At 47.9% G+C, this 278,685-nt stretch overlaps 12 protein-coding genes and 3 non-coding genes across 52 annotated transcripts in view; 8 read left to right on the forward strand and 7 right to left on the reverse strand.

Annotated features, from left to right (window-relative positions):
- The first annotated feature begins 31,647 nt into the window (after positions 1-31,647).
- ABCC10 (ATP binding cassette subfamily C member 10) lies at positions 31,648-54,401 on the forward strand. Of its 8 annotated transcripts, XM_030796499.1 has the most exons (22): positions 31,648-31,859; positions 32,069-32,240; positions 36,220-37,438; positions 38,695-38,922; positions 39,822-39,978; positions 40,209-40,318; positions 42,004-42,083; positions 42,688-42,859; positions 45,916-46,014; positions 47,027-47,216; positions 47,987-48,064; positions 48,213-48,407; positions 48,842-48,992; positions 49,178-49,367; positions 49,650-49,993; positions 50,328-50,497; positions 51,288-51,448; positions 51,724-51,977; positions 52,923-53,068; positions 53,149-53,246; positions 53,464-53,576; positions 53,902-54,401. In XM_030796499.1, exons 2-22 carry the CDS (start codon positions 32,080-32,082, stop codon positions 54,062-54,064), a joined length of 4,479 nt encoding a protein of 1,492 aa, XP_030652359.1. In that variant the 5' UTR covers positions 31,648-31,859; positions 32,069-32,079; the 3' UTR covers positions 54,065-54,401. The 8 variants fall into 8 exon arrangements, 7 of the variants coding, with proteins under 7 accessions (XP_030652359.1, XP_030652356.1, XP_030652358.1 ...); XR_004026450.1 differs by having other exon boundaries at positions 31,679-32,240; positions 51,724-51,871; XM_030796496.1 differs by having other exon boundaries at positions 31,679-32,240.
- Positions 54,325-60,633, reverse strand: DLK2 (delta like non-canonical Notch ligand 2). 6 transcript variants are annotated; one of them, XM_030796504.1, is made up of 6 exons: positions 59,989-60,633; positions 58,739-58,869; positions 58,399-58,462; positions 56,981-57,111; positions 55,916-56,060; positions 54,325-55,247 (listed from the first exon to the last, which is right to left on the reverse strand). In XM_030796504.1, the coding sequence occupies exons 2-6, from the start codon at positions 58,812-58,814 to the stop codon at positions 54,512-54,514; spliced, it is 1,152 nt and encodes a 383-aa protein (XP_030652364.1). In that variant the 5' UTR covers positions 58,815-58,869; positions 59,989-60,633; the 3' UTR covers positions 54,325-54,511. The 6 variants fall into 6 exon arrangements, with proteins under 6 accessions (XP_030652364.1, XP_003266283.1, XP_030652366.1 ...); XM_003266235.3 differs by lacking the exon at positions 59,989-60,633 and adding an exon at positions 59,392-59,595; XM_030796506.1 differs by lacking the exon at positions 59,989-60,633 and having other exon boundaries at positions 55,916-55,967; positions 58,739-59,663.
- Positions 60,634-72,511: 11,878 nt separating this feature from the next.
- LOC115831118 lies at positions 72,512-72,618 on the forward strand. Its single transcript, XR_004026652.1, has one exon. It is a non-coding gene; the product is annotated as a U6 spliceosomal RNA (small nuclear RNA).
- Positions 72,619-76,150: 3,532 nt separating this feature from the next.
- On the forward strand, positions 76,151-106,003 carry TJAP1 (tight junction associated protein 1). 13 transcript variants are annotated; one of them, XM_030796080.1, is made up of 11 exons: positions 76,151-76,250; positions 76,708-76,852; positions 77,279-77,338; positions 97,368-97,465; positions 98,465-98,590; positions 100,221-100,249; positions 101,003-101,164; positions 101,432-101,498; positions 102,539-102,646; positions 102,761-102,844; positions 104,209-106,003. In XM_030796080.1, the coding sequence occupies exons 5-11, from the start codon at positions 98,492-98,494 to the stop codon at positions 105,304-105,306; spliced, it is 1,647 nt and encodes a 548-aa protein (XP_030651940.1). In that variant the 5' UTR covers positions 76,151-76,250; positions 76,708-76,852; positions 77,279-77,338; positions 97,368-97,465; positions 98,465-98,491; the 3' UTR covers positions 105,307-106,003. The 13 variants fall into 13 exon arrangements, with proteins under 13 accessions (XP_030651940.1, XP_030651941.1, XP_030651930.1 ...); XM_030796081.1 differs by having other exon boundaries at positions 98,468-98,590; XM_030796070.1 differs by lacking the exon at positions 77,279-77,338 and adding an exon at positions 101,733-101,762.
- Positions 106,004-106,408: 405 nt separating this feature from the next.
- Positions 106,409-109,775, reverse strand: LRRC73 (leucine rich repeat containing 73). Its single transcript, XM_030796083.1, has 6 exons — positions 108,928-109,775; positions 108,170-108,330; positions 107,731-107,853; positions 107,255-107,355; positions 106,885-107,107; positions 106,409-106,752 (listed from the first exon to the last, which is right to left on the reverse strand). Exons 1-6 carry the CDS (start codon positions 109,197-109,199, stop codon positions 106,682-106,684), a joined length of 951 nt encoding a protein of 316 aa, XP_030651943.1. The 5' UTR covers positions 109,200-109,775; the 3' UTR covers positions 106,409-106,681.
- Positions 109,776-111,232: 1,457 nt separating this feature from the next.
- YIPF3 (Yip1 domain family member 3) lies at positions 111,233-116,353 on the reverse strand. 3 transcript variants are annotated; one of them, XM_030796086.1, is made up of 9 exons: positions 116,089-116,353; positions 115,298-115,504; positions 115,004-115,110; positions 112,990-113,035; positions 112,761-112,853; positions 112,470-112,601; positions 112,162-112,275; positions 111,841-111,964; positions 111,233-111,716 (listed from the first exon to the last, which is right to left on the reverse strand). In XM_030796086.1, the coding sequence occupies exons 1-9, from the start codon at positions 116,167-116,169 to the stop codon at positions 111,568-111,570; spliced, it is 1,053 nt and encodes a 350-aa protein (XP_030651946.1). In that variant the 5' UTR covers positions 116,170-116,353; the 3' UTR covers positions 111,233-111,567. The 3 variants fall into 3 exon arrangements, with proteins under 3 accessions (XP_030651946.1, XP_030651947.1, XP_030651948.1); XM_030796087.1 differs by having other exon boundaries at positions 115,298-115,596; positions 116,089-116,344; XM_030796088.1 differs by having other exon boundaries at positions 115,298-115,599; positions 116,089-116,337.
- A 46-nt stretch (positions 116,354-116,399) lies between these two features.
- On the forward strand, positions 116,400-157,157 carry POLR1C (RNA polymerase I and III subunit C). Of its 3 annotated transcripts, XM_030796091.1 has the most exons (10): positions 116,401-116,554; positions 116,682-116,753; positions 119,005-119,112; positions 119,378-119,510; positions 119,741-119,860; positions 119,950-120,102; positions 120,300-120,449; positions 120,607-120,723; positions 145,725-145,772; positions 156,768-157,157. In XM_030796091.1, coding segments are annotated over exons 1-9 (924 nt in total). In that variant the 5' UTR covers positions 116,401-116,485; the 3' UTR covers positions 145,727-145,772; positions 156,768-157,157. The 3 variants fall into 3 exon arrangements, with proteins under 3 accessions (XP_030651950.1, XP_030651951.1, XP_030651949.1); XM_030796090.1 differs by lacking the exons at positions 145,725-145,772; positions 156,768-157,157 and adding an exon at positions 128,886-129,013 and having other exon boundaries at positions 116,400-116,554; XM_030796089.1 differs by lacking the exons at positions 145,725-145,772; positions 156,768-157,157 and adding an exon at positions 120,852-121,177.
- On the reverse strand, positions 121,993-171,552 carry XPO5 (exportin 5). Its single transcript, XM_030796085.1, has 32 exons — positions 171,224-171,552; positions 168,933-169,054; positions 167,958-168,030; positions 166,303-166,440; positions 165,943-166,125; positions 164,077-164,103; positions 162,549-162,734; positions 161,041-161,117; positions 157,612-157,711; positions 156,317-156,400; positions 155,569-155,694; positions 153,882-153,972; positions 151,225-151,353; positions 148,800-148,930; positions 146,052-146,207; positions 144,651-144,692; positions 144,241-144,330; positions 142,940-143,139; positions 142,287-142,386; positions 141,252-141,433; positions 133,627-133,727; positions 131,243-131,339; positions 130,453-130,589; positions 128,468-128,565; positions 127,802-127,848; positions 127,278-127,375; positions 126,329-126,391; positions 125,468-125,550; positions 124,738-124,845; positions 124,466-124,603; positions 124,106-124,270; positions 121,993-123,640 (listed from the first exon to the last, which is right to left on the reverse strand). The coding sequence occupies exons 1-32, from the start codon at positions 171,326-171,328 to the stop codon at positions 123,503-123,505; spliced, it is 3,615 nt and encodes a 1,204-aa protein (XP_030651945.1). The 5' UTR covers positions 171,329-171,552; the 3' UTR covers positions 121,993-123,502.
- LOC115831036 lies at positions 136,539-136,600 on the reverse strand. Its single transcript, XR_004026586.1, has one exon. It is a non-coding gene; the product is annotated as a U7 small nuclear RNA (small nuclear RNA).
- LOC115831060 lies at positions 138,513-138,639 on the forward strand. The gene has a single exon (XR_004026608.1).
- Positions 171,553-171,568: 16 nt separating the features above from the next.
- POLH (DNA polymerase eta) lies at positions 171,569-215,269 on the forward strand. Of its 3 annotated transcripts, none has more exons than XM_030796092.1 (11): positions 171,569-171,919; positions 177,074-177,214; positions 177,756-177,890; positions 182,349-182,566; positions 191,549-191,718; positions 195,533-195,636; positions 198,433-198,552; positions 199,150-199,273; positions 199,790-199,855; positions 205,049-205,218; positions 208,408-215,269. In XM_030796092.1, the coding sequence occupies exons 2-11, from the start codon at positions 177,078-177,080 to the stop codon at positions 209,303-209,305; spliced, it is 2,142 nt and encodes a 713-aa protein (XP_030651952.1). In that variant the 5' UTR covers positions 171,569-171,919; positions 177,074-177,077; the 3' UTR covers positions 209,306-215,269. The 3 variants fall into 3 exon arrangements, with proteins under 3 accessions (XP_030651952.1, XP_030651955.1, XP_030651953.1); XM_030796095.1 differs by having other exon boundaries at positions 208,479-215,269; XM_030796093.1 differs by lacking the exons at positions 177,074-177,214; positions 182,349-182,566 and having other exon boundaries at positions 171,660-171,919.
- GTPBP2 (GTP binding protein 2) lies at positions 215,227-224,011 on the reverse strand. Of its 2 annotated transcripts, XM_003266225.2 has the most exons (12): positions 223,718-224,011; positions 221,670-221,696; positions 220,968-221,152; positions 220,498-220,606; positions 220,105-220,302; positions 219,630-219,804; positions 219,254-219,473; positions 218,674-218,809; positions 218,478-218,536; positions 217,377-217,548; positions 216,751-216,915; positions 215,227-216,538 (listed from the first exon to the last, which is right to left on the reverse strand). In XM_003266225.2, the coding sequence occupies exons 1-12, from the start codon at positions 223,901-223,903 to the stop codon at positions 216,362-216,364; spliced, it is 1,809 nt and encodes a 602-aa protein (XP_003266273.1). In that variant the 5' UTR covers positions 223,904-224,011; the 3' UTR covers positions 215,227-216,361. The 2 variants fall into 2 exon arrangements, with proteins under 2 accessions (XP_003266273.1, XP_030651956.1); XM_030796096.1 differs by lacking the exon at positions 220,105-220,302 and having other exon boundaries at positions 215,240-216,538; positions 223,718-223,955.
- Positions 224,012-228,816: 4,805 nt separating this feature from the next.
- MAD2L1BP (MAD2L1 binding protein) lies at positions 228,817-235,023 on the forward strand. The gene is made up of 3 exons (XM_003266230.3): positions 228,817-229,305; positions 229,766-230,031; positions 234,105-235,023. Exons 1-3 carry the CDS (start codon positions 229,203-229,205, stop codon positions 234,615-234,617), a joined length of 882 nt encoding a protein of 293 aa, XP_003266278.1. The 5' UTR covers positions 228,817-229,202; the 3' UTR covers positions 234,618-235,023.
- Positions 235,024-239,150: 4,127 nt separating this feature from the next.
- Positions 239,151-262,706, forward strand: RSPH9 (radial spoke head component 9). Of its 2 annotated transcripts, none has more exons than XM_030796097.1 (5): positions 239,151-239,434; positions 243,771-243,936; positions 248,725-248,854; positions 249,694-249,840; positions 262,478-262,697. In XM_030796097.1, the coding sequence occupies exons 1-5, from the start codon at positions 239,208-239,210 to the stop codon at positions 262,636-262,638; spliced, it is 831 nt and encodes a 276-aa protein (XP_030651957.1). In that variant the 5' UTR covers positions 239,151-239,207; the 3' UTR covers positions 262,639-262,697. The 2 variants fall into 2 exon arrangements, with proteins under 2 accessions (XP_030651957.1, XP_030651958.1); XM_030796098.1 differs by having other exon boundaries at positions 239,161-239,434; positions 248,770-248,854; positions 262,478-262,706.
- A 282-nt stretch (positions 262,707-262,988) lies between these two features.
- Positions 262,989-278,685, reverse strand: part of MRPS18A (mitochondrial ribosomal protein S18A) — a 16,920-nt gene continuing 1,223 nt past the window's right edge. The window contains exons 2-7 of one of the 6 annotated variants that reach the window (XM_030796103.1): positions 272,796-272,827; positions 270,217-270,324; positions 267,190-267,313; positions 266,899-266,968; positions 265,921-266,022; positions 263,506-263,596 (exon numbers count right to left, since the gene is read on the reverse strand). In XM_030796103.1, coding sequence (XP_030651963.1) covers positions 265,947-266,022; positions 266,899-266,968; positions 267,190-267,313; positions 270,217-270,324; positions 272,796-272,827 — 410 coding nt within the window. In that variant the 3' untranslated portion in view covers positions 263,506-263,596; positions 265,921-265,946. Of the gene's footprint in view, positions 263,597-265,920; positions 266,023-266,898; positions 267,314-270,216; positions 270,325-272,312; positions 272,398-272,795; positions 272,828-275,022; positions 275,097-278,474 lie in introns of those variants that run through there. The other 5 variants (XM_003266226.3, XM_030796099.1, XM_030796102.1 and 2 more) reach the window with 5 other exon arrangements.

A 278,685-nucleotide genomic window follows, 5' to 3' on the forward strand; every position in this document is an offset into this window, starting at 1 on the left:
CATACTGAGGATGGAAGGTGGGTGCTCCCTGATGGGAGAGAAATTATAAACAAACCCCTTATGAGACAACTAATGTCCATACTGCATAAGGGAAGTCACTGGGGTCCCCCGGCCATGTGTGATGCAATACTCAAAAATTACCGATGTATAGGGATTTATACCCTTGCTAAACAAGTGTGTGGGGGTTGTGTAACCTGCCAAAAAATAAACAAAAAGGTAGTTAGAAAACAGAGTACTGGAGGAAGACCTCCTGGATTAAGGCCATTACAAAGCATTCCTCTATTTAGGCAGAACTACTGACCTTCCTACTACGGAAACCAAAGACCAATTTTTAAGAAATTATAGCCTGTAATCCCAGCACTTTGGGAGGCCGAGGCGGGCAGATCATGAGGTCAGGAGATCAAGACCATCCTGGCTAACACGGTGAAACCCCATGTCTACTAAAAATAAAAATAAATAAATAAAAAAAAATTAGCCGGGCATGGTGGCAGGTGCCTGTAGTCCCAGCTACTCGGGAGGCTGAGGCAGGAGAATGGCGTGAATCCGGGAGGCAGAGCTTGCAGTGAGCCGAAATCACTGCACTGCACTCCAGCCTGGGCGACAGAGCGAGACTCTGTCTTAAAAAAAGAAAAGAAATTATATACTGACCATACCCTCCACCCTGTCATCCCTTAGGTTAAAAAGACTTCTAACTGAAACCCTGCCTCTTGAATTCACAGGTCACCACTTCCAGCCTGGCGACTTGGTGCTAATTAAGACTTGGAAAGAAGACAATCTCTACCCAAGCTGGGAAGGTTCTATCAAGTGCTCCTGATCACTGAGACAGCTGTAGGAACAGCTGAACAGGGGTGGACACTCATACTCGGGTCAAGAGACTGGTAAAAGAAACCCCAGAAGGAAGGGAAAAAGGTGAATGGGAAGTGTATAGATCACCTAAGGAACCCTTAAAGCTAACTCTAAGGAAAACCTAAAAGGAAGCTATAAGCAGGCTCTGTCATTGGGGTGGATATGGTTAGGATTAATCCTAACACAAGGGGTGAAAGAAGACCTAAGTATTGAATAGGGCCCAGTACTAGGGATGGAAAGTAGGGAATATCCAAACTAATAGTCAACATAACCAAGACCTCCACCCTGCCCCAAACTATAAAATTTAATACCTGCCAAGTCTTACCTTGTGAGAATTTAGAGAGCCACAGACAGTTGTCACAAGCAGACAAAGATCTATGTCCTAAAACAGACCGTTATTGGGCCCTCTCAGAAAAGCCCTGTGCTAGCTGGAATCAGGTCTGGTGGACTCAATATCAAAGCTGGGTGAGTCGTTCTTCCAAAAACAAACCCTTATAGAATAAAATACATTTGTATAAGGTCCCTACGCCACCTAACTGTAGAAATTTAGAATGCAATCCTATATTAATTACCATAACCCAGCTACTCTAGACCAGGAACCTTGGAGGTAGGTATTATGAACAGATATCTCAGGAAGCAATCCTGTGGAACAGTTTGCTCTTAGGCTAGTCACCAACTCCACCCTGAGCCCACTCAGGATTACTATAACTCCTGGTCCCACTACCTCCTTTTTTTTTTTTTTTTTTTTTTTGAGACGGAGTCTCCCTCTGTCCCCCAGGCTGGAGTGCAGTGGTGCAATCTCGGCTCACTGCAAGCTCCACCTCCCGGGTTCACGCCATTCTCCTGCCTCAGCCTCTCAAGTAGCTGGGACTACAGGTGCCCGCCACCACACCTGGCTATTTTTTTTTTTTTTTGTATTTTTAGTAGAGATGGGGTTTCACAGTGTTAGCCAGGATGGTTGATCTCCTGACCTCGCGATCCGCCCACCTCGGCCTCCAAAGGGCTGGGATTACAGTCGTGAGCCACCGCACCCGGCCTCCCACTACCTCCTTTAATCCACCAGACAATAACTCTAAGAGAATAAAAATAATTAAGGTAACTGACTTGAGGCAGACTTTAGAAATTAAGACTGAATATGGGGATGTAAATGCCTGTTGAATGGGTCAAATTTTTGGTACTAGCTCTTTTTTTTTTTCTTTTTGAGATGGAGTCTTGCTCTGTTGCCAGGCTGGAGTGCAGTGGCACGATCTCGGCTCACTGCAACCTCCACCTCCTGGGTTCAAGCAGTTCTCCTGCCTCAGCCTCCCGAGTAGCTGGGACTACTCAGCTACTCGCACGCCGCCACATCCGGTTAATTTTTTTTGTGTTTGTGTGTTTTAGTAGAGATGGGGTTTCACTATGTTGCCCAGGCTGGTCTCAAACTCCTGAATCAGGCAATCCACCTGCCTCAGCCTCCCAAAGTGCTAAGATTACAGGCGTGAGGCACCACACCCGGCCAGTACTAGCTCTTAATAAGACCAACTGTTACGCATGCTCTGCTGGGCAGCCTCAGGCACAGGTGGTTCCATTTCCCTAGGATGGGATACCAATCCCGATGGAATGTGTTGCATGTTGGCTCTATACCAGGACACGAATGCATGGGGAAATAAGACTTACAAAAGTCTATCATTGCTCTCTCCCGCCTTGCAGAGATCAGACCCTAGAGCAATCCCCTCATTCTCCAAAGGGAATATGAACCACTCCTCTTGCCTCTCTAGGCAGGGGGCAGAGTTCAGTAAGCCCGTGGGAAAACTCTCAGCTTGTACCCACATCCTAAACGTTATTGGTGAGTCAAATAAAGGCAACTACTCAGCATTTCGTATACCCCAGGCTGATGTCTGGTTGTACTATGGGAAGAGAAACCTCCCTAACCTGTTATCGTCCAGCTGGACTAGAACTTGTGCTTTAGTTCAAGTGGCCATTCCCTTCACCCTGGCATTCCGTAAGATTCCCTAGAATCCACGTGGACACTGAAGTTGGAGAGGTCTAACAAATTATTTTAATCCCAGCACTTATATTAACTCAATAGGAGTCCCTAGAGGAGTGCCTAATAAATTTAAGAACCAAAGGACACAAAAATAAATGTGAAAATGGGACCAATAGGAGTAAAAAGAAAAAGAGGAGGGAATTGAAAGAAATAATGCATACACTGGTCCATTTCCAAGACAAAGTGCCTTGAATCGGCTTAGGTCAGCAAACTACAGAAGATACAGGACATACTAGGCCCCTGCTTGGATAGCCAATGCCTGCTTGTCGGCCTCCCCACCCGCCTTAGTTGCCTTCACCTGAACCAAAGAAGTTTAGTCTAAGATAAAAATTTACTAGTCTGCAAAATAGCTTACTTTGTCTGTTTTTATCTGTCTGTCCGGCTACTTAGGTCATAAGTCAAACACTTAAAGAGCCGTTGAGCTAACTAGGATTGCAATGCATTGTGGGCTGCAATAAAATGCAGCAAGACAACCCTAAAAAAAAAACACCTAAAGCCACTACCCAACAATCAATAGGCAACATCCGGGAAGACTGTGACCCCATAGTACTCAGCCTATGAGGAACTGGGAGAGGGACCTGTGCATGAGGGGATAAATTGCTTGTTGAAACTGTGCTGGGTGTACCTGCCTATCAGACACCCAGTCTTGCAAGACTGTCATCAAAAGTCTCACTTTCACTGTTCTCTGGGTCTCTGAGTCCATTCTTTGGGTTTGGGTGGGTGAGTTTGTTTCTCACACTTCTTCCTTTCTTCTTTCTTTCTATTGCCCAGGCCAGAGTGCAGTGGTATGATCATGGCTCACTGCAGCCTCAACCTCCTGGACTCAAGCAGTCCTCCCACCTCAGCCTCCCAAAGTGCTGAGATTATAGGCATGCACCACTGCACCTGACCTATTCTGGCAACTTTCTACTTCCCTTCCCTACATAGGTGGAAACACAGCCAAATCATGTCATGGAATGAGTGATGAATTGATGACATTGGATTGTGTCTTCGTGATGATTAATAGGGGCAAATGTCCCCAATATTTTTGAGAGATTCCTCTATGTCTTTACTTTGGTTTTCTCCGTAATTTCCTATGATTGGCTTCTACCTCCACACTTGACTAAAATTGCTCTTGGTGAGGTCACAGAACACCCCTTTCTATCCAAATACTTCTACTCTCCCTAGCACTCTCCAAAGCACTTAGCACCTTACCTTTCCCTCCTCAAAAACTCCTCCCAGGCTTCCTCAAGTCTCTTTCCACTGCCCTGGGCCACTCCTTGATCTCTTGTCTAACCATCCCCCTTCCTTTTCCTGCCCTCTAGCTTTGGCCAACTGCAGTAGACATTTCTTTTTTGGGAGATAGGGGTGGAGGCTGCTCAGGCCATGAGAATTTCCCACTTTAAGAATCTTACAGTCTGGGCGTGGTGGCTCACGCCTGTAATCCCAGCACTTTAGGAGACCGAGGAGTGTGGATCACCTGAGGTCAAAAGTTTGAGACCAGCCTGGCCCCCGTCTCTACTAAATATATAAAAACATTAGCTGCTCATAGTGGCGGGTGCCTGTAATCCCAGCTACTTCCGGGAGGCTGAGGCAGGAGAATCACTTGAACCCGGGAGGCGGAGGTTGCAGTGAGCCGAGATCGCACCATTGCACTCCAGCCTGGGCAACAAGAGTGAAACTCTGTCTCAAAAAAAAAAAAAAAAGAAAAGAAAAAAACAAAAAGAATCTTATATAGGCCAGGCACGGTGGCTCACACCTGTAATCCCAGCACTTTGGGAGACCAAGGTGGGTGGATCACTTAAGGCCAGGAGTTCCAGAACAGATGGGCCAACGTGGTGAAACCCCATCTCCACTAAAAATACAAAAAATTAGCCAGGTGGGGTAACACGCCCCTGTAATCCCAACTATTTAGGAGCCTGAGGCTGAGACATGAAAGTCACTTGAACCCAGGAGGCAGAGATGGCAATGAGCCAAGATCACACCACTGCACTCCAGCCTGGGTCACAGATCGAGACTCTGTCTCAAAAACACAAACAAATAAAAAAGACCCCAAGATTCTTATATGAAGCAGATCCTACTTATCACTAGAGATGCTGAAAACACCAGATCTGTGCTTTCCCAGCCTCCTTTGCGGCCAGAGCTGGCACTGTCCTAGGCTGGGCCAATCAGAAGCAGCTATCCTAGCCTTTGACTCTGGAGTTACTGACGAAAATAAGCAGACTTAAGGGAAGGGCATTCCTGGTGACAGCAACTTCCAATTTTCATGCAGCTGTAGCAGCAGTGCCAAGCTCAGGTCCCTTGCCTGATGGTGTCAGTGATATGAGACGTGGCATATAGTGGACAGCAGAATCTTCACCAAACACTGTCTTTTGGAGTGGTTTTGGCTATGGTTATATCTGTTTAAGCTCTGAGCCTGGTTCTCCAGTTTTCCCAGTGTTTCTGTGAACTGCTCAGTAGCTTAAATTATTCAGAATCTATTTCCGTTGCTTGCAATTGAGAACTGGCAAATACAGCATTTCAGAAAGCTGTCCTCAGTTATCCTCCCTTATACCAACTAAAATCACACCAATCTCTATATTTTCTAAACTTCTATTGCACTGTTAAAGAATCCATGCAAGTTAGTGCATTATCATTTACTATCTCATACTTTTTCATTTTCATATGTTTATTTATAGTCTCTGTTATATCTGTAAATGATGTCTCTCCAACAATACCATGAATCATGAAAGAAATTAAAATGTCATATCAGGCTGGGTGCGGTGGCTCACGCCTGAAATACCAGCATTTTGGGAGGCCAAGGCGAGCAGATCACTTGAGGTCAGGAGTTCGAGACCAGCCTGGACAACATGGTGAAACCCTGTCTCTACTAAAAATACAAAAAATGAGCTGGGCCTAGTGGCAGGCACCTGTAATTCCAGCTGCTTGGGAGGCTGAGGCAGAAGAATCACTTGAACCCAGGAGGCAGAGGTTGCAGTGAGCCGAGATAGCACCACTGCACTCCAGCCTGGGCAACAGAGGGCAACTCTGTCTCAAAAAAGAAAAAAATGTCATATCAAATATATGTTTAAAATCATGAGAAACTCAAGGCATACTTTTAAAAAACCCCAAAAAGATGCTTTTTGGTATCACAGTATTTAATATTTATTTTTTCCTTCATCAATGTTTTCAATATTTTGATGTCTACTGAGTGCCAAGTACTGCAAAATTGATGAGGATAGAGATGAATAAGACATGTCTCTGATTTTTCAGGAACTTCGCTCTGGTGGAGGAGACAAACATGGACACATTGTGATAGTTCCAGGAGTGGCCACTTGGAGGTGGTATCAAAGTGCTGTGGGAATCCACTGGGGATTGCTGGGTATGTCACTGTCAAGGGGAGGGAGCTGAGTTTCAGCTTGATCCTTCAAGACAGGCACTCAAGTGTGGAAAAGGCATGGGCCATGGGCATGTTTCCATAGGACCAGAGATAGACCTAGGTTCAAATCCTGACTCAAACTACTTATTAGCTTTATGATAATGAGAAAGTTACTTACACTCTCTGAGCTTCAGTTTCCTTATCTGTGAAATTGAGATGATAACATTTACATATATTGCTGGTTTATTGTGAATATTTTAAAAGACAATAATTGTATTAGTCCATTTTTTGCTGCTGTGAATACATACACAAGACTGGGTAATTTATAAAGGAAAGAGGTTTAATTGACTCAATTCAGCATGGCTGGGGAGGCCTCAGGAAACTTACAATCATGGCAGAAGGGGAAGCAAACATGTCCTTCTTCACAGGGCAGCAAGGAGAAAAAGAATGAGTGAAAGGGGAAAAGCCCCTTGTAAAACCATCAGATCTCGTGAGAACTCACTATCATGAGAACAGCATGGAGGTAACCACCCCCATGATTCAATTACCTCCCACTGGGTCCCTCCCACAATACGTGGGGATTATGGAAGCTATAAGATGATATTTGGGTGGGATACAGCCAAACCATATCAATAATATATAAAGAATCAAGCCCTCCATAAATAGCTATTAGTAGTACTATTATTGTTCCAGGTCCCATCCTCCAGGAAACCTTTCTTGATTGCTCTCGATGATCTCTCTCTTCTGAATTCCAGGAAAAGCCTTTGTGCTAATTGCTTGGCTTTATTATACACTGCTTTGTACTATTGATAGTGTGAGTTTGAATCTCAGGGCATAAACTTATACATGCCCAAAATACCTAATTTCTTCATATTCTAGAAATCAAATTAACTTCAACCTTTAGTCTCTATCCCACCAAAATGGCTGTCAATTCAACTTAGGGGGACTTCCCTGAATTGTGCCAACGTTCTGCGACTCCTGCAGTGATATGGCATTAGAGGAGCCTCCTAGTCTACTGTCCATCCAGGTTACCACTTAATGCCCCAGCCCTCATCACCTTGATTCGTGGCTCTGCTTCATAGCCTGCCATGCCTAGGGAATCTTTGAGGCTGGGAGAATAAGGTTAAGGATGCAGCATCTCTGGGGTCTGACATGGCCATTCACCCTGGAGTCCAGCCACATCACTGGTGTTTTTTCATCTGAAAAGTGGTATAATAATAATAGTAAGAGTTATTAAGCAACTAATATATTCCAGGCAGTTTGCTAGATCTTTTGCACACCTTATCTCATTTAATCTTCCTACCCACTCTGTGAAAGAGACTCTATTATTACTTTCAGGAACTTTGCTCTGGTGGGGGAGACAAACATGGACACGTTGTGATAGTACCAGGAGCTGGCCACTTGGAGGTGGGATCTATTATTAACCACATTTAAGACTCTTCAAGCTCAAAAACTTCCCCAAGATCACATAGTTACACAGTAGCAGAGGCAAGATTTTAATCCTTGTCTCCAAAGTTTGGTTGGTTAACCACCATGCTCTATACCCAGTTTGCAGGGTAGTTCTAAAGATTAGAGCTAATATGTGAAAGTGCCAAGAACAGTATTGGACACATAATAGGCACTCAGTTAGGTACAGATATTGTTGTTATTTTTCAAAAGTGATATTTCTAGCTGCTGCTATGAGCTTGCCCAGTTTCTCACTGCAGGGCTGTTGGGAGAATAGGTGGGAACAAGGAAGCTTTTTATAGGTTGGCCCAGTTTCCCCTATTAATGAGTCCATTTATTCATTCATTCAACAAATAATTTATTGAGTAATTACCATGCGTCAAGCACTGTTCTATGCACTAGGAAAATGACAATGAGCAAAAATAATAAAATCCCTGCTCTCATGGAACTTAGAGCCTAGAGGAGGAGGGGACAGACAATAAACAAATAAAAAGTAGATAGATGATGTCTCAAATGGTAATATGCATTGTGAAAAAATTAATTTGGTAAGGGGTTAGAGAGTGATAGATGCAGATATACATCTATTTATATAAGGCGGACAGGGAAGACCTCTCTGATAAAGTGAGGTTTGGACAGAGACCTGAAGGAAGTGAGGAATTGAACCATGCAGATATCTGGGGATGTGGGTGACAGGCAGAGAGAAAGATTCTGAGGTGGCGCAGATCCTTGGTATGTTTGAAGAGCAGTGGAAGCCTAGGGAATGAGTATAAACAGAAAAAAAGTGGGTTGGCATCTTAGATCAGAATCCCTAGAACCAGAACTGAGATAGGGATTCGAGTGTATGTCATCTTTGAGGGAGTGCTGTCAGGAGAAAACGAGTGAGGGAAACAGAATAGGACAGGAGAAAGAGCTAGGCAAAGATATGGTCTTCAGTTTGATCCTGTGAGAACTCTGGAGCATGAATTATTCCACAAAGCTGGTTCTACCAAGGCAAGGAATTGGCCTTTTTTACTTGACCTCGTTTAGTTATTAGTCATTAGTCAATGACAGGTCTGCAGGGCAGTGGAGAGCAGTAATTATCTCTCAGGCAAGGCAGAGCCACTTCGTGGGGAGCAATTCTCCAGAGGAGAAGGAAATGATGAGCCATTAGTAGCCAACACTCACAGGAGCTGAGGAATGGGTACAACTAGCCCTGTAAAGGAGATCTAAGTAGGACAACAGCATCCATTACGGATGGGAAATGAACCCTAAGAGGCTCTAACACTTTGAGGTTGAGAGGATAAAGAGAAAGAAAACTGAGAAGCAACCAATGAGGTAGGAAGAGGACCAAGAATATGTGGTATCCAGAAAGTCAAGAAATAAAATTATATCAAGAATGATGGAGCATTGAAGAAAGAGAGGGGGAAGGGAACAATCAACTGAGTCATATATCACTCTGTTAGCCAGCCTCCAAGATGGCCCCCCAATGACTCTTGCTTCATGGTACACATGTCCCTGTGTAATCTTTTTCTACTTTGAATCAGACTAACTTGTGTAACCAGTAAGATATTCTGAAAATAATGGAGTGCAACTTATGAGACCAGATTATAAAAGATATTTCAACTTCTGCTTTGTTCTCTTTGAAATCCCTTCTTCCAGAGGAGAAGCCAGTTGCCATATTGTGAGGATGCTCAAGCAACCTTATGAAGAGGTCTACATGGTGAAGAACTAAGGCCTACTACCAAAAACAAACACTAATTTGCCAGACATGTGAGCGAGTATATTGGAAGTGGATCCTCCAACCTTCTAAGACTTGACATGACTACAACCCCTGCCAACACCTTGAATGCAACTTCATAAGAGAACTTAATCCAGCATCACATAGCTAAGCTATTCCTGGATTTCTGACTCATAGAAACTATGAGATAATTGCTTCTTGTTTCGAGTCACTAAATTTAAGCGTAATTATTACATAGCAACAGATAACCAATACAATGATAAGTGAAGAGTAAGGCCTGAGAAATGACCGTTTAACTTAATATGAAAGTCACTGACTACTTTGAAAAGAGCAGTTTCAGCAGAGCAATGTGGGCAAAAGCCTAATTAAAACGTGCTCACAGATAATGAGAGAAGAGAAAGTGGAGACAGATAACTGACCATTCTTTCGGTAAGTTTTGCTGTAGGCTGGGCGCCGTGGCTCATGCCTGTAATCCCAGCACTTTGGGAGGCCGAGGTGGGCAGATCACCTGAGGTCAGGAATTCGAGACCAGCCTGGTCAACATGGTGAAACCCCGTCTCTACTAAAAATACAAAAATTAGCCAGGCGTGGTGGTGCATGCCTGTAATCCCAGCTACTCAGGAGACTGAGGCAGGAGAATCGCTTGAACCCAAAAGGCAGAAGTTGCAGTGAGCCAAGATTGCACCACTGCACTCCAGCCTGGGCAACAGAGCGACTCTGTCTCAAAAAAAATTTTTTTTTTGCTCTAAAGAGAAGCAGAGACTTGGGACAGTAGCTGAAGGGGGAAGGGCGTTGAGAAAGTTTTTTGCTTTTGTTTTACTTTTAAAATGGAAGATAAGGTCAGGTGCGGTGGCTCACACCTATAATCCTAGCACTTTGGGAGGCCAAGGCAGGCGGATCCCTTGAGCCCAGGAGTTCAAGACCAGCCTGGGCATGGAGTACAAAAAAATACAAAAGTTAGCCAGGCTTGGTGGTGTGTACCTGCAGTCCCGGCTACTCAGGAGGCTGAATTGGGAGGATCGCTTGAACTTGGGAGGTTGAGGCTGCTGTGAGCCGAGATCATGCCACTGCACTCCAGCCTGGGTGACAAAGTAAGACCCTGTCTCAAAAAAAAAAAAAAAAAAAAGATGGAAGATAGTATAGCCTGACATATATGCTGATGGGAATGAGCTGAGAGACAGAGACAAATTTCAGATAAAGGGATGAATGTCTGCCAAGCCTAATGTCCTTGAGTAGTTGAGAGAAGAGATCTAGTAGCCAAGTCAAAGAGTTGACCTTGGGAGCAGAGACTGTTCAAGGAGGGCAGGGAGAGTGTGTAAGCATAGATACTATCAGTGGGTAGATGTGCCTGAATCTTCTCTGAAGGTTAGGAAGCCATGTCATCAGTAGAGAAGGAGAAGGGCAGAAGGTGTAGGAGGTTGGAGAAGATGTGGAACAGTCATTCAGGACAGCAAGCTGAGGCATAAGGCAACTTTCCAAGAAGTTTACAGCCTGGATTTTTTTTTTTTTTTTTTCAGACGGAATCTTGCTTTGTTGCCCAGGCTGGAGTGCAGTGGCACGATCTTGGCTCACTGCATCCTCCACCTCCCAGGTTCAAGCAATTCTCCTGCCTCAGCCTCCCAAGTAGCTGGGACTACAGGTGTGCGCCACCATGCCTGGCTAATTTTTGTATTTTTTTAGTAAAGATGGGGCTTCACCATGTTGGCCAGGCTGGTCTTGAACTCCTGACCTTGTGATCCACCCACCTTGGCCTCCCAAAGTGCTGGGATTACAGGCGTGAGCCACGGTGCCCGGCCCAGCCTGGATATTTTTAAGAAAATAAGTAACCAAATACTCAGTTTCCATATGCTCCTTTCTCAAAATTGTTCTATTTTCCTAAAATAGAAATGCCACCTACCCTTCCTCAGTTGCCCTTCTTCTACTTTACAGAAGTCACATTTCCCAGCCAGCCCAAATCTTACCATACTAAGCCAGTATAAGAGGGTGTTTATGCTTCCTAACTCTGGAGCCAGACTGTCTCGAATTGCATCTATTCAGTTCTGCTACTGACCAGCTGTGGTAGCCAGTCTCCACGATGGTTTCCAATGTCCTTGCCTCTGGATATTCACACCTTTGAGTTGTCCCCTACCTCACTGAATCACAGCTAGTCTGTGTCATGAATGTGTGACTTCTCAGGCTAGAACATAAAGGGCATTTCAGCCCTCACCTTGCTGTCTTGGATTGCTTACTATTGAGAAACCTAACCACCATGTCATAAAGACACTCAAGCAACCCTTATGGAGAGGTTCATATGGAGGAGAACTAAGACTTTCCACTAACAACCAATACTCACTTACCCAGCACGTGACTGAGCCACCTTAGAAATAGATCCTTCAGTGCGGGGCATGGTGGCTCACATCTGTAAACTCAGCACTTTGGGAAGCCAGGGCAGGCAGATCACTTGAGTCCAGGAATTCAAGACAAACCTGGGCAACATGGTGAAACGCCGTCTCTACAAAAATACAAAAATTAACTGGGTGTGGTGGCTCATCCCTGTGATCCCAGCACTTTGGGAGGCTGGGAGGATCACCTGAGCATAGAGGTTCAAGACCAGCCTGGGAAACATAGGGAGATGCCATCTCTACAAAAAAAAAAAATTTAGCCAGGCATGATGGCATACACCTGTGGTCCTAGCTACTTAGGAGACTGAGGTAGGAGGATCACTTTGAGCCCAGGAGGTCGAGGCTGCAAGTGAGCCGTGACTGCACCGCTGCACTACAGTTTGGGTGACAGAGTGAGACCCCTGTCTCAAATAATAATAATAATAATAATAATAATAATAATAATAATAACAACAAAGACAAAAATACAAGCTACAAACTAAAAGAAAATATTTGCAAGAAAATACCTGATATCCACATATCAGATCAAAGACTGTTATGTAGAATATATAAAGAACTCTTGGCCAGGCATGGTGGCTCATTCCTATAATCCCAGCACATTAGAAGGCCGAGGTGGATGGATCACCTGAGGCCAGGAGTTCGAGACTAGCCTGGCCAACATGGTGAAACCCTGTCTCTAATAAAAATATAAAAATTAGCCGGGCTTGGTGGCACATGCCTGTGGTCCCAGCCACTTGAACTTGGGAGGCAGAAGTTGCAGTGAGGTGAGATCACGCCACTGAACTCCAACCTGGGTGACAGAGCAAGACTCCATCTCAAAACAAAAATAAAACTCAACAGTAAAAAAAACCAAACAACTCCATTAGAAAATGGGCAAAAACTGTGAAGAGACATTTCATCAAAAAAAGTATGTAGATGGCACATAAGCACCAGGCGTGGTGGCTCATGCCTGTAATCCCAGCACTTTGCGAGCCCGAGGCAGGCAGATCATGAGGTCAGGAGATCGAGACCATCCTGGCCAACGTAGTGAAACCCCATCATGCCTGCCTGTAATCCCAGCTAGTAAAGAGGCTGACGCAGGAGAATCGCTTGAACCTAGGAGGCAGAGGCTGCAGTGAGCAGAGGTTGCACCATTGTACTCCAGCCTCGGTGACAGAGCAAGACTATCTCAAAAAAAGAAAGAAGAAAAGATGTTCAATATCACTAGTCACAGGGAAATGCAAATGAAGATTACCATGAGATAGCACTCCACACCTAGTAGAACAGCTATAATAAAAAAGCTGTGATAATACCAAATGCCAGTGATGATGTGGAGAAACAGTATCTCTCATACATTGCTGGTGGGAAAGTAAAATAGAACAGCCACTTTGCAAGACAGTTAGTTTCTTTTTTGAAAAAAGTAGACATTTACCATACAACACAGCAGTTGCACTCCTGGATATTTATCCCAGAAAAATGAAAATTTGCATCCACCCAAAAACAAACATACGAATGCTCATAGCAGCTTAATTTGTGCTAGCCAAAAAACTGAAAACAATCAAGAAGTCTCTCAATAGGTGGATAGTAAAACAAACTGGTACATCCATATCCTGTATAACTCAGCAATAAAAGGAAAAAACTATTGGTATACACAACAACTTAGATGGATCTCAGAGTCATTATTCTGAGTTTAAAAAAGCCAACTTCAGGCCGGGTGTGGTGGCTCACACCTGTAATCCCAGCACTTTGGGAGGCCAAGGCAGGCGGATCACTTGAGGTCAGGAGTTTGAGACCAGCCTGGGCAACATGGTGAAACTCTGTCACTACTAAAAATACAAAAGTTAGCCAGGCATGGTGGCATGCGCCTGTAATCTCAGCTACTCAGGAGGCTGAGGCAGGAGAATCGCTTGAACCTGGGGGACAGAGGTTGCAGTGAGCTGAGATTGAGCCACTGTACTCCAGCCTCGGTAACAGAGCCACTGTACTCCAGCTTGGGTAACAGAGCAAGACCCTGTCTCAAAAAGAAAAAAAAAAAAAGCCAACTTCAAAATGTCACATGATTCTATTTATAAAACATTTTCAAAATAACCAAATTACAGAGATGGAAACAAATTAAGAGTTGCCAGGGGTTAGATACTTTTTGAAAGTAAGTAAACAATTCAATTCATAATAACATTGAATAGAATAAAATACTTTGGAATAAATTTAACAAAAGAAATGCAAAACTCTGAAAACTACAAAAACATTGTCAAAAGAAAGTAAAGATCTAAATAAAGGGAGAATATACCATGTCCATGGATTAGAAGACGTAACACTGTTGTGATGGCAATACTCCCCATACTGATCAGGTTTAAAGCAGTCCCTGTCAGGGCCGGGGGCGGTGGCTCACACCTGTAATCCCAGCACTTTGGGAGGCCGAGGTGGGCAGATCACGAGGTCAGGAGATCTAGACCATCCTGGCTAACATGGTGAAACCCCGTCTCCACTAAAGATACAAAAAATTAGCCGGGCGTGGTGGCGGGCACCCGTAGTCCCAGCTACGCGGGAGGCTGAGGCAGGAGAATGGCATGAACCCAGGAGGCAAAGCTTGCAGTGAGTCGAGATTGTGCCACTGCACTCCAGCCTGGGAGAAAGAGCGAGACTCCGTCTCAAAAAAAAAAAGCAGTCCCTGTCAGGATCCCAACTGACTTCTCTGGAAATTGACTGATTCTAAAATTCATATTGAATTTCAAGGGACTCCAAATAGCCAAAATAATCCTAAAAAAGAAGAACAAAGAGTACTCACCATTTCCAAATTTCAAAACTTGCTACAAAAGGAATAGTACTGTAGACGGAATAGCACTGGCAGAAGGATAGACATGTAGATCAATGGTATAGAACTGAAACCCCAGAACCTGGCCGGATTCTTAGATATGACACCAAAAGCACTAGAAAAAATTAGATAAATTGGACACACGGGATCTAATTAAACTAAAGAGCTTTTGCAGAGCAAAAGAAACTATCGTCAGAGTGAACAGGAAACCTACAGAATAGGAGAAAATTTTTGCAATCTATCCATCTGACAAAGGGCTAATATCCAGAATCTACAAGGAACTTAAACAAATTTACAAGAAAAAAGTAGGCGAAGGATATGAACAGACACTTTTCAAAAGAAGACATTTACGCGGCCAACAAACATGAAACAAAGCTCATCATCACTGGTCATTACAGAAATGCAAATCAAAACCACAATGAGATGCCATCTCACACCAATTAGAATGGCAATCATTAAAAAGTCAGGAAACAACAGACATTGGAGAGGATGTGGAGAAACAGGAATGCTTTTACACTGTTGGTGGGAGTGTAAATTAGTTCAAACATTGTGGAAGACAGTGTGGCGACTCCTCAAGGATCTAGAACTAGAAATACAATTTGACCCAGAAATCCCATTACTGGGTATATACCCAAAGGTTTATTTATTTATTTATTTATTTATTTTTTGGTGCGATCTCGGCTCACTGCACGCTCTGCCTGCCGGGTTCACACCATCCTCCTGCCTCAGCCTCCCGAGTAGCTGGGACTACAAGTGCCCGCCACCATGCCCGGCTAATTTTTTTTGTATTTTCAGTAGAGACAGGGTTTCACCATGTTAGCCAGGATGGTCTTGATCTCCTGACCTCGTGATCCGCCCCCCTCGGCCTCCCAAAGTGCTGGGATTACAGGCGTGAGCCACCGCGCCTGGCTACCCAAAGGTTTATAAATCATTCTACTATAAAGACACGTGCACATGTATGTTTATTGCGGCACTGTTCACAATAGCAGACTTGGAACCAACCCAAATGCCCATCAATGATAGACTGGATAACGAAGATGTGGCACATATACACCAGGGAATACTATGCAGCCATAAAAAAGAATGAGTTCATGTCTTTTGCAGGGACATGGATGAAGCTGGAAACCATCATTCTCATCAAACTAACACAGGAACAGAAAACCAAACACCACATGTTCTCACTCATAAGTGGGAGTTGAACAACGAGAACATATAGGCACAGAGAGAGGAACATCACACACGGGGGCCTGTCGGGAGGTGAGGGACAAGGGGAGGGATAGCATTAGGAGAAATACCTAATGTAGATTATGGGTTGATGGGTGCAGCAAACCACCATGGCACATGTATACCTATGTAACAAACCTGCACATTCTGCATATGTATCCCAGAACTTAAGGTATAATAAAAAATTTTTTTTAAAATTAGATAAATTGGACTTCATCAAAATTAACAGCTTTTGTGTCTCAAAGGACACTATGAAGAATGTGAAAGAAGAATGTGAAGGGCCAGGTGCAGTGGCTCACACCTGTAATCCCAGCACTTTGGGAGGCCAAAGAGGGCAGATTGCTTGAGGTCAGGAGTTCAAGACCAGCCTGGGCAACATAGCAAGACCCCATCTCTACTAAAAATACAAAAATTTGCCAGGTGTAGTGGTGGGCACCTGTAATCCCAGCTACTTGGGAGGCTGAGGCAGGAGAATCACTTGAACCAGGGAGTTGGAGGTTGCAGTGAGCCAAGATCATGCCACTGCACTCCAGCCTGGGTGGCAGAGTGAGACTCTGGTCTCAAAAAAATAATAATAATAATAATAATAATGTGAAAAGGCTGGATGTGGTGCTCATGCCTATAATCTCAGCATTTAGAAAGGCCAAGGTGAGAGGATTGCTTGAGCCCAGGAGTTCAGGACCCACCTGGGTAATATGGCAAAGGCCTATCTCTACAAAAATAAAAAAATTAGCCAGGCATGGCATGGTGGCATGTACCTGTGGTCCCAGCTACTTGGGAGGCTGAAGCAGGAGGATTGCTTGAGCCCAGAAGGTCAAGGCTGCAGTGAGCCATGTTCATGCCACCACAGTCCAGCTTGAGTGACAGAGAGACACTCATGTGAAAAGACAAACCACAGAATGGGAGAAAATATCTGCAAATCATAGATGTGATAAGACACTTGCATTTAGAATATAAAAATAACTCTTACAACTCAATAATAAAGAGACAGCCTAATTAAAACAATAGGCAAGGGATCTGAATGAGCATTTCTCCAAGTAAGATATACGAATGGCCAATAAGTGGATGAAAAGATGGTAGACATCATTACCCATCAGGGAAAGGCAATCCAAATCACAGTGAGATACCATTACACACCCTAGGATGGCCAGAATTAAAAAGTCGGAAAATAAAAGTGCTGGTGAAGATGTGGAGAAATTTGAACTCTCACACACTACTGGTAGAAATGTAAAATGGTCCTTCCTTCCTTCCTTCCTTCCTTCCTTCCTTCCTTCCTTCCTTCCTTCCTTTCCTTCCTTCCTTCCTTCTTTTCTTCCTTCCTTTCTTTTCTTCCCTCTGTTTCCTGGGCTGGAGTACAGTGGGCACGCTGCAGACTCCCTGCCTCCAGCTCCCGTGATTCTCCTGCCTCGGCCTGAGGGCTGCCTGGGATTGCGGGCGCGCGCCACCACCCCTGCCTGGTTTTTGTCCTTTGGCTGGAGGCGCGGTTTCGCCATGTTGGCCAGGCTGGTCTCCAGCTCCTGACCTCGAATGGTCTGCCTGCCTCGGCCTCCCGAGGTGCTGGCACTGCAGACGGAGTCTCGCTCACTCGGTGCTCGGTGTTGCCCGGGCTGGAGTGCGGTGGCGTGGTCTTGGCTCGCTGCAGCCTCCGCCTCCCAGCTGCCTGCCTTGGCCTCCCAGGGTGCTGGAATTGCAGCCTCTGCCCGGCCGCCACCCCGTCTAGGAAGTGAGGAGCGGCTCTGCCCGGCCCCCGTCTGGGAGTGGGACTCTGCGTGGCCGTCTGGGAGAGTGAGGAGGCTCTGCCGGCCGCCCGTCTGAGAAGTGAGGAGCGCCTCTGCCCGGCCCCCATCTGGGAAGTGAGGAGCGCCTCTGCCCGGCCGCCATCGTCTGGGAAGTGAGGAGCCCTCTGCCCGCCCCGCTGAGAAGTGAGGAGCCCTCTGCCGGCGCCCCGTCTGGGAAGAAGTGAGGAGCGCCTCTGCCCGGCCGCCCCGTCTGGGAAGAAGTGAGGAGCGCCTCTGCCCGGCCGCCCCGTCTGGGAAGAAGTGAGGAGCGCCTCTGCCCGGCCGCCCCATCTGGGAAGAAGTGAGGAGCGCCTCTGCCCGGCTGCCCCATCTGGGAAGTGAGGAGCGCCTCTGCCCGGCCGCCCCGTCTGGGAAGAAGTGAGGAGTGCCTCTGCCTGGCCGCCCCGTCTGGGAAGAAGTGAGGAGCGCCTCTGCCTGGCCCCCGTCTGGGAAGAAGTGAGGAGCGCCTCTGCCTGGCCGCCCCGTCTGGGAAGAAGTGAGGAGCGCCTCTACCCGGCCGCCCCGTCTGGGAAGTGAGGAGCGCCTCTGCCCGGCTGCCCATCGTCTGGAAAGTGAGGAGCGCCTCTGCCCAGCAGCCACCCCGTCTAGGAAGTGGGGAGCACCTCTGCCCGGCCGCCCTGTCTGGGAGGTCTACCACAGAGGCCAGATGCAATGTGGGGGCTGGACGTGGTGGCTCACGCCTGTAGTCCCAGCACTCTGGGAGGCCGAGGCGGGTTGATCACTTGAGGCTAGGAGTTGGAGACCAGCCTGGCCAACATGGTGAAACATATGAAAAATACAACAGACAAACCAACCAACCAACCCAGCGACAACAAAACAGGTCTACCCTGGAGTCATACTCTAATTTTTTCTATTTTCCTCCCTTTCTGATCCTTCATCCCATTTGCTTTTTCTTCCTCTTCCTTCTCCTTCTTCTTTGTCAAATAGAGGATTGAGTTATTATCATTGATCTATACAAAGTCCCTCTCTCATTTATTTTCTTCAGTTCCCACCCCCCATTTCTATTTCCCGTCTTCCCATGTGCAACCTTCCTAATATGTTTGATATGCATATTTTTGTTTGTATGTATTTTTGGAAAATGTTTATTGTTTTGTGTGCAAAAAAAATTAACAAAATTCCTTCTAGTCCTATAAAAAAAAAATGTAAAATGGTGTGGCTGCTTTGGGAAACAGTCTGGCAGTTCTTCAAATGATTAAACATGAATTAACATATGGTCTAAAACTTCAACTCATAGGTATATACCCAAGGAAACTGAAAACATATGCCCACACAAGACTTGTACATGAATATTTATCATAGTGATGGCAGCGGTGGCTCCAGATGGCTGGCCACTGCCAAACGCCAGCTGCAGCAGGGAGGCCTGGGCCCCCCACTCCATGGAGCAGGCAGGAGCCCCACCCTCCCAGGGTGCCAATGCAGCAGCTGTGGACCCAGGCATCTCTGTGCTCTTGGGGGCCCGGAAGGCCCCCCTCCTCCCTGCAGGCTCAGAAGTGCATGCTGCTGCTGCCCGCCCTCTCCCTGCTTCCAGCACCAGCTCCAATCATGGGGCAAGGTTGGGGCTGAGCCTGGACGCGTGGCAGCCCTGCCGGGTGGGTGCACACTCAGGACAGCACTGACATGCCAGCCCCCTGCTGCCTCATCCCCCTCCAGACTTTGGGCACCAATGAGCACAAGAGGGAAGCTGAGGGGGTGCTGAGGGCAGCTCAGTGCTGGCCGGCAGGTGCCCCTTGGCACAAGCAACCTGAGTGCCATGGATGGTGGTGGCAGGAGGTGATGGCTCCTAGGCAGAAGATGGCAGTTCCGGTGAAGCCCCACCTTCAAGCTAAGGAAGGCCTGTGGCCTGGGGGCCAGGCTACCAGTCCTGCCAACAGGAGGGGGAACTCATAGTGCTTTTTCTTGGGCTGCCCATGGACCAATCAGTATGCACTTCCCCACTCAAGCCCATAAACACCCTGGACTCAGCAGAGCAAAGCAGATGCCCAGGTGACCAGCAGCAGAGAGGAGCTTCCCATTCCAGGGATGACCTGCCTGCAGAGAGGAGCAACTCACTCCAGGGCCTCTCTGCTAAGAACTGCAGAGATGAGGGGATGACCAGGAGCAGAGAGGAGCCACCAACCCCAGCACCTCGTCCTCTCTGCTGAGGGCTGAACACTCATCAGAACACCTTGGCTGCAGAAAGGGGCTACCCATAGCAGACCTCTGAGCTGTTCTACTGCTCGATAAAGCTCTTCTTCATCTTGCTTACCCTCCACTTGTCTGCGTGCCTCCACCCTCCACTTGTCTGCATGCCTCACTCTTCCTGGTGGCAAGACAAGAACTCGGCACCCATCAAATGGCAAGCCCTGTAACACAAACAGGGCTGAAACATGCCCCTTGCTCGGCACTTTGCAGGCGAGGAAGAGAAGAGCTGCAGCCCTTCAGGGAGCCCAGACCTGGGAACTCCCCAAGCCAGGGCTGTGACTCCCTCTTTGAGGCCCTGTGGTTCCTGGTGTCTCCAAGCTTCCAGGCGCCCCTGCATTCCCGGTGCTAGCCAGGGAAGCTGCTTGCAGTCCATTTGGTCCAGCTGCAGCCTCACAGAGAGCCGCCATCTGTGCCAGCACTTGCAGCTGCCTGCCCCCCTGCGGCAGCCGGCATGCCTGACTGTGTACAGTGGCTGGGGCCTATGCTCTCTTGCTCACACACCCCTTGCCATTCCATGCCTGGCTCACCCTTGGCAGGCAAGGGATCCAGACTGGTAGCATAAGTCAAGCACAGCCTGCCAGCCTGAGTGGGTGGAAGGAGCTGAGTGGGCCCGAGTCACACAAAGGCACCACTGGCTCCAGAGGTTTCTGGCCAGAAAAGTGACACCTCAAAGATCCCGTAACAATAGCATTATTCGGCTGGGTGGGGTGGCTCACGCCTGTAATCCCAGCACTTTGGGAGGCCGAGACGGGAGGATCACGAGGTCAGGAGATCGAGACCATACTGGCTAACACGGTGAAACCCCATCTCTACTAAAAATACAAAAAATTAGCTGGGCATGGTGGTGGGCGCCTATAGTCCTAGCTACTCGGGAGGCTGAGGCAGGAGAATGGCGTGAACCCAGGAGGCGGAGCTTGCAGTGAGCTGTGATTGCACCACTGCACTCCAGCCTGGGCGAAAGTGCAAGACTCCATCTCAAAAAAAAAAAATAAATAAATAAATAACATAGCATTATTCATTTGGGCTAAAAGATGGAAACAACCCAAATGTCAATTGATGGAGGAATGGGTAAACAAAATGTATATTCATCCATAACCATCTATAAACAAATGTTTATCCAGAAAATGGAATATTATTTAGCTATAAAAACGAAGTCTGACATGTGCCACAACATGGATGAACGCTGAAATAGGCCAGTTATAACAGGACAAATGTTGTATGATTCCACTTATGAGGTACCTGGAGCAGTCAAAGTTATAGAGGCAGAAAATAGAGTGGTGGTTGCCAGGAGCTAGAGAGAGAGAGAACGGGGAGTTGTTGTTCAATGTATACAGAGTTTCAGTTTGGGAAGATGAAAAAAGTACTGGATCTAGTTTGTCCCTGGATCTAAGAAAAAAGAAGAAAAAGTATTGAAGATGAACGGTGATAATGGTTGTGCAGTATCCCGAATATACTTAATGCGACAGAACTGTATGCTGAAATGATTAAAGTGGTTATGTTACGTATATTTTACCACACACACACACAAAATGAATGAGATACTGATGCATGCTACAACATGGGTGAACTCCAAAAACATTATTCTAAGTGAAACAAGCCAGAGCAAAAGACTGCATATTGTATGATTCTATACATATGAAATGTCATCTTTAGAAAAGAGACGCAGATGACGAGCTGGCCAGGCCTAATTCCAGCCCTGACTAGCATCGGCCGGGTGCAGTGGCTCATGCCTGTAATCCCAGCACTCCGGGAGGCTGAGACGGGCAGACCACCTGAGGTCAGGAGCTCGAGACCAGTCTGGTCAACATGATGAAACCCTGTCTCTACTAAAAATACATAAATTAGCTGGGTGTGGTGGTTGGTGTCTGTAATCCCCACTACTCGGGAGGCTGAGGCAGGAGAATCACCTAAACCCAGGAGGTGGAAGTTGCAGTGAGCTGAAATTGCGCCACTGCACTCCAAGCCTGGGCGACAGAGTCAGACACTGTCTCAAAAAAAAAAAAAAAGACTAGCATCATTGCAGGTGACGTCACAAATGGTGACCCAGATGCCACTACCCACCCACTATAATGGGTATAATAAAAACTCAAACAATAGGTGTCAGTGAGGATATAAAGAAATTGGAACCCTTATACATTGCTGGTGGGATTTTATTTTATTTTATTTTATTTGTGAGACAAGGTCTCACTCTGTCGCCCAGGTTGGAGTGCAATGGTTCCATCATAGCTCACTGCAGCCTCGAACTCCTGGGCTGAAGCAATTCTCTTGCCTCAACATCTTGAGTAGCTGGGACTACAAGTGTGCACCACCACGCCTGGCCATATATGTGTGTGTGTGTGTGTGTGTGTGTACGTATTGATTATTGTACATATAAATGTATATGTATTATATATATATAGTTTTGTTTTGTTTTGTAGAGACCAGGTCTTGCTTTGTTGCCCAGGCTGGTCTTGAACTTCTGAGCTCAAGCAATCCTCCTGCCTCAGCCTCCCAAAGTTCTGGGATTAAAGGCATAAGCCACCATGCCCAGCTGCTGGTGAGATTTTAAAATGCTGCTGTCACTTTGCAAAACAGTTTGGTAGCTCTTCAAAATGTTAAAATTGGAGTTACCATGTGGCCCAGCAATTGCACTCCTAGCTGCCAAAAAAAAAAAAAAAAAGAAAGAAATCCTATATCCACAAAAACCTTATACCTGAATAACTTATAGCAACATTATTCATAATAACTAAAAAGTAGAAACATGAATGTTCATCAACTGATAAATGGAAAATCAAATGCAGTATATCTGTACAAAGAAATACTATTCAGTGTTAAAATGAAGTACTGACACATGCCACAACATGGATGAACCTTGAAAACATGCTAAGTGAACAAAGCCAGATGCAAAAGGACAACGTGTATGATTCTATTTACATGAAATGTTCAGTATAGGCAAGAAAATCTATAGATACAGAAAAGTATATTCATGGTTGCCAAGCACTGTGGCAGGTGGGTTGAAATGGGGACTAATTGCTAATAGGTATGGAGATTTTTTAGGGAGTGATGAAAATCCTCTCAAATTAATTATGGGCTGGGCTTGGTGGCTCAGGCCTGTAATCCCAGCACTTTGAGAGGCCAAGGCAGGCAGATCATCTGAGATCAAGAGTTTGAGGACCAGGCGCGGTGGCTCACGCCTGTAATCCCAGCACTTTGGGAGGCTGAGGCAGGCGGATCACGAGGTCAGGAGATAGAGACTATCCTGGCTAACACGGTGAAACCCCGTCTCTACTAAAAATACAAAAAATTAGCCGGACGTGGTGGCAGGCACCTGTAGTCCCGGCTACTCGGGAGGCTGAGGCAGGAGAAAGGCGTGAAGCTGGGAGGTGGAGCTTGCAGTGAGCCGAGATCGTGCCGCTGCACTCCAGCCTGGGCGACAGAGCGAGATTCCGTCTCAAAAAAAAAAAAAAAAAAAAAAGACTTCGAGACCAGTCTGGCCAACATGGTGAAACACCATCTCTACAAAAAAAAAAAAAAAAAAAAAAAAATTAGCTGGGCATGGTGGTGTGCGCCTGTAGTCCCAGCTACTCAGGAGGCTGAGTCAGGAGAATCACTTGAACCCGGGAGGTGGCGGCTGCAGTGAGCCAAGATCACACCACTGCACTCCAGACTGGGCAACAATAAGACTCTATCTTAAAAAAATATATAGATGATGATGGTTGCATAACTCCGAATGTACTAAAAAATCACTGAATTGTACACTTTAAAGGGGTAAATTCTATGGTTTGTGAATTATATCTCAATAAAGATGTTCAAAAAATGGTGACCTGGCAGAGTGGCAGTGGACTTGCCCAGCCCCAGCCCTAGCTACACTTGTCCCCTTGCCTTCCAGATAATCAGCTTGCTGAGAACTATAGAGAAAAGTATGGGCAGAAAGGAGAAAGTAAGCCAAGAGGGGAGCTGGAAGACAGGACCTACTGCCTTGGAAAGCCATCATGCTGTGAGGACTCTTCATCATTCCTCAAGGTACCTCCACTTCCCTCCCTTACCTCCCACTCCCTCCTAGGCACTCCACTGAACCTGCCCACCTCCACTCCTGCCATCTCTGCCCACCTCTACTCCAAGCATCTGGGCATCCATGCTCAATTCACATCAAATCTGGGCGTAATGAGTTTGAAGTCAGTTTTCAAAGTTGTATTAATAGAATCTTTCTTTGGCCATCCAGGTTTTGGAGAATTTGGTCATCCTTCCACTTTATGGACTGTGAATTATCTTGTGACCAATGATTTCCTCTTCTTCCCACCTAGGTGTTACTTCACTTACCAACAATTCCCCAATTCCCCAAAGTGGAAGGAAGGAGAAAAACTTGTACCTTTGACTCATTTTTCAGAAACTATGGTGTAAAGGTCTCTGGGAAACTGGGTGAAACTAAGGGGCCATATGATATTGTTTTCATTTATTTTTATTTTTTAACCTGGAAAACGTGTAGATGCAATGCCATATGATGTTGAGGAATTATTTGTTTTAAATTATCTTTCCTCCTTTATGTCCTGGGCAAATTAAATTAGTTGGTTATTTGTAACCATCAGAAAGGATCCTACTGATGGAATGACTCCTTTGCCAAACTTCTTATCAAAAATAAGGACTCCGGAACGTTATGAAAATGAGAGGTCTATGGCCATACCACCCTGAAAACACCCAATCTTGTCTGATCTTGGAAGCTAAGCAGGGTTGTGCCTGGTTAGTATTTGGGTGGGCTATAGGGTTCTGGCATCCCACTCCCTCTTTCCCTTTAAAAAAAAGACAGAAAGAAAGAAAAAAATAAAATGAGGGGACCACATCCTCTCCCACCTACTTCAGAGGGCTGGTAAGACTAGGGTCCTCCCCACCTGAGCACCAGCTCAGGGTGAAAGGGAGGAAGAGGAATCCTTAACAGAAGCATTATCTGTCCCTTTAACCCTCCTTTCAGAAGTGGACTCTCTAAAGAGTCCTCTTGTCCTCTGACTTAACTTTACCTCATCCAGCTGTATACGTGCAGTGAAACACACTTTAACTGTCCCAGATACTTGGGAGGCTGAGGCAGGAGGATCGCTGGAGCACAGGAGGTGGAGGCTACAGTGAGCCATGATCATGGCACTACATTCCAGCCTTGATGCACAGAGAAAGACCCTGTCTCAAACCAAAACCAAGACCAAACAAAACAACAACAACAACAACAAAAACCCACACATACACTTTAGGGCAGACCTCTGTAGTAGGATGATGTATTTGTGTACAGTGGCTAAAACTTGCAAGTAGCTGCTTACCCAGTCAGCCAGGCGGCCATGGGTTTTGTTTTTGTTTTTGTTGTTGTTGTTGAGACGGAGTTTTGCTCTTGTTGCCCAGGCTGGAGTGCAATAGCGCCATCTCAGCTCACCAAAACCTCCACCTCCTGGATTCAAGCCATTCTTCTGCCTCAGCCTCCCGAGTAGCTGGAACTACACGCATGCACCACCACGCCCGGCTAATTTTGCATTTTTAGTAGAGGCGGGTTTCTCTATGTTGGTCAGACTGGTCTTGAACTCCCGACCTCAGGTGATCCACCCACCTTGGCCTCCCAAAGTTCTGGGAATATAGGTGTGAGGCACTGTGCCCGGCCACAGCCATGGTTTTTAATCACTAAGAAGAGAAAGGGAGACTGAGGAGGGTGGATCACCTGAGGTCAGGAGTTCGAGACCAGCCTGGCTAACATGATGAAACTCCGTCTCTACCAAAAATACAAAAATTAGGGTGTGGTGGCGTGCACCTATAATCCCAGCTACTCAGGAGGCTGAGGCAGGAGAATCACTTGAACCCAGGAGGCGGAGGTTGCAGTGAGTTGAGATTGTGCCATTGTACTCCAGCCTGGGCAACAGAGCGAGACTCCGTCTCAAAAAAGAAAAAAAAAGTTTATTTTTTCTAACTTTCTTTTTTTTTTTTTTTTTTTTTTTTTTTGAGACAGAGTCTCGCTCTGTCGCCCAGGCTGGAGTGCAGTGGCGCGATCTCGGCTCACTGCAAGCTCCGCCTCCCGGGTTCATGCCATTCTCCTGCCTCAGCCTCTCCGAGTAGCTGGGACTACAGGCGCCCACCACCACGCCCAGCTAATTTTTTGTATTTTTAGTAGAGACGGGGTTTCACCATGGTCTCGATCTCCTGACCTCGTGATCCGCCCGCCTTGGCCTCCCAAAGTGCTGGGATTACAAGCGTGAGCCACCGCGCCCGGCCTTATTTTTTCTTTCTTATTTTCTTGGGTTAAACTAGAGCTCTTAAATTAACCTGCCTGCCTGTTGGCTTTCCAGACCAGGAGTGATTATATAACTTACAAGTCTTACTGGGGACCTGAAAGCCCCAACATGCTCTGAAGTCTGGAAAATTAGGTGGAAGAAGGAAAAGATAGAACTTGGCACAGAAAGAAATAAAAAGCGGTTAGCATCTGTGCTGGACTAAAAAATATGTAAGTATGAATGTTAGATTTTGTGAGTTACATCAGGGACACATGTGCATATCTGCATTTGATGTGTGTGCAATTCTGTGGCCAAGAGGGTGTCTGTGAGTGAGAAGACACATCCAAAGATTTAATGAGAAGAATAATGATTTTGGATCCATCTGCCTTGCTCTCAGTGCCAAGAGGAATGGTAGGCACAGTATTCACTGCAGGGGTAGATGGTGAAAGCAGTCAGAAAGTGATGGGTTGTTAGGGGTACCCCTGAATAATTTCTCCCCGCCTAGCTGGCTCTTGCTTGAAATTTAGCAGTTAGCTAACTGTGTCTCTAAGGATTTTAAATTTTTCTTCATACTTTTCTTTATTTCCACATTTTCAAGACATACCCGAGACTGGATAATTTATAAAGGAAAAGAGGTTTAATGGACTCACAATTCCACATGGCTGGGGAGGCCTCACAATCATGGTGGAAGGTGAAGGAGGAGCAAAGGCACATCTTACAAGGTGGCAGGCAAGAAGTGCTGAGGGTATTGCAATTATAATCAGAAGGTTATTAATGTAAAATAATATATTTTAGTACTTTACAGTAGTTCAAATAAAAAGTCTTGAGGGAGGTTCCTGATTCAATTTAGACCATGATGCCTTGGGTTAAGGGTATGGATTGGGTATTGCAGATCCTGATCTAGAACATGTGCTGTGATGTGTACTAGTTCTATAATCCTGGGCAAGGCTCTTGACATCTGTGGGGCTTAAACCTGAGTGCAAGTATCACCCAATTGCAGATTGTAGGATCCTCTCCTAGAGAGTCTCATTCGGCAGGTCTAGAGTGGACCTTGGAATCTGCATTTTAATAAGCAGCTCAGGTGACTCCAAAGCAAATGCTATACAGACCACTCTTTGAAACACACTATTCCATATTCTGCAAATCTCCATTTTAAAAAACTTTATTGTGAAAAAATTTCAAATGTATGCAGGCATAACTCATTCACCTGCATCTCGCTTTATTGCACTTTGCAGATTATGTTTTTACAAATAGAAGGTTTGTGGCAACCTGGTGTTGGGCAAGTCTGTCAGCATCATTTTTCCAACAGCATGTGCTCACTTCGTGTTTCTGTATCACATTCTGGTAATTTTCACGGTATTTCAAACTTTTCATTATCACTCTTGTTATAGTGATCTGTGATCACTGTGATCAGTGATCTTTGATGTTACTATTGTAATTGTTTTGGGATGCTACGAATCACACCTATGTAAGACAGAGAATTTAATAAATATGTGTTCTCTGACTGCACCACCTACCAGCCATTCCCCTATCCCCTCTTCTTGAGCCTCCTTATTCCCTGACACACACAGTATTAAAATTAAGTCCATTAATACCCTAAAATGAGGCTGGGTGGGTGGCTCACACCTGTAATCTCAGCAATTTAAGAGGCTGAGGCAGGTGGATCGCTTGAGGCCAGGAGTTCAAGATCAGCCTGGACAAGGTGGTGAGACCCTGTCTCTACTAAAAATACAAAAAATAGCCAAGTGTGGTGGCATGGTGCTGTAGTCCCAGCTCCTTGAGAGGCTGAGGCAAGAGAATCACTTGAACCCGGGAAGCAGAGGTTGCAGTGAGCTGAGATTGTGCCACTGCACTCCAGCCTGGGTGACAGAGCAAGACTCTATCTCAAAAATAAATAAATAAATAAATAAATAACTCTACAATGGCCTCTAAGTTTTCAAGTGAAAGAAAGAGTTGCACATTTCTCACTTAAAAAAAAAAAAAAAAAAAAAAAAGCTTCTAGGATGGAGAATGTGAGAAAAAAAAAAGCTAGAAATGATTAAGCTTAGTGAAGAAGGCATGCTGAAAGCCAACATGGGTCAGAAACTAAGCCTCCTGGCCAAACAGCAAGTTGTGAATGCAAAGGAAAATTTATTGAAGGAAATTAGAAGTGCTATTCCACTGAACACACAAATGATAAGAAAGCAAAACAGCCTTATTGCTGATATGGAGAACATTTTAGTGGTGTGGATAAGGACCCAACTAACTACAACATCCCCTTAAGCCAAAGTCTAATCCAGAGTAATGCCCTAACTCTTCAATTCTGTGAAGGCTGAGAGAGGTGAGGAAGCTGCATAGGAAAAGTTTGACACTATCAGAGGTTGATTCATGACGTTTAAGGAAAGAAGCCATCTCTATAATATAAAAGTGCTAGTGAAGCAACAAGTGCTGATGCAGAAGCTGTCACCAGTTAACCAGAACATCTACCTAAGATCAATGATGAAGGTGGCTACATGAAACAACAGATTTCTCACTCTGTCACCAGGCTGGAGTGCAGTGGTGTGATCTTGGAACACGGCGACCTCAGCCTCCCGGGTTCAAGCAATTCTCCTGCCTCAGCCTCCGGAGTAACTGGGATTACAGACACACGCCACCACGCCCAGCTGATTCTTATATTTTTAGTAGAGACAGGGTTTCACAATGTTGGACAAACTGGTCTCGAACTCCTGATCTTGTGATCCACCCTCCTTGACCTCCCAAAGTGCTGGGATTACAGGCGTGAGCCACCACACCTGGCTGAAACAACAGATTTTGAAGGTAGATGAAACAGTTTTCTATCAGAAGAAGATGCCATCTAAGACTTTCATAGCTAGAGAGGAAAAGTCAATGCCTAGCTTCAAAGCTTCAAAGGACAGGCTGACTCTCTTGTTAGGTGTTAATGCAATTAGTGACTTTAAGTTGAAATTAATGCTCATTTACTGTTCTGAAAATCCTGAGGCTCTTAAGGATTATGTTAAAGCTATTTTATTTATTTATTTTTATTTTTGGAGATGGAGTCTTGCTCTGTCACTCAGGCTGGAGTGCAGTAGCACAATCTTGGCTCACTGCAACCTCCACCTCCTGGGTTCAAGTAATTCTCCTGCCTCAGCCTCCCGAGTAGCTGGGATTACAGGCATGCACCACTACACTCAGCTAATTTTTGTATTTTTAGTAGAGACAGGGTTTCACCATGTTGGCCAGGCTGGTCTCAAACTCCTGACCTCAAGTGATCTGCCTGCCTCGGCCTCCCGAAGTGGTGGGATTTCAGGCGTGAGCCACCACACCCAGCCAAATCTACTTTATCTGTGCCCTATAAATGGAATAACAAAGCCTAGATGACAGCACATCTGTTTATAACATGGTCTATTGAATATTTTAAACCCACTTTGGAGGACTACTTCTCAGAAAAAAAGATTCCTTTCAAAATATTACTGTTTATTGACAATGCACCCAGTCATTCAGGAGCTCTGATGGAAATATATAAGGAGATGATTGTTGTTTTTATGCCTGTTAACACACCATCCAGACTGGGCATGGTGGCTCACGCCTGTAATCCCAGCACTTTGAGAAGCCAAGGCGGCAGATCACTTGAGGTCAATAATTCTAGACCAGCCTGGCCAACATGGTGAAACCCGTCACTACTAAAAATACAAAAATTAGCCAGGTGTAGGGGCCCACGCCTGTAATCCCAGCTACTTGGGAGGCTAAGGCAGGAGAATCACTTGAACCTGGGAGGCGGAGGTTGCAGTGAGCCAAGATCGCGCCACTGCACTCCAGCCTGGGCAGCAGAATGAGACACCATCTCAAAAACAAAAACAAAAAAGAAATGAAAAAAACTACAACATCTATTCTGCAATCCATGGATCAAGGAGTAATTTCAACTTTCGAGTATTTTATTTTATTTTATTTTTTATTTTTTGAGATGGGAGTCTTGCTCTGTCACCCAGGCTGGAGTGCAGTGGCGTGGTCTCAGCTCCCTGAAACCTCTGCTTCCCAGGTTCAAGCAATTCTCCTGCCTCAGCCTCCCAAGTAGCTAGGATTAAAGGTACACACCATCATGCCCGGCTAAGTTTTGTAGTTTTAGTAGAGCTGGGTTTTCCCCATATTGGCAAGGCTGGTCTTGAACTCCTGACCTCAGGTGATCTGCCTGCCTCGGCCTCCCAAAGTGCTAGGATTACAGGCGTGAGCCACTGCGCCTGGCCTCAAGTATTATTTTAGAGACAGGGTCTCACTCTGTTGCCCAGGCAACAGTGCAGTGGCCCAATCATAGCTCACTGCAACCTTAAACTCTTAGGCTCAACCCGTCCTCCCACCTCAGCCTCCCGAGTAGCAGTGACTACAGGTGGGCACCGCCATGCCCAGCTAATATTTTATTTTTATTTTCGTAGAGATGAGGTCTTGCTATGTTGCCCAGGCTGGTCTCAAACTCCTGGCCTCAAGCAATCCTCTCACCTTGGCCTCCCAAAGTGCTAGCATAAGAAGTGTGAGCCACTGCGCTTGGCCCAAGTATTATTTAGGAAATACATTCCATAAGGCTATAGCTGTCATAGACAGTGATTCCTCTGATGGATCTGGACATAGTAAATTTAAAACCCTCTGGAAAATATTCACCACACTAGATGCCATTAAGAATATCTGTGAGCCAGGCATGTTGGCTCATGTCTGCAATTCTAGCACTTTGGGAGGCTGAGGCAGGAGGATGGCTTGAGGCCAGGAGTTTGAGACCAGCTTAAGCAACATAGTGAGACCCTGCCTCTATTAAAAAAAAAAAAATTGTGATTCATGGGATTCATGGGAGGAGGACAATGTATATCAACATTAACAGAAGTTTGGAAGGAGCTGATTCCAATCCTCATGGATGGACCTTCAAGACATCAGTGGAGGAAGTAACTGCAGATGTGATGGAAACAGCAAGTGAATTAGAATTAGAAGTGGAGCCTGACCAGGTGCAGTGGCTCACACCTGTAATCCCAGCACTTTGGGAGGCCAAGGCAAGAGCATCACCTGAGGCCAGGAGTTCAAGACCAGCCTGGGCCAGGTAGCAAGACTCCGTTAATTAATTACTAAAGATTGTGAAATGCAAATCTACATCTCTTAGTTTTTAAAAATAGGAAAATTAATTATTGACATTGAGGGATATGGGGCTTCTTACTGAGATTAAGTTGAGGCTCAAAAAAGGTAACTTGTCCAAGGTCATGCAGCCCTAGAATAATGAGGGAAAACGGTGTGTCCCAAAATGGCATTGTTTGTCCGTGGGGCAGGTATGTTTGAATTTCCATCCATCCATCTATCCGAGACTGGGGTCTTGCTATGCTGCTCGGACTGTTCTCGAACTCCTGGGCTCAGGGCATCCTCCTGGGATCTACCTGCGCGCAGAGACTACATACGCGCGCAGGGACTACCGACGCGCGCTACCGTGCCCAGCTCCCCACCTCTTCAAGAAATGGAGATTGTAATGCTTGTGCCAACTAGTAAGCTTACACAGTTGGGAGCGAATACTCCACGTGAGAGGTTATAAAAGACGTTGCGCTAAGGGAGGGATGGATCCTTAGCGCAAGCCAGGCCACAAAAGCGTACCGAAACGCAACTGTGCGACTGCACCAGCGCGCCTGCGTGCAAAGGCTAGCCTAAGCAGAGAGCAGTGCGCATGCGTGCAGCTACCCGCATATGGGCGTGGCGAATAGGGCCGGCCAGGTCTTCCAGCCTCTAGGTGGGGCGCCAGCCGGGGCTGGCCCAGCACCCAGGCCGGGCAGTACTTTTTTTTTGCATACACCAGTACTCAGGATATCCGAATCCGGTGCACAGCAGCTTCTACAGGTTTGAGGTTCCGGATGCCTGGGGGCAGAAAAACGGGAGGGGAAAAACAGATGGCAAGGTGGGTGACCAGCGTCCAGAAATCCACCGGGGAAACCTCCTCCCTTTCTACCCTTGGTACCGCGAGAATGGGCGGGGTCTGGCTTCGGGGCGGAAGCGACGGGCGGTCCCGGTTCCAGGGCGGGGCTGGAGGCGGGGAGACCCGGCTGGGAAGTGCAGGCAAAGGCGGCTGTTGCCCTGCACCTCCTTCACCCTCAACTTTCCCTTCAGGTGAGGCGTCCATGGAACGACTTCTGGCCCAGCTGTGCGGCAGCAGCGCAGCGTGGCCGCTCCCGCTGTGGGAGGGGGACACCACAGGCCACTGCTTCACCCAGCTGGTGCTCAGCGCCCTGCCCCACGCGCTCCTCGCCGTGCTCAGTGCCTGTTACTTGGGCACCCCGAGGTGGGTAGAGACAGGCGCAAGGCATCTGTCCGTGTGTGCCTGCAAATCTCACCCGCAACCTATATCTTCCGGCAGTGTCACCAGAATAGCGAGGTCTCTGGAGTAGGGCAGAAGTAGAATAAAATCTAAGCATTACTACTTAGCACCAATGTGGCTGTTCTTGGGCAAGTACCTGCCTTCTCTGAGTCTCATTGATGGGAGGTTTAAATGAGAGAATGAATTTAAGCATATAGTGCAGTGCCTGGCATGTTTTTAAAGGTCCAATGAGTGTCAGAAATCATCAGAATTGTCCATTTTCAGCTACCCAGACTCAGCTGTCATGAATTGGAGGCAGAATTGGGGGAACAATGTTTTTAGCCAGAAGCGATGATGTGTTTAAGTTGTAGGCTCAGTTTCTCACCACTTCAACCCATGAAACCTTACTGTTTCCAGATTAAGAAAAGCATACGTAGGCTCAGCTGAAGAGGAAGCAGTAGATAGACAAGAAGAGCAAAATCAAACATTAAGCCTTCCCCAATTAAGGGCTATAAGGTGTGGATGCTAAACTCAACTTGATTTTGTGTTTAGTTCTTGTATGGCTAGAGATGACTAAAATTAGTCTCATTCTGGCTGCCGAGAAGACAGGAGGACGGTGTGGTCTCTGCCTTTGGGAGTTCCTAGTCTGATGGGGGAAAGTGTCCCTATCCAAGAGGTCTTTCTTGCTTTCTCATTAGACTGAGTTCCCAAAAGACTGCCAGTTTTTAATAGCTGCTCTTCTGAGAAGGCTGTCTATGCTAGGTGATTAAACCCTTCTAGACTTTTGTCTCTGTGTAAGAAACAAATCAGGATTCCTCCCAGACCAAGCAGTTCCACAGCTTCTATCCAAAGAAGGGATTCATCCGCCCCCTGAGAAAGCAAGAAAGACCATCGTGTGATCAATAGAAATTGTGCCTCACTTCACTTATCAGCCTTGTGTGTGTTGCTGAGAAGGGTTAGAGAGATTGAGAATCTAAGACAGGAAAGGGCCTCAGAAGGCTTTAATTTGAAACTCATTGCTCACTGTGCTGGTGAGGAAAGTGAGATTCAGAGAGGAAAAGAGACTTGAAGGGCTGATGAGGCTGGTTGATGGCCAGCTTGGGGCCAGTTTATGCCTCCAAGGGCTCAGTGTTCTTTCTTGGGTCCCCACATCTTAGGAAATGTATATATTTTTTTCTTTTCCTTTTTTCTGTGTGTGTGTGTGTGTGTGTGTGTGTGTGTGTGTGTGTGTGTGGCGGGGTGGGGGGTTGTTACTATTGTTTTGTTTTTTGAGACAGGGTCTCCCTCTGTTGCCCAGGCTGAAGTACAGTGGTGCAATCACAGTTCACTGCAGCCTCAACCTCCTGGGCTCCAGCAACCTCCCACCTCAGCCTTTTAATTTGCTGGGGCCACAAGTGCATGCCACCACACCTGGCTAATTTTTTTTAAAATTATTTTTAATAGGCCGGGTGCAGTGGCTCAAGCCCATAATGCCAGCACTGTAGGAGGCCAGGAGTTCGAGACCAGCCTGCCGACGTGGCAGAATGCCATCTCTACTAAAAATACAAAAGATTGGCCGGGCCCAGTGGCTCACGCCTGTAATCCCAGCACTTTGGGAGCCTGAGACAGGCGGATCACTGGAGGTCAAGAGTTTGAAACCAGCCTGGTCAACATGGTGAAACCCCATCTTGAATCGCTTGAACCCAGGAGGCGGAGGTTGCAGTGAGCCAAGATTGCACCACTGCACTCCAGCCTGGACGACAAAGCGAGATTCTGTCTCAAAAAAGAAAAAATTATTTTTAGTAGAGACAAGGCCTTGCTTTGTTTTCCAGGCTGGTCTTGAACTCTTGGGCTCAAGCAATCCTTCTGCCTCAGCCTCCTAAAGTTCTGGGTTTACAGATGTGAGCCAACATGCCCAGCCAGAAATATAAATTTTTTTTTTTTTTTTTTGAGACAGGGTCTTACTCTGTCACCCAGGCTGGAGAGCAGTGGCGCAATCTCGGCCCACTGCAACATCCACCTCTTGGGTTCAAGTGATTCTCCTGCCTCAGCCTCCGGAGTAGCTGAGACTACAGGTGTGTGCCACCATGCCCAGCCAATTTTTGTATTTTTGCTAGAGATGGAGTTTCACTGTGTTACGTGGGCTGGTCTTGAACTCCTGGCCTCAAGCGATCCACCTGCCTCGGCCTCCCAAAGTGCTGAGATTACAGGCTTGAGCCACCATGCCCAGCCCAGAAATAGAATTCTTAAAGGCTGATTTTTTATTCCCATCTAAATCCCTACAAATAACTGTCATCAGGTGGACTTTTAAGAAAACCCCCAGCTACTCGGGAGGCTGAGGCAGGGGAATCGCTTGAACCTGGGAGGCGGAGGTTGCAGCGAGCTGAGATCGCGCCACTGCACTCCAGCCTGGCAACAGAGCAAGACTCTGCATTTTAGTTTACAAGTAAACATTTTTGGTAACCTAGCCCTGCCAACAAAGGGGGTAACAGACTCAGTCCTCTTTTTATATGAACTTTCAAGACATCCTGACACTCACTGCTGCAGATATGTTTCCCTGTATTTGATTCTTTTTTTTTTTTTTTTTTTTTTTGATGGAGTCTCTCTTTGTCACCCAGGCTGGAGTGCAGTGGCATGATCTCAGCTTACTGCAACCTCCGCCTCCCAGGTTCAAGCGATTCTTCAGTGTCCCAAAGTAGCTGGGATTACAGGTGTGTGCCACCATTCCCTGCTAATTTTTGTATTTTTATTAGAGACAAGGTTTTACCATGTTGGCCAGACTGGTCTCAAACTCCTGATCTCAAGTGATCTGCCTGCTTCAGCCTCCCAAAGTGCTGGGACTACAGGCATAAGCCACTGTGACCAGCCCCTGTATTTGATTCTTAATGCAGACAGATCACCTTTTGTTTATTAAAAATATTTTTTTGTATGCCAAGAAGATGTAAACACAAGCAAAAAGAGATACTTTTCTTCAGCTAAAGGAGTCACAAAAGCAATCCACACCACCTTCTACAATCAGTGGAAAGACAGTAGAATATTCCAAGCCTTTATAAAGTTTAGGCTACCGTATTAGAATATAAAAGCTGTATGTAAGTCCGATTTTTATTCATCTAATAGTGCTTCAGGTGAATTTAAGGGTACTCTTAGGTGGATCCTTTTGTAAAAATGAATATGTATCCTTTAGCAGTTATCTGCATGAAAACTTTGTTTTGTTTTGTTTTGTTTTTTCCTGAGACAGAGTCTCCTTCTGTCACCCAGGCTGGAGTGCATTGGCGTGATCTCAGCTCACTGCAACCTCCATCTCCTGGATTCAAGCGATTCTGCTGCCTCAGCCTCCTGAGTAGCTGGGATTGCAGGTGTCTGCCACCATGCCTGGCTAATTTTTGCGGTTTTGGTAGAGATGGGGTTTCACCATGTTGGCCAGGCTGGTCTCGAACTCCTAACCTCAGGCGATCCTCCCGTCTCAGCCTCCCAAAGCGCTAGGATTACAGGCGTGAGCCACGGCGCCCGGCCTGGATTTTTTTTTAGATTCATGAGGCGTATGTGCGTGTTTGTTATTGTACATGGATAGATTGTGTGATGCTGAAGTTTGGGCTTCTAATGATCCCATCACCAAAGTAGCAAACATAGTACCCAGGATTTTCTTTTTCCTAGTTAGTCTTCATGTTAAGTACAATCTTACCTCAAAATTGTTAATGTCTGTGGTTTAAAAAAAAAATGAATCAGAAATGGTGTGGGTAGTTTAGAAAATGAGTTAGGTTCAGGTGGCCAGTTAGCTCAGTTAGTCAGAAAATGAGTTAGGTTCATCTGGGAAGACTTCCTGGGAGAAAAGACCCTGGGTTCCGAGGTAAAGTGGAGTAGGGATGAGATGTGCAAGGCAGGAAGGGAGTTGATTCCTTAGGTAAGTGAATTATTGGAGGTGAGGGGTATGTCTGGGTCCTGAGTCAGCCACGATGTGCCTCCTTGTCTTCCCCCTTGTCCCCAGGAGTCCAGATTACATCCTACCCTGCAGTCCTGGATGGCGCCTCCGACTTGCAGCTTCCTTCCTGCTTTCCGTCTTCCCGCTGCTAGACCTCCTTCCAGTTGCTTTGCCACCAGGGGCAGGCCCAGGACCCATAGGACTAGAGGTGTTGGCAGGGTGCGTGGCAGCTGTGGCCTGGATCAGCCACAGCCTGGCCCTGTGGTTGTTGGCACATTCCCCTCATGGCCACTCCCGGGGTCCCTTGGCCTTGGCCCTGGTAGCCTTGCTGCCAGCTCCAGCCCTAGTGCTGACTGTGTTGTGGCATTGCCAGCGAGGCACACTTCTGCCCCCACTTCTCCCAGGGCCCGTGGCCCGCCTATGCCTGCTCATCCTGCAGCTGGCTGCACTCTTGGCCTACGCACTGGGATGGGCAGCTCCTGGGGGACCACGAGAACGCTGGGCTCAGGAGCCCCTCCTGCCCGAGGATCAAGAACCTGAGGTGGCTGAAGATGGGGAGAGTTGGCTGTCACGCTTTTCCTATGCCTGGCTGGCACCCTTACTGGCCCGTGGGGCCTGTGGAGAGCTCCGGCAGCCTCAGGACATTTGCCGCCTCCCCCACAGACTGCATCCAACCTACCTGGCTCGTGTCTTCCAGGCACACTGGCAGGAGGGGGCACGGCTGTGGAGGGCCTTGTATGGGGCCTTTGGACGGTGCTATCTGGCACTTGGACTGCTGAAGCTGGTGGGGACCATGTTGGGATTCTCAGGGCCCCTGTTGCTCTCCCTACTGGTGGGCTTCCTGGAAGAGGGGCAGGAGCCACTAAGCCACGGCCTGCTTTATGCTCTGGGGCTAGCTGGTGGGGCTGTGCTGGGTGCTGTGCTGCAGAATCAGTATGGGTATGAGGTATATAAGGTAACACTTCAGGCACGGGGGGCCGTGCTGAACATCTTGTACCGCAAGGTTTTACAGCTGGGGCCCAGCCGCCCTCCTACTGGGGAGGCCCTCAACCTACTAGGCACTGACTCTGAACGGCTGCTTAACTTTGCTGGGAGCTTCCATGAAGCCTGGGGCCTGCCCCTGCAGCTGGCCATCACCCTCTACCTGCTGTACCAGCAGGTAGGCGTGGCCTTCGTGGGTGGTCTCATCTTGGCACTGCTGCTGGTACCTGTCAACAAAGTGATTGCCACCCGCATCATGGCCAGCAACCAGGAAATGCTACGGCACAAGGATGCGCGGGTTAAGGTGAGGGGGTACTTGGGGTCCCTCAGCTATCTGGAGACCCCACCCAGCCCAGGGCCCCAGGTCTTCCCATGCACACTACCTGAGGGAGTGAGAGTGACCTCAAAGTTAAGAGCTGAGACTGGAGAAAGGTAGACCTGGGTTCAAATCCTGGCTCTACACTTACTAGTTCAATCACTTCAGACAAGTCACTTAACCTATTTGGGCTTCCCCTTCCTCATCTGTAAAATGAGAATAATAGTAGCTCACCTTGTAGAGTTGTTGTAAGGATCTCATGAGATAATGCTTAGTGTAGTGCCAGTCACAAAGCAAGCTCTGAATACATGTGCCCACCCTGGGAGGTAGGAAGTCATCTCCCTGGCACCAAACAGGTCTTTAGAGCCAGAGCTGGGACCCAAGTCTCCAACCTCCATATCTAGGGCACAGACCGCCCCATGGCTGCATGTAGAGACCTAGGAGAACCTCAGCTGCCTCTTTGGATAGGCTGAGGGGAAGGGAATAGGTCACTTCCTGCCTGGGCCAACTCTAGGTGTTTAGGGTTTGGCTGAATCAGCTCTGGGTTCTGCAGTGATTGTGGGTACCTTCACAAAGGGGATGGCAGTCCTGGGGGTTCATACAGCATAGTTGTCGACGCTTAGTGGAACAGCTCAGAGTGCTCCTGGAGGGAAGGGAGGCTGATGGATGGTTACGGCATGAGGCCTTTTCCCCTACCCGTGACAGCTACAGATGAGTTTTGGCCCTTGCTCATCTTCCCTGGGCCCATTAGCCTGTTTGACCCTGGGCTGTGGTGTGGCCTCATGCCTGTGTACTTCTACAGGAATAGTTTCCGTGCCACTCCAGCCAGGGGCCGGAACTGGGAGGCCAGCCCCGGAAGCCCACATCTTTTGGTTTTGGGAGATAGCCCTTTGTCTCTCATCTAATGGGAGGAGTGCTTTTACTCCACTGTGCTGACCTGGCTCCACCTTCCACCACTTCTCCTAGGAAGGTGGGGAATTCCCACTCCAAGCTGTCCCCAGCTGGAGCAAATGGAGAAGTAAAAGAGAGACTGGGAGGGGAAGCAACCCAGGGCTGAAAAGGATTTGAAGGGCAGGATTTCCAGAAAGTACTGAGGTGAGGAAGAAAACCAAGACTAGGGCAGTGCAGAGTGTCTGGGAGCTTAGAGTACTGGACATTCTGCCAGCAGCCTGGGGAAGGCTTGGCAGAGAAGACACATGAGCAGTGCCTCAACTTCACACCACTCCCTTGTCTTCTTCCCCTAGCTTGTGACAGAGCTGCTGAGTGGCATTCGGGTCATCAAGTTCTGCGGGTGGGAGCAGGCATTGGGAGCCCGAGTAGAGGCCTGCCGGGCTCGAGAGCTGGGGCAACTCCGGGTCATCAAATACCTGGATGCGGCCTGTGTATACCTGTGGGCTGCCCTACCGGTTGTCATCTCCATCGTCATCTTCATCACCTATGTCCTCATGGGGCACCAGCTCACTGCCACCAAGGTGAGGACCAGGAGGGGAGGGGAGCAGCATCAAGGAGACTTTGGTGAAGTGAAGACGGAGGCTCGGGCCCTTGGTGCTGGCTGAGAAGGAGGGAGGGATCCCTGACTGTGTCATCTCTCAACCAAGGGAAAACTGAAGGAATCTTTTTATGGGGGCCTTGGATATATAACCCTCCCCTCTGTGAAGGAGTTCCTTTCTTTCCTCTACCTTTCACTCCAACTTTTAGTCAGTTCCAGGCTTGGGGTTAGGTCTCTTTATCCTCGTTTTAATGGCCTTAGGAAAAAAATCTATGATCCAGTCCTGGGTCTAGCCAAGGCCAGGTGATGTTGCTACTTGGAAATTCTAAAAAACTCAAAATGAGCTAGGCCTGCCTAGTTAAAAAGATGCAACCTTGGCCCGGGCGCGGTGGCTCACACCTGTAATTCCAGCACTTTGGGAGGCCAAGGCGGGCGGATCACTTGAGGTCAGGAGTTCGAGACCAGCCTGACCCACATGGCGAAACCTTGTCTCTACTAAAAATATAAAAATTAACCAGGTGTGGTGATGCATCCCTGTGATCCCAGCTACTCAGGAGGCTGGGGCAGGAGAATCACTTGAACCCTGGAGGTGGAAGTTGCAGTGAGCCAAGATTATGCCACTGCACTCCAGCTTAGGTGACAGAGCAAGACTTGTCAAGAAAAAAAAAAAAAAAATGCAACCTGATTCCCTTGAGGAATACTGGAATTTCTAGGATTCTTTAAGTGACCATCTCTGCCACATCTGATCCCAGGATTGGCCAGCCAGCCCTTCAGTTCTGTCATTGCCCAGTTCTTCCCTCCACAGACCTGTCCACAGGGCTTCCCATAGAAACAGGCCCTTAGATAACTCCTGGGGCTTCACCCTGCTCCCACCTCACTCAGGTGTTCACGGCCCTGGCACTGGTGCGAATGCTCATTCTTCCTCTCAACAACTTCCCTTGGGTGATCAATGGCCTCCTGGAGGCCAAAGTGTCCTTGGACCGGATCCAGCTTTTCCTCGACCTTCCAAACCACAACCCCCAGGCCTACTACAGCCCAGGTAATTGGAAGCTAGTGGGCAGAACCTGGCACAGGATGAGGAGGGAAGTGGAGCCACTTGGGTGCTGCGCATAGATGTCACCAAGAGGGCTTAGAGAGAGCGGAAGCCAAAACAGACTCAATTAGCTCTGGGCAGGTAGATATGGGGCCGGCAAGTCAATTACATGATTTACCCTCCCCAAGCAGATTGTGGTAGATTAGGAGCCCAAATCAGGTGGCTTCTCCGTTCAGATCCCCCCGCAGAGCCATCTACAGTATTGGAGCTGCATGGAGCCTTGTTCTCCTGGGACCCAGTTGGAACCAGCCAGGAGACCTTCATCAGTCATCTCGAAGTGAAAAAGGTTTGTTGGACAGACACCCTGGGAGAGTCCTCAGACTAACGAGAGAGATGGGAACTCATGTCAGAGAAGCAGTGACCGAGCCAATCATAGCTGATGGCTCTGCAGCTCTAATTGCTGCAGGAGGGATAGGCATTTGGTGAGCAAGTTCTAATCCATGAGGAGATGACACCTCACATCTGAATCTCAGAATAGTTGCACCTCTCTCTGGTCTTTAGGCAGCTTGTATCCATCCAGTCCAGACCAATGGGTGTGCTTGTCTCTCCATGTCCCTCAGAAGCTGCAGCATTCAGAACAGGCCCTGGGGCTATGTAGCATCTCTCCCAGATTGGGGATCTGGGGGAGAGGCCCAGCAAGTGCTTCCAAGAAATATTTTGCAAATGGGGATCCTCTGTTTAGGCTGGTGAAAAGCAATCACACCCTGTGACTCATGCTACAGCATACAAAGAACTTAAAATGGGGCATTCCTGGCCATAAGCCAACTCCTGTTCACCTCCTGTCCTGAGTTTTCACTCTCTCCTGACCTTTGTCCAACCCTGTGCCCCACAGCTCAACCCGGCATTCTCTGGTGGTGGCTGAATTGCCTCCACCACATTTGGCTCACGTTTCTGGCTTGGGCTGTATGTTTTGTTTTTCCTCTTAGTTCAGGCAAGACAAGGCTGGATTTGTACAAAGGAATTTTGCTAACGTGTTAGTTGGGGCTTTTTTTGGATATAAGTTACAGAAACGCACTGGAGCTAGCTTAAGCAAACAAGAATGTATAATAAGGATATAGAGATACATTGCAGAATCCAAAGGCAGGAACGCAGCTGGATCTTAGAAACAGCCCAGAACCAGGCCTCAACTCGCAGAGCTCTCTGCTTCTGTGTGCCTCTCTCCCTGTATTTGCCTGGTTCTCTTCTCTCTGTGGACACACCCTCCATTGAGCAGAAGATGTGACTACAGAGAATGCTCGAGTTTACAAGTTACAACCAACAAGGAGAAACTGCCTCTGGGACCTGATCCCAAATTCCCATGGAAAGGTCTCAGAAGTGGTGCCCACTTGTAGCTGGGTCAACCCTGGCTGGCAGGGTTGGGGCATCACAGGCAGATAGAGCTTCTGAGAGCCCAGTCCCTTCTAGAGAAGGAACTAGGACATTTTTTTTTTTTTTTTTTTGAGGAGGGAGATAGTTCCATGAACATATGTTATGACCAAAAAAAAAAAAAAAAAAAAAAGGTAAACAGAAAAATTTCAGCTGTAAGCCACAGAAATAGGGATCTATGCAAAGCACTGCTTTTTCCCCTGAGATATGGGAAGTCTAGCCACAGGTCGACTTAGCCAACCCATCATCCAGGCCCTAAAGCCTGGAATTCTACCCTTCCCTCTCCCATTCTGGGGTGCCTGTCTCAAAGTTTACCTTAGAAGTTCTTGAGTGGTTTCCTCCCATTCTCTCTGGCATGCTGCTCCCCTTCAGAGGCCCTTCACATAGACAGTGAAACTGACAGCCACTCTGAGTGGAGAAAAAAACACCCTACTTTTCTAGAGCCAACAGATCAGCCTGTGAAGTGGAGAATTCTTTCCCTACACACTAAAGAAAGAAGAGAAGCCTCAGTGGGAGGATTGGCAGCCCAGAGTGTCAAGAGGGAGACCACTGCCACCTCTGTCCTGTCCCCTACCAATAGCAGATGCTTGTGTGGCTTCCTTGCAGGGTATGCTGGTGGGCATCGTGGGGAAGGTCGGCTGTGGGAAGAGCTCCCTGCTGGCTGCCATCGCTGGAGAGCTCCACAGGTAACCAACCTCCTATGCGCCCCTGTCCTTACTTTGTCCTTTAGCAAACACTGAGCCCCTGTTATGTGTTGGACACCTTTTGGGGGTCAAGGGTACTAAGAAGAGCAACGCATTGTCCCTTTACTGGGAGAGTTTTCAATCTGGAAAGAAGGAGGTGGGCAAGAAAGCGAATCATTGTAATCATTACACCAGAGTATTTTAAATGCTATAATAGCAAAGGAATGGAAACACCAGTCTCACCTATTCTTTCAGAAATGTGGCTGTGCAGGGAAGGGATCCAGAGAGGAGCACAGGTTTGAGGAGGACCTTGTTTTCAGATGGCAACAAGTACAATGTGGTGGCCATACTCTCCACTGAGCTCCTGAACAGATGTAAATACAACAGCTGCTTGGCCATAGCCAAAGAGTTATTTCTTCCCTTCTTCAACCAGAATGGGCTTCGTTAGGATCCCTTGACCTCAGGAGCTGCCAGCTCAGTCATGTGACATGAAGGGGGACCCTGTGTAGAAGACAGCAGCCTGGAGAGGCTTCTAGGAGTCAAGGGCTGGGCATGGAGGGACCCAGAGGAGAGCTGGTCCTCATATTGCTGGCCTGGCTCTCTGCAGGCTGCGTGGGCATTTGGCTGTGCGGGGGCTGTCCAAGGGCTTTGGCCTGGCCACCCAGGAACCTTGGATCCAGTTTGCCACCATCCGAGACAATATCCTCTTTGGGAAGACATTTGATGCACAGCTGTACAAGGAGGTGCTAGAAGCCTGCGCCCTCAATGATGACCTCAGTGTGAGTGCCTGGCCTTGAAACCTCTTAGCTGCCTGCTTCTCCAGTGTCCCTGACGCCTCAAACCAGAGCTTTGCTTTTCTGGAAAGGGGTTGCTTCTACTCGGGCATCACTTATCTAGGAATGGCCATCGGACTGTGGTCCTCCCAGAGTGTCCAGCTGCCCCTTCCGATAGGGCCCAGTAGGATGGTGACTGTGTATTCTGCACAGCAGTGGGAAGAGCCCTAAGGCCTCTGGAGCTAGGGAGGGTTCCACCTGTGAGGCTTAGCTCTGCACAGCCTGGCTCCTTGTCCCCTTCTCCATACCCACTTCCCACCGGCAAGGCTTGGAAGAGTCAAAGTTTCATTTGGTTGCAGGTTACCCTAGGGAAACCTGCCAAGCTATTAGATTTCCCCTTGCCCCCAATCCAGAGTACTACATTTATAGGAGAAGAGATTCCAGATTTCTCCCTTGACTTCCCACCCAACCCCGCTGTCCCCTTCAGAAATGTCACCACCACTACCCTACCCAGGTAAATGTGGAATGTCCCTGAAAAGGAGCACCTTTAGCCTTGACCATGGGGCATCCTGTTTCCAGCTGTCATTCTTCTTTTATTCCTTTTTTTAAATTAATTAATTTTTTTTTTTTGAGACAGGGTCTTTTTTCTGTCCCCCAGGCTGGAATGCAGTGGCGCCATCTTGGCTCACTGCAGCCTCTGCCTCCTGGGCTCAAATGATCCTCCCACCTCAGCCCCTCAAGTGGAAGGACTACAGTAGTGAGCCACCACACCCGGCTAAGTTTTGTTTTGTTATGTTTTGTTTTGTTTTGTGTTTTTGAGATGGAGTCTCGCTGTGTTGCCAGGCCGGAGTGCAGTGGCACAATATCAGCTCACTGAAACCTCCACCTCCTGGATTCAAGCGATTCTCCTGCCTCAGCCTCTGGAATAGCTGGGACTACAGCTGCGTGCCACCACACCCAGCTAATTTTTGTATTTCTAGTAGAGACGGGGTTTCACCATGTTGGCCAGGATGGTCTCCATCTCCTGACCTTGTGATCCGCCCACCTCGGCCTCCCAAAGTGCTGGGATTACAGGCATGAGCCACCGCGCCTGGCCTACTACCCTGTCTTTTTAACAGGCAAGGTAGTAAGGTATCTTGGGCAGATTTGACGTAAAAGCTTTCATAGGTTTTTACTTTTTTGTGTGTGTGAGACAGAGTCCTGCTCTGTCGCTCAGGCTGGAGTGCAGTGGAATGATCTCGGCTCACTGCAACCTCTGCCTCTCGGTGATTCTCCTGCCTCAGCCTCCCGAGTAGCTGGGACTACAGGTGTAAGCCGCTACGCCTGCCTAATTTTTGTATTTTTGGTAGAGATGGGGTTTCACCATGTTGCCCAGGCTGGTCTCGAACTCTTGGGCTCAAGTAATCCGCCTGCCTTGGCCTCCCAAAGTGCTGGGATTACAGGTGTGAGCCACTGTGCCCAGCCCAGCTTTCGTAGGCTTTTAGAGAAGGAATGTACTACCTCCAAGCCTTCTTGTGGCCTCAGGAATGGTCTACTAAGCAAAGGGATTCCCTTCCTCACACAGAGGAAGCACCTGTGATCCACTAGATGGTGAGTCCCCTGAGCTAAAAGCTTTGTTGTTCATCTCTTTCCTTAGTGCCTACAACAGTACCTTCAACCTAGCAGACTTGGGAAAGCAATGAATGATTGGCCAGGTGTGGTGGCTCATGCCTGTAATCCTAGCATTTTTGGAGGCCAAGGTGGGTGGATCGCTTGAGGTCAGGAGTTCAAGACCACCCAGGGCGGCCAGGCTTACAGTGGTGGCTCACGCCTGTAATCCCAGCACTTTGGAAGTCCAAGGTGGGCAGATCACGAGGTCAGGAGCTCAAGACCAGCCTGGCCAACATGGTGAAACCCCATCTCTACTAAAAATACAAAAAATAGCTGGGTGTGTTGGTGGGCGCCTGTAATCCCAGCTACTCGGGAGGCTGAGGCAGGAGAATCTAGCTTGAACCCAGGAGGCGGAGGTTGCAGTGAGCCAAGATCACGCCATTGTACTCCAGCCTGTGCAACAGAGTAAGACTCCGTCTCAAAAAAAAGAGAGACCACCCAGGGCAATATGGTAAAATCTCTTCTCTACCAAAAAAAAAAATAATAATAATACAAAAATTAGCTGAGTGTGGTGGCTCACACCTGTAGTCCTAGCTACTCTGGAGGCTGAGGCAGGAGAATCACATGAACCTGAGAAGCGGAGGTTGCAGTGAGCCGAGATCATGCCACTGCACTCCAGCCTGAGCGACAGAGCAAGACTCTGCCTCACACACACAAAAAAGTAAAAACCTATAAAAGCTTTTACATCAAATCTGCCCAAGATATCTTACTACCTTGCCTGTTAAAAAGACAGGTTAGTAGGCCAGGCGCGGTGGCTCACGCCTGTAATCCCAGCACTTTGGGAGGCCAAGGTGGGCAGATCACGAGGTCAGGAGATGGAGACCATCCTGGCCAACATGGTGAAACCCTGTCTCTACTAAAAATGCAAAAATTAGCTGGGCATGGTGGCACATGCCCGTAGTCCCAGCTACTCAAGAGGCTGAGGCAGGAAAATCGCTTGCACCCAGGAAGCGGAGGTTTCAGTGAGCTGATATTGTGCCACTGCACTCCAGCCTGGTGACAGAGTGAGACTCCGTCTCAAAAAAAAAAAAACAGGTAGTAAATGTAACAAAGTAGGTAAGAATCTGAATCTGAACTCGTGTCCTGCCCCTTACTAGCTGTGGGCCAGCTAGTTAATCTGTCTGAGCTTTGATTGCACCTGAGAAAAGGAAATGATACCATCTTCATAAGATTACATTGGGGCTTGAATGAGAGAATGCCTGTAAAGTGCTAGGCACATAGTTAGTGTTTGATAAATGCTTGATGTTTTTGGAATTATGTCTTGTCTCCTCTGACTAGCTCACCCCAAATTTAAGTCTACTCTCCTCAAGCTCCCTACTTCTCTTGACTCCAACTATCTCCTGCAAAGGGATAAGAAGTGGGCCAGAAGGTAATAGGAGCTCCCTGACCCACTGGGGTACCTGTTCCATCAGATCCTGCCTGCTGGAGACCAGACAGAGGTGGGGGAGAAGGGTGTGACCCTTAGCGGAGGACAGCGTGCCCGGATTGCCCTTGCTCGTGCTGTCTACCAGGTCAGTTAAAGATGGAGGTTGCAGTGGCAGGGAGGTAGGGGGAGTCCAGAGCCTTGGGAGCTTAGCTGAGTTAGGAGGATAGGAATATTTTCCTTAGCATCTGGTTCCTTCCCTCCTCCCTTGCATGTTCCTGAGGTATTGGCCATCCCATCCCCTTTTGCAGATTTAAGGCAGAGTTCAAGGCCTTTAAAAAGTATTTGTAGGCTGGGCATGGTGGCTTAGGTCTGTAATCCCAGCACTTTGGGAGGCCAAGGCAGGAGGATTGCTTGAGCCCAGGAGCTCAAGATCAGCCTGGGCAATGTGGCAAAACCCTGTCTCTACAAAAAATAATTTTAAAAAGTTAGTTGGTGTAATCCTAGCACTTTGAGAGGCTGAGGAGGGTGGATCACTTGAAGTCAGGAGTTGGAGACCAGCCTGGCCAACATGGTGAAACCCCATCTCTACCGAAAAACATACAAAAATTAGCTGGGCATAGTGGCGCATGCCTGTAATTCCAGCTACTCGGGAGGCTGAGGCAGGAGAATCGCTTGAACCCGAGAGGCAGAGGTTGCAGCGAGCCAAGATCACACCATTGCACTCCAGCCTGGGTGACGAGAATGAAACTCTGTCTCCAAAAAAATTTAGCTGGGCTTGATAGCATGCACCTGTAGTCCCAGCTACTCAGGAGGCTGAGGTGGGAAGGATCACTTGAGCCTGGGAAGTTGAGGCTGCAGTGAGTGGTGTTCACTCCACTGCACTCCAGCCTGGGCAACAGAGTGAGACCATGTCTCAAAAAAAAAAAAAAAAAGTGTTATATGGGCTGAGGGCCTGGGACCTAGGAAAGCTGAGTGCTGGCCCTGGAGTGCTGTTCTTTCTTGCCTGAAGGGATGTCCACCCTCAGGTCTCACCTCCATCTCTGCTAGTGTAGGGGTAGCCCCCAGAGTTTCTCTCAACTGTCTTCTCTGACCACTTTGAGATCTTCCCAGGAGAGCCTTTGGGTCCTGGTGCCCACGGTACCCTCACGTCTCCATAGGAAAAGGAACTCTATCTCCTGGATGACCCACTGGCCGCTGTGGATGCAGATGTGGCCAACCACCTGCTGCACAGATGCATCCTGGGCGTGCTGAGCCACACCACACGGCTGCTCTGCACCCACCGCACTGAGTACCTGGAGAGGGCTGACGCGGTGCTGCTGATGGAGGCCGGGCGCCTCATCCGGGCTGGTAATGGGGGCAGGAGCCCAGTGTGAGGGAGGTATCTGCCCAGGTCTGGCAGGGGATTGTGAAGTACGGACTCTGCCACCTGCTGCATGTGTGCCCTGAGCCAGTCATTGCTGCCTCCTGCCTTCACAGAACTGGTGTGAGGAACTGGGAGAACAGGGGGAAAAAGGAGCACGTTGGTGAAATGCCAGTGTATTTGGGACTCATGGGCTTTGTGACTGGGTGCTCTTGGGAATTTAAAGGCCCAGGGTCTCTGAAAACATTCTCGTATCTTCAGAGAAGAGAAAGTCAGGTTTAGAATGGTCTTTTTGTAAAAACAAAAACTTTTAAACTCTGGAAGATTTTTATGCCGAGGGATGTGACCACCTGCAAGTTCACTGGCAGAGAAACAGGAGGAAATGAAGCTCCAACCAGATATTAGGAATTGAGTGAAGCATGAGAAAAAGCTCTGCAGTAATGAGAAGTAACCCTGGACAGAGTGGCAGGCGTAGCTCTGGCTGTCCTCTTGGGGATGGACATTCGTCCCTCTCTGCTGGTCGGAATCGAGGTTTACAAGGATGGACTTGAGTCCTGCTCGAGGTCTAGGGGTATCCAGAGCAGGATAGGTTAGAGAGGGAGGCCTAAGAGTCCTGCTCGAGGTCTAGGGGTATCCTGCTAGGGTGGGTTAGAGAGGGAGGCCTAAGAGGATGAGAGGTGGGATCTGCAGACGCACTGAGAACGGCATAGTGTAGACTCAGAACAGTCCCCTCCCAATCTCCCCTTCTACCCTCCAGGACCTCCCTCTGAGATTCTGCCACTGGTACAAGCTGTCCCCAAAGCCTGGGCTGAGAATGGACAAGAGTCTGACTCAGGTATGGCTCCCCAGTGGGAGAAAAGGGCTTGCTTTTCACTGCCACACTGTAGAGCTTTTTCTACAAAGGCTGCCTGCTCCTCTGAAATACTGAGTTTTCAGCTGGCACCCTGCAAGCTTAATTCTTCCATGACCCTTGATTCTCACAGCCACAGCCCAGTCAGTACAGAACCCAGAGAAAACAAAGGAGGGGCTGGAGGAGGAGCAGAGCACATCTGGTCGCCTGCTGCAGGAAGAAAGCAAGAAGGAGGGCGCCGTGGCCTTGTACGTGTACCAAGCTTACTGGAAGGCCGTGGGCCAGGGCTTGGCCTTAGCCATCCTCTTCTCTCTGCTCCTCATGCAAGGTGAGAGTGTGCCTGGGAGTCTCTTACATCATAACGGCTGTGCTGTCTAGGTGCCCATTACCTTGCACTAATCATTACAAAGCCCAGAGACTCACCAAGCATGGGTCACAGCTGGGACAAAAGCCATACTCCTAATTCTGAGAGATGCCCAGGGGCCAGAGGCATGTGCTCCATAGCTGGCTTCTGTTCTGCCCCCTAGGTTAGCTCCCATTCTGCAAATCTGAGATCCTGTTCTCCCCAGAGCTGAAGGGTGACGGGCCTATGAGAGAAGCCCACACTAGGGAGGATATGGGGTAGTGGCAGGGTGAGGAGGCCAGGCCAGGTGGATGGAGATGGGCAGGAACCAGAGGCAAGGGTGGAGAAAGGGGGCATTGGAATAGAATGAATGAGGGAGAGGAGCCTCTTACAGCTTTTTCCTTCCTGTCCCCACCCAGCCACGCGGAACGCTGCTGACTGGTGGCTCTCCCACTGGATCTCTCAGCTGAAGGCTGAGAATAGCTCCCGGGAGGCGCAAGCCTCCACCAGCCCACCTTCTATGGGGCTCTTCTCTCTGCAGCTGCTCCTTTTTTCCCCTGGAAACTTCTAGTGAGTGGCTGGGGCTGGGGGTAGGCCTGGTGCTCTCAGAGTGGTTGCCAGGCAGAGAGTGAGGGTTGTGGCCGGTATTCAGATGCTGTGGCTTCTGGAGGATGGGAGAGATGGCATGGGGGAGGAGAAAGGACCCCCGAGTGGCTCTACTTTTGGTTACCCACAGCCCCTTCCTCACCACCCAGCACCCCAGTGTTCCCACTGCCCAAAGCTGCCCCCAATGGCTCCTCAGACATCCGTTTCTACCTCACCGTATATGCGACCATTGCTGGTGTCAACTCCCTCTGCACCCTTCTCCGGGCAGTGCTCTTTGCGGCAGGTACCCTTCAAGCAGCTGCCACTCTGCATCGCCGCCTGCTGCATCGAGTCCTTATGGTGAGGGGCTGGGACCTCGGGGGTAGGGGAGTGCAGTCCTAGCCCTCTGGAGTGTCCTCCCAATACTTGGGCTCCACTGGGGATGGGAGAGTCTTTCCTGCCCTGGGATATTCTTCCTCAAGCTCTGCCAATCTCTTTTCTCTGCCCCAAATTCTGGGGATATTTTAGTCCTTCCCTATTCTCTATCTTGGGCCTTCCCCTCCACCGCACCTCCCCCAGGGCTGCCCGCCAACCCCTTTTCTGCCAGACTCTGCCCTGGCCCAATCAGCGTCCTTCTCCCAGGCACCAGTGACTTTCTTCAATGCCACACCCACGGGCCGGATCCTAAACCGCTTCTCCTCTGATGTGGCCTGTGCGGATGACAGCCTGCCCTTCATCCTCAACATCCTCCTGGCCAACGCAGCAGGCCTGCTGGGGCTCCTGGCCGTGCTGGGCTCTGGTCTGCCCTGGCTGCTGCTGCTGCTGCCACCTTTGAGCATCATCTACTATCACGTGCAGCGCCGCTACAGGGCCTCCTCACGGGAGCTGCGGCGCCTGGGCAGCCTCACCCTGTCTCCACTCTATACCCATCTGGCTGATACCTTGGCTGGCCTCTCTGTGCTCCGGGCCACAGGGGCCACGTACAGGTGTGTGAACCAGAGCCCAGGGGGATGAGGTGTTGGGGGGAGAGGAAAAGAGAGACCCCCCGAGAAGAGGAATATGCAGGGTATGGTTGGTTCAGCCCTCCTGGGGACAAGGGATGGGGAAGGAGGAAAGCAACAGAAGAAGGAGATAGGGAGGCAGAGCAGACCCCCACTTGGAAAGAGCACACTGGCATCTGCAGCCCTGAGGGAGCCTGTGGGTATATAGATCAGCTCCCAAGAAGGAGCTGCTCAATAAGGGCCTTCCCTGTTGTGGCCCTGAGGCTGGGTGGCTTAGGGCAACAGTGGAGTGGCCTCACATCCCTCTGGCCTTCCCTAGGTTTGAGGAGGAGAACCTGCGACTCCTTGAGCTAAACCAGAGGTGCCGGTTTGCCACCAGTGCCACAATGCAGTGGCTGGACATTCGGCTACAGCTCATGGGGACGGCAGTGGTCAGCACTATCGCAGGCATCGCCCTGGTGCAGCACCAGCAGGGCCTCGCTAACCCAGGTGCCACCCAGGACCCCTCACCCCTACCTCACCCGCAAGTTAGTCCACCCCTCTCCCAGATCTCTCCCTGCACCATCCCCCCAAAATTTTCACCTCCCACCCAGGGTTCCCTGTGAGGGTGTATCATGATTATCATCACCCCCGTTTGGAGTTGAGGAGACAGTCCCCAGGAGGGATTTGCCCAGGCGGTGGTGGCTCGGGGACTAGAATGAGTCTTCTGAGCTGCTGGTCTCAGTCCCTTCCCTGCTTCCACCCCGTCCCCACCGCACTGCCCCAACCCACCTCAGTCTCCCACATGCCATCCCTCCCAGCTTCTCCAGGCCCACCCCCTGCCCTGCATCCAGCCTCCTGTGCTCCCGGCTAGGTCCCATCACCCTCCTGCTTCTCTGTTGCCTCCTCTTTTTTTTGAGATGGAGTCTGGCTCTGTTGCCCAGGCTGGAGTGCAGTGGCACGATCTCGGCTCACTGCCCCTTCTGCCTCCCGGATTCAAGCGATTCTCTTGTCTCAGCCTCCCAAGTAGCTGGGATTACAGGCACCCGCCACCACGCCCAGCTAATTTTTGTATTTTTAGTAGAGATGGGGGTTTCATCATGTTAGCCAGGCTGGTCTCAAACTCCTGACCTTGTGATCCACCCATCTCGGCCTCCCAAAGTGCTGGAATTACAGGCCTGAGCCACTGTGCCCAGCCTCTGTTGCTTCCTTTAAATGCCGGCAGTCCACAGCTTGGGGAGTCTCCCACACACATCCCGGCGTCCAAGCTCTCCCAGCAGCTGGTACTCCTCTCCCCCAGGGCTGGTGGGCCTGTCGCTGTCTTACGCCCTGTCCCTGACGGGCCTGCTCTCGGGCCTGGTGAGCAGCTTCACACAGACAGAGGCCATGCTGGTGAGCGTCGAGCGGCTGGAAGAGTACTCCTGTGACCTGCCCCAGGAACCCCAGGGCCAGCCACTGCAGGTGGGCCTGTACCCCCACCCCAGGCCAAAGCTCTGGAACCCTGAAGGCCTCAGTCTCCCCTGCAATTCCTTTCTTTTTGCCCACCCATCTTTCTCAGCTCCCATAACCTCTCTTCATGATGACCACAATTCTTCACCATGTCCCTTCTTCCCCATCTCTCATTCTCTCATTCCTCTCATGCTGTCCATTTCTCATTATTCTCCCCTCCTCACCATCGCTCCTCATCTCCCCTATCTCCCTCTCCCCCTCTATCTCCCACCCATGGACCCCACCAGTTGGGCACCGGCTGGCTGACCCAGGGGGGTGTGGAGTTCCAGGACGTGGTGTTGGCGTACCGGCCAGGGCTGCCGAATGCCCTGGATGGAGTGACCTTCTGCGTGCAGCCTGGGGAGAAGTTGGGCATCGTGGGCCGCACGGGCTCCGGCAAGTCTTCCTTGTTGTTGGTGCTCTTCCGGCTGCTAGAGCCCAGTTCAGGGCGAGTGCTGCTGGACGGCATGGACACCAGCCAGCTGGAGCTGGCCCAGCTCAGGTCTGGGGGAGATGGACTTGGGAGGGGAAGGGGGAACCAGAACTACTGGCACTTAAGAGGAGGGCACAGCTAGGAAGGCTTTATATAAACTCAGGGCAGCCAGGGCTGATCAGGGGGCTGAAATGGAGGACAGGATGAGCAGGCGAGGACAGTGAACTCCTAGTGCCCAGGTCCAGATTCATGGCTGGTGATCTCAAGGTCTTCCTCGCCCTGACCCAGGCCACCTTTCCAGCTTCATCTTTCTTGTACTTCCCACCATACACCCTCCACTCTTGTGCCCCAAGATACTGATCCCCTGAGTCCTAAGGCTCAGCAGGCAGTGCTTCAGACAGCTTGAGACCTGAACCGGTTGCCCTTGGCTTCAGGTGGCCTCACTAGAGGATATACACCCCTTCCCTACTCCCAGGTCAACCTAGTATCATTTTCTCTGAGTACGGTGACATGGAAAAGGTAGGGAAGTTGTATCCTAAAGCCCTAGGCCTGCCTCTTCTGCCTTCTCTTCTAAGCTGTGGTGGCCCTGCCTTATAGCTCCATCATGTTTTCAGGACCCAATTCTAGGCCCACTCCAACCTTGAAGTGTCACCTGCCCTTTCAGTCGCTCTGGTCATTCCCTGCGTAGCCACTGCCACCCCTGGAATCAGTGCCACACAGTTTAGCCCATTTGTTTTCTCTGGTTTGTGTGTGTGCACCTCCGTGAAATGTAGGCTCCTTGAGGACAGAGTCCAGCCTTTGGTTTCTTTGGTATTGCTCATAGCACTGGCACAGTTCTGGGTACCCAGCTACTAACAGATCATTTGGTGGGGATGGGGTGGGGAGCAGAGTGGGGTTATGTTCAGGTCTCATCCCCAGGCTTTCATGGAGGTGCTAGTCCTGTAGTCAGAAACTGAGCTGGGAGCAGAAGTGGCTACATCTCCAACCGCTAGACTCCATGTCATTGTTCCCCAGATCCCAGCTGGCTATCATCCCCCAGGAGCCCTTTTTGTTCAGTGGGACTGTTCGGGAAAACCTGGACCCCCGGGGCCTACATAAGGACAGGGCCTTGTGGCAGGCCCTGGAGCAGTGCCACCTGAGTGAGGTGATTACATCCATGGGTGAGTGCTGGACCCTGACCCTAGAGCAAGAAGGGAGCAGGGAGGGCCTGGGCCCTGCAGTGAAGATGCTTTCCTTGCAGGTGGTCTGGATGGTGAGCTGGGTGAGGGGGGCCGGAGCTTATCTCTCGGGCAAAGGCAGCTGTTGTGTTTGGCCAGGGCTCTCCTCACAGATGCCAAGGTAAGGTGAGAGAAAGAGACATTAGAGAGGGCCACGAAGAAGGCGGGGGGCCGGGAGGTGGGGAGGTAGATTGGGGAGAGGTTTTAGGGGACCAAGTTCATTTTCCTTTTAGAGCTGGAAGTGGGGAGCTGTGGTAGGGGCTGTTGCTTGGGCCAGGCCCAGCCCACCCTACAGCCTCTCCTTCCTTGTTGTCCCCTACCCCATTCCCATATTCCAGATCCTGTGTATTGATGAGGCCACAGCAAGCGTGGACCAGAAGACAGACCAGCTGCTCCAGCAGACCATCTGCAAACGCTTTGCCAACAAGACAGTGCTGACCATTGCCCATAGGTATGTAAACGCCTGGTAACAGCCTAATCAGGGACTGTGGTAGCATGCACCCAGAGCCTCCATTGCTTTCAGGGACCCCAGTGGTCAGGGCCTTAGAGATCCTGCCCCCCCAAATCTCAGCTCCTCCTTCTCCAGGTACTGCCTAGGGCCCTTTATAGCACATTATCTGAGGGACTCTGCAGTCCCTTCCCCAGCACCAAGCCAGTGGCTAAAGCCTGTGGGGACAGACTTGTGGTGTCCCGAGGCGAGAGGAGGGAAAGCAGGTCATGTTCTCACTTAGGGCATTGTCCCTCATCCCGTACACTGACCATCTTCCCCCTCACAGGCTCAACACGATCCTGAACTCAGACCGGGTGCTGGTGCTACAAGCGGGGAGAGTGGTAGAGCTGGACTCCCCGGCCACCCTGCGCAACCAGCCCCACTCGCTGTTCCAGCAGCTGTTGCAGAGCAGCCAGCAGGGAGTCCCCGCCTCACTCGGAGATCCCTGAGCCCAATCCCACACCCTGCAGAGTTCTCCCCTCTCTCTGATCCAGGCCGGGCCTGTACAGAGGTGCTGGCTGCTTGTTTACATTCTCCTCTGGGGCTCTACCTCTCCACACTTCCCCAGAAGGGAAAAGGGCACCCTGGGTTACTCTTTGGAAATCACTCCTTGGTGGGCAGCATCCTGAAGCTTCCCCAGAACCAGGCCTCTGCTCTGGCCCTCTTGCATCTGGAACACCAGGTGGGTTTTTCTGGCATAGGAGCCCACTTGCATTTTCATAGTTTTATTTGATAAAATTCCATCTTACATTCTGTGTATTAAAAAAATAATATTTCTGGTGTGAGGCTGAGGTCTCCTCTGTGTGTGTACCCAAGCTGAAAGGTGGTGAGAAAGGACCACTCCAGTCTGAGGGGTGGAAGAGGTGAGGAAGGGGGCCAGAAAGCCCCCACCTCCATCACAGTGCTGTGGTCTTTCCAGGCTCAGGGGGCAAGTCAGGTGGCAGGGGGAGCCCTGCCGGCAGCATGCTAACCTGACACTCCTGGTCCTGGCACGCTGGAGCATAGTGTGGGGCAGGGTAGCAACAGGGTCCAGGGGGGCAGACACCCCGGCGCCAGGCCCTCAGGGTCAGCAACACAGTAGCCAGAACCAGGGCAGCAGTGAGGGCCCCAAACACCACCAGGGCCACCAAGCTAGGCTCGCCTAGCCCAGCCTCTTGCCTCCGCACCACCTCCTTCACTGAGATCCGCAGCAGACCAGCCCCTGCGCTGTGGGGGGCTGGCCCTGTGGCAGGTACCATTACAGCTGAGGTGGGCCCTAGAGGGGTGTCCACGGTGGTTGGGGGGTCTGGGACAGGTAAGACAAGCTCACAAGTCTTGCCACCATAGCCACTGGGGCAGACACAGTCGAAGTCATGGACACGGTCCCGACAGCGGGCCCCTCTCTGGCATGGGCGGCTGGCACAGTCATCCAGGTTGATGGTGCAGAAGCGTCCAGCAAAGCCCTCAGGACAGAGGCAGGAGAAGCGGTTTATGCCGTCAAGGCAGGTGGCACCGTTAGCACAAGGCCGCATCAGGCAGTCATCCACATTTACCTCACAGCGGGCACCCACAAAGCCCACCAAGCAGCGGCACGTGAAGTTGAGGGCAAAGCCCTGGTCGTCCTGGCACTGCCCGCCGTTGCGGCATGGGGAGCTGTGGTAGGGGTGAGAGAGGACACGATAACCAACTTACCAACACCTGTAGGGCAGCCCAGGTCAGTATCCTGACCACTGCCCGCCATGTCACCTTGGGCTACACTCTCCAAGCCTCAAATACCTCATTTTAAAAATAAGAATAAAAATAGTACCCAGCTTCCCTAATTGTGAGGGTTACGTGAAATAATCAATGTCAAGCCATTAGCACAGGGCCCAGCCAGAAGGCAGGGCTCAGGATAAGTGTGCTATTATTATCCTCGCAGGCTCCTGGGCCTGATGCGGAAATGAGGACAAGTCCAGCCCTGCAGGCTGTTTCCTCATCCCTACTGTGACGCAGAAGGGTGCAAGCCAGCATTCAGGAGAGGATGAGGAGAGAGACCCAGGCCCCTCAATCTCCCCACACCCACCCTCCCCAACCAGAACAGTCACAAGTTTGTTACCCCTCTAGCTCCTATAGATTGTTGAAGAAATGGCTCAGAAGGTACAAAAAAAAAAAGTTGAGAAACCCTGAACTAGGAACACTTTGGCATGCAGGGGTTTTATCTGAGTGTCTCTGTGTGGGTCTGACCCTCAGTCCCCCACCCTCCCAACAGTCCTGCCTCTTTTCTCATCCCATCACCAGGTTCTGGTCTAACCTTCCACTCACGCTGAGGGCCCAGCACTCACCCTGCCTGTTCACAGGGTCCAGCCTTGCGCTCGCAGTCACGCCCATGGAAGCCTGGTAAGCACACACAATGGTACTCACCGCCCCCGTCATACATGCACTGGCCTCCATTCTGGCAGGGGGACTGCGTGGTACAGATATGTTCATCTGGAGAAAGGACAGGAAAGGCTCTGGGATAACCCCTCCCATCTGGTCCCCAGACCAGACTTGTCCACGCCTTCCAGGCCCCAGGTTCTGTAGGTGTGGCTATACTACAAACCCAGCCCAGGCTGGTGTGGTATACTAGGGAGAGACAACAACACTGAATTTGGAGTCAGGAGGCTCCTGGCCCTGGCTGTCAGTCTGTCTCAAACTGACCTTGGTCTGGGTGCGGTGGCTCATGCCTCTAATTCCAGCACTTTGGAAGACCAAGGTGGGCAGATGACTTGAGGTCAGGAGTTCGAGACCAGCCTGGCCAACATGGCAAAACCCCATCTCTACTGAAAATACAAACATTAGGCTGGTGCAGTGGCTCATGCCTATAATTCCAGCACTTTGGGAGACCGAGGCTGGTGGATCAGTTGAGGGCAAGAGTTCAAGACCAGCCTGGCCAACATGGTGAAACCCTATCTCTACTAAAAATACAAAAATTAGCCGAAGTGGCGGGTGCCTGTAATTCCAGCTACTTGGGAGGCTGAGGCACGAGAATCACTTGAACCCAGGAGGTGGAGGTTACAGTGAGCCGAGATTGCACCACTGCACTCCAGCCTGGGTGACAGAGTGAGACTCCATCTCAAAACAAAACAAAACAAACAAACCTGACTTTGAGCAGGTTATAGCTCTTCTGTGGGCCTTAGTTTCCTCATCTGTAAAATGAGTACAATTTTTAGCAGCTGTGTTTCCTACCCCATGGGGTTATGTTGAGGATCAATTCAGACAACGTATAAAAAGTCTAAGATTAAAAAAATGATAAAACACCATGTATTTGAGGGTTTGACAAGGACACAATAGGCACTCAATAAATACTGATGGCTGTTCCCCTAAGAACATGGGGTTCCCAACCAACAGCTACCCTTCCTCCCCCCTACCTTTGTCACAGAACTTGCCTGCCCAGCCACTGTGGCAGATGCACTGCCATGGCTGGTGGCAGGTGCCGTGCTGGCAGCCAGGCATCCTCACACAGCGCTCACAGTGCAGCCCCTCCCAGCCCGGGTCACACCTGACGGGGAGAAGCACAGGGTCAGGGCTCTGGGTCGTGGATGTGAAGAAATGGAGGAGACAGAACCAGAGCTTCTAGAAACCAAGAGGACATATGACAGCCCCTAAGGGAAAGCAGACCTGTCCCAGGTAGGTGTAGGACTGTGCAGGGTCACAGGACACATATACGGAATCAGACCATCAGACACCAGCACTCAAACCCTGGTTCTGTACTCTAATCTGAGCCTCAGTTTTCTCACCTGTAAATTGGGGATACACCTTGCAGGGTTGAGTAGAGGAAGAAATAAGATGTCTGTAAATGCCTCCAGTACCCCTCCTGGCATGTCTGAGGTGCTCACAAACATTTAAAGAAGAATGACCTTGAAAGGCCATCAGGGCCGGGGCGCGGTTGCTCACACCTGTAATCCCAGCACTTTGGGAGGTCGAGGCAGGTGGATCACTTGAGGTCAGGAGTTCAAGACCAGCCTGGCCAACTGGGTGAAACCCCGTCTCTACAAAAAATACAAAAAATTACCCGGGCATGGTGGTGTGCATCTGTAATCCATTATTGAGGAGGCTGAGGCAGGGGAACTTGAACACAAGAGGCAGAGGCTGCGGTGAGCTGAGATCGTGCCACTGCACTCCAGCCTGGGCAACAAAGTGAGACTCTGTCTCAAAAACAAAAAAAATAAAAAAGGTCATCAGGACTATCCTCCCACCATGATTCCAGGGCAAACACTTGACCCATATTTTAAAAGCCCTCCAGGGGTGAAGAGTCTCAAAGACCCCCAGACAATTGAACTACCTGCCCCATCAGCTCATTTCCTTATGTCCACTTTCCTCCTGCTACAGAATTTGCTCAATCTTAACCCTCCACCCCAGTGAGTCAACTACTCAAACTCATCAAGAAAGATCCTCTTTCATTGTAAGTGTTTCTCCCCAGCAACTCTCCCTGCAGCATTTCTTTTCCAGGCTAAACCATTTCTCTTTCCCCTTTTCCTTTATCTTTCCATTTCCTCATGGCACCCAATCCCCAAGCTCTCTCAAGCTTTAGGTCTCTCTCCTTGTATCTTGAGGAGCAATGGTTCAGACAATCCCTGGATCAGACTTGGGAGATTAAAGAAGTGGGGAGATAAAAACTAGAAGCAGCAAGAGAGGTGAGGTAAAGGGGAAAGGGGGGCTGGCCAGTCAGCCATAGGAGTGATGAGGCATGAAGAGTAGAGTCTGAAGCCCGTAGACACTGTTGTGCATGTGAAGGGCTTAGAAATGGGTACCAAAGGGTTTGGGGGCACGTGCTCAGGACAGGTACCTGCAGGAGCCGTCAGGTGCACAGCAGCCGTGGGCCAGGTCACAGTGGGAGCTGCAGTCATCGGCTGCAAGAGATTGATGCGGGAGGGGTGAGTCTGAGTCAGGGCACAGCTCGCTGGGATGCGGGACTCAGGAGAGGATTGGGGTTCCAGTAACTGAGCGGACTCAGCCCTAGGGCAGGACATTAACACAGAAACTCATCCCATTCCAAAAAGGCAACCTCGGTTTTGCTTGCCCCGCGGGTCGGAGCGATTGTAGTGCCGTCTCCGGCCGGCAGAGGTCAACGTGCAAGCGAGGAAGGCTGGACAGGGCCGCGACTGGAGCCCGGCGGGCGCGCTCACCTCGGACAGGCTGACCGGGAGCCCCCAGAATGCACAACAGGCACACGAGATGCAGGCAGCGGCAGCCGCTGGGCATGGTCAGCGCCGGCCCCAGGAGGGACGGACGGATGGACGGCCGGACGCGTGGACACCTGTGGGACGGCACCAGTTGGGAGGCGGCCGGACGCGGAGATAGCGGCACGGATACGGGTTCCAAGTGACAGGAGCCGACGGGGGAGAGGGGCGCCGGGACAGAAGAAGGGGATGGGAGTAGCGGGAGGATGGGGGCAGGGAAGGGTTGAGCAGGCGAGGAGAGCAAGGAGAGCGAAAACAGGAACCGGGAGCGGGGTCTACAAGAAGGAGGCGAAAGATGGGCAGCGCGGAGCGAGGCCAGGCGCGGGAATGGCTGGAGCTGGGATCGCAGTCAGGACGGAGGGGTCCGCGGGATGGGGACAGCGCCGAGAGGCGGCCTCGAGCATGGAGGGGACGCGGGGGCCGGAGGGAGGGACGGTTCCCGGCAGCGAGCAGTCTCCGCCCCACAGCTCCGACAGCCCCCCCAACACTCTCTCCCCCGTCCCCTTCCTATCTCCGCCGCGCTGGGCTCGGCGGCGGCGCGGGGCCTGGAATCCCCACCGCGCCCGTAGCCCTGCGCGCCCTGTCCCCGCAGTCCTCACCTCCGGCGGGGAGGTGGCGCACCCCGGGGCGCAGAAAGAGGCCGGATCCGACGGGCGCGGCCGAGGGGCCGTGAGGGAGCGCGGGGCCGCCCCTAGCTGGCCGCGGGGCCGGGCGCCGAAGCGGCTGCCATGCGAGCCGAGCGCTTGGGAATCTGGGGCTCCAGGCGACCCCGAGCGGCAGCGGCGGCGGCGGCGGCTCCTCGCGCGCGCTCAGGCCCCCTGCCAGGGGCGGAGCCCGCCCCCACCCCCATCGCCCCCCCGCGACGCACGGCGCACACCTAGCACCCGGCGCGCCCCGGGGCCCCGGCCCTCCGCGGCTACCCAACGCCCCGAACCCAGCTTCCTTCCACGAGAGGAGGAAATCTTAGGAGTCTCAGTGGGAGCAAACTATTAAGCCAAAGGCACGCGACCCCGTTATTCTCTCATCTCCCATGCCCACTTTCCCGACTAGCGCTCCGCGGCCCACGCCCCAGCCTTGCCTTCGCTTGTCCGCCGCTCATCACGCTTCTCATATAGATCCATGGACACGCAGGCAATCGCTCCCCGCCCTCCGCCTGTCACCAGCCTACGCCTCCCCGCTTGTAAAGCGTTCATCACCTGCTTCATCAGTGTGCTCCTCTGCTCCTCCTCGCCTTCCGCTTCTTCCTGTCCACGTCGCCGTCTCCAGCCTTCCAAGATCAACCTATCCCTATATAAATATCAACCCGATCGACCCACCCACACCCCGGCCCTACCCCCACCACCCTTCCCTCCCTCAAGTCTCAGCCCTTCCAACCCATTCGTTTTTGTGACTACCTCAGAATCCTTTCTGGACTGGGAATGCCCCTGACTCTGTAAATGTGCGCACAAAACCCCCTACACCGCCGAGTTCCTTCTCCGGTACCCTATCACGTTCGTCCTTGGCCTCAGGCTAAACCTCAACTGCCCAAACCTGGAGCTCAGATTGAGAGAGTAACGGAGGGGGAGTGGGGGAAAGCTGTCCTCCAGGCCTCTTTGCCCCTTCTGGCTAATGGCTCAGAGAGACATTTCAAGACAAGGACCCAGCCAAGCTCGGTGGGCTCACGCCTGTAATCCCAGCACTTTGGGAGGCTGAGGCAGGCGGATCACCTGAGGTCAGGAGTTCAAGATCAGCCTGGCCAACATGGTGAAACCCATCTCTCTTAAAAATACAGAAATTAGCCAGGTGTGGTGGTGCGCGCCTGTAATCCCAGCTACTCGGAAGGCTGAGGCAGGAGAATCGCTTGAGAACCCGGGAGGCAGAGGTTGCAGTTAGCCGAGATCGCGCCACTGCACTCCAGCTCGGGGAACAGAGCAAAACTCCGACCCCACCACCCCCCCCAAAAAAAGACAAGGACCCAAAACATAATTTCTAGTTTGTGCAGGACAAAAGGGCAGAGGTCAGGAACGCTAGCGCCCATCTCTAGTCCTTCAGGTTGAGATTTCACCATCTTTAAATTCAAAACATCGGAAGGAGCAGTCGCTAGTCGGTGCAGAGCAGCTTCCCACCTTCACACAGCCACCTCCACAGGCACAGAGCCCCTGGGCTCATTTTTCCTGCAGTCTCCATTGAATATAACACTTACACCCACCCAGCTCCCTAGCTGGCCTCCTCTCAACTGTTATCGCCTCTTCCCTGAAGAGCTCTCTGAATTTGAGTAATGACATGGCTGTACCATTCATTTTGTTTAAACACATTTTTTTTTGGTGAAAAATTGCAAACAACCTATAATTCAAACATTACTGTAGGCAAATAAATTATGGCACATCAACACTATGTGACTGTTAAAAATACTTTTTTTTTTTGACATCTAAAGATGTCCAAAAAAGTTAAGAATATGTAAAGTGGGGTGGGGGGAAGCCGGAAACAAAGAAGAATGTACTTCAACATTGGCAGTGCTTTCCTCTGGATGATCGAATTATAGAGGTTTTTTTTTTTTTTCTTATTGATACTTTTCAGCATTAACACTTTTTTTTTTTTTTTTTTGAGTCGAAGTCTCGCTTTGTGGCTCAGGCTGGAGTGCAGTGGCGCGATCTCGGCTCACTGCAAGCTCCGCCTCCCGGGTTCAGGCCATTCTCCTGCCTCAACGTCCCAAGTAGCTGGGACTACAGGCGCCCACCACCCCGCCCGGCTAATTTTTTTTGTATTTTTAGTAGAGACGGGGTTTCACCATGTTAGCCAGGATGGTCTTGATTTCCTGACCTCGTGATCCGCCCGCCTCGACCTCCCAAAGTGCTGGGATTACAGCGGTGAGCCACCGCGCCCGGCCTTTTGGTTTTTTTTTTTTTAAACAATGAACATCTATAACTTGTTTTTTGTTGTTGTTGTTTGTTTGTTTGTTTTTCCTTGAGATTATCACTCTGTCGCCCAGGCTGGAGTGCAGTAGTGCAACCTCGGCTCAGTACAACCTCGTCTCAGCCTCCAGTATAGCTGGAATTGCAGGCACAGCACCACCACGCCCAGCTAATTTTTTTTTTTTTTTTGAGACTTTCAGTGCTTTTCTCTGTCAGATATCATTATCTGACATTATATTAAATATTTATTGCTTATTGACCATCTCCCCACTACTAAGCAAACGCCAGAGGTCTGGGATGTTTTCTTGCTCATCACAGCATCCCCAGTGTCTAAAACAATGCCTGGCATAGTAGGTATTCAGTAAATTTTTTAAAAATTCTGTTTGTTTAATTAATTTTTTTTTTTTGAGGCAGGGTCTCGCTCTGTCGCCCAGGCTGGAGTACAATGGCTCCATATCGGCTCACTGCAACCTCCGCCCCCTGGGTTCAAGCAATTTTTCTGCCTCAGCCTCCTGAGTAGCTGGGATTATAGGCGTGCCCCCACCAAGCCAGGCTAATTTTTGTATTTGTAGTAGAGACAGGGTTTCGCCATGTTGGCCAGGCTGGTTTCGAACTCCTGACCTCAGGTGATCTGCCCGCTTGGCCTCCCAAAGTGCTGGGATTACAGGTGTGAGCCACTGCACTCGGCCTGCCCAGTTAATTTTTGCATTTTTAGTAGAGACGGGATTTCGCCACGTTGGCCAGGCTAGTCTCGAAGTGACCTCAAGTGATCCACCTGCCTCGGCCTCCCAAAGTGCTGAGGTTACAGGCATGAGTCACCATGCCCAGCCTAATATTTTTTTAGGTGATCCGGCTGCCTTGGCCTCCCAAAGTGCTGGGATTACAGGCGTGAGCCACCGTGCCTGGCCTGAATTCATTATTATACACTTATTTTTATTGTATTCATTTTTTCTTCTGATTTTAAAATAAATTCAAAATAAAAACATTTTGTGGGCCCTTAAAAGTATTATAGAACTTAGGCACTGTGCCTGCTGTGAATAAGTCAGCCTTGTCTTTCTTTTTCTTTTTCTTTTCTTTTTTTTTTTTTTTGAGGCAGAGCCTCACTCTGTCCCCCAGGCCAACATGGTGAAACCCCATCTCTACTAAAAATACAAAAAATTAGCTGGACATGGTGTCACGCGCCTATAATCCCAACTACTCAGGAGGCTGAGGCTGAGGCAGGAGACTCACTTGAACCCGGGAGATGGAGGTTGCAGTGAGCTGAGATCGTGCCACTGCACTCCAGCCTGGGTGACAGAGCGAGACTCCGTCTCCAAAAAAAAAAAATAAATAAGTAAATAAATAAATAAATAAATTTGGTAGTACCAGACTTGTGTGTCTGACTGCTGCAAACTCCTGATCTCCAGCCCAAATAGTCTTCCTTTGTCAGCTGTACCCATTCCAGTCAATGGCTAGTCCATCTGTCTAGTTGTTTAGCCCCAAATCTTGGGGTCATGCTTGATTCTCCTCTTTCTCCTATAATTCACATCCTGCAAATTCCGTTGCCTCTGCCTTCAGATTCATCCAGAATCTGACTGCTTTTCACAGTGTGACCTCTAACACCCTAGTTCAAGCCCCCATTATCTTTTGCCTGGACTACTGCAATGGCCTCTTTGGTTTTGTTATTGTTGTTGTTGTTGTTTTTGAGATGGAGTTTTGCTCTTGTTGCCCAGGCTGGAGTGCAATGGTGCAATCTGGTCTCACAGCAACCACTGCCTCCCAGGTTCAAGCAATTCTCCTGCCTTAGCCTCCCGAGTAGCTGGGATTACAGGCATGCGCCACCATGCCTGGTTAATTTTGGATTTTTAGTAGAGACGGGGTTTCTCCATGTTGGTCAGGGTGGTCTCGAACTCCTGACCTCAGGTGATCCACCCACCTCAGCCTCCCAAAGTGTTGGGCCGCAATTGCTTCTTAATTGGTCTTCTATTATGCAGCAGCCAGGGTGATCCTGATGGAAAGAAAATGGAAGCCAGCTAAGTGTGATGTATTATCCCAAACTGGATTCTGAAACAGAAAAACATCAATAGTGGTAAAACTGGCAAAGTCTGAATGAAGTCTAGAATTTAGCTTATACCAGGGTACTAACGTTGGCTTCTTAGTTTTCACAAATGTACCGTGATAAGGTATAATGTTAACACTAAGGGAAATTGCGTGAGTCATATTTGGGAAATCTCTATACAATCTTTGGAACTTTTCTATAAATCTAAAATTATTCAAAAATTAAAATTTTATTTAAAAAATGGCAGTCAGATTTTGTCATATCTTTGTTCCAAACCCTCCAGTGGCTCCCTCCTGATCTTTTTTTTTCCCATCTGATCTTATTCCCTGCACACTCCTACCTCACTCTGCCCCATCCAAACTGGCCTCTGAGTTGATCCTTTTTTTTTTTTGAGATGGAGTCTTGTTCTGTCGCCCAGGCTGGAGTGCAGTGGTGCGATCTCGGCTCACTGCAAGCTCCGCCTCCCGGGTTCATGCCATTCTCCGGCCTCAGCCTTCTGAGTAGCTGGGACTACAGGCACCTGCCACCAGGCCCGGCTAATTTTTTTTTTTTTTTTGTATTTTTAGTAGAGATGGGGTTTCACTATGTTAGCCAGGATGGTGTCGATCTCCTGACCTCGTGATCCGCCCACCTCAGCCTCCCGAAGTGCTGGGATTACAGGGGTGAGCCAGCGTGCCCGGCCCTGAGTTGATCCTTGAACATATAAGCATGTTCCCTGCCTCAGGATCTTTGCACTAGCTGTTCTCTGCCTGGAATGCTATAACCCAGATATTTTCATAGCTCACTCCCTGAGTTCATTCAGCTCTCTGCTCAAATCTCATGTTAGTAAAGAAGCCCTCACTGATCATCCTATATATTAAATAATAACCCCACCTCTGCCCCAGGATATTCCCTTACACTACTTTAATTTTTTCTTTTTTGTTTTTTTTTTTTGAGACAGAGTCTTGCCCTGTCTCAGCTGAGTCCGGGTGGTTCTGTGAGTCCCTGACCCACAGAAATCAGACAGAAAGTAAAATGTCTCAAGCCACTAGGCTTTGAGGTGATTTGTTCTGTGCAGTGATAGATAACTAGAATAAAGGGAGTGGGATAACCTTCGCAGTATCCTGTGGGGCAAGTCCCTTCTTTCTGTGCCTAAGTTTCCCTTGCAAACAGAGGGAGTTCACTCAACGGTTTCTAAGGATGTTTTCAGCCCTGATGTTTGGTGCTTATCCATAATGTTGCCACATCCCTCTCTGCCCATTTTCACTGCCTCCATTCCATTCCATTGCATTATCATTCCATTACTCCATTACGCGATCATTCCATTACTCCCAGAGAGAAAATGAATGCCCTCGGACATCAAGGGATGTCTATGGATCTGCTGAGGAGAGGGAGGTGCGTGCCTCTGGCTCCAATCTGCTTGAGATCGCTGTAAGTGCAGGTGTGGTGTAATGAAGTAAAGTGCACAGGATTTGGAATCTGGTCACTGATTGGCATTGGTTGTGTGATCCTGAGAAAGTCTCATAAACTTCTCAGGCCTCAGTTTCCCCACTTGTGAAATGGGGAGAATAGCACCAGCCCTGCTCTCTAACAGGGTCCCTGTGAGGGTAGAATGAGAGAGTGTGTGTAAAAGTCAGGTATGTGTACAGGAGGTTAGAGAGTGGGGGCTGAGGTGAGTGGTTGTGGAGGCATTGGGGGATCCCTGGTAAAGTCAGTTTCCTACCCTGGAGCAGGAGAGGGGGTTGGCAACAGAAGCAATGACGGGAGGCTGAGCTGGGCTATGCTGGGGCTTGCCTTTGAGCAATTGTTTCTGTCCCAGTGTCCTCAGGAATCTAGCCACTATTAGCCCCTTTACATAAAAGGCATCCTTTAGTCCAGGTTTCTGTTTCTGTGAAATTTTTCTAGCACACCCCCTTCGCCCATTTAAAAATCACCCAGTAAAGAGGGCTTGTCTCACTGCTTGGATTTCCAAGAACATCCCTGATATGGTTTGGCTGCATCCCCACCCAAATTCCATCTCGAATTGTAGCTCCCATAATTCCCACGTGTTGTGGGAGGGACCTGGTGGGAGATAATTGAATCATGGGGGTGGTTTCTCCCACACCATTCTCATGGTAGTGAATAAGTCTCACGAGGGCTGATGGTTTTATAAGGGGAAACCCCTTTTGCTTGGTCCTTATTCTCCCTCTTCCCTGCCACCATGTAGGATGTGATTTGCTCCTCCTTGCCTTCTGCCATGATTGTGAGGCCTCCCCAGCCACGTGGAACTGTGAGTCCATTAAACCTCTTTCCTTTCTAATTACCCAGTCTCGGGTACGTCTTTATCAGCAGCGTGAAAATGGACTAATAAAATCCCCCACCCAATACTTGTTTTTGGCAGAAATCCCACCATTCTTTGGGTAACTAGAGCTTAAAACCTTAAAGCCTCCTCTAACTCCTCTATTTTTTTCCAGCTGGCCACCAAATGTTGTCCAGTCCTCCTTCTCCCATGGCCCTGTGTCCATTCTGTCCCACTGCCTCAGCCCTTGTCAGCACCCTCCTCCCCATGCCAGGCTCATGACAAACATTTTCTACTTGGTCTCGCGGCCGTCAGGCCTACCAGTTTCCCTCATGCACCCATTTTGCAGTATGCCTAAAGGCTAAACATCCTACCATGTCATTGTTATCACCTCACTCCTCAGGTCAGCAGCCTGGGATCACTCCTGTGATTCTTCAGGCTATGTGAAGTCAAGGCAAGAGTACTAGCAGTCACTTCAAATTCTGGCTCTATTGTCTGCAGCTGGGTGGCCTTCAGGAGACAGCTAACCTCTCTGAGCCTCCAAACCCTCACTGGTAAAATAGACGGACATTCTATGTACCAGGCACTGGTCTAAGCGCTCATGTACATGAACTCTTTTGACCCTCACGACAACTCTGTGAGGTAGGTGCTCTGCTTAACCCTCATTTACACATGGGAAGACAGAGGCACAGACAGCTCCAGTCATCTGCCCGTGTTCATGCAGTTAGTTAGGTGACAGCTGGGCGATTAAGCCAGGTAGTCTGCTCCAGGGACCCAACTCTTATCGCTGTCCTACCCTTGGGAAAAGTGACTGATACAGCTGGTGAGGGCCCCTGGCTGATGCTCTTCACCTCTTGGCTCTAATTTCTGCTTCCCAGCGTACAACCTAGTGGCTGTTCCTTGGAGGATTTGGGAACAGGTTGGGCTCGCAGCCTCATGACTTTAGGATCCTCCTAAGCCTGTCTTAATAGTGGCTTCCTTTTTTGGGTGGTCACTCGACACATGAGGCTGATTTCTGTCTTTCACTCCAGACTTGAATGGTAACTATACTGCTCCAGAACACCCCAGTACCCAACCCTCAGGATTCCCTACTTTCCTGAGCATTTTTCTGAGGACTTATCAATAAACCCCTCCTCCAGGCCCCCACTTATAAGAATTTATCGCTCTTGGCCTCCCTACCCTTCACCTGGAGAGTGGATTCTCAAGTTTTCCTCTTCTCTCCTTAGCCTCCTTTTCACACAGAGAGTTTTGTGTATTACCAAATGAGAATGCAGAGACCAGAGAACAGGGAACAAGGGCTGTCACTCTTCGTTCACACATCCATTGACCCACCCACAGCTTGTGGGCAGGAGCAGGGAGGGGACCCCAACTCAGTGCCAAACATTCAATAAATGTGAGTTGAATGAGTGACTGAATTAATACAAATGAAAAAAAGTGCTAGGCCCTGACCTCAAGCAACTTACCACCTAGCAGGGCAGACATATTCACTCACCCCACATGCCGCCAATAAACGGGGTGCAGAGGCATCTGTGGGCCCTAGACTTCATGGAGACCCAGGGGCATGCAGAGCTGGCCCTGGTCCTCACCAGGTAAGGGATAATCCTGCCCCTGCTTGTTCTGGCCTGTCACTGCCTCTCCAAGACAGTGCTGGTCAGCCCAACAAGTGGGGGCCCCAGGGCGGAGACAGAGTCTGTGCTGGGAAGGAGTCAGGCACATCCAAGTAGCCCACCCTTTGTGAGGCCTTCTGCCAGCGCAGGGACCTTTGGGTCCTGAAACAACGTTCTCTCCCTCTGATTGTTTCCTTCCCCCATCCTACCCCTACCTCACCACAGGAGGTGGAGCCAGCGGCCCCAGGGCTGAAATCCAAACCCAGCCATTGTTCCCCATCTTTTGGCTGTTTGACTGTGCATGTGTGTGTTGGCACACTTATCGTGTGCCTCCAGGGCTGTTGTGCCAAAGCGCAGGCCCTGCGTACCATGCTTAGGATAGCTGGAAATATCTGCTCAGGGAAAGAGGGAGCTGGGCCAGGGAGGATACTGACGGTGGGCTTTAGGGTGAGTTGAAAAGTGATAGGAGGCTTTGCCCTCTGATAGGATGAGTGTGCAGTCATGCAGCTCCTATCCAAAATGTGAAGCAGGCAGGGTGTAGTGGCTCACACCTGTAATCCCAGCACTTTGGGACGCCAAGGCAGGTGGATCACCTGAAGTCAGGAGTTTGAGACCAGCCTGGCCAACATGGTGAAATGCTGTCTCTACTAAAAAATTAGCCAGGTGTGGTAGTGGATGCCTGTAATCCCAGCTACTGGGGAGGCTGAGGCAGGATAATTGCGTGAACCCCGGAGATGGAGGCTGCAGTGAGCCGAGATCATGCCATTGCACTCCAGCCTGGGCAACAAGAGTGAAACTCTGTCTCAAAAAAAAAAAAAAAAAAAAAGTCAAGCAAAGTAACACACCCATTGAAACCACAAGGGTGTGCAGATGCATGTACACAGACTTGGAAGGACGAGAGGGTCACTCATAGCCAGAACCATGCATGTGAAGCACCGTGGTACCACTCATTCATGTACTTGTGGAGCCCCTTCCACTCTGGAACTACCCAGGGCTGATGGGGTGGTGGGGGAGGCACAAACATCACAGATGGGTCATGGTCCAGCCCTTCCAGTAGCTGCTAAAGGAGTCATCCCTGGAGATTTACTTGAAGTTTTTGGGCCAGGTGTCATGGCTAACGCCTGTAACTACAGCACTTTGGGAGACCGAGGCGGGCAGATCATTTGAGGTCAGGAGTTTGAGACCAGCCTGGCCAACATGGTGAAACCCTGCCTCTACTAAAAATACAAAAATTAGCCGGGTGTGGTGGTGCACACCTGTAGTCCCAGCTACTCAGGAGGCTGAATCGCTTGAACCCAGGAGGCAGAGGTTGCAGTGAGCCAAGATCACACCACCGCATTCCAGACCGGGCGACAGAGTGAGTCACCACTTACAGAGTCCAATTAAAAAGAACGAGGTTGCTGGGTGCGGTGGCTCATGCCTATAATCCCAGCACTTTGAGAGGCCAAGGCGGGTGGATCACCTGAGGTCAGGAGTTTGAGACCAGCCTGGCCAACATGGTGAAACCCCACCTCTACTAAAAATACAAAAATTAGCTGGGCTTGGTGGCATGTGCCTGTAATCCCAGCTACTTGGGAGGCTGAGGCAGGAGAGTCGCTTGAAGCTGGGAGGTGGAGGTTGTGATGAGCCGAGATCATGCTGCTGTACTCCAGCCTGGGGGACATGGCAAGACTCTGTTTCAGAACAAAAAGAAGAAAGAAGAAAGAAAGAAAGTACATTTCTCTCTCTCTCTCTCTCTTTCTCTCTCTCTCTCCCCCTCTTTCTCTCTCTCTCTCTCTCTCTCTCTCTTTTTTTGAGACGGAGTCTCGCTTGGTCTCCCAGGCTGGAGTGCAATGGCGCCATCTTGGCTCACTGCAACCTCCGCCTCCCAGGTTCAAGAGAGTCTCCTGTCTCAGCCTCCCAAATAGCTGAGATTACCGGCTCACACCGCCACGCCCAGCTAATTTTTTGTATTTTAGTAGAGACGGGGTTTCACCGTGTTGCCCAGGCTGGTCTTGAACTCCTGAACTCAGGCAGTCCACCCACCTTGGCCTCCCAAAGTGCTAGGATTACAGGCATGAGCCACTGCGCCCAGCCTGAAAGAAAGTACATTTCAAGGCTATATTTTAAGAATAAGGAGAAGGGGGAAAAAAGAGTTTCCACAGTAAGCTTCAAGGTTACATCTTGAGACCTGAGAGAAAGGAAAAGAAAGGTTTGAAAATGCATTTTGAAGTTAAGCTGCCCGGTTACACTTTCAAGGCCAACTTTCAGGTGTTAACCTGGGATGGAGAGAGGACTTCCTGATTCAGCAAAGAGATGAGGGACTGGAGAACTACCCAGCTCCTACTGGGTCAGAGTGAAGCAGAGCTGGACAAACAGGTCCCAGTGCAGTCCAGAAAAGAGAGGTAAACCACTCCTGTACGTTCTGAGCTTTCCCAGGATTCAAATCACAATCTGAGAGGGAAGGAAGGCACAGACTCTAGCCTCAGGGTACCCAAAGTCTGAGGTGGGGGAAACAAGCTCTGCTCTCAGGCAGTTCCTGCTTTAGAGTTGGGAAAGTGAGATCTCACCAGAAGCCAGAAAGCAAGACTTGGTATCATATAAAGATGTATGGATGGCCAGGCGTGGTGGCTTATGCCCGTAATCCCAGCACTTTGGGAGGCTGAGGAAGGAGGATCTATTGAGTCCAGGAGTTCAAGACCAGCCTGGACAACAAAGTGTGACTCTGTTTCTGTAAAAAATTTAAAAAGCATTGGTGGTACAGTGGTGAACATAGATGCCCTCCAAAAAATTAAAAAATTAGGCAGGTGTGCCTAGAGTCCCAGCACTTGGGAAGCTAAGTCTAGAGGATTGCTTGAGCCCCGGAGTTTGAGGCTGCAGTAAGCTATGATCATGCCACTGCACTAAAGCCTGGGCAACAGAGCGAGACTCTGCCTCTAAAATAAATTAAAAACAAAAACAAAAACAAAATAAGAACACAACACTAACTCCTAATTTTTTACAGCCCCTGGCAATGACCATTCTATTTTCTTTCTTCTTTTTTTTTTTGAGACGGAGTCTCACTCTGTCACCCAGGCTGGAGGGCAGTGGCATGATCTTGGCTCACTGCAACCTCTGCCTCCCAGGTTCAAACAATTCTCTGCCTCAGCCTCCCAAGTAGCTGGGATTACAGGCATCTGCCACCATGCTCAGCTAATTTTTGAATTTTTAGTAGAGACAGGGTTTCACCATGTTGGCCAGGCTGGTCTCGAACTCCTGACCTTGTGATCTGCCTGCCGTGGCCTCCCAAAGTGCTGGGATTACAGGCATGAGCCACAGCGCCCGGCCGACCATTCTATTTTCTATCTCTATGAATTTGACTGCTCTAGGTACCTAAAATAAGTGGAATCATTCAGTATTTGTCTTTTTGTGACTGGCTTATTTCACTTTGTGTGGTATCCTCAAGGTTTATCCATGTTGTAGCCTGTGTCAGAATTCCTTCCTTTTCAAGGCTGAATAATATTCCGTTGTATGTATTTGCTACATTTTGTTTATCCATTAATCCATCAATGAACATTTGTGTTGTTTCTACCTTTTGGCTATTGTAAAATAATGTTGCTATGAACACAGGTGTACAAATATTTATTTGAGTTCCTACTTTAATTAACTATCTTTAGAGAGATAAAATTTTTTTTTTAGACGGAGTTTTGCTCTTGTTGCCCAGGCTGGTGTGCAATGGCGTGACCTTGGCTCACCGCAACCTCTGCCTCCCTCATTCAAACGATTGTCCTGCCTCAGCCTCCTGAGTAGTTGGGATTACAGGCATGCACCACCACACCCGGCTAATTTTTTGTATTTTTAGTAGGGACAGGGTTTCTCCATTTTGGTCAGGCTGGTCTCAAACTCCCGACCTCAGGTGATGCGCCCGCCTCGGCCTCCTAAAATGTTGGGATTACAGGCATGAACCATCACGCCCGGCCAGATGGTTTTAATAATATGAAGAATGCAAGTTCCCACCAAGTTTCAAGGTCTTTAAAATTACATTTCTTACACTTCCATAAAATTCAACATCCCAAGTTAGGAAAAAGTCATTACATCTAATAAAAGCTTATCCACCAAGTTGGCAGCTGTGGACTTCTATTAATAGACTGAAGAATTAGGAAATGTCTATAACTTAAATCTAGGGAAGTAGATTAAGTTATCACCTCTTGAAGTTTTAAACTCATTGTTATAACAACCATGTATACATGGTTCAGCATCACAAAATCAGAGTCACAAATAGGAACATAGCCTCATGGCTTCACATTGCTAGTAGATAATGTCGCTGGCAACCAAAAAGGCTGCATATGGCCTAAGGCCCTTCTAGCTGTCATAATGAACAGGTCACACGACTGTGGGGCTGAGTCCAGTATGGTTTCGACTCCTCTTTCCCAGCAATTTCCTTCAATACCTGAAGCTCAAATTGCTATCTTTGTCCACTGCTTCTATTCCAAGACCCCTTTTGCCTATGTAGAGTGTGTCATGCCAACCTTGGACTCCACACCAAGCACATCTGTCCCAGCAGGGTGACTAGTCCACATAAATTAAATCATCAGAAAGGACTGCCTTGGACCTAGGTGGATTATGCCTTGAGAAATGCTTGACCATGTTTGTGCAGGTGGGCCCTGCATACCTGCAGCCCTATAGATGCCAACCATATGAAAATTGTCATCAAAATGAAGTGAGCCTGACTCTTCTGCAACTTGCAGCTATTTCTTAAGACCCTGAAAACTAGAAGGGACCCCTAATTTTTACCACTTTCCTCATGGTTCTCTCCCAGAGATAGTGAACAACTATGTTATTGTGAACTAATAAATATTTAGGTACACAAGTGGGTTTGTCCATCCACAGAGGGAGGAATGATGAAGTAAACCAGCCTCGCTACAATGAAAATAACTTTATCTTTCATATGTTAAAAGTTAAAAACTTGTGCTTGCTTCAGCAGCACATATACTAAAACTAGAATGATTCAGGGAAGATTAGCATGGCCCCTGTGCAAGGATGATACATGAATTCGTAAAGCCTTCCATATTAAAAATAATAATAGGCTGGGCGCAGTGGCTTACGCCTGTAATCCCAGCACTTTGGGAGGCCGAGGCAGGTGGATCACAAGGTCAGGAGTTCAAGACCAGCCTGGCCAAGATGGTGAAACCCCATTTCTACTAAAAATACAAAAATTAGCTGGGCGTGGTAGCGGGCACCTGTAATCTCAGCTACTCGGGAGGCTGAAGCAGAGAATTGCTTGAACCCACGAGGCGGAGGTTGCAATGAGCCAAGATTGCGCCACTGCACTCCAGCCTGGACGACAGAACGAGACTCTGTCTCAAAATAATAATAATAATAATAATAATAATAATAATAATAGGCTGGGCACGGTGGCTCATGCCTGTAATCCCAGCACTTTGGGAGGCCGAGGCAGGTGGATCACCTGAGGTCAGGAGTTTCAGACCAGCCTGACCAACATGGTGAAAACCCATCTCTACTAAAATACAAAAATTATCTGGGCGTGGTGGTGGGCACCTGTAATCTCAGCTACTTGGGAGGCTGAGGCAGGCGAATCGCTTGAACCCAGGAGGTGGAGGTTGCAATGAGTCGAGATCATGCCATTGCACTCCAGCCTGGGCAACAAGAGTGAAACTCCATCTTAAAAAAAAATAATAATAATAATTAAAAACTCGAGGACTGTGATTCCCATTCTTTTCAAAGGTATGTGTATGTTTACTGATACTTCCTTTGTTTCAAAATATAAACTTGAATCGCTTTTCAAATCTATAGTTGAAACTACAACAGCCTTTCTCCCCTTGTGAACCCCAAAACAATTTCTGGAAAGGTTGAAGTGATAACTAGGAATTATACCTATTTAGAAAAGCAAACCAGCTTCCTAAATTTCTTCCTTCAGCCGGATACCTTTTGGTAAACAGCAAAAGTCATATTTCTTTTTTTTTTTTTTTGAGATGGAGTCTTGCTCTGTCGCCCAGGCTGGAGCACAGAGGCACAATCTTGGCTCACCACAACCTCCGCCTTCTGGGTTTGAGTAATTCTCTTGCCTCAGCCTCCTGAGTAGCTGGGACTACAGGTGCATGCCACCATGCCCAACTAATTTTTGTATTTTTAGTAGAGAGGGGGTTTCACTATGTTGGCCAGGCTGGTTTATTTAGTGTAATTTTATTAAATTAATTTAAAAAAAGATGTATAGGATAGAAAGGCATAGATGAGATGGGAAATAAAAATCGCTGACCTCTCCCTCTGGGGATCTGGGAGCCTCTGCTGAGGTTTTTGTGTGTGTGCGCTGATAGGGGGTGGGTACTTGAGATCAGCTTCACCAAGAGGCAGACCCAGCTCCATCCCTAGGCCCAGGGAAATGGGATACCTTGCTGCTCTGAAATGTTGATGAGGTGTGGAGGGGAGAGGGACAGGGGAGCAGATGGAATTCCTGGACAATTGTTCCGGCTGTCACCAGAGAGGATAGGCTGGAGGGGGCCCTGGATAATTTATAGAGGGACAGATGCTTCTCCGGAACCATCTGGCCAAGAGAGGCCTGGGCTCAGGGTGGATGATGTCTTTAGGTCTGAGGAGACTCCTGGCCTCCAGCCTGCCTCATTTCCTCTACCTGGCCTGCTTGGTGCCCTGGGGCTTTCCTAGGATGGCTGTGCTCCCTGAGGACCCAGCTCCAGAATTCCACCTGATCCTCATCTCACTCTCTCCTTTGCTGAGTCTGGGGCTTGTCTTTGCTACTATTCCTGATAGGGCTAAGTGGGGCCTTGAGGTCATGTAACTTCCATCTATGCATTTTCTTATTTTATAGTATTTTCTTTTTTTTTTTTTTTTTTGAGACGGAGTCTCGCTCTGTCACCCAGGCTGGAGTGCAGTGGCGCGATCTCGGCTCACCGCAAGCTCCGCCTCCCGGGTTCACGCCATTCTCCTGCCTCAGCCTCCCGAGTAGCTGGGACTACAGGCGCCCGCCACGGCGCCCGGCTAATTTTTTTGTATTTTTAGTAGAGATGGGGTTTCACCGTGGTCTCGATCTCTTGACCTCGTGATCCGCCCGCCTCGGCCTCCCAAAGTGCTGGGATTACAAGCGTGAGCCACCGCACCCGGCCATTTTATAGTATTTTCAACCCTTCTTCTCCACCACTATATTCCAAAATCTGTCAATCACTCACCTCCATACCATTTATTCATTCAATAAATATTTATTGGCTGGTGCAGTGGCTCACACCTGTAATCTCAGCACTTTGGGAGGCCGAGGCAGGTGGATCACTTGAGGTCAGGAGTTCGAGACCAGCCTGGCCAACATGGTGGAACTCCCGTCTCTACTAAAAACACAAAAAATTAGCTGGGTGTGGTGGCATGCGCCTGTAATCCTAGCTACACAGGAAATTGAGGTGGGAGAATCACTTGAACCTGGGAGGCGGAGGTTGCAGTGAGCCGAGATCGCACCACTACACTCCAGCCTGGGCAACAGAGTGAGACCCTGTCTCAAAAATTAATTAATTAATTAAACAAACAGAATAAAAAAAATCTATTGAATACCTACTATGCCAGGCATTGTTTTAGACACTGGGGATGCTGTGATGAGCAAGAAAACATCCCAGACCTCTGGAGTTTGCTTAGTAGTGGGGAGATGATCAATAAACAATAAATATTTAATATAATGTCAGATAATGATAAGCACTATGAATGAAAACATTAAAGCAGGGTAAAGGAGAATAGGGATGCTGATTTAGATTGAGTGGCCGAGGAAGTCTTCTCTAAAGTGATGACACTTGAGCAAAGACACAAATGAGAGTCAATATTTGGAGGAAGAACATTCCAGGTATGAGGAATAGCAAATTTAGAGACCCTGAGGCAGAAATATGCCTAATGCATTGGAGGAAAACATGCCATTTATTCATTAGGCAATTATTGTGTGCCAAGCACCTGCTAGGGAGTATGAAGATGCAATCAAACATAGTTTTTGCCGTGAAGAAGCAGCAGGGAAAAAGTGATATAACATGTAAATAAATAATTACACTGCACGGGACAGCTACAATAAAGCTATGTACAAGTTGCTAGTGATGCCCAGCAAAAGGAGCACTAAAGGGAAGTCTTTCTGGAGGAGGTGACATTTTAGCTTATGGTTTGAAGGAATAGAAGGAATTGATGTTGCAAGGGAGGAGGACAGAGATTAGACATCTTAAGGCCCGAGGTCCTGAAAACAAAGGACAATTTGGGAACCTGAAGTCCCCAGGAGAGGCAAAAAATGAGGCTGATGAAGGTGGAAGAGGCTGGATCATGCAGATCTTTGAATGCCAAACTGAAAAGCTGGTTTTATTCTTTGGATGACAGGGAACCAGTAGCACGATTCTCTCTCCCACTGTATCTTTAAGATGTGTTCCCCTATTCTTTTTTTTTTTCTTTCAGTACTGGAGTCTTTCCCCGCTTCCCGCTATTGCCCTGCTCCTGACACCTCCTTCCTTCTGTGGCCAGTCCTCCAATCCCTGCTTTCAGGTGAGCCCCATTTTTCGCCATCACCTATCTAGCGTCCCACTTCCCCAACCCGAGGCCCCGCCCCCATGGCCCCGCCTCAGATGACGCGACACGCCAAGTGCGTGGGGATTCCCGCGGCCACTACCCGGCCTGCCCCGCGGCAAGATGGCGGTCTGAACGCAGCTGGCAGCGGCGGAAAGTTTGTTGTGGGGTTGGAGTAGTCGGGCGGGGAAGCCAGAGTTGGGGGGGATTGCGGGGGCCCTAGCCTGTAGTAGGGGCGAAGGGAGTACTGGCTCCAGGGTTGAAAAGAGGAGATGGAATGGAGTAAGGTCCGAGGCGGAGAGGAAAAAAAGGAGCTGGGGCGGACCGGGGCCCTGGGGTCCAGTGGCAGCCTTGGGGAGGGGGATTTGGGGCGGGGCAGCCAGAAGTAGGTGTTGCGCAGGCCCTGGAGAAGCAGAGTCACAAGTTGGAGGAAAATTTCTTAGCCGCGAATAAAGAAGCCTGGAGCGTGGGATAGAGGCCCTACTGTATTTGGCCGGCCAGAGGGGAAAGGGATCTTTCTAGTAAGAGTGGGATAGTGAGGAAGAGAGATCTGGAGGATACCGGGCAGATCTGCTAAGGAGGGAACTAAAGCCAGTCAAATGACCCTCTTCTAGGCTTAGATCAGCCTTTCCACAGCTGTAGCAGCATCTGCCCCAATTTCAGCTGAAGATTCAGGTGCCCCAGGAACTGGAAGAAATTACAGTGCCTACTTGGAAAGAAGAAGAGATAGCGACTTGCCCCAGTCCAACCCCAGAGCGGGTAAGGTGGCTTCCAGTGACAGGTTTCTGGCTGGCATGCTCCCTGGGAGGAGGATGCATGGGCTTAGAGTGATGCCAAGAAACATTTGGTCTGAGAAGGGCTCACTTTTATAGAGTTTGTCCTTTGTCTGAGGTCCTTAAGTTAGTGTTTGGCGTAGATTGCAGGCTGACTTTTTGAGAGTTGGTGTAGAATTAAGCCTTGTGTGCCTTCACCTATGCAAATAAACCTGGACAGAGGCCTAGAGACCAGGCTGAAGGATTTTAACACATCCCTGTCACAGCAGTTTCCTACATGCTCATTGTTTCTGCTTCAATATCCCCATCACATCTTCACTTTGGCGTCCTGCCTGGAAGTGGAGATTTGTGGGTGACAGATGGTGGGGAGTCAAGAGAAAACAAATTCTGATCGTGTTCACTGACCATTTAGGTACCTGCTGTCACCGACTCCTGAATTCATTCTCGCTGCGTGTCTACTTTTGCTCTTTTGGTAAGAAGGGCTCATTAGTGTTCCTCTGGGGATGTGGATTTTGGTGGGAGTATCAGAGGTAAGGGAAAGGCAGGTTGGGATTAGGGAGAAAAAATGTAGATCAGTTTCTGGTAAGAGATCAAGTGGACTGATGTAAAGCTCTGGGAATGTTTAGCACCGCACTCCCTATCCTTGAGACCCCTAATATTTGAGAGCTACTTTACAGTTGGACAAGTGTGGTGATGGAAAGAAAGGATCGTGGAACTTGCTCTTTTCTTTTCTGGTAGTTTTTTTTCTCTCCTTTGTAATCTTCCCATCAAACCACTTTTGAAAAATATCAGTTTCACAGGGCCAGGCGCGGTGGCTCACGCCTGTAATCCCAGCACTTTGGGAGGCTGAGGCGGGCGGATCACGAGGTCAGGAGATCGAGACCATCCTGGCTAACATGGTGAAACCCCGTCTCTACTAAAACTACAAAAAATTAGCCGGGTGTAGTGGCGGGCGCCTGTAGTCCCAGCTACTCGGGAGGCTGAGGCAGGAGAATGGCGTGAACCCGGGAGGCGGAGCTTGCAGTGAGCTGAGATTGCGCCACTGCACTCCAGCCTGGGTGACAGAGCGAGACTCCATCTCAAAAAAAAAAAAAAAAAAAAAAGAAAAATATCAGTTTCACTAGCCAAACTAAGCATGGCCTGAGAGGTAGTGGATTTGGTGTTGGAGAGAAAGGAAAGGGACTGGAGCCAGAGAACACAGTGAATGTGGCCTTCACTTCCTTTGGTAAGTGTTTTGCCCTAGCCAGAGTTGGGAGTAGCCTTCTTATTGAAGCCTGCTTCAGGATCAGCATCGCTTCCTGGTGCACTAGGATGGTTTGATCTAGAACTCATTAACTGTCTGCTGTCTACCTGTCCCCCCCCAAAACAAAGGCTTACTCCAAACAGAATAACCCAAGTCACTGTTACTAGGTCAGCTTCAGTACCTTTAGGTATCTGAAGAACTGATGATATGTAGCTGTGACTCCATTTCTGAAGGTTGAGAACCTCCTTTTTCTGAGGACAATTTGTGCCCCCTTTCAAATTGTAGTTGTAATCACCCAAGGGTAGTGTGGTGAACACATAACAGTTAATAGCAGTGACTCTGAGCCCGGCCTAGTGGCACATACCTGTAGTCCCAGCTACTTGGGATACTGAGATGGGAGAAGCACTTGAGGCCAGGAGTTTGAGACTGCAGTGCACTATGATGGCATCTGTGAATACCCATTGTACTCCAGCCTGGGCAACGTAGGAGATGCAGTCTCCAAGAAACAACAAAAAAAGAAAGCACTAGCCGGGCACAGTGGCTCACTCCTGTAGTTCTAGCATTTTGGGAGGCCGAGGCAGGCGGATCATGAGGTTAAGAGATCGAGACCATCCTGGCCAACAAGGTGAAACCCATCTCTACTAAAAATACAAAAATCGGCTGGGCGTGGTGGCACGCACCTGTAGTCCCAGCTACTCAGGAGGCTGAGGCAGGAGAATCGTTTGAACCCGGGTGGTAGAGGTTGCAGTGAGCTGAGATTGCACCACCGTACTCCAGCCAGGTGACAAAGCGAGACTCCATCTCAAAAAAAAAAAAAAGCATCTCCAAAAAAAGAAGTTTGTTTGACTTTGCCATTTGTAGCCCTGTGACCTTTATTAATTGCATAGCTTTGTATGCCTCAGTTTTCTTATCAATCAAATGTGGGTAGTAAGAGTATCTATCGCACAGGGTTGTTGTGAAGGTAAATTAGTTAATACATTAATATGCTTACTCAGTGCCTGACAGTAAGTTTTAGTTATGCTAGTCAGATCTCAGCACTAATTTCTGTTTCATGGTTCAACCTGCTGTCTCTTTATATAGATAGCAGCTGCATTGGTTTGGGCTGCTAGCCTGATGTTAAAGAGATGAAGCAGAGCTTTTGGATAATACAGATTTTTTTGTCGTGAGAATATCCTCATTAGGCTATTTAAGGCAATGTTAAAATGCCAGTGATTTCCTGTTTGAAGCTGTGAGGCTATACAATTATCTTTGCAGTTGAGTAATGATGATAATAATAACAATAATGGTGCTTATTGAGCACATTCTGTGCCTGGGACTGCTGTAAGGGCTTTTCATGTATTAACTAATATAATATTTGACTTTTTTTTTTTGAGACAAAGTCTCGTTCTTGTCGCCCAGGCCGGAGTGCAATGGTGCTCTCCTCACTGCAACTGCCGCCTCCCAGGTTGAAGTGATTCTCCTGCCTCAGCCTCCCAGGTAGCTGGGATTACAGGTGCCCACAACCATGCCTGGCTAATTTTTGTATTTTTAGTAGAAACGGGGGTTTCACCACATTGGTCATGCTGGTGTCGAACTCCTGACCTCAGGCGATCTGCCTGCTTCTGCCTCCCAAAGTGCTAGGATTACAGGCATGAGCCACCATGCCCGGCCAATTAATTTAATTTTCATAATCATATGAAGTAGATAACTTATTATCCCTGTCTTACAGATGAGAAAATGGAGGCAGAGTGGTTAAGTAATTTGCTTAAGATCACTCAGCTAGTAAGTGACAGAGCTGGGATTTGAACCTAGGCAATCTAGCTTCAGCAGTTGAGCTTTTTTTTTCTTTAGGTTGGTATCAAGTTAACTTAAATATGCCTAGTGGCAATTTGTATCTTTCATTAGTTTGACTATATCCTGGTTCATGTTTGTTTGTCAAGATGGTTAAATGTATATCCATATTGTAGTAGAAATTTTTTTGATTGTTTAAAAAAATGTTTAGTGGCAGAGTTTTTCATCACAACCCTCTCCTTCCTCTCAGAAATAGTAACTGGTGCATGGGCTGTGGTGAGGGAGCCTGCTGTGCCATGTCAGCCAGATCTGGGCTGCCTTTATGATTCAACTTGGTGATGTGATGCAACCTTGGGCCTGGGTTGAATGGGCAGACTGACATTAGAATCTGCACTGAGCACACCTTAAAGGGGTGTGTGTGTTTATTAATGTAGATGTACGTATAAGGCTCATTTCTGACTTTGATTACTGACATGAGCAGTTGATTAGCCATAGTAAATATTAAATTCATAGTCTGGATATAATTTTTAAAAAATAGCAAGACATCACCCCCCCCAAAAAAAAAAACAGTCAATGTCTTTCCTGAGTAAAATTAATAAAATTTGAAACAATAAATAATAAAAATAGGAAGTAGCAAACTACACAGGAAAAAAAAAAGTGGCATTTTAAATAGCTCCCTCCCCTCAGCTGAAGGGGAAAATGGAAAACAAATGTGCTGCTGAAGCCTGTGTTGTTTGAAGAAGGCCCTGGCAGCGGTGCTCAGTCTCTCCCTTTAGCCTGGCGAGGCCCAGTGTAGCCTTGAGGCAGAGGTGTGCCCAAGGTTTGATTGACTGGCTTTCCTTTGCCCTGTATTTAAGACTCACTCTCCTCCTCCTTCTGAGTCATGTCCTGTCTATTTAACACACCCTCAGGGCCCTTCTTTTTCTTCAACAAATGACTCTACCCTGCCACTGAAGTAGGCACGTGTCTGTCATCTAATTAGATTTCAGAGGAATTGGGGGCTCAGGACTTTGGGCTTTCCCTGGGAACTCTGTACTGGCCCTCTGATGACCTTTCCTGTTTGTTTGGCACATGTGATTTTGAGAAGCAGACAGTATCTGTCAGACGTATTGCTCCCCACTCCATGAACTCAGGAGCCACGTATCTTAGGATAGTGTACTTTATCTTGCATTGCGCGGCAGTCAGCGTGCTGAAACGTGTTATCTCTAAAGAGTATACCTTTGTACTTTGGTAGAAGTCCTCAAATTTTCTGGATTCGGGTCACATTTTGGTAAACTATGGAGTTGCAAGGTGAAGGATGATGGATTTTGAGCTGATTCTTTCCCTTTATTGTTTTCTTTGTTGTGTAAATCAATTCTCAGGGTGCCCCTTATTCAGATGTTTATGAAGCCAATCCCCTCACTGCCTTCTCACCACCATATTTTGAATGCCAAGGACCTCTGGGTGAAGGAACCTTCATTTCTCACCTGGATTCAGGCTCTTAAATAGCTCTCCGAACTGACCTCATTCTAGCCTCTAGATCTTTGCATACACTGGTGCTACTCCTTTGCCTACCTTTTTGTCCTTCAGGTCTCAGTTTAAATGTCACTTCCTTTAGGATCTCACCCCTGCCCCCTTGAGTGCCCTTCTTCTGTGCTTCTGTCCGATACTTATGCTGTGTCATAATTGCCTGTTTACTTGTCTGATTCTCATAAGACTAAGTGCCCTGAGAACAGAGACTATGTCTTATTCACTACTGTATTTGTAGCATTTAGGACAGTGCTGGGCCGTAATAGGTGCTTCATGATGCTGTGGTGCATGTAGAATGAATAAAATGTGGTGAGCAGTCTCTTCTCACGCCAGTCTACCTTCCATGGTGCTGTCAAAATTATTTGGCTATAAAACAGTCTTCCTGGCGGGGCGTGGTGGCTCACGCCTGTAATCCCAGCACTTTGGGAGGCTGAGGTAGGCGGATCATGAGGTCAGGAGTTCGAGACCAGCCTGATGAACATGGTGAAACCCTGTCTCTACTAAAAATACAAAAATTAGCCGGGCATGGTGGTGCACACCTGCAGTCCCAGCTACTCAGGAGGTTGAGGCAGCAGAATCACTTGAACCCGGGAGGTGGAGGTTGCAGTGAACCAAGATCGCGCCATTGCACTCCAGCCTGGGCCACAGAGCAAGACTCCATCTCAGAAAAAAAAAAAAAAAGTCTTCCCTTAGAAATGCCATGGGTTCTTCCTTACTTAAGTTAAAGCCCACACTGTCTGGCTTGGCATGCCAAAAGGCTCCTTATACTGGGGTCCAGACCCAGACCATTAGCCTGAGTTGCTGCTACTCCACCTTACCTGTCCTGTGCTTCATTGCTCCCAAATTTCTCACTGCTCCCAAACCTGTCGTGGGCATCCATTTAGTTTCATCTTCTTTGCCCATGTACTTCACTCAGTTCATAATGCTCACCTCTGCCTCTGAAACTGCCCATCCCCTAAGACCCAGCTCCTTTGTCACCTCCAGTGAGACGCCTCCCCTGCTTTTCTTTCCTCCACTTGGTGCCCTGCAGCACTTTCTTTGAACCTCTGTTTTGGCACTTACCGTGATGTTTGGTGAGGGCTCTGTTTACTTGTCTGTTTTTTCTCTGGGCTGATCTCCTGTAGACAAGGGACTTTGCAGAGCATGTGGTGGAGAGGAGTTGGTGGGAATGGTAATGAATAGTGTGAAAGAATCCGATTGTGGAGCTAGGCAGACCTGGTTTAAATCCTAATTCTGCCACTCACTACCTGTGCAACTTTGGGCAAGTTCCTTAACCAGTAGGATTCTTGGTCTCATGTTGGTCTCTAAAATGAGGTTGGCTGGGTGTAGTAGCTCACTCCTGAAATCCCAGCACTTTGGAAGGCTGAGGCAGGAGGATCACTTGAGGCCAAGAGTTTGAAGCCAGACTGACTGGGCAACATAATGAGACTCTGTCTCTACAAAAAAACATACAAAACTTGGCCGGGCGCGGTGGCTCACGCTTGTAATCCCAGCACTTTGGGAGGCCGAGGCGGGCGGATCATGAGGTCAGGAGATCGAGACCACGGTGACACCCCGTCTCTACTAAAAATACAAAAAATTAGCCGGGCGTGGTGGTGGGCGCCTGTAGTCCCAGCTACTCGGAGAGGCTGAGGCAGGAGAATGGCGTGAACCCGGGAGGCGGAGCTTGCAGTGAGCCGAGATCGCGCCACTGCACTCCAGCCTGGGCGACAGAGCGAGACTCCATCTCAAAAAACAAAACAAAACAAAAAAACAAAAAAAAAAACCATACAAAACTTAGCTGGGTATGATGGCTTGTGCCTGTGGTCCTACCCCTCAGGAGGAGGCTGAGGTGGGAGGATCACTTGAACCCAGGAGTCTGAGGCTGCAGTGAGCTATGATTGCACCACTGCACTCCAGAATGGGTGACAGAGCCAGACCCAATCTCTAAAAAAATTAAAAACAAAAAAATAAAATATGGATGACATCTTTTTTGCAGGAGTAATGAGTTCATAGCTTATAGCATGGTGCCTGGCATATAAAAGACACTGGGGGCTGGGCGTGGTGGCTCACGCCTGTCAATCCCAGCACTTTGGGAGGCTGAGGCGGGTGGATCACCTGAGGTCAGGAGTTCGAGACCAGCCTGGCCAACATGGTGAAGCCCTGTCTCTACTAAAAATACAAAAATTAGCCGGGCATGGTGGCAGGCGCCTGTAATCCCAGCTACTCAGGAGGCTGAGGCAGGAGAATCGCTTGAACCCAGGAGGTGGAGGTTACAGTGAGCTGAGATCGTGCCACTGCACTCCAGCCTAGGGCACAAGAGCGAGACTTCATCTCAAAAAAATATATAAATAAATAAAGGACACTTGGTAAATATTTGTTGAATGAATAAATTTCCCATTTTGGAGCTCTGCAAATAGGAAAAGGCTTTGTTCTATTAAATCTAAAATAAGCCTTTTGATTTCTGCCTGGTAGCCAGGAGCATTTTGAGGTGGGAGTACAACTGAGTCTCCTTTCTTGTGATGAAGCAGTAAAAAAGATGAGATTAGGAGCATCATCAATGAGCAGCCTGTGCAGATTGTTGGTGTTTCTCCCCATCTCTTGTTTGTTTGTTTTTCCTGAGACAGAGTCTTGCTCTGTCATCCAGGCTGGAGTGCAGTGGCACGATCTCAGCTCACTGCAACCTCCACCTCCCAGGTTCAAGCAATTCTCCTGCCTCGGCCTCCTGAGTAGCTGGGATTACAGGTGCCTGCCACTGTGCCTGGGTAATTTTTTCATATTTTTAGTGGAGGCGGGGTTTTACCATGTTGGCCAGGCTGGTCTTAAACTCCTGGCCTCAGGTGATCCACCCGTCTGGGCCTCCCAAAGTGCCGGGATTACAGGCGTGAGCCACCACGCCCAGCCTCCCTATCTCTTGTTTTGTGATGACTCCTTTGATGATCGTGATATGCTGGCCTTCTCCAGTTCTGGTGAGGTTGGTGGTGGTGGATTCGTAATGTAATTAAGGCTGGGGATAGACAGAAAGCTGTTCACAGTGGATGACTGGATGGAGAGTTTCAATATCCATGTTTCCCCATATTTTATGGACTGAAAAATGGGTGAAACTGATGGAACACATCCAGGCATTGAGGAAGCCAGACTTCTTGGCCCCACTTTTCTTAGGGCTTTAATGGTCTTCCTGTGCTACAGAACAGGCTTCACTTGGATGCTTCCCACAATTGGGGCTGATAGCTGCATCATGATCCATTCTTTGCTTTTTTGTTTCTAGTGTAGTTGTTGGGGGTAGTCCTTAGGGCCCCAATTCCTAACAAACATCAAATGAATTTCTTTCCAGAATTAAGTGTATAATGTCAGGCGATACTCCAGTGCGAGTTTACAATCGGATGAGGAAGATATGTCTGAGTTCTCTGGATGGCAGCCTTGTCTGGTCCTTAAACCCTTGTCCCAGCTGGGTGCCTCTCCTCTGTGCTCTCAAAGCACTCAACCACACTGTACTGGAAGTGACTGTTAACCTGTCTCTCCCCCACTAGGAGTAAGATCTTCTGTCTCTGAAGCTTCTTAGGGGCAAGCTTTTTTACTGAAGGCCAGGCATTTAGGCACTATAGAGTAAGTGCTGAGCAATGTTGGTTACTGTGTGACCCAACCCAGTCACACAGTAGGTGGGATTAAAGAAGATGGAATCCATCTGGCAAAACCCTTTGCACTCTTAGGAAGGAAGGTCCTGCATAGACAAAAGGTGATAGTGTTAACACTAGCATTACTAATTATTTTCCAGGATTGCATTCATGTGCTTAAATCATCTTCTGGTGCTTGGCTTCAGCTGTCTCTCTTTTAGCCTTTTTATGTTTGTTTTTTTTTTTCTTTTTTTGAGACAGTCTTGCTCTGTCGCCCAGGGTGGAGTGCAGTGGCGCGATCTTGGCTTACTGCAACCTCCGCCTCCTGGGTTCAAGCAATGCTCAGCCTCCCGGGTAGCTGGGACTACAGGCATGTGCCACCACGCCCAGCTAACTTTTGTAGCTTTAGTAGAGATGGGGTTTCGCCATTTTGGCCAGGCTAGTCTGGAACTCCTGACCTCAGGTGATCCGCCCACCTCAGCCTCCCAAAGTGCAGGGATTACAGGTGTGAACCACCATGCTTGGCCAGCCGGTTTATGTTCTAGTAACACATCCCTAAGCAATCAGAAAGGGGGTTAAAGGAGGAGGTGAGTACATACCAGTAGCTTTCCTGTAGCTTTTTTTTTTTTTTTTTTTGAGATGGAGTTTTGCTCTGTCGCCCAGTTGGGAGTGCAGTGGCACAATCCCGGCTCACTGCAATCTCTGCCTCCTGGGTTTAAGCAATTCTCCTGTCCCAGCCTCCCGAGTAGCTGGGACTACAGGTGCCTGCCACCATGCCCGGTTAATTTTTGTATTTTTAATAGAGATGGGGTTTCACGGCCGGGTGCGGTGGCTCACGCTTGTAATCCCAGCACTTTGGGAGGCCGAGGCGGGCGGATCACGAGGTCAGGAGATCGAGACCATGGTGAAACCCCGTCTCTACTAAAAATACAAAAAAATTAGCCAGGTGTGGTGGCAGGCGCCTGTAGTCCCAGCTACTTGGAGTGTCTCAAAATAAATAAATAAATAAATAAATAAATAAAAATAAAAATAAAACATATCCTTTAAAAAAAAAAAAAAGAGATGGGGTTCCACTTTGTTGGTCAGGCTGATCTCAAACTCCTGACCTCAGGTGATCCACCCGCCTCAGCCTCCCAAAGTGCTGGGATTACAGGTGTTAGCCACCACGCCCGGCTCCAGTAGCTTTTTTTTTTTTTTTTTTTTTTTTTTTGCCTAATTAGCATCTCTAGAAAGGTCTTTGGCTGCTGGCTGCTCCTTTGTAATTCTTTATGCTGCCCTTTCTATTGCCCTGCTTGCTTTTCTGGTCCTATCTCTAGTCCCATCTAGGCGTGCTCAGTGCTCACAGCCAGAGCTTAATACAACCTTGTTAATGCCCAGATAAATCAAAAGGATGAAACCAATAGCTAAAAATGGACTGAAGGAGTTTTCCCTGGGTTCTCTCCCTTGTCCCTGGGTGTGAGAATGTGCATTGCATTGTGGCATATCTTTGCAGATGGCAACTTGCGGGAAGTAATAAACTGCATTTTATGTTAAGCAGAGAGGGGGTTGAGTGAGCCAGCCAGACTGGATTGTGTTGGATATCTTAGGCTTCAAGGGGACTAAGTCTCCCTGACTGGTCCTGAGTAGAAGGGTGGGGCCTCTTCTTTGTTAGTTACTGTCTTGTGCCAATTGTGTGCTAGGTGACATTTAGAATTTATAAAGGACATGGCCCCTCTTTGTGAGAAGCTTCTGTGCTGTGGTGGGGAACTCAACACCCATCCCTTGAGAGGAGGGTCCACCTACGGAGAAGCCATCCTAGACCCCAAAACCCTGGACTTCTACTCAGCTAACCAATAGGATAAAACTCTGCTTATCATTTTGGGTACCAAGCGGTGGTTGGCCTCTTTATACCTTCACAGGTAGCCCAAGTAGGGAATTGAATCTCAGAAGTCTTTGAGGGTCTTGAGATTAGGGCAGAATTGTCCTGGTTTTCCTGTGGCTTCCTGGAAAAGAGCTTTCCAGGCTTTGCACTGGTATTGGAGACAGGGGAACTGGGTTCTGTCCCACTTCTGCTTGTGGTCTTGGGCAAATCACTTGTCCTTTCTGACCCTCACAATGGGAGAGCTCCCTATTCTTTGTGCCTCACTGGACCATAAGCATCAAAGGAAATATCATGGAAGGGAAAGAGCTTCTGGAATGGTAAAGCACAGTGTAGATGCAGGGTTTTTGTCTGTTTGCCTAGGAACTGTTGGTTTCACCATAAACATATGTCCCTTGTATAAAATACTAACCATACAGAAAAGTATACAAAATAAAAAGTAAGAAGATACTCCCTTTCTTCTCCCATTGTTCCTGCCTAACTTGTTTCCCCAAAGATAGGGAACCACTGTTCACCATTTATCTTGTACCCTTCTAATAGTTTTTTTTTTTTTTTTTTTTTTTTTTTGAGATGGAGTTTCACTCTTGTTGCCCAGGCTGGAGTGCAGTGGTGCGATCTCGGCTCACTGCAACCTCTACTTCCTGGGTTCAAGAGATTCTCCTGCCTGAGCCTCCTGAGTAGCTGGGATTACAGGCGCCCGCCAACACGCCCAGCTAGTTTTTTGTATTTTTAGTAGAGACGGGGGTTTCACCATGTTGGCCAGGCTGGCCTTGAACTCCTGACCTCAGGTGATCTGCCTTGGCTTCCCAAAGTGCTGGGATTACAGGCATGAGCCACTGCACCTGGCCTCTAATAGTTTTTTTATACGTCTAGACATTCCTCACCAAAACTCAATACTAATACATACTCTTCTTCAGCTTTCTCTGTTCACTTAACAAGTGACCAAGGAGTGGAATAGTCCCTGTTGGAGCGGCTGAGGAGCCTGGTTACAGCCTCCTTCCCAGCCGAGTGAATTCCTCTGGGGCTGGCTCCCTGGGAGGGATGGAGAAATTTTACTAGAGGGTCTCGCCACAACAGGCACCCTGGCTGTCTCTGAGGGACATTTTTTTATTCTGAGATGAAATTGGCAGGAGTGTCCTTGAGTGGGAATCAGGATGGATGTAACAGCGATGTGGGCATTGGCACTCCCATCTCACCTGTGTCTCTCTCCTTCACTCATTTCATTTTTGCCTGGGAAAAGAGAAAAATTATCTGATTTCTCAAATCCTATTTTAGTGCAGTGAGAGTCCCTGATTTCTGAAACCTTGAATTAGCCATGTCACTTGCTGCTCTTTTAAAAGCACACCAGACCCAGTTGGTGTTTTTGTTCCTGTGGGTGAGAATTCTGAAGGCCACCTGTCAGTGGCTGTGCTCAGTCTAGGGCAGGGGTCAGGGCCTGTCGGAAGAATTGTCTTTTTTTTCGAGACAGTTGTCTCATCTTCATAGTCAGGCCTTGGCCTATTTGAGCTCTTGGGCTGTAATCAGAGCAACATGGGGAGCCCAGTGTGTAGGCAATTATTGGAAGTGTTTCCTGTCTGCGTGAATCTTGATCGTAGGCTTGGAAAAAGGCCAGGCCCATCTCTGCGGCCAGGGTCGTGACTCTTCCCCTTTTTGCCCCGAGTCATCAGAGAGCCTGCAGGGCTTCCTAGAACAGGAGAGAGGACCCCTCTCTTGTCTTTTCCCTGCCAACATCTTACCCTCTGCTAAGCATCAGAGGGTGTGGATATATGTATTGTAGTCCTGTCCTCCCGCCCCAGGGGACACATCTTGTGGGGTCTCTGGAATGCCACTGCTTTTCCCTCATTTGCCTTGCAGTCTGTGAGCTAGAGGTGTCACTTCCCCCAGGGTGGTCTGGAGGCTTCATGGAAGAGTTGTTTCTGCCATTGGTGGGAGAGCTTCTTTCTCTGTTGCTCGTGTTGCTTGTTCTGAGAGGGGAGAATAGTCCCTGTTGCTCCTCTGGGGCTGGCTCCTTGGGAAGTGCCACCCCTGGCCAGGTGGCAGTGTGCAGCCCGTGCTGTTGACTGGCCCAGCTGTAGGCCAGGCACACACTGCCCCATTGTACTGCGCTTTCCAACGCAGCCCTTGTCATAGCCTCTAATCCTTCGGCTGCTTCTCTCCCAGCCCCACAGAGCCTATGGGAGGTGGTGGGATGGACTCTGTGGCACCGGTGCGGATGGCTTGCAGCTGCAGCTGTGGGTGGCTTTGTTCTTACAGCCTAGCTTTCAGAGTCCTGGCGCAGCCTGGCAGCAGTGTTTGGGGAACAGGCGAGATAGAGGAGCTGAGCCCCTTCTCCAACAGCCGTCCTCTCTTTCTGTTGACCAACCAGAGAGGCTTTTTGCCTGAGGTCAGCAAGCTGGCCTCCCTGGTTGGCAGGGGGAGTGCTTGGCTTCCATCTGGCATGGTTTCCGGATGGGAGAAAGCCCCTGAGGGTCTGGTGGTAAGTCTGCGGTGCTTCCCGTCAGGAGAGTGCAGTGTGCAATGTGTCCCCTTGGGCATCCTGCAGCTTGCCATTCCTCTGCTTTCTCTCTGCAGCTCCGGAGTTGGGCTGCTCACAAACCAAGCTGTCTGTTTATATGGAGTGCCTGGAGGGCGTCTGCCATGAGTCTGTCGCTAACCGCAGTAACCAGGAGAGCTGGCTGGTTGGGGAGAAGACACTAACCCTGTGAGTCTGACCTCGGCCAGCTAACCTGCCCTGGGGTGCCACCAGCAGGGCCTCTGTCCTCCATCCCTCCCCGCAGCCTGGCTGCCTCCCTCCTTAGCTTATATCGCGCCATCTCCTCTGCTCTCTTGTTCTTACTACCGGGTCCCTCTATTTTCCCAGTTTCCCTTTGCTGTGGGTGGGGATGTGCCCCCTTCACGGCCACCTGCCCATCACCAGCCTGCTGCTGGGCTCCACTGACCACCCCCCACCGTCACCCTCCCCCGACTCAGCAGCATGCTCTTCACTTCTCCCTTCAAACAGAATTGGTTCGAGTTTCTGTTGAATCTGTGCTTTTAGCACAGTTTGAGAAGATCCCTCAATTACCATGCTGCTGCTGCTTCTCATGCCTCAGAGACAGATGAACTAGGGTGGGAAGGGACTTTTCTCCTAGACCAGATCATTTCCTCCCTTTATCAAGAAGGGAAGGTTGGATAGTGTCCCTGTTACTCTCACCCTAGGATAAGAAGTTAGGATCAGCTGCAAGGTTCTCTTTAGGATTGGGGAGGTAAAGGAAAACCTTGGCCTGGTTCTGGGGAATTCCCTGGGCAGAAGAGTGAAGCTACTTAAACTGAATGCTGGGGCCCCAAACCAGGGACCCATGTGAGATGTCACTCCCATTGGTGACCGTTGCTCTGGGAGGTGGAGTTTGTCCCCCCCACCTCTTTTCACTTCTGGAGTTTCAGGTGGACTTTAGCCATGAAAAGCTGGGAAGGGCGCCTCAGTAGAGTGGGGGCAGGACCTGGCTTCGGATTCCACACTGGGCTCAGAAACGGTCCTGGCCTCAGATTGGGAGATGGGTGAGTGCAGGCTGGTGTGGAGAAGCTCCCACGCAGTCCCTTCTCCCTTCAGGCTTGGGAAGGAGAGGCGGGTCTGGAGATCATGAGAAAGTTGATTGCCTGTTGTTTCCTGGTGTTCCACACAGGTCACTCTAGATAGACTGTGGCTCCGGCTTCCGGAGGCAGTGCGGTGCTGGGGAGGCTGGACAGGGGGGAGCTTGAGACCAGAAGGCCGCCTAAGTGGATTCTGTTCCCCTTGGGCTGGGTGAGAGAAGACAGCAGCCTACCAGCATTGGGTGGGAGCTTGTAAATGGGAGAGGGTGTGTTACGGGCCTGGAGCGAGGAGGGTAGCACTCCCAAGCGGGATGATGATTTCTCGGAGGTTGATAGATTAAGAGACCAAAGTTGGTAGGGGATATCCATGTTGACGAGAAATATCTTTTTGATTTTTTTTTTTTTTTTTTGAGACAGAGTTTTGCTCTTGTTGCCCAGGCTGGAGTGCAATGGCGCGATCTCGGCTCACTGCAACCTCCGCCTCCCAGGTTTAAGCGATTCTCTTACCTCAGCCTCCCAAGTAGCTGGGATTACAGGCATGCACCACCACGCCCGGCTCATTTTGAATTTTTAGTAGAGACGGGGTTTCTCCATGTTGGTCAGGTTGGTCTTGAACTCCCGACCTCAGGTAATCCGCCCGCCTTGGCCTCCCAAAGTGTTGGGATTACAGGCGTGAGCCACTGTGCCTGGCCCGATGAGAAATATCTTGATGAAAATGCACTATGTCCAATAAATGAATATAGGTACTATGCAATATTAAGGATTTATAGTACTGATCAATATCCATGTGGAAATGAATTTTATTGTATGATTAATAATAGTGAATGTATCATAGTTGATTAAGGAATAAACAATGCCTGCTTATATGCATGTGGATTGAGCTTATAATGTATTATATATGAGTGTACTATGTACAAATAAACATTTATAGTACTATATATCATTCATGGGGACTAGCAGTAATGCAGAGATGTTTAGGGACCTCAAATGGGGAGTTAACAAGCTGGAGGCTTTCTTGACTTGGCTCTGACCAGGAAAGCAAAAGGGCCTGGAGTTGAGGCCTGGTTGAGGGCCGGTCCTTCACTTTGGCCTTTCTTAGGAGAGGGCATGGGGTCTAATGTCAAATGCAGGCTATGACCTTGGGGATTTCTTGCCCTCTTTTTTTGCAGCGAGGGGTTGGCTTGCCTGGCTCTTTAGCCCCTTGTTCCTGTGAAGTGTTTGTCTGGATGTGAGGCCGGGTAGATAGACTTGGAAGCATTTGCTCAGGTGGGAGCCAGGTGAGCTCTCACAGGTCACCAGCACTGTTCTGAGTCCTCAGGATTGCTTTGGGGCAGAATAATTCCCACTCTTTTTGGCTTTCAAAACCCTGTCAATCTGTTTGGTTTAGAGTAGGCAGGGGGCCAGGTCAGGGCTGCAGGCAACTTGTCCCAAGAGGGTGAGGTTGTACTTGCCCAGAGGGGTGGCGGGCATAGCTGTTGGAGGGGCAGCAGGGCTGGTCTGGGCACAGACTGACATCTTCTTGTCTTCAGCCCAGAGCAGAACCTCTGCCCAGTCCCCACCCTATGAGCTGTTGGCTGCCTGCCTGCCACGCGCCCGGGATTGCTGAAGGCTTTACTCATGTATCTCAGGAACAGCTGCATGCCGGAAACTGGGGGCTGGTGGCAAGCAGGAGGGGTACCCCGGAGATGATGTGGGAGAGGCCGAACCCAGCTTTGGTGGGATCAGCCCACTGCTCTGGGGGACTGCTATTCATGTGGAGTCAGTGGGAGAGGGGCTGTGTTATTGGTGCAGGGGGTGGGGATCTTCATGAGCAATCCCCAGGACCAAGGCCAGGTCACCTGGTTCCAGGGCTTACCCTTGGAGCGTGACCATTTGTGTTCCTTGGACATCAGTTGGGGGCAGAGACTGGATTTCAGAGGCTTGAGAAGCGGCCAGACTTGTGTGGCGGGAGTGTAGCTGACCCCCACTGGGGCACAGCTTCCCACAGGCTTGCAGAGTTCAGAGACTCCACATCTAGCACTTACAGCTCAGGACAGTTCCTGAGGGGGGAGGCCCCAGTCCCTGTGTGATCAGACATTTGTGTTTTAGTGGTTGATGAGGGGCTTTAGGAAGGGCTTGTATTTATTATTATTTATTTATACCCTGCTGGGTTCCAAGGGAATTAAGGTGGCATACAACACAGCTGGTGTATTCTGAAACAGGACTGGGTGTTCTTTTAATTTTAAAAGCAGTAGTGATTACTAACTTCCGTTTGACTTTGCTCGGTTGAATTATGAAGAAGAGCTTGATGATTTTCATGGTAACGTGTGGGCCCTTCCTGATTCAGAAGGTTGTGTTCATTGACTCCTTAAGGTCTCTCACTTGCTTGATTCATTGACAGCTGAGAGCAGAAAGGCTTCATAGTAGGTTCAGAAATTATCTGAACCCAGATAAACTGATAGGGCCACAATTACCTAAAGTAGGTATTGGTGATGTGGAGAGTAGGGAGGTAGTTGCTCTCTAGGGCAAGCTAGCTGCTCCAGGATCAGGAGAGTTGTGGAGTGGGGTAGTAGTGCAGAACGTGGGGAGCTGGAGGAGATGTTTGGTGGGGAAGCCTGAAGTTGGAAAAGCCAAAGAACCATATCCACTCTGGATTCCTGTCTCCCTCTTCTGGGCTGGTGTTGAGGGAATGGCCTCAGCTTCAGCTGGGAGAAGGATGGATGCTTGAACCTCCTTTCCTCTTCTGCATCTCTGACTTTGCCTGAGCTTTAGGCAGAACCCCGGAAAGGATGGCAGAAGGGAAGTGGTACGGCATCTTTGGCTCTTGGGCTGGAAACTTTTTGCCGTTGCTCCTATGGGTGCTTGCTGGGAACAGTAAGATAGTATATTGGGGAGCAGCAGGATTCTGAAGAGATTTCTCTCTCATGCCACTCTGTCTCTAGCAACAGCAATCTTCCACCACGGTGGAAGCCCCTGATCAAATATGCGTACCCAGAAAAGGAAGCAGGTATAAGTCCCACCTCCTGGTTAAAGAGTGATGCTTGGCAAATTTTTTGTCCTTTTATTAAAGGACACTGCTCAGTCAGCTTCTGGTACAGATCATGCCTTACACCTATCTCTCTACACTCTGCTCAGCTGTTCAGAGGGTTCACAGTGCAGCTCTGCTGTGCGTGCCGAGTCCCATTTCTAATGAAAGTAGAATTTGTTCTCTGAAGGCAGCTAATTGTGCCCCATGGGCTGTAATCAGGGAGAAGGTATTTAATACAGGGCAGGCGGCAACAGGCGGCCTGCACCGACTGGCAAATTGCAACATGGCAATTAGGAAGCTATCACCCCTCTCTCCACCCCAGCAGATATGAAGTAGAGTCTTTCCTTTGAACTGATTTTTGAGTAAGCGAAGAATGAATGCTATGCAGAGCATGGCAGAAGCTGGGGTTGGATGGGGTAGGATGCGCCAGGGGCAGGGAGGGTTGAGGAGAGTCCCTTTTCCTTCTCACTTCACCTTCGTGGGATGGGGAAGGGTTGCTGCTACTCTGGGTGTCTCCCTCAACACTGCTTGCAGGTCCAGCCCAAGGAGCCCCAGGCCACGCTAGGTCAGCGAGAGGTTTTAACCTAGGCCTCAACCTTTCTCGCAGGGCGTAGCTGTTCTTATAGAACAGACCCAGCACGTTATCTGGTAGTCCAACATCCTGAGTCATCTGCCCTCAGTTCCTCAAGGCTTAGGTTTAGTTTGGGGTGGGGGTGGGCGTGGGATTCTTCCTTGTTGATTTCCTTTTTTTTTTTTTTTTGAGACAGAGTCTCTGTCTCCCAGGCTGGAGTGTAGTGGTGTGATCTGGGGTCACTGCAATCTCCACCTCTTGGGTTCAATTTTTGTAGAGACAGGGTTTCACCATGTTGGCCAGGCAGCTCTCGAACTCCTGACCTCAAGTGATCCGCCTGCCTTGGCCTCCCAAAGTGCTGGGATTACAGGTGTGAGCCACCATGTCCGGCCAGCCCTGTTGATTTCCTGATCTTCCCCCAGAAGACCATTTTCTGGGAGGTGCCCTGGAGCCAGCTCAGCATCCAGAGGCCAGGAGGCCCCAGAGGCTGTCCTTGGCTGCCGCTCACTCATCATGGGCCATGGCCCATTCTGAGTTGTCCAGCTGCTCTCCTTTGGGACCCTTTCTTCCCCACATGGAATTGGGAGTCCTCCTTGGGCTGAAACACTCCAAGGCAACTTGGGAAACCTTTGGGTGAAGGAGATGTGGCCAGGGGAGGCTGCACCTGGTAGCTGAGTCTTCCTGGAGGGACCACTCTGATGCCATCTGCCTCACCCCTTTACCTTCTCCCAGCTTGCAGGCCAAGTGTCCCGATGCTTCTGTCTTTGTTGTCCACTGCACCATGCATCACTGTCCTCCTCGGGTCTGTCCGGACTTTCCCTGCACACCTTCCTTGCCTCTAGTCAAGGACTGTGGGCTGCCAGGCCCATTGTATTCCTGTTCATTGCTGGAACTGTGGGGCCCTCATGGGCTGGATCTGGGGCACTCAGCAGATTTCAGAAGTTGGAGCTAGGGCCTGGGTGTTGGGCACACCCTGTGTTTATGGACACAGGGCAGGAAGTGGTTGGTACACATCTCCCTTGCAGCCTGGTGTTGAGGAACACCATGGGCCCCCTGGTGGATTGTCTTTCCAGTGGACATTGCCTTCTGCTTCCTTAGTTGGGAGTGGTTTCCCATACCTGTAACTCTGATGTGCGTGGAAAGAATAGGCTCTGGCGGAGAGAATAACCTCCCATCACCACCACCCCCATCCCCAGAGAGTCTGTGTCTGCATTTACTGCCTGTCCCACTGCCAGCCACCTTCTCAGGGTACTCCTTGCCTAGCAAGCCAGATCACCTCTGGCCATGGAAGCCCTGGGGATAAATACATGCTGTAGGGCCAGGGAGTGGGGCTTGAGGTCAGGGTGAGGCAGGAGGAGCTAGAGGATGTGTGGCAGCTAGAGCCAGGGCTGCAGGGCGTGGAGTGAAGCAGCCCTCCCTACAGGATTGCTGAACACCCAAGTGTGTTCGTGTCCTCCCTGCCTGCCTGCCGTTCATGCAGGTGTCTCGGTACCAAGAGGACGGCACGGGCCTTGCCAGGAATAGGGACAAGGGAGTACAGAGGAATAAAGGAGGGGCACACAAAGGGGCCTGCAGAGAGAAAGGGCTTCCTCAGATGGCTGGGGAGCACATGGTGGAAGGGAGCCGGGACCTGGACCCTCTGTAGAGAAGGGGAAAGGCAGAGACCAACTCTCTGAGCTGCTCCTTTGCTTTGTAGAAGCTCTTGACTGCTCGCATCCCTCACTCTGCCATCTCTGGCTCTACCCTGTTTCCCAACTCATGCACCCCACACATTTACCCTCTGAGTATCAGAACCCACATACCCAGGTGGGTTTGGGGCTTTCTAGGCCTCTCCCTCAGGCCATAGGAGCACCCACCCCGGGCCCCTCTGGAGGGGCAGCCCCAAGGAACCTGTTGGGGTAACTTGTTTGCTCCCCACACCCCGGGAATGTGCTGTCCTTTCAGGCCCGCCCACCCGGATTCCTGTGCAGGGAGTCAGCCAACACAGCATGTTGCATGTGCCCTGTGGGGACACGTTCTGCCTCCTGTCAGGGGGAGGAGGCTGGCGGCCTTGCCTGTGCTGCCGCACCCCAGCTCCCCGCCGAACCCCAAACCAGGGCCCAGGCTGTCCAGACAGAGGAGGGAGACCAGTCCTGCTTCCCCACCCTCCCTACCCTCTCACCATTCTTCATGCCCCGGGCCCTGTTGGAATGTGACAGGAGTCATGGCCAGGGCATGTCCCGACAGTGGGAACACATGCTTTAGCCCGCAAGGCTTCCCTCAGCCTCCAGCTCTGTTTAGGTTGATGGGGGCGGGAGGAGATTGTTTTTTCTGCCCAGAAAGCCACCTGAGGTTACTGCCTGATCACTGGTGGCTGCTGCCCCCATGCTGCAACCCAGCTAATTACAGGTGGGGGCCAGGGAGGGGTGTGGGCCCATCTCTGAACATCAGGAGGCTGGAGGGGCTCTCACAGGTCACTCAGTCCAGCCACCTCTGTGTAGATAAGGAACTGAGTTATCCAGTGAGGAAGGGCATTACACAGGGCCCCACAGTGTCAGTGCTGAGCCTGGAGCCCAGGTGTCTTCAACTCCCCCGACTGGGGTTTTCTTCGCGAATGTTCCTCAGCCTTGGCACTCCGGGTATTTTCTGTTGGGAATTATTTGTGGTGGGAGTTGTCCTATGGTTGTGGGATGACCAAAGCATCCCCGGCTTCTACCCACTAGGTGCCAGTGGCACTCCTTCCCTCCAGGTTTTGACAACCAAAAATGTCTCCAGACACTTGCCAGACGTCCCTGGGGAAGGAGGGTGGACAGAATTGCCTGGTTGAGAGCTACTGCTCTGTGTTGCTCCCTTTTCAGATTTCTTCTCCTAGCCCTATGCCTCCTCATTGCAAAGGCCGGTGACCATCATTATACACCAAATAGCCTTGGGCCTCCTTCTGGAAATGCTAGGCGCTCTCTTTCCATCATTTTCTCTATCTTCTTGGATCTCTGTGAGGCTTTTTCCTGGTATTCTCATTTGTAACCCATGTTCCCCAAATATCTTAGTTGTTTCCAAACTCTGAGAGGCTTGGGAGATGAGGACAGATGTGGAGTAGGGATAGGACGGAACCAGACCTATTCCAGAATTGGACAATGTGCTGAGACCATGAACACACACACACACACACACACACACACGTATCTCATCTGGGCCTGTGACAGTACTGACATGGAGAAAGGAACCCAGTGCTTCTAGTCATCTGCCTCCAGCTGCTTTCCCCTCAGGCCCCGTTTCATGGCCTTCCTGCCGTGGTTCTCCCTGGGGGGCCTTCCAGGTCCCAGACTGGGCAGCAGGCCTGTAGCACTGACAGACAGGCGGCTGACACCTGGTTTCCACTTTCTTCCCTTCTCTGGTTTCAGGAGCTGTTGGCTAAAGGAAGTGAAGGGGCCGTGGGATGCGGAGAGCCGAGGGCTAACTCCTGGACAGCGGAACAGAGAGAGCTGCCGACAAACAGACGGTATGTCCCTGATGAGGCCTGTGCCCTCAGCCTGGCTCTCTTCTGGGGAGCGGCAGGTGAGGGGGCAGCCAAGTGTTCTCTCTCGGTGGGGGCTGGTGAAAAGAGTGGTGGAGGCCACAGGGGTTTGGTCATCAGTGGCTGAGGCCAGAGAGCTTTCTTGGGCCTTGAGACTCCCACTGGGAATCCTGGATTGGATCCCCAAACTCACATTTTTGGTTATGATTTTTTTTTTTTAACTAACATTTATTCAATATTTCCTAAGTGCTTTACATCATCTTCCCAACAACCCTATGAATTTGGTGCTATTCTTAACTGGGATCAGTAGCTCACACCTACAATCCCAGCACTTTGGAAGGCCAAGACAGAAGGATTGCTTGAGCTTGAGAGTTTGAGCCTGGGCAACAAAGTGAGACGCTGTGTACAAAAAATAGCCAGGTGCAGTGGCACATGCTTGTGGTCCGAGCTACACAGAAGGCTGAGGCAGGATTACTTGAGCCCAGGAGGTCGAGGCTGCAGTGAGCCAAGATTGCACCACTGCACTCCAGCCTGGGCAACAGAGCAAGACTCTGTCTCAAAAAAGAAAAGAAAAAAAGAAATTGATGCTGTTTTATCGCTAATTTAGAGTTGAGAAAACTAATGCATAGAGAGCAGTTTTACCTTCTGAGGTCTTCAAAGCCCACAAAGGAGAGTGGTAAGGAGGGTGGTGGGCTGCTTTGAAGCTCCCTGCCCCACTCTTAGAACCTAGGTGTTCAGGCCCTAGGCCCTGCCTCTCCCACCCATCTGTTCCCCGTTGGACCCATGCCCCACCCTCCGGCACTCCTTTGACCTATGGGGACTGACATACCTAAGTCCTGCCCTTCTAGTGACTCCAGTAATGGCTCAGGCCTGTCAGCCTATGTGGTGGCCTCAACATATGTCCCCTTTCACCATCTTTGTTTTTTTCTCAGTCCAGAGTCCTTCTGGCAACATCTCTGAGCCTGCCTCCTTCTTGCTTCTCAGTAGGCGGAGGAGCCGTCACCTCCCAGAATGACCAGTGCCGCCCCTGCTAAGAAACCCTACCGTAAGGCACCACCAGAGCATCGGGAGCTGCGATTGGAAATTCCTGGATCCCGGCTTGAGCAGGAGGTCAGCAAGACTGGTACCCCAGCCTGACCGGCAGAGGCAAGGCCCCTGAGTGTCTGGCTCACTTCTCCTGCCTGGGCTTCTGGTCCTGAGTTGGGGTGAGAGTGGGCCTTGCTGTTGCAGGCCTGAGGTCTCCTAGCCGCAGCAGTGCAGGTGGGGGCAATGTAGGCTCAAGGGGGACTGTCTGTGAGTATATGTCCACATGTTAGGGAACCCCTGAGTCTTTGTAGCTTAGCAGAAATGATCCCATATGATATTCTCCCTGCAAGAGGCAGCCCAGTAGACTGAGGGGTCCTAATCTGCTGGTGGTTGGGACTCTGGTCCTCCATAGTGGAGTAAAGCCATTCAACCTGTGGACCCTTTGGGGCATGTCAGGAGGCAGTGCTACAGCCACTTCCCACCAGCACAGCTGCTCTTCATTGTCCCCAGGAAGTCCGGCCCTTCCTCCAGCTTTGCTTTGTTTGGCTAACATTTGTTGAATACGTACTCCCTGCCAGGAACTGTTAGGTCCGGACTCTGCTCTTCGGGGCCTATAGTCAGCTGCAAAACATTGGCTGTCCTCCCCCATTAACTTCACTCACAGGCAGAAACAAGGGCCACAGTGGTTTACTGCCCTTGCAGCCATATCTCCACCTGGTCACAGTGCGTGGAGCACATTTAAGAACTTGAGACGCAGCATACGCCGAGCATCAGGCATACTGTAGCCTGCTTTGGTCAGATTCAAGGTAGAAAAGCCATGACTTGCTCATTTCAGTTCAGGGAACATTAAATTAAGATGCCAGCTATTATGCTAGGTGCTACCCAGTGAGCATTACCTCGATTTTATAAAAGAGGGAACTAAGGCTCGGTGAGGTGAAGGCTGTATAATCAGTATGCAGTAGAATAGGGTCAAATCCAGTTGTCAAGAGTCAATGGACAAAGGAAGCCACCTACCTCCATTTTCTGCCAGAGGCTGCACTTCTGAAGCAGTCAGTTCCACGTGGAATAGGCCCCTTGATGTTTCCCTCTCGCGATAGCAGGGGCCTGCTCTGCTTTGTGGTTGGCTGAACTTGACTCTTGAGCCATGACCGCCATAGGGGTTTGGGGAAGATGGGGCAGGAGGTTAAAAGACAGACAAGGCACTTCCTCCCCTTAGGATTAGTCCTCTTCTCCCATGCACTTGTTCTTCCTGAGCCTCTGCAAGGGCCTGATTCTGCCTTTGTCTTCATCCCAAGGCTGAGGGCTTTGTCAGAGCTCAGAACTCTTGTGTATAGTTCAGCCTGACTTTTCTGGAAGGTCTCTGCCATACCTGTGTGGAGACAGGACCCACCAGGAGCTGAGTGAACAGCTGAGAGGCTGTCTCTGCCCCCGGGGAGAGGTAGCTTGGGTGCCAGGACTTATTTGAAAATGGCTTTAGGATTAAGGGTGAAGGTTGGAAGAGGTTCTTGAATCTTCTGGTTGGCATGGGAGAGGGTAATTGAGGCTTGTCCCAGCATTACTGAATTGCTTCCATCTGTAGAGAGCCCTATAGCCCTCTTCTGCTATAAGAGTCTTTGGGCTTCACACCTGAGCCTTCTTGTGGCTATTTGGAGGCTGAGCCAACCAGGGGGCCAGTGGTCCAGAGCTGAGCCTCAAGCCTCTCTTTTTTGCCTAGGAACCCCTGACTGACGCAGAAAGGATGAAGTGAGTATCTGCTGCCTGAGATACTGCCCTGCCTCAACTCTGTCCCTCTTAGCTCCAGGCTAGACTGTTGGTACAGTTGGACTTTCCCTTGGATAAGGTAGAAGTAAAGGTTGGGATGGGTTGTTTTAGGGACTCTGGGAGGAGTTTTGATGTTGTGGATATTTTTTCTGGAAAATGGGATTTTATTGTTCCATGGGCTTCAAGAGAACGTAGAATCAGGAGGTGAATGGCTCTGAGGGCCCTGCTCTTCTTGCTAAGGAGCCCTTCCCCAGCTCCTGGCTCCTGTACCAGCTGCCACCCTTACAGCTCTTTCTTAGCCACATGAGGCCTCTGGAGAGGAGGGTAGTGCTAGACTGGATTTCCAAGAGATGAATAATGGAGAAGCCTGATTGTGCAGTGGGGAAACTGGAGCTGGGGGCTTGGTGGCTGGCTGACATGGGCTGTAACCAGATACAGGCTGGGAGCCATATCCCTACCCCTAATTCTTTATTTCCATTCTCCAATAGTGAAGGGAGGCTGGACTGTCCCCTACCATCCCCTCTTCCTCCCCTGCCCTCCAACTCAGGCTGTGTTCCCAGGGCCAGCAGGCATATGCAATATGCTGCCTTAGCTCAGAGTAAGACTCCAGGAGTTTCCCTGCCCTGGTTGCCTGTCCTCATGTCATCCCTTCCTTCCTGAGCCCACTCTGGAGCTCCAAGGCGTGCCCTTCTATCTCTCATACCCCTCTGCCCTTGATCCCACAACACCCGCCAGGCTCTTGCAGCAGGAGAATGAAGAGCTTCGCCGGCGCCTGGCCTCCGCCACCAGACGCACTGAGGCCCTGGAACGTGAGCTGGAAATCGGGCAGGACTGCCTGGAGCTGGAGCTGGGCCAGAGCCGCGAGGAACTGGACAAATTTAAGGATAAGTTCCGCAGGTGTGGGAATGAGGGGCCAGACATACACACACACACACACACACACACACACACACACACACACACACACAAACGCACGCACATAGACACACTCTCCTTTCATAGGAGGTTAGCTGGAAGATGCCTCAGAGATCATCTAATTCCTATTAGAAAACTGAAGTTCTTGAGGGAGAATGACATGTTCAAGATCCCCTATCGGGGAGGCTGAACAGAGCCTGAAGAACAGGATCTTGACCCAGGGATGTGCCTTGTATTATCCCTTTTCAGGCTGCAGAACAGCTACACGGCTTCCCAGCGGACCAACCAGGAGTTGGAGGACAAGCTGCACACACTGGTAATCTGGGAGGGCAGCTTGGCGGGCATTGTGCTCATAGCATAGCAGGGGGCCAGGATTTGCCAGGGGAATGCCACTCTGCCCTGGGGCTTGGGGGAGATGGGGGGATGGGGCAGTGGTGGGGGTACTGCAGTGTGCTCTGCAAGTCAAGACTGTCTTAATGCTCACACCGTTTCTCTTCTTTCCTCGTCTCCCCCTCATGCTGCCACCGTTGCTGCTGCACTCTCCTCTCAGGCCTCTCTTAGCCACAGCTGGATTTTTGCAGTTGCGTCTGAGTTTGTGTGTCTTCTCCCTTGCCCTGGCCTTCTCCTCAGCTGAGATCTGGGATTGTGGGCCCTGGCTATTACCCTGTGCCCCTTGAGTACACCCGCTCCTTTCTCTTCCCTGTATGAGGCCCGTTTAACAGTCAATGCCTCCCTCCCAGGAGAGAGCTGGGGAGCCTAGCCTGCTCTGCCCTTGGCTCTGGTAGAGGTACTGATTGATGTCTCCACTGAACACCCAAAGCTTCTTGGCTGCAGTGGCAGCAAGCCCAGGCTGTGGGCGGGGAGGGGAGGCTGCAGATCCAGTCCCTGAAGTGGAGATCAGAAGGCTACTTTTGAGCCTGCAGCTTGCTCCCTGCTCAACAAGGCGCCCTGGCTGCCACCGAGCCCTGCTTCCCTTCCCTCTCCTAGCCTGATGCTGGAAACAGCTGCACACATAGGAGGCTTCAGCCCCCTGGTTTGCAGTTACTGCCTTTGAGGTACCAGCTGCCTTGCCTGGTGCCCAGAGCCCCTGGAACCTCAGGGGATGGACAGCTCTTATACTGCCTGTGTCCTGGGCCCAGGTGGCAGGAGGTCATGCTAAGAAAGCCCCCACCCCACAGCCAGTCCAGAGAGCAGGAGAGATGCCCAGTCTCCTTCTGTCCGTCATTTGTCTCTGCTCTGTCCGCCTTGGCTGCCCTAGCACCTGTGGCCTCTTGTGTCTCCAGGATGGGAGGAGGTGGAGGGAGAGGAAGGGCTGGCTAGGGTGTGGGCTGGGTTAACCTCAAGTCTTTGCCTCAGATCAAGAAGGCTGAAATGGATAGGAAGACGCTGGACTGGGAGATTGTGGAGCTGACCAACAAGCTGCTGGATGCCAAGAACACCATCAACAAGCTGGAAGAGCTCAACGTATGTGTGCTTCACTACTTGGGCCTTCCTCACCTGGGGCTAGCTTTGTCCTGGCTCAGCCCTGCTTCCTTGGAGAGGGCTGGGCCGGGCTCTGAAACAAGTCTGTGTCTGTAGGAGCGGTACCGGCTGGACTGCAACCTGGCTGTACAGCTCCTCAAGTGTAACAAGTCCCACTTCCGAAACCACAAGTTTGCCGATGTGAGTAGAACTCACCCCCACCCTGCCCACGCAGACCATTCCGGCCACTGTAGGACTCCTCTAACCAGTTTCTGCACCTCTCTGTCCTCCCCTTCCCACTTTGCCCTCCTCTTGCCTCCATGTCACCTCTCAAGCCAGTCAACTCTGCCACTGGTTGGTGTCCCATGTACTGTCTAGGGCCAATCACTAGTTCTGGGGGGCCAGAGCTGTTGGTTTCTGTAACAGAGACAGAGAGAGAAGATCCCAGGCAGGAAGGAGAGGGTAGTCAGAGCTATCTGCCCAAAGAGTACTAAGACAGGATTAGGCCCATCTGATCACGTTACCCCAAGGGGTAAACTCTAGACCCCACAGCTTCAGGCCCAAGGTTGATGTGGCCTGCAGAAGTAGAAGAAGTAGAGGTATTTCTTTTTTTTTTTTTTTTTTTTTTTTTTTGAGACGGAGTCTTGCACTGTCGCCCAGGCTGGAGTGCAGTGGCACAATCTCGGCTCACTGCAACCTCCGCCTCCCGGCTTCAAGCAATTCTCCTGCTTCAGCCTCCCAAGTAGCTGGAATTATAGGCACCCGCCACCACGCCTGGCTAATTTTTTTGTCTTTTTAGTAGAGATGGGGTTTCATCGTGTTAGCCAGGATGGTCTCGATCTCCTGACCTTGTGATCCCCCCACCTCGGCCTCCCAAAGTGCTGGGATTACAGGCGTGAGCCACTGTGCCTGGCCCAGAAGTAGAGGTATTTCTAAGGCTACTGGTCTATACAGATTCTCCAAACTTTTTTTTTTTTTTTTTTTTTGAGGCGGAGTCTCGCTCTGTCGCCCAGGCTGGAGTGCAGTGGCGCAATCTCAGCTCACTGCAAGCTCCGCCTCCCGGGTTCACGCCATTCTCCTGCCTCAGCCTCTCCGAGTAGCTGGGACTACAGGCGCCCGCCACCACGCCCGGCTAATTTTTTGTATTTTTAGTAGAGATGGGGTTTCACCGTGGTCTCGATCTCCTGACCTCGTGATCCGCCTGCCTCGGCCTCCCAAAGTGCTGGGATTACAAGCGTGAGCCACCGTGCCCGGCCAGATTCTCCAAACTTAAGTATGGTTTGGGCAGAAGCCAGGAGATAGAAGTTTGAGAACATGCCGGCTGCAGCAGCAGATCTGGGTTTAAATCCTGGCCAAGTTAACCAAAGCTTCGAGTTGTCTTCCCCTCTCCAGGCCTATGTGTCTGTGAAGTGAGGGTGTACACACTGGCATGCTGTAAGAACAGGAGATAGTGGAGTGCTGAGTACACAGAGGTACTTAAACGTGGGAGCCATTACTTTCGCCATGAGTCAAGTTGTCTTTGGCTGCGATCATTGATGTCTCTCTTTCCTGCTCTTTTACCTCAGCTGCCCTGTGAGCTACAAGACATGGTTCGGAAACATCTGCACAGTGGTCAAGAAGCTGCCAGCCCAGGTCCTGCTCCCAGTCTAGCCCCAGGGGCTGTGGTGCCTACCTCGGTCATTGCCCGAGTGTTAGAGAAGCCAGAGTCTCTACTGCTCAATTCAGCCCAGTCAGGCAGTGCCGGGCGCCCCTTGGCTGAGGATGTCTTTGTGCATGTGGACATGAGCGAGGGTGTCCCAGGTGATCCAGCCAGTCCCCCGGCCCCTGGCAGCCCCACCCCACAACCCAATGGGGAGTGCCACTCTCTGGGTACTGCCAGGGGCTCCCCGGAGGAAGAGTTGCCCCTGCCAGCCTTTGAGAAGCTGAGCCCCTACCCAACCCCGTCTCCACCACACCCACTGTATCCTGGCCGCAGGGTAATAGAGTTCTCTGAGGATAAGGTTCGGATCCCCCGCAACAGCCCCCTGCCCAACTGCACTTACGCTACCCGCCAGGCCATTTCCCTGAGCCTGGTAGAGGAGGGGAGTGAGCGGGCCCGCCCCAGCCCAGTGCCCAGCACCCCTGCCTCGGCCCAGGCCTCACCCCACCACCAGCCCAGCCCGGCGCCCCTAACACTCAGTGCCCCAGCTAGCTCTGCCAGCTCTGAAGAGGACCTGCTGGTCAGCTGGCAGCGGGCATTTGTGGACCGTACTCCGCCACCTGCCGCTGTGGCCCAGCGCACAGCCTTTGGACACGACGCCCTCCCTGAGCTGCAGCGCCATTTTGCCCATAGCCCCGCTGACAGAGATGAGGTGGTCCAGGCACCTTCTCCCCGACCCGAAGAGAGTGAGCTTTTGCTACCCACCGAACCTGACTCTGGCTTTCCCAGGGAGGAAGAAGAAGAGCTGAACCTGCCCATCAGTCCTGAGGAAGAGCGCCAGAGCCTGCTGCCCATTAACAGTGGCACAGAGGAGGGGCCAGGCACTTCCCACACTGAGGGCAGGGCCTGGCCACTCCCCAGCTCCAGTCGCCCCCAGCGCAGCCCCAAGAGGATGGGGGTTCACCACCTGCACCGCAAGGACAGCCTGACCCAGGCCCAGGAGCAGGGCAACCTGCTCAACTAGGGCCCCTGCTGGCCTTCCTGCCATTGCTGCACCGGGACTGCAAGGAGGCCCCACACCTTGGCAGCTCAGGGTCCCCAGTCCAAGCCCTTGACCTCTCCTCTATCCAGACCCACACAGCTGTTCCCTGTGTGGGTGGGGTCAGGTGGGCCATGCCAGGCCTGTCAGCTGCGTTGACTGACTGCAGCAGCTTGCCTCATGGTTTTCCCCTTTTCTTAGAATATTCTTCAGAGGTAACATGCAGTTGGGTCTCAAGACCTTTCCTCCAGTCAGCCCAACCCAGCCCAGACTGGGCTGTTCTGGGGAGCTGAGGAGTTTATCAGTATTCATCTTCCATCCTCCTTTCATAGTCACAAGTTTTGTTATTTTTTTTGGGGGGGGGGGGTGATGGTGTAATTGTTAACCTCATTTCTGTTTCCTACCTGTTTGCTTTCCCCCCTAGTCCTCCACGTGAGCTGTTGCCCTCCAGGGGCCCGGCACAGCTGGCCTTGGGGACGAGGGAGGGGACTGACTCAGGGCCCCCTCAGCTGTCTCTTCCCTCCCTCTGGAAAGGAGGGTGGGGCTCAGGGGCCTCAAGCTGGGCTCTGGGTGAGGCCTGGCCCCCACTCCCAACCTTGGCTCTAGACTGTTACTCTAAGCTTTGGGAAATTTTCACATTGATGACTATTTTAAAATCAAATAAAACTATTTTACTGGTATGGCCTAACTTGTCTTAATGACCTTCCCTCTCCCACTCTTCTCCCTGTTTGTAAGTATTCCCAGTCCTAGTCTCATCCTAGTTGACTAGTGACTCCCCCTCGTCCCACTCTGCCCAGGGTTTCCCTAGGCACAGAGCATCAGGGAGTGGGAGAGGGGGCACCTTAAATAACCTTAGCAGGGTCCCTGAGTCCTCCCTCGGAGGCAGGGACCAGATGTTTATGGGGCTAGTGTAAGGTGTCGCCCCAGAAGCCCGGGTCGAGGCCTGGCCAGGCCTATTGGGATTCTGGACCAGTTCACGCAGTTTAGAGCTTGGGCTGTGCGATGCTACTGCCCCCTAGTGGTGCTTACTGGTAGTTCCAATTCCTCCCCTACTGCCGGCCCCCAGTGACTACAGCCACACGACAGGTTGTGGAGTTCATAAAATCTTTTCCGAGCCAGCGGGTTGCAGCCAGAGCTGCCAAGTTCAAAGGCATTGCCGTGGGTTCAAGTGCCTCCCAAGGCTGTTGCTCAGTCACAGCTTCCAGAGCTTCCTTCCCACCACACTGCTAGGAGCTGCCAGAGCCCCCACGCAGCCCCTGACCCCAGTTCCCTCCCAAGTCCCAGGGCCTGACCCTGATACCTGGGGCAAGGTGCTTGGGACATAGACAAGTGAAATGGTGTGCAGAGGCCCAGTAGAGAGTCACATCTCGGTCTCAGCCAACAGACTGTCCCCTAGTCCTGACGTCATTAGCACCATCTGAGAGCTGGGATCTGTGGAAGGGCAGAGGAGTGTTCAGACTACCATTCCTTCCTCCAATGGAGACCACAGATAGGTGAGAGCCTAGGTTCTGCACACCCACTCTCCCTTGTCCCCAGCCTCTGATCAGCCCTCTGGGTTCTTACCGCTGGGGCACATCCAGGAGCTGCTGCCCCTCTGGTTGGCAGCAGGCTCCCGCCCTCTCTCCCATTCCTGGGTGTCGCCAGCCCCTCCTGCCACTTCCTCCTCCTCCTCTCCCTCAGAGAGGAGGTCACAGATCTGTTGCTGCAGCTCTGGGCTAATGCTGTTCTCAGCCAACACCAGGCTCCGCAAAGCTGTGGGGTAATTTTCTACCATGTCCAGCAGGGTCTGAAATGGGGAAGAATATGGAAAAGGATGAACACAGTTAAGGCAGGTCTTCAGACCCCAACCTGCCACCCCTTAGGTATGTCACCAGACACATAAGCTAACCTCCACCCCATCCCCTGGCCGTTCCCAAACATGACGACTTCCCACCTGAGCTGACTGGTTGGTGAGCCCTGTGCCCTCCAAGTCTAGGACCTCTAGGGTACGACTAGAGGCCACAGCTACAGCCAACATTCCTGCCACATGGTCACCTAGGGAGACAACACACGTGCACACATTCATACACATGCCTGCTAATCCTTACAGATAGCTTCCCCATTGCCTTAACAACTTTAGATACTAACCCCTGGCCAAGGAAACATGGACAATTGGTGGTGGTCAGGAAGGGATGGATCATTGTGATTGGTGAGTGAAGGCATGAGGCAAGTTAGGCCCACGGGTGGTGACTGATGCTTTGATCTATTTGTTGGTCACCTGGTCCTCCACAAAGCTATCTCCTTGACCCCTGGGGGCTCTCCTTTCTCTTCCCTCTCCCAGCGTACGGGTTACCATGTCAACTGATGGTCCCAGGCTCTTGGATAGGGCATGAGGCAGTCAGAGCCCAAGGGGGTATTCTTGAGCCTCACCCAGGGGGTTGTAATCCAGATTGAGGACGCGGACCTGGGAGCTGTGGGCCACAGCAATGGCGAGGCGGCTCCAGCCCTTAGGGGTGATGCCAGGGTTGGCACTCAGCGTTAGCTCCTTCAAGCCTGGACAGCATCATAGCAAGAAACCAGAATAGGGAGGCTTAAGCCCTCCTCGAGCCCTTCCCCACCGTCCCTGTGTCGGGCACCACCTTACCCCCACCATAGAGGTCAAGAGCCATTAAGGAAGCCCATGCTTCCTCTGCCTGCCCCAGCCTGGATTCCTGAGTCTCCATGCTGCCCCCCCGTCCTGCCCATTCCTGAGAGTAGAAAGACGTTCTCACCCACATCATCAGAGCTCTGGGGCCACACCCCCTTCCCTCTGCATTTCAATTTTCATCACTGCCACACTAGCCCAAACCCTCGACAGGGTCCTGCTCACCAGATTTGGCCCCGTCTGGGGGCAGGAGGCCACAGATGAGGTTGATGGCTTCATCACCCAGCATGCAGTCCCCCAGGTCCAGAGCCACGAGGGCAGGGTGGAGGGCCAGGGCTGGGTTCAGCAAGGCCAGCCCCGCATCTGTCAGGGGGCTCCCATGCAGGCTGGAGGAGAGTGAGAGAGCAGGGTTACTGCAGTCCTAGGCCCTATCTACATGGGAAAGGGGCACTTTCACTTCTGTCAGCCCTAGGTATGGGGAGGGCACTCAGTCACCGCACTTGAGAGTCCTGGAAAAGGAGAAGGAAAGTTCTGGATTCTCAGGGAATACAGGTAGAGGAAGAATTCGGTTTGTTTTCTGGGGCAGGGATCCAGGGCATTGCCAGGGAGGGGCAGAAAAGGGGTGGGTGGGTGGTGGACTGGAACTCTGCAGTGGGCAGGGCTCTCGTCCCCACGGGGATATTCCCCCTTGGGAACCGAGGAGCTGCCCCAGTGAAGTAAATGCAGATGATTAGGTGGGGAGGTACGGCCCCCACCTCCTGTCAGGAAGTGGTGGGTATCCGAACACGGGTAGGGTCGCGCGTGCAAAGTCCAAGCGTGTGCTTGGAGGGTGCTGTGAAGGCATGGGCCGAGGCACGGTGTTACGTGCATAAGGCATGTGAAGGTAGAATGGTACTGGAAGAAGTGTGGAGGAACAGGAGGTGCCAGGGGAGTGTATGGAGGGGTGCAGTGCCCGGGACCCCCTTGCGAGGGGGCGCACTCACAAGAGGGACTGGATGGAGCGGTTGGTCCGCAGAGCCTCAGCCAGCTGCTTGATGCGGCTGGGGCTGGACACGACGCCCAGGTTAAGGTTGAGCTGCGCCAGGGACGTGGCCCCGGCCAGGGCCCGGCAGATGCGGCCGAAGTCGCGGTCGCAGAGGCGGCAGCCGCGCAGTGAGAGCAGGCGCACGGCGTTGTCGCGAAGGCCGCGGCAGATGTCCCGCACCTCGGCGCCGGACAGCGGCTCCCCCGAAATCTGGATGGAGCTGGGCAGCATCGTGCCCACGGCTGGGCCTCCGGATACGGGGCCGGAGCGGAGGTTGGTGGGGCCGCGGGCGGGGCCGGGGATAGGGCTGGGGTCGGGGCCCCGGCAGGGGTCGCGGGCGGAGTGGGGCCGGGGGCGGAGGCGGCGGCTGTGGCGGAGGCTGCGGCTGCGGCAGAGGCGGAGAAGAGCTACCGGGACTGAGCCGGAGCCGGCCCGAGGTGCGGAGGCGTCCAGGGCGCAGGCCGGGCTGAGGTGGGGCGGCGCTGGGGCGGGGGCGGCCCGCACGGTCCGTGTCTGGCCTTTGGGCCGGGTGCGCGTTCCGGGGGTTGGGCAGGCGCTGCTCCGCGCTTGTCCTTGTCCCTCGCGGTCGCGGCGGCAGCTGCAGCGAGTGGCTCAAGGGCTTTGGCTTACCAGTCCCGGCTAGGAGGCCGTACCCACTCCCTCCTTCTCTGCCGCCCGGCTCCCCCCGACCACCCCGCGGGCCTGGCCGCACGGCCGGCACAGAGAGCCTGAGGCGGGCGGCTGGCGGCAGCTCCGGCTCCGGCTCCAGAGAGCGAGCGGGCGGCGAGTTCCCATGGCAACGGCCGCGTCACCGCCGCTCGCCCCGCCCCCTGCCCGGCCAAGGCCACGCCGGTCCGCGAGGTTCGCGCACACGGGGTGGTTCAGGGCAAGGAGCTGGGAGCGATAGGCCGCTCTTCCCTTGGGAGTGGGGTCAGCCAGCTGGCAGAAGGAAGGCGGCAGGGCTGAGTGGGTAGGGCTGACGGGGAGCGGAATGGAGGCACGCCACGTGGAGATGGCGTTGGGCACGGTTACTGCTGCTTCTGCCCATTCTTCCATCCTTCCCCGTTCCTAAGGTCTAGACCCTCGCCGGAATCCAGGGCACTGTTCCCTCCTATTTGGAAGGCCCCAGAGCCCTTTCATCCGCGCCGCGCCTCGCCCCCGATCCCGCCCCCGATCCCGCCCCCGTGACTCGAGGCGCAGCGTGCGTGGGGATCCCGGCCCATGGGGGACTTCCCCGCTTGCTCCTCGCCAAGATGGCGGCCTCACCAGGGAGGCCCCAGGGACCACGGCTGGGCAGAGCCAGCCTGAGCTGCTGGGGAGAAGGGTACCCCAGAGGGTCCCTAGGGCAGGGGTGCCTGATAGATGCAAGGTCCTGGTGCCACGCCTTCTCAGGTATGCAGGGCAGTTGACATCTGAGGGTGTGTCCGTGTCGCGAGACTGGGGCAGCCAATACAAAGGAGGTGCCAGGGCCCTGGAGCACTGGTGAGGACGTGCAGGCGGTGCCGTCACAACTTTGTCCACTGGCCAGGGTGGTGGGGGACTCACTTGGGTAACGCAAGATAAATGAAGGGCACCTCTGTTAGTCCCATTGTTAGAAGGAATAGATGCTGCTGACCCATATTTACTAGTGTAAAAAGATTATTTTACATAAAATAGAATATTCAATATAGTGAAGGGAGATCAAAGGCCCTATTCCCTCTCTTAGCCACCTGAATTAACTTATTAAGTGGAGCAGATTAAAGAGGTGGTGGTGGTGGGGGTGGATGGTGCTATGTTAGGAGTGGTGGTTGGTTTTAAGAGGAAAGACAGAAAAACTAAAAGGAGCTGGCCCCAGTACCACCAGGGCAAAGCCAAATTTGGCTTCAATTTTGAGCTCCACAGGAAAATTATCTCCACAATGCCCAGGTGCAGAAGATCCTTGTTTTGACACGGGGTTTAAGTCGGGATGTTTTGTCCAATTGTCACTGCTTCCTTGGCTTCCCGAGTGCAGCTGAGCCCAGACTCAAGCTGGCTGCAGTGTTCCATCAGGCTTATGGCTTTTGTGCTTGAGGCCTCCCTGCCGCTTCACGGGTCAGGTGTCCCCTGCCCTCAGGGGTAGGTTCCATATTCAATCACTGCCTTCTATGTAGTCTGGCCTGTCCCACCTTTATCCTGCCTGGGTGAGGATATGAAGAAGGGAACATATGACATTACCATTGTTGACTGAGCAGTAAAGTATATAGGAAGTGGGATGACAGGGAGGACCACTGGATCAGCCGCTGCAGTTCCAGACTTCAATCAACATTTTAATTACCAAGTCTATATTTAGCAAGACAATGTGGGAGAGATAAAGAGGAAGGAAGGGGTAGGTGGTGAGGGGTTCTCAAAGGAGCTGACCCATTTTCTGCACTGGCTGCAGAGCCTTGCAGTCCTGGCCAGGAGTTCTTGGCCTTGTGCCCTCCAGAAGTGCCGACAGGCATCAAGGAGGTACTTACGCAGCTACAGCTCAGTGGCAGCTGCAGACCCCATCTAAGAAACATGTCATCAGGACTGTCCTTTAATAGTCTTCCTCCTCTCTGCAGCTGCGGGAAAGAGGACTGGCCAAGAATTTCAGGTGGGGTCAGTGTGACTGCAGGGTCACCGCAACAGCTTTGGCTGTGGTGTTGAGGACGGTGGTGGGAAGCCGAGCAGCAGGGAGCACGGCAGGGATGTCTCTGGGGACCCTCTGGATGGGCGGGATGTTGGGGCCCTCCAGTGTGTCCAGGATCCCTGGAAGGAAGACGGAAGGTGAGCGAGGGTCAGATGGGCCCAGCCCACCGGCCATCATATCCAGCTTCTTGCTCTAGGCAGCTGCTTTCCCATTCTCCCCCACCCAGACCTTCCTGCCACTTACCCTCTACCACCTTGTGGTAGGCAAAATGCAGATAGAGCAGGAAGAGCATGTGCAGGGCAGCCAGGGTGCCACAGAGGAGCAGCCGCTGTGTGGGGCCCACGGTCCGAGACACCAACACTGCTACCTAGGACCATGAGAATACAGCTCAAAGGGCCTGGCTCCCAAGTGAGGAGTGGGGACAAGACACCCCCACCCAGGGCAGAACCATCTTTGGGCCCTTCCCTCCCATTTAGGGCTCTTTGTGAGAGGGACAGGTCCAGGCTGTCTTCCCCAGCTCCCTGGGAGGACAGCCCACCCCTGGAAGCCTCTTGCCCAGCTTACCATGCGCAGTGTGGACAGTCCACCCACCAACAGCCAGAAGAGGTAGAAGAGGGCGTGGAGGTGGATATTATAGGTGATGAACAGGACGATGCAGTGCCCAAAGAGGCCATAGCCCTGGGAAGGAGGATGGAGGAGAGGAAAATCACTCAGGTGGGGCTGGTTTCTGGCCCCTCATGGGGACCCTGGGAAACACATGGTCCATTGGCCTCCTCCTCCCATTCCAGGCTTTGGGGCCCCCGGACAGATGCCGACCAAAGCCTGGATACTCTTTTTAACATCACTCTTGCCCACCACACCTGGCTCCTTACCAGCAGTGCCAACATCTGCAGCATGGTGATCTGGGTGTTGCACAGGTAGGCAAGGAAGTAAATGAAGGATGAGACTCCCAGCCAGTAGCCGAAGCAGGTGCCAATGGCTGTGCCCATCAGGGTGCCCTCCCGCTGTGGGGTGAAGGCTCTACTTAGTCCTAGGAGGCCTCTGATCTCAGCCTCACCTAGGGCCTTCCGCAGGGGCTGTTCCTGTCTCACTCCACCATCCTATCCTCAGGCAGCTTTCAACCTAGTGTAGCCACCCCCCCCAAAGTTGTCTGTCCTGCTTACGATAATAGTGTCAGACGTCTTCATCCCATGCAGTAGGATGGCAACCAGAGTGAAGACCAGCATGAGAGGTCCATAGAGTTCACCTGCAATTTTCTGTCAATATACCAACTCATTCAGGCTGGAGGGTACAACAGCTCATCTGTTTATGGCTTCCCAGGATTTGCCTGGTGGTCCCACCCTCTGCCCTGGTGCTTCCCCTGGCTCTCCAGACATGCCACCCTCTATTCACCTGGGGGAAGTTGACCATCTTGATAGGGATCATGGACTCCAGGAGCCTGGGAGAGGAGAGGAGAGATTAAAGCAGAGGCAGCACGAGGCCATGAGGTTCTAGAGGGCAAGGCCTGAATTTTATTCATCTCTAACTCCAGGGAATGGGGCCTGGCCTAGAAGACATGTTGGATGACACGGTAGAACAGGGTAGTAAAGACAGACAGGGAATGAGGAAATCATTTCCTTGCCCCTAAAATTACTTCCAGGAAGGACAACCCTCTGAAACTTAGCTGACTGAAACAGCAGCTATATGGAGAACTCAGCCCTACTGGGCCTTGAAGGAGGGCCTGACCATGTATCCATCTGCCCCCTCCCCTTGAAAAGACAGGCAGGCTGGGCGCGGTGGCTCACGCCTGTAATCCCAGCACTTTGGGAGGCCGAGGCGGGCAGATCACAAGGTCAGGAGTTTGAGGCCAGCCTGGCCAATATGGTGAAACCCTGTCTCTATGAAAAATACAAAAAATTAGCTGGGCATGGTGGCGGGCGCCTGTAGTCGCAGCTACTCAGGAGGCTGAGGCAGGAGAATCGCTAGAACCCGGGAGGCGGAGGTTGCAGTGAACTGAGATCGCTCCACTGCACTCCAGCCTGGGTGGCAGAGTGCGACTCCATCTCAAAACAAAACAAAACAAAGACAGGACAAGACAGGCAGACCTCAGCAGAGAGTACCCAGAATTCAGGGCTGTAATAAGGAAGCCCTGGGAAAAGTCTAGCCGGCTAGATGGAAAGTTTAGAATGAAAGGTGTTACTGAGGATATAGTAAAAACGCCTCCTCTTCCTGCTTATCTGTGCCTCCAGGCACTGTCGAGCATTTTCTTGAAAAATATATGTGAAGTGGTATGAAAATTTAGTCACTTCCCCCTTCTCTCAAGTGGCTAGCTCCTAATCATACCTTGGATTTTAGCTAGATTTTACTTCCTCTGGGAAACTTGTCCTGTCCCACCCACCAACCTGCTTTAGCTCACATATCCCTCCCGTTTGCCCCATCATAGAATGAGTACTGTACTGTAACTGCACTCAAGAGCAAGGCTCCCATCTATCTTCACCACTGAACCAGATACAATTAGTTTAGGGTCTGGCACAGAGCAAATGCTTAATAAATACTTGTTGAGTGGTCCTGGGTATTTGATTAGCATTGATTAAAGGATGAACAAAAAAACCAAGCCAGGATTAAATCTAGTTCTTGAAAAGTCACTCAAAAACTATGCCCTGATAGTTTGATTCTGAGACTGTTCTGGTGCTGGGAATAAAAAGATAAACAAGACAGAGCCTGCTTTTGAGATGCTGTTGGTCTCTGGGAGGAAGATTCCAGGAATAAGAAAGGATTGCAGTGGTGAAGTGCTGTCTATTAGAGGCAAGCGCAGCAGAGTTCTTTTTTTTTTTTTTTGAGATGGAGTCTTGCTCTGTTGCCCAGGCTGAAGTGCAGTGGCACGATCTCAGCTCACTGCGAGCTCCGCCTCTGCCTCCTGGGTTCACGCCATTCTCCTGCCTTAGCCTCCCGAGTAGCTGGGACTACAGGCGCCCGCCACCACGCCTGGCTAATTGTTTTTGCATTTTTAGTAGAGACAGGGTTTCACCGTGTTAGCCAGGATGGTCTCGATCTCCTGACCTTGTGATCCGCCCGCCTCGGCCTCCCAAAGTGCTGGGATTACAGGCGTGAGCCACCATGCCCGGCTGGCAAGCACAGAGTTCTGTAGGAACACCAGGAGAGAACAAACTGGGGATGGGATTGAGGAATGTGGAACAGAGGAAGTGACATTTGAGGTAGGTTTTGAGGGAAGATGAGTAGTCAGCTAGATGGAAAAGAGGGGGAAGATGGTGTGCTATTATTTGTTTCAGTGACAGGTGCAGTCATGAGAGGTGATGGGGTCATGAAGACAGGGAGCCCACCAGAGCCCAGGGCTTGAAATCTGATTGTAGTGTGCACGAAGGACTAGGTGTTAGGAGGGAAGCTTCTTCAAGAGAAGGCTCCTCACCTGCTTCGCACCTGAGCAGGCTCCACATCAAAGTAGGGTCTGAGGATGTCGATGTTGGCGTACAAGCTGAAGGCCCTGGAGGCTTGTCTCTTCCCAGCCTGCCACATCTGAAGTAAGGAAGATGGGCATAGGTACTGTGGTACTGTTGGTTCTAGACCTTGTTGCCTATTTTCTGTTTGATTTCTACATGGTTCTAACTGGACAACCTGGGGCAAACACCACCAACACCAACTCCAGAACACGGGACATACCTAGGTATACTTTTCTACCTGCAGAGGATTCAATCTTGCTTACCTGATCTGCCACCTGCCGGCTCAGCTGTCCCTTAAAGCCCTTCATGCCCAGGAACTCTCCATCCTCTTCTTCAGCAGCAGCTGCATCAGCTGCATCAGCGTCTACTTCTTCCTCGCGCAGGCGCTGATGCAGCTCACCCATATCCTCGAAGCTAGAGCCTGAGGTATCATCCATGTTCTCCATGTCAATCACAGCTGAGCCTCCCCCCTGTGAAGACAATGGCTCCTAGAGTGCAGGACTTTTCTGTTCCATCCATTAAGTCCTCTGCTCATCCCAGGGTTTAGGGCTTTGTTCTTCCACTGCTGAGGATACGGCTTGGAATCACTACAGATCATGCCACTCCATTCCCCCTCATGTGCTCTCAGAACGCCTGGTTTCTAGCGTTGGCTATCTTTTCTAGCCTGGGAAACCTACTAGTGTTCCATTCGTGTCTTTCTCCTACGTTACCTATCAAAGACTAAAAGGCTGAAAAAGTGCCCATTTCCTTCTTTCCTAAGCCCCAAACAAAACTATACACAGAGTATGTTTTCAGCGAATGCCAGTGAATCCCACCCAACCCCACTCCATGCCTGACCCCGACCAACCTCCTAACTTGTTCCAAGAACACCTTCTTCCTAATGCCTCGGGCGGGCCCAGAAACCCGAGATCCTCAGGCTGGAGTACTAGTCTGGTCCCAAGAAGAGAGATTTGTAAATGGAGCGGACTTCCAGGCCCAGAGGGAGAATCCCCAAGACACTTCTGGACATCGCCGGCCCTCCGGTTGCTGGCAGCTGGTGCCTTGGGGCCATTACCTGGATGTTTTCTTCGAACCCTCCCCATTCCGGGCCAGCTCCATTTCGGGCGCCGCCCGCCGGCGCCGCTGTAGCTGCCATGTCCCTTGAGGGCTCCCGTCGCTGAAGCCCGCGCTAGCCCCGCGCGCAGAGGAGTGGGCAAGATGTGGGCCTCAGGGAGGTAGACGTCCAGGGTCGAGGAGAGGTGGGATCGGCCGGAACACAAAAAGGAGAAGCCCGGATGTTTGGACAAAACCAACTTCCGGAAGCTGGGGACGTGGACGGGAGGGGGGGCCGCGGGGCAAAGTCTCGCGATATATTTAAGATTCCAAGAGGCGGTGCGTTGCCACGGAGACGGAACAGGGCTACTAAGACGCACGCGCGAGATAGAGCCTCTAGTCTCGTGTAGAGATTGAAGATGGCGGCTTCTCAGGCGGTGGAGGAAATGCGGAGCCGCGTGGTTCTAGGGGAGTTTGGGGTTCGCAATGTAAGCCTTGTGGCCTTGAGCTTGGGCGGAAGGAATGAGAGCGGAACAGGGATGGGTCTTGGAATTGGCGTGGGGATAGCCGTGGGCTCACTGTCCCTTCGTGGACAAATTCGTCCCTTTGCTCTAGGTCCATACCACTGACTTTCCCGGTAACTATTCCGGTTATGATGATGCCTGGGACCAGGAGCGCTTCGAGAAGGTAAGTGGGGCCGGAGTTGTCTGGGGAGGGTTATGAAGGCCAGAGCCTGTGGTCTGAGCAGCCTGTGTCTGTCTCAGAAGCTGCTCTTGGGGGTCGCTCCGTTTGTAAGTTTGTTGAGCAATGTGCTAGACGCTCCGTTTACAGGCCAAATTAGACACGGTTTCTACCCAGTTCTGCAAAGATGTTCAGTCTTGTTGAGGAATGGTGCGTATAAACAAGTGAATCTAGTGTAATATGGTGAAGGTGGTTGATAGCGATGAAGACGGCAGGGTTGGGGTGGGGAGCATTCCGCTGAGACCAGGAAGAGGGGCCAAGAGGTACTTAACAATTCAAGAGGAGGGGACATCTGAATTGAGCCTTGAATGGTAAGTAAAAAGAACAGGAGTTAAATTATGAAGGATTTGTTTCAAGTGAGTGAAGTTCAGGATATACAGGTTTTGTGTGTATTTAGTCTTTTGTATTATTGTTTCACTTAGCTTAAAATAAGGGTTAAAATTGCATTTAAATAGATTACTGAATGTTACCGTTTATGCAACTGATCTTTGCGTGCAGCTTATAAACATGATCTGTAAATCAGTGCTTGGGAAACATTTTTTTTAACCTGTTGATACAAGGAATAAAGTATGAACAATGAAAAAGGTTAATGCTTGAAAAAAAATTATGGCTTGTGTGAAGTGTGCTCCGGGAATGTCCAAGTAGCTCTGGCATGAGTGGTAGGCAAGGCTGAAGTGTGTCTTGGGCACTGTTGATGATAGGGGGCTTGAATAGTTCTTAAGCAGACATGATCAGATTTGCAGCCTCGATGGCTGGGAGGGAATGAGTTTGAGGAGGATCATATGGAGCAGGCAGATCTGTTGTAAGGGAAGCTGAGGTTGAAGACATGAACTAAGACTGATGGTAGAAATAGAGCAAAGGTAGAATAGAAGGTAAATTTATGATTGCTTTGGTAAAGGCTGTGGGGGGTAGCATAAAATGACTTTTTGGCTTGGGAACTGCTTTGATGCATTGTGGTATCATTTACTGAGAGGAGAAATGGGTCTGGGGAACGGGAATGATGATGCATTGTTTTCTGCATGTGGAGAAATCTAGCAGGCTAGAAGACTGCATGCTTGAAATGAGATCAGAAGTGAGATAACATTTTGGGAGTTGTCAGAACAGATAGTTGCTAAAACCGTTAGTACAGTTAAGGTGACCTGGGAGAGAGACAAGAACCTGGCAAATTTAGAGATGGGTGGAAGTTGATCATCAGAGAAGGAAAAGAGTGGAGCTCAGAGCTCAGAAACCAGGAGAATAGTTCAAATAAGGAGGGGATTTCTTTCTTTTCTTTTCATGAGACGCTCTTATCTCCCAGGCTGGAGTGCAATGGCGCGATCTTGGCTCACTGCAACCTCCGCCTCCCGGGTTCAAGCAGTTCTGCCTCAGCCTCCCGAGTAGCTGGGACTACAGTCATGCGCCACCATGCCCAGCTAATTTTTTTTTTTTTTGAGACGAAGTCTCGCTCTGTTGCCCAGGCTGGAGTGCAGTGGCGCAATCTCGGCTCACTGCAAGCTCCGCCTCCCAGGTTCACGCCATTCTCCTGCCTCAGCCTCTCCAAGTAGCTGGGACTACAGGCGCCCGCCACCACGCCCGGCTAATTTTTTTTGTATTTTTAGTAGAGACGGGGTTTCACCGTGGTCTCAATCTCCTGACCTCGTGATCCGCCCGCCTCAGCCTCCCAAAGTGCTGGGATTATAAGCCAGTGAGCCACTGCGCCCGGCCTAGCTAATTTTTTGTATTTTCAGTAGAGACGGGGTTTCACCATGCTGGCCAGGCTGGTCTCAAACTCCTGACCTTGTGATCTGCCCGTCTCAGCCTCCCAAAGTGCTGGGATTACAAGTGTGAGTGACCGCACCGGGCCAGGAGGGGGTTTTTTAATCAATGTCAAGCATAGCAGAAGTCTAGTAAGAGGACTGAGTAGTGTCAACGAGACTAAGCACTATGGTAGTTTCTGTTCTTTAGTAGAATAGCTTCTGTGTGGATGGTTTGGTTGGAAGCCATATTGCATAGGGTTTTAATGAATGGATGACAAAAATGGAGACTTTTCATGAAACTTAAAACACTGGGCGAGAAAGAATATTTAATAAGGGACATCTGGGCAAAGGGAGGTTTTTGGATGAGAGGGTAATACTTGAGGGAATTATCTAAGGGGGAGATATGAAGAGATATTACACAGAGAGCAGGTTTCACTTAAATGTTTTTCCTGTCCCTCTAGAATTTCCGTGTGGATGTAGTACACATGGATGAAAACTCACTGGAGTTTGACATGGTGGGAATTGACGCAGCCATTGCCAATGCTTTTCGACGAATTCTGTTAGCTGAGGTATTGGCAGACATGGTGACAAGGCTGGAGTTGCTTTGGGAACTGCACTGACACCTCACTTGGAGAATTAAGTGTCTCAAGCTGTCCTTCCCTTCTTATTTTTCCTTGAATTTTGCTGAGCATTTTACCTTCTCATTCTTTGTAAATTTCTCATTAAACATTCTAGGAAGAGAGATAGCTCTCTACCTCTGGAGGTTGGGGTTACGGGGATAGGTAGGGGGTCTGTTGGGTTTTTGCAGATAAGTGGTTATTTTTCCTTGGGCAGGTGCCAACTATGGCTGTGGAGAAGGTCCTGGTGTACAATAATACATCCATTGTTCAGGATGAGATCCTTGCTCACCGTCTGGGGCTCATTCCCATTCATGCTGATCCCCGTCTCTTTGAGTATCGGAACCAAGGTGAGAAAATGAAATTTTGGGAGAAGTGGACTATCTGGGTTCAAATCCTGGTTGACTGTGATGTTGGGTAAGCTACTTATCTTTGTACATCAGTGTTTTTCATCTGTGAGAGCACTTGCCTTGTCTTCCCAAGTTTGTCATAATTAAATGGGAAACATATGTAAAGCATTCAGCATAGTGCTGGCACTCAGACGTTTACTAGTTCTTAGGAGCTCCCTCCATTTGTGCAGGAGATGAAGAAGGCACAGAGATAGATACTCTACAGTTTCGTCTCCAAGTCAGATGCACTCGGAACCCCCATGCTGCTAAAGATTCCTCTGACCCCAACGAACTGTACGTGAACCACAAAGGTAAGTAGTGGTAAGGTGAGGAAGAGGCCCCGTCTGTGGGTAGCTGCTAGTTTTAGGGACTGAGATCTTCTGACATGTTTTTCCTCCAGTGTATACCAGGCATATGACATGGATCCCCCTGGGGAACCAGGCTGATCTCTTTCCAGAGGGCACTATCCGACCAGTGCACGATGATATCCTCATTGCTCAGCTGCGGCCTGGCCAAGAAATTGACCTGCTCATGCACTGTGTCAAGGGCATTGGTGAGAACCCTGTGTGCCTTCCTGGGAAGGGGGGTAGTTCGGTTGCAGTGGGGCAAGCTGACTAGGGAACTCAGCTGAGATATTCCCGGCAGGCAGAAAGCCAAGAGGGTTGTGCTTTTGCTGTTAGTAGCTTAGGAGGAGTATTCTTCCTAAGCCTAGAAGGGTTTCCTATAGGCATGTTCCCTCTTCCTCTCCAGGCAAAGATCATGCCAAGTTTTCACCAGTGGCAACAGCCAGTTACAGGCTCCTGCCAGACATCACCCTGCTTGAGCCCGTGGAAGGGGAGGCAGCTGAGGAGTTGAGCAGGTGCTTCTCACCTGGTGTTATTGAGGTGCAGGAAGTCCAAGGTATGGTATTTGGGATGCTGTTCACGTTAGGACCTAAATTATATTTTCTTTGAAGGTGACAGAAATAAAAACCCTGGGCTCCTAAAAGTATAACATGGTTTGCTACCAAGTGGCAAATTAGAAAAAAGAATAAAAAAACATGGTTTGTTCTCATTAGGTAAAAAGGTGGCCAGAGTTGCCAACCCTCGGCTGGATACCTTCAGCAGAGAAATCTTCCGGAATGAGAAGCTAAAGAAGGTTGTGAGGCTTGCCCGGGTTCGAGATCATTATATCTGTGAGTATGAAGTAGTGAGATGAGTGGGCAGTGCTCTTTGGTGCTGCAGCTTCCTTCCAGTCTAGATGTGCAGTTTATGAGTAAGTTTTACAGGCAAGCCCTGCCTAAAGTGTCTCTTTGGTCCCCAGTCTCTGTTGAGTCAACGGGGGTGTTGCCACCAGATGTGCTGGTGAGTGAAGCCATCAAAGTACTGATGGGGAAGTGCCGGCGCTTCTTGGATGAACTAGATGCGGTTCAGATGGACTGAGCTTGGATGCTCCTGAGGCAAGCTGAAGCTTTGGGTTCTGACTGACCCACCCTACAGGACTGCTGTACAGAGCCCAGTGTGACTAGGGATCCTGAGTTTTCTGGGACAATTCCAGCTTTAATACATTTTGTTAAATGTGCCATAAAATGAGACTTTTTAGGCCTTTATAAGGCCTTAGATGTAAATAAACTCACCAAAACAAAAAAACTTTTTGAGACTACTTTTGAGTTTATGTTTTTTGAGACAGAGTCTCACTCTGTTGCCCAGGCTGGAGTGCAGTGGTGCAATCTCAGCTCACTGCAACCTCCTCCTGGGTTCAAGCAGCCCTTCTTTTGCCTCAGCCTCCTGAGATAATATAGGCGTGCACCACCACACCTGGTTATGTCTAATTTTTTGTATTTTTAGTAGAGACAGGGTTTCACCATGTTGGTCAGGCTGGTCTCAAACTCCTGACCTCAAGTGTGCCTGCCTTGGGGCCTCCCAAAGTGTTGGGATTACAGGTGTGAGCCACCGCGAAAAACAGGGGGCCTCACTTCAGAACTGGTTTGGCATTTAGCAATTAGGAACATCAGATGTGCACTCCAGCCTGGGTAACAGCGAGACCCTGTCTCAAAAACAACAAAAAGAACACTTCCTGAGAATTGGCAAATGAAGGTGGTTTCTGGGAGCACGGCCAAACCCTAGAAAAACATTCAAGTTAGAGTGAATGTGCCACTTCACCTGTCTCCCGGATTACCAGGGAAGTTCATGTTGCTATTGACAGCTCCAACAAAGAACAGTAGCAATTCCTGTGGGCCAGGCCCAGCAGCCACACACGAAAGACACTGTGAGAATGGTATGGGCTGTGTAGTCTGGGTATGTCAGGAATGGAAATCCTTTTCTGACTGGCACACCATTTCAGAAAGCTTGAAAGACCAAGTTCATCAGTCACATTTCTTCTTGTTCAGTCCTGGGTGCTCATGAAGTAACCTTGGAGTATGTCACTGGTTTTAAGACTAGGTTGAAAAAGGCAGATGGGTCCCTTTCTGTACGAAACTGAGATTTTTACTGACATGCAGATGTGCTTTAGAGTTAATGTTTCTACAAAAAGTTTCTATAAACAATAGAAAATTTCTAGCATGAAGTCACAGGATGTTAAAAATATTACAACGCAATAAATACAACTACACCCTCCACAGCCCCAACCAGACAGGAATAGGCAGCTATCAGGTTTGGAGGGAAACACTCTTGAGATCGCCTTCACAATCCACAGAAACCCAGAGCACCACACAGGAAGAGGGAGCAACACAAGACTCCAACTTCTGCTTCCCCAGCTTTGCCTCTTCTCAATCTGACCCTGCCTGTGGCCCGCACCAGCTAAAAACTGTAGCTTCAGTCCACTTCGGCTCTTGTGGAAACCCTCTTGTCAGTGGACTGGATGGACAACAGGTCTGTTTTTGTGCAGAGCAAATGGACACACTGATTTCTGTATGGATTAAGTCTGCCTTATGGCCAGTAATAACCTCAGGGCCAGGTCCTGTATCCATGTCCTGTTTACAGGGCCTTTCAGTGACCTCCAGAATGGACTCGTATTCTTTTCTTTTGGAAATGGCCTTTGAGAAAAGTAACCAGGGACCTGAAAGACCATGAGATTGTGGAAGGCACCTGGACTTTGTCCTAGGAGAAGACCAGCGGCTTTGCTAGCTGCTTATCACAGATGTAGCCTAGTTGGTCTGTATTATCCTTGGATGACAATGGTGTCATGTGACACTATCTAGGGTACTGTGGCTCTTGTGCCTGAGTGGACCTTGAGGCTGGGGAGGCCAGACTGAGGGGTCATTCATGGAAGGGCAAGATGTGTGAACTCTAAAGGGGGTGTTAGCACTAAAGATTGCCCAGCCCTGGTCCTTGGAGGTACTATACTTGATACTGTGCCAAGTTTAGCAGTAGCCTGTACCATGGGTCCCATCAGGTGACCAGATTCTTGCCCAAAGCAAAGTTGAGAGAACTGGCCAAGTTCTCTTCAGCACTTAGCACCTAACCCAGACATGCCCCTCAGGGAGTGGGGAAAGTTTCCTGCCAGCCCAGCAGCAAAAAGGCTCAGTGGGAGTTGGAGTGGTCCAAGAAAAACTCTGGCACAAGTAGTTGAGGGCTGTGCTCTTGCTGCGAGCCTTGCTAGTTGCAGTGTTGCGCACAGCACCCTTAGTTACCATTCTGTACAGGTTATGTGGCTGCACAGGGGTGGGAGGGCTTGTGGGAGAAGGGCTGCTCTGCTCTAGCTTTTCTTGGAAAAGCCAAATCTCCAAGTAGAATGGGAACTATCTGGAACATCTAGACAGAATAGTTTAAGCCCTAACTCCCTTTCTTGATACTTTAGTATAATTACTTATGGTCCTGCACAGGGCCTGTTCTCTCCAGCTCCAGACCTGGATCTCTCTCCAGGCTGACAATGGTGGAAAGTGAGGTGGCAGTGCAAGAAGGGCCTAGAGATTAGCTACAAAGGGAAAGAAGAGATGACAAGAAAGGCCGAGGAAGGATGCCCAAAAGCTTGATTCAGGGTTCAAAGATGGTGGCCAGGCCACCCCCATCATTGTCCAGCACCTCCGTCTCCAGCATTGGCTTTGTTTTTTTGAAAAGTGAGGGAAGATTCTTAATGTGAACTTCTTTTCGGAATTGCTCTCCCAAGGGTTTCTGTGGAAAATAAATGAGAAAGAATTAATGCTGGGCCCTAAGTAGTAGTTAAAGATTCTCTTGGCCTGGCACAGTGGCTTGCGCCTGTAATCCCAACACTTTTGGGAGGCCAAGGCAGGTGGATCACCTGAGGTCAGGAGTTTGAGACCAGTCTGACCAACATGGAGAAACCCCGTCTCTACTAAAAATACAAAAAATTAGCCAGACGTGGCGGTGCATGCCTGTAATCCCGGCTACTTGGGAGGCTGAGGCAGGAGAATCGTTTGAACCTGGGAGGCGGAGGTTGTGGTGAGCTGAGATTGCACCACTGCACTCCAGCCTGGGCAACAAGAGTGAAACTCCATCTCAAAAAAAAAAAAAAAAAATTATCTCACCATAATGGTCAATAACTACAGCTGGTTTATGGTTTGCCCATACACGATTTATGAAGGGGGTTGGGTACGCTAATGAAGGTGCGTGACCTACCCCAATGCAACCAGCAATGAGGCGTTTGAATTGGTCCTTTCGGCGCTTGTCAGCCACTTTCTGCAGGGAGGGGTTTAAAAGCTTGCAGTCAAACTGGTCCAGTGAGTCCTTCTGTATTTCAGGGATTTGCTCCATTACAGCTCTTATCTCCAGGTACCTGGGGCGCTGATATCAGCAGGGATAAACTTACTGGATGTAGGTTTGGATATTGCCACCCTCCCCATTTCCTGCCACACCCATTTCTCAGAGATTGCACCAGCAATTTGGCAGGTGCCTGGATTTAGGATAAGGCCCAAGAGACTAGGAGCAGACTGAGTGATGAAGCTGCAGCCATCCTGCCCCCATGCTTTCCCCACTCACCAGCGCCTCGTATATCTGGAAGGCCAGATGGACCAGGGAAGCCATGCATCCGTCGTGCTGCCCGTGCATCTGTAAGCCTTTCAGCACACTGGTGAAAAGCCACGTAACTGCATCTGCGAGCAGTGTCCCTGACAGCACCTGAGGAGACAACTGCTTTAGGGCACAGGGGGCCTCTCTCAAGGCCTCAGCACCCCAATTCTTCTGAATGATTTAGTCAATCTGCATGACCCAAACCTTCCATGAGGGCATGGAAAAGGGGTGAATAACCATACTTGTTTGAGGAGAGGCCAGCAGAGCTGTGAGGTCGTCCTCTGGCAGGACAGAGTATCTTTCCAGGCCAGGGAATTGAAGGCTGTAATTAATAGCGCTGTACAAACATCCTGAACAGAAAAAAGATGAAGAGTTACAATAGGAGAAGAAGCACAATTTTCTCTGATTATTCTTACACATCAGGAGCTGGAGGGTTTTTTTTTCCTCCCCCCCTAAAGATGGGGTTGTTTTGTTGCCCAGGCTGGTCTTGAACTCCTGGGCTCAAGCTATTCTCCCATCTCAGCCTCTCGAATAGCTGGGACTACAGGTGTGTGCCACCATGCCTGGCTTAGGAGCTGGAGTTTTAAATAGCTAAGCAGGAAAAATAAAAGAAGTGAGTTTACTTCCTCTATTTTTGTGTATTGCCAGTCAAAAAGAAAAAATCGACGTGAGAAAACCTGTATGTGTAGGATGGAGACAAAGCTCAGGCCTGGCTTGGGGAGGCTAAACACCAGGGATCTGCATCAGGGTGCCTACTACGTGTTTTCCTGAGAGCTCCTGCCTATGCTGGTATGGGAGACACCATGGCATTGCACCTTTTCTCTCGTTTTTTTCTGGGGCCTTTGGAACCAGGAACTTATGTAACAAAGGAGTATTACAAAAAACTCTTGATAGCACCACAGAGCAAGAAAAGTAAAAGGTGACTCCCCATCTGGGCAAGGAGTAAAGGTATCACCTGCTCCTTCTACCCACCTCATGCTTCATCAGACATTTGCCCAGGTCTGTAAGCTCTGCCATAGCTGAGGGGGTGACCTCTGTGGCCATCATTTCTTCATCTGTTATCAGAGAGTAGAATGTTAAGCTCCATCCTTTCAGAACAGAGAAAAATACCTTGTTCTGACAGAAGTGCAAAAAACAAAGCAAAGCTTAGTGTTCTAGGCTAAGTGGTGGCTAAGTAGTATTAGGAGCCCTCCCACCTCCACATAATAATGGCCCATGCCCATGGCTGATCTTCTAGAGATGCACCCAAGCTGTACATGAGGGAAACGGGGGAGCTTCTAGGCAGAAACACAAAATGCTGCAAATACTGAAGTTACTTTGTTGTTGGACAAATATTTGAGCATCCTTTCTACCAGGCACTGATTTAGTTACTGGGGATAAAAGGTATAGGACAATAGGTCCCTTCCCTGATGGGAGTTTACATTCTAACATGGGAGATAGGTAAGAAAGGAATACATAAATAAAAACATAATGTTGGGTAGTGACAACTGCTATGAAGAAGAATAAAGCAGAGGAATACAGAGTAGCTGGGGTTGCCATTTTTGATAGGTTGGTCATGGACGATCTCTTGGAAGAGGTGACATTAGAATGAAGCAAGGGAAAAGATCACATATATGGTTGGGAGAAAATCATCTGAGACAGAGGAAACAGCAAGTGCAAAGGCTTGGAGGTGGGAGTATGATGGAGGCACACAGCAAGAGGGCTGGTCCAGAGATGATAACTAGATGTAGGGTGCCTCCTCCTCACCACACTGCAAGGAAACTGACCTGGTTCAGAAGGAACAGTATTTAGGAGGCTAAGAGCAGACCTCCAAGGTCTCACAGGCTCACTTACCGTCTCCGTCTGCTGGGGGAGCACTACTGTGGTCAGCACCCTTCTTTGAAACACAGCAAACCGCTAAAGCAAGAAAGCGGGGTTACTAGGTGAAGGGTGGGTATATACTACCACAACAGCCACCTCAGGCCCACTGATCCCAACCTGTCTCTGGCCAGGTGAGGAGGAAGGAAGATGGGGGTACCGTCCAAGGCACAAGAATTAGCTTCACCAGTAGAAATAGAGGCATTCTGATGACCGAACTGTTTTGGTCCTTCAAGTTCAACTAGCTGAGAGAAAATTACAGAATTCTCTGAGAGTGAGTGACTAGGAGAGGATGCTTGATACATCCCTGGTCTACTTTGAATCTCAAACAAAATGACACAGTAAAAATAAAAAAATTAACAGCCTCCATGTCCAAGAATTTAAAACATTTCCCTATTTTGACAAAACTAGGAAGTTATTCCTAATGAATCCAAATTCCTCCTGCTATTTTACATTGTTTCCCCGTATTCAGCTTGCAATTCATAAAGTATCCTTAGGTTGACTTAAGGACTGCCTTGCTTCTATCTAGTTATTTCTTTTGGATCTGTCAGTGTTGCTGCAAACATGAACTTTTTTTTTTTTGAGACGGAGTTTTACTCTTTTGCCAGGCTGGAGTGCAGTGGCGTGATTTTGGCTCACTGCAGCCTCCGCCTCCCGGGTTCAAGCGATTCTCCTACCTCAGCCTCCTGAGTAGCTGGGACTACGGGCGCGTGCCACTACGCCCAGCTAATTTTTGTATTTTTAGTAGAGACAGGGTTTTCACCATGTTGGCCAGGATGGTCTCCATCTTTTGACCTCGCAATCCACCATGCCCCGCCGCAAACATGAATCCTTTGCATTAGTCAGGCCTTCATGGAGTTGGCTGAGCGACCAGCTCTTCTTCCAAGAAAATTCTCTATAGCCCCAGTTTCGACATGCCACTTACTGATTAGGTCCATGACTTCTCGGGTTAACATCCTCACCAGTTGCTCCTCCAGCATCTCTTGAGACTCTGGGTTTTCATCTGCAGTCTCATCTTCTCCACTGCAAAAAACCAGGGGGCCAAGTTCCACAGGAGTGCAGAAAAGGAAGGACAAGGAAAGCAGCGACCCTAATCAGACTCTCTGTGATCACTTTCTTCTCCCTTGGGTCTTCGTTTTATGCAAAAGTTGGGAATGGACAGCAGCGATCCACTGAAGGACATTATTACTAGTGACTCTGTCCAGTTGGATAGACATTACAGCATCAAAATAAGTGAGTAAGGTAAGAGTAGCCCCTATGAAGGCTACTCTCAGAGTCTGCCTGCTGGTCACAGCCTGTCCAGACAAGCCATGTATCACCTAGGCTGAGAATGGCTACAACCTACTGCTCTTCTACCCTGGGACAGCAGAATCCCTGCCCACTTCCTTTCCCCACCCCAAACCTGGCTGCCAGCTCATCCACCAAGAAGAGTGGGTAGGTATCCCTTACCACAGCAGGCTCCTTTGGTTGATAACTTGCCATTTCTGAGAAAGCCTCTGGGAAAACACAAAGGAAATAAATGCTAGAATCGGGGAAAGGATTGGAACACATAATATCTAAAGTCAAGTCCACTTCATGATTAAAATTAGCCAAGGATGATTCTAGGCATCAATGACAACCTCTGTAGACTCCACACCACAAGGTTAAAAAAAACATCTATGGTTTCTGTAACCTATCCCACATCTCTGATGAGGGTGGTATCTCAAACACCTCTTTGCTTGGAAAGAATTAACATTTTTAGAATCCCTGGGTCTCTAGACATACCTGTTCTCCACCCAGCTGGTCCCCCTGCTTAATTCTAGAGTCAGGATAACAGACCCAGCATTCCTGGCAAGGGTCTGTGAGCAAGCATTCCTCTTTTTACCTCTCCTCAGTGAACAGGAGGTTAGGAGCAGAATCTGCAACTGAAGCTGTCTTGTGGCAATTAAATCAGTTTAGTTCTTTGGGGGCTGCTCGATCCTACAGCAAGGATAGTCTGCTGGGGTAGAAGCTCTGCCCAGCCAGTCTGGCAGGGCTAGTAGACAACACTTCTAGGAGCTCCTGACTTGCAAAGCTCAAAAATGGCCAGAGGCCTTAATAGTACTCTTTGCTTCCTGTTCCTGACTTTTCTCTTACCATATGGAGGTAGGTGAAAAGAGGTCCGAGGATGGGGGATACCAGGGCTTCATAGTGCTCTGGGGGACAGAAGAGCACCAGAGGCTTTACAAAGACCCGTGCTGCAACAAGTTAAGAAATTTTAGTGCATAGGCACACATCTCTCACCTGCCAGGTGGTGGGTTGCACCCCTGGGCAGAATCAATCCCTAAAGGATTTGCCAGATGTCAAAAATATCCTGTGTTAACAGTGAAAAAGTCTTAAAGTTCTTTTCCTAAAATCCTAAATGGCATCGATATTGAATTCCATTATACTCTTAGTTTAGCTGCATTTCCGTCAGGCTAATTATGGTCACTGGCCCGAAAAGTAGGAATAAAAAAATAGGAAGGAGGACATCCTTGTAACAAATTCTCCTTCACCATTCTCCTTATAATTTCAGGTAAGAAAGATTTGCCGGCTGCGGTGGCCCACACCTGTAATCCCAGCACTTTGGGAGGCCAAGACAGGTGGATCACAAGGTCAGGAGAGCGAGACCATCCTGGCTAACATGGTGAAAACGCGTCTCTACTAAAAAATACAAAAAAAAAAAAAATTAGTCGGGCATGGTGGCAAGCGCCTGTAGTCCCAGCTACTCGGGAAGCTGAGGCAGGAGAATGGTGTGAACCTGGGAGGCGAAGCTTGCAGTGAACTGAGATCACGCCACTGCACTCCAGCCTGGGCAACAGAGCAAGACTCCATCTCGAAAAGAAAAGAAAAAGACAGAGATTCAACTGTTAATAAGGGTGTGAATGAGAATGAAGTGTTAAAGTGCTTTTTCTGGCTGGGTGTGGTGGCTCAGGCCTGTAAGTCTAGCACTTTGGAGGCTGAGGCAGGAGGATTACTTGAGCCAGGAGTTTGAGACCACCCTGGGGAACATAATGCAGACCCCATCTCTACAAATAATAATAAAAAATAACTGGGTGTGGTGGTGCACATCTGTGGTCCAGTCCAGGCTCTTCAGGAAGCTGAGGTGGGAGGATCACTTGAGCCTGCAGTGAGCTTTGATAGCACCACTGCACTCCTGCCTGGGTAACACTGAGACCCTGTCTCAAAAAACAAAAAAACCAAAAAACAAGTGCTTCTAAAAATACAGAAAAGGGATAAAAGTTTTATCTTTCACAGCTGGGCACAGTGGCTCATGCCTGTAATCCCAGCACTTTGGGAGGCCGAGGCAGGCGGATCACTTGAGATCAGGAGTTTGAGACCAGCCTGGCCAACATGGCGAAATGCTGTCTCTACTAAAAATACAAAAATTAGGTCGGGCGTGGTGGCTCACACCTGTAACCCCAGCTTTGGGAGGCTGAGGCGGGCGGATCACTTGAGGTCAGGAGTTTGAGACCAGCCTGGCCAACATGGCGAAAACCTGTCTCTACTAAAAATACAAAAAAAATTAGCTGGGCATAGTAGCATGTGCCTGTAATCCCAGCTACTTGGGAGGCTGAGGCACAAGAATCACTTGAACCCAGGAGGTAGAAGTTGCAGTAAGACAAGATCGTGCCACTGCACTCCAGCCTGGGCAATAGAGCAAAACTCTGTCTCAAAAAATAGAAATAAAAATCAGCTGGGCATGATGGTACACACCTGTAATCACAGCTAGTTGGGAGGCTGAGGCACAAGAATCGCTTGAACCTGAGAGGCAGAAGCTGTGAGCCGAGATCACACCACTGCACTCCAGCCTGCACAACACAGTGAGCAAGAATCTGTCTCAAAAAAAAAAAAAAGGTTTATCTTTAATATTTCCAAGAAAGGGGAAGGTAAAAATTTACCCTTAAGGAAAAGTTTATGGCCATCTGGACTGTCTTCATGTTTTCCCTGCAATCTGCCAGTGTTTTTAATGACATGATGCACTTAGATACATAATCTCATCTCTTCCTTCCAGTTCTGCCTCCTCCCTCTGGTTCCTGTGATCTGTTTCTCTCTCTAATTTTCTGACCTTTTGGGTTATGTAGAGACTTTTGAAAGGATATGAAGCATGGGTCTGAGTCGGTAGTCAGGAATATTGTTCAAGTTGACAAAGGCTGAGCTGAGAAGCTGGGTAGCAAGGTCCTCCACAGTATAGAAGTCTTGCTGCATGGAAGGGCCTGCCTTCCCTAGGATATGAAAACTGTAAAGGGGGAAAAAAAGCATTGAAAATGACAAATCCAACATCTGTTACTGCCAGCCCTGACTGTCCCATGAATTTCATTTCTAGCCTACAGTAAGATTTTTCAGCCGGAAAAGCAGTTGTATTTACTTAAGAGAACTTATAGATACAGCATCTTTTTAAAGACAGATGTTGGCGGCGGAGATCAGCAGTAGCTTTCATTACTATTTAATGTGGACTTACAATGGAGGATCTCATTAGCTTGGCTGATTAGTGTAGTGGGTTAGTGAGGCCAAAGCCCATGAGGGCCAGTTACCTCCCCAACCCACAACCAGTATCCAGCCACCCCACTCCTATGAGAAGTAGGCTGCAAGCAGTGTAGGGTCTAAGCAATCCCCACCACTTTTAGCTTCTACTTGGGTTTCATCATTTTATACACTAGAAACACAAGTTGGGCATGAAGCAGGCTGGGACTGTGAGGCTCATATGACAATTAAAAAAAGCAAATGCAGGAAAGCAGGCTGTTCATTTCTATTTAACACTAGAATCATTAGTTTCCTGTCAAATTCTTGCCTCACCTTACCTGTACACTAGATGAAAAGTCCAACCCATGGACATTCCTATACAATACATACAGAGGAAGAAAATATGGAGAGGCAGCATTGGTTCCTTACCAGTTTTCATAGAGGGTGGAGAAGAAACGCTGCATTCTTTCCAAGACGGTTTTGAAGACAGGAGAGTCATTGAGTTCCAAGAGAGGTTGAGGTAATCCTACAGGGAAATAGGGTCAAGAACATGATGCTCCGCTGTCAGGAGTCTCAATTGGCCAACACTCTACAGCAGGCAGATGTTGTTCAGGGGTGAAGATGTGTGCATGTCTGGTGCTGCACTGCAAAGCAGTTGGCTATGTGATTTGCTGCACTCTTTTGGTAGGAGAAGGTGAAAGCTACTTAAGGACCCAGGACTTTAGACCCGGGTACTCTTTTATATGCTTTTTTTCCCCAGATGGAACTTGTACCAAAAAAAGTGACAACTCGAAAGTATTTTTCCATAAAGCTCTGGGGATGCTTCCACAATTAAGTTATGAAACCCCTTTTTTAAGCAAAATGTTACACAAAACACTAAGATGTGTAGCAGCTCAAAATGAAACCCACTTACCTTAATATTAAAAACTGCCTTAAAAGATCTATACTTTTAAGTGTAATCAGAGGTTTTACATTTCGAGTCTTATAGTCAGAAGCTATCCGCGGGAACTGTTTGTCCATTCTAGTATTTCTGGTTGGCCACTTATTTCTACAGCAGGAGTTCCTGACTTAACTTGAATAATGGCATGGGGGTATGTGGTAAGCAACACTTACTTTTTATATTAATAGTTATACATTTCTTGGAAGTTATATTTTTACTGGTGTCTGCAACATAACCCTTAAATAGAATGGTGTCAAAGGAAAAGATTCAGGACTATCTAGGCCGAAACAGACAGACATGAGCTCTGGAAAGGCAAATTAACATCCTTCCTTTGGCTAACTTCACAGCTGAGGAATGCCATTGGATTGCTTGACTACAGCTGGGCTCAGACACAGGTTATAGCTGATGATAAAGACAAACTATGGGGGCTGTGATGGTGAGCCAGCCTGAAGCTTCTGAGATGGGAACAAGGTTTAGACAACTGATGCCTCTAGCCCTAACTTCATCCCACATTCCCAGACTTGCTCCCTGTGCTCCAGCCACATGATTCAACCATCTCTATGTTCTGGACATACCAAGGCCTTTCCCTCTTGCCTCAGATCTTATACCTGCCATTCTGTTTGTCCAGAATGCCCAGCATTTCCTCATGCCCCTAACCTAGCTAGTTCCTACTCATCCTTCAAGTCCCCATTGGGAGTCAGCCTTCTGACTTCCCTCCAAGACTGGGTTAGGTCTCCCGATGAACACTCAGAGCCCTGCCACTTTCCTTCACAGCAAATACCACAATGATGCCTGCACAGTTATTTTCATGCTTATTTTCAATGGGAAAATGAGTTAAAGCAGTATCCTAACAAGGTCACAATTGGAAGGCTAGGCGTGGTGGCTCATGCCTATAATCCCTGCACTTTGGGAGGCCAAGGCAGGCAGATCACTTGAGGTCATGAGTTCGAGACCAGCCTGGCCAACATGGTGAAACCCTGTCTCTACTAAAAATACAAAAAATTAGGCGGGTGTGGTGGTGCATGCCTGTAGTCCCAGCAGGCTGAGGTGGGAGAATCACTTGAACCCGGGAGGCAGAGGTTGCAGTGAGCTGAGATCGTACCACTGTACACCAGCCTGGGTGACAGAGTGAGACTCTCTCAAAAATACAAAACAAAACAAAAAAGGTAACAATTGGGAAATGGCTTAAAATCTATTCCTTTAAAAACTTTGATATCTATCTATACACACACACACACACACACCACGGCAGGAAAAGTATACAAATATCCTTCAGGTTAAAGGCCATGATTTATTTAATCGAATGGCTGTAACACCCACCACAACCTACTGGCTAAATTGAAGAAGGGGTTAACAGGGAAAAAAAATACATTGCCTCCGATCTTCTGTATATGCTAAGGTAAGTAAATATACTTGTTCATATAGAGCTTATAGGAACTCCACAAATGCATTTCTGAACAAATAGATGGTCAAGGTAGTGCAAGACAAGACGGAAGAAGCACAAGATAGGCTGAAGCTGCTCAACGAACACGTAAGAACGCCTGTAATCCTAGTGCTTTGAAAGGCCATGGTGGGAGGACTGCTTGAGGATAAGAGTTCAAGACCAGCCTGGGCAACATAGCAAGACTCTGTCTCTACAAAAAAATTTTAAAGTTCGTCTGGTGTTGTGATCCTCCTGTAGTCCAACTACTCAGGAGGCTGAGGCAGGAAGACTGCTTGAGCCCAAGCGTTTGAGCCTACAGTGAGCTATGGTTGCACCAGTGCACTCTAGCCTGGGTGACAAAGACTACGACTCTGAAACAACAACAACAAAAAAAGGGGACATCCATTAGGGATAAGATGAACCTAGGAGGAAAAAGGTTACATTTCTTACCTAATATAGCAGATTTTTCCGCATCAAGCATATCCAGAGCCTTGGTGAAAGGCTCTGCCATTTTGGCTAGCATTTCTGGTGCATATAATGTATTGTGGGTTCTGAAAGAAACAAGAATGCTATTGAGCTTTTCCATCTGATGCAGAAGGAAAGAGTGGGTTTTGCTTGTAATCCAGTGATACTACAGTTCCACACAGACAGATCTGCCCATCAACTCCTGGCAGGGGAAAGAAAAGAAGGTATAAATATCTGAATGCTCGCTGGAGGAGGGAACAGACTTGTATAGATAATTAGTATACAATACCTAAGATAACATGAGAAGTAAACCCCAAGACAACAGGACAGTATCAGAGTCCAAAGCTAGAAAGCAAAATTATTTTAAATCTGAGGTGCTCCCAGGAGTTTTTTGACCACCAGTGATATGGAATGAAATGTGTGCAACACTGTGGATTTACAGGTAGGAACACAGAGAAGGTGGTAATTTGCCCCATTTTTCAATGTTTTGTCTTAATTCCAAGAGCATGGACCTTGCAACAGCTGTTTGGACCTGACAGAGGAACACAATTCCCAATACATGCTGTCCCCCACCAAAATGACCTACCTGAGCAATTATGGGCTTTGAGTAAAGAGCAAGGACTGTGAACTTGATACACCTGCTGTCCACAGCACTCTTACAGAAATGACCCCACTGAACAAACTGATGGCTACATGTTTAAGATGCAAACTGAAAACATCTTTTAGACCATGTTTAAGCCTCCATAGTTTGTTCTTTTTGTTCTTGCTTAAGAAGTCATTCTAGGCTGGGCTCAGTGGCTCATGCCGGTAATCCCAGCACTTTGGGAGGCCGAGGCCGGCAAATTGCCTAAGGCTAGGAGTTCAAGACCAGCCTGGCCAACATGGTGAAACCCCGTCTCTACTAAAAATATAAAAATTAGACGGGTGTGGTGGTGCATGCGTGTAATCTCAGTTACTTGGGAGGCTGAGGCAGGAGAATTGCTTGAACCCGGGAGGCAGAGGTTGCGGTGAGCCGAGATCATAGCACTGCACTCCAGCCTAGGCAACAGAGTGAGACTCCATCTCAAAAAAGACCCCCAAAGGCCAGGCGCGGTGGCTCACGCCTGTACTCCCAGGACTTTGGGAGGCTGAGGTGGGCGGATCACGAGGTCATGAGATCGAGACTATCCTGGCTAACATGGTGAAACCCTGTCCCTACTAAAAATACAAAAAATTAGCTGGGCATGGTGGTGGGTGCCTGTGGTCCCAGCTACTCGGGAGGCTGAGGCAGGAGAATGGTGTGAACCTGGGAGGCGGAGCTTGCAGTGAGCCAAGACTGCACCACTGCACTCCAGCCTGGGTGGCAGAGCGAGACTCCGTCTCAAAAAAAAAGAAGCAACCAAAAAACAGAAGTCATTCTATGTATGGCTGGGCCCAGTGGCTCACGCTTGTAATCCCAGAACTTTGGGAGGCCAAGGTGGGTGGATCATCTGAGGTCAGGAGTTTGAGACCAGCCTGGCCAACATGGTAAAACCCAGTCTCTACTAAAAATATAAAAATTAGCCGGGCGTGGTAGCTACAGGTTTAAGATGCAAACTGAAAACATCTTTTAGACCATCTTTAAGCCTCCATAGTTTGTTCTTTTTTGTTCTTGCTTAAGAAGTCATTCTAGAGGCCCGGCGCGGTGGATCATGAGGTCAGGAGATCGAGACCATCCTGGCTAACATGGTGAAAACCCATCTCTACTAAAAATACAAAAGCAAAATTAGCCGGACATGGTGGCGGGCGCCTGTAGTCCCAGCTACTAGGGAGGCTGAGGCGGGAGAATGGCGTGAACCCAGGAGGCGGAGCTTGCAGTGAGCTGAAATTGCGCCACTGCACTCCAGCCTGGGCGACAGAGCAAGACTCCGTCTCAAAACAAAAAAGTCATTCTAGGCCGGGTGCAGTCGCTCACGCCTGTAATCCCAGCACTTTCGGAGGCCAAGGCCAGAGAATCACCTGAGGCCAGGAGATCAAGACCAGCCTGGCCAACATGGTGAAACCCTGTCTCTACTAAAAATATAAAAATTAGATGAGTATGGTGGTGCATGGCTGTAATCTCAGCTTCTCCAGAGGCTGAGGCAGGAGAATCACTTGAACCCAGGTGAGCCAAGATCATGCCACTGCACTCCAGCCTGGGTGACAGAGCGAGACTCCCTCTCAAAAAAAAAAAAGTCATTTGCTACCTTGGCCAGGCACAGTGGCTCATGCCTGTAATCCCAGCACTTAGGGAGGCCAAGGCAGATGGATCACCTGAGGTCAGGAGTTTGAGACCAGCCTGGCCAACATGGTGAAACCCTGTCTCTACTAAAAATATAAAAATTAGCCAGGTGTGGTGGTGCACGCCTATAATCCCAGCTACTTGGGAGGTCAAGGCGTAAGAATCGCTTGAACCCAGGAGGCGGAAATTGCGGTGAGCCGAGATCGCGCCACTGCACTCCAGCCTGGGCAACAGAGTGAGACTCTGTCTCGGGGAAAAAAAAAAAGTCATTCACTAACCTCATGCTGTAAATATGGTCTAGAAGTTTTACTTTGGCCAGACGTGGTGGCTTATGCCTGTAATCCCAGCACTTTGGGAAGCCGAGGTGGGTGGATCGCAAGGTCAGGAGTAGCTGGGATTATAAGCATGCACACCACCACGCCTGGCTAATTTTTGTATTTTTAGTAGAGATGGAGTTTCACCATGTTGGCCACACTGGTCTTGAACTCTTGACCTCAAGTGATCTGCCTAAGGCCTTAGCCTCCCAAAGTGCTAGGATTACAGGCATGAGCCACCGCACCCGGCCGATTTTAGAAATCTAGGGTGTATTTTATACTTACAGTTCATCTCAATTCAGGCTAGTCATTTTTATTTTTTAATTTTTGTTTTTTTTCCTCTAAGGAGCTTTCCGGCAAAAACTGGAAAGCCTACCAGACCAATTCTGAAAGTACTGTAACACTTGACTAGTAATACTTCAAGTGCTCAGTAGTTTCATGTGGCTAGTGGCTTCCATGCTGGACAGCACAGCTTCAACACCTTCTATTATCAGATTATTTGACGCAGGAGGTGCTATGAATACCTTGCCACATTCTTAAGAAAAGCAAACTTTTCTCTACTAAAAAAATAGTAATTTATTTATTTTTCAAATTTTTTTTTGAGATGGAGTCTTACCCTGTTGCCCAGGCTGGAGTATGGTAGCATGATCTCGGCTCACTGCAACCTCTGCCTCCCAAGTTCAAGCGATTCTCCTATCTCAGCCTCCTGAGTAGCTGGGATTACAGGCACCTGCCACAATGCCCAGTTAATTTTTTTGTTGTTGTTGTTGGTATTTTGAGTAGAGACAGGGTTTCACCATGTTGGCCAGGCTGGTCTCAAACTCATGACCTCAAGTGATTCACCTGCTTTGACCTCCCAAAGTGCTTGGATTACAGGTGTGAGCCACTGTGCCCAGCCAAAAAATAGTAATTTAAAACTCCCAACTCCAGCATATAACTGATGGAAATACAAATTAGTATAACCACTTTAAAAAACAGGTTGCATCTATAAAAAAAGAAAATACACATTTCTTATAAGCTAGGAATTCTACTCCTGTGTGTGTATCCAACAAAAATTATGTATATATGTTCATAAAAACGTATTTGACATAAGAATGTCAACAGCCGCATGATTTGTAATATTAAAATATCACCCAAAAGTCCATCGAGGCTGAATAGTTACAGCATATTCACACAATGAAATATCATACAAGCAAGGAGAACAAAAAAAACACAAGTACATGCATGCAGTAACATGGATGAATCTCAGAAACAAAATATTGAGCGAAAGGAAGGCAGACACCAAAAGGTGCATACTTCTGATTTCATTTTCATAAAGTTCAAAAACCTGGGCAAAATGTTAAAAGTCAGAATAGTGGGCCGGGTGAGGTAGCTCACATCTGTTATCCCAGCACTTTGGGAGGCTGAGATGGGAGGATCTCTTGAGCCCATGAGTTCAAGACTAGCCTCGGCAACAAAGAGAGAGCCTGTCTCTACCAAAAAGTTAAAAATTAGCTGGGCATGGCTGCTCACAGCTGTGGTCCTAGCTACTCAGGAGGCTGAGGTGGGAGGACTGCTTGAGCCCATGAGGTTGAGGCTGCAGTGAGCCGTGATCGCAACACTGCACCCCAACCTAGGCGACAGAATAAGACCCTGCCTCAAAAGTAAGTAAGTAAATAAATAAATACAAATCAGAATAGTAGTTATCTTTGAGGGGCAGGTAATTACTGAGAAGAGGTATTGGGTAAAGTTGCTTCTTGATCTGAGTGCTGATTACATGAATGTGTCCACTTTGTGAAAATTCATCTACACACACAAGTTATGCCCTTTTCTACATAAATGTTACACTTCAAGATAAAATTTATTTAATTTTCTTTTTCTTTTTTGAGACGGAGCCTTCCCTGTTGCCCAGGGACAGGGAAGACTCTTCCCTGTGATCTTGGCTCACTGCAACCTCCGCCTCCCGGGTTCAAGCAATTCTCCTGCCTCAGCCTCCCGAGTAGCTGGGATTACAGGCGCCTGCCACCATGCCCGGCTAATTTTTGTATTTTTAGTAGAGGTGGGGTTTCACCATGTTTATTGGGCTAGTCTCGAACTCCTGACTTTAAGTGATCCATGCACCTTGGCCTCCTACAGTGCTGGGATTACAGGCGTGAGCCACCGTGCCCAGCCAATAAAATTTACTAAAAAAGCAAAACTCTAATAGCTCCAGCTACACACTATTCAAGCAATCTACTCAATCATTACATGCTAGGCATTTTTCAAAATGCCTTTTGATTGATTTTTGGAATTTTCTAGAAGCACTGAACTCTTAGAAAAATATCAAAATGATAAACCATTTGAAGACTAAGAAAATAGAGTCCTTAAAGTCAAGCTGACTCTGCTGTTAGCCTCCTAAATGAAAAGATAGACAGAACAGGTCTTGTTTGCAAAATAAATTCAAGACCTACTTATCTACCGACAGCAATTATACACTTTCCATTGTCTTTCTATAGAAAATAGGAGTAGTAAATTTATAGAGGAAAAAACTGGAGAAAGACGTAGTGAACACATGAGAATCTTGCTCTACTGATTGATAGGAAGGTGACTAGAAATTGAAGAGAGATTATACTTTTTTAAAAAAAGAAAATTATATAAAAAATGATAACCATACTGTTGTCTTGTGGCCTCTAGACCCAACCAGAAATGAACCCTGTTTCCACGTCTGGGTTGGCCACATAGATTCTGACCACAGGCCTAAAAAGGTCTAGTTGATTAGCTTCTTGCCCTGTGATTTCCATCACTTTCACATTTCTCTAGCTGCAGAAGAACCTTGTGGTTTTAAAAAAACATCACTATGGGGCTGGGTGTGGTGGCTCACACTTGTAATCCTAGCATTTTGGGAGACTGAGGCAGGCTCAGCTGTCCGAGACCAGCCTGGGCAACATGGCAAAACCCCATCTCTATTAATAAAAACATCACGATGGAAATAAGCCTTTCCTTGACTGAATGTTTAACCCTCTCAGTACAAGCCCTACTTCTTTTCAGAGACTTCTTTCCTCCTTTTGAAATAAAAAGAAAATATTATTTATTTATTTATTTATTTATTTATTTTGAGATGGAAGTCTCACTCTGTCACCCAGGCTGGAGTGCAGTGGCGTGATCTTAGTTCACTGCAATCTCTGCCTCCCGGGTTCAAGCGATTCTCCTGCCTCAGTCTCTCCAGTAGCTGGGATTACAGGCATGCGCCACCATGCCCAGCTAATTTTTGTATTTTTATTTTTTTTTATTTTTTTATTTTCTTTTTTTTATTATACTTTAGGTTTTAGGGTACATGTGCACAATGTGCAGGTTTGTTACATACGTATCCATGGGCCATGTTGATTTCCTGCACCCATTAACTCGTCATTTAGCATTAGGTATATCTCCTAATGCTGTCCCTCCCCCCTCCCCCAACCCCACAACAGTCCCCGGAGTGTGATGTTCCCCTTCCTGTGTCCATGAGTTCTCATTGTTCAATTCCCACCTATGAGTGAGAACATGCGGTGTTTGGTTTTTTGTCCTTGCGATAGTAATTTTTGTATTTTTAGTAGAGATGGGGTTTCACCATGTTGGCCAGGCTGGTCTCAAACTCCTGACCTCAAGTGATCGACCCACCTTGGCCTCCCAAAGTGCTGCGATTACAGGTGTGAGCCACCGCACCCAGCCAAAATATTGTCTATTTCCACAAACATGTCCACAATGACAACTTTATCAGACACTCCAGCCCTCCAATTTGTCAACATTAACTTAAAATTTTTGGTTCTTAGGCTTCAGGTCTTGGGTGTCTATTCCCAGGAGAGTTTCCCTGAGACACGAATAATTTGGTTTGCCCAGTTGAGACTGCTTTTACTCCCTGGAGAAGGGGCCAAAAAGTACTGAAACAGAGCTCCAACAATGTACTTTAAAAATCCTGTGAGAGGCCAGGTGTGGCGGCTCACTCCTGGAGTCCCAGCACTTTGGGAGGCCGAGGTGGACTGATCACTTGAGGCCAGGAGTTCAAGACCAGCCTGGCTAACATGGCGAAACCCTGTCTCTAATAAAAATACAAAAATTAGCCGGGAGTGGTGGTGCACACCTGTAGTCCCAGCTACTTGGGTGGCTGAGGCAGGAGAATTGCTTAAGTCTGGGAGGCGGAGGTTGCAGTGAGCCAAGATTGCGCCACTGCACTCCCAGCCTGGGTGACAGAATGAGACTCTGTCTCAAAAAAAAAAAAAAAAAAAAAATCCTGTGAGATACAAAAAGCACTCTTTGGCCAATAACTGAATTATATAAAAAACCTATCTTTTCATTTAGAGAGCATCCCTGAGTCATCAAATGTCTATCTAGTAACTGATAAGCCTATACTGGCCTACTTCTACTTGAATATATTAACTCATGTGATCTAAAACAGTGATTCTGAATGTTTAATGTGTATATAAACCATCTGGGCATCTAGTTAAAATATAGATTCTGATTTAGTATGTCTGGGGTGGGGCCTTGATTCTGCCTTTGAAATAAGCTCTCAGGTGATGCTAATGCTACTACTGGTCTTAGGACTCAGCGTTGAGAACCAAGGACCTAGCAAACTCAGATGAAAAATTTATAATTCCTTTGTTTAGCATGTTCAGCCAGCGGTTGTTTGGTTCATCTGAGCTCAGACTCAGTATTGATAAATTCAGATTAGCTCATATGAATACCACCCAGAGATGCACCATTATAGAAGGCAACTGCCCTGCTCCCAATGAGCAATTACTTTACTAAAAAATTTAGACCAAATAAAACTTACAAGTAAAAATAGTGATGAAGTATAAAGAAATGGAAGAACAACAAAGAGGAGGCTCAAAATGGGAAAAGCCCTTTTGGGATTATCCCCTTGGGTTCACATGGAAATTAAGATTTATGCAAGTGAGAGCTGATGTTATTTTTTTTAAAACTGAGACACCCTCTAGAAAGAAATAAGACTTAAATCAATCCCTCATTAATACCACTAAGATATGAAGACACATAAACAGACTAAACTTTTGAAATTTTTAAGGTAAAGTAAAAAACAACAGAGAAACGCCATTATTCTGACTCACCGTATAAGCGCAAGCAAATTGTCAAGAAGTTTCAGAATCTGCTCTGTGCAGGGGTTACGGAAGACTGGATTTCCACTGGATGTATAACCCACCACAAATCCCCCAGCTTTGGCCTCTTCTAGGTCAGTGGGCCAGCAAGTTCGTTTCACAACACCTAGAATGCTGTATACACAAAAGCTCATCTATAGAAAAACAAGAATGACAGATAAATATAAACAGGAAAAAAAAAAAGACAAAGTACTGTCAGATATAGTCAAGGTTCTGGCAAAAGTGACACAGAGGCCAGAGAGAATGAAATAATCCTCTGCTCCCCGGCAATCCCCCATCCCTTCCTTTAAGGTGAAGTCCAAGAGGGATCCTCTCACTGCCATTTTCAGGGCCAGTGGTAGGCTCTGGAAACTTCCCTTGCAGTAAGCTGTCTTTCTAGGAGCTGCAATGACCCACCCACAGGACCCTGATGAGAAGGTGGCTTAGATACAATCCAAAACAAAGTGTTTAAAATGCCATCATTTCATCTTCTTTGAGTTGACCCTTATTGGGCCTTGACAGCTAGTGTCCTAATCCCCCCTCACAGTACTCTCAATCAGCCTACTACTTGCCAGGTTAATTGATGGGACTTGTGCCATAATGGAGCCAGGAACAATGCTTATTTAAATAGCAAAGCACTGAAAAATCTCAGGTTTGCAACTTAAGCCATCACTTAAGACTTTACATGCCAGAGAGCAATGGCAGGGAGGACTCACCCTGCTGACCAAGTTCTGACCTACTTCCTCATTACACCTTCAGTCTTCAGAGCTATTTAGAGATCCTTAAAGCCAAAATAATGACTTCATAGAAAAGACCATCTGCTCTGCTGTGAGAACTAACTCAAGAATTCAAGACTAAAGAAGAAAAGAAAGGAGAAGCTTAGGGAAGTGGAGACTCCCACGTTTCTCACCAGTATAGAAAAAACAAATCTATGAGAAACTTGACAAAAGACAACACCCTACTCCTACCCATGGCCAATGCCACTTCCCATTCCCAGGAAAGTCTTACTCGTGCACGGTTTAAGCCACAGGGATCCTCCAGGCCTGGGTCACAGCTCTTCTGATCTGTACCCACATACGCAATGAAAGCATCAACATCTGACAGCACTCTGAAGGTTGGAGGGGGAAAAAAAAGTTATATCATGATTTTAAACAAGGACAGTTTCTTCCACAGGAGTTAACAGGCTATCATTATTTGGCTCTTAAGAGCAGTTTTTATAGTGAGAGGAGTATAATCATACTAATTGTCAGCTGTCATTTGAAGGTTTAAATTTCCCTTCCCACTCCCAAATGTTATTAGTAACAATTTAAGAATTAAACAAGAATATAATCTTCAAAATATAAAGAAAATAATTTCTCTACTGTGTGAGCACAGATAAGTGTCTGTGTGGTTGTATGGCCCTTCCTAGCTGTTCTTGTTTCTCTAAATGTGCTGGTGCTGCAATGCAGACACCACAGGAGTCTCACTCTGTGCCCTCCCCACCCACAATCTAATTGAACCAGAGATTAAATTACAAAAGACTGCTTTTAGAAAACTTCAGATATCATGGATAATGCCATCACACTTCAATATCCTTAACCCCTACCCCACCCTGGGCCTAGCTCTTAAACCAAAATGGGTGCTTGAGTATAGTAAGAGTCAGGGCAAGGGATCTCCTTTACCTGTGCATGTCTTGAGAAAGCCAGATGCTGGCCACTGGTGCCATCAGCTCCTCTAGGAACACCTTCTGACGCTCGTAGTTCTTAAATTGGTTGCTAATGAGAACCAGGGCTTCCATGAGGGCACACTTCTCCATTTGTGTCAGGAGTAGCTCATTGGAGAGGAGTTGCTTCACATGGTTATAAAGCATGTCAAAATTGGGCTACAGATCAAAAAGAAAAAAAGCCAGAGGTGGTAAAGGTCTGACTTTCAAGGAGAGGTGGCTCACTCAAGGAAGAAAGAAGAAAACCAAAGCAGTCCCAGGAAAGTCAGGCCTATAAGGCTATTATTTGGTAATTCTGTTATATGTCTTTATTTTGCCTAAATAAGCAAGACAATTTAGGCAGAAGATAGCTCTTGTCTTGAGTATTTGGATAACTGCACTTTCCCATATTACAACTGTGAAAAGATCAGCTTGTTTTGTATCTATATCTATTTATCTTTATCTATATCTATATCTATCTATCTGTCTGTCTGTCTGTCTATCTGTCTATCTCTATATATGGAGATAACTGCTGTGCATTCAGAGAAGAAATTTCTGGATAATTTGTAATCTGGAGTAATGTTAAATTTCTTATAACCCCATGCCCCGTAAAGGGTTGTGATTTGCATCTGCTTTTCTCAAGATCAGGCACATCATTTGGCAGTAGTAATTAAGATCATCACATAGTAAAGAGCTGTAGAATTATAGGGGTAAACTTAGTAATCTATATGGCAGAGAACTATTTGTATTTTGAAGAGAGGTTACATTTGCCATCACATTTCTAACTATACTACTAAGTATACTAAGAAAACACCAATTCAAGAATGTTTGTTTGTTTGTTTATTTATTTATTTATTTATTTATTTATTTATTTTTGAGACGGAGTTTTGCTTGTTGCCCAGGCTGGAGCAATGGCGTGATCTTGGCTCACTGCAACCTCTGCCTCCTGAGTTCAAGTGATTCTCCTGCCTTAGCCTCCTATGTGGCTGGGATTACAGGCATGCACCACCATGCCCAGCTAATTTTTTGTACTTTTAGTAGAGATGGGACTTCACCATGTTGGCCAGGCTGGTCCCGAACTCCTGGCCTCAGGTGATCTACCCACCTCAGTCTCCCAAAGTGTTGGGATTACAGGTGTGAGCCACCATGCCCGGCCAAGGATGCTTATATGATGCAAAGCTATAGTTTCTAGTTTTTTCTTTATGTGAGGTACACTGAAAGCTGGATTTACACACAAATGTAACCAAACTTGGCTACTTCAGCCAGGGTCCAGCAGCTTACCAGCACAAGCTGGGGGTAGTCACGACACATCTTGATGATGGAGGAACAAGCATGCCTCCTCACGTTCCTCACTGCCCGGGTTCTGGGGGCCTGAAAAGAGACATTCAACAAACTCGGAGCTGCTTTTAATATAATATACAGGTGCTGCATAGACTCATGTAAATATCTCAGTCAGGGGCAAGTTCACAATGCTTTTTCACAACCCTAAGAGTATAATGGAGTAACATTTATAGCCACCAAGAATCTATGTTTCCTATGCCCTATAGTGTCTCTAGGGCAAAACAACATATATGATAATCTACCGCCTTTACTATCCCCTCCCATTTATATAAAAATATAAACTGAGTATCAGGTATTCATACATTAGTACTCAAGAAGTTAGAATCTATTGGTTTAATTAATGGTCTTACCTTACTTTCTTCAACAGTTTCAAAAGTGACAGATGAAAATAGCTAAGGGAGAGGAGGAAAAAAGGTCACTCATGTTTGTTTATTTGTTTTAGAGATGAGATCTTGCTATGTTGCCCAGACTAGACTTGAATTCCTGGGCTCAACTGATTCTCCTGCTTTAGCCTTCTGAGTAGCTGGGACTATAGGCATGAGCTTATTCATATTGTCCATTTTCTCAGATAACCTCTACAAGAGTCATCGGAGTCACAATTTTACCATCAAAACATTCTACAATAGGATCCCAGAACAATTCATGCCATCACCCAAGCACTTGGCTATGGAAATGCCTCTCTCTTCTTTCTGTCAGAAGTTGTATGATCTATCCCCTCGATTCCATTTCATTATTTCCCATTTACTCCTCATTCCAGTGAAATATGGCTGCTTCCTTGGCCACTATTATGGAATTAAACTCAGACAAGGGTGTAGTCAAGAAACTCACTGGACATTCTCCAACTCAAAGAATTTGCAACAAATGAGCCCACTTTTCTGAAGTCCTACTGGTCTTGTGACACAACATTTTCTTCATTTCTCTGGCTCTTTTTTCTTCTGTTGGGGCTTCTCATTTTTTTCTTCACTCCTCCAATGATGGTGATTCACTAGGTTCCTTGCTTGACTCACATGTCTCCTACCTCTACATACATAATCACTTCAGTAAGACTTCACTTTTAGTCGTGGGACTTCTATGATGATGATGCTTTAATTTTATCTCGTTACTTTCTAGAGTCTAGATCTTCAACCTCGAATAGCCAATTTATTGTGAGATGTCTCCATAAAGATGTTCTACATATTCTTCACAGTATTCCAAAATACTCACCGCTTTCTCTTTACTCCTGTCCTCCTTCGTAATCTGGTATTCTGACGCAAGGAGTGGCTCTATCACCCACCTAGTCAACTGAACTGGATACCTGAAAAGTGTTCCTTCCTCTCATAAATCCCCTCCCTGCCCGACAGCACACTCGAATACTCTCCTTTATACAAATCTTCATTGCAATGCCATATAGGTAACATTAACTGTTTTTGTGCCTTTCTTCCCAGAGTGTTCCTAAAGAGTGAGGCACTAGCATGGTACCTGATCCACTATAAGTACTGAGTAGATATTTAATAAATGAATAAATAGCTGTTTATTAGTTTGCCTCACATAATTTAAAAAATAGTTACAAAAATAATTAGCCTAGTCCAGGCATGGTTGTGCATGCTTGTAGTCTCAGCTACTCAGAAGGGTGAGGTGTGAGGATCCCGTGAGACTAGTAATTTGAGTCCAGCCTGGGCAATGTAGCAAGATCCTGTCTCCAAAAAATAAAATAAATAAAAATTAACTTAGAAATGTCAAAATAAAATTTACAAAGGAGATGGATTTTATACCTTAGAGAAGACCTGGGGCAGGAACTCTGGTCTGTAGGTGACAAATGGGAAGAGCGCAGAGACATTAGTAAGGACGCAGGACAGGATGAGAGGATCCTTGGTATCAAAGTTCAGAACCATCTGCAATAGCTCTATTCCATCATTAACAGGAATTTCCTGTAACAAAGACATAAAACAGGTTGACATGGCTGCCTCCACTCAGAAATAACCATTTTGGCTACATTTTATTTTCATCTTTTAAAGAGACAGGGTCTCAAAAAAACAAACAAACAAACAAACAAAAAAAGAGACAGGGTCTCATTCTGTCACCTAGGCTGGAGTGTGCAGTGGCACAATCATCGCTCACTGTAACCTCAAACTCTTGAGCTCAAGGGATCCTCCTGCCTTAGCCTCCTGAGTAGCTAGGCCTACAGGTGGGCACCACCATGCCTGGATACTTTTTTTTTTTTTTTTTGAGACGGAGTCTCGCTCTTTCGCCCAGGCCAGACTGCAGTGGCACGATCTCGGCTCACTGCAAGCTCCGCCTCCCAGGTTGACGCCATTCTCCTGCCTCAGCCTCCCAAGTAGCTGGGATTACAGGCGCCTGCCCCTGCGCCCGGCTAATTTTTTGTATTTTTTTAGTGGAGACGGGGTTTCACTGTGTTAGCCAAGATGGTCTTGATCTCCTGACCTCGTGATCCACCCGCCTCGGCCTCCCAAAATGCTGGGATTACAGGTGTGAGCCACCGCGCCCGGCTGCCTGGATACTTTTTAAAATTTTTGTAGAGATGTTGTAGAAGTGCTGTTATGTTGACCAGGCTGGTCTCAAACTCCTGGTTTCAAGTGATCCTACGGCCTCAGCCTCCCAAGTAGGTGGGACTACTGGCACGCATCACCATGCCTGGTTAATTTTTTTAATTTTTAGCAGAGATGAGGTCTCACTATATTGTCCAGGCTGGTCTCAAACTCCTGGGTTCAAGCATTCCTCCCATCTTGGCCTCCCAAAGTGTTGGGATTACAAGTGTGAACCACTGTACTCAGCTGTGTGTGCCCTTCTTACCATCTTCTAAGCAGTATATTATTCCCTAAACCTCTTAAATTTTGTTATTTCTTCAATTGATCAAGAGGCTGAATGTTTTTCATATTTATCAGCTACTTTATATATATATCACTCTTGGTTGCCCAGTGCAATGGCACGATCTCAGCTCACTGCAACCTCCACCTCCTGGGTTCAAGTGATACTCCTGCCTCAGCCTCCTGAGTAGCTGGGATTACAGGCACCCACCATCATGCCCGGCTAATTTTTGTATTTTTAGTAGAGACATGGTTTCGCCATATTGACCAGGCTGGTCTTGAACTCCTGACCTCAGGTGATCCACCCACCTTAGCCTCCAAGTGCTGGGATTACAGGCCTGAGCCACTGTGCCCCACCCTTTTCTTTTTTAAGACAGAATCCCACTCTGTCACACAGGCTGGAGTGCACTGGCATGATCTCAGCTCACTGCAGCCTCTGCCTCGTGGGTTCAAGCGATTCCCGTACCTCAGCCTCCCAAGCAGCTGAGATTACAGACGTGCACCAGCATGCCCAGTTAATTTTTGTGTTTTTAGTAGAGACAAGGTTTCACCATGTTGGCCAGGCTGGTCTGGAACTCCTGAACTCAAGTGATCGGCCAGCCTCGGCCTCCCAAAGTGCTGGGATTACAGGCATGAGCCACTGCGCCCGGCTTATCAGCTACTTTTGGTTCTCCTCTATACATTGTCGGATTATATCTTCTGTCTATTTCTCTATAATTTAGCAAATCCTCATCTGCCTACTTTAAGAAATATGATTTTACTGATATAGTCGAGGCTCTCTGTGCATAACCTCCTTTTCAGACCTACAGGTGGCCACTATACTGGTGGCCTACAGTATTCTAAAGCAGTGTGGTACTTAAAATGTATACTAAATGTGGCAGGGCTTAGAGTTAGAAAGACCTGAGTTTTGGCCGGGCGTGGTAGCTCACGCCTGTAATCTCAGCACTTTGGGAGGCCGAGGCGGGTGGATCACGAGGACAGGAGATCAAGACCATCCTGGCTAACACAGTGAAACCCTGTCTCTACTAAAAATACAAAAAAAATTAGCCGGGAGTGGTGGCGGGCGCCTGTAGTCCTAGCTACCCCAGAGGGTGAGGCAGGAGAATGGCGTGAACCCAGGAAGCGGAGCTTGCAGTGAGCCGAGATTGCGCCACTGCACTCCAGCCTGGGCTACAGAGCAGGACTCTGTCTCAAAAAAAAAAAGAAAGACCTGAGTTTTGGTCCCCACTTTGCCATTTATTAGCTGTTTGAACTTGAGTATGCTATTTAGCCTCTCTAAATCTGTTTCCTTTTCTGTAAGATGTACATCCATAGATTTTCCTATTCTACTACCAGTTTAAAAAAGATAAAAACTGACCAGGTGTAGTGGGTCATGCCCGCAATCTCAGCACCTTGAGAGGCCAAGGCAGGAGGGTCGCTTGAGGCCAGGAGTTTGAGATCAGCCTGGGCAACAGAGACTCCATTTTTATTATAAATTAGCCAGGTGTGGTGGCACGTGACTGTAGTCCTAGATCCTCAGGAGCCTGAGGTAGGAGGATTGCTTGAGCCCAGGAGTTGGAGGTTACAGAGAGCTGTGATTGTGCCACTGCATTTCAGCCTGAGCAACAGAGAGATATCGTGTCTCAAAAAAGAAAGAGAAAAGAAAAGAAAAAGGTCAAAATAATCATGCAGTCAGCATGGGAAATAATTACTTACTTCTCTATCTAGTGTTCGAAACATCTGGGTGATAACACTTTCCAAAAAAAGAGTCATGGCTTCCCACTGCACAAATGAAGGTGAGAAGACGGAGCAGAGGCTTCCTTCTCCAGTTCCAACTGCAGAACAAGCTTTAAAACACACACACACATACACAATTATCAGCATTGAAAGATCACAGAAGACACAGAGAGACAATGGAGCCTTGGAGAACACCTGAGAATTTCATGATTGAAGGAGCAGGGTAATCTAACCCCTCTCAGCTGGGGCAAAGAAAAGATGATGTGTGCTGAAAGCAATGAGGTAGGTGAAGGTTCCTACCATGCCTCCTCCTCTAATAATGAGCAATCTGAATTCACCTCTATGAGCCTTGTAGTAAAACCATTTTGAGTAATGAATGAGAATACATAGTTGAACATCAAAAACATTGCCTGGTCCATTAGTAGGTACTTGATAAACATGAATTAGTTTCTCCCCTCCTCCCCCTTTGTAATTTTTTCCATGAGAATCTAAATAATTAAAATTGAGACCCTAAAGAATCTTCCCAATAAGGAAACAATGTAATATACAAAACACTGCTTCACATCCAATAGCTTCATGACAACCTTAAGGGCTATGTCTAGAGAAGGGTGCCATCCTTCAAGTTTACAACTATTACCACAGCACACCACTCAAATAGCAACGCACAAGCAAAAAGATTTGCCAATTGCTTTTGTTTGTTTGAGATGGAGTCTCCTCTGTCACCCAGGCTGGAGGGCAGTAGCGAGATCTCAGCTCACTGCAACATCAGCCTCCCGGGTTCAAGCAATTCTCCACCTCAGCCTCCCAAGTAGCTGGGATTATAGCCACCTGCCACCATGCCCGGCTAATTTTTGTATTTTTTTTTTTTTTAGTAGAGACGAGGTTTCACCATCTTGGCCAGGCTGGTCTTGAACTCCTGACCTTGTGATCCACCCACCTCAGCCTCCCAAACTGCTGGGATTACAGGCATGAGCCACTGTGCCCAGCCGCTTTTCTTTTTTTCTTTCTTTTTTGAGATGGAGTCCCGCTCTTTGCCCAGGCTGGAGTGCAGTGGCACAATCTTGGCTCACTGAAACCTCCACCTCCCGGGTTCAAGTGATTCTCCTGCCTCAGCCTCCTGAGTAGCTAGGATTAAAGGGGCCCACCACCACGCCTGGCTAATTTTTTTAGTAGAGACAGGGTTTTGCCATGTTGGCCAGGCTGGTCTCGAACTCCTGACCTCAGGTGATCCCCAGCCTCAGCCTCCTGAAGTGCTAGGATTACAGGAGTGAGCCACCCTGCCTGGCCTAAGACTTACCAATTGCTTTTCTTGCTTACATACAGTGCAGTCCTATTTACTAGTTTCATCTTAGTGCAACACATTTGGGCTTCCTCAACCTTTCAAGTTACCAAATATCAGAGAATTTAGAATCAATTGTAAATAAAACTGAATGTTAAATCCCTCAAATGTCAGCCAGTAGTATGGTGCTTTTCTAAAGCAGTGACGTGCACTAGTTAATTCACTTTTTTTTTTTTTTTTTTTTTTTTGAGATGGAGTTTCGCTCTCGTTGCCCAGGCTGGAGTACAATGGCGCCATCTTGGCTAACCGCAACCTACACCTCCTGGGTTCAAGCGATTCTCCTACCTCAGCCTCCCAAGTAGCTGGGATTACAGGCATGCGCCACCACGCTGGCTAATTTTTTGTGTTTTTAGTAGAGACAGGGTTTCTCCAAGGTGGTCAGGCTGGTGTCGAACTCTCGACCTCAGGTGATCTGCCCGCCTTGGCCTCCCAAAGTGCTGGGATTACAGGCGTGAGTCACCGCACCCAGACTTTTTGCTTTATTAATACTGTCACACACATATAGCATGCGTTAAGATGAGAGACAAGACATATGGAGTACAGAGAAGTTAACTGGCTGAGGCATTCGGTAGAGGGGGATTATTTTGAATTTATGTAAAGTATAATTTCCCAAAAGCTTTGGGGTGGCTGACTGATATGAGAAGTCCCTGTATTATTCCTGTTATGTCTAACAGGAGATCCTTTCTGATTTCAGGAATAGTGCTATGCAAGAATTTGGTTGAAAAGTTTTAAAGTTAGGTCTAGGCATGAAATTTGTTAAGCTGGTGCCTGAAGTGAAGCAAATAAAATCAACAATAAATAATTGGTTGATTCTGTTAGAAATGGAAAATGATGGCAAAACTGATAATGACATGGTTTTACCCTAACTTAAAACAAATTTAAAATGTGTCATCTGCTTTCTTTGTGTGAGCCAATGAAAACACTCCCTCTCCAGGATGAGCAAAGCTATTTTTGAATAGTATTAGTATATCGTTCTGATGTGTGTGTAGCTCAGGCTCATTTCCTATATATAGTTTTGATACTGTCCTAACATTTCACTAACATTCAGTAATGAAAAAAACTTACAATTCACAGAACCAGCATCAAGAAAAGTTGATAGTTGATACTTTAGCCACTCCCCAGCCATCTGGAAGCTAGTTTTGGGATCCAAACGACATGCCAACCTCATCACCTCTCCTTGTTGGGCTCGGGAGGCTGCCAAGAGAAAATGCCAAGGGAAGGACAGGAATCAATAACTGGTATAAAATAGGTACTTAGTTAATGTTTATTAATTTACCACCCTAGGAGAAAAGCATTCAAAGGAACTGTTTTGCAGACTTGTGCTTTGCATGTAATAATCACTCAATAAAACTTTATTAATGAATCGAGAAATTTTTGAAAATAAGTGATCTCTGGAAGCTGTATTACCAGCTAGATCTGTAAGTGGCAAACTAAACTTAGTCTCCCATTTCTGTTGGAATTAAAAGGAAATCAGGGTTGGGTGCAGTAGCTCACGCCTGAAATCCTAGCACTTTAGGAGGCCGAGGTGGGCAGACTGCTTGTGCCCAAGAGTTCAAAACCAGTTTGGGCAAGACAGTGAGACTCAGTCTCTACCAAAAAATACAAAAAGTAGCCAGGTATGGTGACATGCACCTATAGTCCCAGTAACTTGGGAGAGTGAGGTAGGAGGATCAGCTGAGCCCAGGGAGGTCAAGATTGTAGCAAGCCATAATCGCAGCACCACTCTTGCCTGGACAACAGAGTGAGACCATGTCTCAAAAAAAAAAAAAAAAAAAAAAATTTTTTTAAAAAGTAAATCAGGTTGGTGGTAATAAAAAATGGTGCAGCTGCTGTGGAAAATAGTCTGGCAGTTCCTCAAAATATTAAACGTGCAATTGCCATATTATCCAGCAATTCTACTCCTAGTTATATATCTAAGATAAACAAAAACTTATGTCTAAACAAAACCTTGTATATAAATGTTCATAGCAGCATTATTTGTAATAGCCAAAAAATGGAAATAACTCAAATGTCCATCAACAGATGAATAAATGAGTAAATGTGGTATATCTATACAATGAAATATTGGCAATAAAAAGAAATGAAGGATGGGTGCGGTGGCTCACGCCTATAATCCAGCACTTTGGGAGGCCAAGGCAGATGAATCAGCTGAGGTCGGGAGTTCGAGACCAGCCTGGCCAACATGATGAAACCCAGTCTCTACTAAAAATAAAACAATTAGCTGGGCACAGTGGTGCATGCCTATAATCCCAGTTACTTGGGAGGGTGAGGCAGGAGAATCGCTTGAACCCCAGAGGCAGAGGTTGCAGTGAGCCAAGGGTGTGTCATTGCACTCCAGCCTGGGCAACAGAGCAAGACTCCATTTCAAAAACAAAAACAAAGACAAAAAAAGGCTACGTGTGGTGGCTTACGCCTGTAATCCTAGCACTTTGGGAAGCTGAGGCGGGTGGATCATGAGGTCAGGAGATTGAGACCATCCTGGCTAACACAGTGAAACCCCGTCTCTACTAAAAACACAAAAAATTAGCTGGGTGTGGTGGCACGTGTGTGTAGTCCCAGCTATTCAGGAGGCTGAGGCAGGAGAATCTCTTGAATCTGGGAGGTGGAGGTTGCAGTGAGCCGAGATTGTGCCACTGCACTCCAGCCTGGGCAATAGAGCGAGACTCCATCTCAAAAAAAAAAAAAAAAAAAAAAAAAAAATCAAGTACTTAGATGAATCTTAAAAACATTATGCAAGTGAAAGAAGGCAGTCACAAAAGACCATGTATGATTCAATTTATATGAAACGTTCAGAATAGGCAAAACAGAGACAGAAAGTAGATTACTGGTTGCCTAGGACTGGGAGAGATGAGGGAATTGGGGGATGACTCCTAGTGGATATAGGATTTATTTTTGGGGTGATGAAAATATAATCTAAAATTGATTGTGGTGATAGCTGCGCAACTCTGTAAAAATACTAAAAACCATTAAATTATATACTATATGTGGGTGAACCGTGTGGCAAATGAATTTTGTCTCAATAAAGCTGTAAAAAAAAAAAAAAAAAAGGAAGCTGGGCACGGTGGCTCGCACCTGTAATCCCAGCACTTTGGGAGATTGAGGCAGGCAGATGACCTGAGGTCGGGAGTTCGAGACCAGCCTGACCAACATGGAGAAACCCCGTCTCTACCAAAAATGCTAAATTAGCCGGGCATGGTGGTGCATGCCTGTAATCCCAACTACTTGGGAAGCTGAGGCAGGAGAATCGCTTGAACCCAGAAGGCAGAGGTTGCGGTGAGCCGAGATCGCGCCATTGCACTCCAGCCTGGGCGACAAGAGTGAAACTCCATCTCAAAAAAAAAAAAAAAAAAGAAAGAAGGCACAGAAAACACAGAACTAGAATATTAGAATAAAATGGATTTTTCCACTTTTTGGGGGAAACAACCATAAGGTAAGATGGTATTTAATCCTAAGTATGAAAAAAAGTCAAGAGTCTCTTAAGTATGGTTACCGTCCCTAAACATCAATGTCCAAGTGCTGTGGGGGTTTGTGGTATAAAACAAAACATTACGCCTGGAATAGCCCCAGCACTCTTCTGCAATGGGAAACTACAGCTTAATAAGTAGGCTGCTATCCAGATTTGGGGATCTTTCGTAAAAACCCCAAACACCATGCACCATGATTCATAATACTAGATGCCATTCTGAGACTGTTGAGAGAAATCCAAGGCCAACATCACTTACAGTTGAAGAAAGCATTGAAGTCCTCATCGCTATCAAAATCAAACCGAGAATATTCACAGCTAGGGCTGTCTGTTTTAGAAGGAAAGCCCATCTGGAAAGAGAAAGGTAATTGGGGTAGGGGATGAAAGTGTCCCCACTGAAGGAGTGTTTAAGCTTCAGGAGTTTAAGCACTTTTATTTTATTTTAGAGTTAAGGGTTTGCATGAGATATTGTATGGTAAATATCCACTTCAGTTCTATCACAGGTCCACAGTTTGCTCCCAGTTCCAGTATTCCTCAGTGGTAGAAAAGAGAATACTTTTAGTTGATACCATCCTCCAAGTTCCTCAGGGAGAATTAAATTCTTGAATTCTTTTAGGCTCCCAAGAAAAAATGACAATTCAGTACATAGTAAGGAAGAAAGAATTGAGAGCTACTTGCCTCAAATACTGAACACTGAGAATAAACTTGAACTTGTAGAACTTTGTATGTTTCATTCAAAAAAGAATTGAAGCCCATGGCAGAAAATAAGAACACAGTGTGGCTGGGCACGGTGGCTCACGCCTGCAATCCCAGCACTTTGGGAGGCTGAGGCGGATGGACTGCCTGAGCTCAGGAGTTTGAGACCAGTCTGGGAAAAACAGTAAAACCCTGTCTCTACTAAAATACAAAAAATTAGCCGAGTGCGGTGGTGGGCACCTGTAGTCCCAGCTACTTGGGAGGCTGAGGCAGGAGAATTGCTTGAACCCAGGAGGCAGAGGTTGCAGTGAGCCAAGATCGTGCCACTGCACTCCAGCCTCGGTGACAGGGCGAGACTCCGTCTCAAAAAAAAAACAAAAAACAGAACACAAGTGTGTGCTATGTACTACGCAAATTCCTTAAGAAAACAAGGAACTGAATGTGCCCCATTCTCTGATGTTACAAATTAAGATTAAGAATCTGTCAGCTGCAAGAGCTCTTAGCAGGGAATTCATGAGCAACTCTCTACTGAGGTAGTGAGCAATCTTTGCTTCTACTCTCACTCCCCTTATTTCCCTTTGTAACTCTCACTTGGCCTCCAGAAGCAATCCTTAGATATTGCCTCCTCTTGGAATCTTCCCGACTCAACCCTCCTATGTACTTCCAAAGCATTCTGCTTTTAACCCCTGAATAGCAATTATTACATTGTATGGTCACTGCTCTTGCCCTAGCACCTAGCCCAATACTTACGATATATAAGTACTCTCATATGGAAGAGCAGTTATAATAACCAGTAAGGACTGATTTCTTCCTGAGGAATAAGAAAATAAGTCCAGTAAAGGAATCTTAGTGATGAAGAAAGGGCTGTTAATAATGCCAATCAAAGTCCTTTTTATGTTTCCCCCGAGACAGGGTCTCACTCTCATCGCCTAGGCTGGAGTACGGTGCTGCGATCTCAGCTCAATGCAGCCTCAATTTCCCAAGCTCAGGTGATCCTCCCACCTTAAGCCTCCCCAGTAGCTGGGGCTACAGGTGCATACCACCATGCCCTGCTAATTTTTTTGTATTTTTAGTAGAGACGAGGTTTGGCCATGTCGCACAGGCTGGTCTCCAACTCCTGGGCTCAAGCGATCCTCCCACCTCAGCCTTCCATAGAGCTGGGATTATAGGCATGAGCCACTGCACCCAGCCTCGAAGTCTTATTATGTGTATTCACCTACACTCCACATGTTTAGATTCCCATAATATACCTTGACCAAGTTAGTCATGGAAGCACGAAGATATTTTGGTATTATTGCTAATAGCAAAGGATCACGGGACAGGATTTCATGCCTGAAGAGGGCTCCCCAAGTCATCTGAGTTGAAGAGCGTAGAAACTAAAGAGGAAAAAAAGAAAACGTCAGTCTAAGGATTTGGATTCTATATAACCCAGATTATTACTTAGCAGTTATCAACTACATTTTTTCATAGAAATAAATCTGTACAATACTTTGAAGCTGTCTCTACTGCAATTTATCAGTAATGACTACCCACTGTGGATCACATGTTAGTAAGATAGGCTGTGGGTCAAGGAAATTACCTGGAATGTGGGCTGAATTTTACTACTTTCTCTTCTTTGCAAAAAAGGATACTGGAATCTCAGAGTGACATTAGAAGGACAATTTTGAACTGACTGAAATTAATTTTATAATACAATTAATCAGACTTTTGTTTCAAAAATCTTTATAACTTTAGTACTAAACCACCTGGGACACACCTCACATGTGACTGAGTACAATCAGAATATTACCTAAAGGGAAAAGCTGCTAACCTAGACAAGTGCACTGTTTGGCTCAGGAAGAAGAGCCAATAATTCTCTTAATGAAATGACACTACGGTCATTCCCCAAGGCCTGAAGAGTCACATTTTATACAGGATCTACAATAATAGTTCAGGACACAGTGCTTGACACTGGTTCACCTAACTAAAATTTTGAGAAGTTACCTGTATAAAGTTTACCTGACTTGGATGGGTTGTGAAAGCAAGAAAAGATTCCAGGTATTTTCCAAAGTTTGATGGTGTTTCTACATCAGAATCTGCACCCTGTAGAAGACCACTATATTAATGGTGTTGATCGAGAAAAGCAGGAGAGGAAAAAGCAGGGAAGTAATAAAAACAGATAAATTAAACCCTCAAAAAATTTTGTTTTAAAAGGACTTTGTATTTCCTTTTGGCTAAAGAAAGGCATCACTTCAAGGGCTAAAATACAGGAAAGTTACTTTGCCTACTCAATCATCATCATTAAAACCCATTCTGTGGTCAAACAGTAAAATAAAAAACACTCATTTCAGAAATTACAGGAAGAAAAAAAATCTGTATTACTTCCTCAGACCTTACCTATTCGCATCTCTGTGTCCCAACCTACTACATAACCCCTTCAATAGTTTCTTTTCTTTTTTTTTTCTTTTAGATGGAGTCTCACTCTGTTGCTCAGGCTGGAGTGCAGTGGCACGATCTCGGCTCACTGCAACCTCTACCTCTGGGGTTCAAGCGATTCTCCTGCCTCAGCCTCCCGAGTAGCCGGGATAACAGGCATGCACCACCACGCCTGGCTAATTTTTGTATTTTTAGTAGAGACAGGGTTTCACCACATCGGCCAGGCTAGTCTCAAACTCCTGACCTCAGGTGATCTGCCCACCTCATCCTCCCAAAATGCTGGGATTACAGGCATGAGCCACTGCACCTGGCCCCCTCAATGGTTTATCTCCGCAACTATCCTCTCTAACCATTTAAACCACCACAAAAAGATATAACATCAATTGCAAATGTCTGTTCCAATGTCCTGTCTTCCAACTTATAAGACTGAGTATTAAATATTTCTCTAATGGCAGGTTTTCCAGGTCAATCAGACTCAAGTTTTCTTTTGTGCTCCAATAATACATCCCTTAGATTGGGAAAAGGGTTCTTTATTCAAGTCCATGTTTCGTGGGCTAACAGAATGTAAAAGCATAAAGCACTCAGCAGATTGAGGTTCTGTAAGTACCAAAATTCACAAGAAACCAACGTTGACTTTATGGAATAATAGATGTGGATATCTGATGTTGGTATAACTATTTTATTGTTAAAAGAAATTTAGATCACTCAAACACTATTCTATTAAGATAATTTAATCTATAGAATCATGCAATAACTTGTAGGGCACTGCCCCATCAGGCTAAAATCAATGACATTTGCAACTCCTCATTGAAACATAAGTTTCTAAATGCTCTTCCCAAATGGGCTTGAAGCTCTACAGAAAGCAAGCACTAGCTCACCAGCAATGCACACAGCTGATTGCCCAGCGCACACAACACCTGACAGAGCCTCTTCAGAAAGACATAGTGTTTTTCTACCAAACCTCCTCCATCAGCAGTCCTGTAAGATGAGAGAATTCCTTATATCACCGACAAAATTAAAAAGGCTATAATAAAAACATCACTTTGTGTCTCATTTCCCCAAATCATTTAGTTAGGTCTATAATTCAGTAGAATTCCAATAGTTTTGCTAAATTAAAAATTTTTAAAAATCTTTTTAACTTATTTGGTGGCAAAACCTGACCTGAAATGATATAGGACTATTCACACAAACAGCTATTAATAACTACGAGTGTGAACAGCAGCCATATTAGCTGTCTTCTGGAGGAGGAGAGTATCACATAAAAGGCAAGGATCTTGGGGTAAACAAGGCCTAGGCTTTAGGAAAACTGAAGGACAGGACGATATTATGGTGTCCAATGCAATCTCTGGAGTTTGACTACCTGGGTTGGAATCACAGCTTTATGAACCATGGTTGTGGTATGGCACCCATAGCACAAACAGAAATGGGACACCACTTAGTATGAGTGTCATGATGTCTATGGAACTAAGAATGGGACCTAAAAATAGTAACTACCCAAAAAACGTTATTCATTTAATTAACAGGATCCCTTAAAACAGTGCTGCAGTCTCTACAGGGAAGGAAGCCATGAAAAATGTGTATTAGAATGGGTAGTAAGAGATTTTACGTAAAACACATGTGCCTCATACCTTTTCATTTCTCCTTGGGACTAAAGGTAAAGAGTATCAAAAAGATGGTGTTGGAACAGATTCAACTACTTATAATATATAGTTCTGCCTGACTTCCTGGTAAGAAACATGTTATCAAGAAATGCTTTAATATTTTCTTTCTTTTCTTTTTTTCTGAGACAGGATCTTGCTGTCACACCTAGCTGGAGTACAGTGGCTCAAACATGGCTCACTGTGGCCTCAAACTAATGGGCTTCAAGGGATCCTCTCACTGCAGCCTCCCAAGTAGCTGGGACTATAGGCGCATGCCACCATACCCAGCTAATTTATTTTCATTTTGATTTTTTGTAGGGATGAGGTCTTGCCATGTTGCCCAGACTGGGCTTGAACTTCTGGGTCCAAGCAATCTTCACGGCTTGGCCTCCCAAAATATGGGATTACAGGCATGAGCCATTGCGCCCGGCCTTGCTTTAGTATTTTCTAGAGCAATTGGAAGAAAGTACGTGGAAGCCCTTACAGTCATGCATCACTTAACGACTGGGGATGTGTACTGAGAAATGCATCGTTAAGTGATTTTATCACCATTTGAACATCATAGAGTGTACTTACACAACAGGAATAGCCTATTACACATCCAGGCTATATAGCATAGCCTATTGCTCCTAGGCTACAAACCTCTATAGCATGTTACCGTAGCCAATACTGCAGGCAATTGTAACACAATGGTAAGTATTTGTGTATCTAAATACAGAAAAGGTACAGTAAAAATACGGCATAAATGATAAAAAATGGTATACCTGTAGAAGGCACTTACCATGAATGACTGCAGGACAGAAAACTGTACTGGGTGAGTCCAGAGTGAGTGGTGAGTGAATGTGGAGGCCTAGGACATTACTGGACCCTACTGTAGACTTTATAAATACTGTACCCTTAGGCTAAACTAAATTTATTTATTTATTTAGAGATGGAGTCTCACTCTGTTGCCTAAGCTGGAGTGCAGGGGCACAATCCTGGCTCACTGCAACTTTCGCCTACCAGGTTCAAGCGATCTCCTGCCTCAGCCTCCCAAGTAGCTAAGAATACATACGTGCGCCACCACACCCGGCTACTTTGTACTTTTAGTAGAGATGGGGTTTCACCACGTTGGCCAGGCTGGTCTCAAACTCCTGATCTCAGGTGATCCATCTGCCTTGGCCTCCTAAAGTGCTGTGATCACAAGCATAACCCACCGTACCTGGCCCGCTAAATTTATTTTAAAAATTTTCCAGCCGGGCGCGATGGTTCATGCCTATAATCCCAGTACTTTGGGAGGCTGAGGTGGGTGGATCACCTGAGGTCAGGAGTTCAAGACCAGCCTGACCAACAGGGAGAAACCCTGTTTCTACTAAAAATACAAAATTAGCTGGGCATGGTGGTGCATGCCTGTAATCCCAGCTTCTTGGGAGGCTGAGGCAGGAGAATCGCTTGAACCCGGGAGGCAGAGGTTGCAGTGAGCCGAGATCGCATCATTGCACCCCAGCCTGGGCAACAAGAGTGAAACTGCGTCTCAAAAAAAAAAAAACTAAAAAAACAAAAAAAACTTCCTTTCTTCAATAATGAATTAACTTTAGCTTACTGTAACTTCTTAACTTTATAAACTTTTAAACTTTTTAAAACTATTTTTCTGAGACAAGGTCTCAGTCTGTTGCCCAGGCTGGAGTGCAGTGGCATGATTATGGTTCACGGTTGCCTGAACTTCCCGGCTCTAGTGACCCTCCCACCTCAGCCTTCTGAGTAGCTGGGACTACAAGTGCACATACCACCACACCCGACTAATTTCTATATTTTTTTGTAGAGATGGAGTCCTGCCATGTTGCTCAGGTTGGTCTCGAACTCCTGACTCAATCAGTCCTCCCGCCTTGGCCTCCCCAAGTGCTGAGGTTACAAATGTTAGCTAGCACATTCAGCCATGACTGCCTCATTTTTTTTTGAGAGAGTCTCACTTTGTTGCCCAGGCTGGAGTGCAGTGGCGTGATCTTGGCTCACAGCAACCTCTGCCTCCCAGGTTCAAGATATTCTCCTGCCTCAGCCTCCTCAGTAGCTGGGATTACAGGCGTGCGCCACCAGGTCTGGCTAATTTTTGTATTTTAGTAGAGATGGGGTTTCACTATGTTGGCCAGGCTGGTCTCAAACTCCTGGCCTCAAGTGATCCACCTGCCTTGGCCTCCCAAAGTGCTGGGATTACAGGTGTGAGCCACCACATCTGGCCAATGCCTCATTTTCTTATCCAAAAACACTGTCGATTGACAGCTAGCATTTAAATAAGAACTTCAGGTGGGCACAGGGGCTCATGCCTGTAATCCCAGCACTTTGGGAAGCTGAGGCAGGTAGACCACCTGAGGTCAAGAATTTGAGACCAGCGTGGTCAACATGGCAAAACCTTGTCTTGACTAAAAATAGAAAAATTAGCCAGGCATGGTGGTGCACCTGTAATCCCAGCTACTTGGGAGGCTGAGGCAGGAGAATCGCTTGATTCCAGGAGACGGAGGTTGTGGTGAGCCAAGATCGCGCCACTGCACTCCAGCCTGGGTGACAGGGCGAGAGCGAGATCCAGCTCAAAAAAAAAAAAAAAAAAAAAAAAAAAGAACTTCAGATAAATCCAAATAAGATAGAAAAATGACAAAGAAATTAGAAAACACACTGAAAAGTAAAGATACTCACTGTGCAGCGGAGAGTATATAATGCATGGCAACATCTCCAAATAAGACCATCAAGGGCTTCCGGTCTTCCAACTTGCCCTAGACCCAATTTTAGGGAAACACAGTCATATAAACTATACTTCAAAGTACCGACATCTTCTGTAAGTATATAATCAAATATATTGACTTTATAATTTCTTATATACCCCAGGGTTTAGTGAAACACTAGAAAGAAGCCCAACTCTTTAAAACCAAATCTGGATAAACTTACATATTTTTTGTCAAAACTATCAGTTTAGTGAAAAAGCATAAACTTACATTTTTAAATGTGTTGGGCAGGCTGAGTGCGGTGGCTCACGCCTGTAATCCCAGCACTTTGGGAGGACGAGGCAGAACAACACCTGAGATCAGTTCGAGATCAGCCTGGCCAACATGGTGAAACCCTGTCTCTACTAAAAAATACAAAAATTAGGCCAGGTGCCGTGGCTCACACCTGCAATCCTAGCACTTTGGGAGGTCAAAGCAGGTGGATCACTTGAGGTCAAAAGTTCGAGACCAGCCTGGCCAACATAGTGAAACCCCGTCCCTACTAAAAAATACAAAAATTAGCTGGGTGTGGTGGCACACGTCTGTAATCCCAGCTACTGAGGAGGCTGAGGCAGAATTGCTTGAACCCGGCAGATGGAGGTTGCGCTGAGCTGAGATTGCACCACTGCACTCCAGCCTAGACGACAGAACGAGACACTGTCTCAAAAAATAAATAAATAAATAAAAATAAATAAATAAATGTGTGTGTTGGGCAATAATGCTGATATGACAGCAAAGTAAATTTCATTTGTAGATAATATTCCTATGGAGAAAAGAGTCATAGTTCCATTGGTTAGCCAAGACAGATATAGGCTGGGCACAGTGGCTCACGTCTGTAATGCCAGCACTTTAGGAGGCTGAGGAGGGCAGATCACTTGAGGTCAGGAGTTCGAGACGAGCCTGGCTAACATGGCGAAACCTCATCTCTACTAAAAAATACAAAAATCAGTCGGGCATGGTGGCATGTGCCTATAGTCCCAGCTACTCGGGAAGCTGAGGCAGGAGAATTGCTTGAACCTGGGAGGCGGACGTTGCAGTGAGCCCACATCACGCCACTGTGCTCCAGCCTGGGTGACAGAGCAAGACTGTCTCAATGAAAAAAAAAAAAAAAAAAAAAAAGACAACCTAGTGTAGCCACCATCCAAGATTCCTTGACATTCATTAAGCAAGCTTTAAACATTTACTTTCATCTGTTAACTGTAAATTGCCAAGTATCATGGCTGTTTCAAGAACCATGCAGCCTGATAAATCTCCACATTCTGCCAAAGGATCCCTTGAATATTGGCAAACTCCTGTCCAAGGGGGTTGGAAGCAGGCAGTAAGTTGGCCCCAAGGAAAAAAACCCAAACCTTTAAATGACTTTCTCCCACAACATGCAATTAAACACATACACGGCCTACTTCAGAGACTCTGAGGATAAGTCAGTTTGAAGTGGTAACTTACTTTTCTGCTGACTGCAATGAGAAGACACTCAGCGGCTCCCAACTGAAGTTCCTGTTCATTCAACAGCAAACACAGTATCTCCAGGAGTTTACAGTTTTCAGCAGTGATGTGACTCATAGACACCCAGTCAATATAGCCTGCTAGAGTATTCAATGCTGCAACTCCTACTCGACAGTTTGCTTGCGCCTACCAGAAAAGAAATAACTTTGGACCATGAAGTCCTTGGTAACAGGTAAGGAACCTGTGGTTATAACTGAACTCCTATTTTCTAATTCTAAGAAAATTATTTTTTAAGAATATACTCACGCAACAGTCACAGGTAGGGAACACAATCACTTCTCAAACAATGGCATTCTCAACATCCATAGATAAGACCATACTGGCATGTGTGGCCATTTTATCTTTTTCACAAAACCCCAAATCTTATCATTTTACATCCCAAGGCTGGGCGCAGTGGCACACACCTGCAATCCCAGCACTTTGGGAGGCTAAGGTGGGTGGATCAGCTGAGCCCAGGAGTTAAAGACTAGCCTGGGCAACATGGCAAAACTAGTGTCTACCAAAAAAAAAAAAAAAGAAAAAGAAAAAAATACCCAAACCAAAAAACTACAAAAATTAGCCAGGCATGATGGTATGCATCTATAGTCCCAGCTACTCATGAGGCTGAGGTAAGGCTCACTTGAACCCTGGATGTTGAAGCTGCAGTGAGCCATGTTTGCGTCACTGTACTCTAGCCTGGGTGACAAAGTAAGACCCTGTGTCAAAAAAAAAAAAAAAAGGAAGTTTTTCTTTTTTTTTTTTACTTCCCTTCCACCATAGCTCAGTGATCAAAAATAAAACAAAGGACAGGCCGGGCGTGGTGGCTCACACCTGTAATCCCAGCACTTTGGGAAGTTGAGAAGGGCGGATCATGAGGTCAGGAGATTGAGACTATCCTGGCTAACACAGTGAAACCCCGTCTCTACTAAAAATACAAAAAACTAGCCAGGCATGGTGGCGGGCGCCTGTAGTCCCAGCTACTCGGGAGGCTGAGAGAGGAGAATGGCGTGAACCCAGGAGGTGGAGCTTACAGTGAGTCGAGATCGCGCCACTGCACTCCAGCCCGGGCAACTGAGCAAGACTCCGTCTCAAAACAAAAACAAAAACAAAAACAACAAACGACAGATGCAGTGGCCCACAGTCACTTTGGGAGGTCGAGGCTGGAGGATCACTTGAAGCCAGGAGTTTGATACTAGCCTGGGCAACACACTGAGACCCTGTTTCTATAGAAAGTATTAGCTGGGCATGGTGGTGTGCACCTATATTCCCAGCTACTCATGAAGTTGAGGTGAGAGGATCACTTGAGCTGGGGAGGTCATGGCTGCAGTGAGCTGAGACCACACAACTGCACTCCAGCCTGGGCAACAGTAAGACCTGTCTCCAAAACAATACAACACAAGCAAAGCTGAGGTCACCATCCACTAGGGGCACGTATCCCCTCACCTGAAAGGTTCAAAGGTCTCCTTCGAACTTTATAAAGAGCTCTTACCTTTGACTCCTGAGAAGTATCTGTCTTCTGAAAGAAGTATAAAGATCCAGTGTTTTTAATAAGCAAAAGACCACATAATAACTTTCTACCCCCCCCATCAATGCCCTTGAATAATGATTCTTAAATATATGCAATTTTTAATCTTGGAAAATAACACAACTTTACTAAGCATGCATAATTGATATTCCCCTAGGGAGAACAAGTAAAGTCAGAAGCATAATTAAATGAATACAATTTATGATCATGTATGTATAGCATAACTATATGAAAACCATGTACTCAAAAATACTGGATGCTGGCCAGGCGTGGTGGCTCATGCCTGTAATCCCAGCAGTCTGGGAGGCCAAGGCGGGTGGATCACCTGAGGTCAGGGGTTTGAGACCAGTCCGGCCAACATGGTGAAACCCCACCTCTACTAAAATTACAAAAATTAGCCGGTGTGCTGGCGCATGCCTGTAATCCCAGCTACTTGGGAAGCTGAGGCGGGAGAATCACTCGAACCTGGGAGGCGGAGGTTTGCAGTGAACCAAGACCGCACTACTGCACTCCAGCCTGGGCAACAAAAGTCAAACTCCATCTCAAAAAAAAATATATATATATATACACACATAATATACATACATATATATATACACACACACACATATATACATACATATATATATACACACGTATATACATATATATATGATATTAAATACATCAAAATAGTGGCTATTCAGTGAATACACAAATATGGTTGATTTTTATCCTTATATTTCAAATCCATACAAAGGCACATAATGTTAACTTACAAGCATATAAAATTAGGCCAGGCGCGGTGGCTCACACCTACAATCCCAGCACTTTGGGAGACCAAGGTAGGCGGATTATTTGAGTTCAGGAGTTTAAGACCAGCCTGACCAACACGGTGAAACACCATCTCTACTAAAATACAAAAATTTGATGGGCATGGTGGCAGGCACCGGTAATCTCAGCTACCCGGGAGGCTGAGGCAGGAGAATCGCTTGAACCCAGGAGGCAGAGGGTGCAGTGAGCCGAGACTGTGCCATTGCACTCCAGCATGGGTGACAGAGTGAGACTCCCTCTCAAAAAAAAAAATAAAAAAATAAATAAATAAATAAATTAGTATTTTCCTAACGAACCCTTCTGAAAATAAAATTAAGAATAACACCTATGGCTGGACTCGGTGGCTCACACCTATAATCTGAGCACTTTGGGAAAGCAAGGTGGGTAGACCACCTGAGGTCAGGAGTTTGAGACTAGCCTTGCTAACACAGCGAAACTCCATCTCTACTAAAAATACAAAAATTAGCCGGGTGTGGTGGCACATGCCTGTAATCCCAGGAGGTGGAGGTTGCAGTAAGCCAAGATTCCTATCTCTTTTTTAAAAAAAAAAAGAAGGCCAGGCGCGGTGGCTCACACCTATAATCCCAGCACTTTGGGAGGCGGGCGGATCACGAGGTCAGGAGATCGAGACCATCCTGGCTAACACGGTGAAACCCCATCTCTACTAGAAATACAAAAAATTAGCCGGGTGTGGTGGCGGGCGCCTGTAGTCCCAGCTACTTGGGAGGCTGAGGCAGGAGAATTGCTTGAACCTGGGAGGCAGAGGTTGCAGTGAGCCGAGATCATGCCACTGCACTCCAGCCTAGGTGACAGAGCGAGCCTCCGTCTCAAAAAAAAAAAAAAAAGAAATAAAGAAAATGAGCTCCAGTTTTTCTGTCATTTCCTAGTTTTTTATTTTTTTTGCTTATAAAATAGGCTTTCATTTTGCTGACCTAGACACCCTAGTTCCTTACTGTAAGATTAATCAAAAACACTCATATTGGAAAACAGAAATGTTATAGTAGGGGTATCCCTTACCACTTGCTGATACTTGTTTACATTTTCTTGAAGTGTGTTAAGCAGAAAACTGAAGATTCTTTCCATGTTCTGGGTTAATGTTTGCTGGATGTCCCTTCTTCTTTGAGGGGGAAGTGTCTGAAAAGTCACTACATCCTCTGCCAGTCGCAAAAGGATAAACATCACCAATTCTGTCTGTGTTTCCTATACCAATAGAAATAAGCTAGTTAAAAACTAAAATATCTTTTCATTTTATGTATATCCAAAGGCTATTTTCTGTTGCCAAAAAAAAAAAAAAAAACCACAAACAAAATCAAACAACAAACCCTGAAGTTTGTTCCAAGGAAAAGTATACCAAACTGATATAGCTGTGTTTCATACCCCTTGTTTGGAAAGGGTGTCCAATTCTATTAGCATGTCAGGCCAATGCTGTGGCCACTCTCGCTTGATCATTTCCACTACAATTCGAGACAGAGCATCTTTAATATGGTTCTCCTCTTCCAACATGTTCAATGTTCCCTGAAAAAGAACAAGAGATATTAAGAGATAGGCAAGATTGGATTCCAGAATTCCAGAAAAAAGCTGGGCTGTAGAGTTGTACAAAATTTATCAGCAGGCCTACTTTTAAACCAAACAGAAAAAATGAACCTGTTCTTCATGCCTGAGTCACTTGTCCTGCATTCTCGCTAATCACTCTTCTACTTAAAGCTTAAGTGAGGGTTGCATCACCTAATAAAAAGGCTGTCATATAGAGAGCTAGGATGACATCATTATTCTTTACAAAATGAAAAGATTCTCATATTGATTGCTTCAGTTTGCAGAAGGTCAGGGAGGAAGGGTATAGAAATAAGGAGTACAGTGAGTAGCTGGTAAAATGGAAGGGTATGAAGGGGCAAATGAATATTTTACCAATAGTTCTAATACTAGAAGACGCAGAAGTATTAGAAGATCCCATCTCTCATGTCTTTTATTTAAAAAAACCAAGAAAGAAAAAAGGCTACAATTTTGAACATGTTTAAATTCATATTCTGTTTTGTGTTTAAAGAGACAGTCATCCAGTCATCACACCTGTAATCTCAGCATTTTGGAAAGCCAAGGTGGGAGGATTGCTTGAGGCCAGGGGTTTGTGACCAGACTAGCATGGGAAACATAGTGAGACCCTGTCTCTCTAAAAACAAAAACAAAATTAGCTGGGCATGGTACCACATGCCTATAATCCCAGCTACTTGGGAGGCTAAGGTGAGAAGATCACTTGAGCCCAGGAGTTCGAGGCTGCAGTGAGCTATGATCATGCTAATGCAATCCAGCCTGAGCAACAGAGACCCTGTCTCAAAAAAAAAAAAAAAAAGTCATATATTCTAATACTTGAAACAAATTCATTCTGCATACTTAAAATTCTGCATGTTTTTCATCATTAGTATCACATAGTAGTTGTTTGGAATAAAAGAAAATAAAACAGTGTTTCAATCTAATTTAGATCCAAGAATCTTGATTTGTTGAAAATATTTAATCCCCTCTGCCCTGTCTTTATAATTTAAAAAACAGAAGTCAATACATAAGTGTGATTAATTAAACCTAGTAAGAGACATATGCTGAATTGTGCTTTCTGGTTTTTTTTTTCCTTTGGAGATAAGGTCTTGCTCTGTTGCACAGGCTGGAGCACCATGGCACCATCACAGCTCACTGCAGCCTGGACCTCTTGGGCTCAGACAATCCTCCCACCTCAGCCTCCTGAGTAGCTGGGCCACAGACATGCGCCACCACGCTCAGCTAATTTTTGTATTTTTGGTAGAGATGGGGTCTCACTGCATTGCCCAAGCTGCTCTCGAATTCTTAGATGCAGGTGATCCTCCTACCTCAGCTTCCCAAAGCACTGGAATTACAGGTGTGAGTCACTGTGCCTGGCCTGAATTATGATTTCTTGTGCTGTCTGACCTATTTAGAACCAGTGAATTTTTACACAAACTCTCTATTGAAGAAGTCACGCTTTGCCTAAACTACCTTGGAAACATGTCTCCCAACCACCCATTCCTTACATTTGCAATCAGCTCCATGACACTGTTCTTCAGATACACCTTCTCCAATCGAGACATGCCGTTCCACCGAAACCTGGCCACCAAAATGCATAAAGTCAATAGAACCACTTTAGAAGTCTTGTCTTTACAAGAGAATAGCATGGATTTCTACATTTGATTACGCTGGAGATTTCATTAAGAAATTATACTTTTGATTCTGTACCCGTCAACGAACGGGCAAAAATGATCTACATTTAACCAAAATACTAACAGAAAACTTCTTGGGAAAAGGTTTTATGTATGCAGTGGTCTATTAACTGGAATCTGCACAAGATTTGTACCACACGTCAGCTTTTCCTCATGATTTTACTGATGTGCCAAAAGTGAATATATATCTAGGTCAACTGCAACAATGTACTTGCTTTTCAGAAAATGCAATTTTGACATCACTCATTTTCTGTGCTGGCTTACAAAACAATTCCGGAAAAACTATGGCTAAGTCTTAAAGGCTACCTCTTCTGATAGGTGTTGAGGGTAGGACAATCAAGTTAGGATGGGTTTTCAGTTATTCTCATATAATCCTGCTTTGGATGTACCATCCAGAGAAGGCACATAAACTCAGAAAGAGAGAGAGAAAAAAGAAAGCCACAGTGCCTAATCAGAGATTCACTGACCTATACATTGCATTACTCTAAAAAGGCTTCGAGGGCTACTGGCATATAGTCAGAGCTCAGTAAAGTATTGGCTAAATGGCAGGTAATATTTGTTGAATGGGTAATATGTACCACACACTTTACATGGATGAAGAAACTGAAGAAAAGAAAGGTTAAATCTTGAATGAGAGCTCCTGTGAGGTTCTGATAACATCTAGGGGATCATTCCTTTCTTCTTGGAGATTGCTCTTCTCTACTCACCTAAACAGCATCTCTATAGGTTATATAAGATAGAAAGATCTGTTCTCTCAGACTTCAGTGGTAATGTCCAAGAGCTCCTTACTTGACAACGTGTTCCAGGATCTGAAGGCCAAAATGTCTGACGATGGCAATTTGTGTTTTCTCAGCCAACCTCAAGCCACAGGGGACACAGATAGGACACTTTTCTTTAAACTCTTCACAAAACTGAAAGAAGAAAAGTTAGTGTTTCCTTTCAAGGGCTGAGAGAATAGGGACTAAAAGAATTTCATCTTAAGAATCTCCAACCAGGGCCGGGTGCAGTGGCTCACACCTGTCCCAGCACTCTGGGAGGCTGAGATGGGTGGACTACTTGAGTCTAGGAGTTCGAGACTAGCCTAGGCAACATGGCAAAACCCCATCTCTACTAAATATATACATATATATATATATGTTTTTTTTTTTTTTTGAGACGGAGTCTCACTCTGTCGCCCAGGCTGGAGTGCAATGGCATGATCTCGGCTCACTGCAACCTCTGCCTCCCAGGTTCAAGCAGTTCTCCTGCCTTGGTCTCCCGAGCCCAAGTAGCTGGGACTACAAGTGCAAGCCACCACACCCAGCTAATTTTTTTATTTTTAGTAGAAACGGGGTTTCATCATGTTGACTAGGCTGGTCTTGAACTCCTGACCTCAGGTGATCCACCTGCCTTGGCCTCCCAAAGTGTTGGGATTACAGGCGTGAGCCACTGCGCCCGGCCTACTAAAAATATTTTTTAAAACTAGCCGGGCATGGTGGCAGGTGCCTGTAATCCCAGCTACTCAGGAGGCTGATGTGGTAGGAGAATCACTTGAGCTCGGGAAATCAAGGCTGGAGTGAGCCGAGATCTCACCACTGCATGCCACCCTGGACAACCAGAGTGTGATCCTATCTCAAAAAGAAACTCCAACCTAAGCTACATGTTTAAAGTTGCAAAACCTAGATCAATATTATATGGATCTCCAAGCACAGTTGCTTTTAAAATATATTTAATATAAAAATAAAAATATAAAATATGTAAAATGTTATACATATACAAAACATTTCCTCCAAGTGGTGTTCACTCTATTTTATGTATATATATTATATACATATATATTATGAATAAAGAACTGATAAACATTCTTTCCAGCGTGATGGTTCCAGATTTCTTCCATGCTATGGCCAACAGTAGCCCTACTAGTGTTGGAAAAAAATGGACACAAAGGAATAAGAAATTATGTTAGAGACATTCCCCTGATGTACATAGGGGTGAAATAACAATTTCTAGGGTTTCTTTTAAAAACCTTCGAGGCAGGGAGAGAGGATAGGCAGTGGAAAAAGTAAATGCGGTAAAATCTTTAATTGCTGAATTTAGGTGACAGGAACATGCAGAATCACTGTCGTATTCTCTCCACTTTTGTGTCTATTTTAAATATTAATAATAAAAACCAAACTAATAGAACCCAATTGTTTCTGATTCCAAACCCTGTGGCATACATCTACATATTGTAACATTTTCTCCAAGTGGTGGTCACTCTCTTTTTTGAAGTTAACATCACTTTAAAAATGTACAGCACAAGTATTTTCTCCTAAATGGCCATTTCTCACAGCCCACACACGTTGTTTTATGGGCAAGTAAGCTTGAATTGTATTAGCACCCCCAAACTGCAACATAAGTCAGTACCAAGAGCAGAGCATTCTGGTCTCAAGCAAACTCCTTTCAGGAAACCAAAGTGCCCTTGTTAAAATGCAAAGTAAGTGGTAGAAGTTATCTTTGCGCAAAATAGCCTAAAAAAATTACACTCAAAAACATGGGAGAAGTAGGGGTGCGAGAATTTCCCCGGAAAATGTCCAAGACACAAACGAAAGTTAGCGAGAGATGTTAAAGGATATAAGCATAAGGGTACCAGAGGGGCTGGAGCTCGGTCAGTTCGGGTCAGGGGAGTGGGCCAGCAGGAAAACGTTTTAGTGCAGGAGAGACCGTAAAGAATGAAGCTGGTGTTGGGGGCGGGATATACACGTGCGCCTCGGGAAGGCGAGGGGATGTCGGGCTTGGGGAATGAAAATGGACGAGGGTCGTGTTGCGGACAAGAGTGCACAGAAGCGAGGAAAGGGGGAGGAGAGGGCTGTGGGAAGCTGCGGCGAGATGAGAAGCAGCTAGGTACCGGAGTGTCCCAGGCAAAGGACAGGAGCAGCGAGTAGAGAAGGCAGGGGTTTGGGAGAGGCGCGGAGGGCCGCGAGGGGAAGGTCCCGGGGAGTTGGGAAAGGAGGTCCAGGGGCCGCGTGGGCGGGAGACTACCCCAGTTACAGGCGGCGCCGGAGCTGCTGGGGCTGGGAGAGGGTGTCGGGACCGGCCCAGGACGCCAGGACCCCAGCTACCTTGAGGGCTTCCAGCCGGTAGCGCTGGGTGGAGTTGGGGTCCATCATGACCGTCACCGCTTTCACCAGCTGCTCGCACAGCGCGTTTACTTGATCCATCGCCATGCCTAGCGCCACGCCTAGCGCCACGCGCCGAGAGCGCACACCACTGCAGTCCCGGGACCACGAGGCACGACAGCTCCCTCGGCGAGACCACCCGTTGGTACCGGGCCGCGGCGGACAGGCGGGGGTGGGAAGCTGGAGGAGGAGCGTGAGCCGCAGCTCGCGCTAGGAAGAAGCCGGCGCTGCGCACGCGCCCGGCCCGCCACTGCGCACGCGCCCGCGGAAGTGGTGGCTCCCGTGTGAAGGTTGAACTTAGGTGGGCGGGGCGGGAGGCGGAAGAGCCGCGGTGCGCAGCCGCGTCAACGGCCCTTCGCAGCGGGCGCGCTGTCAGACCTCAGCCTGGCGGCGTCGTTGCTGGGCGCGCCGCTCTCGGCTGATCCCTGCTGGGGGGACGGTTGCCCGGGCAGGATCCTTTATGATCCCTTCTCGGTTTCTCTGTCGTCACAGGGAATAAATCTCGCTCGAAACTCACTGGACCGCTCCCAGAAAGGCGAAAAGATATTCAAGAGTCCTTCCATTTTCCTTCCAGTGGGCACCGAGCCCAGCATTTTCGGCAACCGCTGCTGGCAGTTTTGCCAGGTGTTTGTTACCTTGGTAAGAAAATTTAGAACCGTTCGCTGTCCCTGTGTTCAGACTTTCTATGTTGCCTTGGCTATTGGTTTTATAATGTAGCAGTGACTGGGCCAACGTTACGTGAAATATAAATCATGCTAACGGGATAAGGCCCTGGTACTGTCTTCTAAGATTTTTCTTGTAGAAAAAAGTATGTTTTTCCTGCAGTTCTTAAACCTCTCTCTTGGAATTATTTTCCTGGATGTGTTATTACCTGGTGGGCACTAAACTTGTTTTGTGCGGATTGGGGTAACTCGAGATGTTTAAAGGGAATAATTGCAATCAGTGAAGGCTTGTGCAGTTTTGATAATTGGCCAAGTGCTATGTATAAGATTTCAAAGTAGTGTAATCCTTATCCAAAAGCATGGCTTGGGCAGAAAGTCTTCTTCATTTTCCATCTTTATAAAGCTCTTGGCCGGGCGCGGTGGCTCACGCCTGTAATCCCAGCACTTTGGGAGGCAGAGGCGGGTGGATCTCCTGAGGTCTGGAGTTCGAGACCAGCCTCGCCAACACGGTGAAACCCCGTCTCTACTAAAAATACAAAAATTATGTTTGCATTTTTAGTATTTTTATACAGGCGTGGCGGCGCGCGCCTGTAATCTCAGCTACTCGGGAGGCTGAGGTGGGAGAATCGCTTGAACCCGGGAGGTTCAGTGAGCCGAGATCGCGCCTTTGCACTCCAGCCTGGGCGACAGAGCGAAACTCCATCTCAAAAATAAATAAATAAATCTCTTGCTTTCTCGAATAAATACATAAACGGAAAACCTCAATAGCTTTATTATCAGTTAAAGTCTGCATGTCTGTTTTTGTGATTGTGTGCTTCGTAAATTGTGTGCTGAACATAAATCACTGCTTCCTATTCCTGCTCCACTTCTGGTATTTGGATCTAATATGGTGCTTAGCCTGTGTTTTTTTCTGTGACAATACTATTTGTTGGCTCAATCTGTTCCAGTACTACTGAAAAGCCACTTCAAAGTAGAGAGATTTCTGGCATGTTATGGTTTTAACTTGTAAATGTTTAAAATACCACATTCTGCCTGTTTTAGGCGTCGATTGGAATTTATAAGGAATTAATGCTTTGACTGCTCTGATTTTAATTATTTTTCTTTCCACTCACCTTCCTGCTTTGCAGTTGTAAGACACGTTTTTTTTCAAGATGAATGTTAGTTTTTGAAAAACTTTTTTTAGAATACAGTTGGTGCTCACTCAACTGTATAACCTGTGTTTCTCGTATTTAAATCATGGATTGCTGGTGTTTCGATTGTCTTATTTAGGTCTTGGCTCCCAAACTGCTGCATATTGGAATTACCTGGAGAGCTTTTAAAAATCCCCGGCCCGGCGCGGTGGCACACGCCTGTAATCCCAGCACTTTGGGAGGCCGAGGCGGGCGGAACACGAGGTCAGGAGATCGAGACCATCCTGGCTAACACGGTGAAACCCCGTCTCTACTAAAAATACAAAAAATTAGCTGGGTGGGGTGGCACGTGCCTGTAGTCCCAGCTAATGGGGAGGCTGAGGCAGAGGAATCACTTGAATCCGGGAGGTGAAGGTTGCAGTGAGCTGAGATCTCACCACTGCACTCCATCCAGCCTGGGTGACAGACCGAGACTCTGTCTAGAAAAAAAAAAAAAATCCCCATGCTAGGCTGATCGCGGTGACTCACGCCTCTAATCCCAGCACTTTGGAAGGCCGAGGTGGAGTTAGAGGCTAGCCTGGCCAACATGGCGAAACCCCGTCTCTACTCGAAATACAAAAATTAGCCGGGCGTGGTGGCGTGCGCCTGTAGTCCCAGCTACCTGGGAGGCCAAGGCACGAGAATCGCTTGAACCCGGGAGGCAGAGGTTGCAGTGAGCCGAGACTGTGCCATTGTACTCCAGCCTGCACAACAAGAGCGACACTCTATCTCAAAAACAACAACAACAACAACAAAAAACTCATGCCCAGGTCATACCAATACCAATTAAGTTAGTATATATAGTTGTGGAAGTCAAATATCAATAGTATTTAAAGCAGCCTGGCCAACATGGCAAAACCCCATCTTTACTAAAAATACAAAAAAGCCGGGCGGGGTGGTGCGCACCTGTGTAATCCCAGCTACTCGGGAGGCTGAGGCAGGAGAATGGCGTGAACCCGGGAGGCGGAGGTTGCAGTGAACCGAGATTGTGCCATTGCACTCCAGCCTGGGCGACAGAGCAAGACTCCGTCTCAAAAAAAAAAAAAGTACAGATTCCCAGGTGATTTTAATATATAGCAAATTTTGGGAGCCACTGCTTTATATTTCTTCTTCCAGATTACTAAAAATGTTAAATAATAGACAGCATCCACTCTCAAGCATGTAGGGTTTGTTCTTCCAAGCTACCTTTTTATATGTTTATCTGTTAGATTGAGTTTTCTCTTGTGTTTAAGAAATTTACATGAATGGTAGAAAAATCACGGAATGCTACAAAGTAATTGTTATAGGCACGAGCCACTGATGGGTGCTTAGTGATTGAAAGGTTGAAGAGAAACAGGATGTTTGCCGTCTGAAAGTATCTTTGATATTTTTAAGTTACAAAAGGAAAAATAGTAATGACACGTATAATGACAAATGTGGCAAAAAACATTTCACTGATCATGGTTAAATAGGTAATAAGGTATATTGACAGCATGTCTTTCACCCGCCCCATCACTGCCATTATATTCTTGCCCAAAATGCATAATCTTAATCATACGAAAACATCAGACAAACCCAAATTAAGAGACATTCTCAAAATAACTGACCAGGCCGGGTGAGGTGGCTCACGTCTGTAATCCCAGCACTTTGGGAGGCCGAGGCGGGCGGATCATGAGGTCAGGAGATCGAGACCATCTTGGCTAAGATGGTGAAACCCCGTCTCTACTAAAAATACAAAAAAAAAAAAAAATTAGCCGGGCGTGGTGGCAGACGCCTGTGGTCCCAGCTACTCGGGAGACTGAGGCAGGAGAATGGCATGAACCCGGGAGGCAGAGCTTGCAGTGAGCCGAGATCGCTCCACTGCATTCCAGCCTGGGTGACAAAAAAAAAAAAAAAAAAAAAAAAAAAAAACTGACTAATACTCTTCTCGGCGGGTGCGGTGGCTCACACCTGTAATCCCAGCACTTTGGGAGGCCGAGGCAGGCGGATCACCTGAGGTCAGGAGTTCGAGACAAGCCTCGCCAATACAGTGAAACCCCGTCTCTACTAAAAATACAAGAATTAGCTGGCATGGTGGCAGGCGCTTGTAATGCCAGCTACTCGGGAGGCTGAGGCAGAAGAGTCGCTTGAGCCCAGGAGGCGGAGGTTGCAGTGAGCCGAGATAAAGCCATTGCACTCCAGCCTGGGGGGACAAGAGCAATACTTTGTCTCAAAAAAAAAAAAAAAAAAAGCGTCATGGTCATGAAAAACAAGGAACAACCGAGGAAATGCCACAGATTGGGAGGGAGTAAAGTACGTAGTTAATAATATACCAATGTTTGCTTTTAAATTTTGATAATTGTGTTAAGTAAGATGTTAACATCAGGAAACTGGGAGTAGGAGAACTCTACCATTTTTGCAATTTTCTGTAAGTCAAAGTATTTCAGAGTAAAAGGTTGACATTTTTCATGAATGCTATGATGTTATATATTATTTTCTCCTTCTCTTTTCTCTGAATTTATACTTGAGATTTGTCTGTCAACTAGATTCAATATTGGTTCTCTTCCCCTGGTGATGTGCATTTTAATTTCCATTTCCCCATGACTAATGATGGTGAGCCTATTTTTATGTGCCAATTGGCTATGTTTGTATTTTGTGGTCAGTTCTTTTAAGGATAAGTATTTTTAAAGCTTTTAATACCTATTGCCTTCATAAAATTATACTAATTTATTCTTATGCCAGCAGTACAGGTTGAGTATCTGTGATATTGTGATATATGTATGTTAATTTTTGTCCACGGTTCCTAGCTCATAACTCCCCTAGCTTTCGTTATAATGTTGGAGCTCTTGAAGCAAGCCTCCGAAAACAGAATCTCTCTCTGACCTTCTCCTGCCCTCCTTTCACCTGCCCAAAGCAGGACTCTAATCTTCCCCTGCCTTTCTGATTATGGGTCATAAGACTTTCATTTCAGAAGAGTTCCTACCCCATACCCTGGAGGAAGGAATGCTAGCCAGAGAGGCCAGGAAGAATCTGTACAGGCCTTGCTGGGTTTCCCTAGTCTGTTAGTATTAGATCATATCTTTTTTGTCCAGTCACATTTCTACACAGGTGTCAGTCATGCCTATCAATGAAGTCTCCATAAAAGGCCCAAGAGGAGAGGGTTCGAAGAGCTTCTGGATAGGAAAAAAAAGAGGTTCCTGGAGAGTGGTGTTCCCAGGGGGGGCATGCCTTGCCATGTGTATCTCTTCATCTGTATATACTTTATAATAAACTAGTAAATTTGATTCCCTGAGTTCTGTGACCCACTCTAGCAAATTAACTGAACCCAAAGAGGGGCTCATGAGATTCCCAATTTATATCCAGTCAGTTAGAAGCACAGGTAAAACAACCTGTGGCTTGTGATTGGCATCAGAAGTAGGGGGCAGTCTTGTGGGACTGAGCCATCAACCTGTGAGATCTGACGCTTTCTCCAGGTAGATAATGTCAGACTCAAATTGGAGGATACCCACTTGGTGTCTGCTGCAGAATTGATTGCTTGTTTGTTGGCAGGGAGAAATCCTCACACATTTGGTCACAGAAGTCTACCTTGTTGATTGTTGTTGAGTGAAAGAATCTTAAAAACTGTTTTTTCCACTCAGGATATCTCTAATCTGAAATTTGAAATCTTCCAAAATCCAAAAATTTTTTTGCACCAACACAGCATTCAAAGGAAATGTTTATTAGAGCTTTGTTGGTTTAGGATTTTTGGATTACGGATGCTTAACTGGTGATTATAATGCAAATATTGCAAAATTTGAAAAAAATGCAAAATCTCAAGCACTTTGGATCCCAGCCATTTCAGATAAGGGATACTCAACCTGTATATTTAAATGCCTATTTCATTCTTGTTAGTTTCCATGCTCCCATGCTCATGGTAGCTCATCAGTAAAAGAATGGAATTACAGTTTTCCCTGGCATTTTGGATTAGGTGTTTTTCTAACTGCCCATAAAATGTTGTGTTACAGAAAAATGGCTACTGGACAGGATCGAGTGGTTGCTCTCGTGGACATGGACTGTTTTTTTGTTCAAGTGGAGCAGCGGCAAAATCCTCATTTGAGGAATAAACCTTGTGCAGTTGTACAGTACAAATCATGGAAGGGTGGTGGGTATGTATCATTGTTATTGTCACAACTATTCAGTGGTAACACAGTGGCACTGTGGCAGGTCCTTTGTTGTGGTGGTGGTGGTGACAGGGCCTTTCTCTATTGTCCCATCCAGAGTGCAGTGGCACCATCAGCTCACAGCAGCTTTGACCTGGGCTCAAGTGATCATCCCTCTTCATTCTCCCAAGTAGTTAGAACTACAGGAGCGCCCCACCATGCCAAGCTGATTTTATTTTTGCGGGGGTGGGTAGAGATGGGGATTGGTTGGGGGGGCAGGGCTCACTATATTGCCCAGGCAGGTCTTGAACTCCTGGCCTCAAGCAGTCCTTCTGCCTTGGCCTCCCAAAGTATGGGAATTGCCAGCATGAGCCACTGTCCCTAGCCCTATTTTTGAGATTTCTGAACTGCTTCGTTTTGGATTGAATGATGGCATCTGTGGTCAAAAAGTTTCTAATATGTTTATAGATTACTTGTGTTAAATGTTACTTGTTTTTGCTTGTGATCATATAATATGTTTTCTGTTTCCTTTTTTTTCTAACCTTAGAATAATTGCAGTGAGTTATGAAGCTCGTGCATTTGGGGTCACTAGAAGTATGTGGGCAGATGATGCTAAGAAGTTATGTCCAGATCTTCTACTGGCACAAGTTCGTGAGTCCCGTGGGAAAGCAAACCTCACCAAGTAAGAAAAAAACATTATTTAAGGAGACATAAAGGAGTCGAAAATAATACTCCATGAGGCTAGGAACTGGTGTTTTGAATTTGTTTCGTGTAAATAACACCTGAAAAAATTGTTTTTGGTTAGCCATCTTGTCTCTGTGAAATGAAAAACAGATTTTAATATTGTGTTTTGGGGACAGTTCAAAACCATTATACCATGTAAGAGTTGCCGCCTTTGATATCTATTCAGTTCCTTAATTGTTCAAAATTGGTTAGATTAAGACAATACCAATTCCCATGTTCTCCGTCCAAAAATCTAAAGTATTTGAAAAATTGACTGTGAAACTGAGAATTTTTCCAGGAAAGGCTGAGTCAAACTGACATTCTAGTACAATATCAGGAATTAGTTGCTATAATTGAACAATATCAAGGGAGATTTCTTTGTTTTTAGATTAAGCTATCTCTCCGCAAATATTAGAAGTTTTGACTTGGAATGGGGGATATGTGTCAGCATAGCTAAGTCAGAGGTAGGCACAAACCCCAGCCTTTAATCCTAACAGCTAATATGTATTGAACATATTATCACATGCCAGGCACAGTGTTAAGCTCTCTATAGGCAATATCTCTATTAAATCTGACATTGTTATAAGGTAGGTACTAATATTACTCCCCCTTCACAGATAAGGAATCAAGTTCAGAGAAGTTAAATAATTTAAGTTAGGCTAGGGGTGATGGCTCATGCCTGTAATCCTAGCATTTAGGGAGGCTGAGGCGGGCAGATCACTTGAGTCCAGGAGACCAGCCTGGGCAACATGGGGAAACCCCATCTCTAACAGGAAATACAAAAATTAGCCAGGCATGATGGCACACACTTGCAGTCCCGGCTACTCGAGGCTGAGGTGAGAGGATTGCTTGAGCCTGGGAGGCAGAGGTTGCAGTGGGCCCAGATCACACCACTGCACTCCAGTCTGGGTGACAGAGTGAGACCCCGTCTCAAGAAAGAAAAAAGTTCAGACAGCTAAGTGAAAGACTGAGGATTCACATCTGTTTTTTAAGATTCTAGTATCTATGTTCTCAAGGTACAGTATACTATGTGTTGTGGTATAGGAATCAAGCTTTGACTCAGGACCTGACATGCTTCTGAATTCTAATTCTAATTCTATGAATTAGAAGTCTAAAGGTAGAGTGGCATAGCCAGACCCACATTGGAATTATTGGTAGAAAAGAAGATAGACTTGACTGAAGATTAAGTTTTCCAAATACTCTTAAAAATACCTTGCAGTGATTTGCTCAAGAGGCTGTGAGGAAGCACTGAAATAGAGTATTGTTTTAGAAAAACTCAAACTATGGTTTTCCTCTCCTCTCACACCACAAGAACAATCAACACAGAAGACATCTGTGACCAAAGGTGTGGAAGTATTTCCCCACACACCAATCAGCAGACACCAGCTGCATGTCCTCCCAGTCAATTCCAACACTGTCTACCTGGAGATGGCATCAGATTCCACATGTTGAGGGCTCAATACCACAAGAACACCCCCTCCTTCCTTTCCATCACAAGTCCAGGCCTTCAGAACATCTGAACAGCTGGCTTTAAGTTGGGGTTCCCACAACCCCCTCTTCGGATTTGCTTAGTTTGCTGAAGCGACTCACAGAACTCAGGAGAATACTTATGTTTATTGGTTTATTATAAAGGATATTACGAAGGATACAGATAGGTTGGGCATGGTGGCTCACGCCTGTAATCCTAGCACTTTGGGAGGCTGAGACAGGAGGATTGCTTGAGCTCAGGAGTTTGAGACCAGCCTGGGCAACATAGTAAGACCTCATCTCTACCAAAATTAAAAAAAAAACACACACACACACACACAAAATTAGCTAGACATGGTGTTGTGCAGCTCTAGTCCCAGCTACTCGGGTAGCTGAGGTGGGAGGATCGCTTGAGCCCAGGAGTTTGTGGTTGCAGAGTTATGATCAAACCACTGCATCCAACCTGGGCAACAGTGAGATCCTGTCAAAAAAAAGATGATGATGAAGAGATATATAGAGCAAGGCATGTGAGAAAGGGTGCAGAGCTTTCATGCCCTCCCTGGGTGAGCCACCCTCCAGTAATCTCTACTATTACAGCTATTTGGAACCTCTCTGGACCCTGTCCTCTTGGGTTTTTAGGGAGGCTCCCTTATGTACTTGTGACTGATTAAACCATTGGCTATGGGTGATCAACTTGACCTGCAGCACCTCTCCTCCTCTCACCTCCCCAGAAGTTGAGGGGGTGGGGCCAAAAGTCCCAACCCTCTAATTATGCTTTGGTCTTTTTGGTGACCTGCCCTATCCTGAAGCTATTAGTCAACATTAGCATACAAAAAGACAAAACTTGGGTGATTCCAAGGATTTTTGGAGTTGTATGCCGGGAAACTGGGATGAAGACCCAATATATATTTCACAATATTACAAGTATCGTTTCCTGGCTGTGTGTGTGAGTATATTGCTCTTTCTTTTCTTTTTATTCTTTTTTTTTTTTTTTTTTTTGTGGGTGGGGGACGGAGTTTCACTCTTGTTGCCCAGGCTAGGGTGCAATGGTGCAGGCTAGGGTGCAATGGTGCAATCTCGGCTGACCACAACCTCCACCTCTTGGGTTCAAGTGATTCTCCTGCCTCAGCCTCCCGAGTAGCTGGGATTACAGTCATGTGCCACCATGCCGGCTAATTTTGTATTTTTAGTAGAAATGGGGTTTCTCCACGTTGGTCAGGCTGGTCTCAAACTCCTGACCTCAGGTGATCCACCCACCTCTGCCTCCCAAAGTGCTGGGATTACAGGTGTGAACCGCTGTGCCCGGTCTTGCTCTTTATTTTCTTTGAGGCCTATCCTCTTCCTAGCTCAAATAATGATTAAAAAAAAAAAAAAAGTCAAGTATTTCTTTTCTTTCTTTTTTTTTTTTTTTTTTTGAGACGGAGTCTTGCTCTGTCACCTAGGCTGGAGTGCAGTGGCGCAATCTCGGCTCACTGCAAGCTCCGCCTCCCGGGTTCACGCCATTCTCCTGCCTCAGCCTCTCCGAGTAGCTGGGACTACAGGCGCCCGCCACCACGCCCGGCTAATTTTTTGTATTTTTTAGTAGAGACGGGGTTTCACCGTGGTCTTGATCTCCTGACCTCGTGATCCGCCCGCCTCGGCCTCCCAAAGTGCTGGGATTACAAGCGTGAGCCACCGCGCCCGGCCTAAGTATTTCTTTTCATTCTCTAATTTGAGAATGTTTTAGAACAATAATTATATTAGTTTTTATGGGTGTCATGGTGAAGAGGTACCAATGTTTTCATTTTTATGGTAAATATAAAGTCAATAGGAACGAAGAACTGGACACTACAAAGCAGGTACAAACCAAAGCAAAGAAAATATCTGTATATTGGCCGGATGTGGTGGCTCACGCCTATAATCCCAGCACTTGGGGAGGCCGAGGCAGTAGGATCACCTGAGGTCAGGAACTCGAGATCAGCCTGGCCAACATGGTGAAACCCCGTCTCTACTAAAAATACAAAAAAATTCACCGGGTGTGGTGGCAGGTGCCTATAATCCCAGCTACTCGGGAGGCTGAGGCAGGATAATCGCTTGAACCCGGGAGGTGGAGGTTGCAGTGAGGCGAGATGCCACTGTTGCACTCCAGCCTGGGAGACAAGAGCGAGACTTCATCTCGAAAAAGAAAAAAGAAAAAAAAGAAAATATCTGTATATTGTCATAGAAAACTAGGTATAGAACCAGAAGAGGTGCTTATTAAAGTTTGAATAGAAGACATATGGTGAGATTGGTATGTATACCCTGAGGAAGGTTGTCTGCCTGCCCAGACACATCACCACATTCTAGGTGCTTATCTTCAACTTGATAATTTGAATATTAGTATATCCATCAATGGTTGGTTAAGGCATGTGTGTGTATGTGGTGATGACCAGTTCACATGTTAACCAAACTCACCATTGACTGAAGTATAAAATCCATATGCCAGTTTGTTAATTTATGGTGAGAAATACTATCCTGGGGAAGACCATATACTCTGGTTCACTGATCACTGCAGTGTTGCCTGTAAATTACCCTTTTTTTTTAAAGACAAAATTAGAAGCAGATTTCTTGGTGGATATATGAAAATGAAAGGAATAGGTGATCACAGTAATACACAAACTTGAGGCATTTCTTTGTTTTTTAGAGAGTTCCTTGTCATATAGACGTGTTCATAGTCTGAATGCTTTCTGCCTTGGTAGTTCTGGCATTGTGCTAAAAATGTTTGCCTCCGTGATTCTTCCTTTTCCATGCTTCTATTATTGACCATCTGCCTGCCCATTGACCCTTTCAGTTACTATTGTCTAGTCTCTGTTAAGCCACATGTCTCTTGATTATGTGTATTATTGTTCATTATGGCAGGGTGGGAGTGGAGCAGACAATCTCAAGGTTGCTTCTGTTTATTGCCTGCATGAATGATCCTTATACTTCTTAGGTACCGGGAAGCCAGTGTTGAAGTGATGGAGATAATGTCTCGTTTTGCTGTGATTGAACGTGCCAGCATTGATGAGGCTTATGTAGATCTGACCAGTGCTGTACAAGAGAGACTACAAAAGCTACAAGGTCAGCCTATCTCAGCAGACTTGTTGCCAAGCACTTACATTGAAGGGTTGCCCCAAGGCCCTACAACGGCAGAAGAGACTGTTCAGAAAGGTACTTCCATAGCATCATATTGCTTCTGCTTCCTGCCTTTGGAACCTGCTTTGCTTGGTCATGCTGATTCTCCTTGGAATAATTGAAAGGAAACTTAAACTACAGCCTGAATGAATCACAGGGACTCATGGAAGGATATACAAATTTTCTTATCTTTTCAGGTATATGGGGCTGTTGAGAAGCTGTGAAATCTGTATGAAAGTAAATTTCTCTTTAGATATAACTAGGGCAGGTTAGTGTTATCAATAGAAGGCAGAGACCTGGCGTGGTGGTTCACGCTTGTAATCCCAGCACTTTGGGAGGCCGAGGTGGGTGGATCATGAGGTCAGGAGTTCAAGACCAACCTGGCCAGCATGGTGAAACCCCATCTGTACTAAAAATACAAAAATTAGCTGGGCATAGTGGCACGTGCCTGTAATCCCAGCTACTTGGGAGGCTGAGGCAGGAGAATTGCTTGAACCAGGACCTAGGAGGTGGAGGTTGCGGTGAGCCAAGATCTCGCCACTGCACTCCAGCCTAGGCTACAGAGGGAGACTCCGTCTCAAAAAACAAAAAAATCAATAGAAGGCTGACTATTGATGTCATTGGTAGCTTAATTTATATTATTGTAACTTAGTGTCTTGGTTTCTTCGTCTATAAGAAGGGTGAGCTTTTTAAAGGGGGACCTCAGGTATAAGGAGTTGAGCGATTCAAAATTTCTAACCACTTCTTAGCACATTATTACATATGGGCTGCACAAAGCCCTTCTCATTGTATTTTGCTACTTTTACCCTTTGTAGTGATTTTCCCACTCCCTTGGTACCCCACCCACCCTCTTGTACCCACTGATATATGTGATATATCTTAGATGTCTTTCTTTCCTTTCTTCCTTCTTTCTCTCTTTCTTTCTTTTCTTTCTTTCTTTCTTTCTTTCTTTCTTTCTTTCTTTCTTTCTTTCCTTTTCATTTCATTTATTTCTTTATTTTGAGATGGAGCGTCACTCTGTCACCCTGGCTGGAGTGCAGTGGCACGATCTCAGCTCACTGCAACCTCCGCCTCCAGGGTTCAAGCAGTTCTCCCGCCCCAGCCTCCCGAGTAGCTGGGATTACAGGCATGTATCCACCACACGCTGCTAATTTTTGTATTTTTAGTAGAGATGGGGTTTCACCATGCTGGCCAGGCAGGTCTCGAACTCCTGACCTCAAATGATCCACCTGCCTTGGCCTCCCAAAGTGCTGGGATTACAGGCGTAAGCCACTGTACCTGGCCTATATCTTTATAAGTTACCCAGTATTGCTTTGTATATGTGCTTTTTAATTACAAGATGATTTAGTGCTATTATAGATCTCATTCTTTTTTTTTTTTTTTTTTTTTTTTTTTTTTTTTTTTTTTTTTTTTTTGAGATGGGGTCTCGCTCTTTTGACCAGGCCGGACTGCAGTAGCGCTATCTCGGCCCACTGCAAGCTCCACCTCCTGGGTTTATGCCATTCTCCTGCCTCAGCCTCCTGAGTAGCTGGGATTACAGGCGCCCGCCACTGCGCCCGGCTAATTTTTTTGTATTTTTAGTAGAGACAAGGTTTCACTGTGTTAGCCAAGATGGTCTTGATCTCCTGACCTCGTGATCTGCCTGCCTCGGCCTCCCAAAGTGCTGGGATTACAGGCGTGAGCCACCGCGCCCTGCCTTCATTTTTTTTCTTAATTTTCCTTCAATAGTGACCTTAGAGATGTGTCCATGTGGCTGTATTTATTTGTAATTGATGGCTTCAATGGCTGTTACTTGCAGCGTAATCCATCATATGGATCCACCATGGTTACAGACCATTTTCCCTAGTGACGAATTCATTGGTTGCTTCCAATGTCCTGCTGTAACAGTTTACATTCCCCCTAGCAGTACATAAAAGTTCCTGTTTCCCCCATATTCTCAACAACAACTGGTATCATCTAATGTTTAAAAATCTTTGCCAATATAATGTTTGTTTTACTTTAATTTACATTTCTCTGATTACTAATTGAGATTGAAGATCTCTTCATACACTTGTAAGTCAGCTGAGTTTCTGCTTCTGTGATTTACTTATTTATAATCTTTGCCCATTTTTCCATGGAAAAATGGTAAAATTATTCTTTGATTTGCAAGAGTTCCTTATATATCCTATCCTAATTATTAGTTCCTTGTCTTTTTTTTTGAGATGGAAGTCTCACTATGTTGCCCAGGCTGGAGTGCAGTGGCTATCAGTCGCTATTCACAGGTGTGTAATTATGGCTCACTGCAGCCTTGAACTCCTGGGCTCAAACAATCCTCCCACCTCAGCCTCCAGAGTAGCTAGAACTACAGGTATGTGCCATCACGCCTGGCTAATTTTTAAATTTTTTGTAGAGACAGTGTCTCACTATGTTGCCCAGGCTTTTATATATTTTTTTCATTTTCTACTTGGTTATTGATGTGTTGGGAAATGATAAATGGGTCTTTTTAATAAATTCATTTTTATTTACTTTATCTGAAAAAAACTTGTGATATAATCTGTATGAAGTGTTTTAATAACATGTACTTGAAAGTTAATTTTTTTTTCTTAGATTTGAATAGAATTAAGACAATAAAAACTTGCTTTTGTGGCTGGGCACGGTGGCTCACGCCTGTAATCCAAGCACTTTGGGAGGCCGAGGTGGGTCGATCATGAGGTCAGGAGTTCAAGACCAGGCTGGCCAAGATGGTGAAACTTCGTCTTTACTGAAAATACAAAAAAACTAGCTGGGTGTGGTGGCATGCGCCTGTAATCCCAGCTATTTGGGAGGCTGAAGCAGAGAATTCCTTAAACCCGGAAGGAGGAGGTTGCAGTGAGCTGAGATCGTACCACTGCTCTCCAGCCTCAGCGATAGAGCAAGACTCCATCTTAAAAAAAAAAAAACAACTTTTGTGATAATGTTAGATTATGATAGTCCTAGATTCCAGGTCTAAGAATTTGCATAAGAATGAGGGGTTTGTTTGTTTTTGTTTTCTTTGAGACGGAGCCACTCTATCACCCAGGCTAGAGTGCAGTGGCACAATCTCGGCTCACTGCAACCTCTGCCAGAATGAGGTCTTTTTTTTAATTGAATATTATGAAAGTGGAATTCAGTTGTATCCCCCCAGAGCAAATAATTCTGCATAAGTTTCATGTTTTGGCTGGGTGCGGTGGCTCACACCTGTAATCCTAGCACTTTGGGAGGCCAAGGCGTGTGAATCACCTAAGGTCAGGAGTTCAAGACCAGTCTGGCCAACATGGCGAAACCCCATCTCTACTGAAAATACAAAAATTAGCCGGGCGCGGTGGCAGGTGCCTGTAATCCCAGCTACTTGGGAGGCTGAGACAGGAGAATCACTTGAGCCCAGGAGGCAGAGGGTGCAGTGAGCCGAGATCGCGCCACTGTACTCTAGTCTGGGCGGCGACAGAGCAAGACTCTGTCTCAAAAAAAAAAGAAGAAAAAAAAAGATGTAACACGTAAACTTTGCTTTTGCTGCTGAACAATTGTATGATATGCCTTTAATGTGTTGTGCAGAAGGGTAGTAGTAAAACTGCCCAGGGAAGCTTGTGACTTAAGGAATTATTTTATTTTCCGATCCTGATAATGCAAAGTATGTCATGCTAGAGGCTGCAGATCCTTTAGTTCTTTGGAAAAAATATAATGGACAATAAAGATGTGCCACTTACAGAGGAAGCAAAATCATGGTACATAAGCTTTTGATATTTGATATATTAATTATTCTGGGACCAGAGTCAGAAATTTAATTATCATAAGAAAGGTGTTCTTTGATCTTACCTTTCTGTACCACATCTTATTACATAACTTTCTTTTTTTTTAGTTTCCACATGCAACACTGATTTTTTGGTGTCACCCAGGCTGGAATGCAGTTGTGAGATCTTGGCACACTGCAGCCTCTGCCTCCAGGGTTCAAGTGATTCTCATGCCGCAACCTCCTGAGTAGCTGGGATTATAGGCATATGCCACCATGCTGGCTAAGTTTTGTATTTTTAGTAGAGACGGGGTTTTGCCATGTTGGTCAGGCTGGTCTCCTGGCATCAAGTGATCCATCTGCCTTGGCCTCCCAAAGTGCTGGGATTACAGGCATGAGCCACTGCACCCAGCCTGATTTTTTTTTTTTTTTTAATATTTGGAATTGGTTTTATAATGCTTTGAATTTGTGGCTCTTTAAAATTTTTTTGAGAATTACATACTCTTAAAAATTTGTTGAAAGCTATAGACCCTTGCTTGCCTCCGAAAAATTTGTATCTATACATAAGACAATTTTGCATGCAGTTTTCAAGAGATTCACAAACCCTCTGAAATCCACATACCTTAGAATTAGAAATAGTCTTACACATGTTTTTGCTGCAGAGCATTGTTGAAGCATTCTATTATCTCTGGCTGAAGATGGTATATACCTTCCTTGGTAGTTGAATGTTAACTCAGATGGACGTGTTCGTCTTTCTTCTGTACTTACTTTTCTTACCTATGTACATTTTTTTATTAAAAATGCCCATGTTTATAGAGAAGTCTATTTCTGTATGTCTTGTGTCTATTGCATTAGTATGTCCAACTTAAATATTAAGCTCCCAGATGCAGTGCCAGCATCTTATTATATGTAATGTTCAGAACAGTGCAATGTCTAGGAAATATTTTATATCATATTCCTGAATCTTTGATGTGTGCAACCACAAAAACCTGATAACAAATTAGCTGATCTAAGTGGATATAACCTTCCAGAAATCATTTTTCATGGATACAATATATTTCAAATCTAAGAAAAGAGGCCAGGTATTTGTAATACCTTGATACTGAGCTTTCCATCAACTTTTCCATCTTGCCTCTTAATGTATTAAGAGCTAGCAATCATGCTCAGCCCTCCTGCATTTGCAACTTTGTATTTTCTTTCTTTTTTTTATTCTTTTTTGGAGACGGAGTCTCGCTCTGTCGCCCAGGCTGGAGTGCAGTGGCGCAATCTTGGCTCACTGCAAGCTCCACCTCCTGGGTTCACACCATTCTCCTGCCTCAGCCTCTCCGAGTAGCTGGGACTACAGGCGCCCGCCACCACGCCCGGCTAATTTTTTTGTATTTTTTTTTAGTAGAGACGGGGTTTCACCGCGTTAGCCAGCATGGTCTCGATCTCCTGACCTCATGATCTGCCCGCCTTGGTCTCCCAAAGTGCTGGATTACAGGCTTGAGCCACCGCGCCAGGCCTTGTATTTTCTAAAATAGTTATTCGTGTGTAAAGTTTAAGTAGTAAGACTTAAAGTACTTCTCAGAAATTGCCAAGGTGAAAACTTTCCCATCATTGCCATTTTGTAACTGGTTTGTTAGCTAAGGACCTTTTCTTTTCCCTTTGTTTTCTCTTAATTCATTTCTTTATTATTTTAAAACAGAGACATGGTCTCACTATGTTGCTCAGGCTGGTCTTGAGTTCCTGGCCTCAAGCAATCTTCCCACTTCAGTGTCCCAAAGTGCCAGGATTATAGGCGTGAGCCACTGCACCTGGCCTTACAAAACAGTTTTATAATAATTATTTTTTAGATGGGGTCTCACTGTGTTGCCCGTGTTACCCGTGAACTCATAGGCTCAAGTGATCCTCCCACTTGAGCCTTTCAAGTAGCTGGAACTATCGGCATGTGCCACTGTGTCTTGCTTTATCTTATAATGATCATATAATTATTATTAAAGATTATAAAATTCAATGGAAAGACTATACTATCCTCATGTATCAAAAGACTAAATCTTACTACTGCTCGATTCTCCCCAAATTGATGTATAGATTCATTGCAGTCCCTTCCAAAATTCCGCAGAAATTGACAAACTGATTCTAAAATTTGTATGGAAATGGAAAGAATGTGGAATAGCCAAACAACTTTGAAAAAGAACTAAGTTGGAAGACATACTACCTGATTTCAAGATTTAACTATAAATTTGTAACTAGGGAGGTTTGGTATTGGTGTGAGAAAATACATAGATCAATGGTATAGAATAGAAAGTATACAAGTAGATCCCCACTTTTCAGGCCGGGGTGTGTGTGGTGGCAATTCATTTCCACAAAGGTGCCAAGATAATTCAACAAGAAAAACTCTTGGCTGGGCACGGTGGCTCACGCCTGTAATCCCAGCACTTTGAGAGGCCAGGGTGGGCAAATCAGGAGATTGAGGCCATCCTGGCCAACATGGTGAGACCCTGTCTCTACTAAAAATACAAAAATTACCTGGGTGTGGTGGCACACGCCTATAATCCTAGCTTCTCGGGAGGGTAAGGCAGGAGAATTACTTGAACCCGGGAGGCAGAGGTTGCAGTGAGCTGAGATTGCACCACTGCACTCCAGCCTAGCAACAGAGTGAGACTCGTCTCAAAAAAAAAAAAAAAAGTTTTTTCTCAGCTTTCATGGGCATTTAACACCAGACTACCTGAAGTATTTCCTGTAGTCCATTTCATGGTATTAAAGAAAAACAAAAATTTTATAGATTTTTCTTATCAATTAGACAAAAGGTAAAAAGCATTGTAGGGAAATAAGGGAATTCTGCTTATCTTCTGTGGTCCTGTTCAGTTAATACAGATAAAGGATTAAATTTAAAAAGCTACATTGCCACAGGATTGCAACATTACCCAATCCGGGAAAGCAATGATGAAAAAAATCTAAAGCAGAGAAAATTTAGCTCTAACTGTTTAAAAAGTTCCAGAAAGTCATACAATTCAGTAAATTATTCATATTTTTGTTTCCCAAAGCTAAATATACTAGTATAAATTGTTTTAAATGATGGATGTTTTAATAGTATTTATTGTTCTTATTATGTGCAAGCCTTGGTGTTTCAGGAAAACAGATAATTTTAAAAAAAGAAAAAAATGCTAGCCGGGCGTGGTGGCAGGTGCCTGTAGTCCCAGCTACTCGGGAGGCTGAGGCAGGAGAATGGCGTGGACCCAGGAAGCAAAGTTTGTGGTGAGCCGAGATCGCTCCACTGCACTCCAGCCTGGGCAACAGAGCAAGACTCTGTCTCAAAAATAAATAAATAAATAAATAAAATAAAGTTCCTCAGCACAATGGCTTGCATGTATTTTTCTTTTTTTTTTAATTACCTATTTTCCTGAAACACCAAGGCTTGCACATATTAAGAACAATGAATACTATTAAAACATCCATCATTTAAAAACTTTATACTAGTTTATTTAAAATATTTACATTTAAAATATTTACATTAAAATATTTACATTTAAAATATGTACTAGTATATATTAGTGAGCCAAGATCATGCCACTGCACTCCAGCCTGGATGACAGAGTGTGGCTCTGTCTCAAAAAATAAAACAATTATGTCTACTTCCTATTATAGATAAAAGGTAAAGGACTTTAACATGGTACTAGAAAGCTAGCTAGAATAGTTGAAGGAGAGGACTTCATGATAGATAAACTTGCCATAAGCCCTAAAGTATAGATGTGTTTAAGCAAAGGAAAGAAGAACAGAGTTAAAGAATAAGAGCTTGCCGGGAGCAGTGGCTCAGGCCTGTAATCCCAGCACTTTGGGAGGCCAAGGCGGGCAGAACACAAGGTCAGGACATCGAGACCATTCTGGCTGACATGGTGAAACCCCATCTCTACTAAAAATACAAAAAATTAGCCGGGCGCGGTGGCAGGCGCCTGTAGTCCCAGCTACTTGAGAGACTGAGGCAGGAGAATGGTGTGAACCCGGCAGGCAGAGCTTGCAGTGAGGCGAGATCGTGCCACTGCACTCCAGCCTGAGTGACAGAGTGAGACTTCGTCTCAAAAAAAAAAAAAAAAAGAATAAAGAAAACCTGAATAAAATAGGGTGGTGGGTTGCAATGGATATGTGAAATATTTTAAAATAGGCTTTGTTGACTAAATGGCTGCATAATGAGGAATGAAAGAGAGAAAATAAGCCAATATTAATGTGGATTTTAAGCCCTTAATAGAAATAGGGAGTTGGTTGGGACAGAACATTTGAGAAGGAAGACAAAGTTTGATTTTAGTTATGTTTAGTTGGAAACTATAATTAAAAATTCAAGAAAAGTTCTTCTGTAGGGAGTCAGGAAAAGTTCTTCTGTAGGGAGGTAGAGCTAAGGGATTAGAGTGTACATTTGGGGATAGAGATAAAGATTTGTATGTACACAGAGTAAGATATTTTCAAGGTCCTAAGTCCCAAGCAACATCTAACTTAAAACAGCTTATCAAGGGAATAAATCTAGTGCCTCGGAGTGGATTTTGTTACTCAGCTGGAATCCACCTCTAAAAACATGTAAATGTTAAAGCTTATATTGAAGCTTGAGTTAATTCTGAATATATTCTAACTGAAAAAAATATTCTTGGAAAAGATGTTCAAGTGGTTAAATATAGTAGGAGAAAGAAAATTCAAGAGAACTGGGGAGGTAAATGTGTTTACATTACATTTATATTATTTATTTATTTTTATTTTTATTTTTTGAGATGAAGTCTTGCTCTGTTGCCCAGGCTGGAGTGCAGTGGCGCAATCTCGGCTCACTGCAACCTCTGCCTCCTGGGTTCAAGCGAATCTCCTGCCTCAGCCTCCCGAGTAGCTGTGGTTGCAGGCCTGCACCACCACCCCCAGCTAATTTTGTATTTTTAGTAGAGACGGGGTTTTGCCATGTTGGCCAGGCTGGTCTTGAACTCCTGACCTCAGGTGATCCACCCACCTTGGTCTCCCAAAGTGCTGGGATTACAGGCGTGAGCCACCGTGCCTGGCCAAAAATGTGTTTTAAAATCATTGCTCCTGAAAGACGATATTAATACACAATATTTGTTTTACATTAGCACTGTAAAATTCAGCCTATGCTGAAGCTAAGCTGTGGGAACACGCTGAAGGAGAAATTGATCTCTCTTATAATTAGTCTTCTAAACTGGCTGCCATTTTTTTGTGAAAACTTATATGTCTAAATACCTGTAATCTAAGCATTTCTACATTAGATAGCACAATTAAATAAATAATTTTTTAAATGTCTAAATGTGACTTCTTCATTTCAGAGGGGATGCGAAAACAAGGCTTATTTCAATGGCTTGATTCTCTTCAGATTGATAACCTCACCTCTCCAGACCTGCAGCTCACCGTGGGAGCAGTGATTGTGGAGGAAATGAGAGCAGCCATAGAGAGGGAGACTGGTTTTCAGTGTTCAGCTGGAATTTCACACAATAAGGTGAAGACTAATAGTAGATTTCAAAGAGAAACATTGATATCCTTAGTCAAATACAGTAGGGACAGCGGGACATTGAAATGACGCATAGGCTGGGTGCAGTTGCGCACGCCTACGTGGGTGGATCGCGTGAGCCCAGGAATTGAAGAGCAGCCTGGGGAACATGTTGAAACCCAGTTTCTACAAAAAATTAGCCAGGCGTAGTGGTGTACACCTACAGTCCCAGCTACTCAGGAGGCTGAGGTGGGAGGATCAGCTGAGTCCAGGAGGTTGAAGCTGCAGTGAGCCGAAATCATACTACTGTACTTCAGCTTGGGCAACAGTGAGACTGTCTCCAAAAAAAAAAAAAAAAAAAAAAAAAGTTGTTACACATATACTTTGAATGGATTTCTGTTTAAAATTCATGTTGAGGCCCAAATCAAAGCATAAGTAATTCTTTAACATGGAAATGGACATTAAATATGTACTTTCCTAAGAAGCAAGCTGAAGGCCGGGCATGGGGGCTCACGCCTGTAGTCCCAGCACTTTGGGAGGCCGAGGCAGGTGGATCACCTGAGGTTAGGAGTTCGAGACCAGCCTGACCAATATGGTAAAACACCATCTCTACTAAAAATACAAAAAAAATAAAATTAGCCGGACGTAGTGCCGTGCACCTGTAGTCCCAGCTACTTGGGAGGCTGAGGCAGGAGAATTGCTTTAACCTGGGAGGTGGAGGTTCCAGTGAGCCAAGATTGTCCCACTGCACTCCAGCCTGGGTGACAGAGCAAAGACTCCATCTCAAAAAAAAAAAAAAAACCAATACACTATAAGAACAATTTATATAGCATTTACATTGTACGTTACAGGTGTTATAAGAAATTAAGAGATGATTTAAAGTATACAGAAGGATATACAAAGGTTATATGCAAATACTACACCATTTTATAATATGGGACTTGAGCATTTTATATACGGGACTTGGGGTTTTGGTATCCACTGGGGGTCTTAGAACCAATCCCCTGCAGATATTGAGAGATGACAGTATTTCCTTAATGACTGAACCGTTTGTGGAAAAAAGGAGGCTAGTCTTTGAACTTATATACATTAATGTATTTCTTTTATTTTCACTTGCCGAATTTTTTTTTTTTTTTTTTTTTTTTTTTTTTTTTTTTGAGATGGAGTCTCGCCGTGTTGCCCAGGCTGGAGTTCAGTGGCCTGATCTCAGCTCACTGCAGCCTCCGCCTCCTGGGTTCAGGTGATTCTCCTGCCTCAGCCTCCCGAGTAGCTGGGATTACAGTGCAGACCACCAAGCCCGGCTAATTTTTGTATTTTTACTGGAGACAGGGTTTCACCATATTGGCCAGGCTGGTCTGGAACTCCTGACCTCAAGTGATTCACCCACCTCAGCCTCCCAAAGTGCTGGGATTACAGGCGTGAGCCACCGTGCCTGGCCACTTGCTGAATATTTTTGTATTATCTTGTTATGTGGAATTGCCTGGGTATTTTATGCTTTTGCCTATTCCCTGTTTTCTTATGAGAACAATAAAAGACATAATACAATTTTATTAATTTAGACCACTATTTTAATTTAGGATACACAGACAATTCTCAACAATCCAGGAGCAGAATAACTGGTTTTCTGATTAATTATGAATAAAGGGTAGCAAGAGCCCAGGACTTTCATCCCCTTCTAACCAAAGCTCAGTAATTGGGCAGTGGCTGATTATCCCTGGTTGATACCTTCTCCTCCCTTCAATACAAGGAAAGTTGCCAAACTACCCATCTGAATTCTTTTTTTTTTTTTTTTTTTTTGAGACAGAGTCTCGCTGTCGCCCAGGCTGGAGTGCAGTGGCGTGATCTCGGCTCACTGCAGGCTCCACCCACCCGGGGTTCACGCCATTCTCCTGCCTCAGCCTCCCAAGTAGCTGGGACTACAGGCGCCCGCCACCTCGCCTGGCTAATTTTTTGTATTTTTAGTAGAGACGGGGTTTCACTGTGTTAGCCAGGATGGTCTCGATCTCCTGACCTCATGATCCGCCTGCCTCTGCCTCCCAAAGTGCTGGGATTACAGGTGTGAGCCACCGCGCCCGGCTCATCTGAATTCTTTTGGTGTTTTTTTTTTTCTGGTTGGATGAAGGGAAAGGAAACAATAACTTCAATGTAATTTAAACCAGACTAAATATTGCCTAGTAGAAGTTCTTAATGAATCTTTCTAATGAATTTAATAATTTTATATTTTAAAACATAATTATAAAAATATAATTTTAAAATTATATTAAAAAATTAAAAATTATATTTTTATAATTTGCAAAATGATGCCATTGAAGTGCTTTTACTCTTAGAAAAGATTTCTCTTGGCTGAGCACGGTGGCTCACGCCTGTAATCCCAGCACTTTGGGATCCCGAGGCTGGTGGAACACCTGAGGTTGGGAGTTCGAGACCAGCCTGACCAACATGGAGAAACTCCATCTCTACTAAAAATACAAAATTAGCTGGGCATGGTGGCTCATGCCTGTAATCCCAGCTACTCGGGAGGCTAAGGCAGGAGAATTACTTGAACCCAGGAGGTGGAGGTTGCAGTGAGCTGAGATTGTGCCATTGTACTCCAGGCTGGGCACCAAGAGTGAAACTCTGTCTCAAAAAAAAAAAAAAAAAAAAAAAGAGTTCTCTTGGGAGGCTGAGGCCGGCTGAGAGATCTCGAGGCCATCCTGGCCAACATGGTGAAACCCTGTATCTACCAAAAATACAAAAATTAGCTGGACATGGTGGCACACACCTGTAGTCCCAGCTACTTGGAAGGCTGAGGCAGGAGAATCGTGTGAACCTGGTGCGGGGGAGGTTGCAGTGAGCCAAGATCACGCCACTGCCCTCCAGCCTGGTGACAGAGCAAGACTCTGTCTCAAAAAAAAAAAAAAAAAAAACAAAAAAGAGTTCTCAAGGATTTAAGCTTTTTCATTTTTTAAGTGTTATTTATAGGCTGGGCGCGGTGGCTCACGCTTGTAATCCCAGCACTTTGGGAGGCCAAGGCGGGCGGATCACGAGGTCAGGAGATCGAGACCATGGTGAAACCCCGTCTCTACTAAAAATACAAAAAATTAGCCGGGCGTGGTGGCGGGCGCCTGTAGTCCCAGCTACTCGGAGAGGCTGAGGCAGGAGAATGGTGTGAACCCGGGAGGCAGAGCTTGCAGTGAGCGGAGATTGCACCACTGCACTCCAGCCTGGGCGACAGAGCGAGACTCCGTCTCAAAAAAAAAAAAAAAAAAAAAAAAGTGTTATTTATAAGAAGGTGTTTGTTATTGGAGGATGGTTTTGAGCCCAATCTCTATAACAGATACTAAATTATGATAATTTGTGTTAAATTGGGGACTCAAAACGGACCAGCTATTAATCAAGAAATGTAAATGGGATAGGGTAAAACAAGTATGTTTCAGCATTTTTATATAGACACACTGAGAAATGCATCTTGCTTGAGTTTCTCTGCAGTTTCTACTTTTCAAACCTCTTGAAGTAGGAATAGATGGGAAGGAAAAAATGAGGAAAACTGAGAATGGGAGAGATGTGGGAAGAACAGTGAGGATAATGATATTGCGTCATGTTTCCCACTGGGGATGTTGTGGGATACCAAGTTTTAGAGATGTCTTGAGTTTCTGGTTTTATTATTATTTTTTTAATGTAGAAACCATTGGTTACAGATATTAAGCTCTGTGTGTGTGTGTGTGTCTGTGTGTGTGTGTGTGTGTGTGTGTGTGTGTGTGTGTGTATGTGTATGTGTATGTTTATATTCATCAACTTTGGTGGGTTGACAGTAACGAGGTTTTTATACTTTGCATGCTTCCAGGTCCTGGCAAAACTGGCCTGTGGACTAAACAAGCCCAACCGCCAAACCCTGGTTTCACATGGGTCAGTCCCACAGCTCTTCAGCGAAATGCCCATTCGCAAAATGTAAGTATTCAGGCAGCACGTTAAATTTCACTTCTATCCATGTGTAGAAACTCTCTGGTTGTAGTTTCTTGTGTTACTAATTAAGGACTGGAGCCAGGGGAAATAGGTACCAGGCAGTTAAAAGGAAAACAACACAGAACATTTTGAAACACACGCTGAGACTTTTATTTTTATTTATTTATTTATTTTTTGAGACAGAGTTTCACTCTTGTTGCCCAAGCTAGAGTGCAATGGCACGGTGTCAGCTCCCTGCAACCTCCACCTTTCGGGTTCAAGCAATTCTCCTGTCTCAGGCTCCTGAGTAGCTGGAATTACAGGCGCCCACCACCATGCCTGGCTAATTTTTGTAATTTTAGTAGAGACAGGGTTTCACCATGTTGGCCAGGCAGATCTCAAACTTGACCTCAGGTGATTTGCCCTCCTCAGCCTCCCAAAGTGTTGGGATTACAGGCGTGAGCCACTGCGTCCAGCCATGCTGAGACTTTTATTGAACCTTCAATTCTGGGTTATCTGTGGCAGATACTTAATCCTGAATTTAAAAAAAATGAGCCAGGTGTGGTGGCTCACACCTATAGTCCCAGCACTTTTGGTAGGCCAGGGCGGGTGGATTGCTTGAGCCCAGGAGGTCAAAACCAGTCTAAGCAACATTGTGAGACCCCATCTCTATAAAGAATAAATAAATAGGCCGGGTGCGGTGGCTCACGCCTGTAATCCCAGCACTTTGGGAGGCCGAGGCGGGTGGATCACCTGAAGTCAAGAGTTCGAGACCAGCCTGGCCAACATGGTGAAACTCTGTCTCTGCTAAAAATACAAAAATTAGCTGAGCATGGTGGCGGGTGCCTGTAATCCTAGCTACTCGGGAGGCTGAGGCAGGAGAATCACTTGAACCCAGGAGGCGGAGGTTGCAGTGAGCCAAAATGGCGCCCTTGCACTCCAGCCTGGGTGACAAGAGCAAGATTCCCTCTTAAAAAAATATAAAAAAATAAAAATAATAAACCAAGTTTTAGCTATATGTTTAACTTCCCTCTAGACTTTTTTATTTAAGTCTGTTGTTAAGTAACAAAGAGGAATTTTACTTCTTTTCTTTCCTCTAATAGCAAATCAAGGTGTTCAGGGCTGCTGAATTTCAGCTCTCAAAGTAGGCATTAGAGAAGAAGCCAAGTCAAATGAACAGGTTGTGCCTACCAGTTGTGTGGCCTTGACAAGGACTTACAATATTGTAGAAAGGACAAAGTAAAAAGCAATAGTAAAAGTGCTGTCATAAGACTGCATAATTGATAAATGAATTGTGCAGTAGAACAAACTTCACAAAAGAAGGGAGTATTTGGAGATGGATTTATAAAAAGGCATGGGATTTTGTTTTGAGATTTGGCACAATTTGGAGAGTCAGACAAAAACAGCAAAGCAGTACTGATTTGGAGAACTTTTTAGCAGAAAGAGGGGAAAGTATGAGATATTTTCAGTGAACTGGGACCTAAAGTAGTTTAGCTGCACCATATTGAGGAAGATAATGGAAATAGACTGAAAAGATGGTTTAAAGACAGATTACAGGGAGCCTCAAAGGCTGGGCTAAAGAATTTTGACTTTTTTCTTTGAGACGAGCCTCGCTCTGTTGCCCAGGCTGGAGTGCAGTGGCACGATCTTGGCTCACTGTAGCCTCCACCTCCTGGGTTCAAGCGATTCTCCTGCCTCAGCCTCCCGAGTAGCTGGGACCACAGCTGCATGCCACCACGCCCGACTAATTTTTGTATTTTTAGGAGAGACGAGGTTTCACTATTTTGGCCAGGCTGGTCTCCAACTCCTGGCCTCCAATGATCCGCCTGCCTTGGCCTCCCAAAGTGCTGGGATTACAGGCATGAACCACTGTGCCCAGCTGACTGTTTATATTTAGGTTGTGTATTCCTTTTTTTTTTTTTTTTTTTTTGAGACAGAGTCTTGCTCTGTCTCCCAGGCTGGAGTGCAGTGGCACAGTTAAGAGCTCACTGCAGCCTTAACCTCCTGGGCTCCAGCAATCCTCCTGCCTCAGCCTCCCAAGTAGCTGGGACCACAGGCACATGCCACCATGCCCACTTAATTTGCTGGAGTACAGTGGCACAATCTCGGCTCACTGTAACCTCTGCCTCCTGGGCTCAAGTGATCCTCCCACCTCAGCCTCCCAAGTAACTGGGACTACAGCTGCATACTAGCACACCTGACTAATTTTTTTGTATTTTTTTGTAGAGACAGAGTTTCGCCGTGTTGTTCAGACTGTTCTCAAACTCCTGGGCTCAGGTGATCCACTCGCTTCGGCCTCCCAAGTGCTGGGACTACAGGAGTGAGCCACTGCACCCGGCCTTAATTTTTTTTGTAGAGTTGGGGTCTTACTTTGTTGCCCAGGCTGGTCTCAAACTCCTGGACTCAAGCAATCTTCCCGCTTTGGCCTCCCAAAGTGCTGGGATTATAGGTGTGAGCCATTGTGCCCGGCCAGATTATATATTCTTAAGTAAAGTTTTAGCCATGGAAGGGATTTATTTTGTGTTTGGGATTTTAATCCCCAAACAGGACAGCAGGTGTTGTACAATTGAAAGTTTTATATGCACTTTACTTGATAGTTAATCAAGGACTTTAACTTTTTGGTTATGTTATTGTTAATCTTCTCAAATTCTAATTCCCAGAGTAACTGAATTCTCAGAATATACGCTCTCATTTGTCCTGAACCTTTTGGAGAGCTACTTACAAAGTAGAATATCTTTATGTTTGCTGCTAATTAGATATTTATGATGTGACCTATCAATTCTTTGTCTCCTTTGTTATCAGCCGTAGTCTTGGAGGAAAGCTAGGGGCCTCTGTCATTGAGATCCTAGGGATAGAATACATGGGTGAACTGACCCAGTTCACTGAATCCCAGCTCCAGAGTCATTTTGGGGAGAAGAATGGGTAAGTGATTCATTTTTTTTTTATCATAACTTTTATGGACATGCTACATTCAAATATAGACAAAATCATCTAGTAAAATCTAGACCTATCTTTAGGTCAACATTTGTTTCTTGAGATAATTTTACTGGTTCTTCTTGCTTTAAAATCTTGGGTCACTGTGGCCCATCAATCTAGTTTTTTCCATGTACCTAGGTGGTTGATAGATAAGATTTGTTACTTTGATGCCTGAGTATATACTAATTACATCATTCATGCATGCTGAGATGCTATATTCTCTTAAAATCCTTGTGTTTAATGCCCTAGCAAGCACACACACACTTTGGGATATGAATTAGTGGCTTGCTTGGCATTTTTCCAAAAGTACAAATGCTGACTTGGCTTTAGAAAACAGAACCAGTGTTCTCATTGTCCATATATTGCACTGGAATTCACTGAGAAAGGCAGGGGTTTTGTCAGAGTTCCAGTACACTAAATTTTGGACAAGGTTTTCCTTTTTTATGAAAAAGATAAAAGGGCAATATAATATAGTTATTTGGTTTTGTTTTAACAAGAATAATCATTTAATTTCACCTTAACGTTTTTTGCTGGTCTTATTAGGTCTTGGCTATATGCCATGTGCCGAGGGATTGAACATGATCCAGTTAAACCCAGGCAACTACCCAAAACCATTGGCTGTAGTAAGAACTTCCCAGGAAAAACAGCTCTTGCTACTCGGGAACAGGTAAGCAGCCATTCTTGACAGAACATTACCTCTTTTAAAAGGGTCAGTGGGTAGGTTTTCGTAGCTGTGGAAGGTTTAATAGGTTTAGAGGAGACCTTTATAAAGTATGAAGAAAACAGATGTTCTCTCCTTGGGTTGAAAATTGACTAGTTTATGATTATTACTTTTTTCTCTTTCTTCCATTGAAATAAAATGGAATTTCTCATTTGTTTAGTAGATGGAGACTTGGAAAGCCTAGGATATTATGCTTCAAGTTTGGGTCTTATCTTTTTCTCAGAGCTGGAACATGCTTGAAAGTCACCTGATGGCAAACAAGCAGGAAAAGAAAATGAAAGGCTTGAGCTAGGGCAGGACAGAAGGACTGGGAACATTTCTATGATCCGGTGATCCTTTGATTATGGGGAGTCTTTGGTGCACAGTTCTGTTTGGGAGAAAAAAAAGAACAAATAACACCATCTAGTTCTTAACAGACTTCGAGTGTTTAAATGAAAGATTAAAGTCTCAATACTTTTTTAGGTACAATGGTGGCTGTTGCAATTAGCCCAGGAACTAGAGGAGAGACTGACTAAAGACCGAAATGATGTAAGATTTTCTTTCTTTATTCCTGGGGTGGGCTTTGCAATTTACATATCAGCTGCTCTTTACGGAGCAGGAACAAAAGGAACAAAGACAGAAAAAAGTATAGCATAGGAAATAGCCGTTTTCTTTCTTTTTCTTTTTTTTTTGAGACATGGTCTCACTCTGTCTCCCAGGCTGAGTACACTGGCACAATCATGGCTCACTGCAACCTTGACCTCCTAGTCTCAAGCTCTCCTCCCAACTCAGCCTCCTGAGTAGCTGGGACTACAGGTGTATGCCACTACAACTGGCTAAATTTTTAAATTTTTTGTAGAGACAGGGTCTTGCTAGGTTGCTCAGGCTGGTCTTGAACTCCAGCCGAGGACATTTTAAGAAATCTTTTTTTTTTTTTTTTTTTTTTTTGAGACATAGAGTTTTCCCTCTTGTTGCCCAGGCTGGAGTGCAGTGGCATGATCTTGTCTCACTGCAACCTCCACCTCTGGGTTCAAGTGATTCTCCTGCCTCACCCTCCCAAGTAGCTAGGATTACAGGCACACACCACACCTGGCTAATTTTTTTTTGTATTTTCAGTAGAGACGGGGTTCTACCATATTGGCCAAGCTGGTCTTGAATGCCTCACCTCAGGTGATCTGCCCACCTCAGCCTCCCAAAGTGTTGGGATTACAGACATAAGCCACCACACCCAGCCAGTAGTGGCAGTTTTAAGCACATTTTATTGTGTATATTTGATGTTTACAACATGATGCTATCGGATACATATAGTAAAATGGTTACTATAGTGTAGCAAATTAACATATCTATCATTTCGCATACTTTTTTGTAAAAAAAAAAAAAGTAGTTAAAATCTACTTAAAATCTCTAACAGAATTTTATTAAGTATAGTCCTCACTTGTACATTAGCTCAATAGACTTGTTCACCCTACGTGTCTGCTACTTTATATCCTTTTACTTACATCTCCCCATTTCCTCCTCCCCTCCCCCGTCCCAGGTAACTACTGTTTTATTTTCTATCTCTGTATATTTGACTTAAAAAAAAATTCTGAGCATTGTACATTTTTCTTTCTAATGTTAAAGATATCTGACGATTAGTTTCCTTTTTTTTTTTTTTTGAGACTAAGTTTCGCTCTATCGCCCAGGCGAAACTGTACTGGAGTACAGTGGAGCAATCTTGGCTCACTGCAACCTCCGTCTCCCAAGTTCAAGCGATTCTCCTCTCTCAGGCTCCCGAGTAACTGGGATTACAGGTGCCCGCCACCACACCCAGCTAATTTTTTTATTTTTAGTAGAGACAGGGTCTTACCATGTTGGCTGGGCTGATCTCGAACTCCTGACCTCAGGCGATCTGCCCATCTTGGCCTCCCAGTGCTGGGATTACAGGCATGAGCCACCGCACCCAGCAGTTTCTCTCCTTTTTAAATAGCTTTATTGACATATACTTTACATACCATAAAATTCACCCATTTAAAATAATTCAGTGGTTTTATTATATTGCAGAGTTCTACAACTATTCTACAATCAATTTTAGAGCATTTTTATCATCCCAAAAGAAATCCTGTGCCCACTACCAGTCACTCCCCCTCTCCCAGCTACCCCCCAGCCCTAGGCAACCACTACACTGCTTACTGTTCTGGACATTTCATATAAAGTGGTCTTTTGTGAAAATACGTGGTCTTTTGTGACTGGCTTGAAGTCTTTCACTTAACATGTTTTCAAGGTTCAGCCATATTGTAGCATGTATCAATAGTCTTTTTTTTTTTTTTTTGAGACGGAGTCTCGCTCTGTCACCAGGCTGGAGTGCAGTAGTGCAGTCTCGGCTCACTGCAACCTCCGCCTCTCGAGTTCAAGTGATTCTGCTGCCTTAGCCTCCCGAGTAGCTGGGACTATAGGCACGCACCTGTAGTCACGCCTAGCTAATTTTTCTATTTTTAGTAGAGATAGGGTTTCACTATGTTGGCCAGGGTGGTCTCGATCTCATGACTTTGTGATCCTCCTGCCTCGGCATCCCAAAGTGCTGGGATTACAGGCATGAGCCACCGCACCCGGCCAGGACTGACACCTTTTTGTGGCTGAATAATATTCTATTGTATTAATATATACCATATTTTGCTTATCTACTTATTAGTGAATGGACATTTGAGTGTATTTCCACTTTTGGCTATTATGAATAATGTTGATATGAACATTCATCTACAAGTTTTTGTGTAGACACCTGTTTTCTTTTCAGCATATACCTTGGAGTGTAATTTCTGGGTCATATGGTAACTCTATGTTTAACATTTTGAGGAATTGCCAGACCGTTTTCCACATTGGCTACACCATTTCACATCCCTACCATCAATGTAAGACGGTTCCAATTTTTCCACATCCTTGTTACTGACTTTTTAAATTTTAGCCATTCTAGTGGGTGTGAAATGGTATTTCATTATGGTTTGACTTACATTCTCTGATAATCTTTTCATGTGCTTGTTGGACATTTGTATATCTTTGGGGAAATGTTTGTTGAAATCCTCTTCCTGGGCCGGGCGTGGTGGCTCAAATTTTTGGAGGCCGAGGTGGGCGGATCACCTGAGGTCAGGAGTTCGAGGCTAGCCTGGCCAACATGGCGAAACCCTGTCTCTACTAAAATACAAAAATTAGCTGGGCATGGTGGCGGGCATCTGTAATTCCCACTACGCAGGAGGCTAAGACAGGAGAATCGCTTGAACCTGAAGGTGGAGGTTGCAGTGAGCCGAGATTGCGCCATTGCACTCCAGCATGGGCGACAAGAGCAAAGCTCCATCTCAAAAATAAAAAGAAAAAACAAAAGTCCTCTTCCCTTTTTTAAATTGGGTTGTCTCTTTATTATTGAGTTTTAACATGTCCCTTGTCAGATACGTGATTTGCAAATATTTTCTCCCATTCTATGGGTTTTCTTCTCACTTTCCTAACGGTATTGTTTGATGCATCCTCTTCTTTTGAAATGTCTTGGTGTTCTACAAGTCAACTGTACGTGTCAAGAATAGTCCAAAACTGCTTGTTTGCTCCTTTTTAGCTGGAATAGGTGGTAAATGTTTGTTCCTTTGGTAGGCATCATAAAGAGGGATTTGATCCAGTTGCATTATCGCCCTTTTCAGCTTTTGCCCACTAGGTGGCACTTGTTTCTCATCTCTCTATCAGTCCCTGGGGCCTTTCTTTCCCCCTTTTTTTTTTCTAAGAGACAGGGTCTTCTTGGCTGTCATCCATGCTGGAGCACAGTAACACAACCTTAGCTCACTGCAGCCTTATAGCCTCAACCTCCTGGGCTCAAGTAATCCTCCTGCCTTAGCCTCCCACAGTGCTGGGAGTACAGGCATGAGCCACTGTGCCTAGCCTTTTCTTCCCACTTTGTATCCAGTGGGGATCCCTGAAAATCTATCTTTAAGCTTCAAAGGATTTTATGCCAAAAATAATTCAGGACATAGCAGATCCTATCACTTCACTGTTTAAAACATTCCAGTGGTTTCCCTTCACACTTAAGGCATATTAAGGAATTTTTTAAAAGTAATTCTATAAAACCAAATATAATCTAATTTCTTGCTACTTCTCTGACCCCATCTCTTATCTTCCCCTCACTTATTCTAGTCTCCACTTCATTGGCCTCCTTCCCTTTATCTAACACACTTACTTTAGCACTTCCCGTTTCTTTGCCCTGTAGACTCTTTGTTCACATATTCTTAATATTTGCTTCCTTGATTTATTCAAATCTCTGTGCATGTTTTACCTTCTCCAGGAGGTCCTCCCTAGTTACCGTATCACAGCAGCAGCCTCCGTCACTCTCTTTTCTTCATAGCACTCATCTCTGTGGTCATTTATGTTACATGTCTATTTTTTATTATCTATAGTTCCTACTACAACATAGGATCCATGAGGACCTGGACTTTATTTTGTTCTCTCCTGCATCTGTAGGCACTGTCTAGGCATGCAGTTATAGTTGAATAATTTTAGTCAACAAGGACTCCTTTGTAATTGCCAGTTTGTATTCCCTCAAGATATATAAATCCGTACAAATATATTTTTTATCCAAAAAGTAGTTCCTGCTCTTAGCTTGTTTGCCTTAGGGGTACTTCTTCTCACTAGCATCTTTTGATAGGGGCCCCTTATGTAGAATTTTCACCTTCTTATATTTCTGCCTCTTGACCATTATGTCTCAGTTTGCTGAGATTACAGTATTCAGATGCTTCAGACTTCACTGAAAAGTGAGTCATGATCTTGCTGTCTCAAGGCAGGCTCACTACATGGTATCTTCTCTAGATAAGCTGTAAAAAGGTGTTGGTAGAAACTTCTGGAATTGATGGCGAATGTTTGTTTACCGTAAGAGCCCCAGGGCAGAAAAAAAGATATGACTTGAAGGCTAGTTCCACTTTGCTTTCAGACAATTACTTACCTGAAACCTTCCTTCAGTCACAAAATAGTATCTAGTATTGTAGATATTTGTTATAATTGTCCTGCTTAGACACCATGAAAAACATTTAGGGGAGTCCCATTTTCATTTGTTCTGTCCTGTTCCCATCATCTGTCAAAACATCGTAGGATACTCTGATGTTCCATAATCCAAATTGTGTCTTCTTCAGTGACTTTTTACACCCAGAAATAGCATTAACACTTTTTTGTGGAACCATGTAATCAGATTTCTATTCAGAAAATGCATTCTGTTGCATATAGAGTTGCATATAGATTCTTTTTTTTTTTTTTTTTTTTTTTTTTGAGACAGAGTCTTGCTCTGTCATCCAGGCTGGAGTGCAGTGGCATCATCTTGGCTCACTGCAACCTCTGCCTCCCAGGTTCAAGCAGTTCTCCTGTCTCAGCCTCCCGAGTAGCTGGGATTACAGGTGCCTGCCACCACGGCTGGCTAGTTTTTTGTATTTTTCAGTAGAGATGGGATTTTGCCATGTTTGCCAGGCTAGTCTCGAACTCCTGACTTCAGGTGATCCACCTGCCTCAGCCTCCCAAGGTGCTGGTATTACAGGCGTAAGCCACCATGCCTGGCCTCTTTCTCTTTTTTATATTTTATCTTTACTCTTTGCAGAACTCAGTTTACCTTTATTCTTGACTTTTAAACTACTGTTTCCAAACCATTGTCATCCTGGTTCTTTTAATTTCCTTTCCTGCAGTTCAGTACCTAGAATTCAGATGCTTCTCATAACTTTATTTCTGGTCTCCATCCTTTCCCACCCACAGAATGACAGGGTAGCCACCCAGCTGGCTGTGAGCATTCGTGTACAAGGAGACAAACGCCTTAGCAGCCTGCGCCGCTGCTGTGCCCTTACCCGCTATGATGCTCACAAGATGAGCCATGATGCATTTACTGTCATCAAGAACTGTAATACTTCTGGAATCCAGACAGAATGGTGAGTTCTTTTCTAGCTCATCTTCTCAGAATAGATGATGATTCTGAGCTCTGTCTTAGCTCTACAAGACATAATTTTTGTCATAAAATTCCTCATTGTGTCTAATCACTCAAATTTTCAAATGAGCTGAATTTCAGAAGATGAAATATGCTTTTATGTACAGATTAGTCCTTCAATGAGGTAAAGGGTAAATGTCATTTTAAAGTTATTATTAAAGTATCTGCCGGGCGCAGTGGCTCATGCCTGTAATCCCAGCACTTTGGGAGGCAGAGGTGGGTGAATCACCTGAGGTCTGTCTCAGTTCTACAAGTAGTAGGAATCTCTGTCTTAGTTCTACAAGTAGTAGGAATCTGAGCTCTTCTATCTGGGATAGACTCTGACTCAGACTACCAGTACCTATTACTCCGGGAGAAAATACAGTACCAACCTCAGAAACAAGACAGCTCAGCACAGATCCTTTGCCTACAGCTGATACATTCCAGTTCCCAGGAGAAGGTTAGACCCTTACCCTGTATTGGCTTGGTCAGGGAAATGACCAGTTGCACTTGGAGAACAGAGCTCAAATTTCAAGGATACATTTGGGAACTTCAAACTAGTTGATTGTTCCATCTTAAAAGCATCTGTCTTGATTATAAAGGTGACCTGTGTTCACTGATATTCTCTATCTGACATCCCAACTCAGTTACAAGCTCCACTGGTATTATACCAAATGTCATATTCATTAGTAAACTTCACTTCTGTTGGTCATGAAATATAAGCCTCTTTTTGGAGCATCTTCATTTTCTGTCCAGAAAGCCCTTACATTTTTTTAAAGTATTCCAAATTCACAATAGAAATATAATTATGAGAGAAAGGTGGCCGGGCGCGGTGGCTCACACTTGTAATCCCAGCACTTTGGGAGGCCGAGGCAGGCGGATCACGAGGTCAGGAGATCCAGACCATGGTGAAACCCCGTCTCTACTAAAAATACAAAAAATTAGCTGGGCGCAGTGGCGGGCACCTGTAGTCCCAGCTACTCGGAGAGGCTGAGGCAGGAGAATGGCGTGAACCCAGGAGGCGGAGCTTGCAGTGAGCTGAGATTGCGCCACTGCACTCCAGCCTGGGCGACAGAGCGAGACTCCATCTCAAAAAAAAAAAAAAAGAAAAGACAGAGAGAACGGTAAGTCGGTTGCTCACTTACAGATGTATATTGAAGATTATACAAAATAAAATCAAAGTTTAGTTAATCACTTATTACTTATCTAAATATATTGGCAGTACAATTATATGTATGTCTTATAATATGGTAGAGTCTCTTAGTCTTTGTTCTTAGGGCCCGGGCGAGGTGGCTCATGGCTGTAATCCCAGCACTTTCGGAGGCCGAGGCAGGCGGATCACCTGAGGTCAGGAGTTCAAGACCAGCCCGGCCAACATGGTGAAACCCTTTCTCTACTAAAAATACAAAAATTAGCCAGGCATGGTGGCGGGTGCCTGTAATCCCAGCTACTTGGGAGGCTGAGGCAGGAGAATTGCCTGAACCCGGGAGGTGGAGGTTGCAGTGAGCTGAGATCGCGCCATTGCACTCCAGCCTGGGCAACAAGAGCGAAATTCCGTCTCCAACAACAACAAATAAATAAATAAATAAATAAATAAAGTATTTGTTCTGAGAATAATTTACTTAATACTTCCTGATATATTTATTTTCAAATATTGAAGTTTTACAAAACCAAATAACCGTGGTACTAATGTACACGTGAAACCTTATTTGAAGTTATAAATTGACAAACTATAACAAATACTACTCACCAACGGTGTGAAACTCCGTGATGCACAGGGAAGCATCAAAATTATCTGATTATAAGACTGTCCCAAAGTATGAAACCTGAGGATATTGGGATACTTTTTTTTTTTTTTTTTTTTTTTTGAGATGGAATCTCGCTCTTGTTGCCCAGGCTGGAGTGCAGTGGCGCAATCTCGGCTCACTGCAACCTCCGCCTCCCGGGTTTAAGCAATTCTCTTGCCTCAGCCTCCTGAGTAGCTGGGATTACAGGTGCCCGCCACCACGCCCGGCTAAGTTTTGTACTTTTAGTAGAGACAGGGTTTCTCCATGTTGGCCAGGCTGGTCTCAAATTCCTGACCTCAGGTGTTTCACCCACCTCGGCCTCCCAAAGTGCTGGGATTACAGGCGTGAGCCACTGTGCCCGGCTGATACTTTAATAATAACTTTAAAATGATATTTACCCTTTACCTCATTGAAGGACTAATCTGTACATAAAAACAGATTTCATCTTCTGAAATTCAGCTCATGTGAAAATTTGAGTGATTAGACACAATGAGGAATTTTATGACAAAAATTTCTGATTTCTTTTTTTTTTTTCGAGAGGGAGTCTGGCTCTGTCGCCCAGGCTGGAGTGCAGTGGCGCCATCTCCGCTTACTGCAGCCTCCACCTCCCGGGTTCAAGCAGTTCTGCCTCAGCCTCCCAAGTAGCTGGGTTACAGGCACCCGCCACCACGCCCAGCTAATTTTTGTATTTTAGTAGAGATGGGATTTCATCATGTTGGTCAGGCTGGTCTCATACTCCTGACCTCAAGACCCACCCGCCTTGGCCTCCCAAAATGCTGGGATTACAGGCGTGAGCCACCGCTCCTGGCTACCACAAGAATTTCTTAAAGTGTTTCTGAAATTGGGACTAGTAATGAAAAGCAGTTGTGGAATTTCATTCTCTAGAAATTCCAGAGTGGTAAGTCAGTCAGGGTTAGGTAGTGCCCTGTTTAAAAATGGGATAATGGCTAAGAGGATTTTGTCAAGTCTTTCTAGTCTAAATATTCTAAAGCTTTTTGTTGTCCTGAATAAAATTTCTTGCCCCAACCCTGAATTAACAGCAGCTTTCCAGCGGTACCTTATAAAAAAACAATAATCTCTAGCTTTCGGGAGGTGAGTGGTTACTAAATTAGTGGTTCTCAAGACATAACATCAGCATCACCTAGGAAATTAAATTCTCTGTCATCCCAGGTCTGTTAATCTCTGATACACATTAACATTTGAGAACCACTGCAGTAAAGAATTATTTCTGTGGCAGAACCAGAATCCTAGTCATCTATGGATTAACTATGGTGAAATAAAACAGATACAATTCATGGAATTAGCAATAGGTCACTATTTTAATCTTCTAAATTGCTAATCATCTTATTTCTTTACTTTCTGTATAGGTCTCCTCCTCTCACAATGCTTTTCCTCTGTGCTACAAAATTTTCTGCCTCTGCCCCTTCATCTTGTACAGACATCACCAGCTTCTTGAGCAGTGACCCAAGTTCTCTGCCAAAGGTGCCAGTTACCAGCTCAGAAGCTAAGACCCAGGGAAGTGGCCCAGCGGTGACAGCCACTAAGAAGGCAACCACATCTCTGGAATCATTCTTCCAAAAAGCTGCAGAAAGGCAGAAAGTTAAAGAAGCTTCGCTTTCATCTCTTACTGCTCCCACTCAGGCTCCCATGAGCAATTCACCATCCAAGCCCTCATTACCTTTTCAAACCAGTCACAGTACAGGAACTGAGCCCTTCTTTAAGCAGAAAAGTCTGCTTCTAAAGCAGAAACAATTTAATAGTTCTTCAGTTTCTTTCCCCCCACAAAACCCATGGTCCAACAGTAAAGCATTACCAAACTCTTTACCAACAGAGTATCCAGGATGTGTCCCTGTTTGTGAAGGGGTGTTGAAGCTAGAAGAGTCCTCTAAAGCAACTCCTGCAGAGATGGATTTTGCCCACAACAGCCAAAGCATGCATGCCTCTTCAGCTTCCAAATCTACACTGGAGGTGACTCAGAAAGCAACCCCAACTCCAAGTTTTCTAGCTGCTGAGGACCAAGTGCCCTGTGAGAAGTGTGGCTCCCTGGTACCGGTATGGGATATGCCAGAACACATGGACTATCATTTTGCATTGGAGTTGCAGAAATCCTTTTTGCAGCCCCACTCTTCAAACCCCCAGGTTGTTTCTGCCGTATCTCATCAAGGCAAAAGAAATCCCAAGAGCCCTTTGGCCTGCACTATTAAACGCCCCAGGCCTGAGGGCATGCAAACATTGGAATCATTTTTTAAGCCATTAACACATTAGTGCTGCCCTCAGGCTTGCCTGTAGGATTTAGTATTTTTTATCTTTACAGATCTTTAATATTTTATCTTTACAGATTTCCCTGAGAAGGGGAATTATGAAATTTTTAATACAAAAAATAATCCATTTAGGTGCTGAGTTATGGTCCCATCTCTTCACGGGCATGGATTCTAATCCCACTGCTGACTGAGATGTAAAAATTCATCCTACCACTGAGTTTTTAATCTTTAGCATTTAGGGAGGCAGTGTCATAAAGTAAAAAGTGTGTGGGCCTTGGAGTCTAAGAGACCTGGTTGCAAACTTAGCTCTGCTTATTGCAATGAGAGCCTTGAACAAGTCATTTTCTTCACTTTCTCATCTGTAAAATGGAGATAATACCTTACAGATTATTGCAGATTAATAACAGTGTGTTCAAATTAGGTAACTTGGCTGGGTACAATGGCTCACGCCTGTAATCCCAATACTTTGGGAGGCCGAGGCAGACAGATCACCTGAGGTCAGGAGTGCGAGACCAGCCTGGCCAACGTGGCAAAACCATGTCTCTACTAAAAATAGAAAAATTAGCCAGGCATGTTCTGGGCACCTGTAATCGCAGCTACTTAGAGGCTGAGGCAGAAGAATTGCTTTAACCCTGGAGGCAGAGGTTGCATTGAGCTGAGATCATGCTACTGCACTCCAGCCTGGGCAACAGAGCAAGACTTCATCTCAAAAAATAAAAAATAGGGGCCGGGCACAGTGGTTCATGCCTGTAAAGCCAGCACTTTGGGAGGCCAAGGTGGGCAGATCACTTGAGGCCAGGAGTTCGAGACCAGGCTGGCCAACATGGGGAAACCCCATCTCTACAAAAAATAACAAAAATTAGCTGTGTGTGGTGGCGCACACCTGTAATCCCAGCTACTCAGGAGGCTGAGGCAGGAGAATTGCTTGAACCCAGGAGGCAGAGGTTGGAGTGAGCTGAGAGCGCACCACCGCACTCCAGCCTGGTCAACAGAGCGAGACTCCATCTCAAACAAAAACAAGAACAAAAACAAACAAAGTTGGCACAGAAAAGGGACCAAGTTTAAAAAAGGGTTTAAAATGTAATGAGACTTGCATAGTCTAAAAAAAAAAAAGGGATTTTTTTTTTTTTTGAGATGGAGTCTCCCTCTGTCCTCAGGCTGGAATGCAGTGGTGCGGTCTCAGCTCACTGCAACCTCTGCCTCTCGGGTTCAAGCGATTCTCCTGCCTCAGCCTCCCAAGTAGCTGGGACTACAGGCGCATGCTACCACGCTCAGCTAATTTTTGTATTTTTAATAGAGATGAGGTTTCACCACGTTGGCCAGGATGGTCTCGATTTCTTGACCTCATGATCCGCCCGCCTTGACCTCCCAAAGTTGCTGGGATTACAGATGTTAGCCACTGATCCCGGCCCCCCAAAAAAAGGGGATTTTAAGAAAAACTTCTCTAGGCCGGGCGCGGTAGCTCACGCCTGTAATCCCAGCACTTCGGGAGGCCGAGGTGGGCAGATCACAAGGTCAAGAGATCGAGACCACGGTGAAACCCCGTCTCTACTAAAAAAATACAAAAAAACAATTAGCCGGGCGCAGTGGCAGGCGCCTGTAGTCCCAGCTACTCGGGAGGCTGAGACAGGAGAATGGTTGTGAACCCGGGAGGCGGAGCTTGCAGTGAGCCCAGACTGTGCCACTACACTCCAGCCTGGGCGACAGAGCGAGACTCCGTCTCAAAAAAAGAAAAAAAAAAACTTCTCTCTAGGCTGGGTGCGGTTCCTCACGCCTATAATCCCAGCATTTAGGGAGGCTGAGGCGAGTGGATTGCAGGAGCTCAGGAGTTTGAGACCAGCCTGGGCAAGGTGGCAAAACCCCATCTCTAATAAAAAAAAAAATTAGCTGGGCTTGGTGGCAGGCGCCTGTAATCCCAGCTACTCGGGATACTGAGGCAGGAGAATCGCTTGAACCTGGAAGGTGGAGGTTGCAGTGAGTTGAGATCACGCCACTGCACTCCAGCCAGGGTGACAGAGTGAGAGACTGTCTCAAAAAAAAAAAAAAAAAAAAAAAAAAACCAAAGAAAAACTTCTCTCTAGCTCTGTGACTGGCAGTTCAGATAATACCTTGACCAGATGTACATGTTGTCAGCTGGAGAATGTGAGGTGAAGCCTTGAAACCCTAAAAGTGATATGGTAACTAGGGCAGGTCTCTCTGTACACAAAAATGACTTAATAAACAGTGAATTTCATACAGGTAAACCCTATTATACCCTCAGTTCTAACCATTGGCCTATCTCTTGCATTTTGTTCTAATGTAGAATTAGATTGCTACTTGACTAGTTCAGGAACTCTGTTTAGATCAGATAAGTCATAATCAAATCTTGCCAGGCGAGGTGGTTTATGCCTGTTATCCCAGCACTTTGGGAGGCCAAGGCAGGTGGACCATGTGAAGTCAGGAGTTCAAGACAAGCCTGGCCAACATGGCGAAACCCTGTATCTACTAAAAGTAACAAAAATTAGCTGGGCATGTTGGCAGGTGCATGTAATCCCAGCTAGTTGGGAGGCTGAGGCAGGAGAATCACTTGAACCTGGAAGGCAGAGGTTGCAGTGAGCCGAGATTGCCACTGCATTCCAGCCTGGGCGACAGAGTGACTCTGTCTCAAAAAAACCCACTAGATCATCTCTAGAACATTGCTATTCCCAAGTATGATTTGAGGAACAGCAGCCTCAGTATCACCAGGGAACTTATTAGAAATAGTCTCAGCCTCACCACTACTCCCACTTAATTGTAATCTGATATTAACAAGATTTCCCAATGTGGGTCAGGTGTGGTGGCTCATGCCTGTAATCCCACACTTTGGGAGGCCAAGGTGGGTAGATCACTTGAGGCCAGGAGTTCGAGACCAGGCTGGCCAACATGGGGAAACCCCATCTCTACAAAAAATAACAAAAATTAGCTGTGTGTGGTGGCGCATGCCTGTAATCCCAGCTACTCAGGAGGCTGAGGCAGGAGAATCGCTTGAACCTGGGAGGCAGAGGTTGTAGTGAGCCGAGATTGTGCTACTGCACTCCAGTCTGGGCAACAGAGTGACACTGTTTAAAAAAAAAAAATTCCCAATGTGGGCCGGGCGCAGTGGCTCATGCCTGTAATCCCAGCACTTTGGGAGGCTGAGGCGGGTGTATCATGAGGTCAAGAGATCAAGACCATCCTGGCCAACATGATGAAACCCCGTCTCTACTAAAAATACAACTGGGCGTGGTGGTGCGTGCCTGTAGTCCCAGCTGCTTGGGAGGCTAAGGCAGAAGAATCGCTTGAACCAGGGAGGCGGAGCTTGCAGTGAGCCAAGATTGTGCCACTGCACTCCAGCCTGGCGACACAGCAAGACTCTGTCTCAAAAAAAAAAAAAAAAAATTTCCCAATGTGTATCCTAAAGTTTGAGAAATGCTCATCTAAAAGATACTAACATTTTCTTAAACCCTTAAGTACAAATTTAAGAGGTAAGTGCTTCAGCCATTAGGGTTACTGGCTTGTTCATCTTTCCCACTGAGTGTAAATATTTAGCTTAGGGTTTAAAATTTGTTACGTAGCTTTTTGCACTTGTCCATGTTTATACTACTGTATTTTTTTTTTTCTGAGATGGCGTCTTGGTGTGTAGCCAGGCTGGAGTGCAGTGGCGCAATCTCGGCTCACTGTAACCTCCGCCTCTAGGGTTCAAGCAATTCTCCTGCCTCAGCTTCCCGAATAACTGGGACTACAAGCGTGCACCACCACGCCCAGCTAATTTTTGTATTTTTAGTAGAGACAGGGTTTCACCATGTTGGCCAGGCTGGTCTCGATCTCGACCTTGTGATCCACCTGCCTCGGCCTCCCAAAGTGCTGGGATTACAGGCATGAGCCACCACGCCCAGCCTATGGTACTGTATTCTTATTCTCCACTCTTATGTGTGAAAAGTCAGCTCTTCTGGCTTTTCTGTTATGGGGAAACTTGAATTACACAGGGAACCCAACTGAAGAAGATGAACTGAAGTAGGTGGCACTGGGTGAAGTGGGCCCAGAGAAATGGTGTACACATCCCTCCCATACATATACCCAAACTTCTTTTTTATTTTTTTATGTGACGGAGTTTCCCTCTTGTCACCCAGGTTGGAATGCAATGGCACGATCTCGGCTCACTGCAACCTCCGCCTCCCGGGTTCAAGTGATTCTCCTGCATCAGCCTCCTGAGTAGCTGGGATTACAGGCATGCACCATCATGCCTGGCTAATTTTTGTATTTTTAGTAGAGACAGGGTTTTGCCATGTTGGCCAGGCTAGTCTTGAACTCTTGATCTCAAGTGATCCACCCGCCTTGGCCTCCCAAAGTGCTGGGATTACAGGCGTGAGCCACCAGGCCGGCCCCAGCTTCTACTTTTTATCTTATTTATAAATTGGGAGGGGGGGTTCTATATTTAGTTTGAAGAGGTGGGGAAGATTTGAAAACCACTAGATCTACCAGGAAATTTTTTTCTTCAAAAATATTTTCTGCTTTTATGATACTTGAATATCTAATAAAAGACAATATTTAGCCAGTCACGGTGGCTGACGCCTGTAATCCTAACACTTTGGGAGGCTGAGGTGGGTGGACTACTGGAGCCCTGGAGTTCAAAACCGGCCTAAGCCACATGGCAAAACAGTCTTTACAAAAAATACAAAGATGGTGGTTTATGCCTGTAGTCCTACCTACTCAGGAGGCTGAGGTGGGAGGATCACCTGAATCTGGGAGTTTGGGGCTGCAATAAGCCATGATTGTGCCACTGCACTCCAGCCTGGGTGACAGTCTGAGACCCTGTCTCAAAAAAAAAAAAAAAAAAAAAAAAAAAAAAAGACTACATTCACTGTATACATGGCATTTTGTAGATATGTAGCTTCTTAAAGGCAAGGATTCTTCATAGTGCTTTGCACATAATAGGTGCTGATATTCATTGGATGAATGTATATAGTGAAGAATTTTAGATCTGATTACCACAATTGGGATCATAAACATGTGTAAACTCCTTGGGAGTCTGCCTTACATACTTTTTATCCCCCTAAATGTTCCATTAATGTTGCAGAGAGGCTCACTAGTTCCTGGAGATGCCTTATTAAGTACTGAAATGTGATTTTCCAAAATTTCCTTTACAATACAGGCAAAAGATAAGTAAACTGTGGACAAAGATTTCATCTCTATCAGCAGCTATAGAGAGGAAGTAAACAGCTTAGCCCCTAATACAGGAGGAAGTTGTTCAACTACAGGCTTGTTAGTAGCAAGTTAAACCAGTTATATTTTATAAAACTGAGCCTGAGTGGTAGGGAAGCTATCACTTTAATACTCTAGAGGCAGAATGCCGCATAGGACTTTGGGTCACATATTTCTTTTCCAGGGTCTCCTCAAAATGCAGTTTCTATTTACAGTTGACTTTGGCCCCTGTTTACCCATAAAATGTCAAAATCAAGTAGTCTGAACATGGAAACAGGAACAGGGACTAAGGTTTGGTCAAGTGGCCCTCACTGTTCCAAGAGTAATTTAGGCTATGTAAACTTGAAAAGTATAGGACCAGATTACCTTTTGTCTCTAAATTCTCTTCTTTAAAGTAGCTGACACTGTATCTCTGACAGGGCACAGAAGTGGGCTCCTTACTATTCTGACCACTAGCAAGTGGCCAACACTTCAAATACAGGGTAGCTACCTATTTCACGTGAAAGGCCTCAGTACTCTGCTCGCTTGAACTACGGAAAACAGGCCACAATACTTGGTTACAATACTGGAACTCTGAACCTATGTGGAGGAGAGAAAAACAATGGTGAACGAGATACCAGCTGGGCTCTTTACACGTTCAGGGGTCAGCAATGTTGGGGTTTCACTTGTCTCTAATCCTGGAGAGGTATCTAGCCCTGGAAGGAAGCTGAGCCTGTAGCTAATGCATAAGCACAGTGTATTCAATAAAACATTTTTATTCTGTACAATATATATGTGTATTTAAATATATATACATATGTATATATATATATATGCGCAGAGAAACCTCAGCCAACAAATCCCTGAGTCCATGGGAACCCAGGACACTAACAAAGGGAAAGGAGAGTCCATGCCTAAAGAGCAGGAAATATGGCAACATCTTTCCCTTTCCTCCTGGTTCCCTGCAACAGAGGGAAGGGAACAGTCACTACAAATTACTAAAACAAGAGGGTTTAGGTGGGGCAGGAAAGTGGGGTGAGAGTGGTACAATGGGGAGCTCAGATGCCACCAGTCTGGGAAAGTAAAACATTTGATCCAGCATGAAAGCCAACATGAACACAGAGGAAAAAGACCAGACTGATGGGCATGCAGCTGGCCTTTGGTATATGCCAAGCCTTTGCTTGGTAGCCCCACGCCTGGGCCAGCACAACAAATAGCACCTGTGGGGCCTATAAGCCGGGAGGGGGTGGGGGAGGTAGGGACTGGGGAAATGGCCCTTGAGTGAAGGAAAGGGAGATAAAGCTGAGGAAGAGGCCTCAGGCCTCAGCACAGGGTGGGAATACTACCATTCACTGTCCCTGTGCCATTTCTTCAGACTCTGAGCCACCACCACCACCAGATGGCCAAGAGCAGATAACCTTTTGTCCACAGCCAGGTAGAGATGGGCAACTTACATGGCCTTGAGAAGAGGTATAGAAAAAGGAGTGCTTTTGAGGGCTACCCCCTGTTGTGACAATTCCTGAAGTGCAGAGACCACACCAGCAAAACATGCCCAGTCTTAGTAGTGGGGCCGAGGAATTGATGAACGGATGCAGTCAGCTCCAGCAGACAGGCCACAGGGTTGCCAGGTTTGATGAGCCAACCAGGTGAGCACACAGCTTCTGAGCACTGCCCTGAATCCTGTCTTCTCCCTCAGGACTGCCCTTTCCTGGCCACACCAAGTTTGGCACCTCTCCAGAAAGTTGGCAGGGAGCAAGTGGCAGACAGCAACCCTCTCTCCCTAGCCTATTAACACACAGAGCCGCCAATGGTGGGGCAGCATGGCCGGAAGTCACCTTATATATTGTAGGGACAGCAATAGAATTGTCCCTGCCTGAAGGATTCAGAAGCCCATGTTGGCCTGGGCTTCTCCTGCTGTAATGGCTTGTACATCAGTGACATGGCCGATGCCCTTGGTGACACCCTCCCGGAACAGCAGTTTGGCGCCCACCTTCAGGTACTCTGGGTGTTTCAGGAAGCGGAAACGTACCACTGCCTTCTCGCCTGTCCGCAGTTTGTCCTGCAGCAGATAAGTGGTCACTCCCCTGGCCAGTGCCTTCTGTCCCATTCTCTGCCAGCCGTGGCTCTCCACCCTCCAGAGGCCTATCAGGCCGCTACCCACCCTAAGTGGGGTTTTATTCCCATTGTGGGATCAAGGAGTTCTCTGCCAGTCTGGGACAGGCCTCCCTCTTTTCTGACCTCTGGAGAAATGGAAGGCCAGGTCCCTCTCACCTTGGCATGGATCTTTTCCACCACTGCCGTCTGACGTACGTTGCCCACATGTACTGTCACCTGGAATCCTCGTCGGAAGGTGGTGGCATGGAACAGTAAGACTATCTCTGCCTCAAACACTGAGCAGATGGTAGGATTCATCTCCGGGCTCACCATCACCATGCCCTGCGGAGGAACAGACCCCAGGCCCAGGAAGGGCAGCTCTAACATCAGACTCTCCCTCCCCAACCACCCCACACCCTTTATAGCTCCTGAATTTCCTCTTCCTCTACACAACTCTAAACACAAAGACCTCAAAAGACAATAATCAAAACTCTCGGAATGAGTCTTTACCCACCTCCTACGTCCTCTAGCCCATCTAACGTTAAGCATTTTTAGGGTCCTGAACACTAAAAATAGTGTTCACTAAAAACAGTGTAACATAGTGATTCATATTTAGTTATCTGTACCTCATGAGTACGCTAAGCTGTTTTTGTAGTCTATGTAGCCAGATCAGAAGCTTCTTGGGTCAGAGAGTGTGTTTCCTCTGAGTTTCTCTGAAGCGCCTTAAATAGGTGCTCATTCAGTAGCCAGTCTCCTAGGCACTTCTGTTAGCGTTCCCTCCCCAACCCATGCACCCACCTCACCTTGCGAAGCAGTGCACGGTCAAAGTCCCCAAGCGCCAATGTAGCAGCCTGACCAGCTCGCAGCACACGACAGGCAGAGCGGTTGCGCTGGATGCTGCATACTCTCAGCTCCAGGAAGCAGCCATCATCCGTGGGGCCCACCACCAGCTGGTCCCCCTCACGGCAAATCCCACTGCAGCCCAGAGGGCAGGTGGCACAGTGTCAGCCAAGGTCCCCATACCTACTTCTCTATTAGGATCACCCAGAGCATTCCTTCCCTTCTAGGGTTGAGTCCCTCAAGTGGGGAAGAAGAACCCTAAATTCTGACTTGGATGTAGTGGGGATCACTGCCAGAGTTCAGAATCAGAAGACTAATTTCAGAAAAGGCCAGCAGTGATGGTGGACAGAGAGGCACTTGCTGGTTTAACAACACTGAATACCTAATCGCTGAAGGAGCATGTTAACCCCTTGGGTTTCATTCTCTGCTTTGCAGTCTTAGGCCAGGTGCGGTGGCTCACACCTGTAATCCTAGCACTTGGGGAGGCCGAGGCAGGTGGATCACTTGAGGTCAGGAATTCAAGACCAGCCTGGCCAACGTGGTAACGACCCCGTCTCTACTAAAAATACAAAAATTAGCCGGGCATGGTGGCAGGCACCTGTAATTCCAGCTACTCGAGGCTGAGGCAGGCGAATTGCTGTAACCCAAGAGGCGGAGGTTGCAGTGAGCCAAGATCGCGCCACTGCACTCCAGCCTGGGCGACAGAGCAAGACTCCGTCTCAAAAAAAAAAAGGAAGAAAGAAAAGAGTCTTAAGTGGTGTCTCTCATTTCCCTATGTAAGATGAAGTCAGCTGAATACACTCTAGTTTTCTTCCTGGAGCCCAAGACCCACACTTCTCTCTCAGGGGCCTGGAGATTCCCAATAGGCAGCAATACTGTTTCTTCCCTCCGAAGCCAACAGACTACCGTTCTCCAGCTCTTCTGATAGTGAAAGCCTAATCTGCAAATAAGCATGTCCTTTAAATGGGTTCCGTTCAATTCCAGGGTCTCCTTCTTTGGGCCAGGATGTCTTTGAGTATATGGGTGAGGGCTGAGTGGGGAGGGTAGCAAGCAAGACAATTCACCTGGAAAGTGTTCCTCCAACAACAGTCCCCACCTCTGGTACTGTGTAGATTTCATCTACCTGAAGCCAAAGAAAACACTATCAATGGCCTGCCAAGTAGGGCTGGTGGGTCCAAAATCTCTAAACAGGCTCTGGGTTTGGTCTGAAGCAGCCCCTCCCTGTTTCCCAGCCTATTAGCTGTTTGGGCAGTCAACTACCTGGAACTCCGTCAGCTGCTGCATGAGTTCCTCCTGCTCTTTGCTGTTGGTGAGTGGCGGCAGAATATTCAGAAAGACTTTGAGGAGGTCCAGACTCTCTCCAGACACACTGGACAATGTGAAGATGGGGGTGACACTGTAGAGGGAGGCATGGAATGGACAGATGAAGACAGTCCAAACAGGAGGCAGAGGCCAGGGCCCCATATAGGGAAAGGTGAGCTTTGTTCTTGGCTGGGGGTCCCTCTCTCCTATCTGCAAATGGCTCAGGAACTCTGGGCCTTCTTGTGAGCCAGTTGAGCAATGTCACACAAAAAGCCCATCCCAGAGCCCAAGGGAAACAGCAAATGCCTGGTATAGCACTTCATTTCCATGGTCCCAGGCATCAGCAATGCTCCAGGTTGGCTCGGGGGGAGGGTCAAGCCCTTTAGCAAGATGCCCCTCCACAATCCCAAGCTGAAACACCCACAGAACTAAGCCAGAACTGGTCTGGCCCTGGAGGAGTAGGATATCATGCTCCTGGGCCCTGGGCTCTGTGGCAGCCTTCCTAGTGGATCAGGGCTTCAGAGTAAGGTGGGCTTACTTGGGTGACTGAGCAAACTGCTGGGCAGCAGTGACGGCATCATCCTCAGAGGTGACCAGCATGGGGACCTTGTGGCAGCCAGGCTGCTTGAGGACCCGCTCCAGCTGGCGTACTGTCCTCTCCACTGTGGTCTTGGCACACAGGTCTATCTTGCTGACCACGATGAAGAAGGGCACTTTCAGGGCCAGGGCCAGCCCCAGATGTTCCCTTGTGGTGCCAGCTGCCTCAGAAGGACAGCAAGCAGCAGGAGAGAAGAGTGAGAATGCAGAAGGGAGGAGAGGGAAGAAGAGGAGCATTGGTCTGTCTCCAAGATTTGAGGCCCAGGGTAGGAGTCAGCACCCCCCTTCAGCCCTGTCCCTGCCCTAATGCCTCGTACCAATCCCAGTGTTGGCACTGACGAGGAGCAGGGCGCAGTCGGGGCAGTATGATGTGAGGCCAAAGATGGTGGTGTGTAGGTACTTATGGTGGCCTGCCAGGTCGATGAAGGTGATCATCTTGGAGCTGCTCTCACAGATCTCTTCTGCTGTCCGTGAGTCGCTGTAATTCACCACCTGGCCCAGGGCCCAGGGCTCTCAGTGCCTCCTGCCAGCCCTTCCAACCCCTTCAGAGTTGCCAGGACCTAAACCATTCCCTGGGTGACCCTGCCTCTTAATCCTGACCCCATTTTTTATTTAATTTAGTTGATTCCTCATTGATTTCCTAAGAGGGACAGAGCTTGTTCACAGTCCCCTCAGGGCATTCATCTATACTATTTCAAAAAGTCTCCACACTCTACCCCCATCCTACGTCCTTCACTACTACCATCCCATCCTCAGAGTCTGGCCCCATTGGGTCCCATTGATCCCATGCACCTCTCCCTTGCTGTTAAAGCCCAGGATCTCGAAGCTGATGCTGGAGGTTCGGCCAGACTGAATCTCATGCAGGTGGCGGAAAAGGTTGAGCCGAGCCCGGCCCCGCCCATTGTCCAGCTCTCCCTGGGTCAGGACTCCAAGCAGAGTCGACTTCCCTGAGTCCACATTCCCCAGGACGGCCACACGGAGGTCTAGGAACTGTGGATGAATTGCCAGAGATAAGGACTCCAATCCCTCACCCCTCTCACTGAAGACTGGGTCAAGGGCAGTGACGCTCCCTAGGGAGCAAGTGATGAACTGGAAGACCCCAGGATCCCAGGCCAGGAGACAGCCTGCCACCACAGGGCCCTTCCACAGTGTGGACGTGAGAGACAGGGATGGGTGTGTGCTCACCTGTTGGTTGTCAGGGACCTTTCGTACTAGCACCTCGGTGATCTTCCGGGGCATGTCGCTATCATAATCCACTTCTCGCTCTCGAAGAACGGTGATGTCTGCCCCAACCCTGTCACAGCAAGGCCACAGCTGCCATATCTCACCTGTCCTTCTCCTATTCCAGGCTCGCTCTGGACCTACAGACTTCCTGCACCTCCCACAGAGCTCCCAATACCTTAGTGAACTTCCTACCACCCTCCAATCTATTTCTCATTCACAGTTCCCTTTAAAACAAAAACACGTATCTTAATTCAAGGAGCAAAACAGCCTAGGTCCAGAGAGGAGGGGACCAAAACACTAACCCTCCCCACTTCAGCCCTCTGTCAAGAGAAGGAAAGTCCCACCTTGGCCCCTCAGGCCCTAGGTAACTGGGAATGCGTGGGTCCCCCCAAGTCAGGTAAAGGAGAACTGGTGGGGAAGGGGAAGCATACTTCTCTGCCATCCGGTGCAGGGTCTTGAGCGAAGCTCGCATTTCCTCCTCAGCCAGCCCCACCAGCAGCCCATTGTCCTCTACCCCAATCTGGTAGACGGCCTCACCACGTCCCTCCTGGAGCCGCCACTTCATTTGTGTCACCAGGTGCTCAAAGCGGTACTGGGATGGATTCACCAGCTTCAACTTAGGGCAAGTGGGGTATCATAAGGTGAAATCAGAGGTGTTCCTCCCAAACCTACATGGTCCCCACCTGTCCTGCTGCAAGGACCAGGACTTTCCCTTTCCACTTAAACTCATACCTGATCCCCCTCCAACAGAACGAGGTACAGAGCCCTTAACCTGAACCATATCCTTAAACTGCTATAGATTATGAAGTTGGAAGGCTCTCAGAGAACTTATCCCATGCTGGTGGATCACCAGAGGTCAGGAGTTCGAGACCAGCCTGACCAACATGGAGAAACCTCATCTCTACTAAAAATACAAAATTAGCTGGGCGTGGTGGCGCATGCCTGTAATCTCAGCTACTTGGCAGGCTGAGGCAGGAGAATCTGAGATCGCGCCACTGCACTCCAGCCTGGGCAACAAGAGCAAAACTCCATCTCAAAAAAAAAAAAAGAAAGAAAGAAAGAAAAAATAAATTATCCCACACTGGCAAGGACAACCTACTCCAGCCCCTGCTTTTCCCCAGGCTAGGACTCACTTTATATTCAATGTTTCCATCTTCAGCCTGAAAAGAAACAGTGAGCAGTTACCATACACTGTTCAGACCCAATCCCTACTTCCCCTCAATTCCCACTGGGTCCAGGTAGCTAACTTGAGAAAGCAGGAAACCCCACTGGCACTTGCTTAGGCAAGTGCCTGTCAAAGGTCAGTGGCAGACAAGATCCTCTATTCAGCCCCAGCATGGCCTCTATGAAGGGAAGGCCTATAAGGACACAAGGAGTCACCCATTTAAGCCAGGAACAGAACACTGAATCAATCCATTCTTTGATCACTGGCAGCAGGTTCTTTCTAGATGCAAGATCATCCCTTCCTCCCCACCTCCAGGGCCTCAAACCTGCTCTTCCCAGAAGTCTATGTCTCCTCTGTGCCCAGGCTGTTAAAACCTTTCTTTGTCACTGGTCTAGGAAATACCATTTCCTCCCTGCCTGCCCCTTTCAGCTGATGTCATCTAGAGTAAGAGGCTGCAAGAGGTTCTGGATCAGAGCCAAAGGGTGAGCTCAGCAATGGTCACTACAAGCCTGATGACCGAGAAGATCTAGGTGAGAGAGGAGAAGAGCTCCAAAGCTGGGGCTGAGAGGAACAGAAAAACTCAGAAAAGGTAATGAAGCGGACAGACTCGCTATGGCCTTTACCTCCTGCCCCCTAACCTCAATGGAGGTAAAATCCTGAATCCACCCCACAGTCTCTTCTAGCTCCAGTGGGTAGCACAGCACAGAAGCACCCCGTTACCTCAGCCTTCCCCTCCCAGGTACAAAGGGATATGGGATTTGCCTGTTTGGCCAGTCTGCATTTTTCTACCCCCCTCTCTGGATATTTTGTTTCCTCTTCCCTTCCTGTCATCATTCCATCCCTTCAAGGCTCTCTGGCTCCCAGGCCCTAACAGGTCTTCACTCATAATCTCCACCTCATGTGTGTTAAGGAGATTATTTTTTTCCCCATCAATAAAAACCTTCCAAAAACCTTTTAATCATTTTTCTGGGGATGGGTGGCTTCAAAAAATGTGGTACAAGAATGACAGTCTAGGGCCCAGACTAATGGTTCCCAAAGTGAGGTCCTGGGACCAGCAGCATTACTATCACATGGGAACTTGTAAGAAATGCAAATTCTCAGGCCCATCCTCACTAGTAAGAAAGAATGAGAAATTCTAGGCTGGGCACGGAGGCTCACGCCTCCGTGAGGCCGAGGCGGGTGGATCACCTGAGGTCAGGAGTTTGAGACTAGCCTGGCCAACAAGGTGAAACCCCATCTCTACTAAAAATACAAAAATTATCTGGGCGTGGTGGCGGGCACCTGTAATCCCAGCTACTCGGGAGGCTGCGGCAGGAGAATCGCTTGAGAACCCGGGAGGCCGAGGTTGCAGTGAGCTGAGATAGCCCTACAGCACTCCAGCCTGGGCAACAGAGTGAGAAACTGTCTAAAAAAAAAAAAAAAAAAAAGGAATTGGCCAGGCGTTGGGGGCCAGCAATCCGGGTGATTCGATACATGCCAAAGTTTGATAACCACTGGCTTAGGCTGTGTGTGTGTGTGTGTGTGTGTGTGTGTGTGTGTGTGTAGTGCACATACTGCTCTTTTCCCGAGTACTGTGTGTGTGTGTCTGTGTGGAACATATTGCTCTTTTCCCGGGTACTCCCCTTCTCCCTGTGGAACAAGTTTAGAAGTGGTGGTTACTGTGCCTGCCTCTCGTCCCAGGATGCAGTCTCTCTTCCCCTATGGCGGCACACGCAGTTGGTCGGGGTGCTTTTCCTGGGATCCCCTTTCTCTACTTCTCTCCTGGGGTAATCTAGATGAGAAGGGGGAGTCCTCCCTCTCCACTCTTCCTCCCTGAGGTCCTGTCACCTGAGAGTCCAGTCTCTGCCTTTCCTCTCTGGGGTCCCGGGACCTGAAAGAGGGGTTCTCCTCCCGTGCCCCTCCTCCCTGGGGTCTCGATCACCGGAAGGGGGGATTAATTCTCTGGGTATCTCCTCCCTAGAGTCCTGGGCCGGAAAGAGTGGCTTCTTCCCGCCCCACCAGTTCTCAGGTGCTCACCTCGGGGGGCAGGTACGGGGGGTTGTTGGCTTTGCCCCCTCTGTTCCTTCCGTTCTTCTTCTTCCCCTTTGGGCCCCCGCAGCCGCTGCTGCTGCCGGCCCCCCTAGCCTTGAGGGTTCCGCCCACGGCCGGACCCCCTCCCGGCCGGCAGCAGCCGCCGAACAGCTCCGATACCCGCGAGTCCATCCGCCGCTGCCCCCAGCCCCCCGCCCGGCCCCTCCCCCGACCGCCGCCGCCGCCGCCGCCGCCGCCGCCGCCGCCCTTACTGCCACTGCCGTGTCCGGCCGGCCTGAGCAGAGTGGGGTGGGGCTCTGCACAAGCTACGCCCCCCACCTCCCTGACCTCCGGGTCGCGTCAGAAACAGCCGCGGGGCACCACGGGATATAGAGTCCCCAGGCCTGGGAATTCGCTCAAAATGACACGCCGCCGCCCTACAACTCCCAGGAGGCATCGCGGCGCAAGTGGCCGCGGGAGTCGTCGGAGGCGTGGGGAAGGAGCGCGCCTTGGCGCGCAAAGGCCTAAGGGAGCTGTAGTCTGGCTTCCAGTCCTCGCACTCTGGTCTTTTTCTAGGACTTGGTGGGAGTTCAGAGCCTCGAAGCCTGGGGTGGGGACGCGAGGACACCAGCGTCGAAGAGCTTACATCAGAATCGAGCTTTGCGGGCGCTCCGGGATTTGGCCCTTTAGCGCGGATCCTAGACAACAGGTTTTGGACCTCGAGAGCTAAAGAACTGAGGCTACTGGTCCCGCCAGCCTGCTGGCTCCGCCTCTGCCTCAGTTTCTTCCCCAATGGTCAGCGTGCCGCTGGGGTGAGTCAGGGCGAACGCCAGGGCGGAGGCGGATGGTGATTAGCCAAATTACAGCTGTTATTGTTGGGATGATTATGCTACCTTTACATAGTAGTCACTGCTTTATTACCAGGCTGGCACCGTCCAGGGACTGGTTTTAATAGCCGGAGGCAGCGCGGTGGCCCCGACACGAGACCCGAACCCGCAAACCAGCTTGCTCCCCGAAGGCTGCAAGCATACCCAAAGCGAGTATTCCTCCTCCCCTTTGTTTTGAAGCAGAACCAATCGGGAAGAACCGAGTTTGGTTTTAAACGGCCAAGACTGTAGGAGGGGCCTGGCCCCTGCTTCGGGCGGGGCTAGGGCTCGGGTTACACCAACCACCACGGGGGCGGGGCAGTGGCCGGGAATAGAAATTTGGCCTCGGGCCACAGGGGATTTTTGGCTTTTGACTTTCTTGTGAAGCAATCTCTTGCTCTTTAGTGCTGTTGCACTCTACAGAGTACACACATTCAGCGACATAAGCCAGTTTACAGAACACCAGAAAGGCAGGGTGGAAAAGCAGTTATGTTGCCGAGCTGCGAGTCAGGACGCTAGGGCTCAATTCACAGCCGCATGGCTGTCTCATGACTCAACACTACTCACAGTGTGTCCACTTCTCCCCTCTTCTCGAACTGCGAGGTGCTCATACACGGTCAAGAAATTAAACAACTCGGCCGGGTGCGGTGGCTCACGCCTGTAAATCACAGCACTTTGGGAGGCCAAGGTGTGCGGATCACCTGAAGTCACGTGTTCGAGACCAGCCTGGCCAACATAGTGAAACCTTGTCTCTACTAAAAATATAAAAATTAGCTGGGCGTGGTGGCGCATGCCTGTAATCCCAGCTGCTAGCGAGGCTGAGGCAGGAGAATCGCTTGAACCCGGGAGGCAGAGGTTGCAGTGACCCGAGATCACGCCATTGCACTCCGGCCTGGGCAACAGAGCGAGATTCCAACTAAAAAAAAAAAAAAAAATTAGCCCAGCATGGTGGTGCACATCTGTGGTCCCAACTGCTCGGGAGACTGAGGCAGGACAATTGCTTGAACTCAGGAGGTAGAGGTTATAGTGAACTGAGATCATGCCACTGCACTCCAGCCTGGGTGACAGAACAAGACTTGGTCTCAGAAAAAAAAAAAAAAGAAAAAGAAATTAAGCAACTCTTCTCTCTAGACCTCAGTTGTCCTTGGAAAACTAGAAGCAGCAACAATGACTTACCTCTGGTGATCCCTTCAGGGGTTCAGACTTGGTAGAGTCCATGGCTTCCTCCCAGGGCCACAAGGAGGGAGGCAGGTTTACTGATCATGCTGTCCACATAGCATAATTTCCCAAAGCAGCGAGAGCAGAGAGACCAAAATCTGCAAAAGGACCTAGCTGACCTTAGGCCAATTATGTGGGTCTTCAGTGATTGAAAGCACATGTGACTTTTCTTAGTCCTGTGCCACTGAAGGAAAGGTTATTCCGTAGAGGTCAACCCTAGCCAGGGGCACAGGCCTACTAGGGAAACTGCTGCTTACAGACAGAGACTAGAGAACTCAGTGAGAGATCTCAAGAAGGATGGGAATTGGAAGGAAGAGATAAGACCATTCTCCCAACATTCTCACCATGACCAGCCCTGGGCCCTCTTGATAACCAGAGCCTGCTGCACTTGTCTGATAACATGTGTCCCTTCATATACATGGATTATTTTTATTTTTATTTATTTATTTTTTGAGACAAGGTCTCCCTGTGTCACTCAGGCTGGAGTGCAGTGGTGTGATCACAGCTCATTGCAGCTTCAACCTCCCCTGCTCAAGCAAATCCTCCCACCTCAGCCTCTGGAGTAGCTGGAACTACAGGTGCGAGCCACCACGCCCAGCTAATTTTTGTTTTTATTGTTTGTAGAGGTGGGGTCCCCCTATGTTTCCTAGGCTGGTGTTGAACTCCTGGGCTCAAGCAATCCTCTTGCCTTGGGTTCCCAAAATGCTAGGATTACAGGCATGAGCTGCCACACCTGATCTAGTATTTAATTTAATTTATTTATTTATTTTTAATTTAATTTAATTTATTTATTTATTATTTATTTAATCCCAGCATTTTGGGAGGCCAAGATGGGAGAATTGCTTAAGGGCAGCGGGATTGCTTGAGTCCAGAAGTTTTTTTTGTTGTTTTTGTTTGTTTGTTTTTTGATGGAGTTTCGCTCTTGTTGTCCAGGCTGTGCAATGGCGTGATCTCAGCTCACGGCAACCTCCGCCTCCCAGGTTCAAGTGATTCCCCTGCCACAGCCTTCTGAGTAGCTGGGATTACAGGCATGTGCCACCACACACAGCTAATTTTTTGTTTTTAGTAGAGACGGGGGTTTCTCCGGTTTGGTCAGGCTGGACTGGAACTCCCAACCTCAGTTGACCGCCTGCCTCGGCCTCCCAAAGTGCTGGGATTACAGATGTGAGCCACCACGCCCGGCCCTATTTATTTTTTAAGGGTGGCAAGGAGGAGGAAGAGAGAAAATGATTGATTGATTGACTTTTTTTTTTTTTTTTGAGGTAGGGTCTCCTTCTGTCACCCAGGTTGGAGTGCAATGGCACAATCTTGACTCACTGCAACCTCCAACCCCAGAGAGTGATTCTTCCACTTCAGCCCCCCAGGTAGCTGGGACTACAGGGGCATGCCACCATGCCTGGCTAAGTTTTGTATTTTTTGTAAAGAAGGGGTTTGCCATGTTGCTCAGGCCGGTCTTGAACTCCTGTGCTCAAGCAGTTCTCCCATCTCGGCCTCCCCAAAAATGCTGGGATTACAGGCGTGAGGCACTATGCCCAGCCAGACCCAGTATTTTAATCACTGTACTTTTATAGTATGTTTTGACCTTTGGTCCCTACTTCCTGAAACACATCCTTTTCTTGGCCTCCATGACCTGACACTTGTCTTATGTTTTTTTTTTTTTTTTATAGAGACAAGATCTCACTATGTTGCCCATACTGGTCTCAAACTTCTGGACTCAGCCGGGTGCGGTGGCTCACTCCTGTAATCCCAGCACTTTGGGAGGCCGAGGTGGGTGGATCACCTAAGGACAGGTGTTCAAGAGCAGCCTGGCCAACATGGTGGAAACCCCATCTCTACTAAAAATACAAAAAATTAGCCGGGTGTGGTGGTGGGCACCTGTAGTCTCAGCTACTTGGGAGGATGAGGCAGGAGAATTGCTTGAACTCTGGGGGCAGAGGTTGCAGTGAGCCAAGATCACGCCATTGCACTCCAGCCTGGGCAACAAGAGCAAAACTCCATCTAAAAACAAACAAACAACAACAACAAAAAAACTTCTGGAGTCCAGCAATCCCTCTGCCCTTAAGCAATTCTCCCATCTCGGCCTCCCAAAATACTGGGATTATAGGCATGAGCCACCATGTCCAGTCAGACCCAGTATTTTAATCATTGTTTTTTTTTTTTTTTTTTTTTGAGACGGAGTCTCGCTCTGTTGCCTAGGCTGGAGTGCAGTGGCGCAATCTGGGCTCACTGCAAGCTCCGCCTCCTGGGTTCACGCCATTCTCCTGCCTCAGCCTCCCGAGTAGCTGGGATTACAGGCGCATGCCACCATGCCCGGCTAATTTTTGTATTTTTAGTAGAGACAGGGTTTCACCATGTTGGCCAGAATGGTCTCAAACTCCTGACCTCGTGATCCACCTGCCTTGGCCTCCCAAAGTGCTAGGATTACAGGCGTGAGCCACTGTGCCTGGCCTCTTGTCAGTCTGTTTCTATTCCTCCTCCTCCTTGTAAATCAATCCCCAAGTTATGTTCACTGGACCTCCTAAATATCTCGAGTTTACCCAATTATCTCCATCCTACTGTGACTACGCTAGGTTAGGCTGCTTTCATCAAGTACTCGGGTAGTTGCACTACCTCTAACTGGTATCCCTCCTCTCTTATCCTCTCTGTAATCCAATCTCTACCCTGCAGCCAGGGTAGAGATTAAATTTATAAGATGTAAATTTGATCATGCCACTCTCCTGCTTAAACCTTTCAAAGCTTCCCCATCTGCCTACAGGATCAAGTCCAAACTCTCACGTGGCTTATACGGTCCTACCATGATCTGGCTCCTGTTGTTCACTACAGCCTTAACTCTTTATAATATGAACTCTTTTCATTCCTTGTACAGAGTATGCTCTTGTCTCAAGGTCTCCAGGAGCACTAGGCCCTCCTCTTTACCTTGCTGACTTATCCTACAGGTCACACCTTCACACATTTCTTCTGGGACCACTCCTTCCCAGCCCCTACCCTCTGTGGGTCAGGCACCCTTGTTTTTCACTTCCACACCCCGTGCACACTCTTCTGTATAATTCATCATATTGTATTGTATCTACAGGCAGTGAACCCCTTGAGCACGGGGCCCGCGCCTGGCTTGTTCTCCGCCGAGTCTCCAGCACCTAGGACAGGGCCTGGCACGAAGTAGGTGCACAGTGAGTAGTGAATACTGGAGTGAATAGATGCAAGAGGGCTGGTGTCTTTTGGAAAGCAGCGCTCAGTGGCTGAGAACTCCTGGGTTCCCTGCTGGGCAAGGGTTAGGCGTACATTTGCCAGGGTGTTAAAGAAGGAACGCAGGGTTCAAATCCCAACTCCACTTAGCCTCCCCCACACTGCGGCGGCGCCGCGCCTTTTTTCCGACCCAACTGAGCCGGAAGCGGAGGCGCGGGCTTCCCATGATGCCCCGCGAGACCTTTATTCTAACCGCAAGGAGTAGCCGTAGGGAGGTCGTGATGGCGGCGCCGGAGTCGGAGGTTCTGTCCCCAGCCGCAGTCCCTGGTAAGGCGTGGGGCCCAGAGTTTGGGGAGCTTTGGGGACCTGTTTCTTCCTTACCGCCGAGCCCTCCATTCATTTATCCCCTGGTCCTCTCCCTAGCCCGTCTTCCCTGTCTTCCGGGTGTCCTACACGGCTCTGGCAGTGACTCCATCGCCCCGGGTCGCACTGGACCCTGCTTGACTACACTTTTGACTCATTTCCCCAGATGAAGTCCCGCAGGTTTCTGAGCGGGGAGCCCTCCGAAATCCCCCCCACTATCTTGAAGTCGATTATATCTCCTCATGCAACAGGGATTAGGAATCTCTCCCTGCCACGGCCCATACTGTAGGCTGCACAGGATATCGGCGTATGTCGGAGTGCCTGCTTTCTCAGGGTGGCTGGTTTGGTGGCCACAGGGAATGAGAAGACTGACTGGCTTTTAGGTTTTTAATTTTTCTCTCTTGTCCCTCTTTTCATCTACCAGATTTGGAGTGGTATGAGAAGTCCGAAGAAACTCACGCCTCCCAGATAGAACTACTTGAGACAGGCTCTACGCAGGAACCTCTCAACCCTTCGGAGTCCTTTTGCCCAAGAGACTGCATGGTACCAGTGGTGTTTCCTGGGCCTGTGAGCCAGGAAGGCTGCTGTCAGTTTACTTGTGAACTTCTAAAGCATATCATGTACCAACGCCAGCAACTCCCTCTGCCCTATGAACAGCTTAAGCACTTTTACCGAAAACCTTCTCCCCAGGTAGGCACAGGCTTTGGGAGCAAGTTGGTGGGAAGACTTTGTGGCTCTTAGATGGGAGGCAGATAGAAAGGGGGGGTCTAAGAAATCTTCAGAGCCTGAGAGAATAAGCAGCTTCCAGGGCTTCAGTCACTTTCTCCCCACTCTAGTCTTTGGTAGCCTAATCCTTCTGGCTTTCTCAACTGCTCTTTCTTTCTGAAACTCACGTGTTGCATTTGGATTTAATGAACTGGCTCTTTGCATTTTTTTCTTTTGAGACAGAGCCTTGCTCTGTTGCCCAGGCTAGAGTGCAGTGGCGATATCTCGGCTCACTGCAACCTCTGCCTCCCAGGTTCAAGCGATTCTCCTGCCTCAGCCTCCTGAGTAGCTAGGATTACAGGCTCCTGCCACCATACCCAGCTAATTTTTGTATTTTAATTTTTTAATTTATTTTATGTTTTGAGACAGAGTCTCTCTCTTGTCGCCCAGGCTGGAATGCAATGGCGTGATCTCGGCTCACTGCAGCCTCCACATCCCAGGTTCAAGCGATTCTCATGCCTCAGCCTCCCCAGTAGCTAGGATTACAGGCACGTGCCACCATGCCTGGCTTATTTTTGTATTTTTGGTAGAGACGGGGTTTCACCATGTTGGCCAGGCTAGTCTCGAACTCCTGACCTCAAGTGATCTGCCCGCCTTGGCCTCTCCCAAAGTGCTGGGATTACAGGCGTGAACTACCACGCCCGGCCTGCATGTTTCTTTTTAATAGCATCCTGTTGTTTAATTTCTGTATGGACTTCTTTTTTCTTCGTTTTTTTTTTTTTTTTTTTTTTTTTTTTTGAGAGTGAGTCTCGCCTTGTCACCCAGGCTGGAGGACAGTGGCACGATCACAGCTCACTGCAACCCCAGTCTCCGAGGTTCAAGTGATTCTCCTGCCTCAGCCTCCCAGTAGCTGGGATTACAGGCATGCACCACCATAGCCGGCTAATTTTTGTTTGTTTGTTTGTTTGTTTGTTTTTGATAGGGAGTTTCACTTTGTCACCCAGGCTGGAGTGCAGTGGTGCCATCTTGGCTCACTGCAACCTCTGCCTCCCAGGTTCAAGCGCTTCTCCTGTCTCAGCCTCCTGAGTACCTGGGATTATAGGCATGCGCCACCATGTCCAGCTAATTTTTGTATTTTTAGTATAGACGGGGTTTCACCATGTTGGCCAGGCTGGTCTTGAACTCCTGACCTCAGGTGATCTGCCTGCCTCAGCCTCCCAAAGTGCTGGGATTACAGGCATGAGCCACCGCGCTCCGCCTGTTTGTTTGTTTTTTTGAGACGGAGTTTTGCTCTTGTGGCCCAGGCTGGAGTGCAGTGGAGCGATCTTGGCTCACTGCAACCTCCACCTTGGGTTCAAGGGATTCTCCTGCCTCAGCCTCCCAAGTAGCTGGGATTATAGGCGTGCGCCACCACACCTGGTTAAATTTTGTATTTTTAGTAGAGACAGGGTATCGCCATGTTGGCTAGGCTGCTCTCAAACTCCTGACCTCAAGTGATCTGCCCGCCTTGGCCTCCCAAAGTGCTGGGATTACAGGCGTGAGCCACCGCTGGTGGCCCACCTGGCTAATTTTTGTATTTTTAGTAGAGACGGAGTTTCACCATGTTGGCCAGGCTGGTCTCTAACTCCTGACCTCAGGTGATTCACCTGCCTCAGCCTCCCAAAGTGTTGTTGGGATTACAGGTGTGAGCCACCGCGCCAGGTCATGAACTTCTTTTGCCTGAGGATATTGATTATTGAATTTTTAAGTTTTTCTTTGTTCCTTGCAGCGTCTCAGTTTCTTCTAGAATCCATTCCCCATTTGTTTTGTTCTGGACTTTGACTTTCATGTTGGAGAGTTTTATTCTGTGTCTGGTGAATATTTAAGAATAAATTGGCCGGGCACGGTGGCTCACGCCTGTAATCCCAGCACTTTGGGAGGCCGAGGCAGGCGAATCACGAGGTCAGGAGATTGAGACCATCCTGGCTAACATAGTGAAATCCTGTCTCTACTAAAAATACAAAAAATTAGCTGGGTGTGGTGGCGGGCTCCTGTAGTCCCAGCTACTCGGGAGGCCGAGACAGGAGAATGGTGTGAACCCAGGAGGCGGAGGTTGCAGTGAGCCGAGATTGCGCCATGGTGCTCCAGCCTGGGCAACAGAGCGAAACTCCGTCTCAAAAAAAGAAAAAAAAAAAAGCCGGGCGTGGTGGCTGACGCCTGTAATCCCAGCAATTTGGGAGGCCGAGGCAGGCAGATCACGAGGTCAGGAGATCGAGACCACCCTGGCTAACATGGTGAAACTCCGTCTCTACTAAAAATACAAAAAATTAGCCGGGCGAGGTAGCGGGCGCCTGTAGTCCCAGCTACTCAGGAGGCTGAGGCAGGAGAATGGCGTGAACCCCGGGGGGCGGAGCCTGCAGTGAGCCGAGATGGCGCCACTGCACTCCAGCCTGGGCGACAGTGAGACTCCATCTCAAAAAAAAAAAAAAAAAAAGAATAAATCATTGCAAGCTGTGTATGCATGCCTGGGCCTTATGAGCTGATAGACTTCACTATAAGGAGATTAGGTGGAAACCTGGTGATCTCTTTGTGGGGATTGGAAAGTCTTCCCTCTGGATGGGGGAGAAATTTGGCAGATTATAAACCATAATTTATAATTATGGTTTTGTACAAATAATATATTTTCCTTTTCAGTATAATGGCAGATGATCTAAGCATCTTCACACAGATTTTCATTCATTTCCCCTATATTCACTCTTGCCTCTGTGGTGCCTATATCACCACTTCCTAAACCTCTCTGGGGTTCTGCTGTGTGGATCAGTTTGCATCTCTTGGGGGTCCCTTCTGTCAGCACTTGGTATTCAGCTCTCTTGAACTCTTAACTCTTCATCTTCTTTTTTTTTTTTTTTTTGAGACAGAGTCTCACTCTGTCGCCCAGGCTGGAGTGCAGTGGTGTGATCTCGGCTCACTGCAAGCTCTGCCTCCCGGGTTCAGGCTATTCTCCTGCCTCAGCCTCCCTAGTAGCTGGGACTACAGGCCTCCACCACCATGCTCGGCTAATTTTTTTTTTTTTTTTTGAGACAGAGTCTCGCTCTGTCCCCCAGGCTGGAGTGCAGTGGCGCGATCTCGGCTCACTGCAAGCTCTGCTTCCCGGGTTCACGCCATTCTCCTGCCTCAGCCTCCCGAGTAGCTGTGACTACAGGCGCCTGCCATTGCGCCCGGCTAATTTTTTTGTATTTTTAGTAGAGACGGGGTTTCACCGTGTTAACCAGGATGGTCTCGATCTCCTGACCTTGTGATCCGCCCTCCTAGGCCTCCCAAAGTGCTGGGATTACAGGCGTGAGCCACTGCACCCGGCCGACTAATTTTTTGTATTTTTAGTAGAGACGGGGTTTCACCGTGTTAGCCAGGATGGTCTTGATCTCCTGACCTTGTGATCTGCCCACCTCGGCCTCTCAAAGTGCTGGGATTACAGGCGTAAACCACTGCACCCAGCCAACTCTTCATCTTCTTTCTATCTTCCAAAACTTCTGTGTTTGCATTAGGCTAGTGTTGTGTAGTCTCCAGTTCTTTCCTCTTGGGAGTTTTCTTTCTCAGTCTTTCCTCTTCTTTCCTTCGTTTCTTAATTTCTTTTCTCTCATTTTGTAGTATTTCAGGTGGAAGCGCAAATAAGCATGTGTTCAATTTACTATGTTTAAGTGGAAGAACAAGTTCAAAGTCATGTTTATTAGACCAAATAATCTTCATTCCTGTTATCACTCCCCATACAGCAAAAATTTGTTGTCACTTTGTCATGTCACCAAATCTCTATTTTAGTTGCTTATATCTGGATACCCTCCACCTTCAGAACACTGTGTTTGCTGTTCTAAATGTGGGAGAATTATGGTTTTGTACAAATAATATATTTTCCTTTTCAGTATAATACCCTCTGATAAAACACAGTGTTTTGGCTGTAGCAGTTCATTGAGCTAGAAATTAAGTCCTGTAAGTCTATGTACACATCCCAGCAGGGTTCTTTTCAAAGAGCATTAGCTTCCCCCTGCCTTGTTCTTCTCTCCCACCATTCTTTGTCCTCACAGGCAGAGGAGATGCTGAAGAAGAAATCTTGGGCCACCACTGAGGTGAGCAGCAGGAAATGCCAACAAGCCCTGGCAGAACTGGAGAGTGTCCTCAGCCACCTGGAGGACTTCTTTGCACGGACACTAGTACCGCGAGTGCTGATTCTCCTTGGGGGCAATGCCCTAAGTCCCAAGGAGTTCTATGAACTCGACTTGTCTCTGCTGGCCCCCTACAGCGTGGACCAGAGCCTGAGCACAGCAGCTTGTTTGCGCCGTCTCTTCCGAGCCATATTCATGGCTGATGCCTTTAGCGAGCTTCAGGCTCCTCCACTCATGGGCACCATCGTCATGGCACAGGGACACCGTGACTGCGGAGAAGATTGGTTTCGACCCAAGCTCAACTATCGAGTGCCCAGCCGGGGCCACAAACTGACTGTGACCCTGTCATGTGGCAGACCTTCCATCCGAACCATGGCTTGGGAAGACTACATTTGGTTCCAGGCACCAGTGACACTTAAAGGCTTCCGCGAGTGAATGAGTGCTTCTTAATCCTAAAAACACAATGGCCGAATTATCTTTCTCCACGTGGCACTGAATCACCCATCTAGTTTGGAGCTAGAGTTGCTTCCTGGTGAGAGAGGAAGCAACTCTCCTTCTGGTTGTCTGCCTCCCCTCCTCAGATTTCCTGACAGGCTGATGGCAATGTGGCTGTGACTGTAATCATTGCTGAACAACATCTCTTTGAATCAAAGGTTGATTTTCCCAGAGGGTGCTGGGTCAGGCGATTCTGTTAGGGGTTGGAAAGCAAAGATGGGTCCATAGACACTCTATGGAGGTGTCCCTTTCTGCTCTTTGCTGTGTCCTTTCAGAATTTTTACCAGGAACATAATGTGGATGTGACTTATAAACTTAAATATAAAATAAATAGATTCTTATTATATTTTCCTGAAATTGTTTTGTCTTAAAATAACTTGTCAGGTTTTAGGCTATTTTGTCTTTCTCCTTGGCCTCTTCTGCTTCAGGGCTTCTTGAATTTTTATTTTTATTTTTTTGTTTTTTTTTTATTTTTTGAGATGGAGTCTTGCTGTATTGCCCAGGCTGGAGTGCAGTGGCACAATCTTGGTCACTGCAACCTCCGCCTCCCAGGTTCAAGGAATTCTCCTGCCTTAGCCTCTTGAGTAGCTGAGATTGCAGGTGCCCACCACCACGCCCAGCTAATTTTTGTATTTTTAGTAGAGATGGAGTTTCACCATGTTGGCCAGGCTGGTCTCGAACTCCTGCCCTCAAGTGATCTACCTGCCTTGGCCTCCCAAAGTGCTGGGATTACAGGTGTGGGCCACCGTGCCTGGCTTTAGGATTTTTTTACTAATGATTTTTTCTCTTCAGTCCCAGGCTAGTCTAGGAAGTTAAGTGACTTGGCCAAGTGCATGTGTAGTTTGATAGCAGAGTTAGGACTAGAGTCATCGTTAGCTATCTTTTAGCCAACGTGCTTTTCTTATCACCTACAGATTTTTGTGATGCTTAAATTCTGTATCCCCCAAAGCAGAGGTCACCTTTATGTGGGAAGATTGTGGTAAGGAACTTAGCTTAGCAGGCCATTGAATGAGAGCAGTGATTTTGGGAAATAGTCTGGCTAGGTGCTTGGTTTGTAGTAAACTCTGAGCAGGTGTGCTGAATAGTGAGAGGGGAGGAGCCACTGTGCCAGGCCAAACACCTCAGTTTTTGGAAGCAAGTTGAAGACAGAATCCACACCTTGCTGATGTTGGGGATAGGTATATGCATGTGTATGTATAATATATAAGTGGTATGTATAGTCCAGGTGGGTGACTCATGCCTGTAATCCCAGCACTTTGGGAGGCCAAGGTGGGCAGATCGCCTGAGGTTAGGAGGGAGACCAGCCTGGCCAACATGGTGAAACCCCGTCTCTACTAAAAATACACAAAAAAAGGCTGGGCATGGTAGCTCATGCCTGGCATCCCAGCACTTTGGGAGGCTGAGGCGGGCGGATCACAAGTTCAGGAGTTCAAGACCAGCCTGACCAACATGGTGAAACCCTGTCTCTACTAAATATACAAAAATTAGCCGGGCTTAGTGGTGAGTGCCTGTAATCCAGCTACTTGGGGAGGCTGAGGCAGGAGAATTGCTTAAACCCGGGAGGCAGGGGTTGCGGTGAGCCGAGATCACGCCACTGCACTCCAGCCTGGGCAACGGAGTGAGACCCTGTCTCAAAAAAAAGAAAAAGAAAAACAATTAGCCAGGCGTGGTCGTGAGCGCTTGTAATCCCAGCTACTCAGGAGGCTGAGGCAGGAGAATCACTTGAACCCAGGAGGCGGAGGTTACAGTGAGCTGAGATCGTGCCACTGCACTCCAGCCTGGGTTACAGAGTGAGACTCCGTCTCAAAAAAAAAAAAAAGGTACATACATACTCACACGTATGTACATAGTATAAGATACATATATGTATGCTTAAAATATACTATTTTTAAAGTATATGTACTGTTTTAAGCACTTGCATTATCTAACCCTAACAACTTTGCAGTGCATGAATTATTGTCCCCATTTTATAGATGAGGCCAGGGGAGATTGAGCAGCTTGCCTAAGTGGTGAAACTTGGATTCGCCTACACTACTGCACATCCTATGTGGTTTTACTCTGAAATATTTAGCCAGATTTTGCCTTGCCAAAGATATTAGCATCAGGAAGCTATAAGATTCTCCTCTCTGGCTTCAGATTCTGGTGTCTGCCATGGAGCCTGCAAGAGGTGCTAAGTATGAAATCAGTGAAAGCAAAATGCCTGGGCTCTTTTCTGTGCTATGACCACTTGGAAGCATATTCTGCTGTAGCAGGACAAGCTGCAGACAAAACCCCTCAGACACTGAGTTACAGAAGGAAGCAGTTTATTTGGCCAGGAGTATCGGCAAGACTCCTGTCTCAAGAACTGAGCTCTCCGAGTGAGCAATTCCTGTCCCTTTTAAGGGCTCACAACTCTAAGGGGGTGTGCGTGAGAGGGTCGGGATTGATTGAGCAAGCAGGGGGTATGTGACTGGGGGCGGCATGCACCAGTAATTAGATCGGAACAAAATAGGATAGGGATTTTCACAGTGCTTTTCTATACAATGTCTGTAATCTATAGATAACCGATTAGGTCAGGGGTTGATCTTTAACTACCAGGCCCAGGGCGCGGTGCCAGGCTGTCTGCCTGTGGATTTCATTTCTGCCTTTTAGTTTTTACTTCTTTCTTTGGAGGCAGAAATTCGGCATAAGACGATATGAGGGGTGGTCTCCTCCCTTCCTGCCAGCCAGAATTTTGACTGTTTTTCTGTTTAATGCTATTATAGAAGAGAGATTGAGCCATATCTCCCGCTCAGGGAAAGGAAAGGCTGAGAGGTCTGCCTAAAGGGAGTGGGGGTGGTTGTGAACAAGAGAGCCATAAATCGTTTTGAGGTAATACATTAAGCCAAATCAACTCTCTCAAATACTAATTTTATTTATTTAGTTAGTTAGTTAGTTGTATTTTTTGAGACAGGCTCGCTCCGTTGCCCAGGCTGCAGTGCAGTAGCATGATCTTGGCTCGTTGCAATCTCTGCCTCCCGGGTTCAAGCGATTCTCCTGCCCCAGCCTCCCGAGTAGCTGGGATTACAGCTGTGCGCCACCAAGCCCAGCTGTTTTGTATTTTTAGTAAAGACAGGGTTTCACCATGTTGGTCAGGCTGATCTCATAACAATGCCTTCCTAAACAATGCCTAAGGCTGGGCATGGTGGTTCACACCTGTAATCCCAGCACTTTGGGAGGCTGAGGTGGGCGGGTCACCTGAGCTCAGGAGTTCAACACCAGCCTGGCCAACATGGCAAAACCCCGTCTCTACTAAAAATACAAAAAATATTGGGTGTGGTGGCACACACCTGTAGTCCCAGCTACCTGGGGGGCTGAGGTGGGAAGATCGCTTGAGCCCAGGAGGTCGAGGCTGCAGTGAGCTGAGAGCACACACCACTACACTCCAGCCTGGGTGAACAAAGTGAGACCCTGTCTCAACCCCCGAAAACCAACAATGCCCAGACAATCAAAAAAGTAATTATCTGGGTAATTTAGACACTTGTTTATCAGCTGGGGCCCAGGTCATTCTGATTTCCTGAGTGCTCTTCAAAGGAATCCAGAAATGAAAATATCAATTAGCAACATTAACAATAAAGCCCATCTCCTGTGGCAACAAGCTTGCTGAGGAACCTGTTTATGTTTGTCCTTGGCTGGGAACTCAAGAAGTGAATGTGGAGAAGTGATCTAGCCCAGGGAGTGAAGCTCCAGTTGCAGTGAGGTTCTGGTCTTTCATCTCTTGCTACCATTTGGATCTAAAAACAGCAGTTGGTGGTAGTTGGTAGTTGATGAGAAAGGTGGTAGTTGACGAGAAAGTGTAGTCTATAAAAGTCCCCCTTTTTGTATCTCTCTCCCCATCCTCCTTTCCCAAGGCGTTACCCTATACCTTGCCCCCATTGCCTAGATTTTCATTTGTCACTTATAATATTTCTATGGAAAGGGTAGATAAAGAAGACAGCTGGTGAAGATGGAAGAGAATGGATGGACCTCTTTCTGTAAGACCTGGCTTGGGGTGGGGTGCGGGTGGAGGTAGTGGGGTTGACAGAATCTTAATTAGAGCCAGGAGGAATCTCAAATTCTTCACAGATCATTCTGAGGTCAAGAAGTGACATGACTGGGGTGAAATAGTACAGTTAGCTTCAGTGTTGGGGTTTTGTATTGTTTTCTTTCCAGACCCCAGGTGCGTATACAGTGAAGACTCTAAATGTCGACTATGTGAAAGGGCTCAGGGAAGGAAGGCCAAATATCTATGGAAAAAGGCTGGGTTGGGACCTCCAACCCCACACTGTAGCCTAACTGTAGGGGAAGCCATGCTGTGGCCGTGACAACTGAAGACGTCCGGTCCCAAACTCTGGAAAGAATGAGGGAGGGGGCTAATGCTTGCCCAGGCCTCCGTGGGGAGGAGGGCTGGGCGGTAGGCATTGGGGTGGGTGGAACCCAGCGTCCAGCTAGGCGGAAGGGCGGAGCTTCAGGTCTCCATGGAGGCGGCCTCTCCTAGCAACTCGACGGGCGTTGAGCAGAGCCGCTGGCCTGATGGATGCCGACAGCCTCCTGCTGTCTCTGGAGCTGGCGTCCGGCAGTGGGCAGGGCCTCAGCCCGGACCGTCGGGCCTCGCTGCTCACGTCTCTTACGCTGGTTAAGCGCGACTACCGCTATGATCGGGTTCTCTTCTGGGGCCGCATCCTTGGCCTCGTCGCCGATTACTACATCGCGCAGGGCCTGAGTGAGGACCAGCTCGCACCGCGAAAGACGCTCTATAGGTGAGGAGGCCCCCGGGGCGGTCTCCCCAGAGGGTGGCTACCTGGAGGCAGGGCGGGGTGGGCGGGTCGTAGCAATTGAAAGGGGCGGGGCCCATGGGGCCAAGGGAGGTGTGGGCGGGATCTGAGCTGAGTGGAATGGGGAAGAGCCTGGGGGGCGGGCCTGGGGACGGTCAAGAGGTGGTTGAGGGAAAGGGTGGCCCCACGCCCGGCCAGCCTCTTTTTGAGTAAAGGGGAGCTTACTGCCTTATAAGGCAGTCCATTCGGCCAGCCTGGGCAATATAGCAAGACCTCATCACTCCAAAAAAAAAAAAAAAGGCAGGGTGCGGTGGCTTACGCCTTTAATCCCCAGCACTTTGGGAGGCCGAGGCAGGCGGATCACGAGGTCAGGAGATTGAGACCATCCTGGCTAACGCGGTGAAACTCTACTGAAAATATGAAAAATTAGACGGGCGTGGCGGCAGGCGCCTGTAATCCTAGCTACTCGGGAGGCTGAGGCAGGAGAATCGCTTGAATCCGGGAGGCGGAGGTTGCAGTGAGCCGACATCATGCCACTGAGCTCCAGCCTGGGTGACAGGGCGAGACTCCGTCTCAAAAAAAAAAAAAAAAAAAAGAAAAAGAAAAAAAAAAAGAGGAAAATTTGCAGGGCATGGTGGTGCACACCTGTAGTCCCAGCTACTCGGTAGGCTGAGGTGGGAGGATTGAGCCCAAGAGTTCAAAGCTGCAGTTAGCTATGGATCACTACTGCGCTCCAGCCTGGGTGACAGAGGGAGACCCTGTCTCCAAATAAATAAATAAATAAACAAACTGTAAAAATAAATAGGCCAGCAACGGCCTATTTATTTAGGGAACAGTTAGACAAACTTGTTGGCTGGGGAAGGCTCAGAGTGTTTGGGAGAACAGTAGTATGATGTTGTGTAGAACTGGTTCTAGAGGCAAAAGGATATGGAACTTTGTTCATAGGCCATGAGGAGATACTGAGGGGCTTGCAAGAAGAGCCTGCTCAGATCAGAGTGGGCAAAATGGCCTGAAAGTGTGGTGAGCACTGTGGTTAGGAGTCCACTGTAGTGTGCATATGAATGAGGCCTGAAAGGAAGAGGTATCCGACAGAATGCAGAGGAGGTGATGGGTTGGAAAGATTTAAGTGCTAGAATTGTCAGGACATGTAACTCATTGAATAAGGATGGTTATAAAGGAGAGATTAAGGCTGACCCCTCCTAGCTTAGGCAGCTGAGTAAGTTAAGTACTAGCACCACTCAGTAGGAGAGAATTCAGGGGCAGGACTAGGGAAGACATAGTGAATTTGGTGTGAGGTGCCTGAGTTACAAGGTGTTAAGAAGGTATATTAAAGTACAGATGTAGAATACAGAAGAAAAAGTTGAACTGAAGATAGAGATTTGGGATTCATTTTATTCTATAAGCATTTGCTGAGCACCTACTATGTGCTACCATGTGGTAGTCATTGATTTAGGCACCAGGAGTTCAGTGGTAAATGAAATCCTTGTTTTTATGGAGCTTACATTGTAGTGTGTGTTTAGGGGGCAGGGAAGGGAAGATAGACAATAACTAAACACACACATCTATTACATGTCAGATGATGTTAAAAGCTAACGGGGATAGAGAATACAGGATGGGCCGGGCGCGGTGGCTCATGCCTGTAATCCCAGCACTTTGGGAGGCAGAGGCAGGTGGATCACCTGAGGTTGGGAGTTGGAGACCAGCCTGACCAACATGGAGAAACCCCGTCTCCACTAAAAATACAAAATTAGCCAGGCGTGGTGTTGCAAGCCTGTAATCCCAGCTACTTGGGAGGCTGAGGCAGGAGAATCACTTGAACCCGGGAGGTGGAGGTTGCAGTGAGCTGAGATTGCACCATTGCACTCCAGCCTGGGCAACAAGAGCGAAACTCCATCTCAAAAAAAAAAAAAAAAAAAGAATTCAAGATGGGGTACTATTTTAAATAGTTTGGTCAGGGATAGCCTCTTTGATAAGGTCACGTTTGAGAAGACACCTGAAGTGACTGAGAGAGTGAGCTATGTAAATATCTGAGGGAAGAGAATTCTAGGCAAGTGCAAATGCCCTGAGGCAAGTGTGTGCTTAGTGTGTTTGTGGAACCCCATGGAGACTAGTGTGGCTAGAGAAGAATGAGTGAGGGGAGTGTTGTAGGACACAAGGTCAGAGAGGTGACGAGTAGGAAACGATCATGCAGGGCCTTGTGGGGCCTTGTAAGACTTGGCTTAATTGGAAGCCATTGGAAGGTTCCGCAGAGAAGTGACATGATGGCTTAGGTGTGAACAGTTGGGTGGGGATTAGTCCAAAGGGGGAATAGATGTGGAGGCAGGGAGACTAGTTAGGAGTCTATGGCAATATCTAGACTGTAGGGGATGGTGGCTTGGGCCAAGGTGGGAGCTGTGGAAATGTTTGGATTCTGGATACGGACTAGGCAGTGGCTGGGGCTCTGGAAGGCAGGTGGGTAAGACTGCAAAAAGAAAAGAGGGGTGGCTGGGCGCGGTGGCTCACATCTGTAATCCTAGCACTTTGGGAGGCAGAGGCGGGTGGATTGCCTGAGCTCAAGAGTTCGAGACCAGCCTGGGCAACACGGTGAAACTCCATCTCTACTAAAATACAAAAAAATTAGCTGGGCGTGGTGGTGTCCGCCTGTAGTCCCAGCTACTCGGGAGGCTGAGGCAGGAGAATTGCTTGAACCCGGGAAGTGGAGGTGGCAGTGAGCTGAGATCACGCCACTGCACTCCAGCCTGGGCGACAGAGCGACACTCTCTGTCTCTTAAAAAAAAAAAAAAAAAAAAAAGAGGGGTGAGAATAGGTCCTTGGAAATACTTAAGGTCCTGGAGGAGGGGGAAGGGAGATGTCAGAGAAAATAGAACTGGAGATGCATTTCTTGGCCGTTAGGTGTCATGGATGGCCTTCTCCCAAGCAGTTTCTTGAAGTGGTGGGGGCAGAAATCATGGCACAGTGGGCTGAAGAGTGAAAAGGAAGGGGAGGAAAGGCCCCCATAGGGCGATTGTTGTTCTGAGATTATTGTTGAAAGCTGGGAAAGAGGGAGGGAAGGACAGGAACAGCATTTTCTAGAAGGACATGGATTTGGCGGGCTGCTGTCTTAGTAGACTGAACAGTTTTTGTTTTGTTTTGTTTTGTTTTTGTTTTTTCTGAGACGGAGTTTTGCTCTTGTTGCCCAGGCTGGATTGCAATGGCGTGATCTCGGCTCACTGCAACCTCTGCCTCCTGGGTTGGAGCGATTCTCCTGCCTTAGCCTCCTGAGTAGCTGGGATTACAGGTGCCCACCACCAGACCTGGCTAATTTTTTTGTATTTTTAGTAGAGACAGGGTTTCACCATGTTGGCCAGGCTGGTCTCGTGTGATCTGCCCACCTCGGCCTCCCAAAGTACTGGGAGTACAAGCATGAGCCACCGCACCTGGCCAGCTGAGCCGTTTTTATGTTGAGGGGGAACTGGTAGCGAGTGAAGGGCAGGAGGATAAGCAGAGACCAGGCTGGGGACCTAGGCCCAGGGTATATTTGAGAGGAGTGGGAGGGACTTCCTCTCCCAGCAGAAGGAAGTGAGAAAGAAGGAACCAGGTGGGCCTGGTGAGGGCTCCCGAAGGCCTCAAAGGAGAAGTCCTTGAGCATAGGCTGGGCATTCCTGAGAAATGGGAGGAAATGGTTGTGCTGTTGACTCAGTGGGCAGGCTGAGCATGAATTTAGGGCCACCAAAACATGAGTCCACACAATTGAGGAAAGTTCAGCTACCAGAAACTCATCTGGAATTTCATAGTCCGGATATCTAGGAAGAGGCTCATTTAATTTCAGCATACATGGAATGAATGAAATTGAATCTGCTTATCACATACAAGGGGTGGGTTCACCATTGGCACTTGGGGCTTCTTTTAGACAGAGTCTTGCTCTGTCACCCAGGCTGGTGCAATCTTGGCTCACTGCAACCTGCACCTCCCTGGTTCAAGCGATTCTCCTGCCTCAGCCTCCTGAGTAGCTGGGACTACAGGCATGTGCCACCATGCCCCGCTAATTTTTTGTATTTTTAGTAGAGATGGGGTTTCACCATGTTGGCCAGGCTGGTTTCGAAGTCCTAACCTCAAGTGATCCGCTCATCTCAGCCTCCCAAAGTGCTGGGACTACAGGCGTAAGTCACCGTGCCCAGTCAGCACTTGGGGCGTCTAACAGTCTCACGACAGCATTGGGAGGAAAGGTGGCCATTTCAACAGCTTTTCCCGGGCCTAACCCACTAGACAGAAGGGAAGATAATAGGAATAGTGGGTGAGCAGGGGAGTTGGAATCCCGGGGTGATGTGAATATTATTGGCAGCCTGAACTGCACAGAGTGGAGCCTCTTGCCCCCTGCCACAGAGGAGATGGTGGTGCAGTCGTCTGTGGTGAAGGGCCGCTTCATGGGGGACCCATCATACGAATATGAACACACTGAGCTGCAGAAGGTGAATGAAGGTGAAAAGGTCTTTGAAGAAGAAATAGTGGTGAGTGAAGAGGAGAGCAGGAGGAGGGCCTAAAAGAGAGCCTGGGCTCATCCAAAACCCAGCCCAATAGAAATTATGGCAACAGGCCGGGCGCTGTGGCTCACGCCTGTAATCTCAGCACTTTGAGAGGCTTGAGGCAGGTGGATCATGAGGTCAGGAGATTGAGACCATCCTGGCTAACACAGTGAAACACCGTCTCTACTAAAAATACAAAAAATTAGCCGGGCGTAGTGACGTGCTCCTGTAGTCTCAGCTACTCGGGAGGCTGAGGCAGGAGAATGGCGTGCACCCGGGAGGTGAGCTTGCAGTGGGCTGGGATCGCGCCACTGCACTCCAGCCTGGGCGACAGAGTGAGACTCTGTCTCAAAAAAAAAAAAAAAAAAAAAAAAAAAGAAATTATGGCAACAAGTACGATCATTATCTCCTTTTTTTTTGAGACAGGAATCTCACTATGTTACCCAGGCTAGTCTCAAACTCCTGGGCTCAAATAATTCTTCCACCTCAGCCTCCCAAGTAGCTAGGAGTGCAGGCATGAGCCACCGTCCCTGACAACTAATGTTATTATTATCTTTGTGACACATTGGTTATTGAGTACCTGGGTGTGCTAGGCAACATGCTACTGTGCCTGTATCATCTCGTTTCATCCTTAAAACCCTATGGAGTTGGTTTCCAGGCGGTAGAGAAGAGGACATTCTCCTACCAGTTTAGAGAGGTTAAGTGATGTGCCCAAGGCCACACACAGCTACCTCCTAAGCAACTGGATAAAGGCAGTGGGTAGGCTCTGGGGTGGGGACTGGGAAGAGGGGGTGCTCTGCGCTGTACTCTGGGGTCAGGGAATGTGCACAGGCTCTTATATTTTAGTATCAGTTTTCATTTCACAAAATAATAAATCCGCATGTTCAAAATTCAAAGGTACAAAAAGGAATATAGTAAAGTTTCCTCCCATCTCTGTCCACTAGTCACACAGGTCCTCTATTTAGGGGGACATTAACTCTCTCTCTTTCTTTCTTTTCTTTTCTTTTCTTTTCTTTTCAGACGGAGATTGGGATTACAGGCGTGAGCCACCGCGCCCAGTCTGATGTTAACTATTTTGCATGTGCATGTGTGTGTACATATGTGTATGTGTGTGTCTAAATTTTTCTGCTCCAAGTAGAGTCTGGATCAGAAGCTTCACCATGTCTTAAGAGTTAGAAATGTAGGATCTTGGGCCCCAGCATCAGGTATCTGCCTTTTAAAAAATCCCCTGGGCATTGGCCAGGCATGGTGGCTCATGCCTGTAATCCCAGCACTTTGGGAGGCTGAGGCGGGTGGATCGCGAGGTCAAGAGATTGAGACCATCCTGGCTAACACGGTGAAACCCCATATCTACTAAAAATATAAAAAATTAGCCAGGCGTGGTGGCAGGTGCCTGTAGTCCCAGCTACTCGGGAGGCTGAGGCAGGAGAATGGCATGAACCCGGGAGGCAGAGCTTGCAGTGAGCTGAGATCGGGCCACTGCACTCCAGCCTGGGCGACAGAGTGAGACTCTGTCTCAAAAAAAAAAAAAAAAAAAAAAATGGCAGTATGTTATACACATGATTCTGAACCTTGCTTTTTTTCACCTAATGATGTATTTTGGAGATCTTTCTATATCAGTGTCTTAAAGAGCCTTCCCATTCTTTTTTTTTTGAGATGGAGTCTCACTGTCACACCCAGGCTGCAGTGCAGTAGTATGATCTCAGCTCACTGCAACCTCTGCCTCCCGGGTTCAAGCGATTCTCCTGCCTCAGTCTCCCAAGTAGCTGGGATTACAGGCACCTGGCACCACGCCTGGCTAATTTTTACATTTTTAATAGAGATGGTTTCACCACATTGGCCAGGCTGGTTTTGAACTCCCAACCTCAGGTGATCCGTCCGCCTCGGCCTCTCAAAGTGCTGGGATTACAGGCGTGAGCCACCATGCCCCACTTCCATTTTTTTTTTTTCCATTGTGGGAATGTACCATAATTTTCCCAGTGTCTTATTTATGAAAATGTAGGTTTCGAAGTTTTATTTTATTTGTTTTTGAGACAGAGTCTCGCTCTGTCGCCCAGGTTGGGGTGCAGTGGCACGATCTTGGCTCACTGCAGCCTCCATCCCCTGGGCTCAAGTGATCCTCCAGCCTCAGCCTCTCAAGTAGCTGGGACTACAGGTGCATACCACCATACCTGGCTAATTTTTGTATTTTTTTGTAGAGATGGGGTCTTGCTATGTTGCCCAGGCTGGTCTTAACTCCTAGTTTCAAGCGATCCTCCCACCTCAGCCTCCCAAAGTGCTGGGATTTACAGGCCTGAGCCATTTCATCCAGCTGCTTTTCAAGTTTTAGTTCTAACAAACAGTATCATAATAAATGACCATATAGCTGGGCGCGGTGACTCACGCCTGTAATCCTAGCACTTTGGGAGCCTAAGGCGTGCAGATCACAAGGTCAGGAGTTTGAGACCAGCGTGGCCAACATAGTGAAACTCCGTCTCTACTAAAAATACAAAAAATTAGCCAGGCATAGTGGCGCCTATAATCCCAGCTACTAGGGAGGCTGAGGCAGGAGAATGGCTTGAACCCGGGAGGCGGAGGTTGCAGTGAGCCAAGATTGCGTCATTGCACTCCAGCCTGGGGGACAGAGCGAGACTTAGTCTCAAAAAAAAAAAAAAAAAAAAGACCATATAGACATCATTTCCATTGTGTGTCATTCCTGGGAAGGTCAATTCCTGGAAATAGACTTGCTAAGTTAACAAGTAAGGAGCTGAAGTTTTGAAACAATACAATCCCAAAACCCAAAGCACAGCTGTTGCACCTGAACCTGGGCGATGCCAAAAGTCTGAGTCTAGGTCTGTGAGCCCTCAGCTGCATCCTCACCCACTCCTACCTCATTGACTTAATCTTCCTGAACCTGTTTTTTTTTTTTTTTTTTTTTTTGAGACAGAGTTTTGCTTTTGTTGCCCAGGCTGGAGTGCAATGGCGTGATCTCGGCTCACTGCAACCTCTGCCTCCCGGGTTCAAATGATTCTCCTGCCTCAGCCTCCTGAGTAACTGGGATTACAGGCATGCGCCACCACACCCTGCTAATTTTGTATTTTTAGTAGAGACAGGATTTCTCCATGTTGGTCAGGCTGGTCTCAAACTCCCGACCTCAGGTGATCTGCCCACCTCGGCCTCCCAAAGTGCTGGGATTACAGGCGTGAGTCACCGTGCCCAGCCATGAGCCTCAGTTTTATTATTATTTTTCTGTAAAATTGAGATCATTGTATTTACTTTGCAGGCTGGTGTGGATTAAATGAGGTGACATATTTAAAGACGCTGGCCTCAGCACTTATTAAAGGTTAATTTCTACCTTTCTTTTGTAAACCATTCAGGTAGGCCGCCCGTGGCAAATAGGTGGCTCCGTGACTCTCTAGGGGCCTCTGTTGACACGCATTTTCTGTTGAGCTCTTCCACAAAATCTCTATGAAATCCTTTTGTTCAGAGTTGCTCTAGATAGTAATTGTAACTAAATTTCATCTGTGTAAAAAGGGTATGATATGGGGAAATGCTTGCAAAGCAATGTTAAACTGAAGAGACGGATATGAAACAATATAAACTGTGACTCTAATTTTACTTTAAATATATGCATAGAGGGCTGGGCGCCATGGCTCACCCTGTAATCCTAGCACTTTGAAGGCTGAGGCAGGGAGACTGCTTGAGCCCAGAAGTTGGAGATCAGCCTGGGCAACATGGAGAAACCCCATCTGTACCAAAAATACAAAAATTGACTGGGCGTGGTGGCTCACGCCTGTAATCCCAGCAGTCTGGGAGGCCAAGGTGGGTGGATCACCTGAGGTCAGGAGTTCAAGACCAGCCTGGCCAACATGGTGAAACTGTCGCTACTAAAAATACAAAAATTAGCTGGGTGCAGTGGTGCACACCTATAGTCCCAGCTACTCAGGAGGCTGAGGCAGGAGAATCTCTTGAACCCAGGAGGTAGAGATTGCAGTGAGCTGAGATCACTGCGCTGCACTCCAGCCTGGGCGACAGAGCAAGACTCTGTCTCAAAAATAAATAAATAAATAAATATAATAAAAAAAGACAAAAATTAGCCAGGTGTGGTGACATGTGCTTGTACTCCCAGCTACTCAGGAGGCTGAGGTGGGAGGATCATCTGAGCCTGGGAAGTTGAGGCTGCAGTGAGCCATGATTGTGCCACTGCCCTCCAGCCTGGATGACAGAGTGAGACCCCGTCTCAAAACAAAAACGAAACTACAACAGCAACAACAAAAAAACACGAAGAAAGTATACCAATATGTTATCAGTGATTATCTTTAGGAGGTAGGATTATGAGTGGTTTTCTCTTCGGTATGTCTTTCTATATTATCCAGATATTCTACAGTGAGCATGATTACTTTTATATTTTAAAAAGGCAAAATAAGCAACATTTAAATATGCTGATAGGATGGTATGCCTCTGGAAGAGTACATGAGAAACCTTCAATGGTGGTTGCCCCCAGTGAGGGCAACTAGGGTCTCAGGGACTGGGGTGAGAGAAAGACTGATTTTTTTTTTTCTGTAGTTTTGAATATCATACCACCTGTATGTATTATGAATTAAAAGATAAATAAAAAGAAAGGAAGAAAATCTTGATAGAAAGGCAGGCGAGGGCTTGCCCAGAGTGATCTGTGTGGCTCTGGTGGCCGCTACACTGTGGTGGTGCAGGTGCGATGGCCATGCAGAGGAACCTTGCGCTGGGGGTGGATGGGCACAGTGCCCTGGCAGGGGGGCTCCTCTCCTGTCTCCTCAGGTCCAGATCAAGGAAGAGACCCGCTTGGTGTCTGTCATTGACCAGATTGACAAGGCTGTGGCCATCATCCCCCGAGGCGCCCTCTTCAAGACCCCTTTTGGACCCACCCATGTCAATCGGACCTTTGAAGGTGAGTTCTCTGGGGCCCTTCTCAAGGGCTGGGGGGTATCTTTTCCCAAGCACAGTAGAACATATGTCTGGGAGTCCAGCAAGGGGACTTACACACTTTATCAGAGAAGGAGTAGCTGTGACCTTATCACCTGGGAGGGTGTGCCCAGTGACCTGGCACCAGTGGTCGGTATGGGCTCCCCATCTCCTGGCCCCTGACTCTCTTCAGCCTTGGTCCCAAGGCTTTACATGGGTCTGGGCTACCTGCCTTTTTCTATCTCCTTCCTCCTTGGACTGACTGACTGACTTCCTTCCTTCCTTCCTTCCTTTCTGTTTTTTCCCTTCTTTCCCTCCTTCCCTCCCTCACTCCCTCCCTTCGTTTCTTTCTTGATGAAGTTTTGCTCTTGTCATCCAGACTGGAGTGCAGTGGCACGATGTTGGCTCACTGCAACCCCTGCCTCCTGGGTTCAAGCAATTCTCCTGCCTCAGCCTCCTGAGTAGCTGGGATTACAGACACCCTCTACCATGCCCAGCTAATTTTTGTATTTTTAGTAGAGACAGGGTTTTGCCACGTTGGCCAGGCTGGTCTCAAACTCCCGACCTCAGGTGATCTGCCTGCCTCAGCTTCCCAAAGTGCTGGGATTACAGGCGTGAGCCATCGTGCCTGGCTGGACTCTCTTTATGGCAGGATCTGTTCTGAGTTTGGACGGAGGGAATGCTAATCCCTTTCCTCCCTTCAGCTCTCTGTCAGTGGCTGACAGGGTCTTTTGTAAGCCCTACCATGTGGTCCCAGTGCAGGGAGAAAGGGGGCTGGGGGGTTTTGGGCTAACCATCCTTTTCCTGCCTGCCACCTCTTTCTAGGACTGTCCTTGTCTGAGGCCAAGAAGCTCAGCTCCTACTTCCATTTCAGGGAGCCTATTGAGCTAAAGAATAAGACCTTGCTTGAGAAGGCTGACCTGGACCCCTCCCTGGATTTCATGGACTCCTTGGAGCATGACATTCCCAAAGGTAATAGTCCATTAATTCCAGGCCATGGGATCTGTCCTCAGGCCACAGCAGTGGGCCATCCACCTGCCATCTTCCTCTGACACCGGAACCAAGGGCCTAGTGGGAATTGGTGGTTCACCATGGGTTTTTGAGGGTGGGGCTTCCCCAGGGCCCAGCTTATAGTACACACTGATGAATGTTCTTGAATTACAAAAGGTAGGATTGTTTTCCAAATGCTTTCACAGAGAGGAGGTATCTCAATGTCTCTTGATTTTTTTTTTTTTTTTGAGACAGAGTCTCGCTCTGTCGCCCAGGCTGGAGTGCAGTGGCGCAATCTCGGCTCACTGCAAGTTCCGCCTCCCAGGTTCACGCCATTCTCCTGCCTCAGCCTCTCTGAGTAGCTGGGACTACAGGCGCCTGCCACCACGCCCGGCTAATTTTTTGTATTTTTAGTAGAGACGGGGTTTCACCATGGTCTCGATCTCCTGACCTCGTGATCTGCCCGCCTCGGCCTTCCAAAGTGCTGGGATTACAAGCGTGAGCCACCACGCCCGGCCATCTCTTGATTTTTGTAGCAATCTTGAACGGAGGTAGGTTGGGAATCTTCTCCCAAATATCCCTGAAAATACTAGCCATACTTACATCTCAACTGTTACTTTTGGGATTCTGGGATTTGGGGACTGGATATAATGCTTGGCACATAGCTGGTGGTGCTGACCCCATTTCCTTCCCTTGAGCATCTCCGGTAGAGAAGAACATGTCCTCGGATGCTATGACCCAATTCAGGTTCCAGGCTCTAGGCCATTGGGGGCCAGGCCTGAGGCACAGACTCAGCGCCCCACTTCTTTCTCTTCCCTTGTTGGGTGTTCCTGAGAATGAGAGGGATCTAATGATGATGATGGCGATGATAATGACAACAATAACAACTAACTCATGAAATGTGACACTGCTTATCATGTGCCAGGCACCGTACTCAGCTCTTGCCATGCCGTATCTCATTTTAATCTTCACAGCCAGCCTATTATTTTTATCCCCATTTTACAGATGAAGAAATGGGCTCAGAGAGTTAAACCCAAGGACACAGTAAGTGTTAAAGTGTTAGACTCCACAGTTCTGGCATGAACTGGATTGTTAGGTAAACAATATAGGAACCACAGGACAATAGTCACCCACACCTCTAGGGGGAAACACTTCTGAAGAGCAGCAAGCGACCCAGGTACCTCAGGATGGGGATGGGGACGACAAGGGCTGCGGAATCAGACAGGCTGGGTTGGAATCCTGAATTGGCCACTTACTAGTTGCGTGACTTCATGTAAATCCCTCCATTTCCCTGTGCCTCAGTTTCCTCATTTCTAAAAAGGGGAGAATTGATATTTTCTACCTCATTGAGTTATGAGAATTAAATGGACTATTCCTATACCACCCTGAACGTGCCTAGTCTCTTCTGATCTTGGAAGCTAAGCAGGGTCAGGCCTGGTGAGTATTTGGATGCAAGAATTAAATGAGTTAACTCATGCGCAAAAAGCTTACAACGGTGCCTAACGCATAGTAAGGACTCAAATGAAAATGAACCCACCAGCCGGGCGCAGTGGCTCACGCCTGTAATCCCAGCGCTTTGGGAGGCCAAGGTGGGCAGATCACCGGAGGTCAGGAGTTCAAGACCAGCCTGGCCAACATGGCAAAACCCCGTCTCTACTAAAAATAGAAAAATTAGCTGAGTATGGTAGCACGCGCTTGTAAACCCAGCTACTTGGGAGGCTGAGGTAGGGAGAATTGCTTGAATCTGGGAGGCAGAGGTTGCAGTGAGCTGAGATTGCGCCACTGCACTCCAGCCTGGGGCAACAGCGCAAAACTCCGTCTCAAAAAAAAAAAAGAAAACGAACATACCTCAGAGATATTGCAAGTTTGGTTCCTGACCACCACAATAAAGTGAACACCACAATAAAGTGGGTCACACATTTTTTGAAAAGTTGTGTTTATACTATACTATAGTTTGTTAAGTATAAAATAGCATTGTGTCTAAAAATGTTAAAAAAATTAAAAATTCTTTATTTCATAACAATACGAACGATCACCTGACCCTTCAGCGAATCGTCATCTTTTTGCTGGTGGATAGTCTTGCCTGGATGTTGATGGTTGCTGATTGGTCAGGGTGGTGATTGCTGAAGGCTGGGGTGGCTGTGACAATTTTCTAAAAGAAGACAACAACGAACCTTGCCACATCAATGGACTCTTCTCTTCCTTTTTTTTTTTTTTTTTTGAGACAGAGTCTTGCTCTGTCGCCCAGGCTGGACTGCAGTGGCGCTATCTCGGCTCACTGCAAGCTCCGCCTCCTGGGTTCATGCCATTCTCATGCCTCAGCCTCCCGAGTAGCTGGGACTACAGGCACCCGCCACTGCCCCCAGCTAATTTTTTGTATTTTTAGTAGACACGGGGTTTCACCGTGTTAGCCAGGATGGTCTCTATCTCCTGACCTCATGATCCGCCCGCCTTGGCCTCCCAAAGTGCTGGGATTACAGGTGTGAGCCACCAAACCTGGTTTAGGTAATATTCTTAATCCTTTGTTGTTCTCATTTCAACAATGTTCACAACATCTTCACTAGGAGTGGGTTCCATCTTAAGAAACCACTTTCTTTGCTCATCTGTAAGAAGCAACCCCTCATTCATTCAAGTTTTATCATGAGGTTGCAGCAGTTCAGTCACATCTTTTGGCTCCACTTCTGAACTCTCGTTCTTTTTCTTCTTCCACCACATTTGCAGTTACTTCCTCCACTGAAGTCCTTTTTTTTTTTTTTTTTTTGAGATGGAGTCTCACTCTTGTAACCCAGCCTGGAGTGCAATGGCGTGATCTCGGCTCACTGCAACCTCCGCCTTCTGGGTTCAAGTGATTATCCTGCCTCAGCTTACTGAATAGCTGGGATTACAAGCACTGGCCACCATGCCTGGCTTTTTTTTTTTTTTTTTTTTTTTGAGACAGAGTCTCGCTCTGTCACCCAGGCTGGAGTGCAGCGGCGCGATCTCGGCTCACTGCAAGCTCCACCTCCCGGGTTCACACCATTCTCCTGCCTCAGCCTCCTGAGTAGCTGGGACTACAGGCACCTACCACCATGCCTGGCTAATTTTTTGTATTTTTAATAGAGATAGGGTTTCACTGTGTTAGCCAGGATGGTGTCAATCTCCTGACCTCATGATCCACCTGCCTCGGCCTCCCAAAGTGCTGGGATTACAGGCGTGAGCCACCCCGCCCAGCCCATGTTCGGCTAATTTTTGTATTTCTACTTTTTACTTTTATTTTTATTTATTATTATTATTTTTTTGAAATGGAATCTCACTCTATCGCCCAGGCTGGAGTGCAAGTGGTGTCATCTCAGCTCACTGCAACCCCCGCTTCCTGGATTCAAGTGATTTTCCTGCCTCAGCCTCCTAAGTAGCTGGATTACAGGCATGCGCCACGATGCCTGGCTATTTTTTGTATTTTCAGTAGAGATGAGTTCACCATATTGGCCAGGCTGGTCTTGAACTCCTGACCTCAAGTGATCTGCCCACCTCAGCCTCCCAAAATGTTGCGACTACAGGTGTGAGGCACTGTGCTTGGCCCTCCACTGAAGTCTTGAACCTGTCAATGTCATCCATGAGGGTTGGAATCAACTTCTCCCAAACTCCTGTTAATGTTGACATTTTGACCTCCTCCCATGAGTCATGCATATTCTTATTTATTTATTTATTTATTTATTGAGACAGAGTCTCGCTCTGTCACCCAGGCTGGAGTACAGTGGCATGATCTCAGCTCACTGCAACCTCCACCTCCCGGGTTCAAGCGATTCTTCTGCCTCAGCCTCCCGAGTAGCTGGGACTACAGGCGCCCATCACCACGCCCAGCTAATTTTTTGTATTTTTTAGTAGAGACGGGGTTTCATCGTGTTAGGCAGGATGGTCTTGATCTCCTGACCTTGTGATCTGCCTGCCTGGGCCTCCCAAAGTGCTGGGATTACAGGCGTGAGCCACCACGCCCAGCCGGCTGTTTCACTTTCTTATCATTTGTATGTTCACTGGAGTTGTACTTTCAATTTCCTTCAAGGACTTTTATTTGCATTCACAGTTTAACTGTTTGGTATAAGAGGCCTATCTTTTAGCCTATCTCATTTGTTTTTATTTTTGGTTTTAGAGACAGGGTTTTGCTTCATCACCCAGGCTGGAGTGCAGTGGCATGATCATAACTCACTGTAACTTTGAACTCCTGGGCTCAAGCAATCCTCCTGCCTCAACCTCTTGAGGAGTGCAACAGCACACACAATAGGTGTGTGCACCATACCTGGCATTTTTTTTTTTGGTAGGGATGGGGTCTTGCTGTGTTGCTAGGGCTGGTTTGGAACTCCTGCGCTCAAACAGTCCTCCTGCCTCAGCCTCCTAAATTGCTGGGATTACAAGGATAAGCCACCATGCCTGGCTCTATCTCAGCTTTTGACATGCCTTCCTTACTAAACTTAGTCATTTCTAGCTTTTGATTTAAAGTGAGAGGCGTAAGATTCTTCCTTTCACTTAACACTTAGAGGCTATTGTAATTTTTTTTTTTTTTTTTGGGACAGAGTCTCACTCTGTTGCCCAGGCTGGAGTGCAATGGCACGATCTCAGCTCACTACAACCTCCGCCTCCCGGGTTCCAGCGATTCTTCTGCCTCACCCTCCTGAGTAGCTGGGATTATAGGCACGTGCCATCATGCCCAGCTAATTTTTGTATTTTTAGTAGAGACAGGGTTTCACCATGTTGGCCAGGCTTGTCTCAAACTCCTGACCTCAGGTGATCCACCTCCCTCAGCCTCCCAAAGAGTACTGGGATTACAGGGATGAACCAACGCGCCCAGCCTCTGTAGAGTTATTAATTGGCCTAATTTCACGATTGTTGTGTCTCAGGGAATAGGGCAGCCTGAAGAGAGGGAGAGGGCTGGGAGAAGTCAGAAGGCACACATTTATCAGTTAAGTTTGCCATCTTAAATGGATGTAGTTTGTGGTGCCCCAAAACAATATGATAGTAACACCAAAGACCACTGATCACAGAACACCATAACACATATAATAATAATAATAATAATAATAATAATAATAAAAAGGGCTGAGTGCGGTGGCTTATGCCTGTAATTCCAGCACTTTGGGAGGCCGAGGCAGGCAGATCACTAGAGGCCAGGAGTTCGAGACCAGTCTGGCCGACATAGTGAAACCCCATCTATACTAAAAATACAAAAATTAGCGAGGTGTAATGTGCACACCTGTAGTCCAAGCTACTCAGGAGGCTGAGACACAAGAATCACTTGAACCTTGGAGGCAGAGGTGGCAGTGAGCCGAGATCACGCCACTGCACTCCAGCCTGGGTGACAGAGTGAGACTCTGTCTCAGAAAAAAAAAAAAAAAAAATAGTTTGAAAAATTGTGAAAACTACCAAAATGTGATACAGAGATAACAGAGTGAGCACATGCTGTTGGAAAAATGGCACTGATATACTGGCTTTACACATGCAAACCTTCAATTTATAAAAACTGCAGTATTTGTGAAGTGCAATATATCAAAGTAAGCCTGTGATGATGATGATGATGATGATGATGATGATGATGATGATGATTTTGAGACGGAGTTTATTTATTTGAGGTGGAGTTTCTCGCCCAGGCTGGAGTGCAGTGGCACGATCTCAGCTCACTGCAACCTCTGCCTCCCGGGTTCAAGTGATTCTGATGTCTTAGCCTCCTGAGGAGCTGGGACTTCAGGTGTGAGCCACCACACCTGGCCTTATTATTAATTTTTTTAGTGGCAGAAATTACTTAGAGATGAGTTGGGGTAGGCCTAGGAGGGCCTAGAAGGCCAAGGCAGTAGAAGCTGCTGGTGGCTTGTGAGCAGGTCTGTGACAATAAGGCAGTGGTACACAGGTGGAGTGAGACAGGGCAAGGCAAGCCAGGAATCATGAGGCCATTTCAGGGCTGCTGCAGTGCCCCAGGGGCCAGGCAATGGTTCTAAATGGGTAGGAGCTGCCACCAAGGAGTGGCCATTTGGGCTTCCATCATACAGGAACATCTGAGTCAACCTACTCTGAGCAGGGCCAGTGCTGTAGTGACAGATAGGAGGGTCTCCTGGACAAGTAGGGGGATATGAAGAAGGTCTATATGGGTTGGGGCATTTCTCGCCCATCAGACACACTTCTCAGACTCCCCTCATCTCCTCCATCTCTGCTCCCAGACTTGTCAAGAGCCTGAGGGGGCTGTACGTCCCTCGTTGACAAAGGGAGCCTGGAACGGCAGTGGTGATGGAAACTCAGAGCCAGGGGCTGAGGGGTGGGCCTACAGAAGTCCTCTTTATTCCCCTAATCTGAGGGCAGCAGCCCTGTCCCCTGGTTCAGGGTGTGTCTGGGAAGCCCTTTGCAGCCTTCTTACCTGCAGCTGGATGCTCCAGAATCAGAAGATGGGACTCTCCTTTGTGCTGGGTGAGAGGGGCTGGTGCAGTAGCGCTGCTTCGCCCATGGAGCCTCATCCACTGTGCAGCAAGAGGGGTGAAGAGGGTGATAGAGTTTCTGCACCAAGACCAAAGCCAGCTAGATGGGGTGGGGCCCAACAAAGTCTTCCTAAGGGAACACCGTCAGCCCTATATGCCCTCTGCTGTCTCGGGTAAGGGGGACCCTGGAGGCAGCTGTCTTTCCTTGCAACAGGAGAAGTAAAATGTGGAGCTTTTGAGTATTCCTAAAGGCTGCTGGGGTTGGGGCTGGGCAAGGTGGCCCATGCCTATAATTCCAGTGCTTTGGGAGGCCAAGGTGGCAGAATCGCTTGAGCTCAGGAGTTTGAGGTTACTTGTGATTGGCCACCATTGCACTCCAGCCTGGTGAGCCACTCTGATGTGTCCAGTTGGCAAGTGAATTCATCAGGCCTATGGGAGGTGTGGGATCTGGGCCTGGAAGGTGGGTGAGCTGCAGTGACCCAAGGCCCTAGGCATCCTGCCCTGATGGTGACCTCAGGGCTGCAGGATCAGCTGCTGGCTCCACTTCCCAGTCCACCCCACCATGTTGCTTTATGAGCTGGAACCTTGGAAGCTGAGAACTCCTGGCATTTGCTGTCCCTGTGGGCCTCAGGGGAGGGATGCTCCCGGTCTTACCTTGGGAAACCTCCCCATACTCTTCAGGTCCTCCCTCCCAGAGCCACTACTACCAGTCCGTTCGTTCTTTCTCTTTCTTTCTTTCTTTCTTTCTTTCTTTCTTTCTTTTTTTTCTTCTTTCTTTCTTTCTTTCTTTTCTTTCTTCTTTCTTTTTTCTTTCTTCTTTCTTTCTCTTTTTCTTTTTCTCTTTTTTCTTTTCTTTCTTTCTCTCTCTCTCTTTCTTCTTTCTTTCTTTCTCTCTCTCTCTCTCTTTTTTTTTTTTTTTTTGAGACGGAGTCTTGCTCTGTCACCCAGGCTGGAGTGCAGTGGCGCAATCTCGGCTCACTGCAAGCTCCGCCTCCCGGGTTCACGCCATTCTCCTGCCTCAGCCTCTCCGAGTAGCTGGGACTACAGGCGCCCGCCACCATGCCCGGCTAATTTTTTTGTATTTTTTTTAGTAGAGACGGGGTTTCGCCGTGGTCTCGATCTCCTGACCTCGTGATCCGCCTGCCTCGGCCTCCCAAAGTGCTGGGATTACAAGCGTGAGCCACCGCGCCCGGCCTCTTTCTTTTTTTTTAATTTGACAGGGTCTCACTCTGTTGCCCTGGTTGGAGTGCAGTGGCCAGTGGGACGATCTTGGCTCACTGCAACCTCCGCCCCCCAGGCTTAAGTGATCTTCCTGCCTCAGCCTCCCGAGTAGCTGGGACTACAGGTGTGGACCACCATGCCTGGCTAGTTTTTGTATTTTTTGTAGAGATGAGGTTTCACCGTGTTGCCCAGGCTGGTCTTGAACAACTCAGCTCAAGGGATCCACCCACCTCAGCCTCCCAAAGTGCTGGGATTACGGGCATAAGCCACCGTGCCCAGCCTAGGCCCACCTTTTTCTCATGATGGTTTGATGAGGGTCATGGCGATGGAGTGGAAGTGTGGATGGTCATAGGAGAGCGGACAGCTCTGATTTTCCTCCCCAGTCCTTATCAGCTAGGAAAAGAGCAGTCTGAGCTGCTTGGAGGCTCCCCTGCCAGGCAGGCAGCAGCTGGGCTGGGCTGCTAATTGGGGCCAAAATCCCAAGGAAGCATTCCCTGGGACACCAGGACTGGCTGGAGGGATGGGATTTGGCAGCTGTTTTCTGGCCAGTTAGGATCCTTTCAGGGTCTGAGGCAGTTGTTCAGGGTGACTTCATGTGGCTTCTGAGCAGGTGTGGTTTTGGTTGGCCCTGTTCCTGGGACTCCTTCTCTGTGTCCATGAGGTAGGCCAACGACTCTGCATCTTGTCCCTTGGCCAAAGTGACAAGAGACACCTTGGCTGAAGAGAGGAGTGGGAGAGCTGTTGTCCTCATGAGTTGTCATGCCGTGTCCAGGGATCTGCAAAGTTCCATGGGAGTGGGTAGCTGGTTCTGGGGTGGACTATCCTCCTGCCGGATCCGGGGTAATGACTAAGAGTTCTCTGACCTTGGGCTGCAGCCAGGTGGCATAGATGCAGCCGTGGGTCAGGAGGCTGTATATATATGTGTGTGTGTATATATATATATATATATATGTATATATATATATGTGTATATATATATATATATATATATATATTTGAGACAGAGTCTCGCTGCAACCTCAGCTCACTAGAACCTCTGACTCCCGGGTTCAAGCAATTCTCCTGCCTCAGCCTCCCAAGTAGCTGGGATTATAGGTGCATGTCATCACGCCTAATTTTTGTATTTTTAGCAGAGATGAGGTTTCACCATGTTGACCAGGTTGCTCTCGAACTCCTGACCTCAGGTGATCTGCCCACCTCAGCCTCCCAAAGTGCTGGGATTACAGGCGTGAGCCATCACGCCCGATCAGGAGCCTAGATTCCTAGGTAGTATCTTGCCATTCGATGCTCCCTGAACATCCATTATATCAGCAAATAGCCACTGAGCAGCTACAACAGGCACCTGTGATGCCCTTGGAATAAGAAAGACACCTCCCTTGCCTCAGGTTTGGGAAGATCAAATGAAACAGGATGGGAAAGGGAAATGTAAACTAGAAGGTGTCTTGCAAGCATCGGTGTCCTGGGAGGTAAAGGAGGAGGGCTGGAGGGCACTGCTCCTCTCCTTGCTCCACTCTGGGCTGGTGCAGAGGTCTCAGAATTGCCAGGTGCACACAGACTGGGGCTCCTTCCCAAGCAATTTCTCAGCAGCAATGCTCAGTTCAGGCAGCAGAGGGCAGCAACGCGCCTGCTGCCTGGCTGCCTACCTGGAAAGCAGCCTTTGAAAGCTGCTGCTGGTGGTGGTTGAGGACCGGGAAGGGGGCGAGTGAGGCGGGCATAGGCGCGGGAGGGGAACATGGTGCCCAGGGTCAGCCTTCCCTTCGGGATGCGTGCAGGTGGCTCTTCCTGCCCCAGTTCCTTGGAAGCCTGGCTGACAAGTGTTCAGCCTTCTGGGCCACGGGGCCTGACTCTGCTACTCCATTTGATAGGGGTCTGGCAGCCAGGGGTTTCTCCCTCCTCCTCCTCTGTCCTCAGGCCTCTAGGGGGTATATGATTCTTGTGGCCCTTGTAGGGGATGGGGGTGCCTCTCCCAATGGGAACCCATGGCTATTTATTTTTATGTGTGACAAAAATCTTGTTGGTGCTCATCTGAGAGGGTTTAAGCCATCTGTTGCCCCTGGAAAGCCCTGGTCCCCAGCCTGGCCTACTGTCCCTCGATCTTAATCCCAGAGCTGCCTTTCTTCCAGGATGGCAGGAGAATGTAATTAGAGTAAGTACGCCCTAGCCTGAGGTTTCCATACTAGCAAGGTGGGTGAGACCCTGGGGGCCCCCCTCCTGACTTACCAACCTGTACCCATCACATCCTCAAAACACAGCTTCTGGAGAAGAGTGGCTGCTAGTGGGCAGGAGGGATTTGGGGAGAGGAGAGCGGGGGCTGTTAACTTGCAGCACCAAGTCTGCAGGGGGCTTTTCCCTGAGTCCTGGAGGCGGTGACAGCAGCTGGCTGGGCTCAGCCTGTTCAGCAGTTGCAGTAACAAAGTGGGTGAAGGTGACAGCAAGTGCTTGGCTCTTCAGGTAGATGCTACGTGACTCCTGGCACGTTGAGTCTGTGTGTTTCCTGGGCGACCAGCTGAGCCAGGGACGACGAGAGGACAGGAGTGTGACAGGAATGCGAGGGAGGGAGGCAGTGCTGTTTTCTGGCTGGCCCCACATGCCACTACCATACTCCACCAGCACCCTCCCGCCTGTGCAGCATTGCCCCCTGCCAGGCAGGGGCACTGTATTTCCCTAGCTCCCCTGCCAGTTTTTCCTTGCCCTCTGGGTAGGAGCCCCTGCTGATAGGCCTAGGCCACTTCATCCAAGAACACTGCCCCCGGCCCCCCGCATTATCTACTGGAGGTAAGAGGTGGCCAAAGCCTAGGCAGGCAGGCTGGTGTGAGGGCAGGGCAGCAGCAAGCCCTTGCCCAGGCATGCCAAGGTGCTGGCAACAGTGAACTGAGAAGGGTCTAGGTTGGAGGACTCCAGGATTCCATTTTCTCCAGGGCAGCACCTGGCCCAGGCAGGCTGCAAACTGCCCTCCCTCGGTAGGCAGATACAGATGAAGCAGTCTGGTCTTAGTTCAAGGGGCTGAGGGACTGCGTCTTTATGGAGCTGGGCCCCTGACGATACTGTAGGCTGGTGGGGTGACCAAGGGAGGGAATCGGATCTTCCTGGGTCTGTGCTTCTTGTCCAAGGCTGAAGCAGTGGAGTTGGAACACTTTGTCCTGTTGGACCCCCACCCTCATCAACCCTAAACAATGTTTTCTGGAGATGCATGAACAGGAAAGTACCAGGCTAGGGACTCTCGAACTCTGAGGGCAGGTCTGAGAGGCAGAGGACCTCAAGCACCCAGAGAAAAGTTTTAAGAGTCAGGGGAAATACTCCTTCTCAGGGGCAGTGTTCCAGCCGGAGCCCCGCTAACACACCGACACTACTTTCTTGATGTTGTCCAGCAGGCACTGTGTGGGCTGGAGGGGCTGACTTCATCCTTTGCATGGGCGATGACACTTGGTGCTGGCCACTGCACAGTGCTAAAGTGAGCTTTGCGATTGGCTTCTCCCTGAGCAGGACCAGGGACAGCCAAACTATATACACCCAGAAAATTTTGGTTTTGACCTGGGCAGGCGGCTGCACCCTGAGTAAGGCTGAGCTGCGATGAGGGTCAGGGGTTCCTGGCAATCAGGTTTCTTGGATGCAGGGTGGCCCCCAGTGGGTGGGGACTGAGTTGTGAGGCTGCAGGGTGTAGAGTGACTAGGGTGAACCATGGTTGGAGGTGGCCCGTGGGAAGTTGGGGCAGGAGGAGCCAAGCAGCCGGGCTGAGCTGGCAGCTGATGAAGGCCTCAGAGCAGCTCTCAGCGCATGGCTGGCTGGTCCAACACCAAAACTTTCAAAGCATTTGCCTTTCTGGCAGGGCCTGGAACAGGGATGTGGCTGGGCCGGGAGAGGCCTCAGTGCGCAGGGGAATAGAAGCCCCAGATCTGCATCCAGAGGCGATTTTCCCAGGCTCCTTCCTCCCACACTGTGGCTCCCTCCCTCGGTTCTGGAGCGGAATCAGGCCCTTCCAGCCAAGTCCTCGTGGCTGCACGACTCAGCCCTGAGCTGGGCTGCTCCTGTGTGGGGAGGCAAAAACCAGGGCAGAACCTAGGACAAAGGCTCATTAGGGGCAGCCCAAGTCCCCTCCCACCAAGGATGGCTCCCAGTCTACCAGCTGCCAGAAAGGGCCATTGACCTAGGAGGCCTCAACTGCCCAAACTTCTATTTGAGCCTTCCTTTCCTGGTCTGGTCTAATCCAACTCAGGAGAGGCTTCAGGAAATGGGGAAGACAGAGCAAAATGGCAAGTAGCAGCAAACCACGCTAGAACTGGTGACTGCACTGGGTATAGTGTGGGAGGAGTTGGTGTCTCCCTTGGCCCAGCCCAACTCCCCTCTGCCTGTGGATTGGATTCAGCCTCCTCCCCTACTCAACCTTTAGCTAGACTTGCTGACAGGAACAAAACAGACTGGTTTGAGTTTCACCTCTTCTCATTTCCTTTGCCCTCCCTCTGAAAGTGGTTTTAATGAGCAGTGAGATGGCTAAAAGGGCTGGGCGTGGTGGCTCCCATCTGTAATCCCAGCACTTTGGGAGGCCAACGTGGGAGGATTGCCTGAGCCCAGGAGTTTGAGACCAGCCTGGGCAACACAGTGAGGCCCCATCTCTACAAAAAATCAAAAAAGTTAGCTGGGTATGGCGGTGCATGCCCATGGTCCCAGCTACTCTGGAGGCTAAGGTGGGAGGATTGCTTGAGCCCAGGAGTCAAGGCTGCAGTGAGTTGTGATTGCGCCACTGCATTCCAGCCTGGGTGACAGAGTGAGACCATGTCTCTTAAAACGAAAAGAATAATGGCTAAAAGGCAATCAGGGAGTAAAGCATCTGGAGAATTAAATGGTCTTTCCCCAGTGGAACCTTAGCACCGGGGCCTGGCTGCCCAAGGAGCCAGGGGCCACAGCATGAAGGGCAGAGCTCTGGCTCTAGCAGCACCAGGCCTCACCCTCTGCCTGTCTCATCTCAGGGTCCTGGAGTATCCAGATGGAGAGGGGCAACGCCCTGGTGGTGCTGCGCAGCCTGCTCTGGCCGGGACTCACCTTCTACCATGCTCCCCGCACCAAGAACTACGGCTACATCTACGTGGGCACTGGTGAGAAGAACATGGACTTGCCCTTCATGCTATAGAATGGGAGCCAGCCTGGATTTTTTTAAACAGAGTCTAAACATGATTTTCTTAAGCTTCAGTGAACGTGGCCTGCCTGTTCTGTCCTATCTTCTTATCTCCACCTCCGTCTGGTTCCAGATTCTGAAAGGCCCACTGAGCCAGGGAGCTCATCTCTAAACCAAGTGGCAGACGGTTGGAATGTGCTAATGAAAGAGATACTAGACAATGATGGGTGGAAATGGCTGTGGGAGGTGACAACCAGGGCCCCTTTGAGGAACGCAGTTTCTTGGATTCACACGAGAGCGGCAAGTTTGTCAGGTAGCCCACCTTGGCTCCTTGCAGCTCTCCCACAGTAAGGAGCTCACAGCTGTCATGAAGAGGATGGGACCTGTTTGGCCCATGAATTCCTTTCAATTGACTCATTGGCCCCATCACAAGAGATCAGTGACTCAATGCTCAGCACCCAGCTGGAAATGTGCCCAGGACCCCCTGCACTTCCCAAGCAGTGAGCACACACTCACTGGGTAAGCCCACGAACCCAGTTTATGACACTGCATTGGGCAAAACTCCTGTCCCCAGCACTGAGCATGGCCTAAGCCCCACAGCAGCTGGCAAGGGACCCAAGTGCCCTGCCTGCCTCTAGCTCCCAGCATTGCTACTGCTCAGGCCAAGGGTACTGAAGTTAGTCCCACTGTCCCCTGTCCATCCATGTCAGAGGGACCAGGCCATCATGGTGGGGTGGGACAGGAGTATAGTTGTGGCCGAGGGCTTGTGAGTGGGCCTCCCACTCCCCAGCACAGGTACAGGAGGAACTCTGGAAGCACTGCTCTCTGTCAGTGATACAGCTTCCAAGGTGTTCTTGAGTAGCAGACATTGTCCCTCAGGAGGGGTGACCCCACAGGCATGCGCACCCTGTTCCAGCGGGGGCCTTTTTTGTAGATAGGCTTGACGGAGCCAGGAGCCCAGCGCGTCAGGTACCTGTGGAGGGAGAACAAAGAGGTGCCTGTGAGGGCTGGGGGCCCCAAGCTGGAACTGGGAGAGTGGAGCACTACCTCCTCAGGCCAGGCCACGGTTGGGCAAGCAAATCCTTTCACCAGTTTCCCTTTCCTGAAGTGCAGGGATTTTCCTGGGAGTAACTGCTGAGCGTCCTGTAAACAGATGGGCTGGGCTCTTGCTGCCGCAAGCCTGTGTGGCCAGGGTCAGGCAGCCCAGGGCCACGAGCTCCCTTGATCTTTATAACTGTCAATGTTGGTGTGTGTTTGCTGAGCAAAAGGCGGAGAAGAGGCTGCCTGAAGAGCAGATCATTCCTCTCTGGCCTCAGCCATGGGGTGAGAAGAGCTGATATAAGGGCCTGGAGGAACCCATTACTCTTCCCCATTTGGCTCACTCAGCTACCCCAGCCTTCAGGGAACTCCCCAGGGTACCACAACTGGTGTAAGACCCCTGCCCCTCACCCAACCTGTGATGGGAATCAAGGGGTAAGGGCCCGTGGGCACAGCCCTAGCCTAGGAAGCTTCCTGTAAATAGGAGGGGGGTGGGGAAAGATGGCTGCCGCCCATGGACCTTTGGCCTCCTTTGGGGATGGCCAGGGCCCTGATAGTTCCCAGAAAAGTGGCTCATGCCGGCTGGGATTGGGTTTTACTCTGTCCAGAATAAAACTTGGATCCTATCCAGAAAGGCCCATCCTTCATTCTGAAAGCTCAGCCATGACAAAGGCCAGGAATCCTCCCCTGCCTCCATTCTAGGTTGGGGCTCAACCCAGCTGTCTCTAGAGACCGTCAAAGAAAAAGCTTTATTATTTAAAAACTCAATAACCTTAGCTAAAAACTCTTAGATAAAAGAAGTGGAAAAAATGATTGCTGATTTATGCAGTTCAACCGAGCTCCGCTGGACCTTCGTCTTCTGCTGCCAGCCCTGTGTTGAGGGGAAGCTGCGGGAGGTGCTGGCCTGCACTCCAAGTGTGTGCTGGGCAGGAAGGGGAGGGCCTTCCGTGTCTCCCGGAATTGTCACTGCCCCGGCCAGGGTGATGACTGTGAAGGAGGCTAGTTATAGGGACTGCTTTTTTTTTTTGAGGCGAAGTCTTGCTCTGTCGCCCAAGCTGGAGTGCAGTGGCGCGATCTCGGCTCACTGCAACTTCCACCTCCTGGGTTTAAGCAATTCTCCTGCCTCAGCCTCTGGAGTAGCTTGGATTACAGGAGCCCGCCATAACGCGTGGCTAATTTTTGTATTTTTAGTAGAGACGTGGTTTCCCCCTGTTGGCCAGGCTGGTCTTGAACTCCTGACCTCAAGTGATCCACCTGCCTCCCAAAGTGCTGGGATTACAGGTGTGAGGGGACTGCTTTTTCTATGGTCGCTGGTGCTGGGTGACAGAAGAGTAAGGTAAACGGAAGGGACCAGGGATGGCCCCTTTGCTGGCCTCTCCCAGGCTTCAGAGGGGTACATGAAGAGATGGGGTATGGGAGCAGGCTCCCCAGAAGGGTGCTCATTGAGATTTGGGGATGCAGAGGAAAAGCTAGAAAGGTTCTCCAGAGCTACTGCCCTAAAGCTATTCTTTCTCCCATGCCTTGGAGAGGGAAGCTGGGCTTTAGCTGGCCTTGGGCCTGATGCCTGTGCCACATGGAGTGGCCAGCTGGCAGGGGGTGGGCTGGGTGGCCTCCAGCCAGCTCTTTGGGAACACCCCAGCTCTAGCAAGAACCAAGTCTCTTTCCTAAACCAGCCCCTTCCTACCTCTCCTGAAGGGGCAGCAGGAGGAGCGACACAGCAGCAGACAAAGCATGGCTCCACCAGGCCCCAGCAGAGCCTGGGCCCATGCATGGCAGCATTAAACGAGACTCCCCTGCAAGGGAATCCATTTCCTTCGTAGCCTGAACTCCCCCTCCCGCTCAGGGTGGCCTTTTGCAACCGACAAGCCCCCACACATCATCAATCCTGTGTCACGTTAAAGGATGCCGGATGTATGGGAGGGCGCCTGGCCTAGCTTCAAAGGCCTGAGGCAGGATGGATTGTGTCCTCAGGCCTGCTGCTGTCTCTTAAAAAGCCAGAGGGGGTGGGCTCAACCCCCAAATGGTCCATAGCATAGTTAGGAGACATAGGAAGAGGTTAGCATGTCCTACTCCCCAAGAGCTGCTGGCAGATGGCTGAGCTAGCAATGTGGGGGGTGCAGGTAGAGATGGGCACACAGCCAGGGTGCTGGCATGGTATTGGTAAAGGTCCAGCTCTGACTTAGCCTCCAGGGACAGAGAGGCAGGGTACCAGGAAGAAGCCCTGCATTCCCACATCCCACACCCCCTGCAGCCCCCTACCTTCCATGCCTGAGTTCTGGTGGGGATCAGCCTAGGAAGTTTGCTGGGGGCTGAGGTGTTTGCTTTGCGTCAGTCATCTTTGATACCTTACAGAGAGCAATTCTATTAAAAAAGGACAAAAACTGCAATTACTTCTGCACCAACCTAATATGTTCCTCATTCCAGTCTGGGAACCACCAGCTGGACAGGAGGAAAGGGCCATTGGTAGGGGAGAAGAAGAACCCCCCTCAAATCAATTCTACAGACCTGGCTCTACTCTCAACAAGGGGATACTAGAGATCTAAGACTCTGTGAGTGTGCTGATGCCAGAGAGGAGGGAAGAAGAGAACTTGCAATGGGACAGCTGCTTGAATGTCAGACAAGAATCTGCTTCCACTCTACAGGGTCCTGCTTAGACTAGAAGGCAGACAAAGTGATTCCAAGGGCTGCAGGCCATCCTTTCCTTCTCTATATGAACTCAGGGCCTCCTGGGCTGCCACATGGCGCTGTGTAGGTTGTTAACTGTACAACTCTGGGGAGCACTATTTGTGACCTACTCTACATGGATGTTGCCCTGAAGTTGCCCAGTGTGCAACCTGCACAGCTGTATTCAGTGGCACTAACCCAGGAGGCCCTCCCATTTCTAAGGCCTCCTGTCCTCTAATAACCCCAGCACTGGAGAGAGCTAGGATACTGAAAGTTTGTAGTAGTACTGACATCCCCATAGCAACCCAGTGTGATGTCATAAACAGGGGATTAGCACATTCTAATGCCCAATCAGCAGGCCTCTACCCTCCTTGCCCCTTTGCTAAGGGCCCTACAGGGGAGGAAAGAGGCTGAGGTTGGCAAAGAAGGCAACAGAAGAAGCAAAGACTGCAGCAGGGGTGGACTGATGGGGGTGGATGCATAAGCTGGCAGGGAATGGAACAGACAGCCAAGGTGCACCCTAGCTTTCCTGAGCGCAGAACGCTCAGGTTGTTCACACCCAGGCTTGCTTACCGGTTGAGTTGGGGTTTGTTCTTCGGAACAACTCCTTCAGGAAGCCGAGGCCTGTGATTTGGTAATAGACCTGAGTGGGGGGAAGAGGGGATAGTCTTTGCAGCTCCCTCTGCAGCTCCGAGGGGGCCAGAGGGAAAGGCCAAGGGAGCGGGAAGGTTGGCATTGGGTGGTGAGTATAATTAACACTCTGGATATCCACTTTTCTTCCAGGAGGGGCTGAAACATGGGGCAGCTGGGTGGGGAGACAGTGCCTGTAGCCCTCTGCCCCTCTTGGTCCCCAGGGCCTTCTACCTGCTCGGTGGGCCATCTTCACACACTCCTCGATCTTGCGGTGTTCTTCCCGGCATAGGCCTGTGATCTTTCGGGGCAGCATGCCTCCATGAGGCCGGATGAACTGGCTAAGCAGCAGAACATCCTAGTGGAAACCGAAAATAGGGGATGAGGGTCAGCTGGGCTTGCTTTTGATGCTGGGAAGTTAGGGCTTCATGGTCTACAGGGGAGGCTGATGTCTCCTGGGAACCTGGCTGAGATCACTTCCTCCACACAGAGCTGTGCACATGGGTCTGCTACCTTCACCCAACAAAGGTTAATCTCAACTTAGTAAGATTTTCTGTACCCCATTACCAACCCCAAGAGCTCCCAGCTTCTCTATGAGATTTTTTTTTTTTTTTTTTGAGGCAAGGGCTCACTCTGTTGCCCAGGCTGGAGTGCAGTGGTGCTATCTCGGGTCACTGCAATCTCTGCCTCCCAATTTCTTGCTCAAGTGATCCTCCCACCTCAGCCTCCTGAGTAGCTGGGACTACAGGTGCATGCCACCACGCCTGGCTAATTTTTGTAGAGATGGGGTCTTGCTATGTTGCCCAGGCTGGTCTTGAACTCCTGGGCTCAAGCAATCTGCCCGCTTCGGCCTCCCAGAGTTCTGGGGTGGCAGGTGTGTGCCCCTACACCCAGCCTCGTGAGATCATCTTCTGATAGACTAGGTTAGAGAACAGAAACTCTTCAAGAAGCGTCACCAATCTTTTATGTACCTGAAGCATCTTTCTTGGACAAAATGTCTGCTCAGGTAAGGTTAGGAGACATGCCCTATGTTTCCACACAAGAGGAGAAACCTGTAACATTTTAGACCTTAAAGTCTATATACCACAAGCCAGAGTATATGCAAACAGCCCCTCCACCTCCTGCCATTCCCTCTGAAGTGCAAGGAAGGCATAAAAGCCAAGGAGGAAGGAACCAGGGTTGTGAAGTTTAATCTCACATGATCTAGGCCCCCTGTGACCAGATCTGAATGGATTCTTGGGCTTCCTTAGGACCATCACATGCCCACCAGGCTGCTTGGGACAGGTCAAAGGAACAGATAAACAGAGCCAGAATCAAGACAAGGGACCACCTCCCTGCCAGGTCTAAAATGTTGTAATTCCCAGACTGCTTGAGCCCAGCAGTTCGAGACCAGCCTGAGCAACATAGCAAGACCCCGCTGTCATAGAATGGTTTAAGGGGTTAAAGAAAACTCACCATTCCCCTCCCTGCAAGGGCCTGGCATGCCAATCTTAGCAGTCAAGTTCTACAAACCAACTTGCTGCCCTGGCAGGCGCCTTGCTGCAAAACCGCAGATTTGTTTTAATCACTGGACAGTTCCTGAGGGACCCAGGCCTTCAATTCCCACCCCTGTACTTTTCAGAATCTGATGAAAAGAACTTGGATTGTATTAATCCAGGGCTAATCAACTGGGCTGGAGGCCCCAGCCCTCCACCGCAGGCTGCCAAGCAAGCTAACAGCTTTGTGCAGCTCAGGTTAATGGTGCTCTGAGTGGAAAAGGGTAAAAGGAAAAACAGCTTTAGCCTTTACCTCAGACGGGATTAGATTTCTTCTGCTGGAGAGAGCCAAGTATGTTTCCTGGAAAAGGCTGGTAGGAAGAGTGCCCTACCATGGTTGGGCGGGTATGGGGTTTGCTTTTCTATCAGCAGCTGAGGTTCCAAGGATGCCCACAACCCCACTAACTTGCGCATGGTGAGCGGCTGGGAACACTGCCCCTTGCCTGTGTGCTTGCTTTCTGTTACTCCAGGCGGCCATCAGGAGAAGGGCCCCAGGACAGAAAGAACCCCCCCACCCCTCAGGGTGGCCTCAAGCCAAGGCTTCCAGCCCATGAGATTAGTTGGGTCACTCTGTTCAGATCCCACGGGCATGTGGCTTCTCCTGCTCTTATCACCTGACCAGGATCTCTGCCTTTAGTCATCCTATTCCACAAAGGGGCACAGGGACAACCTGCAGGTCAAACTGGCCCAGAGCCTGAATCACCTGAAACCCAAAAATAGGGTGCTTCATGTCACCAGTGAGAGCTCTGAAGAACAAGTAAGAATTTCTCCGGGGCTGTGTCCTTAGTCCCACGCCCTCCCCATCTCTGGGGAGGAGGTTGTGTAGTCATTAGAAGCACGGGCTCTGCCTGGGCTTTCGTCCCTGGAGTTTGTATCCCAGCTCTGATACTGGCTGGGGGATCTGAGGCAAGTTCACAAACGTCTCCATGTCTCAAATTTCCTCATCTGTAAAATGAGGATGAAACTAGTACCTATTTCATAGGGTTATTGTGAAAACTAAGTGAATTAAAACAGGTAAGTACTCAGTGCCCGATAGAGTATGCACTCAATGTTTGCTCTTGTTATTATTCACTACTGTCTTTCTTCCCTGGAAACGACTGCACTAGAAGAGCTTGAGTAATCAGGTATCTTTATAGCTCCAATACAGAACGACAAGGTAATGTGTTCCCAGATCACAGTGAGAACCAAGAGCCTGTTCAAATACACCGTCATCATAAAAGAGCAAAGCCAAACCCAGATCATGATTCCATCCCACAAGAGTACAACCCCTGCGAGCTGAGTTAAGGGCCCTAGTGGTCTGAGGCACAACCAGACCACAAATTCAATCAGTGGCTCTCAACCCTGGCTGCACATTAGAACCACGGGAGAGCACTGAAAAAATGCTCAGGCCCCACCCCGCAGGCTGATTCCGCACCGTGACCTCAGTCTCCTAGGCTACCGAAGATGGTGATGGGTCTTCTTCAGAGGGAGAGCTGTGGTGAATGAGACCACATCTATGAAGTGGCTTCGGAGGACCTGGTGGAGCCCATGCATCATTATTTTTTAAAGCTCCCCAGGTGATTCCAATGTGCAGCCGGGGTTGAGAACAACCGGACAAAATGCTCCCATCTCTGGTGGTTCCATGAAATGCAGCAGTAGCTACAGCGGGGGCATGCTGCTCCAGTTAACCAGGGAATCTGAGAACTTCATGACACACAGAACCGAGTGTCTCTGTACCCAGACTCACGTCATAGTTATACTTGTGCTTCAGGTTCCAACGGCAGATGGGGCACTGGCCAGAGGGGTTAGGAGGATTTGGACTCTCCTTGGGAGTCGCTGTGATACGGCCTTCAACCTAGGAGACAGAGAAAGTGAGCCAGTGTGAAAGACAGGGCCTGCGTGGAGCCACATTATCTTTGCACAAACCCCAAAATGATGGGAATGCTGGTGAAAGTTTACCTTGGGGGTTCTTGTGGGAGTAGCTAAGAGGTTTCTCTGCCTGAACTGTGGTGTTTATTCTGTAGTTACTGTATGCTAGGCCTTGAGATAGCTACAGGGATGTGGTTTGGTGGCCTACAGGGGTAATGGAAACCATCTGAACTTAGTATCAGTGGCAAGAGGGAGAGAGGGGTCTGCTGCATCAATTGAATGCTACCTTTCCTTCCTCAAAAGAGAAAACAAAGGCACCAGAACACTAGACTTTTTCCCCTCCCTGGCTTTTGGGGGAGAGTAATACATGCACATGGTAAAAAGTTTTAAGTGGCACAGGGATATAGAGTCCAAAGAAAGCCTCCCTCCCATCCCACATGTCCTCCTAGCGGGAAACTGCAGTTCCTAGCTTTATCTTACAGAGCTAAGGCTATGCCAATGGGTCTCAACCAGAGGTGATTTTGCTCCCCAGGGGACATGTGGCAATGTCTGGAGACATTTTTAATTGTCATGACTGGGGGAGGGAGTGCTACTGCATCTAGCAGGGATGTTCTAACCATCCTCCAATGCACAGGACAGCCCTCACAACAAAGAATTACTCAGCCCCAAATGCCAGGAATAGCAAGGCTGAAAAAACCCGGGCTGTGCCATATAAGCAGATATGCATGCACTCCTTCTCTCTTTACAAAAGAAAGAAAGAAAAAACCAACACGATACAGATGGGAGGATACATTTCCCTGTCATGCTCCTTGCTTTTATCATTTTGGATGCCACCTTTTAAACCCTGCTGAGGCCAAGTGTGAAATGACCTCCCTATCGCTGCTGTATCCTGTGATACAGCCTTGGAATTACTAAGCGCAATAAACCAACGATCTGGGAATTAGCTCCAATTGCAAGAGGGGAGTTTAGAAAGCCTGGCTGACTGAGGCTGTGGGTTATGAGAGTGAGGCTGGGACGGGTCTGAGAGGCTTTGGGAGGGAAGCAACACTGTCTCCTGGGGGAGAAGTGACACAGGGGAAAGGGGCTGGAAGTACTACTTGGCTGTGCAGAGCACTGCTACCCTCCTTCTGCCATGGCAATCACAACTATGCCAGAAACTGAGATGTTAGAGAAAATTCGCAAGTACATGGTAGGCCTTGGGAAGCAGGTTGCAGTGGGTTGGGGGTTGGGGGGTGGGGCGAGCTGACATTTATTGACTCCCCATTATATGTGTGGCTCAGTGCTAAGAATGGTTCACATATATTAGTTCACTTAACCTCCAGAATCTAGTGAGGTAGGTGTCTGATCTTATTTCATAGGGGAGAGAATAATATCCAGTCAGCCATGGCCATGCCGCTAAAGGCATGGATGGGCTCTTTCCTCCCCTGAGGGCTCTCATAGGCCACAATGCCTCCACATCTATTCTACAAACAGCAGACTCATGCCCCACACGAAAAACGCTCTATATACTCAAAAGTCAGATGTATTTCTCTCCTCCAGCATGGAGTTTATAGAGTGAATGCTTGTTTTGGCTTTGAATCAAGGAGCCTAAAAGGTACCCTAAGGGGATTGGGGAGGGTCCCCTAAAAAGAACTGTTTTGAGGTTAAGTAGTGGAAAGGCAGAGGGAGCATTCTAGGGGGAGACCCAATGGACTTGTCCTGGGAATAAGACTGCCTTGGGGAGGATTGAGCTTGGCTGGCTACCTAAAGGGTTAAATCTCTGGTTGACACGGAAGTTACAGGGGCCTCTAGGAGCTCTGTGCAGTGACTGAGGATTTCTTGGAGGCATAGAAGACCATGTGAAAACAATGTTGTTGTCTTTTAAGGATTATAGGATAATCTAGGCCCCATGACTCCCCAAGGAAGGGAGGTGGGATGGGCCCAGGGAGGGAAAGCGGGGAGTGGGTAGATGAAGTATTGTTCCAACTTTCTTACCAACAGACAAGCCAGGGCGCCAGCTAGTGAGGCCAGGGCCGGGAGAATGTCACTTTTTAAATGCATCATTTAAGGAGCAGTTTAGTCATTCTAGCCAGAAAAGAAAGGAATTGAGGTCCAGGCTCTTGGCTCTGGGTCAACTTACTCTGGCTCTCTAGGCATGCAACAATGCCTTAGTTTCCCCTTTGGGAAACTGATTCAACATCCGCCAAAGAGCTTATCAGCAAAGGCCTCTGAGACCTTGCTACACAAAAGGCCACTTTAATCAAATAGCAGATACCTCAGCCCAGGCACAGCAACTGTTCCTGATTAACCACACTATAGCTCACAGCTTGAAAAATAGTAGGCTGTGGGATTTATGGTCACTGAGGGAGCTGATCCTGGAGCTGGGCGTCCAGTTTGGGCCCCTCCCTCCCTCAGAGGAGCGGCCAGGCAGCTCCAAATGTTAAAGAGGTTATACATGGCCAACTCAATGATACTTACTATAGTTGTCTTCCCTTCTTGGATCTCCACCACTACAGAGATAAAGGGGGAAAAATTAGGTCAGCCATTTAATAAGGAACAGAGAGTTTCAAATAACAGCTCAAATTCTACACATTTGGAAAAAAGCAGCCTTCCGTCTGTACTCTCTCATGGTCTCCACCTGGAACAGAAAGCACGCAGGGTTCACCCCACTAGTGCCAAGGCTCTATGCCCTTGAGGTGGGGTGGGGGCAAGCCCAGGATGCCCAGGTAGCATCACCTCTCTGGTATGGGATTAAGGAGTTTCGCATTGTTTTTGCCTTTCTATGCAAATATTTATCTTGGTTCTATCCAAAGGAATTGGTCAGATCCTGTCCTACAGTGGCTAGCAATAAAAGAGGGTGGGGTAGTGGTATCTAAAAGACCTTCAAAAGTATGCAGGCGGTGTGTGTTCCTGCACAAAGAGAATCAGATAAGAATGGTTTCTGCTCTGAAGAGTTTACAATGTAAGATATAGCACTGAACTAACATTATTCCAGTGGCACCCCAGTGAATGAGCAAAAAGACAAGTTCACTCCTAGAACACATCCTGAGAGTCTTGAGTGAAATCCTCTTCTCCCTGCAGGGTTGCATTTTATTATCTATACTGGAGAGTGTTGATGGATGAGGTAGGAATAAGGAGCATGAAGATATTGAGTCCAAGAAGAATTTCAAGTATTGCCATTCCAAACAGAGAGGGGCACCCTCAGTGCTTTGCCTATCTAGGTGAGGCAGTCAGAAGAGAATCTGATGGCAAGACAATCAGTTGCACACATCTGTCAAGCTGAATACATTTCCTATCTTACCTAACCAAGATGCAGAATGAGCCAATAGCCCACATTCAGCTAATATAATCAAATAGTTCTTGGAGATACTCCCGTGTTGACACAGTTTCTTTAGAAAGATAGAAGCCAGACTGGGTACAGTGGCTCACGCCTGTAATCCCAGCACTTTGGGAGGCTGAGGCGGGAAGAAATACTTGAGCTCAGGAGTTAAGAGACCAGCCTGCGCAATGTGGCAAAATCCTACAAAAATCACTAAAATTAGCCAGGCATGGTGGCATGCACTTGTAATCCTAGCTACTTGGGAAGGTGAGGTGGGAGGACTGCTTGAGCCCAGGAGGTTGAGGCTGCAGCGAGCCATGATCATGCCACCGCATTCCAGCCTGAGGGACAGAGCGAGACCCCATCTCAAAGAAACAAACACCAATGAAAAGAGAAGGGACCATCTAAGGAAAAAGGCAATTGTAACCCAACCAGAGACCCATGGCAGCATCTGTGATCACTGAGCTCTGTGACCAACAGCTAATTAGACACAGACTGCTTGGAATTGTCCCTCATTTGTCTTCTGGGCAACCCATTCATAAAGACTCACTGCTCCAAAACAACCAACCTGAGAGCCTCTCAGTGTCCAACTCCAGACATACAAAGGAATAACAGTGGCTAGAAAAGCCCTGGAGGCTTTCTCCAGAGAACACTGTAGTTACTAATCAATTCAAAGACAACCTAGGTTTTTCCATGTAAAAGAAAATGCGTCACCCCACACACAGATCTACTTGTACAGAACACAGACCAACCCAAGAATGGGATTTGGGTGAGACTCAACGTCGTCCTCAGTCTGGAAGCCAGCACAGCTGCAGAGGGAAGGTCACTGCAATACGTCAATCTGCAGAATCAACCTACAAACGGAGGATGGGGAGAAATGAAGGGAGGCAGGAGGAGGGCACATCCCCAGTCCAGTAGGGGTTCCAGGCACCCTGCAACTTTGCAAATTTGCAATAACCAAGTTGAGAGACAACCTAATCTGAGTAACAAGTAGGGGGGAAGTTTCTAAGAATCCTCAAAGGAAACAAAAGGAGAGACACGTTCTGCTACCACTGGAGTCAGCAGAAGAATAATGCCCTGAAACACAAGTGGATAAACATGTGGTTCCCTGCTTGGTGGAGGCACTTGGGTCCTAACCATGAGGTAAACAAGTCTAACAAAACACACATCACTCCCGGCAAAGCACCAAATCCTGAAGTCATCCCACTGGCCCCTGGAAAACAGATCAAAACCCATGGCAAGCTCCACTGCTCACAAGCTCCCCCTCCACACAGCAACTGTGAGCCAGCGAATCATCTTACTAGAAGCCAGTGGGTAAAACAATAGGCAGATGCTTATCTAACAGAGACAATTTGTCAAACCAGAAGGAATGACCTGAGAACTCACATTGAACTGACATCGATCAGGGTGGTGTCTTAGTGCAGGGTGAGAAGGCCCTGTTGGAGCCTGGTCCTTGAGGCCCTTAGTAGATTTTAAGCCTCTGGAAAGAGGAGATCGGAATCAAAATAGTATTGATTTACAGCGTGCATACAAAAACGTGTCAAAACCAAACAAAACCTGATCCATTTTGTTGCTGGCTACCTCCCTATTCAAGAGAAGTGGGGGTGGCTAAGAAAAGCTGGACTGAGAGATTTAGGCACTAACAGAAAACTTGTTTAGAAAAAGATGGAATCACCCTTGTGTTCTGAGATATGGCAGTATCAAGTAAGCTAAGGGAAGAGATGAAGCAGTTTTCTAAACTAGAACTAAGGGCCAAAATCTTTCCAGATAAGCACTTCTCATACACATGAAATAATCTGTCCCCAATGAGGCAACACATTTGCTGGGCACTTATGGACTATACAGCTTCATTCTACCTACTGTGGAGAATTACAGTAGAATAGGAGCCACAGTCTTTGCCCTAGAGGAGGAAAAGAACTAAACTCTGTATGGGAACTTGACTATAATAAAGTCCATGCCTCGTAAAGAGGTCCTTTGAGTACTTCAGTAAATACTTGCCTAGGATGGAGTCCAAGATAACTGAATTATAATAGTGTGGAACAAATGGCATTGCGGTGAGATTGCAGTGAACGCAAAAGGAGGAGACGGGGTGACACCTATAGTTTCAGCTACTCAGGAGGATCACCTGAGCTAAGGAGTTAGAGGCCAGCCTGGGCAACACAGCAAGACCTTGTCTCTTAAACAACAACAACAAACACGGAAAATGCAAAAAACCTTGATGGCCACATGAACAGACACAGTGAACTGCAGCTGTGTAAGGACCCAACTGCTTAGTAAAAGAGGAAGTGAAAAAAGATGAGGAGTGCAGGGCACTGCTGAAGTGCCCAGAGACCAAGGTCCCTCTTGGAGAGGATCTGTAGAAACCAGGGCCGAAGCAAAGTAGGAAAGACTGGAGTAACTGATGGCTGGGCAGTGGCCCTAATAGTCTTATGTAGGGTCAGGGAGAGGAGTGCCATGTTTAGGATGTGTGCTTGCATTTCTGGCCACTGACAACTTTTCGCAAACACCTTCCTGCCTCAAAGCCCTGCTTCCTCCAGTTCATCTTTAACTCTACCATTAAAGTTTCTGGTTCCCTCATCACCTCCCCCTTTTCTTTCTCTTGGACCCCTGAGGGAACGTCCCTCTGCCCTATGCTTCAGAATGAGTCATCTTACTGCTGCACAAAAATTTCTTCCCACTAGCAGGTTACTCTGGACTGTGTCCCCTGAATTCTTAAAAGACTCCAACTCACTCCTCTCTCAAAGCTTTTATATGGGACTGCCCAACCTGCCAGGCATATCCTTGTCTGAAATGTTAGGTCTTCCAGAAGGCCTTCTTAACTGACTGTGAAAGAGATGAAGCAAATTCCCTTTGGCCTTTACTCACTTCAATATACCTTTCTCTAAGTGTCTGACAGATCATGTCCTAATTTATATAATAATGTTTGTTTTTTTATTTTAAATACATTTCCTTCACAAGGGCTCTAAGAGGGATAAGGGAGGAATGAGATCCAACACAGTCTTTGCTAAATCTGGCAGTGCCAACCATAAAGGCACTAAATGGTCTTTGGCAAGTTAACTGCTAAGAGCTTTCAGGGAAGGAGGGAACAATAAGGGAGGCCCTGCCATGGAATACCAAGATGATGTTACTGGTGGAGAGGGAAGAGGGCTGGCTCTACTTCCAACTCCATCACTTATTAGACATGTGATGCTGGGCAAGCTATTAAACCCCTTGGAACTGCATTTCCTCATTTATAAAAATGAGGACAGTTAATATCCACCTTTAAGGTGTTTTTGAGAAGACTGAATAAATGTATGCGGAAAACCTAGCACAGTATTTGAAGCAGGCACAGTAAGTCACAATTTCTATTTTCGTCCTCCTTCAGTCTTGCTTTTTCCATAATAATCTTTTTTTGGCTTTGTGTATCTCTCTGGTCAAACTTTAAACCAGGCTTTCTCAACAGCAGCAGGACTGCCATTTTGGGCCAGATGGTTCTTAGTTGTGGGGAACTGACTTGTGCATTATGTTTAGCAGCACCCCTCGCCTCTACCCCCCAGATGCCAGTAGTACCAGTTGTGACAACCAAAAATGTCTGCAGACATGGCCAATTGTTGCTGGGGGACAAAATTGCCCCCCGGTTGAAAATCACTGTTTTAGGCTGAAAGTCTTCATAGACAGGAAAATTGGTGCTCAGTCCTCATGAGCTGACTAAAATTATGTATTATTATCTGATACTTTGAAAAGTAGGATGCTTGAATATTTTCAGCAAGAGAACCAGCTTCTTTCCTACAACTTTAAATTCTAGGTGTACAATATTGTTTGGGTGTCACATATACCAGCTGAGACTAGTCAAAATTAGCTATATGTATAATAATTTATGCCTTACAAATAATGGATAGAATAGCAAAAGAAAACGTTTTCATTTACAAGCTTTGAAGACAGGCGATTCTTAAGAATATAGAATATGGTAGTGCCTTCATTTAGAATCACATTAATGCAACCTAACATTTAGATGAAGGACTTCAGAGACCCATTTGATTTACAGTCCACCCTTTTTTCCTTTTTTTAAAGAGGTGGGGGTTCTCACTACGTCGCCCAGGTTAGACTCCAATTTCTGGGCCCAAGTGATCCTCCCACCTTGGCCTCCCAAAGTGCTGGGATTAAGGATATGTACCACTGTACCTGGCTTTCAGTCCATCATTTCACAAACTGTCCAACGGAAAAAATTCTTTAAGTCTAACTTCAAATATTTGTTGTTAAAACAAAACGATTCCTCTTGCCTTTTTTTTCTGGAAGCATAGCAAAGTCTGCCTCAACTTTGAATTTCATAAGAATATGCAAATTGTAGCCAATAGCGTTTGACACTTGGTAGACTCCCCAAAATGGTATGGAGATATGCCTATTTTGCAGCATGGGAACAAATGAAACACCCAAGTGCTCTCTATCATCTGCATGATTTCTTTAGTGTCTTTATTAATGGGTCTACTAATGGATAAGTTAATCAGGCAATATCCAGACCTTTTTTTTTCGAGACGGAGTCTCGCTCTGTCGCCCAGGCTGGAGTGCAGTGGCGCAATCTCGGCTCACTGCAAGCTCCGCCTCCCGGATTCACGCCATTCTCCTGCCTCAGCCTCTCCAAGTAGCTGGGACTACAGGCGCCCGCCACCACGCCCGGCTAATTTTTTGTATTTTTAGTAGAGATGGGGTTTCATCGTGGTCTCGATCTCCTGACCTCGTGATCCGCCCGCCTCGGCCTCCCAAGCTGCTGGGATTACAAGCGTGAGCCACCGCGCCCAGCCCAGACTTTTTTTTCTAGCAAATGCTCCACTTCCCTTACGGGCTAAATTCTTCCAACATACCTGCTATTTCCATTTCTTCATCAACTATCTCTTTCATTTCTCCAAAGCTGGATTCCTTGTTTGCCACTCTATTGAAATTGCTTTTTGAAAGCTACAAAGAGACCTCTTCTGAGATAAATCCAATGGCCCCTTCATTAGGCTGTTCTTTTTAGACTTTTCTGCTCCCTCTGACAACAATGGTCACTCTTTTCCACTGGATATTTCTCAGCTT

This window comes from Nomascus leucogenys, chromosome 17 (assembly GCF_006542625.1).
Source record: "Nomascus leucogenys isolate Asia chromosome 17, Asia_NLE_v1, whole genome shotgun sequence".
Classification (NCBI taxonomy): Eukaryota; Metazoa; Chordata; class Mammalia; order Primates; family Hylobatidae; genus Nomascus; species Nomascus leucogenys.

Excerpts from the sequence above, each read along its gene's own strand:
- MAD2L1BP (XM_003266230.3), top strand. The coding sequence starts at position 229,203 with ATGATGCCCCGCGAGACCTTTATTCTAACCGCAAGGAGTAGCCGTAGG. Across the intron at positions 229,306-229,765 it reads GTCCCCAGCCGCAGTCCCTG|ATTTGGAGTGGTATGAGAAG; the intron begins GTAAGGCGTGGG and ends TTCATCTACCAG. Across the intron at positions 230,032-234,104 it reads ACCGAAAACCTTCTCCCCAG|GCAGAGGAGATGCTGAAGAA; the intron begins GTAGGCACAGGC and ends TTGTCCTCACAG.
- ABCC10 (XM_030796496.1), top strand. The coding sequence starts at position 31,816 with ATGCCTGGGGGCAGAAAAACGGGAGGGGAAAAACAGATGGCAAGGTGG. Across the intron at positions 48,065-48,212 it reads TGGACAAGAGTCTGACTCAG|CCACAGCCCAGTCAGTACAG; the intron begins GTATGGCTCCCC and ends TGATTCTCACAG. Across the intron at positions 51,449-51,723 it reads CCCAGGGCCAGCCACTGCAG|TTGGGCACCGGCTGGCTGAC; the intron begins GTGGGCCTGTAC and ends GGACCCCACCAG.
- YIPF3 (XM_030796086.1), bottom strand. The coding sequence starts at position 116,169 with ATGGCAGCTACAGCGGCGCCGGCGGGCGGCGCCCGAAATGGAGCTGGC. Across the intron at positions 113,036-115,003 it reads CCTGCTCAGGTGCGAAGCAG|GCTCCTGGAGTCCATGATCC; the intron begins GTGAGGAGCCTT and ends CTCCTCTCCCAG. Across the intron at positions 112,276-112,469 it reads TGCAGATGTTGGCACTGCTG|GGCTATGGCCTCTTTGGGCA; the intron begins GTAAGGAGCCAG and ends CCTCCTTCCCAG.
- POLH (XM_030796092.1), top strand. The coding sequence starts at position 177,078 with ATGGCTACTGGACAGGATCGAGTGGTTGCTCTCGTGGACATGGACTGT. Across the intron at positions 177,215-177,755 it reads AAATCATGGAAGGGTGGTGG|AATAATTGCAGTGAGTTATG; the intron begins GTATGTATCATT and ends TTCTAACCTTAG. Across the intron at positions 205,219-208,407 it reads TCTGGAATCCAGACAGAATG|GTCTCCTCCTCTCACAATGC; the intron begins GTGAGTTCTTTT and ends CTTTCTGTATAG.
- RSPH9 (XM_030796097.1), top strand. The coding sequence starts at position 239,208 with ATGGATGCCGACAGCCTCCTGCTGTCTCTGGAGCTGGCGTCCGGCAGT. Across the intron at positions 243,937-248,724 it reads TCTTTGAAGAAGAAATAGTG|GTCCAGATCAAGGAAGAGAC; the intron begins GTGAGTGAAGAG and ends CTGTCTCCTCAG. Across the intron at positions 248,855-249,693 it reads TGTCAATCGGACCTTTGAAG|GACTGTCCTTGTCTGAGGCC; the intron begins GTGAGTTCTCTG and ends ACCTCTTTCTAG.
- TJAP1 (XM_030796070.1), top strand. The coding sequence starts at position 98,492 with ATGACCAGTGCCGCCCCTGCTAAGAAACCCTACCGTAAGGCACCACCA. Across the intron at positions 98,591-100,220 it reads GATCCCGGCTTGAGCAGGAG|GAACCCCTGACTGACGCAGA; the intron begins GTCAGCAAGACT and ends TTTTTTGCCTAG. Across the intron at positions 101,165-101,431 it reads TTTAAGGATAAGTTCCGCAG|GCTGCAGAACAGCTACACGG; the intron begins GTGTGGGAATGA and ends ATCCCTTTTCAG.
- DLK2 (XM_030796504.1), bottom strand. The coding sequence starts at position 58,814 with ATGCCCAGCGGCTGCCGCTGCCTGCATCTCGTGTGCCTGTTGTGCATT. Across the intron at positions 58,463-58,738 it reads TCCCGGTCAGCCTGTCCGAG|CCGATGACTGCAGCTCCCAC; the intron begins GTGAGCGCGCCC and ends AATCTCTTGCAG. Across the intron at positions 56,061-56,980 it reads AGGCAAGTTCTGTGACAAAG|ATGAACATATCTGTACCACG; the intron begins GTAGGGGGGAGG and ends TCCTTTCTCCAG.
- POLR1C (XM_030796089.1), top strand. The coding sequence starts at position 116,486 with ATGGCGGCTTCTCAGGCGGTGGAGGAAATGCGGAGCCGCGTGGTTCTA. Across the intron at positions 119,113-119,377 it reads GACGAATTCTGTTAGCTGAG|GTGCCAACTATGGCTGTGGA; the intron begins GTATTGGCAGAC and ends TTCCTTGGGCAG. Across the intron at positions 120,450-120,606 it reads TGAGGTGCAGGAAGTCCAAG|GTAAAAAGGTGGCCAGAGTT; the intron begins GTATGGTATTTG and ends TGTTCTCATTAG.
- XPO5 (XM_030796085.1), bottom strand. The coding sequence starts at position 171,328 with ATGGCGATGGATCAAGTAAACGCGCTGTGCGAGCAGCTGGTGAAAGCG. Across the intron at positions 162,735-164,076 it reads ATACTTCTCAGGAGTCAAAG|GCGCAAGCAAACTGTCGAGT; the intron begins GTAAGAGCTCTT and ends CTTTTCTGGTAG. Across the intron at positions 153,973-155,568 it reads CCATGACTAACTTGGTCAAG|ATGGGCTTTCCTTCTAAAAC; the intron begins GTATATTATGGG and ends TTCTCTTTCCAG.
- GTPBP2 (XM_003266225.2), bottom strand. The coding sequence starts at position 223,903 with ATGGACTCGCGGGTATCGGAGCTGTTCGGCGGCTGCTGCCGGCCGGGA. Across the intron at positions 220,607-220,967 it reads CTGCACCGGATGGCAGAGAA|GGTTGGGGCAGACATCACCG; the intron begins GTATGCTTCCCC and ends TTGCTGTGACAG. Across the intron at positions 218,810-219,253 it reads CAGTTTGCTCAGTCACCCAA|TGTCACCCCCATCTTCACAT; the intron begins GTAAGCCCACCT and ends CTCCCTCTACAG.
- LRRC73 (XM_030796083.1), bottom strand. The coding sequence starts at position 109,199 with ATGCTGCCCAGCTCCATCCAGATTTCGGGGGAGCCGCTGTCCGGCGCC. Across the intron at positions 107,854-108,169 it reads CCCAGACGGGGCCAAATCTG|GCTTGAAGGAGCTAACGCTG; the intron begins GTGAGCAGGACC and ends GATGCTGTCCAG. Across the intron at positions 106,753-106,884 it reads CTCCTGGATGTGCCCCAGCG|ATCCCAGCTCTCAGATGGTG; the intron begins GTAAGAACCCAG and ends GCCCTTCCACAG.